Source organism: Sminthopsis crassicaudata, chromosome 4 (assembly GCF_048593235.1).
Source record: "Sminthopsis crassicaudata isolate SCR6 chromosome 4, ASM4859323v1, whole genome shotgun sequence".
In the NCBI taxonomy this organism is placed as follows: domain Eukaryota; kingdom Metazoa; phylum Chordata; class Mammalia; order Dasyuromorphia; family Dasyuridae; genus Sminthopsis; species Sminthopsis crassicaudata.
This window is the reverse complement of record NC_133620.1, coordinates 122540515-122828872: the sequence shown is the minus strand read 5'-3', so window position 1 is coordinate 122828872 and position 288358 is coordinate 122540515. Positions and strand designations below refer to the sequence as shown.

The 288358-nt window shown below is 34.0% G+C and overlaps 1 protein-coding gene across 1 annotated transcript; it reads left to right on the top strand.

Annotated features, from left to right (window-relative positions):
- The first annotated feature begins 128199 nt into the window (after window positions 1-128199).
- AFDN (afadin, adherens junction formation factor) lies at window positions 128200-277724 on the top strand. Its single transcript, XM_074309306.1, is given in 35 exon segments — window positions 128200-129006; window positions 180028-180223; window positions 183884-183996; window positions 186434-186597; window positions 187387-187547; window positions 189789-189946; window positions 197816-197927; window positions 200053-200220; window positions 202962-203006; window positions 207450-207544; window positions 208051-208313; window positions 215627-215699; window positions 218031-218149; window positions 223272-223333; window positions 223418-223623; window positions 225465-225485; window positions 226232-226377; window positions 228081-228175; window positions 228852-229117; window positions 230382-230525; window positions 231410-231608; window positions 234314-234417; window positions 235567-235653; window positions 251704-251769; window positions 251951-252024; window positions 252265-252292; window positions 252294-252384; window positions 255741-255935; window positions 256503-256594; window positions 257422-257607; window positions 258477-259481; window positions 267027-267161; window positions 270453-270747; window positions 274005-274089; window positions 275551-277724. Coding segments are annotated over 35 exon segments (5511 nt in total). The 5' UTR covers window positions 128200-128898; the 3' UTR covers window positions 275705-277724.
- Window positions 277725-288358: the final 10634 nt, after the last annotated feature.

Sequence of the window (288358 nt, the reverse complement as noted above, 5' to 3'; positions counted from 1 at the left end):
TATCTGAGCACCTCAAAATATCAAAAGTAATTAAGGAAGGTTGCCACATTTTTGATAAATATCTCCTACTTCCCTCTTCTCCCCTATAGAATGCCTACAATAATGAGAACACAAGTCCATTTAAGTATCTGAATATGTCATTTCCCATCATATTGTTCTTCCTGGATATACTCTGGTTTATCAATGTCCTTCTTAAAATGTGTTACCAATGATACCATAAGCAAATTAAGAGAACATGGAATTGCTTATCTGTCAGATTTTATGAATGAGAAAAATTCAGGACCAAAGAAAATATAGAGAACATCACAAAATGTAAAATAGATAATTTTTATTATATAAAATTATAAAGATTTTGCACAAACAAAACCAATGCAATCAAAATTATAAGAAAAGCAGAAAACTGGGGGAAAATTTTTACAAGTATTTCTGATAAAGGCCCTGTTTCTCAAAAATAGAGCCAAATTTATAAAAATATAAGTCATTCTACAATTGATAAATGATTTAAGTTTATAAACAGGCAGTTTTCAGACAAAGAAATCAAAGCCATCTATAATCATATGGAAAAAAATATTCTAAATCACTATCATCAGAAAAATGCAAATTAAAACAAATTCTGAGATATCCCATCACACCTGTCTGAATGGCTGATACAACAAAAAGGAAAATATTGTATTTTGGAGAGGATCTGGGAAAACTGAAACATTGATTCTTTGTTGGTGGAGTTGTGAAGTAATCTGACCATTCTGGAGAGTAATTTAGAGCTATGCCCAAAGGGCTCTAAAACTGCATATCTTTTGATGCAGCAATATCATTGCTAGGTATATATATGTCAAAGACATCCCACAAAAGGGGAAAGTGTCTATTTGGGTTTTTTTGTTTGTTTTGTTTTGTTTTGTTTATTTCATTTATGTATTTATTTATTTATTTATTTTGAAGCTGGGGTTAAGTTACTTGCCCAGGCTCACACAGGTAGGAAGTGTTAAGTGTCTGAGACCAGATTTGAACTCGGGTCCTCTTGAATTCAAGGCTGGTGCTCTATCCACTGTGCCACCTAGCTGCCCCTGAAAGTGTCTATTTGTACAGAAATCTTTATAGCAATTCTTTTTGTTGTACCTAAGAATTGGAAATTAAAGGGATGCCATCAGTTGGGGAATGGCTAAACAAGATGTGGTATATGATTGTAATGGAATATTACTGTATTATAAGAAATGTCAAGCAGAATTATTTTAGAAAAACTTGGAAAGACATGAACAGCTGCATAGTGAACAAAACCAGGAAAATGTTGTACGCAGTAATAGTAATATTGTTCAGTGAAGAACTGTGAATGATTTAGCTATTTTCAGCAATATAATGATCCAAGACAATCCCAAAGGCCTAATAAAGACATTTATTATTTTTCTCCAGAAAAAGAACTGATATTGATTGAATATAGACTGAGGCATGCTATTTTTCAATTTCTTCTATTTTTTTCTTTTATTTGACTTTTGTACAAAATTACCAATATGGAAATGTTTTACATAATTGAATATGTATAATCTATATTTGGTTGCTTACTGTCTGAGGGAAGGACAGAATTTAAAACTCAAAACTTTAAATAAAAATGTCTGGTTATTTTTAAATGTGGTATCCAAGACAAAAGCCAGAACTTTAGATGTACTCTGACTAGGGCAGAGTGTGACTAGGAGGTATGCTGTCAAATCTTGCCTTCCAGATGTTATTCCTTTCTTAACATAGCCTAAGATTGTGTTAAATTTTTTAGCTTTTTCTAAACATTAACACTATCCCATATTGAATATGTAAGTCACTAAAACTATAGTCAAATTATTCCAGTAATAAGAAGCCTGCTGTTCCTCTCCTTCTTACCTCCACTCCCCAACTAAATCTAAGAGTACAAAGAAAGCTAGCATTTTTTCACATGACCTGCTATCTAGTCTCATCTTCCACATACTGTACTTACAAAGATAATTTTAAAAATCCAAGCATTAAGACTTTTCATATCTGCCTATTAAATTTAATTTTATGTCTTGCTTACTGTGAGAGCTTTAAAGATCTAGAATCATTCATCTGATGTCCTTGTTATTCCTCCCAACCTGGTATCATCTGCAGTTTGAGAAAATGGCATCTCTGCCTTTATGCAAACCAATGATTAAAAAAAATAATAGAAATAGTACAAGGCCCAGGACATTTGTCTGGAGTACTCCAGTGAAGACATCCTTTCAAATTGACATTAAACCACTAATGATTATTCTTTTACTAGCTCCAAATCTACCTAACTTTACTATTACTTAGAAATCACTTTATGCTCCATAAAATTTTATTATATTTAAAACTGTAAAAACCATCCTCAGTTCTTGGGGCCCATAAAAACAGCAACAGTGTCATATTTGGCTCTCAGGCCACAGTTTGCTGACCCCTAGTCTAGACTATCTCTCTACCTTAGCCACAAAGATAGCATGCTTTGCTAAAATCTAGATTGCAGGATTTCTGGGAGCAATAACCATCTCTCTGTCTTATACATAAGGTCAATAAAGCAAGAGTGATGTGCTTGATGCCAGTGTGTGTCTGTTCTGGGACCACATTATGTAAACTCATTCCCTAGTCAACCATGTCAGAAATATATATGATATGACCATGTAAGAGTGGGTGGATGTAATTCAATTACTGGGAGAAAAATATATCAGAGTGTTTGCCTACCTGATAACAGGTCAAGAGAATTAACTCAATTTATAAAGGAAAGCATCATGATTTTAGTTCTTAGTATTGTACTCTACACATACTTTTCATATTGTACCCATATTTTATATTCAAATTTTTTGATTCTTAGAGCAGAAACTAGGTATTTGGTATCATTCCTGGGACTGTATTGATCAAAATCTGTTATACTTCCTGAGTGAAATAAGGTCATCTTAACTTAAGTAAAAAGTAGATTAATTTATGTCTAACAGAGAAAACAAAGTATCAAAAGATAAAAATAATAGAAACTACTATTCAGTTGCTGGTAAAAGTGTCCATGGATCACTATTACTCAATCACAATTGATCAATCTCACATGCCTAACTTGTAGAGACAGATAATTAATGTAAGACAAAAAATAGAAAACAGAGCTGGTTTGATTAGTTGTATATCTCTGAATGGGTAATGAACTTTTTTGTTCATGGACTAGTAAAGGTCACTTTAATCTGTGTGAAAGGCACACCTGTTTGGGAAGGTATTAAAAAGAAAATGAAACAAAACAAATCATGCTTGACTTGAGCTCCATAGGATTTAGAGGAAAGGAATCATAAAGATCATCCCTCTGACTTTTATTAGCAACCAGGCCCCAGTGGTTTATATCACTTGTATAAGTTTACTATAAAGGTAATAAATAGAAGAGCTAGGATTCAAACTGAGGCCTCCTGATTCTAAACTGATAAGTTTCTCATCCATAAAGCAGAGATAATACTGATCATAGATGTCTCACAAAATTGTTGTGAGACTTGGATGTGGTAACCTATACAAAATTATTTTCTAGGTGTCCATTAAAAACAAGCAGCAAAAATAAATTTAGACTCTTTTCCCATTAAGAAGCAATTAAATTTGCCGTTTATAAGTACCTACTACATGCAAATACTTGGGGCAGTAAGATTTGGAAAAAAAAATAAATAGAACCGCCCCTGCCTTCATGAAGTTTACATTCTAACAAGGAGAATTCAACTTGTATCCCAGCAAGTATAGATGTTGCTCAGTTATTCAGTCCTGTCCAACTTTTTGTAACTACATGAACTATAGCCAGTCAAACCCTTCTTTCCTCTCCTATCACTCAGAATCTCTTCAAGTTTTCTGGTTCCATGATACTATTTATCCATCTCATTTTCTGTCTTCCCTTTTTTCTTTTTCCTTCAATCTTTTCCAACATCATGGTCTTTTCCAGAGTCCAATCTTTTCATTATGTGGACAAAGTAATTAAGCTTAAGCTTCAGTATTTGACCTTTCAGTAAGGAGCCTAAATTAATTTCTTTAACTAATGTGATCTCCTTGCTGTCCAAGGGATTTTCAAAAGTCTTCTCTAGTGCATCAATTCAAAAGCATCGATTCTATGGTATTCAGCTCACAATCATACATTGCTACAAAAAAACAAAAACAAAAACAACAACAACAAAAAAAAAAACACATAGCTTTGACTATCTGGACTTTTGTCAGCAAGATGATCTGCTTTTTAGCATGCTGTCCAGATTTTCGACAGCTTTTCTTCCAAGGAGCAAAATCTTTGTATTTCATAGCTGCATTCACCATCTACAGTGATCTTTGAGCCTAAGAATATAAAATCTGACACTGCTTTTATTTTTTTTTTCCCTTTATTTGCCAAGAAGTAATGGAACCAGTTGCCAAAATCTTAGTTTTTTTTTTGTTGTTGTTTTGTTTTGTTTTTTGATGTTAAGCTTCCAGCCATCTTCGACACTCTCTTCTTTCACCCTCATTAAGAGGCTTTTAAATTTGTCATTGCTGTCTGCCATTAGTGTGGTATCATCTGCATACTTGATATCATTGATATTTTTCCTGGCAATCTTAATGCCAGCTTTTGAGTCATATAGCTTGGCCATTTCCCATGATATACTTTGCATATAAGGTAAATAGGTGACAATCTACATCCTTATTATATTCTTTTCCAGTTTTATACCAATCAGTTGTTCCATGTTTGGCTCTAATTGTTACAAGAAGAATTTATGACTAGCAAATTGGGGGATCAGAAAAGGCTTCACAGAGTTGTATTTCAGCTGAACCTTGAAGGAAATAGAGACTCTGAAAGACAGAGATGAGTGCATTACAGGCTTGGGAGGGCAGGGAGGGGGAGAAAAATAAAGGGAGAAGGTAATGGGATAATGAATCAAAGCAAGAGATCATAGGATAATAGGTCTAGAGCTGAAAGAGACCTCAGAGGTCATGATGTCTAGTCCATTAAGCTCAGGGAAACTGCTACAAAGTCACTCTGGCTAGAATGTAGAATCTAATTTTTCTGGAATATCTTGGGTTTTTTGTTTTGTTTTGATTTGTTTTATTTTTGGTGAGACATGTCTTTAATCATAAAGAAAGGAATAAAACTTAAGATTGTAGAGACCTAGGCTTGAGTCCTGGCTCCATCATAATTAGCTCTGTGACTCTGAGTAAGTGATTTTTGATGTGATCTATGATATGGAATTTGGGGCCAAATGATGACAGGCACCAAAAGTTGGGGTTCGGTCATGTGAAGAATTCACAATGATTATTCTCTTTGGCAAAAGGTATCCGTGGCCCACCGAGGCTCCTTGGCGCTGTGGTATCGTCTCGCTTAGGGGGGATTCTGACTTAGAGGCGTTCAGTCATAATCCCACAGATGGTAGCTTCGCCCCATTGGCTCCTCAGCCAAGCACATACACCAAATGTCTGAACCTGCGGTTCCTCTCATACTGATTTATTTGGGGAAGAGGTTATAGACAAACTGAAGGGAATAGACACCGGGGAATAGTAAATATGAAATAGAGTGGGAGAGCATATGAAAGACAAGTTCCTCAGTGGAATTTATAATTACCCAGTAGAAAGGGAGCACCCCATGCTCTTAGCTGGCAAGATAAATCCCGAAAGAGACTTAGCACCCCGAAGAGTTAGCTGTAAGGAAGAGAAGTGGGGTTGGGAAACCTAATGGAGTTAGGGGAGATGCCACGTGGCATGGGGGAAGGGAAAAGACACCCCAAGGCAGAAGGCTGTGGTGAGCTGACCCAAAGGATAGTAATAGCCATGGGATGGCCCAAAAGTGGGTTTTACAGGGAAAAATTTTACCTCCCATGACTGGGATTTCTACAGAGGGTGGGTCTCTGCAGTTTGAGACAAATTGGATTTCAGACTGGACCATCTCCCCAAAGGGTGGGACCAGGGAGCTAAACTAACCTCATCAATTTTAGTTCTCTGAATCTCAGATTCCTTATCTATAAATTAAAGAGATTAGATTAAAGTATCTCTAAGTTTCTTTTCTTCTATCCTCAATATTCTGTGAATCTCATTTCCAGTTGAAATTTCTAAAAACAAACTTTTCTTAATGAAGAGAACTGGTTTTTAGATACCAAGTAAAATAACAATTAAAAAAAACAAAAAACTATTGTAATTCTTACTCTTTAAGACTGAAAGTAGTGTGAAAGAGGAGCTGTTTTCTAAAAATCAATCACATAGCTGGATTTGGATTCTGTTTCCGATTTGAACAATGAGTTTCTGGAGTTAAAAAAAAAAATCCACTCCCTATTTAAAGATTTTCTTTGTATTTTATTGTGTTGAGTCCAATGAGTAGGTCATTCTATTCCTATTCATCTGCTTATGCTTTTTCAAAAACTCTTTGATGCAATAAACTACAATATCACATAAATAATGCAATACTATTTTGCTGGGTGAATGCACATCTAAATACTAATACCAATAGGAACTTACATTGATATAGTACTTTATGATTTACAAAGGGCTCCATATTTTTAAGACCACTGTGATCTGATATACAATTATTCAAAATTCATCTAAAAACTTGAAAGTTAAAGTGGTAACAAGCTTCCCTATCTCTTACTTTTTTTATGAGTTTCATCCACAACTTTGATGTTGTTTGCAGTCATGTTAAAAAAAAAAAAAAGCCTCAGGTAAGTTTTTATTCCCAATTACCAAACTGAAGTGATTCTATCCAGCACACAAAGAGCCCTGGACTCCTGAATTAGTGTAGTTCTATTCAAAAAGGCTTTCAAACAGATCACAGGGAATCTGGAGCACCCTCGTTTTCCCCAGGTTTAACTGCAACTCTCTGTAAGTGCTAGGTCTTTGCCCTCCTAGCTTACAAAGGAAGCCCTCACTCTGAGAAGCCTATTAAAGAGGCTTGCTTTCTCAGAACTGCTTTGACAAGGAGGGTTTATACCTCTTTAGGTCAGAGTGACTCTGAATTCCATTTGCTGAGAGTGGCTTAACCTGTTCTTCTGCTTAGGAGGCTGGCTCCTGGAGAGGTTTTCTATTTGTTTATTTTTTCAGTAGTAGCTTAGGTAAGAGACTACTTGTGTCCATATCCCCTGTAGATCTGTCTTTTTTTTTCTGTTTGTTTTTGTTTTTGGGTGTTTGGGGGGGGGTTGTTTTGCTTTAGATTAGTTTTTTGTGTGTCAATTTGGCCATTCCTTCCACCATTTTAATTTGGTCTCCACGAGTTGTGAAGCCTAAAAAATCCAACAGTTTGATTGCTATCAAGCTTTCCAAACAAGACTGGTCTTCAAATTAAAAGTATAAAATTTATGGTTGCAGAGTCTATACTCAACAACTTGCTGGTTTATTAAAAGCACCAAAAGCCTTCCTATCCTTCCAGGACTAACTAACTCAGATGCTACCTCATCCATGAAGTGATTGCTGAGCCTGGGTGGTTGGAGACAAGCTTTCCTTCTTTTGTGATCCCATAACACTTGGTTATTTACTTCTTAAAGCAATAGATTCTAATTTGTATTGTAGTTTGTGCCTTATTGGTATAGCCTACAAAAACTTAGGGATGCCATGATGTCATGGAACTTGGAACTGGAAGAAACCTCGGAGATTTTTTGTCTAAACTCTATCATTTTTGCAGATGAATAAATTTACACATGAGCTTTGAAGTATTTGGTCCAAAGTTATATAAGTTTCTACAGAGGGTGGGTCTCTGCAGTTTGAGGTAAATTGGATTTCAGACTGGACCATCTTCCCAAAGGGTGGGACCAGGGAACTAAACTGACCTCATCAATTTTAGTTCTCTGAGTCTCTCAGATTCCTTATCTATAAATTAAAGAGATTAGATTAAAGTATCTCTAAGTTTCTTTTCTTCTACCCTCAATATTCTATGAATCTCATTTCCATATATATATGAGCTGAAATTTGAATCCTGGTCCTCTGGTTCCAAATCAAGTGCTCTATTCACTATCCAGTACTGTCAAACTGATCCCTGATTGCTGTATATTGATTTAGAAAACCACAAACCAACATCATCCATGTTGTACTATATTTTTATTTATTTTCTTTAAGATTTCCCAATTATATTTTAAAATCCAGTTTGTAGTCTGACTGCCACAGATTTTGTGGCTTCTAGCTAATTGAGGTAGGTTTTGAAAATTAGGCTTCAGAAGGAATGCTGGGCCTAAGCAGATTGTTTTATGATCAGTCTGGTACTTCAGCTTCAGAGCTAGAACTCAGTGAGATGCTTATATACTATCTAATAATTAGGAGTTTACTTAGCCATAGCAAGGAAAGGAGATTTACCAAGTAAACATCATTGATTCAGTTGATTATTGTTTTCCTACTTCTGTATTGGCTACACTCATCTGCCTTTTTAATAATTTAATTTAATAATTAAAAAAGCCTGGGAGAAAGATTTCTAACTTTTCTTGTACTCATTTAGGCCACTGGGAAGTGAAGTCAGTGGTTTATCTTCAGTCCCTTGACACAATAAGTCCCCCAAAATATTTCAATACTTTTTTTTTAATTAAAGCTTTTTATTTTCAAAACATATGCATAGATAATTTTCTTTTTCTTTTTTTTTAATTTTTGCTGAGGCAATTGGGATTAAGTGAGTTGCCCAGGGTCACACAGCCAGGAATGTCTGAGACCAGATTTGGACTCTGGTCCTCCTAACTTCAGGGCTGGTGCTCTATCCACCACACCAACGAGCTGTCCCCATAGATAATTTTCAACATTCACCCTTGAAAAACCTTGTGTTTCAAATTTTTTTCTCCCTCCCCTAGATGGCAAATAATCCAATATATGCTAAACACGTGCAATTCTTCTATGCATATTTCTACAATTATCATGATGCACAAGAAAAAGCAGATCAAAAAAGGAAAAAAAAAAATGAAAAGGGAAACAAAAAGCAAGCAAACAACCAAAAAAGTGAAAATATTATGTTGTGATCTACATTCAGTCCCCACAATCCTCTCTCTGGGTGCAGATGGCTCTCTTCTATTTCAAAACCTTTTTAAGAAAAATCAGCCTAGCCTTTGTAGAGTTAAGGCCTTAGGACTTTGCTTCTACAGCAGAAGTCATTCCCATTTTCTCTGAGGAAGATTTGGATTGAGGGCCCTAACATATAAAAGTGTAACTGTCACAGATATTACATAGTTCAAATTTTATTTCTGAACTTTAGGACCCAGAATTATATATTAACAGGTAAAGAACAAATTAGTCAGCAAAGGAGAAATAATTAAATCAATTGGTCAACAATTAGTCTACAAACAATTGGTTCAACAAATCCTACAAATACAACACGTAAAGCAATATATCATTCAAATTAGTGTATAAACATCTCTAAAGAGACATTCTATGGCCACAATTTACCATTGATGTTGTTTTTTTCACCATATGGATCTATAATGACATTTTAACTTCAGACAATCTGTGTAAATATGGGATTCGATGAGAATTGAAGCCTGCTCTCCTGTCTTTATTTGTTGGAAAGGAGAGATTACCGAGTGTACTGGAAAGAGCATTGGGTTTGTTATTAAAAGACTTGGGTTCAAACCCTACCTACTCAATTTATTATCTTTGTGACCTTGGGCAAGTTGTTTTTTGTTTGTTTGTTTGTTTTTTCCAGTCAGTCCTCAGTATCCTCCAGGAAGGAATTGGATTAAATAATTTCTGTGGTCTGTTCCCATTTGCTCTGAGGTCCTTTGATTCTCTAACCAGTAAAAACAAATACCCCTCTATTACTATTTTACTGACTTTATTTTTCTTTTTCTAACAGCTAGAAGAAAAAGTGAATTTTTGAACTCCAGAAAGTAATTATAAGAATTTTTGGCTGAAACAAACATTGATAAAGTTCCTTAATGAAAACAATTCCCAAAGAAGAAAAACTAAGCTTTAAGGTATTCGTAATTTATGAAAGAAAATATCCAAGTATAACCTTCCAATAACTTTAGCTCTCAGGGTATTCTTACTCAATGTTTTGACAGTAGACCCCAAGTCTAATGCTAGTTCAAAAATTTTTCTATTTTCCAACTTCCATCACTGCTACAGAATCATGGAATCTTATATTCTTAGAGCTGAAAAGAACCTCAGAAGTCACCTAATCCAGTTCTACCACAATATGAAACCCATCAACCGCATCCCTCAGTGGTCATCCAACATTACCTTCTCATGAAGGAGGGGTAACCCCATTAGCCTTTGGTATAACCAATCCTGTTTTTTTAAAAGACAGCTTGAATTATTAAGAAGTTTTTCTTGTGTCCATACAAAATCCACTTCTCTCTAACTCTCAACTTTTGGTCACAGTTCTGCCCTCTGGAAACAACACGAAAATATTTAATATCTCTTCCACATCCTAAAGTAGAAAAATCACTGAATTGGAATCAAAGGGTCTAAGCTTGACTACTGTCTCTTAATATTAATGAACGTGAAAATGCTGCTCAGCCTACATCACACAAGTGTTATAAGAATCAGTGAAATAATTTCTTTGAGGAGGAAAAGGTACAAAATGTACAAAAATGTTTGTGGCAGCCCTTTTGTAGTGGTCAGAAACTAGAAACTGAGTGCATTCCCATCAATTGGAGAATGGCTGAATGAATTGTGGTATATGAATGTTATGGAATTTTATTGTTCTGTAAGAAACGACCAGCAGGATGATTTCAGAGAGGTCTGGAGAGACTTATATGAACTGATGCTGAGTGAAATGAGAAGAACCAGGAGATCATTATACATGGCAACAAGACTTTACAAAGATCAATTCTGTTGGATGTGGCCTCTTCAATATTGAGATGATTTGGACCAGTTCCACTTGTGCAGTGATGAAGAGAGCTATCTATACCCAGAGAGAGGACTATGGGAATAGAATGTGGGTTACAACATAGCATTCTCACTCTTTCAAACTTGTAGTTTGCTTACATTTTGTTTTCTTTCTCAGAGTTTTTTTTTTTTTTCTTTCTTTCTTGATCTGATTTCTCCTGTGCAGCAAGATAACTGTATAAATATGTATACATCTATTGGATTTAACAGATATTTTAACATACTTAATGTATTGGACTACTTGCAATCTAGGGGAAGGGATGAGGGGAAAAAAGGTGAAAATTTGGAACAGAAGGTTTTGCAGGAGTCAATGTTGAAAAATCAACCATGCATATGTTTTGTAAATAAAAAGCTTTAATTAAAAAAAAAGAAAAAGAAAAAGAAGTAATTTCTTTGAAGCAGAATTCTTACCTGCATGAAATCTGTTTACTGTTATTGTACACTCTCAAATGCTCAGGAGCAGATCACAGACCCAGCTCTCCCTTTTACTACCCTTCATTTGGTCTGCCTTTGAGGCATTTCCTGGCTCTTCAGGATCTTCAATAGAGGCTGAGTAGACAAAATAAAATAATAAGAAAACATAGTCATAAATCCCTGGTAGGTGGCCCATGTAAGATAAAAGTGGAAAGGAAAAAAAAAAGGGGAGGGGGGGGAAAGGAGAGAAAGGTGGAGAAGCAGATTTAGCCAAAAAGAAATGAACCATCCTTGAAGTAATTATAATGGTCAAGTTAAAAAATTATATATCAAATTTCTTCTTAGATATTTGTACATTAATTCCCCATTGGGCAAAGTATATATTAAATTAAAAAGTAGAAATAATCTTCATCCAACCACACACCAAATTACTTGCTTGAAACTTGAAAGGTATCCAAAGTCCTTAAAAACTAAAGTAGATTCAGCTCCTTAAGAAGTAAATATGATGTTTCAGATGTTCTAGATCAAGTTTGTCAAAGCTTTTCCAAAGGTCAAAATAGGTTCCTGTTAAGAAAGCAAAATAACAATTTTATGGACATTCCAACTTTCAGATGACCTTCATATCAGGATTATCGTCCAATCCAATTATGATGATGTCACACTAATTACATATTTACTCCTCCAAGAAATGCCTTTTCAGTATCTTTCAGTTAAAATCTCATCTCTTTACAAAACATTTGTTCAAACTAAGGACTAAATATACTTGAAATAGTAATACAAATTAATATGAGGTTATTTCAGAATAATTCAAGATATAATAAGTACTGATTATATATAAGGCATGGTGTTAGTCATGGGATATAAGTCTCATCTTAGATCTATATTTTAGGTCAATTCCATTGAAAGTTGCTAATAGATCTAGATCCCAATCAGTGTGAACAATGAAAAATCTGAAGTGCCCTTATATTGAAATGAGCACTATTTAAGTTATGATCATGTAAAATATGCTCATTGGTTCCAGTTCAAATGAAATACATAGTGTGAAATGAAATAATGCACCTATTTCAGAGGATTCATAAATTCACATTAATAGAGATCTAGGTGAATTTTATATTTAATTATGATCAACATTAAGATTTACTGTTCCCTTTTTAAAATTTAAATTTCATTTTCAAACAGAGATCAACCTTCTTCCCCCCCACCCATAACTCCCCTTCCTTTTCCCCCTATTGAGAATTCAAAAGAAACAAAACTCCTATTATAAACATGTATAATTAAGCAAACAAAATTTCTCATTGGCTATATTTTAAACACATACATACACACATCTATATGTATATGTATATACTGTATATATACATATATATATGTGTGTATATGTATGTACACACACAAACACACACATTCTGAGTCCATCATTTCTCTTTCAAAAGGTGATCAACATATTTAATTATGAATCCTTAGGAATTGTACTAAGCACTGAGAATATAAAAACAATAAATGAAATAATCCTTTCTCTCAAGGAATTTGTGTTTGAAAAAGAAGATGCAATAAGAATATTTACAAATATACACAGAATAAATAAAAAGAGAATATATATAAATAAATATAAATAGTAAAGGCGTTCTGTATGTGGGAGGTAGTATTTGTGCAGAGTTATGAAGAAGAGAGGGATTCTGTGAGATAGAGGTTCATTCCAGATATGAAGAATAACCAGTGAAATGGCATTGAGACAAGAGATAGAGCATCCTGTATAAGGAACTGAGAAAAAGCCAGGTTAGCCAGATCCCAGAATTCTGAAGGAGGAACAATATTCAATGAAGTTGGAAATATTGGCTGGTGTACAGTTCTAGAAAGCTTTCAAAGCTAAACAGAGGAGTTCTCCTTTGATGCTAGAGGTAACAAAGAGTCCCTGGGATTTATGAAATAGGGAAGTACCATAGTCAGATCCAAGGTTAAGGGAAATCACTTTGGCAGTGGAATATAGGATGGACTGAATTGAGGAGAAACTTTAGAGAGTAAGATCAATCAGGGCATTTTTGCAATAGTCTAGACAAGATCTTATTAGGACCTAAAGTAAGGTATTAGCTGGGTGATTAATGAGAAACTTCAGATGTGAGAGATGTTGTGGAGGTAGAAATGGCAAGTTTAGACAATTAATTAAATATGTTAGGGCCAAGGAAGATGAGGAATCAAGGACAGTACCAGGGTTGTTAACCTGGGAAACTGCCTTTGTCAAAAATAGGAAATATAATGAACTCTACTTTAGACATATTGAGTTTGAGATGTTTCTAGGATTCAGTTGAAAGGTTGAGGCTATGGGAATCATAGGCAAAAGATGAATATTACCCCAACTCTGACTTCCCTTCCCTTCCTCTCCAACCTTGACCCACTCTACATTGTACTCTATTAACAAATCCCTTGCCTTCTTCTATTGCTACTCATCCTCTTGTTAAACCTAAACCCTGGATAAATCCCACTATCTACTTCCTTATATGCTGCTTATATGCTGCTGAACAGATCCAGAGGAAGTCACATAGCCATCTATCCTAATTGGATATACTATAAATCATGTTATCTTTATTCAGGTGGTCCCTCACTGCAGTAATATAATTTTATTCTTCACTAAATAGTTCCCATCTCACTCCCTAAACCTCATCTCTCACTTCTCTCTACCCTATTTCTTTCAAATGAGGACTCATTTCTTATTTTACTTAAAAAAAAAAAAAATTGATATTTACATTTGACACAAACCTTCTTCCTGCTCTTTCTTTTCATCTAAAAACCTATTGGTATCTTTTTCTCTCAGTTTTTAACAATGAGATGTTCCTTCTCCTTGTCTTGTCCATCTCTTCTATGTGGGCTTCTAATCCCAGCCACTCCAGAAAATTGCAACTACAATCCCAGTCCGCTTCTCCCTTCTACTGGTTTCTTCCCTGTTACCTCCAGCCAGGCTTAAGTTTCTTTCATTCTAAAAAACAAAAACAAAAACAAAAACAACCACTCGATCCTACTATCTTCTCAAGTTATTGTCCCATATCTCTCCTCCCTTCCACAACTAAACTCATATTTATATATATATATATATATATATATATATATATATATATATATATATATATAAAATCTATCTATATTTTCTGTCTCCACTTCCTTTTTTCCCCATCACTCTTCAAGCCTCTACAATTTGGTTTTCAAACTCATCAGTCATCTAAAATAGAAAAATTAGCAATGATCTCTTAATTGCTACACTTTATGGTCTTTTTTCAATCCTGTCTTGACCCATCTGCTTCATTAGGAGGAAGTGGCCAATAGGGTTACTGTTGGCCACTTCCTCCTATTGCCCTCCTTATGCTTTTCTGAAACTAATCTCTCTTAGTTCAACTTCTCTTCCTACTTGTCAGGTATTTCTCTCCAAAGCATTGAAAAAACTAAGTTAACAAAATGTTTCGAGATCATAGGATAAAAATCTCTGTAGAAAGGCTAAATAGTATCATTAACCAATCATCCTGGGATGTCACTTGGTATTATAAATACAGTATCTTTCATTGATTAATCATTGTAGCATCTCCATGTCATTGAATGCCAATTACAGCTATATCTATTTGTAGCAATTGCACCAACCATAAAGATTTATCAAATAATTGACTGATTTGAATTAGTATAATTGATCTTTCTTAACCTAATAGACTAATTCTTTTGATTTAGTCACTAAAATGGCTATTGCTATTTTAGTTCATGTAGGCAGTATGCCCATGCCTATGAGTGAATGAGGTCCAGGGAAGATAAGTGCCACTGTGGTTAATTAATCAATCAGTAAGAATTTATTTAGTGACTACTATGTGCTAAGTACTGTGCAAAGAGCTGGGATTCAAAGATAAATTAAAAATCTTTTCTCTCAAGATGTTTATATTCTATAAGGAGGAAATACTATATACATATATAATAAATATCAAATAGACATAAGGTATTTAAATGCAAGGTAGTTAGGAAAGGAGAGCATTAGCAGTTAGGGAATCAGAAAAAAACCTCATATAAATTATGCTTCTTCTGAATCTTTTTTTAAAAAATCGGAGATGTTACGAGGCAGAAGTGAGGAAATCATATATTCCAAGTATGAGGAACATCCAGTGCAAAAATGCAGAGACAGAAAATGGAATATCATGTAGGAGAAATAGAAAGAAGTTCTATTTGACTAGACTATAGAGAATAAAAATATATATAACTAGTTGAAAAAAAATGGGTTGGGTCCAAATTGTGAGGGATTTCCAAAGTTAAACAGATGAATTAATTAATATTAGTTATGACAAAGCATTTATCTGACAAATATTTCTCTGAGTGAATGCTTTCTAACAAAATACTGAAAGGACAACAGGATCGATGCTCGTCCAAACTAGGCCTTTTCCTTATCTCTGCTCTCTTGAAATAATACTGGTTCTAAAATCAAGCAGGTGGGCCCACGAAGACTGATCTTTCAGAAGTAATCTAAAGCAGACCCTTATCATTCTGGTGATTCCTCTGGTAGAACTGCCTAAGAAAAGTGCAATTGGGGGTGGGAGATACAGTGCAGGAGATGGTTTCTTCACCTACTACTTGGCACAGGGCTACCATATTCCTAAACTATCCAACTCTCCTGATTGATGTAGAAAAAACCTTAACTAAGCTCCTGATGGCCAGAAAACTGCTTTCAAGGCTTCTTCTTTTCCTTGACCTGTTTAAAAACTACACAGCTCCTCTCCTGAGATGGAACAAAATCCAGAAGACTATACTTCCCCAGAAAAGCAAGGTCCTTTAAAGACCTTCTCTTTGTGAGCAGAAAGTAGTTCAGGAGACCTTGTCCCATGTCATTACTCATCCCTGGACAGCTCAAAAACTCTGACATTCTCTGACTGATGCTATTCCTGGTGGGGATGGTCAACTATTATGCAACCTACTGATATAACTAAAGCTCTCTGGGCCTTATCATCTGACCCTCTGCTGTATCATTAGGACTTTTAGACCTTTCCATCTACTCTACAGCTAATCTTTCTTTTCCATATTTGCTCTCCCAATTAAAATGTGAGATTCTTAATAGAGCCTATATAGTAGGCTTTTCTATTTCTACCACCAGGGCTTAGCACAGAAACTTAATAAATGATGTTCCCTCCCTCCCTCCCTTCTTCCTTTCCTCTCTCCATCCCTTCCTACTTTTTTCCTTCTTTCTTCCTTTCCTTCTTTCTTTCTTTCCTTCTTTCTTTCTTCCTTTCCTTTTTTCTCTTTCTTCCTTTTCTTTTTTCTCTTTCTTTCTTCCTTTCCTTTTTTCTCTTTCTTTCTTCCTTTCCTTTTTTCTCTTTCTTTCTTTCTTTCCTTTTTTCTCTTTCTCTTTCTCTTTCTCTCTCTTTCTTTCTTTCTTTCTTTCTTTCTTTCTTTCTTTCTTTCTTTCTTTCTTTCTTTCTTTCTTTCTTTCTTTCTTTCTTTCTTTCTTTCTTTCTTTCTTTCTTTCTTTCTTTCTTTCTTTCTTTCTTCCTTCCTTCCTTCCTTCCTTCCTTCCTTCCTTCCTTCCTTCCTTCTTCCTTGTTTATTGCTTATCCTGGGATCAACCTATGAGAAATATAGAGTCTCCCCTCCCTTCATCAAAACAAAGATTATCATCAGGCAGAAGTACTCCACTCTGGGAGCAAAACTCAATTTCCTCCCTCTCTTTCTCCCCTTACAGCCATTTCCTCCATCTCCTCAAGAGAGAAATGCTAAGCATCAACCATTTAGATTTGTCTACTTGAGGCAGAATTAATTTACTTATTTATTCTAATGCATATATCTAGTTGTAGGTTTCTTTGGGTTTAAAATACTCGTGGCAAAGCCAGTGATGCAGTGGATGGAGTAGTTGGCCCAGAGTCAGCAAGACTCATCTTCCTGAGTTCAGATTTGGCTTCAGACATTAATAGAGACGATGAGCAAGTTACTTAAATCTGACTGTCTCAGTCCTCATCTACAAAATGAGCTGGAGAAAGAAATGGCAAACCACTTCTGTATCTTTACCAAAACAAAAACAAAAACAAACCCAAATGGGGGTCACAAAGAATCTGAAGCATTTGAACAACAACTGCATCCATTTTCCCAATTCCAGACCATTTTCTTTCCAAAAGTGAAAGTTCTACTCTGAGCAGATTTTCATTTTGAGGATATAGGGTACTGGTTTCATTAACCAATTTATTTAATTCAAAAATATTTTTGAAAATATTTTCAGTATATGAGGCAGGAAAAGCTCTATTGATTCTACTGTTAAATGTCTGGTTTTGCCAGACAAGAGTATCTTCCTGAAGCCACAGACTGCATGTCCTAAGGGCTATAACAACATCCAGTTATTTGTGTTTGAAAATTTAGATCTAGTTTGGAATCTTAACCTTCACTGGTCTGAATTGTATCTTACATTTGGTAGTTAGTTTTCTCTTGGATATTTGATCTCAGCTAAGTAATGGGGCTGCTACATGTGCTATGGGGAATAAGGGAAAATCAAGGGCCCTAGCCTACTGCTAGGAACCTGAGTCTTTATTGGTTGTGCTTGCTAGATCTTAAATGTGATTTTGTGGTTGTTGTTGAGGAAAAGAACTGCTAGAAGAAAAGGTAGTCGCTTAACATACTAAGTTAAAATTTACTTACTTATTCTGAACTTACACATATATATGCCTATGAATATGTATAGAATATGTTCATGCTGTGAGGCAGTCTTAGATTTATTAAATATCCTGTACAAAATGTTCTTTAAGGTTTGTGTGTGTGTATGTGCAGTTATATGAAGCATTACTGTCTTTCCTGGCTTCCTTTAAAACCCAACTAAAATCCCTTATTTTATTGGAAGCTTTTCTTAACTCCTGTTAATCAAGTATCTTCCCTTTATTATTTCCTATTTATCTTTTATATCGCTTGTTTTGTATATACAACTGTATATATATTCCTACCATATCACAATTTTTCCTATTTCCTGGTTTCAATATATTGTGGCTCAGCATAAGAAATTAAATGAGAATTTGAGGGGGAGTTTTGTGGAAGCTGCAAACAACATAAAAAGACCACAGATGACACAGAAAAAGTTGAGAAATTTAAAAATACATAAAATATATCTATAATATTTTCACTTAACATTGATCTATATATAGCCTACAACCAAATACTTAACCCAAATTTTATAATAAAGTACTAAAACACCAGAAGGGATAACTGTATTTGTGTGTTGCCTCCCGAATTAAATTGTAAATTCCTTAAGGCCTGCCTTTTGCCTTCTTTTGTAACTTTAGGATTAGCAGCATGTCTGGCACTTAAATTTGTATAGGTGTGAAATAAATGTTAATTGATTGATTAATTGATTGAAAAAGCTGTATGGGTATTTTTGATAAAGAGAGTCTTATAAGGAGGAAAGAACTGAAGCCAGTCTGATTGCTTCCATATTCTGCCTATTTCACCTAGGGCAAGTTATTTAACATCTTACTAGCTTTAGGCAATTCTCTGAGACTAGAAATCAGGTACCTTGGTACATTAACAGAGGGACTGTATTATGCTAATGAAATCACAGACTTACTCCAAAATATGCTTATGCTTTCATATACTAGTGAGTAGTGAGAAGTTTGAAATGGAACCTGGCATTATGAATTTGAACCAAAAGATAAAGGAAAATACAGATGGTATGGCTATGATGTAATTTTAGCCACAATGCTCTCCCAAGTTAAGTTAGCCAGTATTTACTGAGTGCCTGCCTGACACCAAATAGAGTTGAGACACTTATGAGAGCAAGGTCATGGGTTTCATCCTGTGTGGACCTGTTAGTTTTACCCCATTCCATGACCACAGATTGCTGTCAAAATCCCTCTTGAAAATTTATGCTGTGAATCACAAAAAGAGTCAGTTAAGAAACATTATTAAGCATCTACTATGTGTCTGGCATGGTACTAAGTGCTAGGGATACAAATACCTATCAAAACAGATTGAATGTGTGAATCATTGCAAATCTATTACCATTGCTGAAAAATAAATTGAAAATCAAACAATATTAATGGTAGATCATCTTAAAATCCAGAGAACAGCATCATTATATTATCATTACTCTCAATCAAGTTTCATTACAGATCTCTTAATAGGAGGTGGAAATCTGCAATGTACTAAACTGAGTAACTATTGTAAGATTTTTCTTTGACAATAAAAATTAAACCTGGAAAAAGATTCTGTGGGCCTATTTATTTGTTAATGTTTTTAGTAGTAGGGCATCTAGAAACATTAGTTTTTACCATTTGTGTATGCCTTTGAGACATACTAAGTGGTTGTATACCTGGGGAATCTTAGAAGGGACTTGTTGGGAAATTTTGTGTCCCCACAAGATTCCTCAATGTCTCGGGCCACGGCTACAGCAGTAATGGTGACCCCATTCAACCCCAGATAGACAAGGGAAGAGAGAAAGGTAATAATTCCTGTAAGCTTTAGTTGCTTAATCTACTTCCTTGTGTGAAAAATTTGAGTGACATCAACACCAGTCCCTACTTTACTTTCAAAATGAAAGGCTTCACAACAACAGCATTATGAGATGTTCCAACAGGATGAATTTGGTTCTTCTCGGCAATACAGTGAGTCAAGACAATTCCAATATTCTTGGGATGCAAAATGCCATCTGTTTCCAGAGAATGTGGATCAAACCATAATATTTTCACCTTGTTGTTGTTATTTTTTTGTTTGCTTGTTTTCTTTTTTATGTTTTTTTCACCTTTTGATTTGATTTTTCTTGTGCAGCATGATGAATATGGAAATAAGAATTACACATGTTTAATTTATATTGGATTGCTTAGTGTATAGGGGAGGGGGGAAGGGGAAAAAGAAGGAGAAAAATTTGGAGCACAAGGTTTTGCAAAGTGAATGTTGAAAACTATCTTGCATATATTTGGAAAAATAAAAAGGTATTTTTTAAAAAGTGAAAAAAGAAACTCAAGATAAAAAAAAAAAAAATGGAAGACTTCAGGGGCTCTAGGAACAAACTGTGCTTTTCACATTCCCAAAGCCACTTTGACTACTGCTGCTGCATCAGTTAATTTGTGCTGAGCAGAACTTGATGAGACTTGCAACATCTTTCAACTGCTGGACCACAAGTCATGTCTTCCACCTTTACCTTATATAGCTAACATTCTGTACCAAGATCCTAGAATCATAAATGTAAAGCTGGAAGGGACCTTAGGGGCCATCTAGTCCAACCTCCTGATATTGCAGATGAGGAAACTGATGCTAGAAAATCAAATGACTGGTCTGAAATACAAGGAAAAACAAATAGCAAGTGACAGGAGTGGGGTCCACAATACTTTTCTCTGTATATCATATACTGTCTCTCCATCTTTATCTATACCTAGGTGTTGATGTTTCCACTAAACACATGGGTTAAAACAGTAACTCAGGCCAAAGTTGTAAGATGTCAGGGAGGAGAATCTGGCTTAATGGAAAGAGAAATTATGTGAGAAATCACAAGATCTAGACCATCCATCAGGCTGTGCCAGTAATTAGCTGGGTATGTTACTGTGGGAAAGAAAGCTCTTTATCTTAGTGTTCTCATCTATAAAATAGAATTAATAACATCTGCCCTGTCTACCTCAGAGGGTTAATGTTAGGGTCAAGTTAGATAAAGTAAAGTGCTTTGAAAAGTATATAGAATTGTACAAATATAAGGTATTATTGATGCTACATTCCTATCATTAAAAGTGCTACATTCCTATTATAAAAAGCTTTGACTCCAACATAATCATACCATAGAGAAGATTATCTCTGTGCCTGTGCTTTCTCAGCATGCCTCCATCTGCTTAGTTGCAACTTCGGCTACCACATTTATATTAATTTCTAAACTCTAGTCCAGACATCTCCAACTGACCTTAGTTTCCCCTGCCTTCCATCCCTTCAAATCAGAAAACGGAATCAGAAAACTAAAAAGAAATTAAGGGGTTTATCCAAGATCATACATGTTGCACATGGTAAAGGTCGGAGTCAAACCTAGGTACCACGCCACCAAATTTAGTTTTTTTTCAACTATGCTATATACATGGCCTCTGTCTTTTGTTTTTGAAGAGGATCAGTAATATCACAGGGTGATGCCTTGACATGTGTGTGAATTAAATTTAAGTCAAGCAGAGATGCACAAAGTCAGCAGTCTCACTCTCTCTCTACCAGAGTTATCCAAGACTAAAGTGAAAATGAGTAATGATGGCCCGGGATGCAGTGGGTGACCTTGGTGTCTTTGATGTCTGATCAAACTCTAAGCATTCCACATGCTTACTTCAACTACCTTCATTGCCTCTGGAATGAATTGTTCTTTTGCTTTTAGTTATCCCCCTACCTCACCAATGGGTTTGAGGCCTGTCTTTTACCTTCAGCCTGGTCTAGCCCTATGTCAAGAAGGTTTTACTGGGGTATGGCCATTGAGCATGAGACAGGTACTTGAAGTCACAGGTGAGATTTGCATGAGAGGTAGACATCAAAGGTGAAAAGCAGCCCTGGAAAGGGCTCAGCAAATCCATATAGCAGAAAGGGCGAATATTCCCTAAATATCCCACCTGTCTCCTTCTCCAACTAGCTTAATTCAGTAGTTTATCTGAACGACTCCTCCTGATTTTTTCTTTCTATGAATGACTGGTCTCCTACTCTCAACCACACTCAGAGTCTCACAGAGTCATCAACTTGTTTTTTCTACCATTCATTTCATACTGAAGCAGTCAAACCTGTCAATTCTACCTCCATAGTAGCAATAAAAAAGAAAACTGGGGAATTATCTCCATAGTAATTCCCCAGTTTTCTTTTCTATCACTATTGCCAGCTGTTCTAAAGCTGGCAATCATTGTCTCTCCCATATATTATTCCTCCAACTAATCCAACCTTCATGCACTTCTACAATAACCTTTGAAAACACAATTCAGATCCCATTATTTCTTGCCTCAAAAACTATAAAACAAAACAAAACAAAAACTTTCAGTAGCTAATCATTGACAACTAAATAAATTTGCTCCTCCTCAGCCTAGCATTTAAGGCTCTTTAGGATCTAGACACAAGCTACCTTTCCTAGAATAGCTCTCACTATTCTTTTATGCCCAGATACACTAGCAGGGACCCAAAAGGAACCTGTCATTAAATACTTCCAGAATTTTTTCCTTGGTATCATTATTCATACTCATTTCTATTCCCTTCCCTACTGTTGCTTTCTATGAAAATCACATTTATCCCTCCAGGTCCAGCTAGTTCAATTACTTCCTTCTCCAGGAAGTCATTCTTGAGATTCCCAGACAAAAATAATTTCTCTCGTTTTAAAGTCATGGAGCACTAGTTTTATCACATTCTAACCTGTATTGTAATTATTTGTACATGTGTAATCTCCCCTACTAGATATAGACTTCTTCAGGAGAATGACTTCATTTAAGATTTTACTTCCAGGCCCAGTATATAATTAAATAGTCCACCTAACATTCATTGACTCTACAAGCATACAACTTTTGATCAAACTATCCCAGGGAACAATTAGACCCACTTGTAAATGGAAGTCATACTTCTGATAACCAAATTTCAAATTTCAATTAACAAAAAGGTTAAAGTTGGCATTGATGATGGATGAACACCTGAGATAATAAAAGAACTGCATGGGTGAGATCCCTGAACCCTGACACACCAAGGGGAAAAAACAGAGCACTGATATTTGTAGCAATAGAAGGGAAGGGGCAGCTGAACAGAAAATAAGAGGCAAAACCCCCAGTAATTTGAAGGAAGGGGAAGAGAGCTAACCTTCACTATAAATATTGGCACAAGTACTTATGATATGCCAAGTGCTGTGCATAAAAATACAAAAATAAATCAGTCCCCATTTTCAAGGAGTTTACAGTTTCTTGGGAATGCATGATTTGATGTGGCTAATTATATAGTGATGGCAAGATGAGTGTCATTCCTCCAACACAATGTGAGCTCCTTGAAACCAAAAACTGTTTTCAACTTTTCCCAGTGCCTAGGACAATGTCTTTCATATAGAAAGTGATTAATATTTGCTGATTGATAAATATAACAAATGGCCAATGCAACTCATGAAATGGCAAAACACTAGAGGAAGTACTCCAGTTTATTGTTTAAAGCATTTATGGGAAGACAAAGTTTTGTAAATTAAGAAAATGTATGGATGAGTTTCCTTTTATGGGTGGGGAGAGTATCCACATCACTGTGATCACTGAGCGATCAAAATTACAAGGTATTTCTCTGACATCAATGATTCCTGGCAGTTGCTGTTGCCCAAAGGGTATATCATAGGACTGTAAGGCATGATGACCTAAACAGGAAGCTTTGTACAGTGAGTATAGAACTAGTTCTGGAGCAAGGAATTCTACATTCAAATCCTGTTTCTGTTTCTGATGCTTATTACAATATCCAGAACTTCCTTGAGTCTCATTTTTTCTTATATTTAAAATGAGAAAGATGAATTAGATGAATTCTGAGATTCCTTAAAACTCTACAATCTAAGAGTCTATGATTTACCCCTTGTGCTATAAGTACCAGGGATCATTGATGTCATGGAAATGAATTGGTACATTGATGGAAGATTACTAACAGGAATATTATTTGACAAAGATTATGTTGCTCATTTCCCTTCTGACTAAAAAAGAATCCTCTCCTTCCTGTGCCTTTCTCATTGTGGGTTGATTTATTTTTTTCTTCCACCTTTAATATGATTCAACGATTTTTTTTTTTTAAAGATTACCCAATCTGGAAAAACTACTTAGATTTCACATCAGTGTTATGTTTAATTTATTCTACAGTATCAATTATATGCGGCCCTATCTATAAGTGGTATAAGGAGCCAAAGAGTCATACTAAAGCTTGGAAAACTGTCTTAAGCATTAAAATCCAGATCTTTTTTCCAGTTATTTCCAATTATACCCAAATTCTAAAGACACTTCCTGTGCAAAAAATGCTAAGTAGGCAAAGTTTACTTTGGGCGTTCCCATCTCTCCTTTTAATATTCCTTCCTCTCCCTCCCCATTCCTCCAGCCTCTCACAGAAGCCTAGCACTGAATTTTGTGGCCAGTTCTTTCTCTCTCTCCACTAATTAGTGCCATATAAAGAATTAACAGATAAACAATCTCCATCTATTAGGGAATAACTGAACAGGCTGTAATATATGAATGTAATGGAATGCTATTGTACTAAAGAAATAATGATTTAAAGTCATATAAAAATGCTCTAAATAACTATTGATTAGAGAAGTGCAAATTTAAAAAAAAAATTAAGTACCAAATACAAAATTCTGAAAATCAAAGGAGAAATTAATAAAATTGAAAGCAAGAAAATTATTGAAGCCTGGAAAGACTTACATGAATTGCTGCTAAGTGAAGTGCACAAAACCAAGAGAACGTTGTACACATAGCAAGATTATGTGATGATCAATTATGATAGATTTAGTTCTTCTCAGAAATACAGTGATCCAAGACAATTCCAATAGACTTGGAATGGAAAATTCTATATCCATACCCAGAAAGAGAACTATGAAGTCTGAATATGGATCAAAGCATACTATTCTCTCTCTCTCTTTCTTTTTCTTAATTTCTTTCTTTCTCGTGGTTTTCTCTCTTTTGCTCTGAATTTTCTTTACAACTGACAAATATGGAAATATGTTTAAAATGATTGTACATGTATAACCTATATCAGATTGCTTGCTATCTTGAAGAGGAGGAAGGTAAGGAAAGGAGGGAGAAACAAATTTGGAACTCAAAGTCTTACAAAGATGAATGTTGAAAACTATCTTTACATATAATTGAAAAAATAAAATACTATTGAGAAAAGAAAAAGAAATAATGAAGAGGCAGATTTCAGAAAAACATGGAAAGACTTACATAAACTAACTGATGCTAAGTGAAGGGAGTAGAACCAGGAGAACATTGTACACAATAAGAGCAACATTGTGTGATGATCAACTATGATAGATGTAGCTCTTTTAAGGAATACAATGGTAAAAAGACAATTCCAAAAGACCCTTGATGAAAAATGCTATCCACATCCAGAGAAAGAACTGTGGAGTCTTGAATGCATACTATTCCTCCCCCTCCTTTTTATTTCTTTCTTATGGTTTTTCCCTTTTGTTCCGATTCTTTTTTCACAACATGACTAATGTGGAAATATATTTAGTATGAGAATACTATATAACCTATATATAAGTTGCTATCTTGGGAAAAGGGGAGGAAACAGAGGGAAGGAAAAAAATATGGAATTCAAAATCTTATAAAAGTGAATGTTTAACAGGATGATTTCAGAAAGGCCTGGAGAGACTTAACATGAACTGATGCTGAGTGAAATGAGCAGGACCAGAAGATCATTATACATTTCAACAACAATACTGTATGAAGATGTATTCTGATGAATGTGGCCATTTTCAACAATGAGATGAACCAAATCAATTCCAATAGAGCAATAATGAACTGAACCAGCTACACCCAGTGAAAGAACTCTGGGAGATGACTATGAACTGTTATATAGAATTCCCAATACCCCTATTTTTGTCCGCCTGCATTTTGGATTTCCTTCACAGGCTAATTGTACACTGTTTCAAAGTCCGATTCTTTTTGGACAGCAAAACAACTGTTTGGTCGTGTATACATATATTGTATTTAATGTATACTCTAACATATTTAACATGTATTGGTCAACCTGCCATCTGGGAGGGGGGCGGAAGGAGGGGAAAAATTAGAACAAAAGGTTTGGCATTTGTCAATGTTGTAAAATTACCCAAGCGTATATCTGGTAAATAAAAACTATTTTTTTAAAAAGTGAATGTTTAAAACTATCTTTACATGTAATAGGAAAAAAATACTATTTTTTTTTTTTAAAAAAGCAACAATAATCTCCCATAAGCTCTTTTTCTTTCAAGGTCCAAAGAAATAAATCTTTAATGATGGAATTTCAAGTATTCTAGCAACCTCAGTGAGGAGAGAGTTTTGGTGTCAGAAAATCTTTAATTCCTCTTCCTTCCTCTCTCAAAATTATGCTGAGTTGATGATGTTCATGAAATCATCAGCTAATCCTCAATACCTACTGCCAAGGTTTTGTTCTCCAGGGTTCCTTTGGAATACTTCTGGAATACTCAGTTCATAGAGTCACTCAGTTATATCCTTCAGACAAATTTCCCCCTTTAAGAAGTCAACTGATGATTGGGGGTAAGAGGTCCAATCATTATGTATAAAAAGTGGAGGAGAAAAAAACTAAAATACCACAATTTCCTCATATAAAGTCTTTCAAGGACTGGAATTTTCTTCCATAGCTGACTCTCCTTTCAACTCATAAACTTTACTTTCCTCAGTGCTGTCCTCTGCCTCAGCTATTTTTAAAAGTTTTAAATTTTATTTTATTTTTAATTTTAAAATATGATTACATATAAAATTGCAAATATACAACTTTCTATTCCTTTTAAACATATAATAAAGTTATCATGGAAATTTCTCTTTTTTTTCTTCCTTTGGTTATCTAATGGCTATCTACTTTTTATTCCATCAAAACTAAGTAAAAAACATCCTCATCTCTCATACAGTGAAAACAGAGTGTAGATAGTTCTTTGTACTTTGTTTAATAACTTACCATATCATTGTTTTTGTTGTTTAAGTTTTCTATGATTTCCTTAACTGAATTGAGGGAAAATCCTAACCAACTCCTCCAGCAATATAGAAATGTAATAACAATACTTTCACTACCTCCCTCATGAGATTTGTTGGTAGATTCCAATCAGACAATTTATACAAGGTGCTTTATGATCCGTAAAACTCTACCTTACTGTCACCTGTTATTATCCACAGTCAGCTAGTGAAAAATAATGCAATGAGGCATCTTGTCAGCAATGAAATGCCAAGACAAAAGTTGAGGAGTTATTTTGAAACCATGAAATCTGCTGGCTCTGTCAATGGCCCCTGAAACTACCCTTGACGCCAGGCATCAGCCTTGATTGGATTTGATTTTTAAGCTGGGAGCATTTACCCTGCTTCCCTATAGGGCAGGGTGGTATGGGGTGCTGTACAGCTGTCCACAAATGTGGCCTGGGTGCTCTGGGAAGCTTTGTGGCTTGGGTGTTCCAGCATTTCAATTTGCCTAAGAGTAATACATGTCATTGCCTCGGGCAGGATATCAATTCTGTATTCAGTTATACTCTTTAGGTAAGAGGTATAGAGATAAGGGGGTTGAGAGGGAGTATAGAGAATAAAGACAAAAAAGTACTATAACAGAATCTTCTATAAATTAAGCAAGAGAAGTGAAATAGGAGGTTGGAAAATTGTGTGATCAAGGGAGGAAACAATCCAATTAGATAGACTGATATTTTCTTTTTGGAAACCATATTTTACTGATATATTTTGTTTTTATATGATTTTTATTTATGAATATATTTTTCCATCACTCCCCCATTTGGTGAGTAATCCTTTGCAACAAAGATTAGAAAAGAAAAAAAGAGGAAAAAAAGCAGTTTTGCTTTGTGTGCCTACACATAAACTATATATGAGAATACATGCAATATTGAATACTTTGGGGCCCCTACCTCTCACTACTAGAATTTTTGACCATCTATTTTATACCTTCTTTATTCAGCCCTCCACCTCCTTCTTTTCCATTTCTGGCATGGTATAGTGATTAATGAACCTGGAGTCAGGAATACCAAAATCTGAATGCTACTAGTTAAAATATTATTGGTGGGTGTAGTAGTTCATGGCTTTGGCTTCAGTTTGTCAAACACAAAATAGAGATAATATTTGTGGTACCTATTTCACATGGTTGTTACAAGAATCAAATGGGATAATGTTTATAAACCCATTTTTTAACTTTAGTTAACTTTAGGCAAACATCCTCCTCCTCATTATTATTACCACCTCATTCTTAGAGGAAGAGATGACCCTTCTTGCAAACACCAACTTTTCCATTTGCTTCCTTGATTCCCTCTCCAGGAGTTCACCTTTAAGATCATCTTCCCTTTATCCCTAATTCTTCTGACTTTTTCTTGTCTAATGGTGCTTTTTCTACTGCATATAACAGAATCCTGTATTAAATGAATTGCCCAGAATCACACAACTAGTAAGTCTCTGAGACCAGATTTAAACTTAAGGATGAGTCTGTACCACCTAACTTTAGATTGTTTTTAAGGACCATGCCTTAAATCCAAATCACTCTGACTGTCATTGATTGGCCAATGAAAGATTCCAGACTGAGCCCCACTTGGTCTTTGTTTGGACCCTGATTGATCAGAGTAAATGTAAATAACAGTTATTTCTGTTCTGGCCAAAAACCCTGAGGGTCTTCCTTCCTCGATTTATATGTGTGTACATGTGTTCATGAACATACATAAGTAAAAGAGCCCATTTTCTGGCTTATTTCTTACCTAGCTTTACTCACCGAATGGACATTGCCTTAGACACACTGAAAATCTTAGTTTAAAAAGGTCAAGGTCTTCCCCTGCATTGAAGGCCATCTCCAGTTACCCTGATCTGTATCTGGGCACTTTATCCAGATGACTCTGGAGAGGAAAGTGAGATCGATGGCTTTGCAATAATATTCCATAACGTTCATATACCATAACTTAATTTAGCCATTTTCTCACTTAAATCCAATTCATTTGCAAGTTATGGTACTTGCAAATTTCCAATGTCATAGCTTTCTTCAAGAGCAAAGGACTAACAACAACAAAGTCCAGGTCTCCTTCAGCATTTAAAACAAAGCAAAACAAAAAGTCTCTTCCCTTCACTCTAATATCACTTAAACTATGCTCTTTTATCTCTTCTCCTTTCCTAGGAACCCCCTAGAAAAAACTGCCTGTAGAATTGTCTCACCTTTCTTCTTCCCAACCAGTTGTCAACCCCTAATATTCTGGCTTCCAACCTCATCACTCAATTGACAACTCCAATGGCCAAACCCAGAGGTTTTCTCCCTCCGTTTTCATCATTTTTAAAAGATCTCCACAGACATTATAAGGACATGCTGAATGTGTCCTAGTACTTTCTAATGTCCTAGCAAGAATCTCCCTGGCTGAGATCTGGAGTCTGCCATGGCTAAAACACCATTCCCAATCTCTCTCAGAACCCCTAAGTCCTGCCTACTCTGTTGCTATTACTCCTGCTTTCTTCTGCTGCTTCATACTAATTTCTGTAGAGGGCTGCAGACAGTGGGGGAACGCTGGATGGGACATAAAACCCTTTAATCCAGAGGGAACCTGCTGACAATGTCTGGTTGGCTCCCCATCTCCCCTAAGGGCTCTCGGCCTTCCTGAGAAGTCAGGGGATGGTGACCACCTGTGTTCTACTTGAAGCAGGAATACTTATAGTAAAGAGGCATTTACATAATAATAGCAGGGTGCTTATAGTCAACACTTAAAGTGTGCTGTGGTGATGTAATGGTACTAAGGTATTTTGGGGCTGAGAGGACTCAAAATAAATGTACCCCATCTTTGACGCTCCTTGTGGGTCTCCTTCCTTCTTGACTCCTCCACTAAGACCAAGGACTCAGGTTGGTCCCAAGATCCTCCAGAGAGCTAGTCCGGACATTATATTTTGACACCCCAGTGTGGGGGCTCTAGAAAGCACACTACAAATTTCCTTTCCTTCCTTCTGATATGGACAGAGTTACCCAAGCCTTTTTTACATTCTTTCTTTCCAGATTGCTACTGTCCCTCCTGTTTCTGTGGTCTGCTTGACAATTCCTCCCATCCTCAAGACATCTCCAGCCAGCTATAGCCAGGTCAGGAAAAAAATCAGTTAGATATTATTAGGCAGCTAAATGATGATGGACAAAGTGCTGGGCCTAAAATTGGTACAGACCTGAATTTAAATCCAGTCTTATATATTTATCAGATTTGTAACCCTGATAAGTCACAACCTATGTCTGCCTTAGTATTTTCACCTTTACAATGGGAATAATAATAACTCCTACCTGAGAGTTGTGTAGTTCAAATAAGAGAACACAAATAAAGTTCTTGCAAATCTTCAAGTACCATGTAAATGCTAGTTATTGTTTCTCTTTGATTCCTTTGGCCACTGTTTTCTATGATCTTGTGGCTTTAGCTTATATGAGCCAGGAAGGCCAAAGAAAGTAAAATGTTGTTTTAAAAGGTTGCACCAAAAATGTTTGTAGTAACCCTTTTTATTTATAGTGGCAACAAACTGGAAACTGATTGGCTATCCATCAGTTGGAAAATGGCTGAATAAATTATGGTATATGAATATTATGGATTATTATTGTTCTATAAGAAATGATCAGTGGATCATTTTAGAAAGGCCTGGAGAGACTTACATGAACTGATGAAGTGTGAAATGAGCAGAACCAGGAGATTATTGTGACAGCAATATTATATGATAATCAGTTCTGATGGACATGATTCTTCAACAATGAGATGATTCAGAGCAGTTCTAATGGTCTTGTTATGAAGAGAGCCATCCATACCCAGAGAGAGGAGTATGATAACTGAGTGTAGATCATAAAATAACATTCTCACCCTTTTTGTTATTTGCATGCATTTTGTTTTCTTTCTCATTTTTTCTTTTTATTATCTGATTTTCCTTGTGCAGCAGGATATTTATAGAAGAACTGCACATGTTTTAACATCCATTGGATTACTTGCCATCTAGGGGATATGGTAAAGAGAAGGGAGAGAAAAAATTTGGAACAAAAGGTCTTGCAAGGATCAATGTTGAAAAATATCTATGCATATGTTTTGAAAATAAAAAGCTTTAATTTAAAAAAAAAGTTGCAACTATAGTTTCCAATTAAACTTTATTTTTTTTGGCCAACTTTTCATTACAAAGTATAACCAGGACTTGGGGGGAGGGGGAACAGGTTCCAGTTGGAAAGGCAATTTTTTAGTTAAAAAGATAAGATTGAATAGGCAGATTGATGTGTGAAAGGACAGGGAACTATTTGATTAAAAGGAATCAATGACCAATTTTGTATTATTTAAAGAAATTTTTGCTTTTTAATTTAAAAAAATTTAGATTAGATTTAGATTTAGTTTGACAAATAAAAATAATGCCTTTTGTGACTGAGTGGTAAATAAATGTTTATATTTTAAAAAATATATATATTTTTTACTTTCGCCCATATTATAATATAATAAAAAAGTTGATTGTACTTGAAACTGCCCATTATTATGTATGACTTGTTATTACTTATAAATATTTAATAAAGTTATCATATACATTTCTTTTTTTTTTCTTTTTCTTCCTTCTCCTTGATATCACCCTAGAGATGGCACCCATTAGACATAGATATGTATATATGTGTAAAATCATTCTATACACACTTCTATTTATCAGTTATTTCTCTGAACCTCCTTCATAGGTCCTCTCTATTTCATTTGGGTATTTATAATAGTCAAATGCATACACAAGTGCAAAGTTCTTGACATCAGTATTTTGATTTCTCTGAAGTATTTGATGTCACCATTTTCCCTAGAAAATCCTCCCTGGATTTTCTGGTTCTGCTCTTGAGAATCGGACCACTTGGTCTCATGATGCTTTGGTGGATCAGCTTCCTTGTCCCAACTCCTTCCTATGCATGAGTGCAAATACCCCTTAGAACACAGTCCTAGGCGCTCTTTGCTCCTCTTCTCTTTAGATTCTCTCTCTCTCTCTCTCTCTCTCTCTCTCTCTCTCTCTCTCTCTCTCTCTCTCTCTCTCTCTCTTTTTTTTTTTTTTGATGATTTAATGAATTATGAGGGTTTAATTATCAAACCGATGCAGACAACTTCCAGACTCATATATCCAAATATACGGGTATGTGTGTGCATACATAAATGTAAATACATATATACACATGCATATAAACATTTCTATATACATGCATATATATCCATATATTCTAGATAGATAGAAAGAATTAAGTGTCTCTCCTCAACTCTAAGCCTGCATCACCAGTTACCTCCAAGATATCCCCAATTGCACCTCTCAAAGAAATCTCAAACTCAACATGTCCAAAATGGAATCAATCATTTCTTCCCAATATCCTACTATCTTCCTAATAGTCCTATTTCTGTTCAAATCACCATCTTCTCAGACACACAGATGATCTTAGAGTCATTTTCTACTCTTCCCTCTCCATTTTTCACATCAAACTAGTGATCAAGTCTTCCATTTTCCTCTAAAACACCCTTTTCTATATTCATCTTCCTATGAGATATCCCTCATTTCCTCTCACCTGGTGGAGGACCCTATAAAGGATTTCCTCTCCTTTCACCTGGACCCTCCAAATCTTAATTCTCCTTCATTCTAACTTCTGCATAACTGCCATATTGATATTCCTAAACCATGTTACTCCCCTACTCAATAATTTTCAATAGTGCTGTATTGCCTCTAGCATAAAGTACAAATTCCTCTCTCTGCCCACCTTGGGTTATTTAACATTGCTTTCTTCTGTGTATTTTACATCCCATCTAAAATGGATTGCTGACAGTTTCCCATATTTAACATTCCTGCCCAGTCTCCCTGCCTTTCCAAAGACAGACTGTCATTCACTCCTGGAAGGGGCTCCTTTCTTTACTTTAGTCTTCCATAATCCCTTCCTAGTTTTCTTTAAACTTGGTTCACTTCCTATAGAAAGTCTATCCTGATGTTCCTCAATAGTTTCTGTCCTGAATCCGGAAATCATTCAGTATGTTTTATATGAAATTTTCTATACACATATTTTCCCAAAATAAAAGTAAATTCCTTAAAGGAAGGAGCAGGTTCCTCCTCTTTTCCTTCCTTCCTTCCTTCCTTTCTTCCTTCCTTCCTTCCTTCTTTTCCTCCCTTTCCTCCCTTTCTTCCCTCCCTCCCTCCCTCCTTCCTTCCTTCCTTCCTTCCTTCCTTCCTTCCTTCCTTCCTTCCTTCCTTCCTTCCTTCCTTCCTTCCTTCCTTCCTTTCTTCCTTCCTTCCTTCTTTCCTTTCTTCCTCCTTCCTTCCTTCCTTTCTTCCTTCTTTTCCTCCCTTTCCTCCCTTTCTTCCCTCCCTCCCTCCCTCCCTCCTTCCTTCCTTCCTTCCTTCCTTCCTTCCTTCCTTCCTTCCTTCCTTCCTTCCTTTCTTTCTTCCTTCCTTCTTTTCCTCCCTTTCCTCCCTTTCCTCCCTCCCTCCCTCCCTCCTTCCTTCCTTCCTTCCTTCCTTCCTTCCTTCCTTCCTTCCTTCCTTCCTTCCTTTCTTCCTTCCTTCCTTCCTTCCTTCCTTCTTTCCCTCCCTTTCCTCCCTTTCTTCCCTCCCTCCCTCCCTCCTTCCTTCCTTCCTTCCTGTGTGTATGTGTGTCTGTCTCTGTCTCTCTTTCTTTCTCTTGCTCTTTCTTTTATCTCCACAATGAGTAGCAATGTGACTAGGACATAAATGCTTGGTAAATTTTTGTTGAATGTTGATTAAAGCATTTTTTTCTTCTTTCCCTCCCCAATTCATATGCATCTGAGTCTCTTCCAAGACAACATTTCTTCTCTCTTTGCTATTCTCTCACTTCTGCATCTAAGGCCAACAACAGCATCTTTCAAGATCAAAATTCTTTGCTTTATGGGAAGGAACAAAATGATTTCTTTGTGCTAAATTAACCAGGCCAGGGTGACACAAGCAGTTTGATTGCATTGATTAGTAAGATTGCCACTCAGACACCTCTCCATTCTTCCCACAGATCCCAGCAGCAAGCATGATCTGCAGTGGATGAAACTTCTGCTTCTGTAATGCGGGGTGTATCAGAAATTTAAGGATGGCTTGTCAGCTCTTTTGCAATCACGCTATCGCCAGCATAAAACCGAAAGGCAGCGCATGGATGGTTGCCAGGATATGGTGTAGGCACTATTAACAGAAAGGATCCATTGTGTTTCCATCTGGTGCAAAACTAAGAAAAGCTACTTTTGGCTAATCCATGTATATATAGGGGTAGGGAGGGCATGGGATTATATGTAGCCAAAGAAAATGCATCTTATAAAGCTCACATTCATCATTCATTTCTTTTTGTACAATTTCAATTTAAGATCTATATTAAGGTTTACATAAGTTTTCTACCCAGCAGGCCGAAGTTAAAGGCTGGAGGAAAAAAAATGAAATTCTTACTTTTCTTGTCATGTTTGAATAAAAAGAGCCACTTAGAGTATCCATGGTGATAGTAAAGGAGGCCTCTCAGGCAGAAGGGTCCAGAATGATCCTGATTCTTTTCCTCTCAGGTAAGAAGTGGGTTTGATTAATTAGAGATAATATTGAAAAGGGCTTATGTTTATGGTGTCTTTATAACACAGCTCTGCCTATCTGTGCAGGTGCATTTCACATAATGAAAAACCAGATTCCATCGCTAGGAAGCTTAAGCCTTTCCATCCACAAACAATGTTGAAAGGTAGTGACTAGTTGTCTTAGTGACTTAATAGGGAGAGAGAGAGAAAAAGACATGCGGGAGTGAACCAGGTTCAGAGAGCATTGTTTGGGAACAACAGAGTAGAGGGACAGCTGGCTTGGTGGGAAAAGAGCCAGTTTAGGAGTCTGGAACACTTGGGTTCAAATTCTTCCTCTTGCATAATGACTGTAATTCTGGGCAAGTCATATAACCTCGCAGTGTTTCAGATAACTCTGGAACTATAAGCTACTAGGGAATTGCTAATCTTCCTCCCTGATGATAGGAACTAGATTTCTTTAATATAGGGAACTCTCATAAGAGGGAATCCTTTGTAATACTCTCAATTATAATTAATAATAATGTAACAATAATATACTACATAATTAATAATATAAGTATATCAATACATCTTATTATAGATAAATTATTGTAATATATAAAATAATATAATATATAATAATAACAATAATATCTTAAAGAGTTGCCAAGAACATTGAGATGTTAAATGACTTACTCAGGATCACCTAACCAGGATGAATTAGTGGGAGAATTTAAACTCATGTCTTCCTAGCCCAGAGATTCTTTACACCTTGGTGCCTCACTATGTTGCAATTAAAAAATTAAACAGAAGTAAAAGTAAATTGAGTAAGATACATATTTATTTGCATCCTGAAGCATACACTGTATTCTATTGAGATCATAGGTACAGGGCTAAAAAGATCCTCAGAGGCCATCTAAACTAACGTCCTTTCACAAATGAGGAAGATGAGGTCCAGAGATGTTATGTACATGAATAATAAATGACAAAGGTAGGATTTGAAGCCAGGTTCTCTGACTCCAAATTAAATACTCTTTCCACTCTCCAGTTGGCTCTGTTAGCTCATTTAGATCAAAAGCATTAGTTAATTAAAGTTTTGTTTGTGTACCTATCCTATGGCCAGCTTCTTGGCAAATGCCATTTTGATCAGTATGAGAGAAATGTGGGTAGAAAAATACAAACCCATCACAATTATTAGAAGATATTAGAAGGGCTCTGACTGCAAGAAGTCAACAGAAATTAAAACAGTGTCTGATCCACAAAAATCCATATAAATAAAAACCATAGAGAAGTAGTTTATTGTGAATTAATATACAAATGCCAATTGTAACTGACTCAAAGTTAATAGGAAATAGCAGTTAACTAATGGAAGTGGGCAAAAGAAATGAGATTATAAGCAGTGGCCATCTTGAATAAAGAAAATGAGAAATAGGGCAGTTAGATAAAACAGTAGATAGAGCACCAGCTGTGAAGTCAGGAGGACCTGAGTTCAAATCTGGTTTCAGACATTTAATACTTCCTAGCTGTGTGACCCTGGGCAAGTCACTTAACCCCAGCCTCAGAAAAAAAAAAAAAAAAGGGAGAGAGAGAGAGAGAGAGAGAGAGAGAGAGAGAGAGAGAGAGAGAGAGAGAGAGAGAGAGAGAGAGAGAATTCAGTAATTTTTTCTTTTAATGCCTTGGGTAAAAAGAAAAGTCTCCAAACAGAAGCGGCTTCTCTTTTCCCTTAATATTCCCCACTCTCATTTAAATCCAATCTCTGGTTCCATAATCAATCTCTTAACCTCCATTTCTCATACAACAAAAGCAAAGTAGCATATACCCTGCACTTTTCAAGGCATTTTATTTAGTTTCTAACCTAGTTGGAAAGAAGGAATCATGCATACCATATAAACTGTCATACATGTCTTCACTGATATCCTCCTTTATCCTCCCTGGCCTTTGAGAAATGATAGATCTTTGGTAAAAGGAGGCACATCAAAGGAATGATAAAGTAATAATAACAGTAGTAAGGTTTTTCTTGATGGGACTAGTTATTATTTCCGCTGAGCTTGACCAATAATACATTAGTTGAAGCCAGAAAAGATCTTGTCAGTGACAAGACAGAATGGCCAATGCCATTCATTTTAAGTTTTATATATCTATCTATATTTATTTATTTATTCATGTTCTAGCAGAAAAGCCCTGGATAGCAAGTGAGGAGATCTGATACACACACACACACACACACACACACACACACACACACACACACACATAAATATATGTATAAAATCTTTAAAAGAAAATCTTGGATCTTAAGGAATATATATTCTAATGGGGGAAAGATAAATATAAAAGGGAACTGAAAAAGGAGTTAAAGAAGAAGAGGAGGAAGGTATCCATGTGGGGACAAGCTGAAAAAGTAACCCAGAGAAGTATGATTTGAGCAGACTTAGAAGTAAGCATTTCCTAAAACAGAAGCTCTGGAGAGGAAGTCTCCAGTCAGAGGAGGAAGCCGTTTTGGTAGTGATGGAAAAGTAGTCCAAATGCCAAGATCTGAGGCAGCTTAGAAATGAAGAAGAGTCTAAGTAAAAGTTCTTTCGTTAACAATCAAATGACCTATGGAGGCCCATTTGGTTCCAATATTGAAGCTAGACTAATAGGGGACTGATGAGGTCTAGCTGTTATAGGAGCTGTTATAATTGGTAAACTTAAAAAGAAGTGCAACATGGTGGGGTTGAGGAGTAAGGAGAAGGGCCACAGGGATCAGAATAGAGGAAAATAATAAGAGAATGGATAGAAAGAAAGTGGAGTTAATGAGTGAGAGACTCAGAATTTTTATAGGGAGCAGGGGCCATAGAGCTCAACCCCATTATTTTGGTGGTGATTGTCATTTGTCCTTCATTTTTTAGGAGAAACAATAACATTATAGGGTATCATCTTGACTCATGCATAAATTGGATTTAATTGCAACAAACGGTCAGTCTCATTCTTTTTCACAGTCACTGAAGTCCAATGGTAAGGCAAAAGTCAAGATGATTGGCAAAGGCCTGGGATACAGTGAATGATTTCCCTGTCTTCAATACCTGACCAAGCTCTAAGTGTCTCAAAATGCCTATTTTGGCCACTTTCCTGGCTGTTGGAACAAATTGTTCTTATCTGCCCATTTTGCTTGGGGGAAGTCTTCATATACTTGGAGTAAACATCCCTCAGTTTACTGACAAGTTTAATACTTGTTGTTTACCCTCAGTCTGATTTGGCCTGTCTTTTTTTTCCCCCCATAAATATTAAATTTTAATCTCAGTACAATATCAGGGATATATTTAAAATTTTTTTATTAAAGTTTCTTAATTTTCAAAACATATGCATGGATAATTCTTCAACATTAACCCTTGCAAAACCTTGTGTTCCAATTTTCCTCTCCCTTCCCCCCATTTGCTCCTCTAGATGGCAAGTAATCCAATATATGGTAAAATATATATGTTAAATCCAATATATGCATACATATTTATGCAATTATTTTGTATCTTATGAATACCAGGCTACTGTGCATGCTACAGCTTCTTGGAGCCATAGGTGAGAGTTAGGTGGCAGATGGACATTAAAGATGGATGGACAACCCTGAAAAGGACATAGCAAGCTCTCATACTAGACAGACTAGCTTTCCCTAAACACCCCATTCATCCCATCATTCCTCGCATTATTTTGGGAGGAAGCTGAGATATAGTGAAATCAAGAAACTTTTCTAAGATATGCCTCATATCTAAAACGAAGTCCCAGGTCTCCTCACTTGCTATCCTGGGCTCTTTCTGCTAGAACATGAATGTTTTACACAGATTCTATTATTTTGTCAAGGAAACAGTAGAATGAGAGGTTTAGTCTAGAAGTCCCCTGTCACTATATTGTGACTTGTTCATCATTGAATATCTAGTGTCAGAGAAAGCATTTAAAGCCATTTCTTTCTTGACTCCAGTTTCCATATTCATTCCTAAATGTCAGTTAGGAGAAAAGCAACCTGATTATTTAAGCAATATGGAAGACCACTAGCTACAGGGACAGAGTCTCAAGTTCAAATCTCACTTCTAATCCTCAGCACATGAGTGACTTTGGGCAAATCAAACTCCTTTGATCTCAGTTTTTTCATCCATAAAATGATAAATTTAGAGGAGAAGAGAATCTATGATTATTTAATTCAAGTAACTCACATTGAGGTGTGAGTGACCTATTTGCATATTAAAAGATGAAGTTGTTATTACAGATGAAACTCTAATTGGTGAAATGTACAGGCAAAATACATTTGAGCAGAAGGCCTTCATGATGCCCTTGGTCTCTTTCAGGGTCTCTCAGTGTTACCCTACACTTCCCTTACACACCTGAGGACAGGTAGGATGGTTCCCAAGCTGAAAAGTAGACCATATTTCATATTTCATACAACACATGTCACACTAAATCCATTCCAACAATCCCAATAGATTATCCTGGGTGAGTTGCGGATTTGATGGCCTTTGATAATAATATATTAATGAAGTTATTATATAATGGTGTTATTACCATATTAGTTAGTGTGTACCTTTTCATTTTTCTGTACTTAAATGTTAACTGACTAATATTTTCTGGGAGGAAATTGGGGTTAAGTAACTTGCCCAGTCATACAGCTAGTAATTGTGATTGGATTTGAATTTAGATTCCTCTGACTTCAGGGTCAGTGTTCTAAGCACCTAGCTGCCCCTGACTGACTCGTAATATAGAAAATCTGTGGGACTAGGAAAGGGAATAGCCACAGTTGTACCAAGCAATATACCCATATTTCTACCCAGATTTGACTTACAGTTATTCTGAGTGGCAATAGTGGCAAAGACTGAAAGGATGGTTTTCATGTTTCCTTTATACTGATTCTCATAAATCAGCTGATGGGGGGAAAAAAAAAAAGAGTACATAAGGGAAAGTAAAGGGGTAAGGTGAGGCAGAACCTTCTCAATAAAAGAGCGTAGCTGGAGTGGATTGTAGTCCTCAGATGCCTTCCCTTATATGTGCATCTTTGTGCTGTATGAAATAAACCATGAGTTCCCATAAGGTGCCTCTTGTTATGTCAATATTTACATTGACCTTGAGGGGCTCACCACTTAAAATTTCTCTAAGGAATCCATGGATCAGGCTCAAACCTCTTGCATGGGTGAGATGCTATCTTAAGACTATTTTCTTTCTCTAAGGATGTGCTCATTCATCAGAATAGCTGGAGACCTTCTCAGTGACCCAGAATCAAGAAAAACAGAGTTCAAATATGACCTCCGACACTTACTTAGTTTCAATGTCCTCATCTGTAAAAAGAGCTGAAGAAGGAAATGACTGCAGTATCTTTGCAAAATGAACAAAAACAAACAAATAAAACCCTAAGTGGAAGAAATCATCAAGAATCCCACACAACTTAACCAAGAATAAATTGTCAATTTTAGTCATTATCTATCTTGTTTGGAAAATCTAGTCAAATGTTCAATAGACATATTGGTCATATCCCAAAATTATGCTACTTTGTTCTGACTAGTTATTTCCTCTTTAATTCAGTTCAGTTTTTTTCCCAAATTCTCACATTTCCTTTCCAAGTAATTTTGTTTTTGCTACTCTAAACTGACCTTGTAATTATTTCCTTAAGTTCATTTTTAATGAAATCCTTTTGCCAATTTCACTTTCTGTAAAACAGTGATTAGTAGATAAAATGTTTCAACACTCAACTGTATTTGAATGGAAAAGAGAATACTTCAGGATATCCTTTATTTTTGTATAGAGACCAAGCTTGAACTGAACAAATAGCCATGTGTTTTACTATTTTAGGATGCATGACTCTTCACCAACTCTTATCACTGCCTCTCTAACTGTAGAAGATGATGTCAGAAAATTGCTATAGTTGAAGAATGTGTGATGATGGTGGTGGTGATGATGATGGTGATGGTTGTCAAGTCATGTCCAACTCTTCATGACCCCATTTTGGAGTTTTCTTGGCAAAGATTCTAGAGTAGCAGTAGCTTGCTATTTCCTTTTCCAGTTCATTTTACAGATAAAGAAACTGAGTCAAATAGGGTTAGGTGACTTGCCCAGGATTCCTAGCTAATAACAGTCTAAAACCAGATTTGAAGTCAGGAAGATGAGTTTTCCCGATTCCAAGTCTATTATATCACTTACCTGTCCACTATATATTTGTATATATCTATATACATATATATATGCATATATGGGTAAACACATGTATATATGTGTATATGTGTATGTGCATTTCCCATTCTCTGGAGCTATTATTCCAATCTCAACTTGAACTGATGAATTGCTTCTTTAGAGCATGGCTATAACCATCTCTTAGGGCTCTAGAGTTAGCCCTGAGGAGTTAGGGGGTGGCTTTTCTGATACTATATAATTCTGGGGCTCCAACCTGTGTACTTCCTACATGATTATCCATTGAGATCAGCTAGTCAGCCAGATAATTAGTTTTGGGAAAAGAATTATTTACCAAGGTTGCAAAGTAATAACAGTTGATACAAATGTTCCTTCAAATGTCCCTTTCTTGTAAAATGAGCTGGAGAAAGAAATGGCAAGCCACTCTAGTATTTTTACCAATAAAACACTAAAATGGGGTCTTAAAAAGTTGGACAGGACTTGACAACAACTACAACCATTACCATATTACATAGCAATTTTCTAACACCATCTCAGAGGTTTGATGATAAGAACTAGTGTCCCACAAACATATACAAAGTCCAGGGGAGAGTGACCTCCAGCTTAGAGAGTACATGTGGCAAAAGGTAACTCAGAGCTCCTGTTTTAGGGATGCTGCAAAGACAAGGATGTGAAAATGGGAAGTCCAAATGGGAACCCTTCAGAAGCTCAGAAGATCCTGCTCCATAGGGAGCAGGTTGGGAAAGGGAGAGTGCCCTTTGACTTCAGCCTTCTTGGTCTTTATGTCTACCATTCAAATGGTTCCTGAACAAACTTTTCTCAAACTTAGGAATTGTGGTTCCTGAAAAAAATTTTCTCAAACCTAGAAATTATGGTTCTTAAAAAAATTTTTCTCAAACTTAGGAATTGTGGTTCCTGAAAAAATTTTTCTCAAACCTGGGAATTGTGGTTCCTGAACAAATTTTTCTCAAACCTAGGCAATTATCCGGGTCTTTTTCATACATAATGAACAATCAATATATTTTCTCCTAAAAAGTATACTAGGCCTTAGCATATTAACATTCCCTTCAAATGAGATGATTTGACTGATTTGCTCAGTCAAATCCCTATTCACATCCACAACTATATTTTCAGATAACTTCATGTCCTAGGAGAGTAGTTAATCCTTTTCTCCTGGTAGTCCTTTGGGATTCTTATAAATCCCAAAGTCTACATCACTCCTCCAGCAAAAAAAATCAGACTTAAAAGTCCAGAATAGCTTTTCCAAATGACAATAGGAAAGAAGAAAGAGATTTTTGAGAGGGCACGAGTTTGGCTGATCTGTGATGCCTGGGATCAGACCAAGTCCACATATTATCCAGATAATCTCTCTGTGATGAAATGAATGGTTAATAAACAAACTTCCAAGTATTTACAGGCTATATAGTTGTTATTTATCCTTCGTTTTTAAAGAGGACCAAGTAACATCATAGGATGATGACTTGCTTGTGAATTAGAGTTAAGTGAAGGGGAGTTGCACAAATTTATCAGCTTCACTCAAGGTCATTGATGTCCAGGAGCAAAACAAAATTCAAGAAGACTGAAAGTGGCCCAGGATGCAGTGAATGACCCTGGAACTTTTAATGTCTGACCAAGCTCTAAGTGCTCCATAGTGTTCACTTCAGCTGCCTTTATGGTCATTGGAACAAATTATTCTCATCTGCCCATTCCACTGGAGGAAATTTTCATCTTCTTGGGGTGGAAACCCCTCTTCCCCAACTCACTGGTGGCTTTGAGGCCCATCATTTATCTTCAACCTGGTTCAGCCCATCTGCTGAGAAGGTTTGAGGTGTGACTACAGTTTCTTGGAAATTATTTATTTAATAATTTATTTATCTATTTTATTAGGATGTTCTTGAGGAACATTCAGAAAAGACAAACCTAAAGAGATAGGACTGAACTACCCCAAGCTTCGACTCATTTTACCATCTTCTCTCCCCCACCTCTGTGTCTAAGAGGATTAAAGTTAGAATGGTTGGAGGATAGACATGAGGCAGTCTTCTCCACCGTGGAAATCTCAGGGCTTTCCCCATGACCCCCAGGAATTCCCCTCTGGAATACTTTGGGCACTTTCTATAACTTTTCATCAAGAAGCTTATCTTGCTTCTGAACAAAAATTTGCAAATTAACTTGCAGTTTAAATTTAAAATCTCCCTGAAGTTCCATGGCCAATGTTTCACTATTTTATAATAATTTCAAAGAAAGCTGTGAGTCTTTACTTCACTGCTCAATTAACCTAAATTATACCAGATCCAAGGTATGCTGACAACCTAGTGAGCAGTCTATATTATAGACAGCAGTTGTAAAGTGCCAGATAACTAGTAGTCCCCTGAAGAGACACGATTTCTTATCCCAGCTGTACCAGAGACAGAATAATTGCCCTGTTTAAAGGCAGAAAAACAAGGGAACAGTGATCAGAGCAATGCTCTTACCTTTTCAGGACTGCACAATCTTGTGACTCTTTCAACATCCTTGCTGTTATTCCTGACAATTTTCTGCAACTGTGGGAAATGCTATATTGAGGGAGGCCCAGAAAGGCAGCAAGTCATAGTGGATAGAGAACAGAACATGAGTCAGGAAGGCCTGAGACATTAACCAGTGCTGAGCCTGCCCAAACATTTAACTTTTCACAGCCTCAGTTTCCTCACATGTAAAGTAAGGATAATCATATCTCTAGCATTTGCATTATGGGATTAACATGATCAATTGAGATAATGTATATAAAATGCATTGAGAACTTTAAAGCTCAATGTGAAGTAGGAGGGATTACAGGCCCACCATGTTCAGCAGAATGTGCAAAATATTCCAAGTTTCCCTTAATGCTAAAAAATTATATATGCCTTATTTAAGTTTTAAAATTTTATTGACATACCATTTTCATTTATGACTAGGTTCCTTCCTACCTTTTTCTGTACCTTTATGACAAAAAATTTTAAAAAAGAAAGAATAAAGCAATTCAGTAAAACTACATAATATATTAATTGTGTCTGAAAATATATAATATTCCTCCTCAATAGTCCCCCAACTTTGCAAAAAGGGAGGGAAATATTTCCTCATCTCTTCTAAAGGCAAGCTCCATAATTACAGCTACACAACATCCAATTTCTGTTATTGTTGTTTACATCTACACTATTGTAGTGATATATACAATTTTCTTGCCTCTCCTTTACTTCGATTACTTCATTTAAATCTTCCTATCATTTTCTAAATGCCTTATATTTATAATTTCTTACCATGTGCTAATATTGCAAGTATCACATTTTATTCATCTACTTCCTGGAAAAAAATGGGCCTCTGTTTATAGTTCTTTATTATTATATTACAGAAAGTGCCACTATGAATATTCTGGTATTTACAGAAACTTTCTTTCTAGTTATGACATCCTTTGTTGTTGTTCAGTCATTTTGTTCAGTCTTTATGAACTCATTTGCAGTTTTCTTGTCAAAGATAACTGGAGTGGTTTGCCATTTCCTTCTCCAACTCATTTTACAGATGAGGAAATTAAGGCACACAGGAATAAGTGACTTATCCAGGGTCAGACCAGTTAATAAGAGTCTATGGTCAGATTTTAATTCAGTCTTTCTGACTCTAAGCTAAGTGCTCACTGGGTAACTTTAGAATACATAAATATCCAGCAGTGAGCTCTCTAGATCAAAAAGAATGGACATTTTAGTCACTTTTTCAACATAATATCAAAGTATTTTCTAGAATTATTGGATCAATTCACAATTCTTCTGGCAATGAATTAAGTGTGTATTAAGTCCTTCCAACATCATCACTGTGATCACTGAATCTTCTTTTGTAAAGATTGTTTTCAAATTGTTCTGTTATACCAAGATAAGATGAGTAAGGCTACATTCACTACTATTGATGCTCATCCTTCATAATATTGTATATTTTCACAGTCAATAGAATCTCAAGATTGTAAGGGGCCTCAAGGGCCTCTGATCTGATTGGTACTTGACTGAAAATCTTCTTACAATATTCCTAACAAGCCAAGTCACCCATTTTTCATTGAAGACCTCTATCTTCTGAGACACCCCATTATGCTAATTGTTGGGAAGTTTTTTCCCCTTATATCAAGTCTAAATTTGCGGTTTTTTGTAATTTTCACCAAATGATCTAATTCTTCCTCCTTGGACCAAGCAGAAAACATATAAATTTTTTTTATCACAACATTGTCTTCCAAATACATAATGTTTATCTTCTTTCTCCTATCCCTATCCCCAAGATGAAAAGAAAATCTACCCATATTAAAACTTCCCTTTTGGTATTAAGGATATCATTATTATCTTACTCAACCACATCTATAATTTTAGAGTCTTCCCTAATATTTCTTATGCTTTCATCCTCCATGTTGTTGGCAATTATTATTAATTCTGCCTTCACAAAGACTCCCCTTCTCAATATCCAAGGGGCCATTGATTATATCTCTCAGTCTTCACATTTTTGGTTTGCTCTACTACAGCAAGTCCGATATCCCTTTGATAGGACTCAGTCCGTGATCTTTTGCTCCTCATTCTCCAGGAGAATATTTTCAGTCCAGCATTCACTGACCTTGGGTGTCCTACCTTTAAACAATAAGGTTTTAACAAATAGAGTTCAGCATCCTCTAGATATAGTTTGTTTGTTTTTCCTTAATGTATTACTTTATATTTTCCCCAATTATTTTTCATCTGCATGTATTTTAGAGCTGTTGATTTTTTTCCCCTTGAAAACATTCAATGACCTCCAGTAGTTTTATCTTCTCTAAGAGTTTCATTCTCTGATTATTTGGTTTAATTTACAAACTTAGAGACTTCACTCTTCATTTGTTTAAACACTTTTCTCCTCCCAAATGCAATTCAATAAATTCTTCTTCTACCCCAGGGTTTATTAACCAGTTTAAGTATTAACTAACGTTTGTTTCTTTGCTTTCTCCCAGTGGTTATCTACTTTTAGACTATTTCATTGCTCTTTACCACTTCCAACAGTTTAGGAAGAAATGAGAAAGGGGAGTTTAGGGAGAAATGAAGGGAAATTGTTTAAAAAGTCAAAGGAAGAGAAATTGAGTGGATGAGTGATAGTGACAGTGGAAGCTTTTTAATAGAGGTCCTTCAAAAGGTTCTGATGGTTGAAACCCTGTAGTAAAATGGTATTCTTGTCCTACTCTTGTAAACTGTATAGACTTTTCAGACCAATAGTTTCTTGATTATCTTCTTTCTCAGACTGCCAATCATATTTATAAGACTCGTCTAAAAACACACACTTAGAATATTTTGCTAAAAATGGGCAGGGGGATAAAAAAAAATAAAATTGGATGTACTTTTCTTATCAGGCTAAAAAATTGGGGACAGGAAAGTGACCTCCAGATATCTGAGGATGAAGCATGTATCTCATCCCTTGGCAGACAGGTGGTAGACTAGAAATGTGAAATGAGACATTCATTTTCAGAATCAGCTAGAGTGTGAATTTGTTTTGCTAGGTTATATTTATAAGAGATTGAAGGAAAATTGAGTGAATTGGTGATAGTGATAGTGATGACAAACAGAAGGCGAGATTCAGAGACAGAGAGAGGAAAGGAGTAAGAAAAGGAGAAAAGGAAGGAGAGAGAGAAGGGGAAGGGAGAGAGGGAGAAGGGGGGAGAGAGACAGACAGAGACAGAGACAGAGGGAGAGGGAGAGAGATGTCAATGAAGCATTCAAAAAATAATAGACACATGCAGGACACTTCAGCATTATTGTGTTAAATTAATATATCCTACAAAAACAAATTATGTAATTTCTATTCCACAGAGTCACATATAATTAATCAGTTAACAAGCATTTATTAAGCACTTACTATATTCCAGATTCTGTTAACCAACTAGAATACAAACATAAAAAGAAAACAAGTTTTTGGTTTTGTTTTGTATTTTGGCAGTCTTCTTAAACCTTACTCCCCACACATAATCTTCAGTCCAGTGACACCAGCCTCTTTGCTATTCTACAAACAAAACATATCTCAGCTTTGGATATTTTCACTGGCTGTCCTCCATGTCTAGAATACTCTCCCTCCTCCTCTCCATCAAATAACTTGCTTGGTTTCCTACAAGTCCCAATTAGAATCCTATACTCTATAGTTTTCCCAGCTTCTCTTAATTCTAGAGCCTTCCCTCTGTTATTTCCCATTTATCCTCTATGTGATATGTACAATGTGTACAGCCTTGTTCTTGGAGTGAAGAAGATCTAAGGTGAACTCCCTCAGTATTTATGTCCTCTCCAAAGCACAGTTTCTTCATTTGTAAATTGGATCTGAGAACAAGTCATGTCTTTGTTGAATCACAGTTTGTTCATCTGTAAAATGGATCTGAGATTAAGTCATATGTCCTCTCTAAAGCACAATTTCTTCATCTGCAAAATGGGTCTGAGAGCCTACTTTGTAAGGTTGCATAGATCAAAAAGATAGCACATGTTAAAGAGCCTCATAAATGTTAGTTATGGCTATTGAAATGGTCATATTTGCTAATGTTTAAGTTTATACTTTAAAAAAAAAAAAAAAAAAAGCAATTCTAAGTAAGAGGTGGGGAAGGGGAAGGGTTAGGATTTTCTAAATGGGGTGGATTTGTTTGCTGAATCTATTCAAGTGTTATAAACAGGTTTTTGTTGGTTGTCATTCTTGGAGACAACCATCACATGAACAAGGTGCCATGACATGCAAGGGTCCCTCTCAGGCAAACAAGAAAGGAAGGTAGGAATAGCAGTTTTAGAAGGAATTCGTGGGCTCAGTATTCTACACCCGAGTGGGATTTAAGTGAAGGAGGACTGGGAAAAGCCGCCAGCCTTACTTTCTTGCATCTGGGTCTGGGAATCACATATAGATCAGGACAATTGGAGATGGCCTTGGATATAGTGAGAGTCCTTATCTTTTTCAAGCTAAAATCTTTATTAGGTCTCAGTTTGACTGAGACAACTGCACATTCAGTGATTAAGGCGAAGTAAGAATCAAAAGAGATAACTTTTTTTGTCTAGCCAACAATAAACAAATAAATAAATCTGGGAAGGGAAGACCCTCAGAGTTTCTGAGCACAACAAAAAGCAATTCCTGCACTCATTCTGAGTCAATCTGGGTCCAAAGAAAGACAAAGGGGAGGTTGGTCTGGACCTTTTGTTGGCCAATCCATGAAAACCAGAGTAATTTGGGTTTCTTTCTTAAGGACCATGTCTTTAAAAAAAAAAAAAATTATATTAAAGCTTTTTATTTTCAAAACATATGCATAAAGGACCATGTCTTAAACATTGTAAGCAGCAGTAGAATGAACAGTCAGAGGAAGAATACTGTCAGCTTACTGTTTATAATGCTAAGCCTCAGAGTTCTGGGATGCACAGCTCAGACACACCCACACTGACATTTTAAAAATAGTATTGCTGCATCTGGTATGACTCAACATATAGGATACCTTGACCATCCAGTTCCCCAGGAATCTTTGTTTCATTCTTTTTTTTAAACTTTAATAAATGCTTGTTGATTGACTGACTAACCATACCTCATATCAACTCCACCTCTCCCCACCTAACAGAAACCTATTTTCATCTGATCATAGCTAAGTGGATGACCTTCCTTTTACAAATCCTTTTGAGGAATTTTCTGAACAGAGATGATGCCATCTGAGTAATTTCTCCTTGATCACAAAGCCGTGTAGCATTTTAGAAAAGGTTATTAAAAGATTATATTCTTTTAATATTTTAAGTAGCCATTTCATACTAAACAAATATGCTAGGCAGGAAAAGTGTGCCCTTACTCTCTGGGCCTGTGCATTTCTATTATGCTTCAAGAAGAGATATGATCTTTTTAAAACCAGTTTCTCTAATTTTGGTATCCCACCATATTGGCTTTCAATTCCATAAAGCAGACTAACCTTCAAAGTCTTTCTTTTTCTATCATTTACCTCTTTTTTACCCCTCTTGCCCTCTAATCATTTCTTTTGAACAATTCCCTAGAAACTTTACATTTTATTTAATGTTAGTTCCAATTCATTGCAAGGAAACATGCACAAGATCATTTCCCAGTGAGGAGCAGGATCTTGAAAGAATCGCATAGTGCCTGGAACTCTGCCATTCTTACACAAGTGAAAATCTGAGTTTAAAATTAAAAAAAAAAAAAAAAAAAAAAAAAAAAAGGAACATTAAAGGCAGCCTTCAATAGGAAAATAACTCAGAAAAGGAAAACAGCCCGAGCAGTGGGAGTGGAGGTGAGTAGGATGGGAGAATGCTTGAAGGGGTTGAATCAATATATGAAAAAGAGGGATTCTGGTCAATTTGCCTTGTTTATGGTTCACAAATATACAGGCAATAGTAACCTTAAAGATCCTCCTGTACAACCATTTAATTTTACAGCTAAATATACTGAAGCCCTAAATGCTCACTTTTATGGACTCTGCTAAGTGCTAAGGTTACAAAACCAAAAGCAACGATAGCCCCATCCTCCAGTAACTTACGTTCTACCTAAGGAGACAATGTGTATAAATGTAGATATATGCAAGATATATAGAGACTAAAATCTAGGGGGAATTGGAAAGGGTAGCATTTGAACTTTTGAAGGAAATTAGAGATTTCAAGGAGCAAGGACAAGGAGGTACAAAATTGTAGACTTGGGATTGAGGGAATGGGAGTTTATGGATGAATTATATGCATCTGAATCATTCATCATTTTCTTTTCTTTTTTTTTTTTTTTCAACTCCTACCTTTTTTTTTCTTTCTTGTAAGTGGTGTGTCCTTCTCAAGCAAACAAGAGAAGAAGGTAGAAAGAACAGTTTTAGACTAGAGTTTGTGGGTTCAGTATTCTGCAGCTGATAATAATTTCTAGCTAGATATACTCATTAGCAATAAAGTAAAATCAAATCATATGTAACTCAACTAAAATAATCCCCCTGTGCTTAGGAGGTCACAAAATAAATTGACCATTGCCACACATACCATCACTTCTTCCAAAATGTAGATGCAGTGACATTTCTGAAGCTGGTGAACTGGAAGTGGGGGGAAGGGGTTGTATCATTTTTCAATAAGAACTTCATTAATTTAATCATCACCCAAATAATTGAGAACTGATGATGTTTTACCCTCCACCCTCAGTGTGGCTTCTTCCATTGGCTTCTATTTGCAGGAAGAACATAGGCCTAACTGTTCCAGACAGATAAATATCTACTCTTGTCTGAACCAAATCTAGGTAAAAACATTCCAAAGGCTTTCTTGGCCAAGTCCAAAGCTTTCTTTGCAGTGTCTCACAATCCTCAACCTGACCTAAATCCCTGTCAGCTATTTCAGATCCTTCCCTCTGTTTTACTTTAAGTCCAAATGAAGGGAAGCTGGATTTATAGTCAGAGGAACGAGCAAATGAAAAGGTCCCCAGTAAAAATTGTCTAAACCAGATTTCATCTTAAAAATATGGCATAAATAATATATATGATTGTGTGATACAGCATAAAATTTTTGACTGTGCTTACTTTGGATAACAGACATAATTCACTTTGGCTCAGCCACAGGTGAGTAATGAGGCTGTCCCACACTCTGCCAATAACAACTTCATGCTACATCTCATGGTCTCATGCTGCAGACAAATAGCCGCTTCTACATAGATGGATGGCATTTGTAATAAGCTTAGTGATACCCCTCACTTCAGAAATGACTTTTTATTTGTGGGTTGCAAAGTACCTGACAAAGAATAATCAGCCTTCATAACGCCTCCATGAGTTTTTATTATCCTGTTAGCAAAGAAGATGATAGATAAAGTTAATTTCTCCGTGCCACACAACTCTTTGTCAGTCTTTACTATCTCACTCACCATTCTAGGTCCAGTTTTCCTACTTGGAGTAATCTCCTTAAAGCCTAGAATTGAAAAATTTTGAAAAGATTCCAAAATATACAGAACTCTCCCACCCTGCTGCCTCCTCAAGAAAAAATGCAGACAGTTAAATTGTTTGAACAAAACAAAGCCATTCTCCTTATTCTTTTTCAATCAGACATCAATCACTGACTAGTTTTTCTGGTAAATGCCTCTTCAATTTGGCCTTCCTTCTTGGTTCCCACAGCCACTCCCCTAAACCAGTTTTTACAGTAAGGTTTGGATTACTTAAAGCCCCTTTTTAAGGGGGATTTAAGTCTTCCTGACACTGGTCTTCATAGGCAAGTCATATAGTTTCTATGGGTCTCACTTTTCCCATCTATGATCTGAGGATATTGGACTAAGATGCTTTCTATAAAGTCCCTCTGTATAATTCTATGATTTCTCTACATTATAACACTTCCATCCTAACAGTCCTCCATACATTCATCATGTCACTTCTCGGTTCAAGAATGCACAGAAGTTCCTATCACGCACCCCTTGACCACAACATTAAGTCCAAACCACACAGAATGGCTTTCAAAATCCTCCCTAATCTATCCCCACCCTATTTATTTAACTTTCTCACTATTTTCTTACATGGATCAGAGTCAGAATGGTCTCACTCTCACCCTGACTCCATCAAGCATACAAATACTCACTCCTACCTCCATGGTTTTCCTCAGTCTGAAATCTCCCTTCTTCTATCTCACTATTCAAATCCTGTCCATCCTCTTAGGTTTAAGCTCAAACCCCATTTTTCTAATCAATAAATCAATGATTTCTTCATTAAATATTTAAATACTTATTGACTTTCTAGTTGATATAAAAGACACATGAGGAAAGATACATATAGAAGACAAAGTGACTCCCCTTTGGGAATTTACAGTCACCACAAAAAAAAAAAAAGATATATACTGTACACATAAAAAGATAAATGATAACACAGGCAGTAAATAATCAGTAGAAACAAAACAGTTAACAGTCTCTGTGATCCAGTAGAAAGAGCATTGACGGAGTCAGGAGATTGGGTTTAAACTCCATTTCTGAACTTCATTATCTGTATCACTTAATTTCCCTGAGCCTCAGTTTCCTTATTTATAAAGTCAATCAAAAAATATTTGTTTATTAATGATTTAATTTGAGTCAAAAATGGAGTTAAGCACTGAGGATTCAAAGAAGGGCTCATGCCCACAAGGAAAGAAGGATATCCTTCTCTGTTCAAGAATACACAGAAGTTCCTATCACTCACCCTTTGACTTCCCCAAACTCCCAGCTCCAGAAATATCATCCTATAGCATCTGAAACTGGAAAAGTCCATTAAAGTTTCATAAAAGAGGTGATTGAAGGACTGTGAGTCTTCAATAGAGTCCAGGGTGAAGGGCATTCTAGATGAGTCAAATATCTCCCATGACTTTTCCATTCTCCAGGGCACTGGTAGGTTTGGAGTCAAGAAGACCTCAGGTCAAACCTGACCTCAGACACTAGCTGTGTGGCACTAGGCTAGTCACTTAAACTATTATTTGCTTCAGTTTCTTCACCCATAAAAGGGGAGTAATAATAGCATCTACCTTACAAGGTTGTTGTAAGGATCAAATGACATAATATTTGTAAAAGTGCTTATCACTGTGCCTGGAATGTAATAAGTGATATATAAATGCTTATCTCCCTGTTCTCTGAACACGAATGAACATTTGATTATATATTGGCTTGCTGATATTTGTTTTATGTAAGTAGGTCTTGTTTCCCTCAATAAATTGTAAAGTCCCTTAAAGATAGAACTTTGTCATTGATAAGATCACAGTAAGCACACATTAAGCACATATTAAGGAGCTTAGTTGATACTTAATATAAGCATAGAATCATAGAGTAGAAAGGAAACTCAGATCTTTAGTTAAACATTTTACAAATGAAAAGACAGATCCAAGGCAGTGGAATTGATTTGCCTAAATTGTTGAATCTTGCCTTCCTCCAATCTCTGTGACATTTGTTGCAATAACTTTACCAATATGGTAGTTTATATATTTGACATATTAATTTAAAACATGAAAAATGTCTATTCACTTAGGTTTTTAAACAGTTATCACAATTTGCAGTATATAAACCTGGATTTGATAGTACTTAGCAAAATAGACTATTAGAGGGTGCCATGGAAATCCAGCCTCCCTCACCTGCCTCCCTCAGATTCCCTTTCAGTCCCCTGCTTTGTCCCTACAATGGTCATTAATTCTTTGTAATCTCTAACACTCTCTTCCTCTGTCTTTGCAGAGTTGGGAGTGGAACATGAGGTGTTTCCAATACCAAGTTGCTGCGGCCATCTTGGTACAGTTTTTTTATTTACCTAGACCTGAAAAATGGTGAGAAAACATTGATAACATCCTGGCCCTGGGCTCTATCACACACACACACACACACTGAAATCAATATTCAGTCCCTATCCAATGAGGGATGCAAATCTGAACCTTAAAAAAAGATTAGGAAAAAAAATTTAGATTGACAATTCAGTTAATCATAATCAAATAAAATCTTCTTAGACAATTCTACTAATTCAAAAAGAAAAGGGAATATTTAAGAAATCAAAATATAGAGGATTGTCCTAAAAATATCTAAATACTTGCCAACAATCTCTGGAGCACATTGGATCAACCGCTAAAAACAAACAAATAGACATTTTTTCTAAAGGGTAATGTGTTAGACTCTTGCTTAACTTGGCTCCATCACCACCATCCATGGAAACAGGAGGCTCATCCACTTTTTGTCTAGGAGACTGTCCGCAGCCTCTGGCTCATTCAAAAACCTCTGTAGGATCACTTCTGGTTCCTAAGTCTGCCTAATGTATCTGCCTAAGTCACTTTCCTTTTGGCCTTCAAGTATTAGTTTTCCTGATCTCCTTTTCAGCCTTGATCCATTTATTCTTCTATAGTTTTCTTTCCATACCCATTGCCAGTGAATATTTTTCCTTTCCTCTCCTACTCCTAAATAATAAACAAAAGCCTTTTAAAGTATTATCAATTTTATTGATAATAACAGGGAAACATAAAGACAGGTATTAAAACAAACATGATGAAATTATGACATAATATCTTAAAAGCCTATAGTCATGATTTTAATCATAATAGCTGCCATTTATAGAGCCCTTTAAAATCTCCAAAGCATTTTAGATATGGTAACTCATTTGATCCTCAGTTGATTAATTATCCATGGATGGAGGCCAGATGCCTTTAGACTTATTATTCTTTGTCTCATCTCTGGGTTCTTAGAATTACAACACTAACCCTTTTTTGGTTTTATGCCAAAAGGCTTATACTCCTAAATCTCCTGCTTCCTAAATAATAATAATAACAATGGCTATGATTTATGTGTCAATTTAAGGGTTGCAAAGCATTTTACAAATAGTATCTCATTGGATCTTCACAACAACCGGGGAGGGTAAGTGCTAATACTAAGCCCATTTTATGGATGAAAGAACTAAAACAGACTAAGAGTAAGTGACTTGCTCAGAATTATACAAATGATGAGAGTCGGAGGCTAATTTGAACTTATGTCTTTTGAACTCCAGATCCAATGCTCTATCCACTATACCACCTAGCTGGACTCTAAACAGCAAAACCCTCATCCTAAGTTGCTCCCAACCTATTATTTTTCCCCTACATATAGACTTGTAGTGGAGAGGTCAACAGATGTTAATTGCTCAAACTCCACTTTGAATGTGTGACCTTGATATCTTCTTGCATCTTATTGAGGTCATCTAAAGTCATCCCTACAAAGTTCTTTTAATATTCAATGAGGATGCCCATTAGAAAGATAAAGATTGTCTTTAAGACAAGCAAATTTGTCGCAATTCTAGAATTTCAGATTTGGGGGAAATCTTAGCATCTAATTCACCCACGTCTGTCCAAGAACCTTTCTGTAGCATCCCCATTGAATGATCAATTGACTTTTACTTGAAGAGCCTTAATGAAAAGCCCCAAAACCTTTCAAAGCAGCTTATGACATTCTTGAATGACTCTAATTCTTTGGAATTTTCATCATAAAATGAGGCTGGATATATCTCTAAATAATTTTTGAAAGGGAAAAAGAACTTGGTTTCAGGATAAACTTGGGTTAGAATACTACAAATTTACAAATTGTGTGACTGTGGACTCATTTAATCCGATCCTCCCAAAGGACCCTATGAACTTATAATAACTGTAATATATATAAGGTTCTTTATGGGGATCAAAGGAGATAATATTTATGAAAGATTTACAAAACTTAAAGCCATATACAACTGTCAGCTATTAATGTTCCACCCATTATTCCTAGTTCTGCCAACTGGGTCAAACATCTTATCCCTTTTCCAATGTAGTCCTTCAAATACTTGAAGACTGCTATTGGGTCTCCCCAGAATGTCATGCTCTCCCCCTCACTTAAATATATCCATTCCCTATTGTCTCATATCTCTCAGGACCCTCTCTCATCTCTCAACCTTTCAATTGATCCGCCATTGGTGGACACCATTTAACACTGTCCACCACTGGTGGAAGTTTTGAGGGCTGGTGGATCTTGGAAATCTTGATGCTCAAGTGCTGATGGTTTTCTCATGATTGTCCTGTATCTCCTTGAGTATTCTTGTTATGTTTCTTAGCAAAGCATATATCCCTCAGAAATTTGGATTTCTTTCAGAAACACATCTCTGTGACCTGGCTTTCTGGATGTCATTGCTTAAACAGATTGTGGCTGGTATGCTTCTTAGGCGAAGCTTTTTATATGTCAAGACCTTGCTTCTTGGGACTCCCTAAACTGGAAGTGACAAATTGAGAGACAAAAACAGTCAACTTCATTTTTCAAGATCTAATTACTTTTGTTATTTGTATGATCATACACAAAGTCAGAATTCATAATTATCCTTTCTTAGAGTTCTTCAATTACTAAAAAGCAGTAAGTGGATATAAATTGTTTGGAACTCACAAAAATTGTGAATGCACAGGAACAAATAAGCATCTCACTTCAAATAGATGTCTAATTGTTTATGTAGGTTATGAAAGAATTAGCATTTTCCTAATGAGTGCATGACTCATAAACCTTTCAGCTCATTACCTCACTCCCACCTGAACTTTTCCTTCTCTATGTCTTTAAAAGTTAGGGAATTGTGTTCAGAAATAGTCTTGACTAGCCACCTACCTTCCCTGAAATGAATATGTAAGAAATACAAGTCATGCCTCTTATAGCTGAAGCTCACAAAATAAATCCTGCAGTACAAGGAATTAATAATAATCATAGAGACCCATTCTCTTTGATGCTCTTAGATAAAAGTCAAAGACTGTTCCATAGAAACCTAGGCAGATAAGAGAATCTGAATCCCTTTTAGAGGATCCATGTATAACATAGATATATTCTTTCTGATATAAAAAAATAAAACTAATAATCATCATTATTTAGTAAGGGAAATCAAAGGCCACATGGACATAAAATGTAAGATTTTCAATCACTTTTGAATTTTTCCCTTTCCCTCCTTGTTGAGGGAAATAATAATAATAATAAACCTCATGCCTCAAATATTAGGCTGATTAATATAATGTGTGCATAAGAACTAAGAATAATCATATAACACTATCTCCCTAGTTGTACTCTTTCAACTTATTGAGATCAGGAAAATTCCCATGATGCATTTCCCAGTGTGGTAATAGTGTATGATATGAAGTTGACAGTCTATTAGCTATTCTATGGGGCAATAAAGAGAATATATATATATATATGTGCATTTATACACATATAGAAATAATTACATATCTTAAACAGACACAAGACAATGATCTGGGGCAAAAATAAATAAGTAGAAGAGATCAGACTAGGTTATACTAAAAGCAGCAGATCATTGATTCCAAGCTGTTAGACTCCATAAAGCTTATCCTTTAAACATGGGATTCTTCCAGGTATTTTTCATGCCTTTGTTCATTAAAAAATTCCTTGATAGATACAACCACAGAGATAACTTTGTTCAAAGATCTTCTGATTATCAATATCAGTTGAGGCATTAAAAATATATATACTCACCAAAGATTTTATGATGACTATTTTGTTCAAAATCTGAATAAAAGAAGGATTAGTGCTGGTTTTGAAGTCAGAGGATTTGGTTTCCAAAACTGCCTTTGATGCTCACTAAGTGACTCAGGACAACTCATTCAGTTTCTCTGAGTCCAGTTTCATTATCCTGAAAATGAAATAATTGGACTAGCTATCTTCTGAGGCTCTTTTCAGCTTGCATTTCTGGATTACATTGAACTCATTAAGTCAATCCCTGAATACTGCAGCTTCCTCAACAAGAACTACAACCCCTCTAAAAAGTTTAGCCTAACAATCCACAGGAATAAAAACAAAAACAAAAACGAAGAACACCGTTATCCAGATTAAGTCTTGTAGCTAGGTAAACAACTTCTTTCAGATAGTCCCGGACAAACTGAATTAAATCTTTTCTTCTGCCTCTTCTTCCACTGAAGTTCAGATACCTACAAGAACTTCTTTGAGAATTTATTTCTTTTTGTCTTATTTCACAATATTTTTCTGGGAGCATCAAACAGGATAATGTACATAGTTTTAAAACTATATAACTGTGGCCTAGAAAGTGGCATAGAAACAATACTATTATTTTTAAATCTATTACTTATAACCCCTTCAGGGTCCAACACAAACCGGAATGCATTGTAGAGTCTTGATAAATCCTTTTTTGAATGAATGAATGAATGAAAACAAAGCCATAGAATGATTTCCTCACAAAGAAACAGTTAAAAATCATTCTCATGAGAACTGAGAACTTTCTGGCTGCTATGATTGCTCTAAGATGCTGTTGGAAATCTGCAGATCATCTTTGTTAATGCTAAATTAATGCTGGCTTTATTTGAATAATTTATTTCATATAATTTTTGCTGCATAAGGAATATGGCCTTTATTCCTTCTCATTAATTACCATGGATTTAATTACCATTTCTATGCAGATGAATCTCAAATCTACTTATCCTGCTCCAATCTCTTTGAGAATCTCCAAACACATCTCCAATTGCCTTTGAGACATCTCAAACTGGATGTCCAGTATCCATCTTAAACTCGTTATATATAGAATTCATTATCTCTTCCCCTAAACCTTTCTGTATCCCATCCCCATCTTCCTTATTACTGTAGACATCATTCTCCTAGCCCTCAAGCTCCTAACTGAGGAGTCATCCTAAATTCCTCACTATCTCTCATACCTTCACATCTACTCCATATCAAATCTGCTGCCAAAGTCTTTTTTTGGCATTAGGCTTTGTTGTTTCCCTACCCCCTTTGTTCTTTCAATCAATCCACAAGTATTTTTAAGATCCCACTATATTCCAGGAATTGAACTAGGCTTTGAGATACAAACATAAAGAATAAAGCAATTCTTACATTCAAGGAGCTTACATTTTAATGGGGAAGACAACAAATCTGCATATATATATATATATATATATATATATATATATATAATTATAAAGTAAATAAAAATAAATATATATGAAGCAGTTGAATGCAAGGGAATACGAAAGGGAGGGTTCTGGTAGTTGGAGTGATCAAGAAAGGCAAAGTTAGTACTTGAGTTGCATACAGGAAAAAAAAAAAAAGGCAGAGATAAGGAGCCAGTGAAGACTTGGCAGTGGAAGATTGAGTGCTATGTGAGTTGAACTGAGAGAAGGCTAGTTTTAACTGGAATACAGGATATGGGAGGGGTAGTGACATCTACTGAGTCTGGAAAGATAGGTTGGAGCCAGATTGTTAAAGGCTGTAAAAGCTAAACAAAGGAATTTATATTGTTTTCCTAGAGGCAATAGGAAGCCATTGGAATTGATTAAGTAGAAGAGTGACATGATCAGATCTGTGTTTAAGGAAAATTATTTTGGCAGCAGTATGTAAGACATGCTGGAGTGATGAGAGACTTGAAGAATGGAGACTAATTAGGAGACTGTTACAATAATCAAGGCAAGAGATGACAAGGGTCTGAATTATGTGTGTAGCAACAACAAAAAAAAGGTTCTGATACAAGAGATGTAGAGATAGAAGCAGCAAGATTTGGCAATGGAATGTGTTATGAGAGAGAAGTAAAGTGTTGAGGAAAAATATTGGAGAGTGGAGACTGGAAGGATAGTGAAGTATTTAACAGAAACGAGGAAGTTTGAAAAAGGAGAAAGATTAGGGGAAAGATAATGAGTTCTGTTTTGGATTTGTTCAATTTGAGATGACTTCAGTATAACCAGTTAGAAATGTCCAAGAGGCAATTGGTGATGTGGTACTAAGCCTCAGAGGACAAGAGAAGGGAACTATTCAAAACTCCCCAAACATGCAAGAGGATAATATAACTAAGTTAGCAGGATAATTTGGGCCTTAAAAGATAAAACTCTTTAATAGATTTCAACATGAATTCTTTTTATTCACTTTTTTTTTTCCAAAATAATACTTATCATTTACATATAGCACAATTTGGTCAGCCCTTATCCTTCAGTCTCCAATATTCTTCAGAAAAGGTTGCAACTTTAAAAACTGTCAGACTAGGGCACTAACTCTTCTTCCAGAATCCATTCCATTGCCGGGGATTCTCTGTTCACCAACACAGACCGCAACCATTCTCCAATTTAGTAGATGGACTTTAAGAATGATTTGAACCAAAAAATTCATCTTTTCATAAACAACCTGTTGATAATCTTCTGCAACCTTAACTAGATAGTCTTAGACAACAGATTGTCATTTGACCAAAACTTTTTTTATTGTTGTTGCTTTGAAGGATCTTTACTCATAATGGTAGGTATATTTACATCAATGATGAACATCATAATCCATCCATGTCTAGTTAACCAGTGCAATTCATTGACATTAACTCATAAATCCTCCACAAAAAGTCCACCCACCATGCCAGAGGCCTTTCTCTAATTCTTTTGATACTTTGCAAATGATAATGAAGTAGACATTTAACCATTAGGCTTGTCTAGTCTTCACTTTATGGCTAGCTCAATTTTTTTAGTTAAGCATCTTTCTGGTGACCTCTAACCTCAATTCACTTGTATAATGTTGGGGTGATATCCTATAGTAACCTACTCATACTACCATGCATGTCATTGCCCATTGTCAACTTAACTTTTTCAAAAAGTGTGGTACTGAATGACTCACAGTCATACAGGAATCATCAGGGGGGGGGGGGAGGGAATATATATATATATATATATATATACATATATATAAAGAGAGAGAGAGAGAGAAAGAGAGAGAGAGAAAGAGAGAGAGAGAAAGAGAGAGAGAGAGAGAGAGAGAGAGAGAGAGAGAGAGAGAGAGAGAGAGAGAGAAAGAGAAAGTACTGCTCTAATGAGTTCTATCATGATGAGAAGGTTTAAGATTCAGTTCCAGCAATAAACAACATCTGCTTTCCAAGGATTACTCTAAGTACCCAAAAACTCATCAAAATGGTGATTCATTCTTTGGCCATTATAACCCATGAAACTTTTCTTACTCAGGAAAATTTAAATATATTTGATACAAAACAAGAGTATTTGGTCTTTCAACACACTGAAAACTCATCTGAGCTCTAATTTATTTGTTTTTTTTTTACCCTAAGAAGTGTATATACATGTACGTATGCACAGTGACTATATGGAATGTGTATACGTGTGTTTTTGTACATTGTACATGTGTTTCTATTACATATTAGATGTGTTAATGTATGTATGTACTATTTCTAGCTAATAAGATTGTAAATTTCTCTACAAAGTCTTTATATATCTTTCAGCACCTAACACAGTATGGTATTCTTAATAAGTGGTTAAATTATTAATACTTGTAAACTGAATTTTTAACTATACTGGCATTAGTCAGCAATCTTTAGTCAGTAAACAAATATTTTTTAAGTACCACCTATGTACCAAACACTGCTAAGTGCTTTATAAATCTTAACTGGTTTGATCCTCACAACAACCCTGGGAGGTATGTACTATTAGTATCCCCATTTTTCAGTTGAAGGAACTAGGACAGATCCAAGTTGAGTGGCTTGTAAGAGTCAGGCCATATTGGACCTGAGAGTGTCCTTAAGACTTTAGACTCAGAACTCTATCCACCTCCCCATCTAAGCTACCACACTTTAGGTTCATGGGATGAGAGCTAGAACTTGAAGGAACTTTTGATTTTATTTAATCCAACCTCTTCATTTAGTTAACAAAACTGAAGCTCAGAGATTCTTCAAGAGTAAGTGACTCCAAAGTAAAAGTGACTCCATCCAGTGACTCCCAAACTTAGGGTTCTTTGCATAGCCCCACACTGCTTCTCCAAAGAAGGATATTTTCCCCTTCCTAATAATTAGCATATCAATACTAGGTACTTAGTCCACAGCAGAATGCTTGGGGCACTTCTAAAATGACTTGTAACAACCTACTACTGAATTCTTTCCTGTTCTCCATTGATATCTGAGGACAGTTTGAACTTCAGTAAAATGTTTTTTGGTTTCTTTTTAAATTGATAACTTTCTATTTGTGAATTATTCAAGTGTACTTCAGTAAGGTTACTACACAAACAATTTTCATCTTAACAGGAACACTTATTTTAACATCATAGAGCAGTTTCACTTTGAGAGGCAGTGTTGTACAAGTGGTAGAGTGTTGAGCTCACAGTAAAGGAAGACTAAGTTCCAGTCACTTCTCAGATACTTACCATTGGTTGAATGGCTTAACATTTCAAAATCTGATTTCTCATCTGTAAACTGTGTTTGTTTTGTAACTATTTTTATTTTAAACTTAAATACAAAATGAGAAAAAAAAATTTTAAAAGCATTTCCATGTACAAAGCAGACCATAAGAGAGGATTCAATATAAAATAATAAATTTCCATTCCAAGAAAAGTTATATAGTAAATATCACATATTGTTTTCAAAGCTACTTAGTTTTTCTTTGCTACCTTGTTTGGTTTTCTTTTATATTTTCCTGTGCACTTCTTACTTTGTTCTCTCCGCCCTCTCCTTGCATACACACATACATACCCTAAAAAAGGCTACAATTAAGCATGGAGAAAAATGTGTGTGTTGTGCATATAAATATGTATATATGAGTATATGCACATGTATATATGTGTATATACACTATATGTATATATAGATCTCTATAAATATATGCACTTATATACATATATGTGAGAATATACTACCTTTATTTCCTCCTATTGTTTCTCTGAAGGTAGATATTCCTTTATAAGTCTGTCTTTCCATGTTTTTCTAAATCAACAAGTTCATTATTTCCTACACAACAGCAATATTTTAACCCAAGCATATTTTATCTGATTGTCTACAAAAGTTTTTTCCTCCAATGTTCTGCATTCCTTCTAGGCTACATAGGTTTTGTTTATAAAGAAATTTTTAATTTAAAATAATCACAATCATCCTTTTTTTTTTTTTTGGTACTTCAACAGTGCACTTACCTTATACATAGTTTAAGGTCTGATACTGCTGAATCAACTTCCTTTATATCTTTTTTCCCCTGGTTTCTTTGAAATTCCTGACCTTTTGTTCTGTTATTATTTTTTCTAACTCAGTAAATTTTTTTTTAGTAATTTACTGCAAATTTTTTTTAAACAACAGCACCCACTTTAACAACATTCTTTCTGAATATATTTAAGACACTTTGAAACTTTAATGAACTATACAAATATCAGCTGTTATCAATCTTTCAGAAATAACCATTGTTTCTAATATTAAAAGGGCTATAAACTAGTTCTGTTATCAGAAAGTCTTTCTTCTAAAAGTGTCAATGTTCACATGTTACCACAAAGACAGTATGGAAAGTATGTCCCTAGAAATCTAAATTTTGACAAGAACATTTTCTGATCTGAAACAATTTCTTCTGATAATTAAGAAAACTAAATATGTAAAGTAGGATCTTGACAAAATATTAATAGATAAATATAAACAAGGGCATATCTTTGCATTCTGGGATGACCATTTAAGCCGGTTTGTTTTACTATACACTGGCCTACCTGAAGTTCCTCACTCAGTATCCTTTCTCCTTGCTTTTGTTTTGTTTTTGGAGGCAATCAGGGTTAAGTGACTTGCCTAGGGTTAATACAACTAGCAATTATCAGAAATCTGATTTGAATTCAGATTCTCGACCTATGTCACCCACCATGTCACCCAGCTGCTCCTCTCGTTGCTTTTGCAGAGCATCCCTCCCAAAAAAAAAGTGGGGGGGGGGGGCTGGATGCTTTGCTCCCTCACCTGGACTTTTTTCCCTAGGTTTCCTTCAAGATTCAACTCAAAACCCACTTTCTATAGGAGGCTTGCCAAGGTCCCCCTGGCTGCCAATGTCTTCCCGTGTCAGACGCCCTTCTATCTATTTCCTACATATTTACATGTTGTCTCCTGTATTAGAACATAAGCTCCTTAAAGCCAAGGGTTATTTTTTTGCCTTTCTTTGTATCCTCAGTCCTAAGCACAAGACCTGGCACAAAGAAAGGCCTTAATAAATGCTTGTTGACTGACTGTTATTAATACCACTTACCCCCCCAAGGTTTAAGGCACCAGCCATCAGTACTCAAAGTCATAACCAATGAGCCCTGCCTTCTCTATTTTTATCAGGAAGCCAGAAACCAATTAATTCAAAATAAAGGTCCTTAATAAAATAATACAATAAGAAAAGTAGGTAGAAAAGATTTCTACCATAAATCTGGGACACCTTCTATGATAGATATTCTTAATACAAGTGGAAATAATGGACTCAAGCAAAATTAGCGAATCAGGAACAATTTATACCATGACAAGAATAATATGAAGAAAAAACAACTTAGAAAACCATAGCACTCTAATCAAAGGAGTGAGTAATAATAATTTCAAAAGGCTGGCAATAAAACATACTCCCATCTCTGGACAAAAAAGTAATGGACTTGAGATGAAGAATGGGATATATATTCTCAGATATAGCCAATGTTCACTGCATTTTACAAATTTGTTATAAGGGAGGGATTCCAATGAAGGGAGGGGAGTAGAAGTAATAGGTTAGTGAGTATGAAACATTTTTTAAATGAACGAGGGAAAAAAAATAGGGCAATTTTGTTACTACTTGGTAAAATTACATGTATTATCTATGGACACACATGCATATATTTCTTTTTTATAACTATATACAGACACAGAAGTTGTTTCTCATGTAAGTCTCTTATTCTTTTTTATATTGAAATTTTCTGCATTTGTTGATCCTTATTAAAGTTCACAATAAAAAGGAAATTTTTTTTCTAAAAGAGAGAGTAACTATTTTTAGGGGAGATTTATGCCAGGCGACAGACATGGAGAGACCTATATAATTAGAGTTCATGTGTCTCTTGGGCAACACATACCTGTAATAGATCAATCAACAATTCTGTGTTAAGCAGCTACTAATGTAGTCAGGTATTATGCTAGGCCCTCGAGATGCAAAGACAAAAAAACCTCTGAGAGCTTACATTCTATGGGTGAAGACAGCCTAAATACATTTAAGTATATACAAATGAGATACAAAGTAGTTACAAGGTTATAGGGGAGAGCCTTCAAGCTTGACAGCTTGGAAAATTTTCAGATATTATTATATGTGGAGCTTTGGTTTTTTTTTTCTCTCAATATTTTATTTTTCCAAATACATACAATATAAAGATATTTTTCAACATTCATTTTTGTAGGATTTTGTATACCAAACGTTTCTCCTTCCTTCCCTTCCCTCCTGCCTCCCCCTCTCTTAGACAGCAAGAAATCTAACATAGGTTAAATAGGAGTAATTTTGGCTTGATTTTGAAGCACACAAGGGATTCTGAGAGGAGCCCATGAAGAGAGAATACATTCTAAGCATGAGGCACAGCTAATGCAAATGCAGGAAGATAGAAGATTCAGTTTTGTGTGTGAGGAACAAGAAGATGAATGGTAAGGTGAATGGTATGGGACCACAGAAAGGGCTAATATATAAATAAAACTAGAAAGGTAAATTATTGTCCAGGTTGTGAAAGGCTTTAAAATCCAAACAAAAGAGTTGCCATTTGATACTAGAAGCCAATAGGGAGCCACCTGAATATAATGAATATATGTAACTTTTCAGATCTGTGCCTTAGGAAAGTCACATTTGTATATGCTAAAAAGACACAGCTATAAAAGTGTCTAAGGCCTAATTTGGACTCAGGTCTTCCTAAGAAATCCAGATCCCTTGAACCACTCCAAAGATTTCCTTTATCAACCTTTCAACTACTAATACACTAATCACAAGTTTCTATTATTGTCTCCATCACCCAAGATACACAGATCAATATGTAAATACTACTCTCTCCTAAACATCAACATTTTGAGTTCTCACATAAAAATCTCATTTCATGACTCTTGATAGCATCAAATGCGTGCATAGGAAATACCATATATTGGTCCACTAAGCCTTTTGCACAGGTCTCACACTGTCCAGCATATTTCATAGTGGATGATTATAAATCTCAGCCTTAGGGTCTCTTGGGAGGCAGAAATACATACTTTTTTACCCTTACCACTTCTGTCAAAGGCAATGCCTCCTTCATGGTAGCTTTTTCTCAAGTCTCTACTTTGGTCAGAGTGGACCTTGTCATAGACATACTACCCCTGAGACTCATTAACTCAAGTGCAAAATTGGAATTCTTGGTTTTAGAGGAAGCTATCAGTCAGTTAAGTTAATTAAAAGTATAGTGTTATGTTACTATGAGTGAGGAACTGAATCTACCCTGAGACTCTGTACTCCTGATTTGTGGCTCAGGCCTAGGAATGATGCAATAATAATAATAATAATTAACATTTATATGGCACTTACTATTTGCCAGGCACTGTGTTAAGTGCTTTACAATTATTAAATCATTTGCTCCTTACAATAACCCTAGGTTGGTACTATTATTATCCCCATTTTATAGATGAGGAAACTAAGGCAAACAGATTAAGTTTTGTGCCCAGGGTCACACAGCTAGTAAGTGTCTGAGCCCGGATTTGAATAATTCATGAGAGGACCCAATCTAAGCTAATTCATCTCCCCTAGGACTTACTTTCCACACTTTTCCCTACTCCTTACCAGTCTCATGCTCACCCTCTTTCCATTTCTCCACTTGTTTTTCACCATTAAAACTGATTTCTTGAGGGCAGGAAGTACCTTAATTGCTTGTTTTGTATCCTCAAGGCTTAGCACAAAAAGTAACTTATGATACACTTAAATTTTTTTTTCAAATATGTGTAAAAACAATTATTAACATTCATGAGAAGGAGGAGCCCACATAGTAAATGTTTGAAGTGAATTTGAAATTCAGGTTCTCCCAATTCCAGGTCTAGTGCCCTATCCCCTATAGCACCTGTCTGCCCAACATTCATTTTTCTTTTTTTTTTTTTTTTTTTATGAGCATATTTTTTTATAATATTATCCCTTGTATTCATTTTTCCAAATTATCCCCTCCCTCCCTCTACTCCCTCCCCCCGATGACAGGCAATCCCATACATTTTACATGTGTTACAATATAACCTAGATACAATACATGTGTGTAAATACCATTTTCTTGTTGCATAATAGGCATTAGATTCCGAAGGTACAAGTAACCCGGGCAGACAGACAGTAATGCTAATAATTTACATTCACTTCCCAGTGTTTCTTCTCTGGGTGTAGCTACCTCTGTCCATCATTGATCAACTGGAAGTGAGTTGGATCTTCTTTACCAACATTCATTTTTCAAATAATTTTTTTATCATTTTCCAAATTCCCTTCCTCCTTGGGAAGGTAAGTACTTTTATATGGATTATCTATGTGCCGTCATATTAACCATATTTCCATATTAGCCATGTTGCAAAAAAGAATTCAGACCAAAACCAGAAGAAAAAAAGGAAAATAAAGTTTTGAAAAGTATGCTTTGATCTGTATTCAGATTCCAGCACTTCTTTCACTGGAGTGAATAGCATGTTTCTATAATATACTTTTATATGTTTATTTATATTATTATTTTTATATTACAAATAACTCATATAGATCTGTATTACTTTAGTATATAATATGTACATATACATATGTACAGAACATATGTGTGTGTATTACTGTAATATAATTTTTCTAAGGTTATTATTCAGTTGCTTTCAGTCTTGTTTGACTCTCCATGATCACATTTGGGGTTTTCTTGGCAAAGATCCTGAAATAGTTTGCCATTTCCTTTTCCCACTCATTCTAGAGATGAGAAAAGTTCCGTAACTAAGGTGTCTGAGTCCAGATTTGAAATCAGATCTACCTGATTCCAGACAAAGTGCTCTATTTATAAGACCATCTAGTTGCCCCACCTGCATAGAAATAATTTAATCTACAGGAACTGACTGAAAAGATTATTAAAGGAAATAGAGGGAGAAGAGAATGCAGTCCAAGATAAAACTTTGGTGAACAAACACAGTTGTTATTCATCCTTCATTTTTGAAGAGGACTAATGACATCGCAGGGTAATATTTCAATTTGTATGTGAATTGGATTTAAAGTGAGGCAGAATTGTCCAAAGCCATTAGCCTTACTCTCTTTCCAAAGTCATCAAAGTTCAGTGGCAGGAAAAAAGTGAAGAGGTCTACTGATTCCCAAGATAGAGTGGATGACCTTGGTATCTTCAATGTCTGATCAAGCCCCAAGCACTTCACAGTGTCTGTTTCAGCCACCTTTATGGCTGAATGGACAAATTGTTCTCAACCACTCATCCCACCAGCGGAAGTCTTTGCATGTTTGGGATAGACATCTCCTTAAATCGATTGTGAATTTAAGACCTGTCAGTTATTCTCATTCTTATTTAGCCTATCTACTAGGGTTTAGCTGCTAAGTTTCTTTGAATCATAGCTGAGAGTTGGGTGAGGGAGGGACACTGAAAAATAGATGACCATCCTTGAAAAGAGCTCATCAAGCCCTCACACCAGAGATGCAAGTCATCCCTGCATACCCCATATACCCTGCCATAATTAGTAGGTAGGCACAGATTGACTGAAGATCCAGCAAAGAAGACTAGAAAGAACACTCAGAAAGGTAAAGAGCATTGTCATGAAAACCTAGAGAGGAGAGAATATCCAGGAGGAAAGAGTGATCAACATTGTCAAAAGTTTTAGGTAGGTCAAAAAGGTTGAGATTTTAGAAAAGGCCATAAATTTGGCAATTTTAAGAGATGATTGCTAAATTTGGAGAGAAGAGTTTCAGTTGAATGATGGGAATGAAAGTCAGATTGCAGAAGGTTAAAAGGGTATAAGAAGGGAGAAAATAGAGAAACCGAGATTGAGAGAAAATGCAATCAGTAAAAACTTACATGAACTGTTACTGAATGAAATAAACAGAACCAGGAGAACATTGTACACAGCAAAAGAAAAATTCTTTGATGATCAATTATAGCAGACGTAGCTCTTCTCAACAGTACAGTGATTCAAGATAATTCTAATAGACTTGGGATAGAAAATATCATCTTCGAATATAGGTTGAAGAATATTTTCACTTCCCCCCCTGACGCTCCCCCCCCCCCCGCCTTCTTGGGGTTTTTTCCTTCTGTTTTGATTCTTCTTTCACAACATGACTTATGTAGAAATAGATTTAATATGATTGTACATGTATAACCTATATCAAATTGCTTGCCATCTTGGGTGGGGGAAGGAGGGAGGAAGGAATTTTGTAACTCAAAATCTTATAAAAGTGAATATTGAAAACTATCTTCACATGTAACTGGGAAAAACAAAATACAATTAAGTGGGGGAGAGGAAAAGGAGAGGTGAAGAAAGTACAGTCACTGATAAGACACCAGGTACAATTTCAAGTATGGACAGACAAATATGCACTTGATTTAGGTTTTGACAAGTGCCAAACTGGATCCTACTGGTCCTAGATGATGTAGCTAGTCAAGGCACTTCGAGGTACAAGAAGCATCTGGAGTTAAGTTAAGGGATAAATATTCTTTGTATGTAGTTTCTTTGACATGGTTCACTCTAACCAAGGGTAAGACTTTGAGATCAAACTACTCTCTAGGATGGTAATTTGGACTGGGATCAAGAAATCTCAAGCTATATCTTACTACCCTCAAGGACAATCACAGCCTGAATGTTTTAACCACATGTACTAAGGAAACTGAAGATTGAGCAGAAGAATTGGTGAAGTTGAAAGGAAATCTATGGCTACATTAAAAGAGCTATTGCTTCCCTCCAAAAAATGAGGTGATAATCCTCTCTGTCAGAATTAGAACATACTATTCTATTTCTGGCAATATAAAATAGACCATAAATAATAACATATATGAGAAAATTGCATATATAAGACCCAAAACATATCTCATTAAATATGTACTACTCTCTAGCAGGATTTCATACAATGATTAAATGCATAATTCATACATAATAGCTGCACAAAAACACATATCCATATAAATAGTATTAGCATATTAGCACACCTGAACAGAAAAAGTAAAGTGCAAAGAAAATTCACATTACCAAATAAGAACATACATTTCAATTATATACAAAACACATACAATAAGCTTTCCAGCCTTCTGGTATTCACAGCCTTCATGGCATCTGGATTCACAAGTGATAACTTTTCTCATTGTTCCCAAAGCAACATAAGTATATCTTGGCCACTGACCACTCCCATTAGCATTTTTTGGCTGCCATATCATGCTGTTGATTCATACTGACCTTGCAATCCACCAAAGAATAAGTTATCATAAACTGTAAGGGTAGACTATCTCAGCTGTCTTATTGAGCAATATTCAAACAATATGGCTCACAAAAATTCCCTTCACAACACACCAGTCTGATGTCTCAAGGGAAACATACTATTTAGTTGTTAACATACTGAAGGGAACTATGTACAATATTCTATTCCCATTTGAAACATTTGTTTTCAGGAGACACTAAGTTAGCTCTGTCTGAATTGGATAGAGAAGGATTCACTGTTTTGTTTTGTTTTTTACCTTGGTTCCTTCACTAAAATTATGTATCCTCAGATATTCAAAACCTTCCCCTCTCTCCTCAAAATGCTTATGCTACATTGGTTTTGGTTTTGGAAGTATATTTTGTCTTTATTAATAAACTTTGGTTTAAAATATAAAACAAAAATAAATATACAAACTATGCTCCCTGAAAACAATTAAGCAAAATAATGCTAAAGAATAACTTTAATTGATGATCCAGGAAATTGTTGAAAGAAAAGAAGATTGGATTTAAACCTTAAAAGCATAGTACCACTATTATGTTTTATTTAAGTTTTGTTGCTGCTTTATGTTAATTTTTTTATTTGCTTCATTTTTTTTAATTAAAAGAAATCTGGAAGATTCTGGGAAGATGGTATTGTAGATTGATAAATTTCAAGCTCTCCAGATTTCCCCCACAAATAGAACAAATTTGCACCTCAGGGCCAGCATAGATTGGTGAAAACTTAAGAAGACTTGGGGCAGAACAGGGGTCTTTCAGGTACAACCCAAGAAAATCTGAAGAAAGACCTTGGGCAGGAATTAACCTGTGCTAAGTGCAAAGACTTCCAAGCTAGCTCCACAGAATCACCAAGAGGGGAGTTCTGGGGCTACCTGGATGTGTCTGAAACCTCAGTAAAGAACCACAAAAAATTTCATCTCCTGGATAGTGTATGGAGTTAGGGTCTGAGTCTGGGGACTGAGGGAATCTCCACTGATTAGGAACCCTAGCCCAGCTGTGCAGCCTTGGGTGAGAAGGAACCAGCCCATCAGGCGAGTACAGAGGCAGTAAGGCAGAGATTCTGCTGGCTGCAGGCACTTGCTGGAGGATGGGAACTCTTGGTTTAGAGTTCCAGGTCATAGGGGATAGCTCAAGTAAAGCTATCCCCTACCTCATGATTACAGATACTTACACAAATACCTTTACTTAAAAAAAAAAAAATGAACTGACAAAGAAAAAAAGAACCCCCATCATGGGAACTGACTATGAGAACAGGGAAGACTGGGGTTCATCTTCAGAGGAGGACATTGAAGTTAAAAAATATATTTTTCTATCCCAAAGAGTAAGATGAAATGGCTCCCTGTCCAGAGAGAATTTATAAAAGAATTTTTAAAAATAATGAGAGACATTGAGAAAAAAACTAAAAGAAAAAAAAAACCCATCCAAGAAAAACAAGATGATTATGAGGGGAAAAAAAAAAACCAACTAGAAAAGAACGTGTAGAGTCTCAAAAATAAAAATAATTCTTTGAAAATTAGAATTGGGCAAGGGGAAGCCATTGAAGCTATGAGATACCAATAAATAACAAAACAGATTCTGAAAAATGAAAATAGAACAGAATGTGAAACATCTTAAAAGAAAAATGACAAATCTAGAGAAGAGAGCAAGGAGAGAAAATATAGGAATAATTGGATTGCCTAAAAGCTATGATCAAAAAAAAAAGAACCTTGACACAAAAATGCAAGAATAATCCAAGAAAAGTATCCTGGAGTGATAGAACATAAGGAAAAGGTAGAAATAGAAAAAATCCACACACACACACACACACACACACACACACACACACACATAAATATATCCTTTCTTAACCATAGCCTGTTTGAGGGTAATGGGGGAAAAAGAGGGAGGAAAAAATAAAGTAATAAAAGTGTGCAACAAAGAACAAAAGAACAATTTACAAGGAAGTAAAAAAAAGTGGACACTCATGAATATAATTTTTCTTCACACACACACATACACACACATATATATATATACTTTCTTGAACTGATAATTTGTTGTTATATAGTTTAAATCCTCCCTGATGTTCTGCTAGTCATATGACAATGATCTCTTTTGTTTTATTTTGTTTTTGTATTCCTTTTCTGTTTTTCTTTTTTCTTATTCTGAAAACAGGAAAAAAATAAAAATAAATAAATCTCTTTTTTCACTTTCCTATTCTCTATCACATTGAAGAGGTAAAATAGAAAAGAAAGAGAAAAAAGAAAAAACAAATTCCCTGCAACAATTAGTAGAGCAAAAGAAATTCCCCCATTAACTACACTTTGTCCTTTTTCTCTTTCTTTGATTTTTTTGGGGGGAGGGGAAGGGTCTAGCCATGGAATAGTTGGGTCAAAATGCATGTTCTATTAAATAACATTTTATGCATAATCCAGGTCCACTAAGAAATGTTCCTATTTTTCCCACAACTCCTTTTAACATTTGTCATTTTCCTTTTATGTAACTTTTATGCTACCTCTATAACCGTTTCCCCAAAGTTACTAAATTGTACACACCTTTTGGTACAGTGATACCACTACTTGGCTTATGCTCCAAAGAAACCAAACAGAAAAAAAGATCTATATTTATAGCAGTGCCTTTTATAGTGTCAAAGAATTGGAAACTAAAGGATGCACCCATCACTTGAAGAATGTCTGAAAAATTGGAATATATGAATGGTATATGTAATGAAATACTATTGTGCTATAAAGAATGGCAAAAAAGGGACTATTTCAGAGAAATCTAGGAAGACTCCTATGAATTGATTCAGAGTGAAGTGAGCAGAATATTATATACTATGCTATAATAACAATATTGTAAAAAAATCTTTTTGAAAGTTTTAAGAGCTCTCTAGCAAGCTAGTGATGAATAATGCTACCCATTGTCTGGTGGAGAGGTGATAAACTACATATATAGAATGAGGCATATATTTTTTAGAGATAGCTAACATAGGAAAGAGCATATTTGTTAGAAGGATTATAGTTTTCTTCCACTGGTGGGGAGAGGATGGGAGGGAAAATTTTAAAAATTGATTTTTTAAAAAAGATGCTAATGACTTCTCTAATCCTCTCTTGTCAGATGACTTCCCCTTCTATTTTTCTAAAAAAGAATGGGATTGAGGGGCAGCTAGGTGGCTCAGTGGATAGAGCACCAGCTTTGAATTCAGGAGGACCAGAGTTCAAATCTGATCTCAGACACTTAACACTTCCTACCTGTGTGACCCTGGGCAAGTCTCTTAACCCCACCCTCAGAAAAAAAAAAAAAAAAGAATGGGATTGACTGTCAGGTTCTTATCTCATCTCATCCTTCTATTCTGTACCTTTTTAAATATTCAGAATTATAATATCATAGGATTGCAAGGGATAGCCAAAATCATAACCTGTCTCATCTTTAGCACTTTCAATGTGGACAGATTGACCCTGACCAACTCCTCTCTAAAAAATGTCAAGAAAAATAAGAAAAGAAATTCTTATAAATAAACATAGTCAAGCAAAGTGAATCCACACAGCGTTTATATCTAAAAATGTATATCTTTTTATGCACTTTAAATCCATCATCTCTTTGTATAGAGTTTAGCACACTGCTCGGCACGTAGTAGGTGTTTTAATATTTGATTATGTTTTGTATAAGACTGCCTGCCATCTGGGGAAGGGGGTTGGGGGAGGAAGGGAAAAAATCTGAATAGAAGTAAGTGCAAGGGATAATGTTGTAAAAAATTACCCATGCATATGTACTGTCAAAAAAAAAAAGTTATAATTATAAAATAAAATAAAAATTAAATTATATTAAAAAATATTTGATTATGTTTACTGTTTGATTAATTGGTCTATGTGTTTTGTCATGTCTTCTCACAGTTGTTTTCCATGCAGTGATGTTGACCTTAAATTGATCTCCTGGTTCTGCCCACTTTATTCTATATTTATTTATACTATTCATAATTCTCTCAAATCATCTTATGTCATTTCTTCTGGTCCAATAATATCCCATTACATTTATGTATCAATATTTCTTAAGTCAGTGCCCAATTGATGCATACCCCTTTAGATATGTGTAGGTTTTCTTTCTCACGATGCAATATCCTCTTTGTTATTTCTTCATTATGTCTCTTTCTTCATCTTGCTTCCAGCCTTCCCTATAATTATCTCCCAAGCCACCAAGTGACTTCCAATTCAGGTTTCCAGTCTTCTCACTCCCACAGTTTCAGCCTTTCGTTCTCCTATCTCTGATGCTATTCTTTGAATAGGTGTTCAGCTCATTTTTAGAAGCACAATAACCTTATTAAACATATTTGCTTAAATTTTCCACTATTCAATTTCAAAATTTCAAAAATTTTCAATCCAGGCATTCATTCAATCAGTGAATAATAATTTTGGATGTTAGGCAAATGCCATCTTGCAGCAATCCATGGTGTCACACCCCATGGTGTCACAAATGAAAGGCTTGGTAACCACTAAGCCACAGAATGAAATTAGGTTATACCTGTAGTGTTATAATCCCTACAGATTAGAGGGGAAAAATTCTTCGGCAGTCAGATTTCAAACTGTTTTTATTTAGGACAATGTTAAGGTTTGGGAGATCCAATATGAATCAGGGTATTATTGAAGAAACTGCAGCCATTAAATTGGCTCTGCTTGAAGAAGTAATTTACAATATTATGGTAGAAGTGAGAGTCCAAGAATGCCCACAGATCAATGGCAAGACAATTTTGTAGAATTGTAGCATTTGTTGTTAGATGTAATCTCCTGCATTTTCTTTTTATGTTTGGTAGATGCTTGTTTGAGCACATTGACTATTTGAAAGAAGGGCTTTGTGGTTTTCCTGGCTGTGCACTATCTCTCATTTCTCTTTCTGAGAATGTGTCAGGGCTTGTCAGCCCATTTGTGTAATTTTCCTAAATTTATCCTGTCAAGACTTTCAGGGGCCTCTAGGCAAGATGTTGATAAACTACAGCAACACCTAGCAATATAAACATACTGATGACAATAGGTTCTATCCCTTTTATTGACAGATGCCATGTAAATAGGAACAATTACAAAACTCAAACACGACTGCTTATTACCACAGGAGCACCTGTGGTTTGATGCTTCAAATGAGACCAAACTAAGTGTTTTAGGAAACTAAAACTTCTATATATGCAAATGCCTTTAAGTAATTCTCAAGAAACCACTGTACTAAAACTTTTTTATATGTAAATGCCTATAAGTCATTCTCAAACTCTAGGTCTTAAATGCTGAAGATGTCAAGAGAAAAAAGGTAGGGCTTACAATAATGCCTAGATCTAGAAACCTCAGAAACTTTGGTCATACCCTCCCCTTAAGCTATTATTTCATATCTCTTCTTCCTTTCACAGCCAAACTCCTAGAAACAGTTTCCTATCCCTAAAATGCTTTTTATACCCTTTTCTCATTCCCTGATCTTAGCACTCATTGGAAACTCTCTCTCCAAGGTTGCCAAAAACATTTTAATTTTTATACCAGGTGACTTTTTCTCAGGCCCTACCCTTTGAGATCTTTCTGCCTCAGTGACACTGCTGATCTTCCCCATCCTGCCAGACACCTTCTCTTCTTTAGGTCTTCAAGAAACTGCTCTCTTCTGTTTCTTCTCTTGGGTATTTGACCCCTTCCTCCCCTCCCCATCCCCCAACCGGTCTACTTTGAAATCTTTGTTCAATACACTAGAGGGTTTGCCTCAAGGCTCTGTCTTGATTCCTTTTCTCATCTCTGTATCATTATTCTCCATATTATCTATGTTCTTGTCATACTGGTTTGCTTTCTGTCTTCTATATGTAATATAGGCTGGGTCATACCTACCATTTCCTATCATATAAATCATTCCCTGGAAAGCTCAGATCATGTACTAATTACTAGTGGAAGCTCTCTTAGTTCCTATCTAGTTCAGTTGCTAGTGTCTTTACCAAGAAATTGAGGACAAGAATTATTTGTTTTTGTCTTTCTATATCCAGAGTAGTTCTTAACACACAGAAGGCACTTACATACACTCATTAAGTTAATCAAGAGCTATGCCATTTGAAATTAGTTTGTAGCTGCTCTGTATGTGTCAGGATATAACCTATATGTGTAGATGTTGTATGCCCTATTAGAATGGAAACTCTTTGACTGCAGGGACTGCCATTTTGTTTTAGTCTCTATACCTTACTCCTTAGCAGCACACCTTGTACATAGTAAGTGTTTACTAAAAACTTCTTGGTGACCTTGAATTGGAAAGCAATAGTAGCAGCAGAAGAAATCAATTTCATTCTCTAATTTCCCAGTTTAGACTTGTGAAATAATCATCCAGCAAGCATTTTAAAAATTTTTCAATAGTATTTTATTTTCCATATGCAAAGATAATTTTCAACATTCATTTCTGTCAGACTTTGTGTTCTAAATTTTTCTCCCTTTCTTCCTTACCTTCTGCCTCCCCAAGACAGCAGGTAATCTGATATGTTAAATATGTACAATTCCTTTAAACATATTTCCTTATTTGTCATAAAGTGTAAGAAAAAAATCGGAACAAAAGAGAAAAACATTCTAAAGAGAATTTATCATGCAAACTATATATATATATATATATATATATATATATATATAAAACTTATATATGTGTGTGTATGTGTGTATGTATATACTGTAAATGGGAGGTAACTCCAAAGGAAAATCCCCCATATTGGAAAAGACTGGGAAATAAAGGGGGTGCCCATCAATTGGGCAACACACAAATGATTAAAATCCCAAATTGTTTGAAGTTAGAAAATGAATATTATTATTGTTATTATCATTATTATTTTAACCAACTTTCTTCACTAGCTAAAGGATATGATGATGGATCCTCAAGAACCAAAGAGAAGACATTTTCTTCTGCACCCTTTTTGAATTCTCCATTTAAAGCAGACTTATGCCACATATGATCAGAGAAGTGGTCATAGCATTCAGCAGTCTCTATAACTGCCAGTTAATATTACTTCCTAAAGAAATGTCATTTCATTGACCAGCAGGATGAATGTAGAGAGGCCTGTAGAGACTTACATGAACTGATGCTGAGTGAAATGAGCAGAACCAGGAGATCATTATGCACTTCAACAACAATACTGTGTGAGGATCAATTCTGATGGAAGTGGCTCTCTTTGTCAATGAGAGGATCTAAGTCAGTTCCAATTGATCAATAATGAACAGAACCAGCTACATCCAGCAAAAGAACACTGGGAAATGAGTGTGGACCACAACATAGCATTTGCACTCTTATCTGTTACTGTTTACTTGCATTTTTGTTTTTCTTCCCATTTTTACTTTTCTAAATCCAATTTTTTCTTGTGCAACAAGATAACTGTATAAATACGTACACATGTAATGTATTTAACATATACTTTAACATGTTTAACGTGTATGAGACTACCTGCCATCTAAGGGAGAGGGTGGAGGGAAGGAGGGGGAAAGTTGGAACAGAAATGTTTGCAAGGGTTAATGTTGAAAAATTACCCAGGCATATCTTTTGTTGATAAAAAGCTACAAAAAAAATGACATGTCCAGAACTGCCATTTTATATAGCAAGATGCCATAGGATACATGTAGCTGAGCCACCACCTTTGCCTTAGATAGGTTCACGCACCAATATTGGGCATCTGTGTGTTAACATCCTGTAATCCTGTAACAAAAATGAACATAACTGAAAGATAGCGAAATTCTGTTTTATAAATAAACAAAAGATATCTCCCTAGAAAGAACATTTTCCTGGGGACAGGGCCTACCTAATATATAGTGACTACTCGGTAGATTTTTTTTAATATACTTTTTTTTTTTTTTTTTATATTTTTCATCCCAGATTAAACCTTCCTTTGTGACATTAAAAAAAAAAATAAGTAAAAATAATCTATATAAGTAAGATAGAGGTAAAGAAAGAGAACATTCTAGGCCACCAAACTATGTTGTAATGGAGAAACATTGTACAACATATTGAATTTTGAATGAATGGACTGGGAATCAATCAATTTCAAGTTCTGGGTTCTAGTCCTTATCCTAACAGTTGCTAGCTATTTGATCTTTAGAGAGTCACATAATTTTTCTTGTCATTTTCTTTATCCGTAAATGGGGGACTTCAGGATAGTTGATATTCTCAAACTCGAATGAAAATGGAGGATATGGAACCATAAATAAGAATCCCTAGAGTCATACACTGACTTAGAAAACTACATATTACTGTTATCTATGTTCTATTGTATTTTATTTTGTTACATATTTCCCAATTATATCTTCATCTGATTTGAGCTACACTTAGGAATATTCAATCCCATGTGTGATAGCTGTGGATTAGATGATTATTAAGATCATTTTCAAATTGAAATAGGATAGTTATATGCTTTATGGTACCTAAAGTGTCATCTCTCTCATAGACACAACCAAAAATCTTTTTAACTATTTTACTTATGCTATTAATTCCTACAAGAAAAGACAAATTTTACAACTAAATTTGAGTTTTCACATTCAATAGGTAAATATTGACAGAGAGTCAATAGATGTAATAGATAGGAATGCTGGACTTGAAATCAAGAAAATGTCGTTTCCAATCATACACTTACAAGCTGTGCAACCCTGGACAAGATGTTGGGCCTTATTTTCTTATCTGTAGAATGATAACTCCCTGGCCATCTCCAGCCATCCTGATCTATATCTGACCACTGAATTCTGATGGCTCTGGATGGGAAAGTGAGGCAGTGACCTTGCACAGCCCTCCCTCACTTAAATCCAATTTGCTTGTATCACTTCCCTAATGTCATAGGTCCTCTTAGAAAATGAAGGACAAACAATAAAATGTAAAGTGATCTATAAAAGAACAGATTGGATTACATGAACTTTAATGTCTCTTCCAGCTCTACATCTATGATCACATTGAAATATGAATAAATAATATTAAAGATTTTCCTGAGAGCAGATATTTATTAAAAGAACAAAAAGAAGAAGAAGAAGAATAGGCTTCAGTCATATCTCAGAGATATTATGGGTTCAGTTTCAGACTATTGCAATAAAGCAAATTTCACACAAATACACGAAAAGAATCATACAACATTTTTGTAGAGTAAAGGCATGTTTATAACATACCATAGTCTATTAAACATGTAATGGTATTTTGTCTAAAGTATATATTTTAATTAAAATACTTTATTGCTTAAAAATATTGATCATCACCTGAGCCTTCAGTAAATCATAATCTTTTGTGGCTGGAAGGTTTTGCTTTGTTGGTGGCTGCTGACTGATCAGTGGTTGTTGCTAAAGGCTGGATTGACCGTGACAATTTTAAAAAATAAAACAACAAAGAACTTTGCCTCATCGATTGACTACTTTTTGCTTGAACGCTTAGAGACCATGTAAGGTTTTTAATTGGTCTAATTTCTTTTTTTTTTTTTTTTTTTTTGCTGAGGCAATTGAGGTTAAGTAGCTTGCCCAGGGTCACGCAGCCAGGAAGTGTTAAGTTTCTGAGACCAGATTTGAACTAAGGTCCAAGGCTGGTGCTCTACCCACTGCACCACCTAGCTGCCCCAATTGGTTTAATTTGTTGTGTCTCAGGGAATAGGGAGGCCCAAGAAGAGGGAAAGAGATAGGGCAATGGCCCGTTAGTTGAGCAGTTGGAATTCATTGATTAAGTTGACCTTCTTATATGGGCACAGTTTGTAGTATTTCAAAATAGTTTCAGTAGCAACATCAAAGATCACTGATCACAGATTATCATAATGGATATAATAATAATGAAAAAATTTTTAAAATTGAGAGAATTACCAAAATGTGACACAAAGTCATGGTGTGAGCACATGCTGTTGGAAAAATGGCACTGATAGAGTTGTTCGACATATTTGCCACAAACCTTCAATTTGTAAAAGCACAATTATCTTGAAGCACAATAAATCAAAACACAATAAAATGAGGGATGCCTAGATTGTGTGACTGAAAGGGAAAATTGCTAGAGAGTGAGGATTTTTAATGTTTTTTGTGTCATGAACCTTTTTGGCGTCTTGTGAAACCTATGGATTCTTTCTCAGAATGCTTTTGAATAAATAAAATAAAATCCACATGTTTACAAAGGAAAATAATTAGACTAAAATTCAGTTACAGACGTGAAAAAAAAGAAATTCAGGCTATGGGTTAAGAATCTCTGCTATAAAAGGAGGGAAAAGGATCAATATTATGTTGTTGCTGTTTAGATGTGGCTGACATTTTGTGGCCCAAGGACCATAGCACTGCAATAGTATTCACTAAGTTTCTTGGCAAAGATTCAGGAGTGGCTTTCCATTTCCTTCTCCAGAGGATTAAGGCAAACAGGTTAAGTGACTTTCCCAGGGTAACATAGCAAGTATCTGATTCAGGTCTGTCCTGACTCCGGATCTAGCACTCTATCCACTGACTGCATCTTCAAGATCACATTGTTTACTTTTCATTCAATGTAGGCTGTATGAGGTTACAACAAAGAAAAATAAAAGGAGGTATAAAACAAAGCAAAGATCATAAATAGAGAATGAAAGAGCTGATATATTGATGTACTAGTCTTCAAGGAAAAAGGAGTTTGCTTTTTGTTTTAATAACAGGAATTTAGAAAGCCCATACCTACTGCACAGAATGTCAAAAGGCATAAATAACAAAGAAGCAATGCCCATAGGCACGTTGGATTGCACTCTTGCAACCCCACCAAATTGCAAAACCAAGATTCAAACCCAGACAGAAAGGTGTAAATTTGTCTGCTTTAATGAGCAAAAAAACTAAGAACAACCTAGAGAATGAATGCCTGCCTAATACCTCAGGCAGGTGTTAAATTTTAGAATTTAAAAGGCAGTGGAAGAGAGGTATACCCAAATCTGATTGTAATCTGCAGTTATCTAGTCATGAGTACAGGAGAAAACTCTTCTGTCTCCTTATCTGCAGTCAAGTGCTAAATAGAAGTACGCAATCACAGTTGGGAAGCCACTATCATGAATCTGAGCTTGTAGCCAAGTCCCCGCTTGGGATGGCTGATACATTACTTGGCTCCCTTTGAGTGCTCTTGCCTCCATGGACTGTACACAAAGAGAAGAAAGCAGATCATTTCCAGACAGGGATTTCCTTTGCAGAAAGCATCATCTCATATATTTAAGCAATAACTGAGCAATCCCAAATTGGGTCAGAACGAGTCCAGACAGCAGGAAAGAGACACTCACCACTTCCACTTGGTCTCCACCCGGGAGCTCCAGCTAATTGAATGATGTCTGCAGCCACTGGAGTTGGGCTGCTGCTTCCCATGATCTGTACTCCGGCATCAAGCTGTTCTTTGCTGCTGACTTACGATTCCACCATAGGGATTTTTCATAGGTCAATGGAGATTTTATCAGTGCTCATGCCCCTCTAAAATGTCAGTGCTTATTTTCAGAAATGAAATGGCAGATTGACTGCTAAAAGAGTAGAAAAGCTTTAACAAATGATTAACTTGCCTAGGGCTAAATACTGCATTTCTTGTCCTCATATAAACACTTAAGCATGCCATAGCAATAAAAGAGATATAAAAAGGTGCTAGAGAACAGTTGGTCAATCGGTCAGTTTGCAAGTCCTTATTAAGCACTTATTATGTACCAGGCATTACGGTAAGTTCTGGGGCAACTAGGCAGGCTATGGATAAAATGTGGAGTTTGAAGTCAGAAAGATTCATCTTCCTTAGTTCAAATTTAGTCTCAGACTAGCTGAGTAACCCTGCTGAGCAAGTCACCTAAATCTGTTTGCCTCAGTTTCCTCATTTGTAAAATGAGCTGAACATAGAAATAGCAGACCACTTCAGTAGCTTTGCCATGAAAACCACAAATATGATTACAAAGAGCTAGACACCACTAGAAATAAAAAGGGGAGAAAAAGTGTAAAAGTACATTCTAATGGAGAGGACATGTAGATAATTAGGTTCATATAAAATAACAGAATAAATAAAGATAATCTAAAAGATATAAAAATCATCACTAATGTTTTCTTAATTTCAACTTAGTGTGGTGCAGGAGTTTGTCTTATTCTTAATTTGAATATAAATGTAGAACTGCTCTCCTAGAATAAATACCTAATACTTTAGGCAGGTGTTAAATTTTAGAATTTAAAAGGCAGTAGAAGAGAAGTATAGCCCAAATCTGATTATAATCTGCATTTATCTAGGCATGAGTACAAGAGAGAATTCATCTGTCTCCCTATCTATAGTCAAGTGCTAAATAGAAGTATGCAATCATAGTTGGGAAGCTCAAGGAAGCTCCGAAGCATCTTTTTCAGAACTTTTACTCTCAAAAGTGAGATAGGTCCCCAGAACTTGGCCAACTATATCTCATGCTAATTCCAATTTTTTGAATCCCCTCCCCACAAGATTTTCAATTGAGAATCATTTTATCAGCCAGGCTTAAATAGGTTTTAACTGTGTAGAAGATGGAGTGAAAAGAAGTTTAAAGTTGGAGCCAATGTCCCCTTTCAGCTTTAAATCTATGACCCAGTATTTCTGTGATCTATGACAAGATCTGGCAATATCTTAGCTTTATGATGAATTGAGGATAAGTCTCTCCATATCTACAGAGGAATTATTAACTAATCCAGGAAGGACAAGAATTCATGGAGTCCCAAGTAGGTCATGGCATTGGAAATAGATGTGAGAGGCATTTCACAAAATCTCTCTGATCTAATAAGAACATACAGCTAATTGGGGATATTACACAATCCAACTCTGTCAAAGTCAGCCCTTCCCACCCTATACCACACACCAAATAAACAGAAACAGATAAGACACTTCTAGAAAAGTCCTCAATCTTAAAGACTGAGAGGATGTCAATATTTGAAGTTATCCTACCAAACTTTAGAGTCTCCTAACCCTGTTCCTTATGTAAGAATGGACCACTGAGTCAAATAGTACTCATATCAATTTAGTTCAATATTCATTAGGCAATAAGGTCCTGGGGATACAAAGACAGATATGACCTAGATAGTCTTCTGAAAGCATCTACCATCAAGACTGAGTAGAGAGAAAAGTAAAATCAGAAAGATAAATATGGATTGGAAGAATAGAGAGGAATTGAGGAATCAGGTCATGAAAAGAATGAAGAAAAGATGTGGGAAAATAAAGGATTGGGAAAGGTGGAAGGAGTGAAGACTGAAGTCAGAGAGGAGAATTTCAGAGTCCAGAGTTTTGGCAGTAAAACAATTTTAAGTGATAGGGTGGTTTAGAGTGTTAATCACCTGGTAGGTAGATTATTAACTTTTTTTTTTTTTTTTTTTTTTTTTAACAATAATACCAAAGGTGTTGGTTAATGAACTCATTTTATACTATTTAAAGCTGGAGAAGACCTTAAAGACCATCTGGTTCAATCTCTTCATTTTACATATAAAGATACTGAGACCCACATATGTAACATGACTTACCTTCTATGTATCACCCAGGTAGGAGGAGGTTTCTGACCAATAAGGAAAGAAGGTAACACATAGCTGCCCTAGTGTTTAGCATGGAACTTGATGAATAATAAGTGCTCAAAATATCAAATAGTGACTAAAAACTTTTGTTTCCATGTGTCTCTAGTTAATATATATAAAACAACTAAAGTTCCCCCTTTAAAGAACTATATCAAAACTCAACTTCTCCAAAAATTTTCATTGTAATTGATTACTCACTTTCCCCAATCAATACTATTCTATCCTACTCGTTGTACTTTTGTATTTAATCCCCAGTGCTTAACACAATGTTTGGCATAAGGTAAGTGAACAGTAATTGCTTCCTCCCTCCTTTCCTTCTTTCCCTTCTTCCTTCCTTCTTTCTTTTCCTTTATTCACTTTCACTCCTTTCTTTCTTAGTCTCTTCTGCCTCTCTTTCCCCTCCCCTCCCCCTTTCCTCCATTCTCATCTGTCTCTTCATTGTGTATTTACACATGCAATTTGTTCCATAGGTCTGTGTTTATTATTGATATGCTGCTTTGTAATTAGTCTTATATTGCATCATATATATTTATTTTCCCAAACAGATTATGAACTTCTTCAGTATAGGGACCATGTCACTGCTTTTTAAATTCTTATCTCTTTTCCTCTCCTCCTCTCCAAAAGAAGCAGACATTCAATAAATGCTAGTTAACCACCTATATCAGTAAGGTGTGTCTAAAATTCCAGGCAAGTTGCCAGGATAAAGTTCCTTGAAGAGTTAAGGCAGGTCCTAAGTAGGTCACTGAAATGTCTATAAACATTTACTAAGTGATCCAAGATTATAAGGTCAAGGAAGAGAAAAGACAAATAAAAGTACACATATAATAAATCAAAAATCAATTCATGTTTTTCTTGCTACTGAAGAACAATTGAAAAATTTTGTTAATAATAGTGGCCAGAAGAAGGAGGGCAAAGAAGACAGATTTTAGAAGCTGGCCTTGGAGTCAAGAGTCAAGTTCTACTTTTGAAACAAATTAAACATATAACCAATAAATAAATCACTTGAACCTCAGCATCCCCTCAAATTCTTTAAGATCATATGTTTTTCAAAAGCTGCTGATCTTCAAATGGAAGAAATTTTCACACCAGGAGTTCCTTTTCAAAATTAAGGACTTGGATTAACAATGATCAAAGCCATATTTGTAGCAGTTATTTCAGCTAGTCACTGTAATGGGGTGTTAGAATTACATAAAATCTTCACCATACAGCATTTGGTCCCCCACAAAGAGTAATTTGTCACTCAAAAAAACTGGCATAGGATATTTCAAGCTTCGGAAGAAGGTGTATTGAAATAAAGAATTACTGCCAATTACAAGTTGGAAAAGAAACCACTAACAAGCATCAAACTGTGGAAAGCTGCCGCACAAAGCTATTTCTTTAAACATTCTTTGGGATAAGTGAAACCACATAAGTAATTGGAGACTTGGAAGATTTCACATGAGGTGAAAATGGTGTATTTCCCCCCTAAAATTGTACTCTCTAAAAGATACAGCTTTCCTCTTAGATATAATAACTGGAGGTTTCAAAAGCCATGTATTAGAAAGACATCCAGGAGCCCCACATTATATTTTCTTCATGTTCCAATTCTATCTAATTTTTAATGCTCAAATCTTCTACTATTGTAATATGATAAGCCTTCCAAAAACTAGTAAACACACACACACACACACACACACACACACATACACACACACACACACACACACACACAAAGCAGTTATTTATTTGTTTATTCATTTCTTTCCTTTCCTCTGCTGGCTAATAAATTCAGAGGGTAGTTGGCTCTGAAGCAATGTATTATATAGTTAGAGAGCCGATCTCAGAGCCCCAAAGGCCAGGCATTAAGTCCTTCCTCTGATATGTTCTAGCCATTTTACTCTAGGCAAATCACTATTTCTCAGTGATGTCAAACTCAAATGGAAATGGAATGGCCACTAAACTATACACAAAAATCCCTATAGGCCATATATTGACCTTAAAATACAATATTATCTATGTTTTATTATATTTTAATTTGTTTTTAATAATATTTTCTAATTACATTTTCTGCTACTTCAGTCCATCCTCTGGTGTGTTGTGGGCCCCAACTGGTCTATAAACTGAATGTTTGACAGATCTATTATAGGTCACTCTAAGATAATAAATTGAGGAGAAAGTTCTAGTCTATATTGGTACAGCATATTTTCCATTTGTAGGAATTCCCTATTGAAATGGAATACCAAATCCAGTTCCTGTCCCATATTTATTAGACATGAAGTATTTAGAGTCCCCAAATGGTGGTCTTAATGGAAGTCAAAAAGGAGGACTAAAAGAAAGTAGATGAGACAAACTTTAGTAAAGAAGTAGGATCAAATTTATGGTTTTAATGATTTTGAAATTATTTCTAAGGCTCATATTTGACATCAAAGAAAAGCATAGTATGAGTAAATATTTATAATACCAAAAGCAATATATAATGTAGGATTTAATTTGAATATGGTTGCTGCTGAGATGTAGTTCTTTAATACTCACTCTTCACTTGTACAAACTGACATGAGTATAAATTTGTTTATGAGAATAATGATTCAAATTAATAATGAGATTTTTTTCATCTTTGGAACACATCATTATCCAATGTATGAGTCCTAGTTTATATCCTGATGATTCAAAGTCATAATCACCACCCTCATTTATTTAAAACTTCCTTTTTTGTGAAGTACATGAAGATTTTTCAACTGGGCCCAAGGAACCAAAGAAACCTGCCTCAGACATGTAATGATAGTGCTCCTCAGATAATTACATGGCCATCGTATACTTATAGAGCATCACTCTCTGAGTGGGCCCCAAAGCACATTCCTGACCTCATCTAATTTACCCTCCCAGCATCCCAATGAAATAGGAAGAGCTATGTTTTAAATTAGCTACAAGCTGCAAAGGTCTTAAACCAGTAGATTGGGAATTTAACAATAGATCTCAAAGCCTTATCTGGCAGATCTAAACTGGTTATTCCTGACATGTCCCCTTCTCCAGGGTTTCCTGAGATTCCCAAAGAGGGAAGAAAAAGACTTTAATAATGCCCTATTCTCTTATTCCATTTAGGGATTTCAATATTATTTTCATACAAGTCTTCCTATTTTTTCCCTGTCATATATACATTGTGCCAAATGTGTATATTTACAAATTTAAAAATCAAGACAAAGGAAGTGACTTAGTTATGGTCACACATGAAGTGACATGACCAAAATTGGACCAATTTTCCTGACTTTGCAACCCTCCCAAATCATTTTTATTTCTACCCTTTAACCTGACAAAACAGCTGTTAGATCCATACCCAAAGAGATCAAAGAAGGAGGAAAATATACATATACATATACATATATGGATATATGTATGCATGTGTGTGTATATATATATATATATATATGTATGTATGTATATATATCAGCTTTTCTTTTTATAGTGGTAAAACCTAGAAACTAATTAAGGAGTATTTGAATAAATAATGATTTATGAATGTAATAGTACTGTATCTATGAACCTCAAAGTAATATATTCTTTTATAAAATTATAAAAAGAATGCATTTAGAGAAATCTGAAAAGACTTATATGAACTAATACACAGTGAATTGAACAGAATCAAGAAATTAATTTATATAATAACAATATTATAAAGACAAACTACTATATAGGACTTAAGAATTCTGATTAATGAAATGATCAACTACAGTTTCAGGTCTATAGACCAGATGCTTTTATAAGTAAAAGATATGAGTTTTACTTTGTATTTTCACTACAGTATTATTAATTCTCTATTCTTTTATTATTTTGTTTAAAAGTTGTCATGAAAATCAAATAAAATAATATTTTATAAAACACTTAAACTTTAAACACTATATAAATATGAACTATGACCACTGCTCTTATTCACATCTTATATTCAATGGAATGCCAATAGAAATGGTACTTGAGGAAATCACTATCCCACCATTCTTCTTTTATTTATTTTTTGGTAATTAAGTAAATCAAAATATAAACTCATGTATTACAGGAACACTGAAAGTATCTTCAGACAACTCATTCGACATATGGGATGATACATACTTTCCCCCACATGGTTGTGATTGTTTCCAGCAGGTCTATATATTTTGAAAGCTTTTCATTCGATAAAACTTAGAGATTTTGAGTATTTGATATAGTAACATGTATCTTTAAAGTACTTTAAATTGTTATGAATTGATAGTATGTCCAAGCAATGTTAGGCAATTCTTTTGTCTATCAAATGTTCTAAGTCCAATAGAGTTTATCTGTTGAATTCCAAAGGATATCTTAAGGACTGTATTTGTAGTTACAGGGATTTACAGACTGTTCAATTATGAAAGATAACACATTTATGAAGTATATAATTCTAGTCACCAAGTGGTTTTTCTGGGAACTTTTGTAGCCTGCAGTGATTTGTAGTACAATTTATACCATTTCTTTCCATATCTTCTTGATCAATAAGTCTGGACTTAAATAATATGTAACTTTTATATAATTGCTGGTGGTGATAATCTGATATCAAATTATCATAAGCTTCTGTTTCGAAAAACTATACTCATAGCTCAGCTATTTATTTGATGCTTCTTTGTTGATCATTTTTTGGTTAAGACCTTTTAATTCAATTCTTGGATCAGAGCTGCTTCTTAGGTTCTATCCAGAAGTAAAATACTTTCTATTAAATTTAACAGAAAGGGCTTGTAATCTAGCAATTGTACCTTTGGTCATGTCTCACTGTTGCTGGTAAAACAACATCTATATGTACCAAAAGTATTTCTATTAGTTTTTAACCTCTTTATTGTTTGATCTAAAAACATCTTTCAGTCCTCTTCCTTATTTTAGGTAATGAACCATTATTCTCTCCATTGCTGCCTTATGGTGATAAGTCCTATGTTTTATTAATAATGAATGTGGGTTTTGTTAGAATTCTTCTTTAATCTATTACTGTCCTTCTGTGGTCATCTAACCCTGTTTAGTTTTCTCATCTGTAAAATGAGCTGGAGAAGGGAATAGCCAACCATTTCAATATCTTTGCCAAGAAAACCCCAAATGGGGTCATGGAGAGATACACATGACTGAAAGGAGTAACAACAATTGTGTATGTTAAGACTGACACTGCCAGGTATTAAATTATTCAAATATGTTCTTTTCATTGAACTTTGATTTCAGAATGCCAGTAAGTCTCTTGACACTCACAGCCATTGCTTCTTTCTTAATATTATAATGATAGGTATTATAACGTCTTGCCTGGAGAAGTCAAAGATATTAATATCATCTTAGTCTAATGGTTCAAGATGACTTCCAGATTCTAGCTCAACATCTTCAGTCTTTGTTCTTTCTTGGTATACATGAATAATTTTATGCTTAGTAAGTCCAATTGACATCTGAATACAAAGAAAGATTACATGGCATTAAGATACTATTTAATGTCTTGTTTTATTTTTTTGTGGCATCATATAGCTCAATGCCATCTATGTACAAGCAAGTGATTAATAAAGTGGTTTGAAATGACTCCCTCTTTAGCTTGGAAGACAAATTCAGTTATTTTTAAGAGGGAAGAAAGTGGGTGCTCTTGACGTCAAGTACTCTAGCATTTTCATTATTTTTTTTAATACTTTTTGCAATCCACAGATAAGTCACGAGTACAGATTCTTACTCACCAGAACCTTGTGAATCAACAAGGATTACACAAATAGCATGGAGTTTTGAGGCAGCTTGGTCAATAATTATTGAATAAATAACAAATTGCTCTTTAAGTGCTTAGGACCTTTTGGCACAACCTTTTTGCTTCTAAGTTAATACATTGTTTTTCTGTGAGTATTTACAGATTATTATTATTATGGCCATAATAATAGGTAAAAATTAAATGAATATCTTAAGAATTTTGCCTTATGAGGATTAGGAAACTCCCTGTAATGATTGTCTTCATCTTCCTCCCCAACATTCCTTTCCTAAACATTATTTCCAGAGTGTCTGACGATTCATTAACAGCCCTGATAAATTTTCAATTATTAGTCAATCAACAAATAATTTTGAAATTTTTTCTATTTGTCAGTTATATATAACAAAAGATAAAACCACAAAACAGTCCCTGATCTCAAGGAGCTTATATTCTAATAGGGATGAAAACGTATTAGTAAATAGCTACATAAAAGATTCAGAGTAGAAGTAAGATAACATAAATAGGGAAAAGGAAAGGTCTCCTGCAGAAGGCCACATTAGAGATGAGACTTGAAGAAAATCAGGATGTTAGAAGGTTGAAGTGAGGAGATAGAGAATTCTACATAGGGAGGATGGCCAATGCAAAGACAGAAATTGTTGATGTAGTAGCAGGTAGATCAGTATATTTAGATGGTAGAATGAGTGGAGAGAAATAGAATTGAGACTATAAATATAGGAAGGAGCTAGGCTGTATGAAGAGCTTTAAATTTTGACAAAATTAGAAAGGTATAAATACTTAAGGCATTAGCAGCTAATGCTCTGGCAAAAAGGAAGTTAAGTGAGAAAGAGAGGTAGTAGGAGGGGGAACATGGTATTTATTTTGTCTCAATCTCAAAGACAAATATTGGGAGAAGGGAGGTAAAGGGGTTTGTGTAGGTAGAAGGTTGGCATAAAAACAGAGAAAATATCAATACCAAACTTCACCTACATCACAAGTTTGCTTGGAATTAGTCCTGGTTTAGCTTTAATCAGAGTCAATTTAATTAAACAAACACTTTAATAGGCACTTTGTATAAAAGCACCTGCAAAGTTCTGGACATACAAAGATAAAATAGTGACATATTTCCTGCCTTCCTGGGGCCTACATTCTATTTAGGGCCAAAACTTTTATAATTCTAATAAAAGTTCTTCCTGTTGGTTGTAAAAATCTAAGAGCACTGTCCTTGCTTTTTGTTCCTTGGTAATGAAGGAGAAAGAACATGTAAAAGCAGGTGCCTGTTTATGAAACACATATAAAGCAAATACAAGATCTTCAGGGAGTAAGAAATATTAACAACTGGAGGCATTAGAGAAGGCCTTTGTGAGAGGGGCACTTGATCTTACCTTTAAAAGGAGCTAAGGATTCTAATAGGCAGATGAAGAAGGCCTTTCCATGTACAGAGGATAGCTTATGAAAACACATGGAAGCACAATGTTTAGAGAATGAGTCCTGGAGTCAGAACCCTGCATTCAAATCTAGCCTCAGACATTTATTAACTATGTGATCCTGGGCAAGTCATTTCACCCTGATGGCCTCCAAAACAAACCAAAAACACCTAGAAAGAAAAAGATAGAAATGTCATGTAAGGGGAACAGCATGACAAAAATAGTTGTCAGTCTGATAATTTCAGTGATTGTCTGAATATAGGTGACTCATAAATTGTTTCTACATTTAGTTCACAAGAAATGCTGAATTAAATGTAATATTGTCATATTTATCCTGATCAATATAAAGTCACTTATATTCCTCTCATCTGTAATCACAATTCTCCATCAAACACAGCAATACCAATTCATTCAAACTCTAAGCAAAAAAAATTCAAATTATCATTGTGTCCTGTTTGTCTATGACCCCATAAATTTGATATCATTAAGTTCTGACACTTTTTTATTCCATCGCAATTTCCTTATAGCTATTTTCTTTATCTAAATCCTGGAGTTCTTAATCTATTTTGTGTCATGGACCCCTTTGGCAGTCTGCTGAAGATTATGAACTCCTTCAAAGAGTAATAGTTCTAAGTACGTAAAATTAAATGTATATAATTATAGAAGAAACCAATTATATTTAAATAGTTCACTTTGAGTGTATGTATACACACACACACACATACACACACACATATATATATATATATGTAAATATATACATATACTTTTTTTAAATTTAAATTCAAGAACCCTAGATTAAGAACCCCTGATTAGGCCCTAGTAGTTTCCTGCCTGGACTACTTTAATTATTACACCTATATATTTCACTCGCATATCTTTTATAAGTTGTTTCTGTTAGATGTGGTAATAAAGGACTGGTCCCTAACCTATCTATGGCCCAAATATAAATACATCCTAGCAGAGTATTGTGTTTCTTTTCAATGTGTGTGTGTGTGTGTGTGTGTGTATGTAGCTGTGCTTCTTTATATATATATATACCTGAATAAATTAAAAAGTTCCTTTAATGCCTAGCATGTTTATTGTTGAAACAAATGGAGTGAAGATAAAGGGTACCAGTCAGATTGAGTGCTAATAAGCAAATATGGATTTGCCTTTTTTTCCATTCCTTACATATATAATCCTCACTGGATTATCCCACTTTTTTTTTTTTTTTTTTTTTCCATCTGTCAATAAAGTCTTGCATTGACTAGGATCTTCTTCCTCCTTCTCACCTCATCCCTTCAGGGTCAGACTCTCCCAGTCTTCCAAGGTTACAATCTGTTAATCTGGCAAATTCATTATACTAATTTACTAAGAAAAGAAGATTATAGGAGCTCCTCAGGATCTTCCCCAGGATTTCTAGGCCGCACATAATAAGATCCTTCTGAAGATATTGAGGACATATTTGTTGCATCTGACATGGGAAGAATACTAGATCTGGAGTCACGAAGTTGTTGTTCAATCATTCAGTTATGTCCAACTCTATGTGACCTCATGGGCTTTGTCCATGATATTTTTCGGCAAAAATACTGGAGAAGTTTGATGTTTCTTTCTAGGAGAAGGAACTGAAGAAAATAGTCACTTGCCCAGAGTCACACAGTTGTAAGTGTCGGATTCTCCTGACTCCAGATCCCATACTCTATTCACTGTACCACCTATTTCAAATCCAGGTCTCAAAAATGTACTAGCTATATGATTCTAGGTGAGTCATGTAATTTCTGTTTGTCTCAGTTTCCTTATCTGAAAATGAAGGGGTTGGATTATATGATCTTTTCAGTTCTCAATTTTATTTCCTAGGGCCAGGACTTAACTTCTGACTTCAATTATTAGTTAGTGACCATAGACAAGTCAGTCTCTCTGATCCTTAGTTTATGTATAAATTGGGAATAACAAAACGTAAAGTACCTATTTCAGGATTCATGAGGAATGAACTTCATAAAGATATGACATAGTAATATACAGATATTATGTATACATATCTATTGATAGATTTGTGTATATATATGTTTATATGTATATGTATACATATATTAATACACCACATATAAGCTAGAACTGATAATGTGAGTGAGTAAAGGACATCCTCTTCTCTAAATTTTTGCTCACACATTTAGAAGCTATAGATCCATTGTGGTAGTTGTCCTCTCATGAATCAATAATTATTATAATGATAAGAGACTGGAAACCATTGTGACAGGAAGCAAGGTCTACATCAGTAAAGAATAATAGAAGGCAAGAAACCTTACTGAGTGTGTGGGGGAGAGGGGAGGAAATTCTATATATATCAGTAAAATATTCAAAAGGAATCTCAAGCAATGCACATGGTAATGATTTTCCTTCCTCAGGTAATTGGCTTACACGTTTCTCTTTCCTGATCTAGGGACTTTATTTTAGGTTATTAATTTCTCTCTGTTAAAAACAACCTCTCCTACTTACCAATTTGAGCTGGCTTTAGAGTAGCATCACAAATTATCTCCAAAGTGTTGGTGATTTCCTCCAGAAAAATCACTATCTCAAATGGGATGTGTTTCTAGCTCTCAATTCAAATTTAAATAGGACATTGAAGCCCCTACCTGTGCCAACAGCAATCACACAACTGGGATTAGCAATCACCAAGGAGTGTCTAACACAAAGGTTTTTTATATAAAAGGGAATAAATAATAGCTATGAAAAAATAGAAAGTAATAGAGGAGGGGTTCTCAACTGAGAGACGTGCAGTTTACCACCAGACTTATAGTTAAGTCTCTCCAACTTTGATAGGTTTCCCAGTATCAATGAAAAAAATTAAAATACTTATAAGTAATAAACATTTATTAAGTGCTTACTAAGTATTGTACGAGGCAGCTAGGTGGCTCAGAAGACCTGAATTTAAATCCAATATCAAACACTAGCTGTGTAACTATTGGCAAGTCACTTAACCCTATCTGCCTTAATGCATTGGAGAAGGAGATGGCAAACTATTTCACTATCTTTGCCAAGAAAATCCCATGGACAATACTAGGGTACTATATATAGCCCATGGGGTCACAAGGATAATTGTATTATATTAACTTATATATCAAGAAAAGAAGTGGATAGAGAAATGACCTAGGAATCAGGAAGTCCCACCTCTAATACATACTGCACTGTGTGACCCTGGACAAGACACTTTAGCTCTCAATGTCCCAGACAACTCTCTAAATTGCAGACATAGTGTAGCTCTCCAGTAGTAAGTGAAGTTCATTCCGAGTAGCTCCTTAAACTGATGAAATAACATTATTATTTATATGTGTATATATATATATGTATATATATATTATATAAAAATGTAATGTGTTTAGGGAGGTAATATTAACATTATATGACCTTTTGAAGAGCTACATAATATAATATTTGTATAATAATCATAATATGTCATCTTAATATAATTATATCATAAAATATTACCTTTCCAAATTGTTCTTCTTCCTTAAATGATTGCCTATCTCTACCCCAGTTCTTATTTCTGGAGAAAAAGGAATTTTCCAGAGAGCTTTTGCCAATCTCTGTTTTTCTTGGAATTCTCCTATATTTTCTGTCCCTATTCTTTACTTGCCATCCCTATTTTCTGGGTTAGTATTGAGCATTTAAACAGCAGAGATAGAATATAAATAAGAGTAACTTTAAAAAAAAAATACATGCTTGTCTGCACTTGATAAATATAAAGTATCTCTGAGCACTAGATAGGGACAGATATCAAAACTGAACCTCTCAGAAAATAAGTGACTTGTATACAAGGTCACAAAGCAGATAAGACAGAATACTTAACTTAGTGCTCTCTCCATCAGTGGGACACATTACCATATTGTGGACAACTGCCATTCAGACAGCTAAAAATAAATAAAGCTATCTTATTAAGTAGCTTGTAGATCACTAATGTACTTTTTTTTTTTTAATTTTAGCTTTTGGTTTGTTTTATTCCATCACTTATTTCCAAACTTTCCCCCCATCAAAATTAGAAATGGAAGATAGAGCAACTGAAAAAATAACAAAGAGAAGCAAAATTTTTTCTTGTTCTCTGATAAACTGGAGATTATGTATAGGAACATATATTTCTGGAACTTACTTGAAAGGATTTTTAAAATAGGATCAATCAATAAACATTTGTTAAATATCTACTATATGCAAGGCATTATGCTAAACACCAAGGATAGAAAAAGAGGCAAAAAGATAGCCTCTGCCCTAAAGGAGTTTATGATTTCATAGATCATCAGATTCATGCTCTCTTTTAGAAGAAGACTTCTTCATAATGCTCCTGTCTATGCAGTACAGGCAAATACAGACAGAGAAATATGAGAGAATGTTCAAATTAAGGGGACTTTATCCTTTCTGCAAATAGTGATTACACATAACAGGAAATGCTTAATAAGCATGAAACTCTTTATAAACAGATTGTACTACTTTCGAAAGACTCTGTTAAGTGTGCCTAGTTTTTATCAATTCTCAAACTAAATTTAAAAAGCAACAATTATCAAAACTAAGGTTACTAGCTAAAAATTAGAAAAGTTGACCAATATAATGGATTTTGATACAAAAGATCTCAAAGCAATCAAACAGTGACATAGAATTTGATAGACTCAGGGACTCCATCAACTGGAATGAAGCTTTATCCTTTAATGCCAAAAAATCAAAAAACAAAAAAACCCAAAAACAAAAACAAAAAAAATCTGTTCAAAAAATTGGAAAGTAGTTCAGGGATAAATTTGGCTTAGACCAATTTAGCATGTATATGCTGGCTTTCTTTCTTAAGCCAGATGGGCTCCAGGACACCCTGAGGAGGATGTGAAAGCTTTTCTTCTACTGCCATTCATCTAAGCATCCTCCAGCTATGTTCTCCTCATTATTGGGGGGCTGTGACTAGTTCCCCAACTTCATCTAACCATCTAGTATAGATTAACTTTTACATTTTGGATTTTAACTATTGGATTCTAGTATTTTGGTCCCCCATTCTCTTTTTAATTAAAAATTTTTGTCAAGAAAAAAAAAAAATTTAAATTAACCTGTCCCTATTACTGGCCTTCCCTATTATTAATTTAATTTAAATTAAAAAATAAATCCCTTCAAATATTTCAACAATATAGTTGAGTGAAACAAATTCTCACAGAGACAGTAATTTTTCTTTCTTTATTTCAACCTTATTACCTCTTTCTCAAGTGAGTGACAGGCTACATCTTCATTCTTTTGGACTCATAGCTGATCATTTTGTTATTCAGAGCTCTAAAAGATTTCAAAGTTATTTTTTTCCTATAATGTCATTATCGTCATATAAATTATTTTCCTAGTTCTGTTCACTTTGCTCTGTATCAGTTCTTAAAAATCTTCTCAATTTTATCTGAAATTGTTCCTTTTAATATTTCTTATAGCACATATTCCATTATATTCAATGAACACAATTTAGTCCTTTCTGAGTAAGAGGATACCTTTTTAGTTTTCTATTTTAGGCTACCATAAAAAAGAGTTGCTATAAAAACTTTTGTGTATATAGATCTTTTCCCTTTTGATTTCTTTGAAGTATAGGCTTAGTAGTGATATAATTGAGTCAAAGAATATATACAGTTTTTGATAACTTTCTGGGCATAGTTCCAAATTTCTAAAATGTCTGTGCCAATTGACAGATATACCAATAGTGCCCTAGCATATAGGTTTCTCTTTGCCCCTCCAATATTGATCATTTTTCATTTTTGTCTCTTTTGTCACTCTCATAGATATGAGATAAAACCACCAAATTCAGGTATATGCCAGAACTAGCTGGCATAGCAGAGCATAGCTAACTAGCTTATGGGAACCAAATGTTAAATTTTTAGCGTGAGCATTTGTATTTTAGAAATCAGAAAATGCTCAAATCAAGATTTGTTTTTTGGTTTGTTGATTGTGTAGAAAATAATAGAGAAAAAATGGTGATATTACAGAATTAACTTCAAACTATGTCCTCAGTACTTTTTTCTTTTCTTTTCTTTTCTTTTCTTTTCTTTTTTTTTTTTTTTTTTGAGAAATAGATGTAAACATTTACCACCACACTGGTGTCTAAGTTGTTTTTAATTTGCATTTTTCTAATTATTACTGATTTAGAGCATTTTTTTCATATGAGTGTTGATATTTCTTCCTTTGAAAACTGACTATTTATATCTTTTGAACAATTATCTGACATAACCTTTCAAGACTTCGAAGTTCAGAAATGTTTTTCTTTTTTTTAAATTTTAGTATTTTATCTTTCCAAATTCATGCAAAATAATTTTCAACATTCACCTTTGCAAAACCTTGTGTTTCAAATTTTTCTCCCTCCCTCTCCCTGACCCTCTTCTCCTAACAGCAAACAATCCAATATAGATTAAATATGTGTAATTCTAATAAATGTATTCCATATTCATCATGTTACACAAGAAAAATCAAATCAAAGGGAGGGAAAAGCATGAGAAAGGAAAAAAAAAAAAACAAGTAAACAAAAAACAACAACAAAAAGGTGAAATTACTATGACTTAATCCACATTAAGCTTCCAAAGTTTTCTCTCTGGATATGAATGACACTTTCCAGAACAAGTCTATTGTAATTGTCTTGAATCACTAAATTGTTGAGAAGAGCCAAGTCCATCAAAATTGATCATCATATAAACTGTGTTGCTGTGTACAATGTTCTTTTGGTTTGCACACTTCACTTAGCATCAGTTCATGTTTTTCCACACTTTTATGACATCAGCCTGCTTGTAATTTCTTGTACAATAATAATATCCCATAACATTCATAGACCATAACTTATTCAGCCATTCTACAACTGATGGGCATCAGCTCAGTTCCTTGCCACTACAAGGATTGTTACAAACATTTTTGCATATGTGGGTCCTTTTCCCTCTTTTAAGATCTCTTTGGGATATGAACCAGTAGAGATACTAATGGATCAAATGATATGCAAATGATATGATATGCACAGTTTGATAGCCCTTTAGGCATAGTTCTAAATTGCTTTTCAGAAGAGCTGGATTATTTCCCCAACTCAGTTTGGAGACTTTTCTCCCTTCATTGTATACCATGAGTAAAGGAGTAACCAAGGATCAAATGAGGCAAAAAGATGGTAGCTAGAGCTAACAGGCCTCATAGAAGGCCTCGAAAAATAATCAAAGAGTTTTTCATCAACACTGTCAGACTATCAATTATGGAATGTCTATACATGCTCCATAATCTGATTCTCCAAGGTACTTCCCTTACAAGTCATCACACAATTCTCCCAGAAGCAGTTTCCCGTATCTCTCATGTAGAACTGTTATCTGAGGCCCTCTATGCAGGCTTTAAACCCTGCTTAGCCTGTTTTTAAGCCTGTTAACTCCTGCTAGTACAATCTAATGCCATATTACACAATGAACCCCAAATAGATACATAGCCATAATATAAATAATTAGAAAAGCAGGGAAGGAAATAGCTTTCATAACTGAGGATGGGGCAATAGTTCTTGATCAAATAAGGTATAAAGATGATCACAATTTGGAACTAGCCCCCAAAAGTCACTAAAATGTATATATTCTTTGACCCAGAAATATCACATTAGGTATATGTCCCAGAGAGATTTAAAGAAAAGAAAAGAAAAGAAAACCCTCATATATATAAAGACTTTTAAAACCACACTTTTATTTGAACCTGGTTGTGATGGTCCAGATTGGGTAGCATCCATGGGATACATTGTATTAAATAATATGAGATATGATTTGATATAACATTTAAATTTTTTATGTCTTATTTCTAATTATTCTTCCCCCTTTAATTTTGAGCTCCAGATACTTTCCCTCTCTGAGAAAGTAAGCAATGTGATTACATATTTTAAATAACAAAACATTTAAAAAATAAAAAAAAGTACATGAATCTCAAACATCCAGATGAAATAGGAAAACTCCTATCAATCAATTGAATTTTTCCAAATATCTGAAAGTTACTTCTCACATGGATAATTGGGTATCATGTAGATAGTGCCAGAACATATCAAATTACTTAAAATATTGCCACTGTTTTTTGAAACTGATTCTTTACAAATTATTTGCATTTTTGCCTCTCTTGGTTTCAAACTCTCCCAAATGGATTGAAGTACCAAATTGAGGCATACTTGGTCAATATAAAAGGGTATCATCAATCCCTAATTCCTAAGCATGTTATAACTTCTATATTCATTGTTTAGAACTCTGTAATTGCAAAGATGCTAAAAATATAACATTATAATGCCTCACATTATAGTTTTATTATCTTCCCTTTTTTGTAGATGTAGAAAATGAAGTAAGGAAGATTATAGTAGTAAGCTAATATCATAGAATGAAATCATGGCAAAGAATTTAAATTCCCCTGCCCATTCATATTCAGTTTGTGTAATAACAGCTTTTAGAAACATGTAGTAAATCAATGGATACTCCTTTGCACTCCCCTCAAATGAATCATCATTGCCATACATTGGATAGTCTACATTTTTATAACTATGGTTTGCAGAAAACTTTAAATGCATTATCTCATTTGATAGTAATCAGAACCTCTTCAAAGTGGTACCCTTTAGTACTATTTAATTAAAATGATGTTTAATTTAAATAATGTATAAATTCAAACTTTCAGTTAAAATGAAGTTAGAAAATTTTTATCATCAGTAGGTATGTCTGCAGATGCCTTTACAGAATAAATTAATGTTTTCTATTATATTAATTTTTTGGAATTTAAAAACTTAACAAAAATAAGTGTTCTTTATAAAGATTCTGCACAAAAATAAATAAAAATTAAAATTAAAAAAAAAAAGATTCTGCACAATAAATAAACATTTATCATTTCATTTCTATTTACTTCTGAATTATTTTTAAAGTGTTCCTGCTAGTATGTGTGTATATATGTGACACATCAAAATGTACAACACAATTGCTAGAGTCGGGTTTACGAAAAAGATCAAAAAAGAAAAAAAAAAAACACAGATTTTTACAAAACTTTTACCACCTACAGAAGTAAAAAAAAACAAAAAAAAACCACAAAAGGAAACCACAGTGACCAGCTGTATGCCATTTCCTGTACCTAGTGGTTAGGTTTGCAGATGGGCAGAATCTTGATAACTAACTATAATAACTCTAGGACATTTTTTTAAGTCTTCAAATTAAGTTTCTGTGGCCTAGTTATGAAGTTTTATATTTCTGATTGTGTAGAAATGAAAAATTCCTTATACTACAATTTCTTTCATGAGAAGCTGAGGACACACAAAATTATATATATTTTACCCTGATAATATTTTTAACATATTGCCACATTTAAAGCAAAATTATTTTTCAACTTAACAAATATTTATTGACTGTGCACCATGTGTAATCCTCATACTAGATACTGGGAAAGGTATAAAGATATATAAGAAACACAAAGTAATCTCAACAATACTTTAGAGATATTAATTAAAGTGTCATGAAAAAATATAGACTGGATAGAAGGTTGAACTTGGTCGCTGGAAGAGTTGGATTCAACTTTTGCTTCTGACACATACTAGTTGAATATCATGGTCAAATTACTTAATCTCTAATGTTGCAGTTTACAAATGAGGTATTCATATGGAAAGGTTAAGGGATTCCTCACTAGGAGTTTCCCATACCTGTAAAATCACAGGTCATACGATATTAACAACTGTTACACTAAATCTTCAGACTGAATCTAATGTCTCTTTAACACTTCCAAATGGATAAATCTCTATGAATATTTAAATATACACTTGCATGTGTACTTGTGTGTGCATATAATTATAGAATCTGAACCTGTGATTGCATGGTAGAAATAACTCCTAGGTGAGAGACATGGGTATATGTGTGTGTCTATACCACACATGTGCATGCATACACATGGCTTACAGGTAGAAGTTAAATCCAGTCTGGGACTAAACCATACCTTTTAGCCAAACCAAGTTCATTACTATCCATTATTTCACTCTAAGGATAGTAATTCAGAAAGGCTGTGGAAACTTACATACATATTGTTTTAATCAAAAACACATATGGCTAAATTTAAACCTAACTGCTAAAAATTGAACTCTTGGTTACTTTATAAGTTTTATAATTTAAAATCTATTCATGAAATGATTGCTTACATCTGGAATTAAAAATGACTATGTTGGTCTCAGTGTTTGGAGGAAATTTTTCTTTATTAATTTTATGTTATTTGCGCACATAACAATTATCAGAAGCATAGGTGTACACAAAAAAAAAAAACTGCATCAATATCTGGTTGGTCATCTAATGGTACATATATTGTGAAGTCAATTCCCCTTTAAAACCATTTGCTATCATGTGATTTATTTATAAACTGAAACTCAAGTTGTCATCTTACTCCAGCTTTCTTTAATGTGGGAACTAGAGTTTAAAATAGCTCTCAGGAAATATATACCTATTAACAAGAGATCAAAAGTTTCCTACTATCACAATGCATTCCAAAGTGAACTATGGAATTATATAAAATTCTTTCATATCTAGTTGCCAATTTTTTTTTCCAAAGTAGCTAATGAATTCTTAAGTTTCTCTTAGAAAACATAACTATAAAATTATTGAAACCCAGGGGATTTCTAATGCTTTATTTCCAACCATTAGCCCAGTTTGCTGATAGCCTCATGAAAAATAGTCATGGTGCTATGAGATAGCATGACATAATAGGCAGGGTGTTGAAATTGGAGTCAGGAAGACCTAGTTTGAATCCAAACATTTATTAGCTATGTGACTCTGACAAGTGACTTAACCTCTCTCTCATATTCGGCTTGTTCATTTGTGAAATGGGAATGAGGCTACTGCCTCAAAGAATTGTAAAGATTATATAATATTTGGAAAGTGTTTTGAAAATTTTGAAGTATTATAGAAATGTTATCTAATATTATTATCATGTGTTAAAATAATTCTTTTATTGAGCCATCTTTTTTTCAGACTAAAAGGAATATGTGAATGTCTTCTGTTTGCATCAAATAGGTGGTATTGTCCATAGGTATAAATGTAATTATAATATTTATTTGTCCCTCCTGACCTAAGAATTGGGGGCAACTCTCATAAAATCTTAAATGTATCCCCATTTAGAAATACCGCAGATACTTCAGTATCTGACTTTATTTACTTCCCTAAAAGGGCCCGGAGCTTCTATAAAAATATTCAGGCTAACAAGAATGTTTCAAAATGGAAAAAGGTTTTATTTAAGGAACAGACTTACCCAAGAACAATGACAGTCAAGAAAATCTTTCCTTCTTACCTTTCCTCTCCTTTAGGGCTCTATATCTTGGAGTCATTAAAGAGCCAATCTCTCCTTGGACTTACAAAATCCACATCATTTACAGTACTAGTGAAGGGCAAGGTCCAAGTTTATTTCTTCATTTGTGGCTCTGTCTCATAATTCTTCGCTTCTCTTTGCTCCTCTAACTTGTCCATTTAATCTTTCTCTTTCCCTCAGTATACCACTGATTATATAGGTTTGGAGCACTTGAATATAGATTCAATGACTTTTTAGTGCAGGGCTCTTTCCAGATGCAGCTGTTAGGGTTTTTTATGTTTTTTTTTTTTTTTTTTTTAATTCTCTCTGTCTGTCTGTCTGTCTGTCTTTCTGTCTCTCTTTCTCTCTCTCCCTCTCTCTCTTGGTCTCTCTGTCTCCCTCTCCCTCTCTCCCCTTCTCTCCCTTTCCTTCTCTCCCCTCTTCCTACCCTCTCTCTTTTTTTTCCAGTTCCAATTGATATCTCTAATTAGTTCTAAATAATGTCTCTGTATCTGTGCCTGCAATATAATAATAGATGCATTGTAATCTTGTTTGCTCCAGCATCTTAATCTATTTCACACTAGGGAAACAGAATTTACCTGACTTCAACTGATTCCTACATTAAAAAAAAAAAAAGAAAAGAAAAAAAAAGTTTTTAACAAATGGTAAAGATTAAGGCTTACTGCTCTAAATAAGACATTCATCAAACTCTTTAAAACTAATTTAGAATATTTTCTTCCATTAGTTTGAGACTCTAATAATTTAATGTACTTGAATTAGTCTATAGTTTGTGAAGCAGTTTGGTCAATCTAATAACATTAAAGAGGAAGCCTTTGTCAGGACTAAAAGATGGGGTTAATATGTACCCATCCTTATTGATACTAAGTAAAGATGATCGACAAAATTACCTTAATGGAGTTAGGAAGTATTTTAATCTGGATATTGTTGACTGTCACACCTTATTGAAGATTTTTATTGTAAGTGGTCCTGTTTTTGTTCTGAAGAGGACCATAACATCAGGGAGGTAAGGCCACAACATTCAGGTGAATTGGATTTAAATAAGGATGGGCTGTCCATAATCATCAGCCTCTCTTTTCCCTTCATAGTCATCTGGGTCTCTTAGTCAGATGTAGACCAAGAAGACTGGAGATGATTGTAATGAGAGGCCTTGACCTTTATAAGGTCAAGTGTTTAATTGGTCTTAGTTTGACTGATTCAGTGATTAAGGTTGAGTAAGAATTGAAGCAAAGAATGGCCTCTTTTATCTAATCAAAAAAATAAAATAAAATCCAATCTGGGAGAGAAGATCCTCAGGGTTTCTGGTCAAAACAGAAATAATTGCTATTTACATTCACTTTGAGTTGATCAGGAAGAATGACCAACTGGGGCTTGCCTGGAACCTATTTTTGGTCAATCATTGGTCTGGGCAATGACCAAACCCCTATTACTCAAGTTAGAGATAAGAATGTTCTCCCCATCCAGAAGATCTTCCCAAAACAATGGTTTTAGTTTTTAAACGGGTTAAATTGCCTTCCTTTCTCCAGAGTTTACCCACAGTTGTGTACAAAACACTAACCTTCTCCAACCCTATGAGGAAAATGGATTAACTATTATTATTCTCATTTAGAAAAAAGAAAACAAAGCTCTGGAAGGTAAGTGAATTAGTTGTCTATAGTTACAGATTGAAAGGGATAGAGCAGGAGCTAGAATCCAGATCTTTTTAGTCTATATGCCTTTCCACTATACTGCCAAGAAAATCTGGATAAACTAATTAAAAAAAAAAAAAAGTTAGGTTACTATGTTATAAATGTCTATTGAGTGAATGAATAGACGAAATGCATGAAAAGCATTTTCTAAGCATTTAATTTGTGTCAAGTAGAATGCTAAGCCCAAGGGATATAAAATAAAAGCATGATAGTTCTTGTCCAGTACTTTACAATCGAATGCAGAGAGACTGTGCACATATGGGAGTGGTGGCCAGATAAGAAATTTATTATGGTTTGAGAAATCATAAAGGTGACAGGTAGAATCATACAGCAGTACATTAACATAACCTTTGAGTTTACCAAGAAAGGGAAAAAGTAGGAGTGGAGATAAAATAGGTAGAAAGTTTTAGGCCAAAAAATAGTGGGAATGAAAATGAAATGGGGGAGGGGGGGAGCCAGAGCCAGAAGATTTAGTTCCTCCTAGTCTTGGCTTCTGGGAATAGGCTATAAAAGATGGTACAACAGCAGCACAAAAGCAGCAGGGGGGAAGATAGTTGAGGTGAAGGTTTCTGGGAGAGAGGAGGCAAGTAATTTGGTTTCTTCATCCCTGACAGAGACTGGTTGATTGCTTTTAATTTCATTTTCTACTAAAAACAGTACTTGTTTTCCTTTAAACAGGATCATAATTTCATGAAGATCTTAAGCAAAGGCATTTTTTTTCTTTCTGCAGCCTTTTAATTGTTCTATAAAAAATCTGTAATAGAATTATTAAAACAATTTTCTTGAAACAATTTTCAAAATTGGTATATATTTTCTCCATAGTGCCAAGGGAACCGAGATCTTAATATGGAGCATCTTACTGATATTTATCAAAGAAGCAAACAAATACCTCAGATAGCTTGTATTCATAGAAATTATATCAACATTCATGTCTCATTCATGTCATCTTTAAATGAAATTTAAGGGAGCCTTTCATCTATGAAACATGCAGTTTGTTTCATGAAACAGCTTTCATAAAAATCATTATTCTCAAATATGTAATTCATATTTTTACCCACACTATGTAGCATCATGTATCATTCCTTTATAAAAATTCATCATACACCATTTATTGCTCAACCTGGCATAATATGTTTGCTATAACTTGGATTTTAACCATTATCTCTAAGCTGAAGTTGATTGCATTTCATTAAGAGACATAACAAATGAATATGCAATAGATAGAAAATGCATACTTCCTTGCATAAAAAGATAATGCTATTAAACTATTATCCATGAAACATTAATGTTCCTTCCCCTCCCCACAATGGTGATGGGTATTTTTGAGAAATTTTAAAAAATTATTTATTGAATACCAGCTACATATGATATTCATAAAAAGAATATAAAGTTGTATGATTCATAATTCCTGCTTTAAAATTCATAATCTAGTAAGAAAAATTAAAATACCCTTAACTATAATTGAAAGTACAAGGGATTAGAAATATATTATCTGGATACTAGATATACTCATGGTCTGTGATCTATAATAATACATGATCTATAACAAAGTATTTTGAGAATTCAGGAGAGGGAAAGAATACTTACTTTTAGTTATAACAATTCAGGAACACCTTATAGAAGACATCCTGGCCTTTGAAGAATAACTATGATTTACAAGGAAAAAGATCAGAAGAAAGGATATTGTAGCTAAAAGAATGACATAAGAAAAGCTCAGTCATAGGTTAATGATAAGTAAACTGGTTTGATTTACATGGAAGAACAGTAGGACAGTTTGGCTGTGATTCCCCCAGCTCACAGATGATTCTTTGTCTTTCTAAAGAATTTCAGTACTTGGATTATAGTTTTCTTTCCGCCCTTAAATCATATATAAAGGCTTCAATATAAACATTGATGCTGTCAAAAACATGCTGGCCTCCCAGTTCATCTATCTTCTCAACTCCATATCTTCACTCTACAGCAACCATATAGAGACAGATGTTCCTTAGATTTGACCAACACTGAGAATTTTAAGAATTTAGAAGGCACATTTATATCTGCTGTTAAATAAGTCAAGGACTTAGACAAGAAAGGCAGATTTGATAAATGAAAAGTTGGTTAAGAAAATGGCATCTGAAAATGAATTCTGGACTCTGAAACTAGGGTATCAGATTTTAATAGTTGTGTTTCTAATAACACTGGTTGTGTGACCATATGCAAGACTCCCAGGCAAGATTATAAATTCTTAAGAAGTAATGATGCTAAGAAGGTAATGTTTTAGAAGAGGGAATTTCCTCATCTGGGAGTTTCCTATACTAATAAAATCACAGTTCCTATTCTTATAGTAGAATATAGGAATGATGGACTTGGGCCACATTTTACAATATAGGAATGTCAGATTCCTGGTAAGAGATGTCATACATGTAACAAGAGTCAATGAGAAAGCATTTTCTTGAAGTTTTACAAAACCAAATGAAAAGATTTAAAACTGAAAAGGAAGGGAAAGAGAAAATTTCTGTATACATCAAGAAAGAAGGAAAATGTTGGATGCCTCAGTATACAGAATTCAACAATAAAACCCATGTCCTCAGATGTCTATAAACAAATGGACAAAATATAGGTAACAATCAAAGTGAACTAGAGTTTCTAATGCCAAGAAAGCAAATTTGGTACTAAAGATATCACAGAGACTATGTAGAATGAATATGACTAGAATGTAGCTCTGATAGAGTACAGTTACCCCTTCTACATCAAAATTTTCTCCATCACAGTTTCCATATGCTGTGGGTTGTTGTTGGGTTTTTTTTTGGCGTGGGGGGCGTTAAATGGGAATTTGGGGGGGGGGGAGTTTTGTGGATGCTACAGATAACACATGAAGGTCAGCAGATGACACAGAAAATGTTTAGAAACTCAGAAATGCATAAAATATGTGAATAATATTAAATAATATCCACCCAAATTTTACAGTAAGAGACTGTCAACACTATATAAAAGGGGGAAAAAATCAATTTCTATTATAAAGGGAGGGCCAAGAAATTTTATGGGGATTTTCCAAATCACCAGGGAGTAGAGTGTGGGCTCCTAACCTCCCTCTATATATTCTTATTCAAAAGGAACAGAATAGTTAAAGGGGGAATAAACCTGATGGGAATTGAGAGCAGGGACAGAGGGTTAAACAGATAACATTGTCTATTCAAAAGAGAGGCTCTATGAGGAAATCCAAGAACCAAAGAGAGGAAACATGATGGATAGCATTTGAGTGAAGATAAATGAAAGGAAAAATAAGAGTGATATTGTCAACAGAATGTACTATATAATGACCTGGACAGAATAAGGAAATAGATGAAAAGTTTGGGAAATAGATAACAAACCTGGCAGAAAAGTATGATGTAATAATGAAGGAGGATTCCAACTATCTCCCCATATCCTGAAACCCATTCTCTGACAAAAGATTTGTTGATGAAAATTCCCTTAGTGATATTTTCACTGTTATAAGATAGAGAAACATACAAAGGAGAAATTCTGCTCTAGACCTGATTCTCAGCAACATAGAATGAATTATCAGTATGGTACAATGAGAAGAAAGCTGAACTTTGAGTTAGGAGACTGGGCTAGGAATTTTGGTTCCACCATCATCAGAGCCTCATATTCCTCATTCATTAAACTAGAGGGTTGTATAACATAACTTCTGAGGTAATTTTCTGTTCTAAATCTATGATCCTACTTGATTTCTGGTGCAAGGGAATCTTGGAGAAAATGACCATTTCATTTAAGTATTAAAGATAGAGAGAAAAGCTAAGCCTAATTTGACATGCACCCTAGATTTTGGGAAATTGGATTTCAAAGAATTCAGAAGAAAGGGAAGATCCCCAAACTAAAATTCTACAGAGGAAGTTAATTCAAAAGAAATAGGAAGCTTTCAAAAACGAAATTCTAAAGTCTCAAAGAGCAAAAACTTTAATGAGGAAGGATATGAGTAGTTGTCCAAAGAGTTGAATTTGACTATATAGAGAATTTGTGGATTGAATCTGAATCTTGAAAGATGGATTCAGAAGATAAAAATAAGTATACATATCTGGATAGATACAGAAACATTGTATCTTCCTTTAAGAAGAATTTCTTAATTGTCAAAGATCACAGTGAAATAAGGTTATAGAGGGAAGCTAAGAATAACAAAAAGTATTTTAGCAGAAAAAATTAAGCAGAAGTAGAAATGCCACCCCAATGGATGGAGTGATCAAAACAGATGACAAAGAGAAGGCAAGGTTGCTGACCTTTTCAGATCATCCTTGTTAGCATAGAAAATAGAAACAAAATGAAAATAGTTTGCAAAATACAGAATAAAAATGACTTTACTACTCTTGATTCACTAAGTTCAAGATCAGGAAAATAAATACATATAAAGCATATATATCCCAGGGTACTCAAAGAATAGGTAGATATGGTTGCTGAGCCAGTGATGATAACATTTATAAGATCTTGGAAGAGGTAAAGCTTAAAGAGAAAGAGATACTTTCATAGTTTTCTAAAAGAGAGAGTGAGTTGGTTCTGTTTACTATAAGGCAGTGAATTTTACTTCTATTTCTGGTAAAATTCTAGAATGAATTATCACAAAGTATTTAGAAAAAGAAATGTTCATCATGAATCAGGCATGCCTCCATCACAAATAAGTCATGCTAGATGAACTACTCTCATTTCCTCTTTGGCAAGGCTACTAGACTAGTAGATCTGAATATTGTTTATCTAGAGCTTAATAAAATGTTTGACAAACTCATATTATTTTAGTTGACACGATGGAGAGATGTTAGGTAGACAATAGTACTATTAGAGACATTCAAAATTTGTTGAATGGCTAGATCCAAAGAGTAATAGTTCATGGCTTAGTGTCACCTTGGACTCCCTATGGAGGCCTTATCAATGTTTACCAATAACTTTGATAAAAGTTGGATCTAAGAACTCACACACAAAAGATAGTGTTTCTACAAAATTGACAATGCCACAATCAAAACTAATTACTAACTCACTGCATAGCAATCAAGATACCCTCAAAAATATTGATAGGCTACAAATTTGAATTGAATAATAAAATGGAATTTAATAGGAATAAGTGGAAATAGTCTTAAAATAGTTTTCTAGGAATGTGTAGAGTAGGTTGACCAGAACAGAGAACGATTTTGAGATTATTCCATATGATGAGCAGGAATATTTACCTGGGAGAAGATTTAAAGGAATATTATAGTCCTTAAGATATTTGAAGGATAGATAATATGAAAGAGGGATTAAAAATTGTTCTGTTTAGTCCCAGAAGATAGAACCAGGAACAATGGATATAAGTTTGAAGGAGCAATTTTAAGCTTGAAGCAAGGAACAACTTCCTAACAATTAGAGCTATCTCAAAGTGAAATGGGTTATCTTGGAAATTTCCTGACAATGTTTAACAACCAGCTCTTCAAAAAAAAAAAGGTACTCATGACACACCTTTAACTTTTGGACTCTACATTATTAACATCATTGCCATTTTTTTAAAAATCTAGACAATCAACAAAATAATAAATCAAGCCCTGCTTTGTAGCATTTTCCAATTTCCAAAGTGTAAATGCTTACATTGAAAATTTAACTATCAGTTCTTAAACTTCTGATTCCATCTTATTAGCAGTCTTTATATCTGATATCCCTTGTTGAGAGTATTATATAAAGAGTATTCTTGTTTTACTATAAACTGAACTAAATGGCTTCTGAAGAGCCCTTCAACTTTGAAATTCTGTGATTCTGTGTATCACGTTCAGGAGAATGGGAATATGAGTAATACAATGTGTTGCAGTGACTCTCTTTACCTACTGTCATTGTCATCGAAAAGGGCTCTCAAAGGCCATTGAATTCAGCATATATATGAACAAGAATATACATAAGGGAATTAAAACCAGAATCCTGGTCTCATTATTACTATATTCTGACCAACCAAATCAGTTGGCCTGAATTTTTAAAAAAATATATACATTAATATGTTTTAGTTGATGTAATAGATGTGATGTGATGTTAGGTTGATGTGATAAGCATAAAAAAATGTAATAGTGGTATAGGAAATAAATTATAAAGGAGAGAGATTGGTACTTAAAAGGTAAAAGAAGAAGTGGTAGTAGTTCTCACATGAAGTAAACAATATCTGATTGAAAGCTTTTGAGAATGGAAATTGAACATCAATTATGAAATTTTGTTGCTTGAATGTAGGAAAGGAAGCATATTGGTTTGTTGATTATTTGCACTAAGTAAGGGATAGAAGTACATTCACCTTTGATGGTTTTTTTAGTTTCTGATACTAAAGGAAAAGATATCTTCAAAGTTATAAAAGAGTGACATTGATTCTATAGCACCAAATAGCAAAATATATTTTTATTTCTACACAAGACTTCATCTTCTTTCTTTTATTTCTGACCAATAACTGCTCAGTTCATCATTCTTTCTCTGCTCAAATTAGGTCATTTAGTCAATAAATCACATAAGCATTTATTAAGCACTTACTATGTTCCAGGGAAGCTCTGAGAAAATAAACACATGTAAAAAAAAGCAGTATGAGCCTTCAAAGAGCTTGTATTCTAATGGAAGAAGACAACATATAAAAGAGAAACTAAAAAAGGTGAGATTAAGTAATGCAGTATAGGCAATGTTGAGAAAGAAATATGGAGAGTCAGAAGTGTGCTCAGAGAAGAATAAAGAAGCAAATATGACTGAGCTGGGCACATTCTGAAAAGAACCAACCAGTCAGAGAAAGGGGTCATAGGTTCAGAGAGAAGTTGTAGAGTAGGAGAAAGCTGTTCTCAAACAGCCTATCAAAAGCCTATCAAAGAATGGAGGTTAGTGTCTATCAACATACTTTCATTTAAAGTTTGACCTAGGACTATGCTTTATTTCAAATTCCTAATTAAATTTTTATTATCATTTACATTTAAAACATTTCTGAATACAAATGGTTGATGTATTTGTTCCAGACACTCTTTAAGTAGCATATTTCATAGTTTTAGGGGAAAAGATTTATATTTATTGTTCACCTGGAACTAGTTATCTACAGCAGCTTGTGAGAATTGGGGCAAGACTCAGGTTTGTTGTATTTGGACTTGGAGCTGGCTGCCAATATTTTCTCAGCCAATATTTCTGAGACTTTCCAACATTTGCAGTTACAGCCGCATAAGAGTAGCAGTAGTAGCAGATTAGCACTACTGTGGCAATGAAACATAGGTATTATTATTCTCTTTGTGGTATATTTCCCCCACCATCGAATTATAGGGACTTTCCAAGGATGGGAGATAAGAGAGCAAGCCTGTGATTGCACTGATTCCCTCTGCAATCTAGTCTGATGTCTTTTGTACAAAGAGTTGCCTAGATAGCTCTTTTTACAGTAGGTCCAACTGGAAACAAGAGGGTCTCCTCCTATCGGGAAATAGGTAAACAAATGATGGTATAAGAATGTAATGGAATACTATCATACCATAAAAATGACAAAATGGATTGTTTCAGAGGAAAGGGTGAAAACTTCTATAAGTTGATGTAAAATGACAACTTATATAGTAACAATGTCCTAGAGATAAACAACTTTGAAAAGCTTTACCAGGATTCCAAAGGACTGAAGATGAAACACACTATTCATTTCCGGAGAGAAATGAAAAATGAGACATATATTTTTGGACATAGCCAGTGTAAGAATTTGTTTTGCTGGACTATGCATATTTTTATGATATTTGGTCCCCTTCCCACCACTCCCTATCATGGAATAGAAGTATTAAGGAAAGATAATAAATGGTTGTTTAAAAATTACCTACAGCACTGAGATTCAATTACAAACCCAGGATCACATAGCCAGTATAAGCCAGATGAGGGAAGCCCTCAACGCTTTGTGGCCATGAGGCCAGATCTCTAGCTACTAGACCACAACTGTCTTTCTATTATGCTATCTTAGTTAAAAAAAAATATTAGATTAGCTCCTTTAAGTAAGCCATTGTCTATATGCCATTCTTAAAATACAAATCTCATTTTGGAGTAAATGGTCAATATATTTAACATCTTATTTGTCAATTTCCAATCAGAAGAGGGGAAGAGGAAGGACTTATGGGGATGGGACAAAGAATAATCAAAATTTTGGACAGGTAAATTTGAATGGGTGGGAGAAAGATGGAGAAAATCTTGATTTACTCACAATTAACAATTTTGTAACAATTTTAAAGAGATATATCTTTGAAAAAAAATAGAATCTTAAAATGATTTTGAATGCATTTCAGATAAAGTGAGCATTTCCCCATTAGTTGAAAAAATAGATAGCAATTTTCTGTAACTTACAACTCCTATTTCACTGACCCTCCCACAAAATGTATGTATGCCCCTGTTTCTACTTGGAGCTATGTACTCATTAATGTGACTGGTCCTCTCACTGGTATATACTACAATCCCTATAAGAAAGGGTATAGAATGCTATGTTGGCATACCTTCCTTATGCATAATGTAAATATTTCCCTTTAGTAATGTGGGGTTGGAATGTCTATTCTTTATGATGGCTTTAGGTTTTCAGTCATTAGGAGGATTGGTGTTGTTAATTAGAAAAGCCTTAAACTTGAGTCTGGACATAGGGATTACATTAGAAGGACTTGTTAAAGGAAAGAGAGAGAAGTTACATGGAGAGCAAGAACCATGGGGAACTAAAAGAAAAAAGTAGGAAACAGTAGCATGTAAAAGTGACTTGGCTTGGGGACAGAGCCAAAATGGCAGAGAAAAGGCAGTGATTCTCTCTCCCCCAATCCTTTCCAAACACCTTTAAACATTTCCATAAAACAATTCCTAAAGCAACAGAACTCACAAAATAACTTTCCAGGCAAAGACAACTTAGAAAATCGGCAGGAAAGGTCTGTTGCATCTGAGCAAGACTGGAGCATAATCCAGCACAAGCCATGCTGGAATAGACTGAGCCCTAGCAAATAAGGAGCAGGCCTTGGAAGCCACTGAATGAGCAGTGGCAGCAGCCCCTTCCAGAATTCTCAGCCCACAGATGGTAGGGGAGTTGAACAGATGGTCAGAAAGAGATTAGAGGGATCATTTTGCTGGTACTGAGGCAGAATTCTGTTGCTTTACCCATCCTCAGATCCAGATCCCAGTCCTAGGTGATGGTCCCAGAGGTTGGGATTATAGAGAAGCAGGGACCTTGTCACAATTCCAGGGCAGAAGAGAGTACTTATGGTCACTTACAGCACAGGCCAAGAAAGGAATAAACACACCTCTTCTTAGATCATACCACTTTGGAAGAATTAAAAATTTACAGGTCTTTAGAAGTATCTATAAAAACAGCTGTATAGAACACCTGAAGCTTGGAACAGTACACCCTTCACTCTGGAAACAGAGCTCTACTTTAACAAAGAGTTAAAAGTCAAAGAAAGAAGCTGGGGAAAATGAGCAAACAGTAGAAAAAAATTCTGACCATAGAAAGTTACTATGGTGACAAGGAAGATTAAAGTATACATTCATAAGAAGATGACAAAGTTACCCAAATCCAAAGCCTCCAAGAATTATATTAATTCATTTCAGGCCATGGAAAAGCTCAAAAAGGATTTGGAAAATCAAGTAATAGAAGTAAAGGAACAACTGGGAAGAGAAATGACAGTGATGCAAGAAAATAATGAAAAAAAGAATCAATAGCTTGGTAAAGGAAAAAGACACCAAAAAGTTCTAAAGAAAATAACACCTTACAAATAGATGAGGTCAAAAGGTAAGAGGTACAAAAAAAAACCAATGAGGAAAATGCCTTAAAAAGCAGAACTGACCAAATGGAAAAAAAGATACAAAAATTCACTAAAGAGCTTTTGCTCCTTAAGTAATAGAATTGGCCAAATGGAAAAGTAGGTACAAAAGCTCACTGAAGAAAATAATTCCTTAAAAATTAGAATTGAACAAATGGAAGCTGACTTTATGAGACATCAAGAAATAATAAAACAAAACCAAAAGAATAAAAAAAAAAATAGAAGACAATGTGAAATGTTTCATTAGTAAAAACAACTGACCTGGAAAATAGAGAGAATTTTAAAATTACTGGACTTCCATGATTAAAAAAGAGCCTAGCCATCATCTTTCAAGAAATTATCAACGGAAATTGCCGTGATATTCTAGAACCAGTGAGTAAAATAGAAATGAAAAGATTCCACCAATCCCCTCATCCCAAAATGAAAACTTCCAGAAATATTAAAGCCAAATTCTCCTAAATCAAGGAGAAAATATTGCAAGCAACCAGAAAGAAACAATCTAAGTATAATGGAGCCACAGTCAGGATAGCACAAAAATTAGCAGCATCTACATTAAAGGCTTGGAATATGATATTTCAGAGAACAAAGGAATTAGGATTACAGTTAAGAATTACCTACCCAGAAAAATTAAGTGTAATCCATTGGAGAAAAAAATGGATATTCAGTGAAATAGAGGACTTTTGAGCATTCTTGATGAAAAGAGCAAAGCAGAATAAGAAATTTGATTTTCAAATACAAGACTCAAAAAAAAAAAAAACGTAAGAAAATAAAAAGAAAAGGCAATCATAAGGGACTAAATAAAATTAAGCTATTTACATTCTTACAAAGGAAGATGACATTTGTAACTTATAAGAATTTTTTTATTATTAGGGCAGTTAGAAGTTTATATATATATAAAGGATTGTGAGTTGAATATGAAGAGATGATGTCTAACAAAATAAAATTAAGAGATGAGAGAGGAATGTACTGGTAGAAAAGGAAAGGGAGAGGTAGAATGAGATAAATTATATTACATAAAAGGAGCAAGAAAAAGCTTTTTAGAGTAGAGGGGAATAAGAAGGGGAAGATAAGTTGTAGCGAGCACTGAAGTTAGGATGACCTGAGTTCAAATCTGGCTTCAGACATTTAACACTTCCTAGCTGTGCAACCCTGGGCAAGTCACTTAACTCGAATTGCTTCAGCAAAAAACATAAATAAATAAATAAAAATAAAATAAAACTTAGATACCAAATATAAAAAGAAAAGAAAAAAAAACAGAAAAAATCCATTGCTTTGAGAAGGAATTAATATATTACAATTATTCATGCATACATCTATAGACACACATACATATGGATATACATTTATATGTACACATAATCTTAAACTAAAAAAATCATCAAAGTCTAATTAGAATAAGATTGAAAACAGGAAAATCACCACCTGCTGTCTTTATGCAACTACAAGACAGAGCTATCATTCAAACACAATTCCTTATAGTCATAATTATCCATACAGGAAGTAATGTTGTCTATAGTATCATTTTTGAAAGTGAAAAATGACAACACAGTTTGAATCCATACTGTTTATGAAGGGACCATTAAATAGATGAAGGAGGCCTTATAGAATGTAGGAAGATATAGGTCTGTATCTAAAAAACTTTTTATATAAAGAGCTTTAAAATTATTCCTTCTTCTATGATTTTTATGTCTTTTTTATTATTATGACTGTGAGAAACATCCACAAACACTACCGTTTCCCAATACAAAGAACAGAAAATGAGGACTGAGTAAAAAATCTTGAATTGCCACTTTGTAAAGTTTTTTTTTTTCATATTTCAAACTTAACATGATAGTTCCAACATTGCTCTGCTTGTCTGTATATTTCCCTGTCTGAACTTTCTTCTACTCGCTCATGTTTCAAAAGGCTTTTTACGTCATTATTTGGTAGTAGTAAAAAGAAATTTAGCAGTGCACAATTTATGCAGCTAACTAAAAGATCAGAAGTTAGGAAGATAATTAAGGGGGTTAAAATGTAGGATATGCATATTTTTACATATTTGTAGGGCAGCATATATTCTATTGTTACAGAGAAGTTCTTATTGTTTATCTTCCATTTTGAAGATCAATGACATCATGATATTGGGATTGGATGATTTCTTCTTTATTAATTAGATTTAAGTAAATGCAATTTTCCAGAATCATTGAAGTCCAGTGGTTGGACAAAAATCAAGATAAGTGGTGATGGCTTGGAATGCAGTGGATGACCTTGGTGTTTTTCATGATTAGGTTAGGCTTTTAAGATCTCCACAGTGTCTGCTTTAACTACCTTGATGGCTGTTGGAATACTTTGTTCTCATATGCCCATTCCTCCATGGAAAGTCTTCACATGCTTGGGGAAACATCCTCCTAACTCACCTGTGGGCTCAATAAAACTATTTCAGCATTAGGCTATTCCAGGTTGAGGGTAACCAATAATCTGTCCGCTGAAATGGTTTTATTGGGTATGACCATTGTACATGGTACAGCTTCTTGGACCCACAGATAAGAGTTGACAGAGTCTACAGAGTCCACTACAGAGGTGGACATAAAAGTAGTTAAGCTATCCCCCCAAAAATATAAGCTCTTCCAAATACTTTATCATGATAATTTTCTGTCATCTCCGGCATTTTCTTTAATAAATAATTCTGGCTTCCTTAACTGGGACCTTGACAGAGGATTTAGATTGGTTGTTTAGATATATTAACTCCCACATGCTCAGAATACTGTGCCTGAAAACACTAGTTTCAAGCTTTATAGATTTTATTCTTACCTTGGCATAAGGCCATCCTCCTACCTAGTAGTTACAAGGAGAAGATTTCTATCCCTTTTAGGTCTTGTAAATGTGTAGATGACTTGTTTTGTTATAGGATTAAAATATCTCAAAATTGGCTATTAAGTTCTTTTTCCTTCAAGGATTCAATATTTTGCCAACTTGCCTAATCTTTATAACTAATACAGATTATTGTTTTATCTTCATGTTCCATCCAGGCATCTAGGAGTCCACCCAGGTCATCTTGACTGGCTATATTGCTTATTTCCACCTGGCTCCCTACCCTGGACATCCCAAATCCATGTCCTACATTTCTGGGGAAGTTAATCTACTCACTTTAAAGCTTTTGCCCTAGGCCCTGGCTATCTTGACTGGGGAATAATTGAGTACAAAAAAGTCCATTTAGCCTATGTAATTACTAGTTGGCTCCCAACCCTCTACAGGATGTTTTCAAACTTTGTGGTCTCAGGACACTTTTACAATGATTCAATAATTATTGAGGATCTGGCAAAGAATTGGAAATAGAGGGAATGGCTAAACAAGTTGTGGCATATGATTCTGTAAAAATGTGATGAGCTGGTTAATTTGAGAAAAATATGGAAAGACTTGTATGAAATAATGAAGCAGAACCAAGAGAATGCTGAATACAATAACAGCAATATTATTCAAAGAACAATTGGAAATGATTAAAATATTTTGAGTATACTTAAATCAGTTACAAAGGATTTATGAAGGAAGATGCTATATACCTGTAGCGGGCTGGAACTCTGGTCAAGTATACTTGAAACAAGGTGTTAACTCAGTAACATTGATGAGGTGATTGTTCTCTAGTTCACATATATACTTAGTACTTTTCATGGTGATGGAATGATTCTCTAGTTCACATATTTTCAGTATATTGTAATGATATAATTGTAATAGGATATTTAAACTGGGGACAAAGTCAGATTCAGAGGGAGAGTGGTTAAGACTGTCAGACTGTCAGACTGCTGGAGGAGACTGGGTCAGACTGAGACTGGGTCACACAGACTATGAAAGGGACAATAAAGACTTTGGACTCTATTCTTGTCCATCCTCGTGGTGACTATCCAGCTGAGATCAAGGCCCTTCCAGAGGACCTCCAGAAAACTAGTCCAGACATTACATATATCTCCAGAGAAAAAAAAACAATAAATAGAAATATGTATTGTTTTACATGAACAATGTTGGCCTTCTCTAATGTGGGATGAGGATGGGAGTAAAGAGAGAGAGAGTCTGGAACTGAAAATATAACTAAATAAAACTAATCAAAAAATTTTAAATTATTATTGAGGACCTTTCAAAAAGCTTCTTTATGTGGGTTATATGTATCAATATCTACCATATTAGAAATTTAAATTCCTTGGTATTATTATTTAAAAAGTAGTTTTGATCATATAGATACCTGGAAAGGCTTCAGGGACTCTCAAGTGTCCCTAAAGTGTACTTTCTCAGGACCATGTTTTAGCTTCATATCCATCAGGACATTCAACCCTCAACCAAGTTACCTTGCCTTCTGTCTGAGGGCTGACCTTTTCTTTATTCTGGGGACAGTAATCAAATCAATATAGTACTTCAGCTTCAGGAAAGGGTATGTCATTTGACAGAACTATAAGCCAACTAATCAGTCCAATGGCTCTCCTAACTCTTTGATAACCTCTGCTCTAATAGGATATCTTACTCATTCCAATGTAAATTCCATGAGGCCTGAGACATCTCTTTTTTTGCATGTGTATCCCCAGCACTTGGCATTGGGCCAGGCAGATTGTAAACACTTACTGGAACCTTTTGTATTCATTCAATAATTTACTTATTAATTCATTCATCAGAACTCTTCTACAACTTATAAGGAAGTTTTAGAAAGTTACTGTGGCTATTCATCAACCTGTGCCAACATAATAATGATGAGTATCTCTGATAGTCTGACCTTAGGTTAGCTCTCAGGTGATTTAATAATCAATAGTATTTATATATTGACTACTATAAGCCAAGCACTCTACTAAGCTCTTTATAAATATTTCATTTTATCATCACAGGAAGACAGATGCAATTTTATCCCCACTTTACTGTTGGGAAAACTGAGGCAGAGGCTTATGTGACTTATCTAAGATCACACAATTAATGTCTAAAGCTAGATTTGAATTCAGATCTTCCTAACTCCAGACCTGTGCTCTATCCACTGTATCACCTACCTACTGATATATAGGCACCACGTCATATTTTTCTCCTTTCCAAAACTATATCATCTACAAGACAGTTTACGCCCCACTAATACTGATCTTTGAGGATATCATTACTTTCATGATAAAGCATTAATGTTACTTTAGTGGAAGATGAAGTTTAAATGAATCTTAATTATAGTTAGTTCAATGTACAAAAAAATGTTAAAAACTATATTCACTCAATAAATCTTAATGAACTTAAAAAATATTATTGGATAGAAAACGTTGGTTTTTTTTTAAACCATAATCTTTTCCATCATATTTCCATGGCAATAATTGCCTGGTAACTATGATCTATTAATGAAATTACTTAAATATTGCTTAAATGAGAACTTTAGTACCTAGGAATTTCTGAAGCTTATTAAACAACATTTTAAATTCTGTCCTTATCCTCTGCTCATATCATACATATATTTTTGAAATAGTTTTCTAATATCCATCACAAGTACTTTTCAATTCAGAATTCTGCATAATAAATGTACCACAAACTGAGTAATGTTTATAAATATTTGGAAGTATTTGCTGATGTGACATTTTATAAGTTGTATATGTTTTTTAATTGGGAGTAGTCAAATTATTCATATTATCACTTTTTGTGGTATCAAAGAACTAGAAACAAAAACATAGTCATCAATGGGGAATGACAACAAATGTGGTACATCAATAAAAGACTGCTTTTTCATAAAAATTACAAATACTAAGAATTTAAAGAAGCACAGGAAGATTAAAATGGATGCAGATCTAAGTAGAAGAATTACTACAACAATATAAATGAAAATAGGGGAAAAAACCAAAAAAGAGTCCCATGTAATTAAATTGACCAAGAAGGATGGACCTAGGGAAGAGTTCAGAAAATGTATTGTTTTGTTTGTAGTGATAAGGGACTATGAATGTGGAACATTGCATATGTTAACAGACACAGCTTGATTGATTTTACTAAACTTTTTTTTCCCCCTTTTAAATTTTTATAAGGGATATTTCACTAAATAGAGGAAAGGGAAGGAAATGGAAATGAAGATAATGTAGAAACAAAAGATATCAAATGTTTACAAAAATAAAAAAAAAATATGAGAGTTAAAATGAATTGTGCATTAAAATGAATAAAAATGAAAAATTACTAAAAACATGAAAACTGAAAATGAAGAAGAAAAATTTTAGATGAAAAAAATTGGTTTCTACAAAATGGGAACATGGTTTTCATTACTTATTTAACCAAGGACTTTTTACCTATCCCTGGTGATATCACTGGATGGATAGGGTGCTTGAGGAAGACTAGTATCTCTGATATGAGGGTTTGCCAAGCATTTTTCCAAGATTGTTCATCCACTTTTGGTATCTACCTGTTACTTAACTCTCACTTGTGGCTCCAAGAAGCTATAGCATGTGCAATGACCACACCTAGTAACTGTCTTGGCAGAAGGGTTAAACCAGGTTTAACAGTAACCAATAGACCTCAACCCATAGATGAGCTGGAGGATGACTATTCCAAGTATATAAAGATTCCTCTTAGAAGAATGGGCAGAGCAATTTGTCCCGACAGCCATCAAAGTAGCTGAAGCAGGCTCTGTGGAGAGTTTACAGCTTGGTCAGATATCAAAGATGGCAAGGTCATCCTCAGCATTCTGGACCATACCTAGTTATCTTGACTTTCATCCTGCCACTGGACTTTAATGACTGTAAGACAAAGAAGATGAAGACTTTGGGTAAATTCCATTAAATCCAATTAATGAGCAAGATCACCTTCCTAGCTGTGTGACCCTAGGCATTTCACTTAACCCAATTACCTCAGCAAAAAAAAAAAAAAAAAAAAAAAGATACGACATCATCCATAAGTCAACATTATTCTGTCATTGGTTCTCTTCAAAAAAAAAGAAAAAAAAAAGAACTCTGACTCAAATTTTCCTCTTTATAAAATAGATTTAGTTGGAAGAGGATGGGGTAAAGGCATGATGCTTCCTGTAAGGTCTGATGATATAGAAATGTATTAGAAATATTTAGAGTATATGAAGATATTTTATAAGTGGCTCAGATCTATTACCCATGTGATAAGAAGGTTTTTGAACTGGCTATTTAACTGAGATTGGAGTATATTAAAGGTACTAGTCTTTCAGTCTGAGTTCTTATTGGGCTGCCTGATGTTATAAGGAGAGACTGTGGGTCATTTCTATCTCAGACAACCATGTGATCTGTGAATATAAATATTGGGTTTTGGCTTCTAAGTTAGTTCTTTCAGGTTTTAGCGAAGAGGATTGGAGATAGTAATCAATTTGTGACCTTTGAGAGGTCTGAAAGAGTGAGTGAGCTATGAGGTCCAGGGGTAGGATGCAGCATGGGTTTTGCAGTTAGCATTAGCAGAATATATTGATACCTGCTCATCAGACCCCTATCGCCTCACCCTATTCTACTTAATAAATTCAATATTTAGTTGCAAAGTCACCCTGCTTGTGTTTATTTTCCTCTGAACTTGTTTTCTTGTGCACAGTTTTAAAAATGATCCAATGACCTTTTAAATTTTCTTTTGCATTGTATTGTAAAAATAATTGTCAATTCCCTGTAACCTCTTCTATCCTTTGGATAAAAATTCTTCTCTTATAGTTATAAAATATATTTATCTTACTCCTCTAAGTAATTTAAGATGAAATGTTTAAATCTAAGGCATGAATCTGTTCAGCGCTTTTTATGGTTTAGGGGGTATGATTTGTTGGTCTAAACCTAATTTCTGCCAACTTGGCTTCCAGTTTTCCCAGCATTTTTATGTCTGATATGTGCTAGCCTAGTTTCTAGTTTTCCCAATACATATATATATATATATATATATATGTATATGTATACATATATATATGTATATGTATATGTATACATATATATGTGTGTATAATATATACATATATGTATATATACATATATATATATATAATATATATACACATATGCATATAAGTTTGTCAAATAGTGAGTCCTTGCCCCAAAAGTTTGCGTCTTATTGAACAATATGTTTCTGTGTTTATTTACTTCTGTGCTATGTACCTAATCTGTTTCACTGATTGAGTTTTCTGTTTTTAAACTACACTAATACAAAATAATTTTATTGATTACAGATTTGTAGTATAATTTGAGATCTGGTAGGGCTAACATCCTTCCCATATTTTTACTATTTCTCCAGAGATTCTGACCTTTTTTTCCTCCAGATTAATGTTGCTATTATTTTCCTTAGTTCTATAAAGTAATCTTTCAGTAATTTATTTGTCATGGCATTAAGTAATTATTCTGGTTATCGCAGTAATTATATTTGCTATGGATATTATTATATTAGCTGTAGGTAATTAATATCTTTATGATTTAGGAAAGTCTTTGTTCTTATAAAGATTATTTTGTATTTATATAGTTCCTATGTATATTTTGACAAATAAACCACCAAATATTTTATGGAATATTGATCTTTTCCTGTTGAATTATTTTTAGTAATTTACAGAAAAGGTGATGATTTATGTAGGTTTATATCTTGCTACTATTGCTGATTATTGTTTCAATTAACTTTTAGATGAATCTTTTTTGATCTTTGAGTAATACCATGCTATCTAGGAGAAAAAAGTAACAATTTCCTTGTTGGTTACACTTATTCCTTCAATTCAATTCACATTCCTCATTTCATTATCATAGTTGGCATTTCTGGAACTGTGTCAAACAATAGTGTTAATGGACATTTTTACTTTAATCTTGATCTTAATGTAAAGTCTTCTATTATTTCCCCATTATATATATTGCTGGATCTTGGTTTTAGATAGATATTATTTGCCATATAAAGGAAAAATTCATTTATTTTTATGATTTTTTTATTGTTTTTTTTAATAGAAATTGGTACTTTGTCAGAAGCTTATTTAGCATCTTTTATAAGCATGATTTTTATTGTTTTAATTATTAATATGACCTTTTGCTTATAGTTTTTCTAAATGAACCAATCCCATATAAATATAAACTGGTCATTTTTATCATGTTGATGTAGTTTATTTGCTTACATTTTACTTAATATTTTTTCATTAATATTCATTGAACTATTGATCTATACTTTTTTTTTTCTATACTTTTTTTCTCCACTTTTCTCTTCCTTAAGTTAGCCATCAAGTCTATATTTGTGTAACATAACGAATTTAATATGATTTTTTTTGTAGTCATATTGAGATTATTATTTAAATTAAATAATTCACTTATAAATTTATTTGGTCTTGTGATTTTAGAAGAGGAGTTCATCTGTGGTTTGATGAATCCCCTTCAAAAAAGGAAAAAATTTGGTTACTTAATTCCTTTATTCATTTGTTAATCTGGTATATTATTTATGACAATACGTAGTTGAGAAAAATGATTTTTAATTATTTCCTCTTTGTTGTGAATTTGTTTTTATTTGGACAATAGCAATTTTGTTTTCTTTTTAAAAATCTACTTAAACTAGGCAATGGTTTATTTATTAGGGTTTTTTTTCTTTAACAAAAGCTCCTAATTTTATTAGTTCAGAGATTTTTTTTTTTTTTGATTCTAACTTTGTCAATCCGTTCTTTTAAGAATTTCTCATTTGTTGTTTAGTTGAGTGAGTGAGCTATGAAGTCTAATGGTAGAATGCAGTATGGGTTTTGCTTGTTTCTTTTCTAGTACTTTCAATTATATGTCTAATTCACTCATTTATTTTTTCTCTCTTTTGTACATGAAGTGCTATATATTTTCCCCCTGATTACTTTAACTATATTCCCAAAGTCTTAATATGCTAACCCATTGTTGTCATTTTCTTTGATGAAGTTTCCATTTTTTTTCTTTGACCCATAAATTATTTAATATTAAATTATTTTAATTCCATTTAAATTTGAACTCTAAAAGTTTTTTTTTGTTGATTATGAGTATTATTGCCTTGTGGTCAGTAAAGCATATCTTCAGTCTTATTGATTTGTTTGTAAGTTTTTTATGCCCTAGTACAGATGCAGTTTTTGGAACTTTGTCATGTATAGCAAAGGACATATATATTTTGGTCATTATTAGAGATTTGCATATCTAATTTTTCTAAAATTATGTAGAGGGCTGAAATTCCAAAAAGGTATGCTTAAATCAAGCACTTTCAGCTAATTACTGATTCAATATAAGACAATGACTCTATTAGCATATGTTTGGATAAATGGCTCTTTTCACTGTTGATGCTGGCTGAATACTTGGTATTAAGATAATCATAGGCAAGGATTAGAGGGCAGAGGGACAGAGGCCAGAGTCACTTTGCTACAGGAGGAGGAGAGAAGTTGGTGACTTTGGACTAGAGAATCCATGATACATCTTTGGGGAGCTTTGTGGCAGTTTGCCTGTTTCTTTCACTCCTCCCCCTGAAGACCAAGGACTTTTACTTATCCTTACTCTGGCTGATCCTGAGGCCTTCAGGGATCTAGCCCAGACTTCACAAAATTCTATTCAGATCCTTAACTTCTTTTGGATTTACTTTTTGTTTAGATTAGTCTAGGTCTGAGATAGGCTGAGGACTCCAATTATTATAGTTTTGCTATTTCTCTCTATAACTTTTTTCTTCAAGTAATTAAATGTTATGTCTTGTGTGTGTATTATATTACTACATATACTTATATCTATATATAATTTCTTTGTGGTGTCTGTAAGCATAATAGTTTCTGAATTTCTTTTAACTATGTCTATTTCTATTGTTGCCTTATCTCAAATGATTACTGATCTTTTTTGAGTTCACTTAAACAATAATAAATTTTGCCTTAGCTCTCATTTTTAGTATCTTTTTTGTTAAAAAAAAATCATCAGATTATACTTTCTAATACACTCTATTGTCACCTTTTAGTTAATAATTGAATTTATACCACACGCATTCCCGATTATAATTATTGTTTCCTGCCTTGATGTACTCATATGCATTTTTCTTTTGGAATGTGATCTATTTGAACTTCTTTCACTTGATTGTACCTCCTTTCTTCTTACACTTTAATGATTGGTTTTTATCATTTCTTTCTTTCTTCTTTAATTTCCACTCTGATTAAGTCTTAAAAGTTTATTTTCTTTGTGACTATTTCCTCTCCAATTCTATCCTCCCTCTTCTTAAGGTCTGGTTTACTCACTACTCAATAAACTCTAGTGGTTCCCAATTTTCCCCAGGATCCAGGAAATCCTTTGTTTGTCTTTTAAAGCTCTTCACATCCTGAACCCTTTCTACCTTTCCAATCTTTTTATACATTACTCCTCTCTACATATTCTGAGATCCAGAAACATTGTCCTTGCTCTTCCTTAGACATGACATTCCATTTCTTTCCTTTTTGTCTTTGTATTAGCTGCCAATCATGTCTGAAATTCTCTTTCCTAATATCCACTCTTCACTGGATTCTTTCAAGTGCTAGTCTTTCCCTTTAGTATGAACATAGTTATTTGCATATTGCCAACCTCTAATATTAAGTGAACTTCAAGGCAGAGACCATTTTTGTCTTTTTTTTTTTTTTTTAATTTTTATTCCACAGTCCTTAGCATGGTTCCTGGAACATATTCTTGTGCCTTTCTTAGACCTGGCATTAATTTGTAGTCCACAAGCAAATTTCAAGGGATCTATGAATTTGGATGAGAGAAAAAAGTTCTATTTTTTTAAATTGTATTAGCTGCTAATTAAAAATTTAACATTAACTTCAATTATGAGTTTTCAAAAAAAATTATCAATATTTATTAAGTGCTATTATGTATCAAATACTATGTTAAACACTGAGGAGTCCACAGGCTTTACCAGATTTCCATGACATAAATGGTTGAGAATTCCTGCTTCAGTCAATCATAACTGCAAAATCAATATTAGTTATGGTTTTTAAGGAATCCAATAATTTTAAAATTACTTCTTTAATAATAGTAGTAGCCAACAGTTATATAGCACTTCCTCTGTGCTAGATGCTCTGCTAAGCCCTTCATAATCATGTGATTTGATCCTCACAACAATCCCAGGAGGTTCTATTACTTATCCTCATTTATAGATGAGGAAACTGAGGCAAACAGAAGTTAAAAGGCTTGTCATCACACATGTCCTGGGCCTGGATTTGAAATCAACACTTATTGACTCAAGGTCCAGTATTTACTAGTCTTATCTTTTAAATTATTTTTTCAATATCAACTGTGTTTGATACCAGGTACTTACATTTTCTATTTTCCCGCTATATTGTGACTTTTTTTATCTGTTATTTCTTGTTATATCATGGAATCATTGAGTTCAGTTTAGTCCATTGTAGTTTTCAGGGAGTTGGATATGAAGGTGGAATTTTCCATTTGTTTGTCTGATTTATTCTCTTTCTACTTCATTCCTCTAGAGTTATTTCACTCATAATTTACTTTATCTCTGTCTTCATTTCTTTTAGGTTCTTTTTTAGAGGGCTTACAGCTGGGTTTGCTGCTTGAGTTCCTTTGGAATCATATTATGTCTTCACATTGCTTGCTATCTTCTGTTTATTCTTATCTTCAATCTTGATTCCTGATTTGGGATTTTGTATCCAATAGAGTGCTGCCAAAAGCCAGGCTTCCCTGGGTCATTTTGTTCAACATTGAGCACAGTAGTATTCAAGGCCCTCTGGGGCATCTTGGATTAAATTTTGGATGACATGGGGCACTTGGTCTGAATTCTACTGGCTTTCCATCCTAGAGCTTCAAATGATAAACAGCATGTTTCAGGCTTCAATTGCACCTGTTTTAGCTCTAAGTCTGCAGCGACAGATTCTTTTGTTAGTCTATGCTTTAATAACTTTTTTGGTAAGACTCCTCCTGCAGGTCCCCATAGATTTCTGGTTATCATTTTTAAGCATTCTGAGCCTGGATGAGAATGCTTAATACAGATTCTCTTTGGATTTCTAGGTTGTTTTTTGGTTTGGTGCTCTTTTATTTTTGCAGGAATATAGGTGTGAGATCTGAGATTCTCTATAACTGTTCATCTTAATTAGAATTCAAAAGCTAGGAATTCTGAAAGATGGCAGTGAGTAAGGAGAATGTTCAAGGCAGGAAGAAGTTATGTATAAAGGCACCATGATGGGAGATGGAACGTCAGCATTGGATTTCAACTAGTATATTAGTTTGGCTAGACCATATAGTGTTTATATAACAACTACCATTTATATAGTGCTTTAAGATTTGTAAAGTCCCTTACAAGTTCTCATCTTGTCCTCACAACAATCTTGGAAGGGACTTGGAAGATAGATATTATTATATGTAATAAATTATAATATTATTTAAAATAAATTTGTATTATTACTTTTTATTTGCATTGATGACAGATTTTAAAGGTCTTTAAACATGAGACTGAGAAATTTAAAGGCAATAGGGAGTCATTGAAGGCTTTTGATGAGGATGGATTTGTTAAAATTTATATTGGACTGATCTTGTGATGAAGAGAGCCATCTACACCCAGAGAGAGGACTGTGGGAACTGAGTATGGATCAAACATAGCATTTTCATTTATTTGTTATTGTTTGCTAGCATTTTGTTTTTTTTTTCCCTTTTTAGATTTGATTTTTCTTGTGAAGCTAGATTATTGTATAAATATGTATACATATATTGGATTACTTGCCATCTAGGGGAGAGGGTGAGGGAAAGAAGGGAAAAATTTGGAACACAAGGTTTTGTAAGACTCAATGTTGGAAAGTTATCCATGCATATGTTTTGAAATATGATATGGGAAGCCGAGATAATTAGGAAGCTGTTACAATAAGACTCGTAGGCAAAAGATGATTTCTTGAGTTTGTCTTAAAAAGTATAATGAAAGAATTGCACATATTTGGCCTATATTGAATTGTTGTCTATGGAAAGGAGAAAAAGTTGGAACATAAGATTTTGCAAAGGTGAATGCTGAAAACTATCTCTGCATGTATTTCGTAAAATAAAAAGCTTTTTTTTTTTTTTTTTAAAGTACAATGAAAAACCAGAGATGGACAGGGCCCCTATATTTCACCTCATATTTGTTATCATTATTAGTATGTAGCATTATCATCTAGGGAATATTAAAGACTAATCATCCAAGGAAAATTACTAAACATTGGAGCATTGTAAAGTCTAGAGATTCCTACAGATTTTTTTTGTTTGTTTTTGGAGTTATAAGTAACTGATGATAAACTGATGTTGTATTGGGAATGAACATACCATATTTTTATATGTGATTTTCTGTATACAAATGTTTCAGCATATATACATACAGTTTGGATATAAATATAAATATATATATATGCATATATATATAAATTCTAATCAGTCATTAGAAAAATGCACTGTGGAATTATATATTTATTTTGTATCAAATATTGTACTAAAATTTCTGAGTTTACAATCGCCACTTATACAAATCTAATCTTGAATTAGAGAAGCATTTTTTTTCCTCCTCTCCAAATGATGGTATGCTTAGTAATGCAACTTTAGTAGACAGAATTCATGGGATAACCCATTGACAGGGCCAGGACAGTCTGCAGTTTGATTGCCCGAAGCTGCATGTGGGACTGTAATACTGACCATAATAAAAACCTAGCTCTAAAGAACTTTGGAGTACTTAAAGCCATAGAGGGCTAGAACATGAGGGTGCCAGTTATACCCAGATGCTTTTTTGCAAGTCACCACATTTTAATTTAGGGAAAGGAGACTAGAGATCTATTGAATTCATTCCCATGGCACCCGTTCAACACCTCGGGCTTCTCACTTGAAAAGCTCCCTTATATAGTACAGTACTAGTGGAGTTGAAAGGCAAGCACAGGACTGAAAACAGCAGGCAGAACGCTCTCCCCGCCCCACCTCCAAGGCCCTTAAAGAAGATGAAATCCCATCAGCCAGGGACATAGACTATTCTAGGCTACAGAAGAGTAAGTAATAATGAAAATAAGGAAGGTTTACACTTTCACTATTATTACCATTCGTGGTAAGATGAAGATCATTATTTTCTGTTCAAATAAATTTAATCTCAATTCATAGCGGTGGCAATCTACTGGAATAAGCTCGGTTGAAAAACTTTTTTCCCCATTAAAAAAAAGGCATAAAAAAGAACAAAAGCACTCCTTAAATTATGATAGTTATTAAGTCCACTAGAAAATGCAGATCCCCAGTTGTGCTAACACAGCACTTTGATGGCGGGGAGAGACATCATTCTTATTTTAACTTTGTAGTTCCATTGTCTATCTTGCTGGTCAAGTACTGGGAGACAGGAATCGCCCGTAACTCGGTGGACACAAAGGTATTTGGAGATCTCCTCCTCCACCAGAAGCCTGGGACGAGTGGGAGACTGAGAAAACACCGGAAAGCCGCGAGGAGGGTGGGCTCCAACAACACTGAGAGGGAGGCTGTTTCTTCTTTTTCTAAACATTATTCTAGAAATACACTGACCGAGCAAAATTCCTCTTCCCTAGAGGAAAGAACTTTGAAAAGGTCACCATTCCAACAGCAAGGCGGCCTTCTGCAACAAATTTTAAAAATAAACAAATCCGGCGAGGGACGGGAAGAAGGAAAGCGGTCTACTTCTTTCCTCGTCTTCATCCCTCTTTATTCCTTTTTCATTCATTCATTCATTTATTCATTCATTCATTCCCCTCCCAATTCTTGCGGTTGACACCGGCATCCCACAGCTCGCACACTCGGATCCCGCCCGCGCGCCAACCCTAGGGAGTGGTAGAAAGAGGGCAAAGCCCACCCCGGCAGGGGCGAGGGGCGAGCTCGTGACCTAGGCGGGAGGAGGAGCAGGCGCCGCCCGCCCGTCCGCCCGCCAGCTCACTCGCTGCCAGCAGCACCTAGTGGACAGAGCGCGTAGGTACCGGGAGCGCGCGGCAAGGAAGGGAGGTGACTAGAGAGCAGGCGCGCGCCCCAGTGGGGGAGGCGGCGAGCGGACGGGCGCGCGCGCGCACGGTGAGGGCCGGGAGAGCGCGAGCTAGAGCGCGTGTGCGGCTGTGTGTATGTGTATGCGTGAGAGACACACCGGAGGAGGGAGACACACACATACACACACACACACACATACATAGAGGCGCACACACCGGGGTAGAAAGGGGTGGGGAGGGAGGGGGAAAAGGGAAAAGGAAAAGGAAGGTGGAGAAAGAAAAAAAAAGGCAGGCATTTGAAGCACCCGGGCGGGTGAAAGAAGAAAGCCGGCGAAGACGAAGGCGAAGGAAGGAGGCGGCGGCACCAGCTCCAGTGAAGCCGGCGCGCGAACGTCGGACCTGCAGCCAGTGCCGAGCTCGGAACCAGAGCCGGAACCGGAGCCATCGGACCGCCCCGCTCCCCGCCGGTTCTCGCTCTTTTATTCGATTTTTTTTTCTTCTCCCCCCTCCCCTGGCGGAGGGCGAGGCGCGAGCGTTCCCTGCGGGACGGACCCACCCCCCGGCGGCGAATCGGCCCCGCGGGAGGTGCTAGTTAAGGGGTGGTGGTGGTCCTGAGACCCCGACAGGGGCGGGGGGCGAGGGGGAAGGCAGGCCCGGCCCGCCCCCCCGGGGAGGAGGCGACTGCTCGCGGCTTTCCGTGGCGGTGGTAGCGGCGTTGTTGTTGGCCGGAGCGGCTCTGGGCTACGGAGAGCCAGACGGGGGAGGATGTCGTCGGCCGGCAGCCGGGAAGAGGAGCGGCGGAAACTGGCGGATATCATCAACCACTGGAACGCGAACCGGCTGGACCTGTTCGAAATCAGCCAGCCCACCGAGGTGAGTGACCCCCCGAGCTGGAGCCCCGCGACCCGAGGTTCCCCGCAGGCCGCGCTGCCGCGGGAGCCCGGCCCCCTGCGCCCGCGCGGCTCCGCTCTCGCCGCCTCCTTCCCTCGCTCGCTCACGCCTCTCGCCCCCGCCGCCTCCTTGCGCTGGGAAGCCCGGGCCGCCCTGACCAGCCGTGGGGGGCGGGGACTCCGACGCCCCTTCCCCTCCCCCATCGGGAAACTGACTCCCCACACACCTCCCTGGGAACGGACCAAGGCCCCCCTCCCCCAGCCAGCTACCCGAGTTTCACCTTTTCCTTACCCCTCCCTTACTCGAAACCTCCCCCCCTTTCTAGACCTCAATAACCTGACATTGTTTTCCCCTTCTCTCCCAAGAATCTGACCCGGGTGTCATCTTTTATTTACCCCCATTCCAGAAAGTAAGCCACGTTTTTTCTTTTATCCCTTTGTCAAAAGGACTAGATTAGATCTGTGGAATTCACCTGCTTCCCTCCCCTCTCCCCGTTAATTCCCAGATATTTCCCCCTTTTTTTGCCCCACTCGAGAAAAGACAGGTGCCCCCTCCCCAGCCCCTCACGCTCCGTGCCCCCCCCCGTTCGGTTTTCTTCTCTGAACCTGACATATGGGATGGTCCTGATTTACTCCCTCTCCGGCTAGCCGCTGGCTAACCCGTCGGCGTGTATCTGTGCCTGCCCCTCCAGGAAAATGTTCAGTTTACCTTCCCTCCCCTCTTTGTGCCTGTCTCCTCTTGGCACGAGAAGGGCACCCTGCTTTTGAGAAACACGCGCCGTACCCCCATGCCCCAGACTTTGCCCTCCCCCGTCCCCAGGAGTCGGCACCAGAGAAGCGCTTACAAGTTAACGGGAATCACGTCTACAGCTTAGAAAAGTGGCTTCCCTGGTCTGTGGTTCAGGACTTGGAATGTCCGACTAGTCTGGGGTTGGACGGCCGAGATTAGGAAGTGAAAGATAGACCAGATTCCTTCTATCTCACGGAAAACCAGCGAAGTGCCAATCTGCCAATAAGTATTCAGAGTGAGGCAACAGAGCAGGTGGTACAAAACGTATGAGAAATCATTAAGGAAAAAGGCAGAGGTAAAAGACTAATGCAGGGAAAGGATTAAGTGGGGGGGGGCAGTGGAGAATTGATAGAACTTCACTTAGCTACAGCTTGTTAGCAGTTACAGTGTGCTTAACTTTCTGGAATGCCTTATCCTTGTCCCTTGTCACTTTAAAAAGGGCGTGATAGAGCAGGATGTTTTGCCTCTATAGGTTTGAAAACTTCGAGGTTGCCAGCGGTTAGTGTAAAGTAAATACCATGATTTTTAGTTTGGGGAGATAGCAATAAAAAGAGATCCTGTAACTTTTTTTTTTTTTTTAATGGAAAAGGTGTGGTTTTCTTTGTTCTCAATTGAATGCTTTTTGGTTGCCAGAGAAATGCGTAACACTGACTCCGCCTTCCCCCTCCCCCCATCTTTTGGCAGGTCAAAGTGTATAGTTTGATAGAAAGTATGGGGGGAGGGTTTGGTAGGTAGAAGTTGTGTTCCTGTTGTCCATGACTGCATAGTTCTTGCTCATAGGGTGGAGGCCGATCATGTGCATGTTCCCAGAGAAAAGAAGGAAATTAACACTTGTTTTTGGCCTACTCTGAATGCAGTTGTTTATTAATAAAGACCACTCAAAGAAACTCAAGTACTGTTAGTCATTAAAATTAAAATTAAGGTTGTGCTTTGGATGCGATTTAGAAAGGTTACATTTGTAAATTAGACTTGATTTAATGACAAACTCATTCAGATGAACTCGGTTAAGTCCTCAGAATATTTTTGTTATTTTGAGGGCACCTATTATATATAGTATGTTTTTGTCTGTTGGAAGAGACTGTGGTCTGTTCTTGAATTTAAAATTGGAGATCCACGTGTTATTTGAATCAGCTTTTTTGGACTTGAAAAGGATATATTGGGATTGATAATTTCTTATTGGCACATCTTAAAATCTTTCATTTCATAATTTTTTTTAGCTTTTACAAATCTTTTGGATATGATTCACTTTACACTTCTATATTTCAAAATGGTTACATGACAATGTTTTTATTTATGCATATACAAAGCTGTAATTTTTTTTTTTCCTATTGAGATAAAAGCTAATTTTTCTGGATTTGTCTGCACTGGAGTTAGCACATGGAGTCAATCCATGACTGCAGCATAGGGATTAGCAATTAACATTTTCCTAACCCATCTTTTATTGTGTACTTGAATTGAATACTTTTAAGAGAATCTCACACTATCTATGGAAAGGCTTCTTTCCATTCCTATATTAAATTTATATGCACAGCAGAATGATTTTTAATTGTGTGGGTTAGGTTTCTAAATAAAACTAGTGCCTATTATAAACTAACTTCAATTATAAATATCTTATAAAAGAGCATAAAATCATTTAATTAAGAAATAGTGACCTTTTGAAGGTGACACAGGTAGTAAAACATAGCTTTGAACTCAAGTCCTGACTCCAAAGTTGTATAAACTATGTGTAAGATTATCATTAGTAAAATTAATATAACTCCCAGATAGAATTTCTGGTTGAAAAAATGAGTCAACTTCAAAGCTATTATGCAGTTTAAATAAATATATTGAGAATTTAGTTGTTATAGGAATTAAATATGAGTTTTTCTTTAGCAGTTTTATTACATCAAATATGAGAAAGAAATTTTGTACTTTTTAAAAGATAATGCATTTGAACACAATTTTTGTTCTCATTTTGCAAACTTAGTTGCAAGCCAACAAGCAGTTTGTTAGGATGTGTGGTACTTTAAAAAAATAAGTGTTATGCTTTTCTGGTGTTCTATTTTTTCTTTATGGATAAACCTTAGGAAAATTCTTATTAGAGCAAGGCATACAAATTCTACATTTCCTACAGAAAAATGTCTTTTTTTCTAGACTAATACTGTTTATTTCCTTTGCTTTTCATTTTGTCTTGAAATTTTAGCTTCTTTTATAGAATCTAAATAAAATTATTTAATACCTAAATTAGAATTTATATAAATGATCCTCTGCTAAACTTTTCTTAGTTCAGTTTAGTTTTTAAGTGTTTGTGGATATTTTTGTTCCAACATTTTAAAACCTATGCGTAGGTTTAAGAAAAGCTTTAGATTACATTTAAATTTGTTGAATACTTGTCAAATATCTTATAACAAGTTGACCAGTCTTTAAAAATAAACAGAACATTTTATATAGGTAGACCTTAATTGTTTACATGGACAAAGTAGTAGGTCATAATTCTCATTTTCTGAGATATTCAGATCTAGTTCATCTGTACTAAATGAAATTTATCATTTGAAGAGTATTTAGTGCTTTGGTGATTTCAGTCCTCTCTCTGGTGGTGGTGGTTTTACTTGGGCATTTCTTCCATGATCCCATTTGGAAATTGTCTTTTCTTTCTTTCTTTTTTTTTTTTTTTAAAGTGATTTACCCAGGGATTACATAGCTAGGAAGTGTTAAGTGTCTGAGGTCAAATTTGAACTCTGTCCTCCTGACTTCAGGGCTTGGTGATCCAACCACTGCACCACCTAGCTGCCTCTCCATTTGGAAATTTTCTTGACCAAGATACCTAAGTGGTTTGCCATTTCGTTCTCCTGCCCTTTTTCAGATGAGAAAACCAATTTGTCATACAGTTGTGTCCAGTAGACAGATAATAGGTCTGTCAAAAATGAACTACCATTGTGGCATCCTCAGGTTTTATAGAGAAGGTTATATTTTAAAAAGGAAGCATTAGTTATTGAATGGCCCAGGGCCATTCATCCTTTAGCTTGCTACTACTTCAAACATAATGGCTAGTGTATTTGCTGGCAAATATCATATAATAGTATTGGTTACTTATAGTTAAGCCTTCACTGAATTAGGCAAATGGTAAGTTAGGGTAGCTCCCTGGGGATGTTTTTTAGAGATTCTACAATCTTTGGGAAAATGGTGTACTTAGCTTTTAGTATAGCATTCATTTTTCGTTTGAAGAAGTGTACTTATTTTCTTTTGTGTTTGTAAAATCAGTCTTGGAAAGATTTCAGGAATAAGTAAATTGGTTTATAATTTTATTATTAATTTTATTTTTTTACTTGATTTTAGATTCTATATTATTTTGGACTTTAAATAGATGGTCTTCCTAATTAAAATTGTTTTAATAACAAATGGTAATAGTTGAATAGTTAATTATCTTGACTATTATGTTAAGCTACATCTTGGCAAAAAGTCATTGATTTTTCTAAATGTATCTCTGTTAACCTTTTTTTGTGTAATTAATTATATAATTTAAGACTTACTTCTCTTTTGAATACATCCAAGTGAGTTCTGTGATGCTCATGATTTTCTCTTGCTGATGTATATGGAGCCTTAGAAAAGTTGACATGTATACTTTTATAATGTAAATTCCCAGAATTTAAAATTTTGAAAAATTGAAGTACTCTAATTTTAACTATTATTTGTGAAGTTATTTTTTTTAATTTTTAAATTTTCTTTTTCAGCTGACCATTCCCCTATCTTTTATTTGCGAATGAATAGAAATTTACATGATTATAAATCCTTCATGTTCATTTTGACTCTTGAAATGTTTCACTTTTGTTTACATGTTTCTTGTATATAGTTAGGGTGTTTGGAATGTTCAGGGCCAATTCAGAGGCCATTATATACCCTCTGGTGTGAGGGTTTGATTGGCTCTTTTCAGGATTCATCCATCTGATGTGTATCTCCCACCCAATTCTCACCTGTGACTCCAAGAAGTTATAGCATGCATGGCAGCCACACCTGGTACGTTTGACAGGCCTCACATGTGTCCTTGGTGGAATGGAAAGATGAAAACTCTTTGTTCTGGGGGGCCGTGAAGCCAAGTGGATGCTGTGGAGCACTTAGAACTTGGTCCAACCAGGAAGATGTCAAGGTTATCTCCTGCTTCCCTCGAGCATCTTGGCTTTTGCCTTGCTGCTGGACATCGGATGACTGGAAGAGAGTGAGGTTGACTTTGGGCAGCTTTGTCTCACTTAAATCCAATTGAGGTAGAGGTCAACAAGAATCAATAAAAAGAACTTAAAGAAGTATTATGAAAAATCTGAGGAGGGAAAGATCTCTTTTTGCTGGGGTTGAGTAGAGAATATATGAGAAGGCTTCCTGGATTAGACATCTGAATTTACCTTTGAGGGTAAAGAGAGAAGGGACTTAAAGGGTAAACTGGGGAGAGAAATCCTACAATATTCTGCATGGCAATGAAAAATAGGCAAGTTATAGTTTAGCATATATGAGTTTTGTACACTGGAAAATTGAACCCAATTTTTTAATCTACAGGTCTAGATGTGTTAATAGTAACCTAGCAGAGTTTTGAGAACCAGAGGTAATAGGCTTAGACAGAATCTGCTCACGTGCTAGTTGACAGGCAGGTGTGAGCATTCTGCCAAAGCAGAAGGATTTCTGCTCTTGTGTAGAAGCTTTCCCTAAGATTTCTTGTGTTATACAGCTGAAGTGAAGAAAACAGATGTTTTACAGCCAGCTGAGTATCTGGTTGCCTAAACCAAATCACCTGGCTGAGCTTTTATTTTATTTAAAAAAAAAAAAGAAAAGAAAAGAAAACAGAACCTTAGGCTTTTTTGATCTGGCCACAGCAAATTTCAAACCTCATTCTGAAGGATGTATTTTAATTTTGCCTGAGAAAATGTTATATATATTCAGTAAATTGAAAAATATTTTCTTAAACTCTAAATAATTTTCATGAGAATTTCAGCGATTATTTAAGGTTTGGTATCTAATTTGCAGCTGTCGTGAATGAAAATTGTTTTGAGTTGAAATTGTACATTTTAGGTATGATTGGCAAGTATTCCAATTTACTTCTCTTGTATGGAAAAACAAATGTTACTTATAGAAAAGGGGACTTTTATACATCTGTGAGTATAAAAATTATTTAAGTCAAAAAGCCCTTAATAAGTGCCTATTGTGTGCTGGGCCCTATGCTTAATGCACAGGCAAAAAACAGTTCTTGCCCTTGAGTAATCCACAATATAATGGGGGAAGTGATCTACAGAATACACCTTACCACTCCTCTCTCCTCCCACACCTCTACACCCCTCATCCCACATATATATAGGATAACTTGTAGATGATCTCTAGGGGAAGGCACTAGCCTTGATGGGTATCTGAAAGCCTTCTTGCAGAAGGTGGGATTTTAGCTTTGGCTTGAAGGAAGCTAGAGAATTTAGGAAGCAGAGAAGGGAAAGTTGCAGATTTGGGCATGGGGGAAGTTAGTGAAAAGGCTGAGTCAGGAAAGGCAAGGAGACAGTGTCTCTGGATCATAATGTATGTGGAGTTGGAGTAAGGTGTAAGCATACCTGAAAGAGGTGGTACAGGATTAGATTTTGAAGACTTTAAAATACAGAGATTTTTTATTTTTAATGATGGGAGCAATTGGGAGCCATTGGAGTTATAAAATAATGAGAGGTGACATGGTTAGACTGGGACTTAATGGAATGATCGCCATGAGAACTAGCATGTATCTCGTATGCCTGCTATATAATATGCTGTTGACATTTTATGAAATATCTAGGATGAAAGACATGTTAGTTATAAAATGGGATTTTAAAAAATCTTTTGGAGCTTTTCTTCAGACATGCAGACAATGGATTCCTAAGTTTGACCTCAGGACTTCTGCTTTATAAACTACAGGATCTTAGATATAGAGCTGAAAGACTTCAGAGGTTTTCTGTTAAATGGCCTTCAATTTAGATAGAGAAGTTAAGCAACTTATACTCAGAAGTGTGTGTGTGGGGGGGGGGATAGAAAGCTTCTGAGGGAGGATTTGAACCCATATCTTCTGATTCTAAAGTTTGGTCATTTTTACCATTCTATCTCTCTACCTTTGCCACCAGCTTCTTGGGTTTTTTGCAGTTTTCCATTCTTGTACCTCCTAAGTAATGGAGAATTCTCAAATCAGGTAAATAGGGAACCTTGAAGATTATCTGTAGCCCAACCTTCTCATTAAAGTATGTTAGAGGTAGGAGGTATTTTAATGACTGAACCAGTCATTTCATATATATATATATATATATATATATATATATATATATATATATATATATATATATATATATATATAACACAGATTTTCTTACACTCTCAATATACATGCTGGGTTTTGAAGATTGGGTAGTCTAGGAGTGTCACAAGCAAAGATGTAGTTCACAATATGGAACTTGTACAGCAAGTGCATTTTTTTGACCACAAAATACAGGAAATGTTTAACCAAAGAATTTGGATATTAGTTGTAGGTTATGGGGAGTTCTTGGGAAATTCTGGGTAGTTGATTGATATGATTAGTCTTAGAAAAATTGGTCTAACCAATATATGGATTGGAGGAAGTGTAGAGAGAACTCAATTAGGTAGTTAATAATAGCCAATATCATAGTGTGCTTGAAGGTTTGGAAAGGCATTTTACTTTCATTTGATCTTCACAACAACCTTGAGAAGTAGGTTCTGTTGTTATCCTTATTTTATAGATAAGGAAACTTGGGCCCAAGAGCTAAGTGATTTGCTCAGGGTCACACAGCTAGTGAGGTCTTTAGGAGTTAATATTTACAAATGAGAGGTAGCAAAGCCTTCTGAATTATGACCCAGAACATGGCATAGAATGATATTAAAGGGAAAAAAAATTTGTATTATTTAGAACCTAATTTCATGTGGAGGAGAAAGAAAGGAAAGGGAGAAGTTAAAAATGACTCGGTTGAAATTTGGGTGTTATATTTGTGGTGGTTTTTGAAAAAACATTTGAAAAAAAATGTTCTCTTGGTTCTCCTCACTTCACTTAACATATGAAAGTCTTTCAAGGATGAAATCATCCTGCTCATCATTCCTTATAGAACAGTATTTCATTACATCTACATATAACTTATTTAGCCCTTCCCCAACTGAAGGAAATGCTCGTTTTTCTTTTCTTTTTTTTTTATATTAAAGCTTTTTATTTTCAAAATATGCATCTCTCCCTCCCTTCCCTTCATTCCTTTCCCTAGATGGCAGGTAATCAATATATGTTAAATATGTGCAATTCTTCCATACATATTTCCACAATTATCTTGCTGCACAAGAAAAGTCAGATCAAAAAGGAAAAAAATAAAGAAAGCAAAATGCAAACAAAGAACAAAAAAAAAATGCTATGTTGTGATCCACACTTAGTTCTCATAGTTCTCTCTCTGAAAGTAGATGGCTTTCTTCATCAAAAGATTATTGGAACTGGCCTCAATCATCTCATTGTTGAGAAGAGCCTGGTCCATCAGAATTGATCAACACATAATCTTGCTATTGCCATGTACAGTGATCTTCTGGTTCTGCTCATTTCACTTAGCATCAGTTCATGTAAGCCTCTCCAGGCCTCTCTGAAATCATCCTGCTGATCATTTCTTATGGAACAATAATCCATAACATTCATATACCATAACTTATTTAGCCATTCTCTAGCTGATAGTCATCTGCTCAGTTTCTAGTTTCTTCCCCCCTTCCCCCCACTGGGGTTAAGTGACTTAAGTGACTTGCCCAGGGTCACACAGCTAGGAAGTGAAAGTGTGTGATACCATATTTGAACTCTGGTCCTCCTGAATTCAAGGCTAGTGCTCTATCCACTGGGCCACCTAGCTGCCCCCAGTTTCTAGTTTCTTGCCAGTACACAATGGGCTGCCATTTTTGCATATGTGGTTCTCTTTCCCTCTTTTAGGGAGATGCCAGTTTTTTCAACAAGCACTTAGAAATTCCCCATAGCCCCAGGGAAAGATACAATCCAATCCAGAAAATATTTTCTGAGTATGTGAAAGAAGATATGAAAGCACAATTAAAAAATAGTCCCTGCCCCAGACATGCTTATATTGTACTAGATTTGAGATAATTGATAATAAGCAGTAAAAGTAATGGGATGTTCTGAAGTAGAGGAGATCACCAAAGGACGACAGACTTCTTAAGACTTTCATAAAAAGAACATGAGAAAGGAAAAAAAAATGAGATAGCAAAATAAATAATGGTGGTGATAGAGAATTATCATAGCACAAAAAAGGTGAGGAGTTTTCCAGAAGAAAAATTGCTGTCGAGTTGAGAATGAGGAATTTGAGCTGGTAAATTTTGGTAAATTGGAGGTTAAAACATGGATTGGTGATAAGGAAGTAAAGTTGTTAGACTCTGAAATATTCTCAGTGTTGACAGAATCTCAAAAGTTGAATGGGCATTTAGAGATTTTGAGCTTAAATGTAGGATTTAAAATTTATTCTTATTAAATTTCATCTTATTAGATTTAGCCCCTTATGAAGCTCTTAGAATCTCAAAAGTTGGAAGAAATCTCAGAAACCCTCTAGCTCAACTGGTACCTACACAAAAGTAGGCTCAATGACATAATTGACAAGGGATTTATCTTTTTATAATTGCTTCTTCTTTGAATGCTATCATCTAACAAACTTTTAATAGGAAAAAACCAAAGTGCATCATACAGTTATTTTAAAAGTATGAATAAAAAAAGCATGAATGGATTGAAGTATTTAAAAGCTATTTAAAACATATTTGTTACACACACAACAGTTCAGTGATTCTCCTTTGTCTCCATCATAAAATATAAAATTCCTTTTAATTCCCTTTAAAATATGACTCCAAATGACCTTTCCAAGCTTATTGCACATTGTCTACTCATCCTCCTAGCTTGCTTAATGGGTCTGGTACATGGTTTAGTGTATATAGCTAGGCCAGTAGTGCCTAAGACTTATTTTCTTTTTCTTTCTTTTTTTTTTAATTTTTATTTTATTTTATAATTATAACATTTTTTTGACAATACATACGCATGGGTAATTTTTTACAACATTATCCCTTGCACTTACTTCTATTCAGATTTTTCCCTTCCTCCCCCAACCCCCTCCCCCAGATGGCAAGCAGTCTAATATGTTAAATATATTACAGTATATTCTAGATAAAATATATGTGTGTAGAACCGAATTTTTTGTTGCACAGGAAGAATTGGATTCAGAAGGTAAAAATAACAGTTTACATTCATTTCCCAGTGTTCCTTTTCTGGATGTAGCTGGTTCTGTCCATCATTAATCAATTGGAATTGGATTACCTCTTCTCTATGTTGAAGAAATCCACTTCCATCAGCATACATCCTCATACAGTATCATTGTTGAAGTGTATAATGATCTTCTGGTTCTGCTCGTTTCACTCAGCATCAGTTGATGTAAGTCTCTCCAAGCCTCTCTGTATTTCTCCTGTTGGTCATTTCTTATAGAACAATAATATTCCATAATATTCATATACCATAGTTTACCCAATTGATGGACATCCATTCATCTTCCAGCTTCTAGCCACTATGAAAAGGGCTGCCACAAACATTTTGGCACATACAGGTCCCTTTCCCTTCTTTAGTAGTTCCTTGGGGTATAAGCCCAGTAGTAGTATGGCTGGGTCAAAGGGTATGCACATTTTGATAACTTTTTGGGCATAATTACAGATTGCTCTCCAGAATGGTTGGATTCTTTCACAACTCCACCAACAATGCATCAGTGTCCCAGTTTTCCCACAGCCCCTCCAACATTCATCGTTATTTGTTCCTGTCATGACTTATTTTCTTTAAGCTTTCAAATCTGGCCTCAGACATTAGCTGTGTGATTCTTGGCAAGACACTTAACCCTATTTGCCTCAGTTTCTTTATCTATCAAAGAAGAAAATGGAAAAGCCATACCCAATATCTTTCCCAGGAATATCCCAAATGGGGTCACAAAGGATAAGTTATGCCTGAACAATACCAGCTGCTTGCTGGTTATTCCCTATTTTTTATAGAATGTTCCATACGTTAACAAAAACTGTCCTTTATTTCTAGAAGGCGACATTTCTCCATTTTTGCTTCTTAAAATCTAACCCCTAACTTTCTTCAAAGCATAGCTTCCTGTAGAAAATCTAGCCTGGTTCCCCTGCCTCCAGTTGTTAGTGCCCCACATCTGTTTTTTTTTTTTTTTTTTTTTAAACATATTTTTATATTTACTTTTTTTGTATATGTTTTCTACCTAATAGGGTCCTGGAGAGCAGATTGTGTGCCTAAGAGAGGTCTCCAGTGCTTTAGCCATACAATGGGAACTTACTAAATAACAGATAAAAGAATGAATAAACTTTGCAAGTATTTACATTTAATGTCAGTGCATAAAGCACAAAGTATTAATTTTTTAGTCATCCCCTCTAAGTCTTTGTCAGGATTCTTTGTCCATGCATTTTTTCCTCTTTCTGGTAGGGGGGAAGATTATATTCTGTTCTTGGTTCCTGTTCTGATTTTCTTCATTTTTCATTTCATAAAGGTCTCCCTAAAATTCTTTACTCCTTATGTTTTCTTGTCTTAATTGTATTATATTTACTTAATTTAAAGTACCATAATTTGTGTAAACTTTTCTTGGATATTTAGGTTGCTTCCAACAGTTTTTTGCAATTGCAAAATAATTCTGTTGGGAAAATCATTAAGCAGATCACTCTTTCTTCTTGAGTTGAGTTGTTACAGGTATTACCAACTGCCTGGGGAACATTTCCATCTGAATGTCTCAAAATCCATGGATCCAAACCAAAACTGAGGGTTCCACTGTGCAACTGATCAGTTGTTCCTGTCCTTATTCTTTTCTTTCCCTTACTTTATAAACAATTATTTGCAAAAGTACTGTCAAATTAAATGCACAGCATTTCTCACATCTATTCCTCCCCCCACCCCCCAGTTTAACCAAATTGTCTTCCCTGCTATTCTCTATACTTGGGACTCCTCTCCTTTTCTGTCATACCTGTTCCTAGGAAGTTAGCTGTGTTTGGAATTTTTTCTCTTCATACCTCATCCACTTGGTTTTATTCCAAGATTATGTGTCATTTTTGGCAGAAAGTTTTTGCTGATTCTCTTCTTTGTTTTATCAGTCTTTTTGTTATGTTGATATGCAAGTTTTTTGATTATATTTTTAAAATCTTGTGTCTGATAACCCCCCCCAATTGGTTGAATAAGAAAAATATTTTTGTTGAAATGGATAGCTTTTCTACATATAGCTTTATCTCACTTGAAAAATAAATTAGCTCTTTTTGCAATGTAAATCCTGATTTTCTGATATTATTGTAATTAATTAACAAATATTTATTAAATCACTTATTATTGCAAGCACTGTGCTTAGTATTAAGGATACAGACAAGAGATTACATTTTACAGAGGAGAGAAAATATACACATATTTTTATCAAATATATAATTTTGGGTTAAGAGCAGGCCTTAATAGTTGAGAAGGAAAATCAGACAAGGCCTTATGTCAAAGAAATTGTGAATTAGTATATAGAGTATTGGACTTGGGTTCAAGAAGACCTGGATTCATATCCTCCTTCACTTTATTATCTATGTTAATTTGGACAAATTACCTAACCCTTCTGTGATTCTTGTTACTTCTTTACCTATAAAATAAGGTTTTGGATTGGATGGCTTATAAGATAACTTTTGAGCTCTAAATCTCTGTTTAGATCCTGCAGATTTGTATAAGAGATAGATCATTCCTGGCTTAACTAGATAATTTTTATGCTATTAAGGAAACACATATTTATAGTGGGTTTCTTTAAAAATGCTCTTAAAAGGAACTGTGAACTAATTCAGTAATTTTGGAGAGCAAGTGGAACTATGCCCAAAAAGTTATAAAACTGTATATACCTTTTAATCCAGCAATACCACTTTTAGGCCTGTTTCCCAAGTTAATCAGGGTAAAAAGAAAAAAGAACCTATGTGTTTTAAAATATTTATGACAGCTTCCTTTGTGGTGTCAAAGATCTGGAAATTGAATTAGGAGATGACAAAATGATGATATATGCTATAAGAAGTGATGAACATGATGATCTTAGAAAAAGTTAGAGAGACTTGAACAAAATAATGTGAAGGGTGAAATGAGCAGAACCAAGAGAATATGGAACATATATGTATAGGAACAGCAATTTTGTTGAAGAGTAAATGTGAATGATCAAGCTACTCTGATAGTTCTCTATGTATTATGTTGTGTTGTCACTTGTAATTTAAAAAATAAATGATGGCATGAAATTCCAATCTATAATTTTTATCAAGATTATTGTCTTCAAGTAGATAATATTGTAAATTGTTGTTCACTATCTGCCCTTCACCCAGCCAACTCCTAGTGGCCATCCTGATGAGTCTTAAGTTTTAAGACAAGTCATTTTTACTGGATCCATACTGGAAACCTTTCCAACTTGGTATATTCTGTTACGGCTTATATTCAGATGTCATAACTTTTAATAACCCAGGGTTATTCTGTGTATTCTGATCAAGCATTGAAGCAGGACTTAGTAAAAGTTTTCATTCATGGTATTTAGTAAAAGACTTCATTCATGGTATTTTAGTTATGAGTGATGGAAGAAATTTTAGAAATTATCTAATCCAAATCACTAATTTACAAATGAGGAAATTTATATAATTTTACAAATGGGGAATTTATAGGTCTGGAAGAACTAAGACTGGAGACTAGATTCAATAGATTTCCAGCCATATATTCTTCATGTCATTTCAGAAATAGTAAATTTTCTCTAACCTTGTTTTTTTATTGCAGAAGAATCTACCGAGAGGTTGAGTGAGTCTTGCTTGGCCTCATCTCAAGCCTGAATTTCCTTGTTTTTTTCTAGAAATCAGTTTCACATTATGCATTCTCTTCCTCTTTCCCTCTTCCTTTCCCCCCTCTCCCCTCACAGGATCCCTCACAGGATCACACAGCTAGGAGGTGTTAAGTGTCTGAGGTCACATCTGAACTCCTGTCCGCCTGACTTTAGGGCTGGAGGTCTATGTACGATAAAAGTGCTTTATATGGAATCATATATTTTTTAATTTTTTCCAATCTAGAAACTTTCAGGACCTACTATGTGCAAGGCTCTATAGATAGGGAGATGAATGAAAATCAGTCTCTACTTTTATATTCAAGAAACATTCTACTGTTTAAAAAAGAAAAAAGTCTCTTTCCCTTAGTTGCATAATTCCTGTTTTCAAGGACAAATGATAATTCTATACATATAAAGATGTGGGGATCTTAGAATAAAATCTCTATGTAAGAATTCATTTTGACTTTAAAAATGAAGACATCACACTAGAAATATTTGCTGTGCTTATTTTTATAGTTCTTTAAACCTTTCTTAGATTCTGATTATCTCCAATGAAATAGCTTTTACAACTTACTTTCATGTATTTGCCAATTAAAATTAAAAGAATTTACAAATGTAAATCTTATTAGTTCTTTCCAAATTGAGACTCATCAAAAATTTTTGTGATTAAATTTCAGGATATTTCTAAAGATTGACTCATTTGTTTACATTTTAGATATTTCAAAACATTGGTGTGACATTTTTGTTTTGATTTGTAAGATGAAGTTTTTTGAGATAGAAAGGAGGTATGGCTTAACCGAAATGGAAGGATTCTTTCATCCCTTTATGCTTTTTTTTTTTTTTTTACCCTGAGGCAATGTGACTTGTCCAAGGTCAGGGAGCTAGGAAGTATTAATTGTCTGAGGTCAAATTTGAACTCCTGTCCTCCTGACTTCAGGGCAAGTGCTCTATCCTTTGTGCCATCTAGCTGCCCCCATCCCTCTCTTCTTATTCAGGATATGACTGAATATCTGTAAAATAAAGAACAATGATGTCTGATGTTTTCCAAATAATATAGTAGATTGTTTTGGGGTTGTCTAAATGTAGATTAATAACTTTTAGGTACTTGCTTGTCTGTCCCCTTACATCTCCTGAACTAGCTCTAACTTGTTGCTGCAGGAGTAGCCTTTTTTCCTTTGTCCGACTCACCCCCTCCTCCCCAATCTTCTGGACTCTTTCACTACCAGATGTTATCCATCTTCCTGCAACATACTTTAATTTAGCAACCAAGTTGGAGTTCAGGCAATTTGGGAAGTCTTCAGATAAAAGAAGCCACTAAGACAAGATGAGAATTTTTTTTCAAAAGGGCAAAAAAGAATTTCAATACTGAAAGAAATGAACTTGTTAAGCACTTAAGACTATTGGCATCAATGATTTATGATTGATTAGTGTAGACAGTATAAAGGGAATTAATTTTTTTCAGCCAGTTTAAGTCATTTTGTAGTTTAAATGAATTTTAGTCCTGTTTTCATTATCTTGAGTGTAAGTTATTTTGACTTTTTCAGTTGTTTAATTATTCTCAACTATTTAGATGACTCGTGAAGATATAGAAACTTTTCCTGGCATAGTGAAAGAAAGATTGGTATTTTTGTTAAATTTCTATTGTTGAGTGAATTTTTGAATGATTTGCTTATTCATCAGTGAAGCATGCACTTTTTATTCAAGGTCTTCTGGGAGTACCATGGACAGTGTTACCATGTTAAATGCTAGGCATCCCTTTTTAACGAATTTTTGTTAAAAGTCTAGCAGTGGCCTTTTGTTTAGTCTACTGTAGTCAGTGTGTTTGTACTGCCAAGTTTTGTCTTGCTAATTGATTTAAATTTTTTTTTTATTTTATACATTTTTCATTGATAGTTAAGGACACTTGAATATTACTAATAACTAACAGCTGAGGAATTTCAAATATTCTTATTCATACTTTTCAAGACTACTTTAAAATAATATTTTTAAAAGTAATAGCTAGAGGTTAAAAGTAAACTTTAATTGGAGTTTTTTTTAGTATTAGTGAGTGAGGATAGTGAAGAGGCAGAATAATACCACAGATGAATTAATTTGCATTAATTCTATAAGCAAGTTATTATCTTTTATTGTATGTTATGTGTCTACAAGAGATCTTTTGTGTTGATGCATTTTACTTCTAGATGGAAGAATATATCTTTGTTTTATAAAGGTTTCTTAGTTATCTGAACTAATATTGCATCCACATGAATTTATTAATTAAAAATTTGAACAATTTTCTTGGGAAATAATCTGATAGGAAAACATGAGAAAATGGGAAGAATCTTTTTTAAAAGCAAATATAATTGAAATTGGTGGCATAACATAGTAGAGTGAATAAGACTCGGACTTCAAATTTACAAGATCTAGGTTCAATAATAATGATGAAAATGATACCTCCTTTATCAAATACTTGTTTTTGTGATATTGGGCAAATCACTTAACTTGCTCTCAAGCAAATCTCTTAACATGACCAGTTATTGCCATCCATCTATAGTGGGAGGTTTTTTTTTTTTTTTTTTTTGCATATTGGTGAAATCAAGTCACTAGTTTTATAATCAAAATTAATAGTTTACATTTTTTTCAAAGATAGATATTACATAACATTATTACTTGAAAGATAAAAGAGTGACCTGCATTGCCAGAATTTTATTAGTTTTTATTATGAAAAAAATACTGCTGGTATGTGTACACATACACATGAAAGTGTTTTGCAATTTGCAATGTTTTTCTTACAGTAAACCTGTGAAGCATTTTTAACCCCACTTTATAAAAATTTCAGGATATGAGATGACTTCCTCACAAAATCAGAATTTAGATCTGAATCTCTCTACCTAAGACTAGTGTTTTCTCCACTGTAAATCAATGAATTAAAAAAAAAATTGTTAAATGCTTAAATCATATAGGAAACATGCTAACTAAGCAAGTGGAAAAGTGGTCCCTGTTCTTAAGCATCTCATTCTAATAGGGAAGACATATATCTATATCGATATCTATATAGATATAGATATAGATATAGATATAGATATAGATATATATAGATAGATAGATATACACATACATATATAGAGAGATATAGGTATAGATAGATAGATATAGATATCTATTTATATATAGATATAGATATATAGATATAGATATGTTTAATCCTTAGGACACCTAGCTAAAAGATGGTAATTCATATTTTCTGATATAATTTTCACAGATAAAAATTATATTCATTTCTAATTTTGAACAGTTTTCTTTTCCTGGTGTTTGATAGTTGTAGTTGCTGAGGAGGTTAAGGGCTACAGCACTTGAGATATTTGTTAAAACTTATCTCTACAGTTGTGGCTTCCTGAGGTAATAACTTTGGGGACTGAACTGGCATCATTACTATTAGGGGTTTTGTGTTTTTTTGGGAGGGGAATGCCACTGTCAGTCATGGGATACTGAGGAAGGTTAGGAGGAGGATTTCTTTCCTCATTCCTCATTCACAGTGAATATTCCCCTTAATAATGGATTTAGAGCTTGGGTTAGAAGCAGGATTTGAAGTTCTGTTGGGCCACTGTTATTCCCAGGGCTTTTGAATTTAAGTGAAGATAATAATGGCACGGGTTTGACTTACTTGATAGATTTTGTCCTGTCTCTCCTTTAGGTTGCCTTGCTTCTTTAGCATGGAGGGAAAGTCGGTTTCATAGGTCATTTTCTTACATGAAGAAGGGAATTCTCTTTATTGGGATAGAAATAAGTATTAGTTTACTGAGGGGATACATTCTGAGGGGCGGTGGTTTTTTCTGTGTGTCTTATTCCTTGTAAGTTAAACTTGGAGACTGGCATTCTTACTATATATCAAAATACCATATTTAATTTTGTGACAGTATATTTATTGCCTCATTTGAGGCAACAGTTAATTGAAGAGAATAGGCATTTGAATGAAATTTGTTACAGGTTGAATCTTAGTGTTGGTGGAGTGACTCATTTATGCAGAATGTCTAAAGATGAAGAAGACAACTGAGGGCTTCATTAAAGAGTTATAGGATGATGACTTTAAAAGCTTATTTGAAAAAAAATTTCCTAGGCATGAAGATATTAATAGCTAGTATATATATATTATGCTTTGAGATTATAAAATACTTTTATACTTTATGTTATCTCATTTGAGCCTTGCAAAAGTCCTGTGAGGTCAGTGCTATTATCTTTTTTACAGATGAGGAAATTAAAGCTGAGGGTAGAGTAAGTGATTTGCTAGGAATCTCAGAAATGGAGTGATATCATTAAATTTTTGTTAGTAAATAGTTTGTAATTTTTCTCCTGTGAGTATTAGTATCAACTAGATTGAAATTATTTATACTTTTGCTCTATTCTCCAGTTTCCCTGTAAATTCACACATACACTCCTCCACATCTTCACACACATATACACCCCTCTTTCTGACTACTAATTTACTAGTAAGGTATAATGCTTTGGCAGCTTGCCTGATGTTCCATCATTTTCATTTAACTCCTTTCTGTCCTTCATTAAAAACATTTTAAAAATAAGAAATGTTTAGCATGTAGCATGTGTCCTTTTGCTTCCTTTGATACTTTATCTTCCCCATAAAATATAAAGCTTCTTGAAATATAATCTAACTTTTTTTGTCTTTATCTCTAGAGATAGGATAGAATTCTTGTAGAATAACTCTGATTGATTGCTTTGACCTATAAAGAATGTAGGGGAAGAAAAAGGTTAAGAAGTTCTTCTTTAAAGAGAAAGGGACCTGTATGTGCCAAAATGTTTGAGACAGTCCTTTTTGTAGTGGCTAGAAACGGGAAAATGAATGGATGCCCATCAATTGAAGAGTGGTTGGGTAAATTATGGTATGTGAATGTTATGGAATATTATTGTTCTGTAAGAAATGACCAGCAGGAAGAATACAGAGAGACTTGGAGAGATTTACATGAACTGATGCTGAGTGAAATGAGCAAAACCAGGAGATATACTTCAACAACAATACTGTATGAGGATGTATTCTGATAGAAGTGGATATCTTCAACAAAGAGAAGATCTAATTCAGATCCAATTGATCAATAATGGACAGAATCAGCTAGACTCAGAGAAGGAACACTGGGAAATGAGTGTAAACTGTTTGCATTTTTGTTTTTATTCCCAGGTTATTTTTACCTTCTGAATCCAATTCTTCCTGTGCAACAAAAAAATTCGGGTCTTCACACATATTGTATCTAAGATATACTGTAACACATTTAACATGTGTGGGACTGCCTGCCATCTAGAGGAAGAAATGGAGGGAATGAGGGGAAAATTCAGAACAGAAGGGATAATGCTGTAAAAAAAATTACCCATGCATATATACTGTCAAAAAAAAAGTTATAATTGTAAAATTAATTCCTTCTTTAGGCTGTGAAATTCTATTAAACCTTTTTAAAACAAAAATATCAGAAAACATATAAAAAATATAGCATGAATCATTGCCAAATTTCAGTCTTTTGAGACCACCTATTGGGAATAAACTGTAGAGATTTAAACTTTTTTAGTTTATTATGTATAATTAGATTTTTATTGAAAATTTTCACAAGAACCTTTTTTAAAAGGTGAAAGTTTAGCAGACCTGAATTTCTCTAACCCTTCCATTGTTCTGTATCTTTGAATTCATTAATAAAACTGTCTTAATTTTCAAAATGGGAAGTATGTAGGAAAACTCATCCTGCCACCAAATCACTAATAATTGAAGAAATATACATTAAACAACTCTTGACCTATAAGCATCTTCTCATACTTAATTTCTTGTAGAATTTCTTTTTATATGATGTTAATTATTATATATAGGTGAATTCCATGTTCTTTTTGCAGTCTTATGTATCACTTTTCCTGCAGTGCCATATCTTCACTGTTTGAAATAGTTTCTCTTAAATATCCCACTACTAACTCAAAACTTAATGTGCTTAATGTGTTAGAAACGGAGCTGTTTTCTTTGCCCTTCAAGCCAGCATCAAATTGATTTCCCATTTATCATGAATAACACCAAGATCTTCCATGTTAAAGCCGATGAGTCTTTTTCTTCAGTCACATCTGATTGTTATCTTATTAAGTCTCCTTAGCTTATATTTACTCAGCTTATATTTGGCTACTTTAAAAAGAATAAATTAACTCTGTTCAATGAACAGAACCCTAACTTTTTTCATTGAAAAAGAAAGAAAACAAAACTCATGTAAAAAATATTCTTAGTCAAGGAAAACTGTCAAGCACTGGCCATTTCACTCCCTTTTCCAGATCCCCAAAATGTCTGTCTTCATTATGAATCTTTCACCTCTCTGTCTGGAGGTGTGAATGGCATGCTTCATAGTGAGTTCCTTGTAAGCATGGATGGGTCATTTGCCCACTAATGGCCATGTGATTTGTTCAGTCATTATTCAGTTGTTGGGTACCCTTATAGATTCAAGTTTTTGGTATTTTGGCGTAATACTGACATTGCCGAAATATTCCAATCGGTGACCATAACATAAAAACTAACATTTGCCCTTTTTTGCTCTGTCCAAGTGAATGAAATTCCAGGTCCTTAGATTATTGAAGTATTTAAAGGCTAATGGCATGAAAGTTGTTTGAGGGGGAAAAAAGTTTTATTATTATGAATTGTAGTAAGTATAATATCTTGAATAGGATCACAGTTCCTATATTTTTTGCCATGTTTGGCAGGTTAGAAAATGTATCCTTGTGGGTACTGGTGGAAAAAAATTACCCTAAAAAAATCAAATTATGATTAAAGCACTGGAGTGGTTAATGCTTATTTTTGTTCAGCAAATTATTCTATAAAATACTTTATTTGCTAGGAACATAGGAGGTAAGTGAAGGTTTTTACCCATTTTGAATTTTCTACATATTTCTCTTAACCCTGAGTGACTTACGTCAGTTTCTGAAAAATACTAATAGTTTGCATTTCTAGTGAAAACTGGAATAGTTTTTATTCAGGTAACCACTTATAAATATAGTTTTCAATTAGTATAATTAGTAATGGCATTAACATTCCAAATTCATTGTTCCATTGATAGGAATCCAGCTTATTTTAGTGTATTTTCCTTTCCTGGATATGCCCAACTTTTAAATTTTAATTTAGATTGTTTAGTTTTCTATGCAAAATCCCCATGATAGGGATACTGTATTGTCCATTGATAAAAATTCTAAGTTCAGTGAGATTCTTGACTCTCTTCCAACTCTTTAGTGAAGTCTGGACTAAAATAAGTCTTCTGAGTCCCAGCCCAGAATTTATATATATATTAGGCCTCATAATCTCATCCTCACATTCTTTGAATCCTTTTAAATTGTTTCCTTTCAAAAAAGGTTACATAGGTGAATAATGCCAAAAGGAGTGATTTTATATTACTAAACCCAAATATTTTTGATAATGGTTCGAAGGCATTAATTAGATTTCTGGATTGGTCTTTTATGTCTTCTATGGCCTTTTTTTTTTTTCCCCTGTTGCATGTTAGCATTGGCAGTACCCTGTTTCTAAATCCCCTTTTGGATCAAATTCCACAGGGTCCTCTAAATCATCAAGTGTTGGGTCATTTTTGATCGAGATGAGGTGAGATCTCTCAGGACAGCTGTGAAAATCAAGTAAGGCTTCATCTACTTCAGAGTTGGAGTAGGCCTGAAGGTCCTTGAGCACTGACTCAAGGGCACATTTAAGTGACTTAAGCAGGAAGTTCTCTTCCTGCTATCCTCCCATGACATCATTTTTTCCCTACTTTAATCAAATATGGGCAACCATGTACTTATTGGCCAAGTTCAATTTCTTGGATAGTTTCCAAGATTAGAATGTAAGATCCTCAGCCAATGAGGATGATGGTCAGGGGTGGGAGGAGTGTTTGTGTTAGGGACTATAAGTGTAAAACCTGTCTCAGAAGGTGTCTCCTTCCTTCTATTGCCTGCTTGACAGGTGAGGCGCCCAATTCTCACGAGAACATTCAATAAACTTTCATTTTGCTCCTAGAGATCTTTCAAGTTTTTTGTTAAATGATGACCCTTTACCTTTCTGAGCTACACAGTTTTGGGGGCTCATCCGGGATCACATTACTTGGTGTGTAGGTGAACGCTTGGGTGCTAGCAGGGTGGCGCCCTGCCCTGATTTAAGCAGCCTGCCAGAATCCAGGGGCTTCTCCTTGCTCCCCAAAGAAAAGTGGGCCTGAAGTGGAGAAACTTGAGGCAAAACAAAAGGGACAGACTCTGGGGTAAAAATTTTGACTGGCTCAGTGTGAGGACAGATCAGTCAAGCAATTTGTTGCACAGCAACTCACAGATGAGCCCCCTGTGAGCCCCTTGAGTCAAGTTACAGACTCTGGAGGGATGCTCTAGACAGGATAGGATAGTCCTTCTTGGGTGACTGAGGTCAATTGGCAACAATTGACATGTTTGGGGATTTTGGAATTTAGATTCCATCCAAATTTAATGGGTGTGACCTAGTCCCAGCCATCCCTCATGGAGAAAAATGAGGGGGAAAAAAAGATCAGAAAATACTGGTAGATAGTCCCTTGGGAAATAAATTAAGTAATTGAACAAACTGCTAAAATATAAAGGAAAAAGCAAGAAAAAGGTGATAAAGTATTGTTGTTTTGTCTGGGGTAACAACAATATTGGTGGAGGCACCATTTGGCCTAAGTATGGCTCCCTTGAAGACTGGGTGTGCCAAAAACTAAATTTGTATGTTAATAGTAAAGAATCTGTTAATCCAGAAGAGGCTGTATATGCTGGACTACAGCTTTCCAGGGGCCCCAATAATATCAGTAAAAATCAAAGTGAAAAGGGCATAAAGGAGATTTTAAAGACACAGCAATGGGACCCATTGTTATCTCTCCCCTCTTTATACTTATCCCCACCTCAGGATTTAGGGGCCCTGAGGGCACAGGAGAATTTAATTCAATTAATCCCACCCAGGCCCCTCAAAGGGCCATTTGATTCACTAAGGAAGGAATTAGAGCAAATCCAAAATTACCCTTTTCCTGAGCCCCAAACTCCAAGCCCTAAATTGTATCCCTTAAGAGAAGTTCTCTTGGCTCACTGAGCTATTGGATATGTGAATGCTCCCCTGAGCACCTTAGAAGTCAGGATTTTCAAGAAAGAAACGAGACAGAAGATTCCATTGGTCTAACAGAACAATTTGATCAATTCCTGGGTCCTAATCTTTTTATTTGGGAAGAACATACTTTGAATTCTCTGTTCTCACAAGAGGAGATGGGACTAATTAAAGGAGCAGCTATTAAGGAGTGGGACAGGAGACACCCTCCAGCAGCAAGAATAGTCTCAGCTGACCAGAAATACTCTTTAATAGATCTGAATTAGGATCACAATAACCTCATATATTTGGGAAGTATGAGGCATCTTAGAGAACTGAGTTCGAAATGCAGTGCCAAAGGCACAGAACATGAAAAAGGGTGACTCAAGGGAAGCACAAGTCAGATGACCCAGGAGTAGAAGTTACTTTGAAATTGCACTTTGTGACCAAAGCATGGCCAGATATCAGTAGAAAGCCTTTTGAGATGTTGGATGTCAAAAAAGTAAGGCTTATACAAAAAGACAGCTCCCAGCAGAAGATGGAACAGCAGATATGTTCCCTTGTTAAGCTTGATGAAGATTAGGGGAATCAGGGGTTCTTGTAAGACTATCAGTCTGAGGGACAGTGACCTAATCATTGTGGGCTGGATTCCTAGTTCTGCAGAGTGATTCAATATCTTGGATCTGAAGGATTCATTGTGAAGCTGCCCTTTAGAGGATTGTAGTAGAAACCTCTTTGCTTTCCAATGGAAAGATCGAGAGACTGGAAGGAAGCAGCAAATGAAGTGGTGTCTCTTGCCCTAAGGCTATACTGAGTCCCCTAATTTGTTTGGTTAAATCCTTGAAAATTGCTTTTCTTTTCTTTTTTTTATAACTTTTTGTTGACAGAACATATGCATGGGGGATTTTTTACAACATTATCCCTTATACTCACTTCTGTTCGAACTTTTCCCTTCCTTCCCTCCACCTAGATGGCAGGCAGTCTTATATATGTTAAATATGTTATAGTATATCCTGTGCAGAACCATACAATTCTGTTGTTGCACAAGAAGAGTTGAATTCAGAAGGTAAAAATAACCTGGAAAGAAAAACAAAAATTCAAGTAGTCCACATTTATTTCACATGGGAGATTTTCAACCAGTAATGGGAACTTGGGTGTTACAGTTTGTAGATGATCTACTAGTAGTGGGGGACACAGGGGAACACACCAGTACCCCTAGGAGGATTGAGGTTTAGAGTATCAAAAGAGAAATTGAAGTTTGTGTGAAGAGGGTGGTGAAATACTTAGGGCATTTTATTAGTGAAGGCAGCAAGAGATTGCACCGTGCCTATTACACATATCCAAACCTAAGACAACTACGCAAGTTGCTGGGGTTAGTAGGATATTGTCAGGCATGGATAGATTCTTATGCTGCTATCACTAAACTCTTGTATAAGCACTTGCTGGAGGAAAGTCCAAATTCTATCATGTGAGATCAAGAGAGTGATCAGAAGTCTATTAATTTCACCACCTGTATTGGCTCTCCCCACTTTGGAAAAACCTTTCTACCTGTTTGCTAATCTTGAGGGAGGGTTGAAGGGGTGGCTCTGGGAGTTCTTACTCAAATAAGAGGGGGGCAGAGAAGACCAATGGCTTTCCTTTAATCTTAATCCTGCCTCCTTTTTGCCCCCTGGAACAGAACCATCCCCCGGGGCAGAACATTGTTGCTTTAGAGTTAATTGATTTTCAAACAAAAGTAAGAGGATTTATGAGAATCCCCAATACTTGGGGGGAGTAAATTGGTTTATAGATCGCTCTTCTGGGATGGTAGATGGGAAAAGGAAAAATGGATTTGCTATTGTGGATGGAGATCAGACTTCCACTGTTACCAAGGGTAGTAGTCTACCTGCCCATTGGTCAGCTCAAACTTGTACTCCTTAAATCTAGCATTGAAGTTATTGAGGGACCAAGATGGGAATATATACACTGATTCGAAATATGCCTGGGGTGTGGTGCATATATTTGGAAAATTTGGGAATAATGAGGGTTTGTGAATAGTAAGGGTAAAGAACTGGTCCACCATACCAAACAGGTACTGGAAAACATTCTGGCTCCTAGCAATGTAGCAGTAATACACATAAAGGGACATCGGATGGAAAATTCTTTTGGGGCAAGGGGAAGTAGGTTAGCAGGTGAGGAGGCCAAGGGATCTGGAAACCAAGAGATTACTCCTATCATGGCCTTGATTCTTGTACTTCCCCCTAGTTTGCCCTCTCCCAGTTTTATCCAGAAGGAAAAAGAGAAGGCCTCAACTCTCAGAGCAGTTGAGAACTAAGGACGATGGCTCTTAACTGATCGCAGAGAGGTACTGACCAAAGCAAGTATGAGGCTGGTCTTTTAGCAACTGCACCAGGGCAGTCACTGGGATGTCCAAAACCTGTGTGATGCTGTATTGACAAGGTTCCCCCCAATTATATATTATGGCCTGACAACTGGTGGACTGTTGCCTCGTTTGTAGAAGGACTAACAAGGCTGCTCAACATTCCGAAAGGGGGATGAGCTCTGAGAATCAGACCATTCCAAAGCATCCAGGTGGACTTCACTGAACTGTCACCAATGGGTCGCCTCAAATACTTGCTGGTCATAGTGGATCATCTGACCTCATGGGTGGAGGCATTCCCCTCAGCCTGAGCAACTGCCTTGACAGTAAAGAAGGTCTTATTAGAACAAATTATTCCCAGATAAGAAATGGTGGAGAGGGTAGACTCAAATCAGGGAACACATTTTTTGGCCCAAGTATTGCAGATTAGGGCCTTAGAAATCACTTGGGATCTCCACACCCCTTGGCATCCTCCCTTTTCTGGGAAAGTAGAAAGCATGAATCAAAAAATATTATTGTACAGTCATTTTTTCCAGGCTTATATGGGAAACTGGAACCCTATTTTAGAGATAAAGGATATATTTCTTAAGAGATATGTTAAATCATTGGTACATCATTTACAAGAACTACAACAAAAGGGTTAATAGCTCAGACTCCTCCTCTAGGTTTCCCTGTTTATAGAATTCCCATCCAGGAAGGATGAGAAGTTGATTCCATGGTGGGACGGACCCTACCAGTTGATACTGACCTCAGACACTGCAGTTGGGACCCAGGAAAGAGGCTAGACACACCATACCAGAACAAAAGGACCTGTGGCACCACCTTTATTGGATTGGACAGTTTGAGATAAGGGAGACCTCAAATTACATTTGAGGAGGAGGCCTCCAATGAATGGGAACACAGTCTCTGAACCCAGTACATTGTAATTGTCTATGTATCACTCTTATTACTTTGGGCCTCTTCACCTAATTGGGAGATGATATATTTTCCCTAGGAATTTCACTTTGACCTCATAGTGTACTTGCCTACCTTAATTGGGCAGGGATCTATTATATTGGATTAATAAGGACAATTATTTTTTTCTTCCTGAACAGGCAGACAAATCTTTAGGGATTCAGTTGTATGATGATTTAGGAAGAGGGATACAGAGTTTAGATACCTCCATTACCCAGACTGGATATGCAAATGGTTGGGGTGACACCTGGCCCCCAGAAAGAATAATATGGGCCAACCACCTGGACTCAAGATGGAAGTTAGGGATATAGAATCTAGAATCATTTTACATATATATATATATATATATATATATATATATATGTTGAATAGGAGGATAATTAGACTTCAGGGAGTTGTAGAGATTATCACCAATCAGACAGCTAAGGCACTAGATCTAATTGATAACTAGAATAGTCCAAAACTCATTATCCAGAATGATTAGATTGGAAGGGAAAGCTGAAGGGTCTGTTAGATTGTTGGTGCTAAAAGGGCCAGTGCCCCAAGAAGACTGACAAGAGCTAGAAGGGGATGAGGAATTAGATAGGGAATGTGAAATTATGTTACAGAAATTTGAAGAGATTTCAGTGTATTAAAAAGAGGGGGGGACTGAACAAGATGAGGTGAGATCTCAGGACAGTTGTGAAAATCAAGTAAGGGTTCATTTACTTCAGAGTTGGAGTAGGCCTGAAGGTCCTTGAGCACTGACTCAAGGGCACACTTAAGTCCCTTTCCTGCTATCCTCCCATGACATCATTTTCTCCCTATTTCAATCAGATATGGGCAACTATGTACTTATTGGACAAGTTCAAATTTTTGGGTAGTTTCTGAGTTTAGAATGTAAGACCTTTAGCCAATGAGGATGATGGTCAGGGGTGGGTAGTCCTTAAAGCAAACACATTTAAAGTGTAAAGCCTGTACCAGAAGGTGCCTCCTCCTTCATCTGCTCAATGGGTGAGTCGCCTGATTCTCACAAGAACATATCTTGTTTTGCTCCTAGAGATCTCTCCAGCTTTTTATTAAATGGTGACTCCTTACCATTCTGAGCCACACATTTTCCTGTATTTTGCAGTATTTACTCATAGTTGGCCCAACTTGTTTACCAGATCCGGAGGCCATATTTCCCTCTGTTATTGTTTTTCCTGTTGATTTATTTGTATATGAGTTTGCTTCTTCCTGAAATCTTTAGTACTTTGTCTCTGTCTTTCTGTGTGTGTGTGTGTGTGTGTGTGTGTGTGTGTGTGTGTGTGTGTGTGCGTGCGTGCGCACGTGCGCTCTCCCCTCTTTATTTTTCTTCTCCTTTACTTCTTTTCTCCTTCCCCTTTGATTGTGATTTCCTTGGAAGCTAGATCTCAAAGTGTTTCATCTTCCTCTTAAGATGGGTATTTCACAGTTCATCAACTTAGGTCTATGCCTTACATGACTTTGGGATGATCAGAACTGGCTGCAATAGTTTGATGCTGTGTCCTTCCCTTAGACTTGGGGAATTATTGTGCATCTCCCCACTTGGTATCCTGTCCTGGTGATCTGCCTCCACTTTCTCTGTTCTTTAATTCCCTGGGCTGGCATAGACAGTTTAGAACTTGGCTGCCCTGGCGCTTCCTGGTTGCAGCCTCTGGCAGGCTTTTTCCTCCTGCACTGTGGCCACATTCTGTCAGGGCCCTTCCCAATTTCTGCAAACTGTAGGTTGAGTCTCCAGGACAATAGAAAGAAGGGAGGGACACCAGGTTTTAGGGGTAGATTTTGGTGTATGCTGGTGTCTTTGGGTCTGCTTCTCTGGATGAGTTGTGGGATGTAGGGAAAGGAGGCTAAATGAGCTGAGTTATTTTTGGAGGAGTGGGATTCTTTTTACCTTTTTTGGGGTCTAGGTGGACTATATTAGAGGTAATTGCTTTACCTTTGGTACATGATTTCTGTTTTGGAGAGGCTTGAGATGTCATGGAATGGAAAAAATATTTAGATTGCCATCTTGTTGGTCATGTGACCCAAAATTTACGTATTTTCACTATGTCAGTAAAAGAAATTTGCTACTTTCTTATTATGGAACAAAGGATCCAGTATCATCTCTGCTTCTGATTGATTTACTTAGACAAATCATTGGACCTTATTTCACAATTTTCTCAACTGTAAAATGTGCTTTAAGTCTTAACCTATTTTTCACTATGAGTTGTGCTATGAAAGAAATTAGGGAGAAGCGAGGTAGAGCTGCCACATGCCAGACATGAAGGACAGAAACTGCAAAGATAGAGACAAATGAAGTTTTATATAAGAGAAAAAGGAAGGACCTGTAATATTGTAGTGAGCTGGAGGAGATTAATAATACCTAATAAGAGTGGAAAGGTAGATTTCTGAGAAAGACTTTAAATGCCAAAGGAGTTCATATTTGATTCTAGAAAGGGATAGGAAACACTTGAGTTTGAGTAGGAGATAGACAAAATTAGGCCTGTGCTATTGAAAAGTCACTATGGCAGCTATTTGTAAGATTGATTAGGAAAAAAAAAAGAGTTGAATCCCATAGACTAATTTGGAAACTTTTGCAATAATCAAGCAGGTCTCAGCCTGGGTGGTAGCTATGTGAATAAAGAGAGGTCCCAAATGTCCTTCATTTCTTACTTTCTCATTTTGATTGTTTTTTGGGGGGGGGATGGGGAAAAGTGAAATTTCTTTCAGTAGGCCTAAATGAATAAGACAGACTTGTAAGGGGCTAAAACTTTTGAGTCAATGCACTGAGGTCAGACAATCTAGCACTTGAAGCTGATTGGACAAATTCTCTATAAGAATATGCTTGGAAAATGGCTCTTCCCACTGATCCTGTGCTGGCCCGATCACTTGGTGTATATAGAGAATTGTGGGAGGGACTAGGAGGTGCAGTGAGACTATCCAGGGTCACTTCGAGAGAGAGATGAGGAGGTGAGGTTGCAGAGATCTTAAGTGTCTACTCTCTTCACTTCTACCACTAAAGACCAAGAATAAAGACTTTTGTTTATCCTGACTCTGGCTGATTCTAAGGTATCTAGGGTGCTAACGCGGTTGCCACACAAGACTTATGTATATAAAGCCATTTATTTATTATAATGCTGTTTAATTATCCTTTGACTCTTATTTCAAAAGTGATATTAATAAACTTAAATGTTCTAAAACTTTGTTCTTGTGGATTTGGTGTATGTAATATAATAATGGGCTAGTTTAAAATAATTGTAGAAAACATAAGGTATGTTATATCGAAAGTATACATGTCATAGATATTCTAGGGTAGGAGTTGCAGTTTCATTTCTCTGTGTCAATATTTCTTAAACATTGAATTAAAATTAGAATTAATTGTACATCTGGGTTTGTTTGTTTTTTTTTTTTTTACTTTTATTCTTTTTATTTACTTAAAGAAAATACTTTACTGAGCCTTGAAAGAACCTCTTCCTTAGCTGTAATTTTCATTACTCCCTCTTTCCCCATGCACAGAACTTTAATGCCTCTTTTGTAATTTAACTGGTTTATAAATCCTTTTACCAGAACATAATCTTTTCCAAGTGTCCAGTACACTTGGAACAGTACACTATTAATGCAGCTTACCTTTTTGTTTTCTCTTACCTGGTACTAACTAGCATTCCATTCTGTTTTAGTCATTTGATAATGCAAAGAATGAAGCAATTTGCTAGAAGAGGATAGGCTGATGATACTGTGTGCAAATCATTTAATAATTGTTAAAGCATTCTAGTTTTGTCAGACTGCTCAAGATATTGAGGAAGAGATTGTGGGTTATTCTTGTACTAAATAGGGTCCTTCATGTATAAAAAATGCCAAATTGGAAAATATTATTGCTATTGCTTTTTGAAGCCAGATTATACGATTTTGATTGAAAAGGTGCTTGAAAAGCTAATTAATATAACCAGTGTAGTAAGTAGTTTTATTCTATATTAAATGATCCTGACTTCATAGAATTAGTAAGATTTCTCTTTGTATTTTTCCATTTCTCAATATAAATTTGGAAGCCCATTGAGAAGGGAAAATTGTTTCATTCTTTGTATTGAAATCCTCAGTGCCTGGCAATGCAGTAGGAGCTTAATCATGTTTGATATTTTCTTCTCCTTATATCAAAGGGGCGAGATATGAGATATGTTTAATAGATGTTGAAAATTTCTAAGGTGAATCTTATCATTTAATTCCCTACTGCTTAAGAACCTTGAGGCATTACCTATTTAAAGACTCCTAAAAGGTCCCTGTGTACCTGGAATATGAATCCTCTTTTATGTGTTATCTTCAGTGATGATTATGAGCTCTGGGAGAGTGGGGGACTGTTTTGTATTTCTTTGTTTTTTCTTCCATTTCTTCCAAATAAAATTATTTAGCATATTCTCCAGCCAACTGCTTCTTCTATCATTCCTAATATCACAAATCTTCAATCTGTCTACTGTTCATTTCTTTGATACCTACAAACACCTTTATAACATCTTTATCTTCAAAAAATAAAAACCTTTCAATTGATCCATACATGCCAAATAAATGTTTTATTCTTTCTTGTTTTTAATGTTGTTGCTTAGTCATTTTTCAGTTGTATCCAACTCTTCCTGAACCTATTTGGGATTCTCTTTGACAAAGAAACTGTAGTGGTTCACCATTCCATTTTCCAGCTCATTTTATAGATCAGGAATTGAGTCAAAACAGGGTTAAATAAGACTTGGCTAGGTTCACACAGCAAATAAACATCTGAGGCCAGATTTGAAGATGAGTCTTCTTGACTCCAGGCCTGGTACTCTTATCAACCATCTAGCTTCCCACCTGCATTCATGTGCTGAATATTTTATATATTTAGTTATAACCCTGGAGATTTCTGAAACCTAGAGTTGAAAGTGAATGCCTAGATCACCAGCTAGTAATAGCAATTTGGCTGATTTGGGAGAGGATGGATGGGTATGGAAGCTAGAGCTGTGGAAATTGAGGGGCCAAGTTCTTTCAGTCATGTTGCCACTGGAACTAATTTCCAATTGCGCTGGTAGATGACTGAGCTTTAAGTTCTTCTCTCCTTCACTACTTCCCCTTTATTTTCTCACTCCCATCTGTCCCAAACCCAGAGAATTGAATAGACAGGGAAACAATTGAGGGGTTGTTGTTGAGTTAATTTTAGTTGTGTCCAATTCTGCTGTGACTCCATCGGGTGTTTTCTTAAGAAAGATACAGGAGTGGTTTGCCATTTCCTTCTCTAACTCATTTTAAAGATGAGGAAACTGAGGCAAATGGCTAAATGACAGCTTATAATTGTCGGAGTCCACATTTATACTTGTCCTTCTGATTTCCAGGCTACATTGACACCTAATTGCAGCAGGTGGGCAATGGATAGATGTGAATTAAATTCCTTGCAACCTCCTTTTCACATTATTAAAATTTATATTTGTAGTATGAGAGTGGAAGATCATAAACATAAAGTTTCACATTATTAAACACCTATTAAGTGAATACATTCAAAATACAAGGTATACAATACAGAAGACAAGAAAATAGTCTACACCTCCCCTGCCATGGCTTGCTATCTGTATTTGACCTTATACTGTGATAAAATGTTGTTATACCAGGATGTTCACAGAGGACTAGAAAGGGACAAATTTACAGTAGAAGTAAAAAAGCAAAGGTGACCACTAAGTTTCTACTCAGAAAGACAAAGAATGTTGGTGCCTTGATGGACAACTGCCAAAATGATATTAAAGAATAGGTATTAGTATATCACCCAGAAAACTATAGTACTCTCTCTAGGAGCAAATACAAGCTTGTCATTTAACATTTATATCCCTTTACAAATTAGCTTCAACTTACCCTTTCTGATTTATTACAGTATATTCCTATTCATACATTCCAGAATCTGGCCAAATGACTTACTTGATTGACAGTCTTCACCTCAGGTCTCTATCCCTTTAGGTAGGCCCTGTCCCCTATGTCTGCAATATATTCTCTTTGTTTCTTTCCAAGCTCAACTCCATGCCTGAGGCTTTCCCTGAACTCTAGCTATTCTCACCATTTGCTTTGTATAGAGTTTGTATTGTGTTTCTTTCGGTAGAATGCAAACACCTTAAGGGCAGAAACTATTTAATTTTTGGTTTTGTGTCTCCAGAAACTGGAATCTTCCTTGAAATCTAGTAGGTCCTTAATGCTTATTGATTGATCCACATTTGCCTTCTCTTACTCCTCTTACATGAAAAAGTGGCTCTTGATAAGCTTATCTCCATTCCATCTCATCTCTCCAAAAATGGCTTCTTCTGATACTCCTACCCTCTCACAAATCTTCAATCTCTCCCTATCTAGTGGTTTTTTGCTCCAATCCAATACACATTTATTAAGCACCTATATATACCAGGCACTGTGCTACAGTACAGTATCCCTAGAGGATACAATTAATAAAAAAGAAAGAAAGCTCCCTGCCCTCTAGGAGCTCACAATCTAAGAGAGGGAGACTAAAGGAAATAAGAAAGGGAGCCCAAGGAGTAGTACTTGGAATTGAAAAGAGGTACAGCAGCAAAGTTAAAAAGTTCAATTCCTTTTTTTAAGGAAGGCTTTGGGTCTTAAGAGTTTGGTACTCCCCTTTCCAGTCAGGTGGGAGGAGGCAGAGGGAAATGGTGTCATTTGAGATTTAAATAACATGCTGGTAATGAGATTTAGAAATGATGAGCTTCACTTGGGTGGAGCATTTGTTCTGTGGTTTTGAAATCTGGCAGAGCAGCAGAGAGGGTGGAGTGAGCCCAAAAGCCCAATTTCTGCCTACAAACACTTGTATTTTATCCTCAAAAAACTTTTCACTTGATCCTTTCATCTCCATTAGTTAGGGTCCAATATCTCCCTTTCATGGCTAAATCCTTGAAAAGTTCAGGTCAACTGCCATCTGTATACCTTCATTCTCTTACCTCTCTTCAGTTTGGTTTTTCACCTCATCATTCAATTGAAACTTTTTTCCATAGTTACCAATAGTCTTTTAATTGACAGATCTAATGTCTTTGCTCAATCCTCAACATTTCTTTCTCTGCAGCTTTTGACATTGTTGTCTGCTATTTTTTCTAGATTTGTGTACCATTGCTCACCTCGCTCTTAGTTCTCTGCTTACTTTTAATAATACTTTTACTTTTTAATAGTGTTTACTATTCCTTTTCAGTTTTTAATCTTGTAGACAACAGCAGGTTACTGAGAGTTTACTGGGTAATGGGATCAGAAACATGCTTTAGAAATGTCCCTGGCCCTAACATTCTTTAATTTTCCCCTCTTTAAGTTCTGGTTGTCCCCAATTCACTATTCCTTATTCCTTATTCCTTATCCCCATTCCCTATCTCCATTTGAACTCTAGTCCAGTCTCAGCACTCTAGATAACCACTGGCTCATCTAGCTACTTTTATAAGACCCAGAATTTGCATTAATTTTAAGAATTTTGGGGGGCCCCATCCATTTCCTGACTAATCATTTAAGTTCTTCAAGGGTCCTTTTTTCCTCCCTCTATATAATTTCATTTGATGATTTCTTCACTCTCACTTTCCATATCCATTTTTATCACCCTGCTGCAGATCCTCATCACTTTTAGGGATAAGGGATTCAAAATAGTCTAGTTTTAAGTGGCTTATAATTTAATTGGGAGATAGAATATAGATATAAGAAGTTATATGTAATAGTGTAAGACAAGCATGGACTAAGTAGAGCTTTTCTATTGGCTATTAAGAAACATGGAACGGGAATACAGAGGGGGAGTTATGTTTGGAGATCACATTAAAGATGATAATTGAAGCTCTGAGAGGGAATGACTTAAAAATCTTTGTAAACTAAAAATGGTACTAGTTTTCTATACACAAGTGACAAATATGGGGCTATTAAAAAACCTTCCCCAGATTTAATTTGCTTAAATTTTCAGTATATGTCTATTTTCATAGATTCAGCTCTGTCTTTTATTATTTATTTTTGAAGTGATCTTCATATAAGCCATTCCTTACAGTGTCCTGAATAATGGAAAAAAAGGTTAAGCAGTGTCATACTTTCTATAAAGTAGAAAATCACATTTTCTAAGTTAAAACGTTTCACTTAGTAATTTCAAAATGGAAACATCTTTTATGTTTTTGAAAATTGTTTCCCTTATTTAATAGAAATCCAAAGATAGATCTAGTTCAACCTATACAAATACCTACTAAGATTCCTAAGCCTTTGTTCAAAGACTTATTGTGCTTCCATAATGATTTTGTTAATCACCCATTACATTTTTGAAAAATTCTTAATTTTATTAGTCTTTTTTTAACAAAACTTAAAATTTATGTATGCAAAATGATGAAATGAAATACTACCTTCACTCTTTATTCATCCACTTAGTGGAAAACAATTTATGAATGATGAAATAGCCTGTTGAAAAAAAAAAACTTAAAAAACAAAACAAAAAAAAAGTTAACCTTTCATGAAATCAACTAAGATAATTGGTTTTTAAATGAATAAAGGAATTAATGTTTGTCTGATTTGTGCAGTGCCTATTTAGCATGTACATTTTTTAAAAATCAGTTTTTAAGGTGAAGGGAGCATTTAACTTTTTCATTTGGGACTGGTTGCCATTTTGGAACAAATGAAGACTTAAACCTGCATGCTTTTTTCTAATTACACTTAGAAAAGTAGCATAAATATGTATCTGTAGGGCCAAATAATTGGTATAGAGGATAGAGTACTAGCCCTGAAGTCAGGAGGACCTGAGTACAAACCTGGCCTCAGACATTTAACACTTCCTGGCTCTATGACCTTGGGCAAATCTCTTAATCCCAATTGCCTCAGAAAAAAAATTTATTTGTAACAATTTTACATATAGATAGATATATCTAACAATCACATACTAAGTAATTAAGCTTTAATATTTGAACAAAAGAAAAAATGTTTCACTTTTGCTTTGAGAAATACCTTTTAAAACATTTTTGGAAGTTTCTTTACTGCCTTTTAGTACTTGGCTATCTTGTAACAAACTATAAGGAAGGTTACAGTGGCATTTTTTTTTTAAAATACAAGTTTTTATTTCAAAATTTAAAAAATAATTTTTAGGAATCCATACCCTCCCTTTCAAATTTGAACAAATTATAGAAAGAACACCTCAGGAAATTAAGGATTTCCTGTGTGTTATCAAATGGTCAACTGCTGTTTCCTCCACAGGGAATAAAATGGCTATTATCTGCTTGAAATAAAACTTAAGCTTTTCCAGAGACTAGGAAAACTGTTTTAAACAGGAGCAATGAAGTGAAAAGAAAAATGAATTGATCATAGGTTGTGATTGAACCATTGAAACTTTAGATTAAATGGTTTTCATTAACCTTCCTACAGACCTCTTAGATTGCCCTGATGAATTTATAATAATTTGGACAAAGTGTTGAATTAATTAATGAGTGGATTCATTTTTTTTAAATACACACATGTATATACACATACGCATATTTTAAAAATTATCTTTTTTTTCCTCCTCTCATCAATTTCTGTCCCCAATTCCCCGTCCTCATTGGAACTCTGATCCAGGCTCAGAACTCTATCCTCTGGGTTACCTAGCTGGTTTTATATGCACCAGAATTTCCATTAATTAAAAAAATCAAATGAAGGAATAATCCTGATAACTTACAATACTATTTCTGAAGAAATTGAAGTTTAACTATATACTTTTAGAGGGGAACAAAGACTCTACTGCCTCATCCTCCTACAATGAAATTTCCTTTCATAAAATATTTTTTTACCTTTTTCACCTTTATCTTCTATTTTTTCATTTTAAGCTTTTATTGTGTATTATTGCTGATAATGATACCATAAAGTTGTCACCCTCTGTACACAAAAATCCTAGCAGGGAAAAATTTTCTTTTTTCATACAAAGTTAAAAATGGGACAGTAATCAATAGACTTATGACAAGTAAAGATAGGTAAAATGCCTGTAATTTCAAAAAACAAGTTCAGATGTTGGTCTGGGTATAAACTATACTCTATTCCCAAATTAGATCTTTTTGAAAGAGAATATAGAGTATGCTTATATTTTATATTGTGCTGTTATACTCAAAAATGGTTCAGTTGTTAAATAGAATAAAGCCTAAAGGATGATTACGAAATATTTAGAATACTACTTGGTATAATCTTTTTGTTTTGCACTTTTTTCCCATAGTGAGAACAATTGTGATATCAAGACAAAAGAAATCAATTAAAAAAATTTTTAAGCAAAAACTATAGTAGACTATCAACAATACTTAAATTACTTTAAGGTTAATTGATCCAATTTTTCACAAGTATTTGTGTACTGGGTGTAGGATATGATGGGCTGGAAGTAGATATGTACACAACATGTAAGTACTACAAATTAGAATATAATAGAAATAAAGGAGAGGTCCAAAGTATTCTTAAGAAAATGGGGGGTATGTGCAATGATTTTATCTTGGGAATTGGAGTAAGGAACAGGAAGTATTTTTGGAGAAGAATGATACCTGATCTGGACCTGACAGGGAGGACCAAGTCTTAAATGTGAAAATTGTGAATACCTAGATAGAGAAGAGGTTGGGCTGAGATTGGGGAACAATTAATAAACCAGTTTTTCTAGAATGAAGAGTGCATGAATGTGAGTAATATGAATTAAGGCTGGAAAGTCAGGTTGGAATCAAATTATGGAGGACTTTAAATGCCAAGGTATGCTAAGGAATATTTTATGCCGTAATATAAAAAGGAGAGAACTGCTTTCTTGCTGTAATGCTGGAGAAACTATGACAAGATAGAGATTAGAGAGTATTTTAATAATTTATTTAAAAGGGAAGGATTTACTGGAACCAAATGAATCCATGGTTTGGTCCTAGGGCTGAATGAGACTGTCGTCTCCAAGAATCCAGCAAACAATGTGAGTTCTCAATGACATATACACGTGGCTCAGACTCTGGGGGTAGGTAGACTGAGGCAGGGGCGGAGTCAGGGTACTGAGAGCAGAAATAGGACTCTGACAGGATTGGGGGAGGCATCTTCATAAGACAGTATCTGATATTCTGATATCTTGGGATGGGGAGAGGCATACTGATATTTTAAAACACAAGATCTTTTATCCTTATCAAATAGTCTGATAAAGAGTAAGGGGTGGTTTCCACAGGACTGAGCAGATAATTATAAATTGAAGCAGAATAGGGAAACTGAGTCAGGACAGTAAGAGACCTGTGGCATAACAATGCTAAAAGATTTCATTTTCTTTTTTTTTTTTTTAATTGAAAACAAAGTCACTTTATTATAAATTTTTGACAGTATATATGCATGAGTAATTTTTTTTTTATAACATTATCCCTTGTAATCATTTTTCCAAATTATCTCCTCCCTCCCTCTACTCCCTCCCCTAGATGACAGGCAATCCCATACATTTTACATGTGTTACAGTATAACCTAGATACAATATATGTGTGTAAATCCCATTTTCTTGTTGCTCGTTAAGTATTAGATTCCGAAGGGATAAGTAACCTGGGTAGATAAGACAGTAGTGTTAACAATTTACATTCACTTCCCAGTGTTCCTTCTCTGGGTGTAGTTGTTTCTGTCCATCATTGATCAACTGGAAGTGAGTTGGATCTTCTTTATGTTTTCATTTCATCTTTCAAATCTTCATTTAAGATTTCATTTTCAACTAAAGTGTAGTGCACAAGTTATTTGGTATCAGTGTTCAGAAGATTCTGCAAAAGGGGAGAGAGTCGAGTTAGGGAGACCAGTTTAGGAAGTTAATTAACCAGTTTATTTGGTCTGGGATTAGAAGTTTTTAATGTGATTTTATTATTAAGCTTGTTGTTTTTTTAATTGAGAGAATTTTCATTATGATTGATTTCTTTTGTGATTCTGTATATTTAGAATCATTTTTTTGCTAAAAAGGATCTGTAGTAATGAATGGGTGAATTAAGGTGGTTGCAGTGTGAGTGCAGAGGAGAACAGAAAGCAGAATTGATAGGATGCCAGTTGGTTGGATTTAGGAAAAAGAAGGGGAAGGATGGTTTTAGATTTTTAAGTTAGGAGACTAGGAGGATGTACATACCAATAACTGAGAGGGAGAGGAAGAGGGAGAAATGGGGGTGGGGGAGGTGGAGGAGAGGGAGAGAGAGGCAGAAGTAGAGGGGAGATGAGAGAAGAAGAGATAAAAGAGAATATAATTAAGCTTCAGGAGGAATGAGAGCCAGGAGAGTAGTAGTAGTAGCAGCACTAAGCCTTAGAAGCCATTTGAGAAGAGTATACAGACTGGGTTTGCTGAGATATACTTTCACACCTATCTCCTCTCTCTCTTTTCCCCCCATTCCCCCCTGCTCCATCTGCTGATGACATTGGTCTTTAGTGAACTGAATACAGTCTCACTTCATATGCCAAAGGGTGTAAGACTTTTCAGTCTTTTAAGTGTGTATTTGTTTTATAATTTTTTTTATAATTTTATAATATTTTATATCCTTATGATCTTTCCTCTTACCTATATATTGTCTACCTCTTTCTACTCCTGATTTTGAATTACTTTTCCCTTTTGCCAATGCTTGCTTTACTCTTTCAATTTTAAAAGTCAGAACCAGAGTCTCTGGAACTTTTTTCTCTAAAAGATTGAAACTTTATGATTATCTTCAGGAATTTTCTTTTCTTCAAAAGATTTCAAAGATCATTTAAAAGGAATGGAGGAGTTATTATTAGGCAATCTTGAGTTTTACATATTTCAAAAATATCTGTCTTCCCTAAATGCTATTTGCTTCAATTCCCCAATACATATGCTCTTCTTTTAGCTTTTTGGATTATTTCTTTGCAGACATTTCTTTAACATTATTGTTATTATTTAAGTATCTTTAGTTTTGAAATTGGGTCATTTGGCATTTGAATAGCCACAGATTCTTCTAAATATATGAATATTAGGGAAAGTAGAATAGAATAAGATAACCCATATAATAAATATCACCTTAAATTTCTATTTTAGACTTTTTAAAGACCTTTCACACAAATCTTTCACTGTTTACAAGAATTCTAATAAGTAGATATAATACCACTTACTTTACAGTATTTTGTACCAGACCAATAAGCTTAGACTTATTACTGTCCAGTACTTGTTAGTCTGCTGCTGGCATATTTAAATTTTTTTTTTTAAACTTCTGGAGCTTAATAAAGAATGTTATATGATCCATATTCTAAAGAAGCTTTAATACCTTTGGTTAAAGAAATCTTGTGCCATTATTCAAATATTGTGATCACAGCCACATTCTTGCCTTTATCTTCTTATTCTCTTTTTCCTTTACTCAGAATGCATGATCTGTAGCTGAATTGACTTGTGCCATCATATCCCAGTTCCTTGTGCAAATTGTTTGTTCCACATTTTTCTCCCTCTTTTACCTCCCCCAAGACAAGAAGCAATCCTTTTAAATATCTTTCCACATTTGTTATGTTGTGCAAGAAAAGTCAGACCAAAAGGGAAAAAAAAACTACGAGAAAGAAAACAAACAGGTGAAAATAATGTGCTTTGATCCACATTCAGTCTCTATAGTTCTCTCTTTGGATGAGTATAGCATTTTTCATCCCAAGTCTGTTGGAATTGTCTTGAATCATATTGCTGAGAAGAGCCCAGTCCTTCATAATTGGTCATCACATAATCCTGTTGTTCTTGTATACAATGTTCTCCTGATTCTGTTTACTTCACTGTATGAGAATGTTAAAGTTGAAAAATTTAGCTTGAGGTTTTTTAAAAATATGGTTTCCTCAGTATATTTCTGAACAAGTTTATATCTTTATACATTTTCATTGCTGAAATAATGGAGCAAGCCACATTCGAACAAATTTGTGTGTATAGAAGAACAATAGGAATTTATCTTTTAAAATAAGAAAATAACCAGTTGTCTACATCAGACCTTTTAGGTTTTTCATTTTCCTTTCTAGGATCATGTATTTTCTGATTATAAAAGCAAAGAGATACACGCAGTCCTAAATTTATTCTTCTGATTAGCATAGCTTCATATATTCTGTGATTGTAAGAGCCACAGTTAAAATAACTTTTAAAAAATGAATTTGCCAAATTTAAAAAGAAATACTAGAAAACTTATAAAACCCTATTATAGGTCTTAATTATAGTTTCTTCTTGAATAGCTGAAGTCTTAGTATTCAGTGTAAATCATTTGTTGATAAAATTCATTCAATAGCAATAGATGTACATGATAAAGTTGCTGTCAAGAACATTATCAGTATTAGTTTTGTTACAAGAACAGGTATTAAATGGGTATCAAATATAAGTGGATATGATACATTTGTATTAAATCAGTAAGCTGTGCTATTATGGTATTGTCTAGAACATAAATCATATCTTCGGGGAAAAATAGCATTTAAAAAAGAATATTGTCAGTTTGATTTACTGGCTTACCATATATCATCCATAAATCATTTTCTTTTATAACCTTTGCTACCTAAAATGTTTTTGTTCAGTTTTAATTTCATTTTCTTTCAAAAATGTGACTCAACAGCAGTTGAGTAGTCTTTTGAAGTTGGGTGGATTTTAGGACACAAATCATAAATCTCTTAGAGCAAGGGTTTTAATCTGACATCTTGTGGTTTTTTGTTTGCTTGTTAGATTTTTGATGAGGATTGAGGTAGAGGCATTGTTAAAGAAAATTAAGATTGTTTCCAAAAAAGTTTTGTTATGCCTCAATTTCCCTGCATTGTTCTGCCTCAGTCTCCCTAGTGGCAACCCTCCTTCCTGGCTACTAGGACTGAGATAATTAGGGCTGGGAGTCCTAACCACTAGCATTCCAAAGTCAGATCAATAACAATGGATGTCTACTTACCCTTTCTGATTAAAGATTTCTTCTATCTTCCTCTTTTTCTAGAAACTCTTCTATTTAAGATCATCAAGCTATTATAGAATAACTATAAGTAAGGTCTTATGTCTAATTAGTTTTCTGATAAATCATGTGTGGTCCTGATTGTGATTCTTCAGTACTTGAATTTTTTCTGCCTGGTTGCTTTGACTCGGGAATTCTTGATTTGGTCGTGATCTTGGCCTGGGAATTTTAGAATTTCTTTCAGAATGTGAAATAGGCTATTTCTATTTCTACTTTTCTGTTTTTAAAATTTATTTTCCTGTAACTTGTACTTACTAGCTCTAGTTCTTTTCTCTGGAGACAATCGGTTATATGCAATTATTTCTAGGCCTATGCTGTGTTCTCCCCTCCCTCCCATTCCTTCAATAGATACTTATATTAACATCCCTGTATCATCATGGTTACTCTGTTGGAAGTGCTCTGGATTATTAATGTCTTAAATATTTAATTCAAACATTAAGTAATTATTATGTGCTAATCACTTTGTGCTAAACTTTGGGATACAAAGACAAAGGGGATAAAACTTTTTTTCTGCCAAAGAATTCACATTCTCCTAGCAAGTACAAACACTATATACACATATAAAGACAAGATAATGTCATTAAAGAAAGATTGCGAACAAAGTAGGTTGACCCACTGAACACTTAATCAAGAGTTGGTTGAGTTTTTTAAAGTATATATTAAGATATATATAGATATAGATATAGATATATAGATATATAGATATATAGATATATATAGATATATAGATATAGATATAGATATAGATATATAGATATAGATATAGATATAGATATATATCTATATATAGATATAGATATATCCTATATATAGATATATATCTATATCTATATCTATATCTATATATCTATATCTATATATATATATATATATTTAAGTATATATTAAACAAAATAGTGATAAAATCGCCTTCTGGTTACCTATCTCCTCAATGTCACCATTGACATTCTGTGTATTTTTAAATAAATGTTTCATTGACATCCTGAGAAATAAAAATCATCCCTTTTAACAAGTAAGTATAATCAAGAAAAAAAATCTATAATGGCCATGTCTGAAAATGTGTGTGTCTTTCCATGTTTCTAGTCAATTACCAGGTAGGTGGCATTTAGGCAGTCAGAAAAAACTTATCTGAGTTCAGACTTAGCCTCAGGCATATATTAGCTCTGTGACCCCTGGCCTACTCATTTAACCCTCTTTACTTCAGTTTCCTCGTCTGTAAAATGATCTGGAGAAGAAACCACTCTCGTATCTTTGCTGAGAAAAGACTCAAATGGGGTCACAAAATATCCGACAAGACTGAAAATGACTAAACAATAACTTAATCACTTCTGTCAAGAAGTGGGAATTGTGAGTCATCATCAATTTTTTGGACTTAGGTCATCAAATTGAATATACTACTTAAATCTTTTACCATTGTGGGAGTTGTTTAAATTATCTTCCCAGGTTTCTCTGAGTTTGTCCCCATTTTCATTTCTTTCAATGCAGCTATATATTCCATCATATTCCAATAACACTCCTAAAGTGCTGGGTATCCACTTTGTTTCCATTTCTTTACTAAAATAAAGTGCTGCTATAAATGTTTTTTTATAAATAAAGGGAAAAAAAATTAAGGGGAGATAATATTCCAAGAATGAGAAATAATTTGTATGAAGGTAGACTGGAGATGGAATGCTAGTTATGGAACATGAGCCTAGTTTTACTTCTTCCCAATCTCCCAGTTTTTTGGTCAAATCATTATTAATAGTTTTTATTTACCAGATATATGCATGGGTAATTTTACAACATTGACAATTGCCAAACCTTTTGTTCTAATTTTTCCCCTACTTCCCCCCTCCTCCCCCCCAGATGGCAGGCTGACCAATACATGTTAAATATGTTAAAGTATAAATTACATACAATATATGTATACATGTCCAAAGAATTGTTTTCCTGTACAAAAAGAATCAGACTTTAAAATAGTATACAATTACCCTGTGAAGGAAATAAAAAATACAGGTGGACAAAAATAGAGGAATTGGAAATTCTATGTAGTGGTTCATAGTCATCTCCCAGAATTCTTTCGCTGGGTGTAGCTGGATGATTTCATTACTGCTCTATTGGAATTGATTTGGTTCATCTCATTGTTGAAGAGGGCCATGTCCATCAGAATTGATCATCATATAGTATTGTTGTTGAAGTATATAATGCTCTCTTAGTCCTGCTCATTTCACTCAGCATCAGTTAATGTAAGTCTCTCCAGGCCTTTCTGAAATCATCCTGTTGGTCATTTCTTACAGAACAACAATATTCTGTAATATTCATATACCACAATTTATTCAGCCATTCTCCAATTGATGGGCATCTACTTAGTTTCCAGTTTTCTGGCCACCATAAAGAGGGCTACCACAAACATTCTTGCACATACAGGTCCCTTTCCCTTCTTTAAGATCTCTTTGGGATATAAGCCCAGTAGTAATACTGCTGGGTCAAAGGGTATGCACAGCTTGATAACTTTTTCAGCATAGTTCCAAATTGCTGAGAGACTGATTTTCAATTTAATTCAATTCAGAATTGAATGAGCTTATTTATCTTGGGAGTTTCCCTTATAGATAGAAGGGTATGCTCCTCCTAGAGGAGAATTTGAGACCTCAATCACCTTTTCCCCACAGATTAAAAGGGACATAGTTCACATCAGGGTCTCTCCCAACACTTCCCCTCAAAAGGTCTCAGTTTATATCAATAGTGCTTGATTCCTTTTAACAAATAATAAGTAAAGACAAGCAAAATAAATTACATATTAAACACATCTGAAAATGTATGCTACATTTGCTACCTGATGGCATGCATAATCATACTTATTTGGAAGGTCATAATTGGCCATTTCATTGATTAAAGGTCTAAAGATTTTCAGATTTTTTTCTCTTTACCTCTTTACCTACTCATTAAGAAAAAAAAGAAATGGAAAATACATTACAAATAGAAAGTCATGCAAACTTTCCCACATGTTGTTTCTTCTCCCTTCATTCCCCCCGGAAAAAAAATACTTAGTTTGTATTTTAAATCTGGGAGTTCTCTTTCTGAGGAAGATAGCATTTTTTTTTTTTTTTAATCATGAATATTTTGGAATTGTACTGGGCCATTGTGCTGATGAGTAAATCTCTACTTAAGTCTTTCATAGTGTATTTATTATCTTAATGCTGTTATTTTGTGAATCCAAGTTATATTCACTTATAAGTCTTCCCAGGCTTTTCTGAAACCACTCCCCTGAATATTTCTTACACTGTAATATTCTATTACATGTGTGTATTCTAATTTGTTGATCTGTTTCAGAAAGTTTTTGTCTTTTTAATTAAACATCTCTTCAGATTCCTCTAGTTCTTTCTATGGAGGTGAGAGCATTTTTCATCATAATTCTTTCTACGTTATCTTGAATCGTTGTTTTGAGGATAGCTAAGTCATTTACAGTTGGTCATTGTACATTATTGATGTTTACTGTGTACAGTGTTCTTGTTTGTTCACTTTTCTTTGCATCAGTTTATATAAGTCTTAGGTTTTTCTGAAAGTATTCTGTTTATCATTTCTTATAGCACAAAAATATTCAATCATGGTTGTGTACTACACTTTGTTTAACCATTCCCCAAGTGATGAACATCCACCTTGTTTCTAATTTTTTGCCTCTACAAAAATCTATTATAACTTTTTTGTCCAAATGGGTCCTTTTCCTTTTTCCTTGAAGTCTTTGAAATTCAGAGCTAATTGTAGTTTGTTGAATTAAAAGGGTATGCACAATTTTATAGCCTTTGGCATGGTTCCAGATTATGCTCCAGAATTGTTGGACTGGTTCTAAGATCCAGTAACCAAAAATAAAAGTTTACCTGTTTTCCCATATCTCCTCAGGTATTAGTTAATTTCTTTTTCTATCATTTTAGCAGTGCTATTTTTTTAAAGGGATTTTTACATTATTATTGTTATTTTAAATTTAAAACATTCTTTTTCTCTTCTATCTCTTCCATTGTTCTTTTTTTTTTTTTTTCTTTTTTCTTTTTCAAACATGGCTTCTTATGTCCCTAAAGCTTGGCTCATTCTATGTACTAAGTCTTGTCAGTTTTCTGTTAATTTTCTTTTAAATTATAGCAGTCTCTAAATTGTTCTGCCCTGCTTATTTGACTTTCTGTTCATATAAATCTGTTTCCTTGAATTCAGAAATTATAGACTAGAAAGATATTTCTTGTTTGGCAATTTCTTTTACCTCAATTGAGAATGCTTTTACATCTTTAAATCCAGTAAAACTTTATTTTAAAAAATAAAAATCATTCTTAGCTCCTGAGCAGTGCAAACATAGCTTAACAGTGTTCTGGATCTGTCCTAGGTCAGAGTTTTGCTGACCCCTCAACTAGACAAAATAGTTCTTTTAAAGACACAGAAGTACAGAATGAGTAGGAAAAGCTTTGGTGTAAATATCCTTGATTAAAATTTTTAACTATGATAGATTGTATTGTGAAATTTTTTTCAAGATTATGAACCTTTGAATAATAATTATTAGAGAAATATAATCTTGAAAAAAATTTCACATTAGAACCTGCCATATTGAGAATATATTCCAGATCACAATAGCAGGAGAAATACAAATTAAAAGTTTTCATCTGACATGTTGCAGATAGGTAGAGGTGGTTTAAGAAAAAGCAACAGGCAACTTTGGAGTGGCTATCGGATGATAAACTAATGTATTGTTGCTGGAGCTGTGAAGTGGTCCAACTATTCTGAAGAAGTTTGGAATTGTACATCTTTTTGTTGTTGTTAATAAATATTTACTATTTCCTGGTAGTAAGGAAGAGTTTTCGATAATAACAAGGGCTGTGGGCTTTACTAGTAAAGATCAGATTTTTTACTAGAAGATCAGATTTGATCTTCTCAATAATCCTGTGAGCCAGATGCTATTATCCCTGACAATTGAGGAAACTGAGGCAGACTAGGCAAGAGACCTATTCAGCATCCCATAGGTGAGGTATTTCTGATTCCAGGCCTCTTCTCTGCTTTGCTATCTATCTAGTGTTTCTACTGCTTATATATAGACTGGGTGACCTGGGAAAGTTGCTTAACTTATTAGTGCCCCCCGGAAACTCGCTAAGTAAGGCTACTACATTTCTGGGAAGAGGGCCTGTCTGCAATGTAGTAAAAACTTGTCACCAGAACCATGCTAAGCTGATAAAATAACAGAATATCCCTTTGAACCAACTCTCTGTCCCTCTCCTCCACAAAAAAATGAAGGACAAGGTACTATGCCAATGTGGGGGATATAAAGACAAACATGAAAACAGTCCTTGCTTTGCGGGATTTTACCCTTCTTCTGTTTGGAAAAATGAATAGATGTGCAGATAAGTAAATGTAAACTTTTTAGATATTTTTGGAGAGTGGGTTGTGGGAGGGGCATTAAGGCCTAGAGAGAGCTCCAGCTAGTCCTGAGGAATGCTTAAGATTCCTAGAGGTCTAAGTGTTCACTAAGAGCCTTCCATTCATGAAGGAAGAGGCACTGAGGTAGGAGATTGGCTGTGATGTATAGGGAACTGCAAGTAGCCCAGATCGACTGAGCATCAAATGTCTAAATTGGAGGATGTCAATAGAAGTTGAAGAATTTCAAAGTGTTGATAGCAATTAGTATTTTATCCTAGCAGCAAAAAAAGAGTCACCAAAGCAATGGTGATCAGGGAAGGGAAAATAGCATGTGCTTTAGAATATCAATTTGGCAATTGCGTTGAGGAAATAAAAAGACTAAGTTCAGGGAGATAATTAGTCTGAGTGAGGTGGTGAAAGCTCAATTGGATATGAGGATATATGGGAGTTAGAATTTGCAGATGACTGTTGTTGTGAACTGGAGAAGTTGCTCCTTCCCCATCTCTTGCCTCTTAGTTTTCCTGGTTTTCTAGTCCCATCTAAAATCTCAGCTTCTGTATTATGTACACAGTTTGTTTCTTTATAGTTGTTTTCTTGTGGCCTTCCCCTTTAGGACTAGAAGCCCTGGGAATGCCTTTTGTTTTTCTTTGTATACCCAGCCTTTAGCACAGTGCCTAGCACATAATAGTCACTTAATACTTCTTTTTATTGACCATTTAGATACATAACTACTTTGCACATAACACAAGTATTTATTCATTACCTTCTAAATGTGTTATATACAGTAGTTATTACTTCTTTCTGTTCTTCTGTCTCCTCTTTGTTAGATATTTATAAAACTTCTGAGTTTGAGAAATTCTGTTTTATTTAGTTTTCTGAAACAGTGGTATTGCCCTTCATCCTCTTATAGTTCCTTATTAAGTAAAATTCTTAGAATCAGCATTGTGAAACAGCACCAGCTCATCTAGACTTGTGAGTGTTGTTTTGGCGCCATCTCTGGATTGAGAAGGAGATTTGGCATATTATGCCTTAAATTCAAGGATCTCTTCTGTACTGACCAAATATAAATCATTATAAGTGCAACTGTACTATTGAATGGCTATCTTGGAAGTCTTCAGTTTGAATCTCTCATAGGCATGTGCTTGACTATTGGGTAAAACAACAACAAATAAAAATAAATTGGTCCTCTAAGGAACTTATATTTTTCAGTCAGTCCCTGATGCTTTCCACTTCCAGGGAGAAGTGGAATTGAACTGGAAGGAGCACAGGGGTGTGTGTGTGTGAGTGTGTGTGTGTGTGTGTGTGTGTGTGTGTGTGTGTGTGTACACAGACACTATATATAGCATTCTTAAAAGTACCTTCCTAATAATCATATGACATAGGTACCCATTTTTCAGAAAAAAGTAAGACTTTTGAGAGGTTAAGTGATTTGGTAAAAGCAGAAGTATAGTAGGCTTTTGAATAAGGCTTAACCCTGCAGTACTACAGCCTCCAAGGATACTTCATGGTCAGCCTCTGACCATGATAAAGATATTTTATGGTCCATTGTCTATGACTGATACAGGCTGCATATCATTAAAAAACATTTGTGATTTCTGTGTGCTGTGAACTATGAATCCCTGATACAGGAATTTACAATATTAGAATTAGAAACTTTGGAACTGAAAGGAAATGCTGGTTTTTACTCTGAGGGTGGGTAACTTGTTTGAGATTATATGATCAGTGGAGATCATCAGTATAAACAACAATCAAGAAATCTAGAATTATTTTTCACTGTCATCTATGTTAGTCAAGAAATTTATTCCTTGGTAACCTCTCCTTCTAGACTCTTTCCCATCATTCCATCTAAGCTGCTCCTAGGTGCATTTTCCTTGACAATTCCCCATGGCAAAAATATTCTTTCTCTTCATTTCTGTCTCTACGTTTCCCTGGATTCCTTTAAATCGCAATTAAAATTTCACCGTCTAACTCACCATTTGACAGAATTGCTTGGAACAGTATGTCAGAAATTAGCCATACATCAAAATCTACTGCTCCATACCAAACTAAGGTGGAAATGAATATGTGATTTAGACATAATGAATGATACTATAGAGCAAGGGATAGTTTACATGTCAGATTTTTGGAGGAGGGAGCAATTTACAACCCAACAAGAAATAGGGAACATATTAAGTTAAGATTTTTTACTAACAAAACCAATACAGCTAAGATTAGAAAGGAAGTAGAAAGCTGGGAAGCAATTTTTAGTGTTTCTGATAAAGGCTTTGTTTCTAAAATATATGGAGAATTGAGTCACAGATAACTATCAACCATGATAGACTTGGCTCTTTTTCACGTATGAGATGATTCAATGCAATTCCAATAGACATGGAAACAGCCATCTGCATCTAGAAAAAGGACTCTTAAATTTTGATTTTTTTATTATCTGTAAAAATGATAATATTCATAGATTAAGAACTGGAAGGGATCTTAAAGTCCAGCCTCTTAATGGTAGAGAAAAAAGGAAACAAAGGCTTAAGTGGCTTGCTAATGTCTGCGGAAGGTTGTGAACCTGTTTTTGTATTTGCAGTGCCATATCTACTACTATAACTGCTTCTTATACTATTGGTATATGGTTTGCCTGAGACCTTAATGAGATGTATAAATGTCATTATTTCAATATTGTCTTTTCATTTAAAAGCAGTATGGTGAAGTGGGGCCCCAATCTGCAATCTGCAAAGAAGTATGAACCTTAATCTCTGCCATGTGAAACTCTGCATAGGAGTAGGAAGAAGTTAATAATGACAGAATACTGTAATACAAGCATTATATGATTGTCATATTATTACTATAAAGATTGTTGTAGGCTTGAGTGACTCAAAAGCATCTTGCTATCCAGCTTGATTTGGGCCTTCAAAGATTTGTTTCTGCTTTCTAAGTGGAAGTACTAGGAAAGCATATCTTGTTCAGCAAAGCAATTTGGTTGGGGTGCTACAAATGATTAATACAGGAGAATAATGAAGCATGTGGTTGGATAGGTAGGTGGTGGGGGTAAGCTAAGCAGGACTTTGTACAAAGATTTGGACTTCATATTATAGGCTTCCTAGGAGCTTTTGGGGATCCCAACTGGGGGAGGAATGACTTAGGCAAATCAGTGTTTCTGAAAGATCAATATGGAAATGTGCAAGATAGGATGAAGTAGGAAAAGATGAGAGGCAGAGAGAGTTATGTTTTTCTTGTAATTTGAAATTTTTTATAGCATTCTGCTAATCATTTCCTTCTTAAATAATTTTAAAAAGCTACTTAATCCAGAAAGGGACTTAATCTAAAAAAGTTTACTCAGTAACAAAGTATAGTTACAGCCTTTAGCTTTTTTTTTTTTTTTTTCCTTTTAAATTTTAGTGACCTGGAGTCTGTAATGGTGACTTAGAATCTTATATAGTATTCTGAATTGTTTTTTCTAATCACAAAGAAAAGATTAAATTGTATCTATATGACTTATGTCTATTGTAGTTATTAAAGCTCAATTCTTTGTAAATGAGTATCCATATTGATGATATAATGTCCTACTAACTAGAATACTTACAGATTTAATTCAAGAAAATTTTTATTGATCTTTTGCAGTTTATAAAGCACCATATGAAAATGGTTCTAGATAAACAAGAATTTAGGCAGACTGATAGTAATAAAGTAAGATCATCTCTAAGTATAAGTAAAAAAGGAAAATGGGTTCTGTCCTTGCCCTTTATTTTTCCCTAACAGAAAAAAGCCATCTTGATTTTTATCATTTACATTTTTATTCCTGTTGTTTAACATAGCATGGTCTTAATATGTGTGTTATAAGTAGATAGGAATGAGCCTAGATTATGGAGAACAGCGTATCTCAAAATAGAAATAGAAGTGTTTATGAAGGAAAATAATCATTGTTCATCCAATTAGCTTTGCAGTAATCTAAATTCAGCAGATAATTTTCTGAGAACTATTATTTTTATTATTATTATAGCTTTTTATTTATAAAACATTTATAAAACATTTTTTAACATTGACCCTTGCAAAACCTTCTGGAGAACGATTATGTATTAAAATGTATTAGATGGTTGATGGAGATAAATTTTTTACCCTCCTGTCAAACCCCACAAAAATTTGTTGGTTTTGTTTGTTCTTCAAAGGCTAGTACTATGAGTATTGTTTAGAAGGTGTAGAGATGGATTTTCTCTTGATCTGGAAAAATTTCTTAAGAGCTGTCTAAAAATGGAATGATTTGCCTTAAAAGAGAGAGTATGTTCCCCATTCCAGGGACAAGCTGAACTAGATGACCATATGGTAAGGTACCTTTGAACTCTGATTCTATGATGGTTGGTAGCTTTTGCTTTTTTAAGATTTAACATGCTTATGTTCTGCAAGACCTTTTGTATTCTTCTTTAGTAACCTGGTTTTTTCTTTATTGATCAAAATTATGTGCGGAATAATAGTTATAAACTGCCTTTGCCCTTCTGTTATTTCTGTTACTTGCTCCCAAGTTAAAGCTATTTGTAAATCAACCAGAATGATATTTGTAGTGAGGCAACCTTTTAAAAGATTTCCATAACTCTTTAAATGTTCATTTAAATATCTTTTAGTTCTAAGATATTTCTGATTTTAATGAAATAGATTATTCTGTGGAAAACCTTTTCCTTTACCAAATAATAAAATTATTTATTTGCCAATAAATAATTTCCAAGGCATAATGTCTGGTTGCCTTTATTCCTCAGTAATGAAATTTTTTTTTCCCTAAATTTTTAGGATCTGGAATTCCATGGGGTAATGAGATTTTACTTTCAAGATAAAGCTGCTGGAAACTTTGCAACAAAATGCATCCGAGTCTCTAGCACTGCTACAACTCAAGATGTCATAGAAACTCTTGCAGAGAAATTTCGACCTGACATGAGAATGCTATCATCTCCTAAATATTCACTCTATGAAGTGCATGTCAGTGGAGGTTAGTGTATCCTGATTGGGTTGTGTTTGTCAAATGTTGGAATTGGTAGGCTTTCCTTTTGTTTAAATATATTGACACCCTGGAAAAGAGCCCCCATTTCCAGGGTAATTAAAAGTGTAAGTGATATGCTGATTTCATTTGATTTTGCATGAATTTAAACATTTGTTAAGCATCTTTTGAAACTGAGAGATGAGAAATAATAAGCACTGAAAGCATTGTAGGAGAGAGATGACATGTAAACAGATAATTCTTATACCAAATACTGTGATAAATAAATACATAGCATTCAAACTTTCTTAACATTGTGATTGGGGGACATAGGAAGGAACATTGAGAAAACATGGGAGCTTAATCTTCAAGGTTGTGTAGTAAACTACGCAGTGAGGCAAGATAGCAAAAATAGATATTAGCAATCTTCTAAGTTTTTGATGTTTGTTACATTATGGCATGCATTTCTATTAGGAGTAGAATTTCATTTCTTTCTATTAAGTTTTCCAGACAAATAAGGTAGAGACTACACTGTAGTGTTTAGAAATTCATATAGTTAGGAACACTTGGGTTCAAATTTCATCTCAGATCCATATTGGCTATATGACCGTAAGCAAGTCATTTAACCTTTAAGTGTACTTAGATAATTATCTGAAAGACTATAAGGTTCAGAGGAAGAGCTGATTGCATTGGAAACAGGGAGCTTCTTCACTAAGTTTCCACACTGATCAGAGCAGTAAGTAGCGTAACCTGTTTTTATAGTGAAACCCTTGTTTGGCCTACTGATCACCTATTCTAATGATATGTTACACATTTTTGGAAATTCAGTTGCAAGTAAATAATAACCCTTAGGTTGTAATAATTGCTATTTTCAACACAGCTGAACCTGATCGTGACATGAGGGATAAGCTTAATTAGTAATTAATTAATTAGTATAGGTATCCCTCCTTGAAACAACATTATGGGAGGGAGGGGGAGAAAGCAATAATACTATAACATTTGTTTTAATAAATATCTGTATCTGAAATACCTAAAATGCCAATAATGTTATTAACATGATTAATTTATATAAATAAATAGAAATTAAGTCTGAAAGGAAGAAAATATCTGTTTTTAAATTGTCTCATGTTACTTTAGATGCTCAGGAAGTACGAACCTAATTTACCTAAAATCAAGAAAAGATGGTTCTTTTCTTTAAAAAAGAATTTTTATAAATTTAATAGTTTTTTTCACTTTTGAAAAATCTTGTGTTCTATATTTTTCTCTCTTCTACTCAGCAAGCAATCCAATATAGATTCATCCTGCTGTGCAATATAAATCAGATTAAAAGGTGAAAGAAAAAAATAGGCAAACAAATAACAAAGATGAAAACACTCTTCTTTGATCCACATTCAGTCTTTATAATTCTTTTTCTGGATGCGGATGACTCTCTCCATTATTGGAATTGGCCTGAATAACCTCATTGTTGAAAAGAATCACATCCATCAGAATTGATCATCACAATCTTCTTGTTGCCGTTTATAGTGATCTCCTGGTTCTACACACTTCACTCAGCATCAGTTCGTGCAAGTCTCTCCAGGTCTTCCTGAAATCATCCTGACAATTGTTTGTTTTTAATAGAACAGTAATATTCCATAACATTCATATATGTATATAAAACAGACTTATTCAGCCATTCTCCAACTGATGGACATCCATTCAGTTTACAGTTTCTAGCCACTGCAAAAAGGGCTACTACAAACATTTTTGCACATGTGGGTCCCTTTCCCTTTTTTATGATCTCTTTGGGATACAAGTCCAGTAAAAACAATGCTGGATCAAAGGGTATGTGCAGTTGGGTAGCCTTTGGGGCATAGTTCCAAATTGCTTTCTAGAATGGTTGTGAATTCAACTCCACCAACAATGAATGTCCCAATTTCTCCCCAACCTTTTCCCACATCACCTTCAACACTTATCATTAGAAAGGATAGTTTTTATAAGCAAAATTTTTTTGCATGTCAAATGGTAAGTGTTTTAAATTTACCATTCCATTTTATCCTTCACTAGAACCCTGGGAAATGGGTACTAGTATTATTATAATTTTATATTGGGGGAGGGAGAAGTCTGACTTATCCATAGTCATGCAGTCTAATAAATATCTTAAGTCTGGATTTGAATTTAGATCTTCCTAATCCAAGTCTAGCGGCTTTACATATAGTGTAAGCACTTGTGAAGTATACATTCAGTCATTCATATTCTAACTAAGATAGTCTGTGTGTGGGTATATGTTTATAACATATAGGTATCTCTAGATATATCTATCTGTATCACACACACACGCGTGCGCACACATGCATGTACTATGCTATAGACAGTGACTGAAATTAAATAGGAAGATCACAAAATCTTCGTTTGAGAAGACTATAGGAGTTATGTAATCAAACCTATATGTATAATAGAATCCTCTTTAAGTATTCAAGGAAGTGGTCACCTAATCTTTGCTTGAACTCTTTATTGTAGGTAATCCATCATCTCCTAAACAGTAGCTCTTTAAACTTTTTTTAAACAGGTCTTTTCTTTCTGTCAGATCCAAGTCTGACTCTTCACAACTTTGATCCCTTGTTCCTATTTTTCTTCTCTGAATCCAAATCTAATCCTGCTTCCACTTGACAGCCTTTCAGATATTTGAAAGATAATTCTCCTCTTTGAGTCTTCTCCTAGACTAAATATCCTCAATCCCCTCAACTGATTGCATGTGACTTAATCTTAAATATGTTTGCCAACTACTTTCCCCTTCTTGTGTTTTTTGTTACCTTCCTTATAATGTTTTTTTCCTGAGTTTACCATAATCATCTACATGGGATTTAGGACACTTTTGGCCATTTTCCCATACTGTACTAATGCATATTGAGTTTGCAGTTCATAAACCTGTATGCCATGTGAATGGGATGGAAAATCCTGATTCAGAGATTGTTGTTATTAAAAATATGATTAAAGCTTTGTGAGCCCATTTAGTAGTTCAGCAGCAGCAGCATGTGTGTTAAAGCCACAACTTAAACAAATCAGCTTTCTATGTCAGTACTCCATTTAGATCTATGCCCTTTCTTGCCTCTCTCAAGATTGGGAAGAGGAGCAATTAGGTGACTTGCCCAGGGTCATATAGCTAGTACATGTCTGAGGTTGGATTTGAACTCATCTTCCTGTTTCCAGAACTGGTGCTCTATTCCCACTGTGCCACTATGGCCCCATAGCTCTTCTTTAATTGAGATTTGTTCATGACCCTCTCTGTGCCACTGCCCATGTTGTTTATTTCCACTTGAGCACATCTGTTTATCACTTCTTTTAAGGCTTGGCTGAAAGCTCATTTTTTTCTGAGAAGCTTTTTACTCCAGGATGAAACCTAATTAACATTTTGCTTCTTTACTCCAGGATGAAACCTAATTAACATTTTGCTTCTTTATATTATCTTTGTATTACAATTGATAATCATGTATTTGCTTTCATTTTCTTATTTTCTCAACTAATTTTTTTATAATCTATATAGACCAGAGTATAATTGAAATTAATTATTTTAGTCATTTTGTAAATACTGAAATTAATAAAGTTTTATACTTAATATAGGTTTCATTATTATATGTCCACGTTAAATAACCACGATCTTTTTTTAAAAAAAAATTTCATGTTTTGAAGAAGAAAGAAGATTGGATATAGATGAGAAGCCTCTAGTTGTACAGTTAAATTGGAACAAAGATGATCGGGAGGGCAGATTTGTGCTCAAGAATGAAAATGATGCAATTCCTCCTAAGGTAGGATCCTGCAGTTTTATGTAACAATAGTTTTAAAGTCCAGAGCCAAAGCCAGATCTTAACCAGCTTTTAAATTTTACAATTAAAATTTACTGTTTAGTTTCTTCCTCTACTTCCTTTTTTTACTTCTTGAAGGCATACAAAAAAGAGTAGATTAAACTGTGGCTTTCAAGTAAAAAGATCATGGATCATGGTTCAAATCCCAACTTTCTTGTGCCATTCTTACTTTTTTAAGAAATAATATTGTTGTGTAGAAGAAAGAACATTAGCATTGAAGTTGGGTGATTTGGAATAGAATTGTAGTTAGATGAGTGTGATTTTCCTATGTCTTTCTCCTTGTCTCAAAAACATATGGCTAAAATAGAAGGTAAATACTTTAGAGATTAATACATAAGGAAGTGTTGTTATTAATGCATACACACACGTACATGTAGACATTCCACATGTATGCAAACACAGAGCAACTTTATCAGTTATTTGAATTATTTTCACATTTTCACATTTTTGAAATCTGATTTAGCTAACTGTGTTTATTAGAACATTTAATTACCACATAATAATGATTCGTGTCAGTTGAGATGGTTTCATTTTTTTGTATTTGTATTCCCAGTGCCTAAGACTATGCTTGGTGTAGAATAGGCGCTTAATAAATATTTACTACCACCGTGTACCATCTGAACTTCCTTGTTTTTTATATCAAACTATATCTGACATGATAATTTGTACTTAATAGAAATCAAAAGCAGCATGATTTCATTTAAAATAAGTCTTTGGAATTTTAAATGCTGTAAATATAAGATATGGTGGTCCAAAAATCTTAGTACATTTTTGGTACACTTGTATAGTCAGGTTTTCATGAAGGCTTTTAATTGTCATGCTATTCTTTTGGATAAGGTAGAGAAATGTGTTCTGGGCCTAGTTGATTTCTTAAATGATTGAATTGCTACATTCAAAGAAGGTTAAGTTGTAGAGTACACCTCTGTATTCTTAGTTGTATTTATTCTGCACAGTTAAATAATGTAGCTTCATAGGATCTCAAGGTTAAAAGGGACTCCAGAAGCTATCTTCCAATGGTTTCTTAACTTGATCTCTCTTCTATATTTCTTATGCTTCTATTTTCTGTTTTTTTTCTATGTCTTCAAAGATTACAAATTCTGTCAGGGATAGGGACTGTCATTTTTCATTTTCAAATACCCAATGTCCTTATTAAAACATATGAAGAATGGTGAAAGTGACCTGTCTTGATAGCATGAATTGACATACGTAAAAGACCACATTTTATTTGATCATTGTGAGCCAAGTGAGTGACATAAAGCATTAAATGGATGCATTGGACTTTGCCCAGAGCAGTATGATTAGTACTAAAAAGTTATATTATGAGAAATGATTAAAGCATTTAAAATATTGAATCTGAGAATATTTGGGGAAGATAACTCTCTTCAAATAATTAAAAGAAGTGCCATGTCAAGGAAGGATTAGACTTAACATTATATATCTCTAGAGGAGAGACTGATAATAGTTTTTATTTTGCTTTATGTAGAAAGTTAACTATATTTTTTATGCGTTATCTCATTTGGTCTTCACAATAGTCTTTTGTTGTAAACAAGGCAGATATTTTTATTTCTGTTCCATAGTTTAGGAACTTTGAGACCACAGCTCTAGGGCAAGTAGTAATACTGGTTGATGTTATTCATGCACTTTCCTTTTGAAGTTGACTCTACACCAGAATGGGAAGGGAAACAGTGCAAGTATCAATCATAGTTTTATAGATGAAAAAAGTCCTGTTGACTGAAGTTAAGTGACTTGTTCAAGCAGCAAACTTTACTTGTCATATAGGCAGCAGAGCTGGTATTTATACCCAAATTTTCTCATTTTAAGTCTAGTATTAGTTTTCCATGTTAAAACTGTTAAAACTGGCTTCCAGGTCTCCCAAGCTTAATTCTAGTCATGTTGCCATCATTCCCTGGTACATCCTTTAACCAATAGCTATCAAGTATATTCAAGTTGATTTTGTAGATTGTTGAGAAAGGAGATCAGATTTTTTTTTTTAATTTTGTGGTATAAAGATCTATTTCACAGCAAAACAAAACAACTTTACAATTAGAGCAATTAAAAACATCTGTTTCTATGTATGAAAATTACCAGAAAGGTTCAAAGCCTTTTTGTTAGATTTTTACATTCTCTGCCTTTTAAATTGAAATCATGGCACCTCTCTATCCCATAAGATAAAGATTTTTATTGTGTATAAGTATATATGTGTGATCTATTACAATTTTTAAATTGGATTTAACTAGGAATATTTTAGATGTTTTCATTTTGAAAATCATTTAATATGTTCTCCCTTTCTCTATTGACTTTGTCATATAGGAATATAGTTTAATATTAGTTTTCAGAATTTATTATAGCAAGAATTTTTACAACCATTTTTTCCCCCCAGAAGGCTCAAAGTAATGGGCCTGAAAAACAAGAAAAAGAAGGTGTGATCCAGAACTTTAAAAGAACTCTTTCAAAGAAAGAAAAAAAGGAAAAAAAGAAGCGGGAGAAAGAGGCTTTGCGGCAAGCATCTGATAAAGATGATAGGCCTTTGCATGGAGATGACATGTAAGTTAAGTTTGTTGCTGAGACAACCTAAATACTTTGCTTTTACAAATCAAGAGATTTTCTCCTAAGTAATGCATAATAATGACCAAACACATATATGATTAAAAGGTAAGTAAAAATATGAGTGGCTACTTAAGAAATACTTGTTGATTGATATAACATTAGAAATGAGTTATTTTAACCATATATTATAAAAAAGAAAACACTCCATTTGACCATAGCAGTGAAAATTTCTATTGTCAAGAGTATTTTCTTCTCATGCCCCTTTATATATTATTTCATTTTTGTTTCATCTTGTGAAAGGAGTGCTGTCATTCTTTATATATACTTTAATACTTTTACACATCCAAGTAGAGTAGCATGACCGGAAAAATTAAAGAGAAAATAAGAAAATTGGTTGCTGTTTAATCAAAGTCAGAAACTGACTTTCAATAACTTAATTTGTTTATCCTACTTGTTTAAAGATTACTAATACCTTTTCTACATGTTTGTCTATTTTCAATTTAGAATGTCTTTTTTAGTAAGTAATTGAAAACACAGTAGGTAGTTAACAAACTTTGCTTTAAGGTATCTTAACTTTTAAAGGATCATTATCTCCTCTTATTGACATACACATCTGTTATAGTCTCAGGTGATGTTTTAGTAGCAAGCAGATATACTATTCAAATAATAAGTAACGCTATCAAGAAAAATCTTTGTGTGGTTTCAAGATATTTTTTATCTAATATTTTGCTCTGGAAAACAAAATAATTCAAATTGTCAGTGATGATATGTTTCTTTTCTGACAAGTGAGAATTCCCGCTTGGCAGCTGAGGTGTATAAAGATATGCCTGAAACTAGTTTTACTCGCACAATATCAAATCCTGAAGTAGTTATGAAACGGCGGAGACAACAGAAACTAGAAAAAAGAATGCAAGAGTTCCGAAGCTCAGATGGCCGGCCTGATTCAGGTAATGTTGACTACTTATGTGTTACATAATATCCTGAAATATCAGTATTGGTTCATTTTAGGTTATGTGTGGGTATTTATAGGTTAATTTTGATTTACACCTATATCAGGATCATAATAGTCATATGCAATTTTAGGCACTGTCCAGGTCAGTATCCCTTGAACTTGAGGTTAATGGGTAAATTACTCAGCTATATGTGTTCAGAGAAAAGGTTTCTTCCCCCTCCCCCCCCCCCCTTTCTCCAAAGCAGGGTTGTAAAAGAATAATTACGGGCATACCAAAAGTTGAATAAGTACAAAACATTTTTTAAATGTTGAAACTGTTAGTTTGGAGAACATTGGGTTTTTGTGGGGAGTAGATAGGCCAATAAAGAATATATCAGGAAAAAAGCTCTGCTTAATTCAGAAATTATTCTGAGGGAAGCAAAAGTTTATTATATTCCCTTTTCCCCCAAAGAAGGAATGGACTTACTCACATTTTGGGAGATATATAGCAAGATAGTTGTAAAAATAGAGGTATTGATTAAAAAAAAGCTCCCCCCAAAATATGGCATGACAAGGTTGATATTACAACATTGTATGCTTTTTGATGGCTTTTCATCAGGGAACTAGAATAAAAAGAATTTAGTCAGATTGTGATGTGAACCCTTGGTCTTCAAAACCTTTTGTCTGGGCAAGTCTTACTTTAAGCATTGGTTCCCTGTGGACTCAATAATTTAGGTACCAACTTTATTAAATTTCATGCACATACAATTCTCTCCTCTCTTATCCCAATTCCATAATGCTTAAGAATCCCATTTAAGGGATATTATATTATTGATGCCAGCCCATGTAATTGAAAAATATCTAACGAGCACCCTCTAGTGGCAAAATTGTTGAGAGCTAGAACAGTTCTTAGATGTCACCTAGTCTTAATTTTTTAATCACTGTGGGCAAGTGATTTTTCCCGTTACACAAGCAGCCATAGCACTATAGTCTTCTATTTCCTAGTCCAGAGCAAAACTCTAACGAGTTTCCCAAGTAGTCTTATCTTATTAGGTCTTTACATCACAAGGATATAACCAGGAAAAATGTGTTTAATTCAAGTGATAAACATTTGAGTTCCATTTTACAATTTTTCTGTAGATATTTTATATTATTTCAGTTTACCTTTGTAATCATGATGCTTTTGAAACTATTTCTAGCTCTTAGATTCTTTTTCTATGTTGTGATTTGGATTTTTTTGTGGTTATTTTGGACTTTTTGGGCTATGTTTGGCTAGTTAGATATTTTTTCAAGGTTGTGATTAAAGAGAAAAAGGAACAGGATAAAGTAGATATGTTAGTTTATTATTTGATATTTGAATCAAAAAAAGAAAGCCCTAAGTAATTTAATACTTTCTGTTGAGTCAATTCAATATGATTACTTGAAATCAATCTTCTGAAGAAAAATGTATTGGTTTAGAACCAATGTTGAATGTATACCGCATTGTACAATGCACAGATAACATATTTTTTGTACCTATAAAATATAGGAATCATTTATATTTCCTTTCCATTAGGACTGCTGAGGGAATCTGTAAATATATTTTCATATTGACAAATAATCAGATAAAATTGAGAAGTTTGAATAGACAAAAGAAGTAAATCTATTAATAAGTAGAAATGATGCTTAAAACAAATCTATGTAAACCTAGTTTGAGTATGAAATATTAAGGAAAAATGGATAAGGTGGCAGCTGAAGCTCTATTTTGAATTGATTTTGATTTATCCTGATACGAAACGTATGTTTTATAAAGTTTAACAGAGTGTTTCTTATTTATTATTATTTTAAAATAAAACAAAATGAACATTAAAACAATTCTCTTAATTCTTTGAAGTAAAAATATGATTTCTACCAAAGTCTACAACAATATAAACTGTTAAATAAAAGAAAAACAAACTTGTTAAATCAGCATTCTTCCCTTGTAAAACATTTGCTGACAGTAAAGCAATGATTCTTTTCATTGCATAAGTTGTTGTTATATTTAGAATAAAATTGTTCAGAAAATAAGAGCATTCAGAAAATTAGATTTACCTGCTCTATACTACCATTAATAATGTGCTTTGGCAAAAATTATTATAGTAGATCTCACTACAAACTGAAATTTTTCAAAACATGAAGTATATTACAATTACCAGAATTTGAGAACGCTTGGAATAATGCCGTTTAAGGGTTGTCATTATGTTCTTAAACTTGATTTTTTTTTTTTTTTTTTTAACAGGTGGAACACTGAGGATTTATGCAGATAGTTTGAAACCAAACATCCCATACAAGACAATCTTGCTGTCAACCACAGATACAGCAGATTTTGCTGTGGTTGAAGCTTTAGAGAAATATGGTTTGGAAAAAGAAAACCCTAAGGACTACTGTGTTGCCCGTGTAAGTAACCACATTCCATTAGCATCACTGGTACCTCAAAAATGGTGCGATCTTGCATTTCAACTGGAAGAATTTTTAAAGTTGCTAAGCATTTTTGGATATTTAGAATTTGATAGTCTCAATGTTTATGTGTACTAGAATTACTAGCACTCATAAAAAAGGATTGTTTTTCTTTTTGACTTTATGGGGATTAAAATATCTATATAATAATATATAATATATATTATGTGTATATATATATATATATATATATATATATATATATATATATATATATATATATATATATATATATATATATATATATATATATATTATAAAATATCTATTTCATTTTGCTTATTTAAATAAGTTAGTGTACTTCAAACATCCAAAGTTTGTTAATACATACCCACTTGAGTGTCTTACCTTCTTTTTTCTTTTTCTTTCTTCTTCCTCTTTTTTTGCTGAGGCAATTGGGGTTAAGTGACTTGCCCAGGGTCACACAGCTAGGTCTCAGACCAAATTTGAACATAAGTCCTCCTTTCTTCAGAGCTGGTGCTCTATCCATTGCGCCACCTAGCTGCCCCATTATACTTTATTCTTAATTTCTAGGAGAGTATCTGTAACCATGTTAATAGAAGGATCTCACCAGAAGCATATTTAGAACTGTATTGCTAAGTAAACTACCTTTTAAAATATCTACCAGTAATCATCAATCATATTGATATTTGAGTTACCTATTTTCCTGGAGTAAGATTTCCCAATTAAGTATGTCTTGTCAACAGAAAGTGAAATATTTTTGGGGAAAACAAATAATTAACCTATATTTATTTATTAACCTTAATTTTATTTTCTCTGAAATGCAAAGTATGAGACCAACATCATTTAAATCAATATTTAATTTTTGCTGCTGGTAGATTTATAGTTTTCATTTTTTACAGTGATTTTTGGTAACATCCATTTTAAAAAATGTAACAGTTCAACCAAGTCTCAAGTATTTACTGGAAGTAAAAAGTTTGTAAAGAATTTGCTAAGATATTAATCATTTTTGCTTTGATATCTTAGTCACCTTCAGTAACTAGGTTTGAAATTTGTTGCATATATGCTTCTGTGTTTTTGGTGTATCATTTCTTCCTTTTAAATTATAGTAGTTAGTATGGATATTGTTTTCCTTGAAAAAGTGCCAACTTTAAAAAGATTCAAATTGCAGAAACACATGATGCTGTATTTACATCCGAGGAGGGTATTTGAAACTGAAAGCTTCTTTGCCAACCACATTGATGCATCTATGTCTCTATTTTCTCTATTCAGTGATTAAACTTTCCAAGCTATCTATTTTAGGCTCTTCTTCCTCTTTAAGTTTTTTTTTTTTTTTTTTTTTTTTTTTTTTTTTACTACTTTTTCCAATTACATTGTAAAGATAGTTTTCAACATTCAGTTTTGTAAATTTTGAGTTCAATTTTCTCTCTCCTTTACTTCCATCTCCCCAAGATAGCAAGCAATCTGATAGAGGATATATATATATATATATATACAATTATGTTAAACATATTTTCACATTAGTCATGTGAAAGAACAATCAGAACAAATGGGGAAAATCATCAGAATGAAAAAACAAAAAAGTGAAGATAGTATGCTGTGATCCAATATGATAGATGTGAGGTGTTATCTCAACAATTTTTTCATTAATCAGTGATTTAGAGCATTTTTCCATATCTCTGTAGTCATATATAGTTTCTATATAATTACAGAGAACTTTAATTTTTTCATCTAAAAACTGCTTCTTTTGAACATTTATCAATTGGGAAAATGACTTATATTTTTATACATTTGACTCAGTTCTTTATATATTTGAGAAATGAGACCTTTATCAGAACATTGACTACAAGAATTATTTCCCCAGCCTTCTGTTTTCCTTCTCTAATCTTGATTGCATTGGTTTTGTTTGTGGCAAAGCTTTTAAATTTAATTCTAGGTATTTTCTGTAACCAGTCTATATCATCTCTAGAGGATTTACTTTACGTAGAAATTTCCATCTGCTCATGCTCTCCTACTCTCCTAAATGCCTCGAAAGATTCCATGTACACTCCCGTTCCTCTGACTTTGCAAATACTAATTCCCTCAGACCTCATCCATTTTTAAATTCACATCTCCACCACCCCTCTCTTTTCACAAAAAAGACGGGAACTTCCTACCTCCTTTCCCCATCTTCAGTTCTCCTGACCCACTTCCCTCTGAAGGCTATAATCTTCCTAAGACCTCAGAAGCCATCCTCCCTTTTTGTCAGCCTTTGCTTAGGCCCCGATATCACTTTTTATCCACCTACCTTCTACTTTCCTCTACTTATCCCAGTTCCAACTCCCACTTATGTATCCTCCTATATTGTAATAGTTCCACAAAAGAAGCATTTAGCTGAAGGCAGGATGTTAACAGATTCCATATATAATACCCCCTGTTGCCTCTATTGTATTTCATTCCTGTCTTCTTGTGTACATTTAAAAAGAAGTCTCTTTTGCATTCTGTTGCTATAATTCTTGCCTCTTCTTTCTGTTGGAGTGTTAGAGAGGCAATTTGTTTTGATTTAGTATTTAATGTCCCTTGTCTTATCTGGCTAAATTTAGATTTTGGGGTGGGTCATCACGGCTGCATTCTAAGCCCTGTTGTAGTTTGAAACACATTTCTAGGCTATCCTCCTATTCTGTTGGATCTGGAATAGACCTGTGTGATACAGCTGTCCTTTTCTTTGCATTTGAAGGTCTTTCTCTAGATGGCTTACAAAACTTTGTTTCTGAAATGAATTGTTAAATTTAACCACTCTGTATCTGGGAATTTGCAGCCTTGTTTTTTTTTTTTGTTTGTTTTTTGTTTTTTGTTTTGTTTTTCCCCCCTTTCCCAAAGGTCAGAGGTGATGTTATTGTCCTGACCCTTTTCTTTTTTTTTTTTTTTTTTTTTTTTTTTTTTTTTTTTTTTGGTTATTGTTCTTTTTTAACTTGACTGCACTAAGTTGTAAGTAAAAGTTTAAAAAATCACAAGCAAATTTTACAGTTGCAATATTGAAATAACTAATTCCTAATCATTGTTCTTAAACTTTTAGCAGAACTCTTTAACCAACACAACAGACAAGTCACATAGAACACAGAATGCAGACATAGTTGATGTCTTATATTTCTGAGAATCCAGATGCTGGCACAGATAGATAGAACAGATAAACAAATCAGAATATTTCTCAAAACATCCAGACTTATTCTCCAATGGTCATGGTTGTGGCTGAAAATTGCTCTCTTTCCCGGAGACCTTGGGAAAAAATCCAGAGGGCCAGCCTCTCCTGGCCAAGAACCCAGATCCTCAACCACCCCAAGGCCCAATGCGGAACCTGAAGATCTCTAATCTCTACTCCCATTTTCATTTTCTAATATTTTGCTGGGGCCTCCAAAATGTAATGTGGAAGAAACTGAGGCAAGATTGAGATTAGAGAGTATTTAATATTTTATTTGAAAGGGAGAGAGAGATTTACTAGGACCAAATGGTTTGGTCCTAGAGCTGAAGGAGAGTATTGTCTCCAGAATCCAGCAGCAGGATATGAATCTCTACCCTCTTTACACAGACCCTGCCCCGAAGTAGCTTACCTTCTAGGAGGAAGGTAACAGAGGAGGACTAAAAGCAAAAGATTCTTTTCAAATCAAATTTCCCCCAAGGAGCTTACATTCTATTGAAGGAAGACAACTAACCTCAACTCTTGATTATTACTTGATGACCTTGGGGGTTTCAGTTTTCTAATTTAAGTTTCATTTTTTCGATTTAAAATTCATAACTATGGAAGCCAAATGTCAATCCATTTCTCATACCATCTTCAGAGTTCGATATACTTTACTTGCATAATTAGTCTAGGATCACTCCTACTTAGCTTGAATTAAGTGGTCTCATTCAACTGAAAATTTAGGCCTGGGAGCAATGACAACATTGAAAGGATCTTATTCAATTATTTTACCATTAGTCTTTATTGCTTCTCATTTTCTAGGTTCTTCACTTTGTGTGTTTCCAATCCAAATCTTTTTTAAAATTTGTTTCTTTAATAAGGCTTGCCATTGTAGACTAAAATTTTTCTATTATGCTTGGTTTTGCATTTGTGTGGGACAGGTCCTGTACCACCCAAATTGACTTATTCAGAGGCATCTTCAGATAAACACAAGAAATATTTATTCAGTCTTTGCAAGGAGAGGCCCAAGCATACCTGAGCAGACATAAAACCTTTCAGCTCCTTTTTCTCAGCATTGTGCCTAGCCTAGAGAGCTGGAAATAGTGAATTGGTTAAATAGAAAAAGGTTTGGATTTATTGGATGAACAGAAAAGGAAGTAACCATTGACCAATGGTCAGCAATGCTGTCTAATTTCTGTGGATCACATAACTTCCTGAAGCTTAGACCTAGGATCTGACCCACTCCATCTCAGACTTTTTGAGAAATCCTTGCCTGGTCCCATTTACTTCGAAAGACAAAAATTTTCTTTGAGTAACTTTCATCTTTCTTCTAAACTACTCAGTAATAGTACTCCTTAAATTCCATAGGATTTTCTGTTTCATCAAAGGTTGGAGCATTTTCCTGAATTTTATATGCCTGGACTTGTTTACTAGATCTGGAGGCCATATTTCCTTCAGTTATGGTTTTTCCTGTTGATTTATTTGTATATGAGTTTTGTTCTTCCTGAAATCTTTGAGTCCTCAATCATCATCTTTGTCTTTGTCTTCTTCCTCTTCTATCCTCCCTCTTTCCATTTCATTCCCTTTCACCCTTTTCTCGCTTTCTTACTCTTTACCCTTTGATGGTGGTTTCCTTGGAGGCTAGATGTGATGCGATTTAGGTTCAGAGAATTCTTAGTTCCAAGTGATGTGTTTAGGGCTTCGTACTGATGTGGTTAATGGCAATGCAGAAATTTGAGGTGTGAGAATACCTTTCTTGTCGGTGCAGGTTCAACGTGAAAGAATTCATGAACCTAAAATATTAGTGGCAAAAAAGAGGAAGCTTTATTGTTGGGCACTGCAGAAGCTATCTTAGCTAGGAAAACTGACTTCCTCAATGGCAAAATCCTGGTAGGGAAATAGAGGTCCTAGCAGAGGAATCCTGGCAGAGAAATAAAAGGGGTTATCATTGAAAAGAGAGTGTCTTCACAGCAAGCAGGAGTCTTGGCAGGCAGCTGTGCCAAGTAGGGACGTTCCTTGACATGGCATAATCCTGCTTCAGACCTCTGCAAGTTGTGAGTTTAAAATTGTGTTTTTTATAGGAAATCTGAGGCTGAAGTTTCAATTGAATAAGATCCTTTCAATGTTGTCATTGCTCCCAGGCCTAAATTTTCAGTTGAATGAGACCACTTAATTCAAGCTAAGTAGGAGTGATCCTAGACTAATTTTCAACTCAGTAGAGGATACAGTTACTCAATAGAGGGTATAGCTAGTTCCACCAAGCTAACAGTTTGAAACTACTTATCTTTTTTTTTTTTTTTTTTTTTTTTTTTTTTAATAATTTTTTATTGACAAAACCTATGCATGGACAATTTTTCAACATTGACCCTTGCAAAAACTTCTGTTTCAACTTTTCCCCCTTCCCCCCACCCCCTTCCCTAGATAGCAGGTAGTGTCCCATACATATTAAATATGTTAAAGTATATGTTAAGTACAATATATGTATACACATTTATATATTTGTTTTGCTACACAAGAAAAATTGGCTTTAGAAAGAAGGTAAAAGTAACTTGGGAAGAAAAACAAAAATGCAAGGAAACCATAACAGTGTAAGTACTATGTTGTTGTCCACACTCATTTCCCAGTGATCTTTCATTGGGTGTAGCTAATAATTACTGATCATTTGGAATTGATTTGGATCCTCTCATTCTTGGAGATAGCCACTTTCATCAGAATTGATCCTCATATTGTATTGTAGTTGAAGTGTATAATGATCTCCTGCTTCTGGTCATTTCACTTAGCATCAGTTCATGTAAGTCTCTCCAAGCCTCTTTGTATTCATCCTGCTGGTTATTTCTTAAAGAACAACAATATTCCATAACATTTATATATCACAATTTACCCAACCATTCTTCAATTGATGGACATTCATTCAATTTCCAGAAACTGCTTATCTTGATTCCCTGAGGCAGGTCTCTCCCAGAGGAGAGCTCCTCAGAATTTCCCTTCCATTGCCCCAAAAGTTCAAGGGAACCTATTTGTATCAGCACCAAATGATGATTTTTTAGGCACACAAATATTGGTTTGGTCATAAGAGTTCACAATGACCATTCTTTATAGCAAAAGGTGGGTTTATTTCGGCTATAGACATAATGAAGAGATATAATAGACACCAGGAGTAATAAATATGAAATAGAGTTGGAAGAGCATATAGTTCACAAGGAAAGAAATTTTAACAATTAATGATGGAAAAGACAAATTCCCTAGTGGAACTCGTCATTAACTGGGAAAAAGGGGATACCACCATGAGGTTAGAATGGGATTTTAGGTGAAAGGCTAAATCTGCAGAGGTGTTTAGCACCCTAAAAAAGTTAGTTGCTATATAAGAAGGAAAAAGGATAGAGGCTTAGTGGGGGATGAGAGGAGAGATACCACATGGCATGGAGGAGTGGGGAAGAGAAAGACACCATGAGGCAGTTCCATGGTAGACTGACCCAAAGGGGTTTCAACAAAAATGGACTGATTTACAGGGAAATTTAATCTCAGGAGTCTTGACAAAACTCAGATTTCTAGCCAGATATAGTGAAGTGGTTCTACCTAAGATGTCACAGAAAGTGAGATCATTAAGCTAACCTGATCCCTCTCAATGCCTTTTCCTGCCTGTCCCTGGAGCAATTTCACCAGTTCTTCAGTCTGCCAACCAAGCATGGTTACTCAGGATTTCATTAAAAGTGTCTCATTTTCCTCCCAACTTAGGTCTCTGCCCCACATGACTTTGGGATGATCAGAACTGGCTACAACAGTTTGATGCTGTGCCCTTCCCTTAGTCTTGGGGAATTATTGTGCATCTCCCCACTTGGTATCCTGTCCTGGTGATCTATCCCCACTCTCTCTGTTCTTTAATTCCCTGGGCTGGCATAGACAGTTTAGAGCTTGGCTGCCCTGGCGCTTCCTGGTTGCAGCCTCTGGCAGGCTTTTTCCTCCTGGACTGTGGCCACATGCTGTTGGGGCCCCAGCTAGTTTCTGCAAACTGTAGGTTGGGTCTCCAGGAAAATAGAAATAAGGGAAGGACACCAGATTTTAGTGATAGATTTTGCTGTAAGCTGGTGTCTTTGGGTCTGCTTCTCTGGATGAGTTGTAGGATATAGTGAAAGGGAGACCAAGTGAGCTGAGTTATTTTTGGAGGGATGGGATTCATTTTACCTTTTTTGGGCTATAGATAGACTACATTAGATGATAGAGACAGCTGAAGCTGCTTTACCTTTGATAGACGATTTCTGTTTTGGAGAGGCTTGAGATGTCATGGTATGAGAGAAAATACTTAGTCTGCCTTCTTGGTCACATGATCGAGAAAGTCTATCTTTATTAGAATAAATACTTTGGTAGAGGTCTTCTTTGAAGGTATAAAAAGGAATTAAGCAAGTTTTAAAAAATAATACATATATATATATATATAATATAGGCTTTTAATCAGATTTTTAACAATGAATTATAATATTGTTGACCATTTCATCTACTTGTTTTTGAGGTCATTATTGCTCTTCACTTTTTTTTTTTTTAATAAATGAGAAGTGAAATAAGAATAAGTATACTGATGGCTTAAATAAAACTTTTTATCAGAAGATAAGCCATACTAAATATAAAATTCTGATTTCTTGTCTATTGATATGAGGTAATTTTATAGTAGATCTAAACAACTGTTTTTCATATAGGTTATGCTTCCTCCCGGAGGCCAACATTCAGATGAAAAAGGTGCTAAAGAAGTTATTTTGGACGATGATGAATGCCCCCTACAGATCTTCAGGGAATGGCCAAGTGACAAAGGTAAATGAAGGGAGGAGGAGGTGCTTGCTTTTCTGTTGTTAGCAGTTTAGTTTGAATTGTAGACTAGACTTTGAGATGTGGTTTAAAGCATTTAGCTCAGTCAGTAGTGCTTACTATGGTCAATATTGTGCTAGGTATTCTAATGTATGAGGGGAAAATGCTTATGTAAATTTATGTAGAATATTTGTGTATATAATAAGACGTTTATATTATAATAAATAGTTAAATACAAGAAAGGTCTAGAGTGAGGCATTGACAGTTGGGGACAATAGCAGCAAAGGTTTAATGTAGAAAATACGGTGCTTGAGCAGTGTATCTAGATGGAAGAGAGAGATTGTAACAGTTGGAAGTGAATAAGAAGTGAATTCTAGGTTTGGATAACTAGTAACAAATAAATAGACAGGAGGTGAAGAATTATGTAGCCAAAATGGCCAGAAGACCATTTTCGCTAGATCATAGATTGTGGATTATGACTTGTAGAGTTAGCAAGATAAGTGGGGCTGGATTGTGCAAGGCTTTAGAACTTAAACAGAATTTGTATAAAAGATGAAAACTTTGAATTTAAGTTATTTGTCATCTGGTACAGTGTAATGTGTTTGAGATATATCCTATTCACGTGATAATAATAGCACATATAGAATTTGTTCAATCATTTTCAGTCATGTCTGAGTCTTTGTGACTCTATTTGAGGTTTTATTGGCAAAAATATTAGAGTACATTACCATTTCTTTCTTCAGCTCACTTTACAGATGAGGAAATTGAGGGAAACAGGATGCAGTGACTTGCCCAAGGTCACACAGCAAAATAGGTCTTAGATCAGATTTGAACACATAAAGCTTTCCTGACTTCAGATCTGGTATTCTATCCACTGAGCCACCTAGCTTCCCTAAAAATTGTTGTTATTCTGGGAAGAAGGTGCTTATATTATGCTTATTTAGCAGATAGCAATAACAAAATTAAGAGTGAGTGAGACTGGTCCAGGTTGCCATAGCTAGTTAGTATCTGAGGGCCTGTTTGAACTCAGATCTTTTTGACTCTGTGCCTGGTACTACTGTGTGGTACGGAAATGGTGAGGGGTTCACCATTTAATTTTTAAAAAAAATTAAAAAAAAAAACTGGAGAGAGCTCTAGAGAAAAGCAAAGTTTATTGTACATTCTCGTGAGAAGGGCGTCCCACCCTTGAATAGACAATTTAAGAGGAAGAGTCTCCTGTGGGCAGGACAGCACCTTTAAACCCTAACACAAAACACCCCTTCCCATTCCTCATTGGCTGAGAGTCTTACATTCTAAACGGGAGATCTACCCACGAAATTGAACTTGACCAATAAGTACATAGTTGCCCATATTTGACTGAAATAGGGAGGAGATTGTGTCATGGGCGGGTAGCAGGAAGGGGACCTGATTATGCCCTTGAAAGTCCTTCAGGCCTACTCAAACTCTGAAGTAGATGAAGCCTTACTCATACTATATAATGTCTTAGAATCTTTTTGGACACCAGGAATTTGAGTGAAGAGTAGCTAACAAAAGTTATAAAGAGTCCACAAAGAATATTTTGAGAGTTTCATGAGTGACCCTTGAAAAACCTTCTGTTACAAATTACATAAAATAATGTCATAAGAAAAATGTCTTTTTATAGATCCTCGGTAATTCTGAATTACTCAAAATTGCTGACATTTGAAAAACTAAATTGCAGATTCTATAATGGAAAAACCCCAACAATCTGAATACAAAACTAGGGTTCTCTTCATATTCTGCCATGAATTCACTGTATAACTTGAGCAGATCATTAAATTTCTCAGCTGTATTTTACTAGCTCTAATTTCCATGTATTTTTTTTAGATTCTGTGAAAAACTTGAGTGATGTTAATAAAATAATACAAATTTTGTCTAATTTTTCTGATTTAATGTCTTTCTAATTTGACTAAGATTGATAATTTAGTTTTAAATAGTTTTTAAATGTCATTAACTAAATTATCAATTTATGATCAGTGAATGTGGTTAATGGAAGAAAAGTTATTTATTTAGTTTGAAGTCCTAGGAATGTTATGCTAGAGTTTTGGGAAATTGCCTTCCATAGTATATTATCAAGAATGATCTGAGACTGAATTTAATTTTTTCCTCCTAGGAATTTTAGTGTTTCAGTTGAAAAGGAGGCCACCTGATTATGTCCCAAAGAAACTGAAGAAACAAATTGACGGGAAACCACTAAAGGGGAAGGAAAGAGCTGAAGGGTCTGGCTATGGCTCTTCACTCCCACCTGAAAAACTGCCATATTTGGTAGAATTAAGTCCAGGTAATAAGGGTTCTGACTTACACAAGTATGCTTATTATAAGCTATTTCTGTTCATTGGCTGAGTCTTTTGACTGTTAAGTTTAATATGTTATGTAAAAGCTTATGCTTTATACTGTGAACTTTTTTGCAACAAAATAATGATGCCTATTATATTTAAGGATCAAATACAATTAATTAGTTAATTATAATTAATTAAAAACAGGTTTTTTTTTTCAGACAGAAGATTTTTCTTTCTTCTAATTTTTATTTGTATCAGCAGTTCCTAAAAATTGTGATATGTGGGGTTGAATATAAGTTCTAGAATATGCTGAAACTTCTTTGTACTAGCTTATTAGTAAGACCATTTATGCTTCAGAAAGCCTCAAATAAGGAAAGTTGGGGCTTGATTTATTGTTTTGTTGATAATCTAAACTTAAGAAAATGACAGGGAAAATGTTAAAAATATAGATTAAATTTAAAATATGTATTCTACCTTCTGACCCTTACATTTACAGAAGAAATTATAATTGAAAGTTCTTGGTTTTTGTTTTTGCCTCTTGAATGATCATGCTTGTCCAATGTATGTTCTTAACATTTTGAAAAAGTAACACTTTGATATGTTACATGGGTAGAATTACATTCTTACTCACTTGAATGCCTAAAATGTAAAATAGAAATATGATCATTTTGATACATGCAATATACACAAAAATACATGCATACATACACATATATACTCATGTATACATATGTGGGTCCATAACTTTGATTCTATAATCTGAAATTTTGCCTTTAAATTTTGATTTGACTAGTAATTATAAATTTTTGGTACAAAATTATTTTTTATATGAAAACTAATTCAAGATAAGAACTATGTCTCATTCTGGGTCTCATACATTTTTTTTTTCAAAGCAGTCTGAATTTGACTAAGTTGTTATTTAATAATAGATTCTGTGTTTGATTTGGAAATCTTTTGATGCTGGGTTGGTATATATCAGTATATACAGGAATTCAATCCTTTCACAATAATGATTTTAATGCATTAGAACCAAAAAAGCTTATGTGATATAATTCACCTGGTTGCTCACTTATCACACTGTTCCTTTGTTACTAACTTCCCATAAAAGCTCATTTCATTTAACTTAAAACTTTTTTGTTCCCCTCCCCCCAACTAATTAAATAAATTAGAATATTTGAAACAATGGTGACATGGCTCCAGGTAATAACTATTGTTTAGTGATTGAAGAAAAGATTAGGTTTTTTAGTGAGTGAATGAGTGTATATGTGTGTGTTTTATATGTGTGTTTTCTCCTGAAATTTTTCATTTAGCCACTTTAGCATACTGTGGTTTTATTCAGATTCTTTGGAACCATGTCTGAACATTTCTACTCTGAAAATACTTTTAAGTCAGCTCTATTATGTATTTTTATTTTTATACACACACACACACACACACACACGCACACAAAACCTACCTGTGTGTATGCATGTATGTATATGTACATATACACTGTGTGTATAAATGAAGCAGAATTAATTCATTTCTTTAAAGAAGAAAACATGTTGAAATTTTTTATTTCCCTAAAGTACCTAAATTCGCATAAATGCATATTCATTGTAAGCAGTTTGTGATATAAAATTGACTGGAGGTGGGGGGATTTTAAGTTTGACCAGTTTTAGAGGTATTTTAAAGTAACTTTGGAGAGTTTAATATACTTACTGGTACTATGATCAGAATTTGGTGCATCTGACTTATATATCTCATCCTACCAATAATGCTTCCAGTTCATCAAATAATGTATGTATGAATAAAATCAAGTAAGAAAATAACTTTTAATGATAGTTTCATTTAATCTAATATTCTCTCTTACTATGGCTTCCTATACGTGTAGAGGTTTATAACTGCATAGAATCAAGGACATTTAAGAGTCTTTTTACTAAATCATGATATAACACAGCAACAAATAAATAAATGGATGAATAAATAAAAAATAAATAGGCAAGCAAGCATAGTAATAAAATATTTCCTTTCTTTCTTTTTCTTTCTTTCTTTCTTTTTCTTTCTTTCTGTTTTTAACCAGGTGATTTCCAACTTGGCAAAACCATCTGATGTAGTGACAACATTCATATTGAACAAAACAAATTCCTTTTTAAGAAAGAAACACTTGTTAGTCTCTGATGATATTCCCTTGGTTAGCTTCTGAAAAATTAACTACTTTGTTTCCATTAGACAAAGATCTACCCAGATATATTTAAAAGCCTATGACTGGATAGATTTGTTCAGATTTTAATATATGGATTATGAGAGTAGGGGTGAGGAATTATTTCTCTTCTGGTTTTGGATCAAAATATATTCATTGGACAGCTAATAAAGAGTTGAAAAAATGGCAAGACCTTCTTATGTTATAAACTAACTGTTGTGTATTGCTTGGTGACTGACCAATTGTCTCAGTGTTTGCTTTAATACTTTGCCTGTTGGTTTCTACAACACCATTAGAAACAGTTCATCCACTGTTGGTTTTTTTTTTTTTTTTGTTTTTGTTTTTTTTTGGAGCACTGTTGTTTTGATCCTTATAATTTAAAAAACTGGTGGGGGCAAAATGCACTTTTTCATCCTATAAAATTGAATTTAAGTGTTGTCTCACTACAGTTTCATCCTTTCCTGTCTTTTCTTTTTCTTCCCCCTTCTGCATGTACTGCATGGTATCTGTCCTGCTGATGGTGCCTTCACCTGGGTCCTGTGCATGTGTTCTTAACCCCAGGCAGAAGGAATCACTTTGCCTACTACAGCTATCACACTTATGAAGGTAATTCAATGTTTAATACTACTTTTTATTAACCATATCACTAACTGAAAATCTTGGGTAATGTACTGAAATGGATATAAAAGAATGATCTGTACTTATTTTTAGAAGTTAGTTACATGCTGAATAGGTAGCTTTTAAAAATAACTTTAAATATTTGACTAGAACATGTATAGGCAGTTCTCTTAACTATGCTGGACCAATTTTCTTATCCCTGGAGTGGAGGGAATGGAGGGAATGGACTTAATGGTGTTAAGGGTTCCTTCTAGCTCTGAAGTATAATGGAAGCTCATCAGTCAAAAAGATTGCTTTTCTTCATAGAAATTGTTAGACCCGAGAAGCAGAATGGTGAAATGAATTGAAAGCAATTTGGGCAATGAGCAAAATATTTGGTTTCATATCCTGCGAGTGATGCTTACCAGCTCTGTGACCCTGGGCAAATCATCAAATGAGTAATTTTCTCATCTCCGAGATCTGGATGTTAATGCCTGTTTTAATTGCTTTATGAGATTGTTGTGATCAACTTTAATATGATATATACATATAAGTCATTTGCATTTTGAAGTTACAATTTTGGGGACTTTGGTTTTTTTGTTCCAACTCTAGATGCTTGCAGGTATGAACACTATTCAACTTTGAAATTTTAACTGAATGCATTGGTTCATAATGGGGTTGAAAAGTGCGGAATCTCTCCCAATTTATTTTCTCTTCCATAACGAATCAGTCTTAATTTTTTTCATCAATTTGGTAGAGCTGAAGGAGAAAATTTTTCAGAAATGTATTTTTTTATTTTCTAACAGCAGGAATTCGGTTTTGGAGGACTAGAGGGTTAATTGATTTGCATGTGGTCTGCATGTTGATCTATTCTAGGAGCTCCCTTTTAATATGAATTGTCCCTAATAGCAAAACTAATTTTTTCTCAGTAAAACTAGACTTTCATGCCTTGATGTACTCCCCATATTCCATGTGCCTTTTTAATTACACTTTGAAATATTTTCTTTATGGCAGTCATTGTTTCCATGTCAAAGTACAAAATATTAGTCTTTTCTCAGAACCATAATTTTTATGTAGTTAAGTTGCTGCATAAATCTGAAGGTATTACTCTTACTCTTTTATCTTAAAGAACTGTGTAAACCAGTAATCTTATTTATTGAAAGAAATCTGTGATGTTAACTTTATTTGAAATCAGATTTTACATATATATATATAAAAGTTTATTTATTGACATATATATATATGTGTCAATAAATAAACTTTTATTAAGTGCCTACTTTATGCTGTTGTCCTAGGTGCTAAGAAAACAAAGAAAGGCAAAAGACAGTTCTTAGTCTAGTTAGGAAGAAAACAAGATATGTACAACATAAGTTGGAGAGGCATAAAATTTCATTTGCTAGCATTATTTGTTGCCTATTTTAATATTTGTGTATCTGAGCAATTTTATCTCTATGTTCTCATTTTCATATTAAGATGGGGTAGAATAATGGAAGGAAAGTTAATATTTCTGTTTTATAAGTTATTTATGGAAAAAAGAATGTAATTAAAATAATCAGATTCAATCCATCTTTTCTTAAATTGTGGTACCCAAGTTAATATGAGTTCTATATAGATTTTTTTCCTGCTAAGTTCCCAAAATGTGGTATCTACATATTCCATCTTTTTAAAAGTGGTGTGAAGGAAGAACTTTTAAATTGCTTTCTTTCTGTGAGCTGTGCTTTTTTATTGGGGGGGGGGGAATTCTGATCTTTTCTGTATGAACATTGTGTGTTCATTGTTTCTAAAGGCTAATAAAAAGACGATTTTCTTCTGTACTATTCTCACAATTTGTTACATAGCAATTAGGAAAATGTAAAAGAAAAAAAATAGAGATAGGAAGTCAGGTTGAACCAGATTAGGCGTCCAAGCTCATAGGAACTGAATGGCAAAGCACTTATCACCTTCCTTACTTGCCTGCCTATTTGTGACTCTTAAAATTTCTTTGTAGAAAATAGTTGTTTAATATGAAATCATTCTCTTTACTTTAAAAGTGCCCGGACTTATTCCTTAGTATGGGAGATTATTAGAAAGAAATGAGTAGCAAAGGACTAACAAGTACTTATTTCTAGAGTGGGGAACAAGTTTACACTTTTGATTTGCTCAACAATTTTTCAATCCTCTTTTGTAAGTTATTCTCAAATGTAAGATTATAAGAATATAATTATTGATTTACTAAATTAAAGAAAAAAATCATTATCCTAATTACTACTTAAGGGCCTAATTATTTGACCCTTGGATTTCAGAATCTGACTATTATAAATGATCAAAGTACACCACTCTAACACTGTGAGTTTCTTTGTTTGAGGTAATAAATACTCTTATCTACAATTTTAGAGTAGCTCTTTGCATAGATCTTAGTATCTTAGAGATAAATAGTTCATCCTTTCTAGTTCAACACCCAATTCTGTTGGTGAACTTAAATGATTTTCCCAAGCCTATGTAGGTAGTGATATTAGAATGTAGATTGTAATTTAAGTTAATTCACTTAAAATGAAGTGGCGTATGTGAGTGTGAGTATGATGTTAGTGTGTGTGTTGTATGTGTGCATATACACACACACAACACACACACACAAATATTTTTTAAACTCAGCCTTTCTTCAGAGGAAATTCCAAGTAAAAGACACTTAATTTTCAATTTTAATTATAAGTAGTAAAAATTCCTGCCATCATATAACTTCATTAGGTATTTTCATACTGTAGCTTCACATTTAGAGAATGGATTTGTGTTAGTGTGTGTGTATATGTGTGTGTCCCTTTTTTTAAACACACATTCTACATTTTCATCTTTATTTTTAATGTTTTCTTTTATTTCTTTGTGCATATTTGTATTTTTGTGATTATAAATAGCAATAATAAATAGGTTCTCTGTCCCATCCCACTCCACCCTACAAACTATATACTTAGGAGACTAGGAATGACTGAATCTTAGTCCTTTGAAAATTTAATCTTGATGATAAATACATACTTTGTAGGAAAAAAATAACAACCCATAGAGTCAGAATTCAAATCAAAGTCTCCATCTTTTTTTTCACTACAACATTTTGAGTTCTCATTGATAAAGCATCTCTATCAGTGATGCTGTTTTCAACTGTTCCATACCTCCTCCTCACCTGTGATTTGGGTCTGTATTATCTTATCACTTTCCCTCTCTCCTTTTTTTTTTTTTTTTTTTTTTTTTTTTTTTTTTCATGTATAAAATTTTAAAATTCTTTCAACAACAACAAAAATGTGTACTTTGATCTCTAATCCAGACTCCCTCAGTCTTTTCTCTGGTGGTGGATATGGATAACATTTTTCATCATAAATCTTCAGAATAGCTAAGTCCTTCACAGTTGATCATTGTATGGTAATGCTACTATTGTGTATAATGTTCTCTTAGTTCTATTTCATTCTTTATTAGTTCGTTAAAGTTTTCGCAGGTTTTTCTGACAGCATTCTGTTGATCAGTTCTTAATGCATAGTAGTATTCAATAATAATCATGATATACTACAAATTCATCCATTCCTCAATTGATAATAATCCCTTCAGTTTTCAATTCTTAGCACCACAGAAAAAGCTAATATTTATTTATTTTTTTTTTTTTTGCATATAATAGAATCTTTTTCTCCTTCTTTGATTTCTTTAGGGGAATAGACCTAACAGTGGTATTGCTGAGTCAAAGGGTTTTGATAAATTTTTTTTACTTATATCCTTTTGGGCTTTGTTTCAAATTGCTCTCCAAAATGGTTGGATCAGTGCATTAGTATTCCAATTTTCCCACATTCCCTTCAGCATTTGTTATTTTCCTTGTCTGTTATATTAGTCAACCTGATTGTTGTGAGGTAGGACCTCAGAGCAACTCCTATTACTATTTCCAAGAATAAATTATTTCTATTTACATGAAACTTCTTAAATCTTTTGAGTTTTATTTATAATGAAAATGGAAACTTGTTGGTTGTTGGAAAAGAGATTCATATTTAGAGTAGCAACAGCTAAATTGATTTTTTTGCTGGTAGTCCAAAAATCTGTTTGATAAAAACTTTCTATTTCATTTCTACTATACTCACTACATAGGCATAAGGACTATTCTGTTTTTTTTTTTTTTTTTTTTTTTTTGTTTTGTTTTGTTTTGTTTTGTTTTGTTTTTGTTTTTTACCCTTCTTGAAGTTATTATTAAAGAATTCAAAAACTAGTGACCAGCTTAGTAGTGGTCATCCTTTCCATTATAGACCTATCCTCAAGCAGCAGACTAAAGCTATATAAACTGCAGAAATTTGTACTGTTTGTTTAGCCTTCAGTAAACCAGGATCATCTGGAAGACATAATGTAAGCATTGGTGTAGAACTTTTGTTGAAAATTGCATTGTAGTAGAAACTATATATTATCATTGACTTTTAGATAAAGATTTTCTTTTCATTTTCTTTGACACAGATGGTTCTGACTCCAGAGATAAGCCAAAGCTTTACCGCCTACAATTAAGTATCACTGAAGTTGGAACAGAAAAATTTGATGAGAACTCCATTCAGGTGAGCAAAGCTATTGACGTCTTTACCACTTGATTTGAAATTATGACATAAAGAAAAAAAATTTAGGGGCAGCTAGGTGGCACAGTGGATAATGTACCAGCCCCGAAATCAGGAGGACCTGAATTCAAATGTGACCTCAGACACTTACCACTTCCTACCTGTGTGACCCTGGGCAAGTCATTTAACTCCAATTGCCTCAGACAAAAAAAAGAAAAAAAAGCTTTAGACAAAATTGTTTTCAAGAGTAAATAAAAGTGAATTTAATTGAATTACTTGCCATTTGGGGTGGAAGGGGAAGAAATTGGAACACAAGCTTTTGCAAGGATCAAGGCTGAAAAAATATCCTTACATATGCTTTAAAAATAAAAAGTTTTAATAAAATGAATTTAGTTACTTTAGTGATATATTGTTAAAAATTCAGAAGTATAAATAGTATGTAGAATAATGATGAAAATTTATTTAACTTTTTTTTTTTTAACACGTTTTTTTATGTGATTTAAATTTAGTTGTTTGGTCCAGGAATTCAGCCTCACCATTGTGACTTAACAAATATGGATGGAGTTGTTACAGTTACTCCTAGAAATATTGATGCGGAGACCTATGTGGAAGGGCAACTTATCTCAGAGACAACTATGTTACAAAGTGGCATGAAGGTTCAGTTTGGGACATCTCATGTATTTAAATTTGTAGACCCCAGTCAAGATCATATCATTGCCAAAAGATCTATGGATGGAGGCCTGATGGTTAAAGGTCCAAGGCATAAACCTGGGTAAACACTTTATGATCTTATTCCATCTTTTTCATAAAACTGTGTTATTCTTATATTTCGTTGTTTAATGATTATTTATCAACAAAATTTACTTTTGCTGTATTTTTTCTAATAGTGATTATAGATTTCCCTGATACTACTTTTATTTTCTAAGCTTTCTTGTGGTCACATGCTTTTTAAAGAACTGACTAGAGTTAGAGGTGAAAATAGTGGAACTTAGTTCTACATTATGTGAAACATAATCATTATATCATTGTACATTTAGAGAAAGTTTATTAAGAAAACTTTTTTCTACTTAAGTTTCTCAGAAATCCATTTTCAGAAGTAAATATTGTAGTGTTATTTATTTAAAATACTTCAATTCCCTTTTGTCCTTTTTTTTCTGAACTTGGCTCTTGTTTTTATTTCTGAAATTGTCAAAAAGACTTTTCTAAAATTTTAGTCCAAGTTTTGATGATTGACTTATGATGAATGTTCTAGCAACATTCTTCATAGTTTTTATACTAGTTTTTATAAAATATTAGAACTTCCACAAGAGGTTCCAACAGATTACATATTATAAATAGATTATAGGGAATAGGGAAACACATAGAAAATGATATAATTAGAATATTTCTAATAAATACAGTTACTAATACCTGGAATTTTTCTAGGAACCCACTGATTTAGAAGGCAGTTTGCCCCAGAAATGTCAATATAGTAAGCATAATATAAATATACAAATGTTATTTATTTGACAATTTGTATTATAAATAGTATCAACGTAAAAACTTTATATTTAGGATTATTTAGATGCTGGACTCTTGTTGTTACTTGTCTGTTCTACTCTTACCCTACACATTATACTGCAGAGCATTTTTAAAGCAGGTAAGAAAAAGAAATTTCCTTTAGTTATATTTACTGTTGTCATTCTCCCAGGATAATTGTCTTAAATAGGTTATCTCTTATCCTAACTAACTGGATATATTAGGGTATTTGGCTCTAAGAGTCATAGATTATATTTCTTACTTTTCCAAGTCCTTTTAGTTCAGAAAATGCTCTTAATTCATTTTTGTACTTGTGACTACTAGGATAATTATATATATATTCTCAACTGCCAGTATACATCTCTTTATATCTGTTTCTGTGCTGAAACCCTACTATTACTTTTCACTTATTTCTTTAAAAAACTCAGAAATAAGTTGAAATGCCTAATATTCTTTCTACCTTTTCCATATGATATGGATTCTAATTTTTTTTTTACAATAGAAAAATGAAAAAGAGTGCTAAATGGAGTCATGAGGAAAGAGCACTAAATTTAAAGCTGCAAGACTTGGATACTGATCCTTGATTTTTTCCTTGGACAAATCACATAATCATTGAGCATTAATTTTCTTTATAAATTAAAACTTATAGGATCATTGTGAGAATTAAATGCAAATTTTAACATACTTTAAATATTATTATTATTATTAATAATAATAGTCACAGGTAGATTTCTTGTGCCTCATGAGGGGTATTACCCATGAAGTATATGAGTGTGAAGTATTTGAAAATGAACAGTTTCCTTATCCACAGTAGTGGGTAGTGACCATAATTGCCATATAGGAACAGAAATAAAGACTAGCTAAACCCCTGATTTCATTTGTATTAGAACTCCCAGAGGAAGAAACTTGCTGAACAAAGGTAGTTTTTGTTTATTTGTTTTGTGCAACTTTTATTAGTTATATTTATTATTATAGCTTATTAGTTTATTTATTTTTTATTTTATTTTATTTTTTTTTGTTTTTTTGTTTTTTAAATAATTAAAGCTTTTTATATTTCAAAACATGCCTGGACAGTTCTTCAATGTTAGCCTCTCTTGCAAAACCTTTTCTCCCCTTTCTCCACACCCTGTCCTAGATGGCAAGTAGTCCACTATATGTTAAACATGGTAGAAATATATGTTAAATCCATTATATGCATACGTATTTATACAATTATTGTACAGCAAAAGAAAAAAGAGAAGCAAAATAAAATGCAAGCAAACAACAAGAAGGGTGAAAATATTATGTTGTGAACCACATTCAGATCCTACAGTCTTCTCTCTGAGTGTAGATTGCTTTCTTCATCACGGAACAATTAGAACTCATTTGAATCATATCATTATTGAAGAGAGCCATGTCCATCACAATTGCTCTTTGTATAATCTTGTTGCCGTGTATAATGATCTCCTGGTTCTTCTCATTTCACTTAGCATCAGTTCATGTTAAGTTTCTCCAGGCCTCTCTGATATCATCCTGCTGGTTGTTACTTACAGAACAGTAATATTCTATAACACCAATATACCATAATTTATTCAGTCATTCTCCAAATATTGGGCATCCACTCAGTTTCCAGTTTTTTGCCACTACAAAGAGGGCTGCCACAAACATTTTTGGATATGTAGGTCCCTTTACCTTCTTTAAGATCTCTTTGGGATATGAGAAACACTTCTGGATCAAAGGGTATGCACAGTTTCATAACTTTTTGAGCATAGTTCCAAATTGCTCTTCATAATCTGTTCACAGTTACACCAACAATGTAGTAGTGTCCCAGTTTTCCCACATCCCCTCCGTTATTTGTTATTATCTTTTCCTGTCATTTTAGTCAGTCTGAGAGGTGTGTGGTGGTATCTCAGAGTTGTCTTAATTTGTATTTCTCTGATCAGTAGTAATTAGGAGCATCTTTTCATATGACTAGAAATAGTTTCAATTCCTTCATCTGAAAATTGTTCATATCCTTTGACCATTTGTCATTTGGAGAATGGCTTGAATTCTTATAAATTTGAGTCAGTTCTCTATATTTTAGAAATGAGACCTTTATCAGAACCTTTGAATGTAAAAATGTTTTCCCAGTTTATTGCTTTCCTTCTAATCTTGTCTGCATTAATTTTGTCTATACAAAAACTTATTATAATCAAAATTATCTATTTTGTGACCAATAATGATCTCTAGATCTCTATTTGGTCACAAATTCCTTCATCCTCCACAGATCTGAGAGGTTTTCTATGTTCCATGTTCTTCTGATTTGTTTATAATATTCTTTATGTCTAGATCATGAGCCCTTATCTTGTGGGTCATTGCCTAGTTTCTGTCATACTAATTTCCAATTTGAAGAACCAGAATCTCAAGAAAAAATTTCTTCTTTGCAACTTGTATCCATTGTTCTGCCTTTTGGAGCCAAACAGAATAAATCTAAACCTTCTTGCATGTGACAGTTTTTCATGTGCTTAAAAGTAGTTGTCAGGTCCCCCTGTATCTGCTCTTTATAAGGTTACACATCTGATTGGGGGGGGTTTGTTTGTTTGCTTAGGGGTTGGTTTGGTTTTTTGGAGGCAGTTGGTGTTATGGCTAAGGTTAGATTTGAACTCAGGTCCACTTCTGACTCCAAGGTCAATGTGCTATCCATTGTGCCATCTAGCTGCCCCTGCTCCTCTCTCCAAACATTGGATCTTGTTATACCATAAACTTAAAACTCATCATAGTCATGGTCAGCTTCTGGATAGTTTCCTGCTTATTAATCTCTTTAAAAATTAAACTTTTATTTCATTGTACATTGATTTAATGAGCCTTTATTTCTTTCCCATCAACCCCAATGAGGTGGTGGGGAGGGACAGAAAACCTTATGCATGGGCAAATAAAAAATTTTCATATTGGCCATTCCTAAAAATAGAGGTCTCTTTCATCTTTGTAATACATAACCTCATTGTCAGGAAATGGGTATCACACATTGGTTTTTGCACTGAACAGATATTCTGATTGATCAGAACTCAAATATATTAGGTATATTTGGTATAAACGAACAATTTTTGAGAAGTATTTATTTTTACAACAATGGCACCCAGAACTAAATACAGAACTGGATTTTCTCTTGCTGTCTATGCCATCATATTGTCTGATACTAATATAGCTTCCTTTCTGCTGTTAATCTTTATTCAGATGTTCTCTCCATGGCTTCCTTCCTCTCCAGTTTCTGGATTTCCTCATGAACATATATTCTTAATGTTAAACACTATTCTATTGCTTCCTGTTATCTTCTTTCTTCCTTTTTTAACCTTTCTTATCTTGTCTTATAATATATCCTTCCAAAGTTTTATCATAATTATGGGCTGCATTCTACCAATTCTCAGTGAAATTTCTGTGATCAGATTTACCTTGCATTAAATTTTTTAGGCTATCTTACTTGTTCACATCGTGCATTTGACTTTTAGCTTTGGGACCTTACAAAATTTTTTACTTAACAGTTGTAAACTTCAAAGTCATCTGTACAGCCGTTCTTTGTACATATAGCTATTTCCATTGATATCTACCTTGGGAATACATGCTTTTCTCCTCTTCTTAATAAGATTTTCAACACCAACACAATTTCTAGTAAGCATTGCTATTTGTGTTTATTTATATTTTAAGCCACTGTCCTGAAACCCAAATTCATCTCCATTATCAAGTTTTATCTGTTCCTTTCCCAAGTCTACTTTAGGAAGACCTTTCTTTCAGTGTTGAAAATAACATTTGTACCATTAAGGTCTTTACTTTTTTGCCCAAGACTCCTTAATTTGGAGAATGCTTTCTGAATTATTTTTGAGTAAAATCTCTGTCCACATGAATCATCAACTCCAGGTATAAGCCTTGGAAAGGACAGCATGACCTTGCTGCTATGAGCTTAATTAAAACAACCACAACCCTCATTTCATCAGGGAGTCACCAACCACCTTTAAATCATCTTTTCTTCCTCTGACCTTTACTGAATATATTCTCTTACCTGATAGCACCTATAGTGCTAAAATATATATATATATATATATATATATATATATATATATATATATATATATATATATATATATATATATATATATATATATATAATTCCTTGGAGAATAAGCAGCTTCTTCAAGCAATTTATTTCCTTTCTTTCTTGAAAAGGCCATATATTTGTTAGCTTTCTACCCATTAGCACTCACTTAAATGTAACAATTAATTTAGACTAATTTTCCTTTAGAAATTTCCTTTTAAAATAGTATTAAGATAATTGAATTAGAGCTAGAAGGGATGTTAGGAATCATAATTTAGGGGTTCTCAATAGGGAATCTATTACTTTGTTTTTAAAGATTTTGATAACTTATTAGTTTCCTTAAAATCCTTTGTAGCCAAAAAAAAAAAAAAAAAAAAAAAAAAGGCACAGCTAGATGGTGCAATGGATAGAGCACTAACCTTGAATTCAGGGGGATCCGAGTTCAAATCTAGTCTCAGAAATTAATACTTCCTAGCTGTGTGACTCTGGGCAAGTCACTTAACCCCAGCCTCAAAAAAAATCCTTTGTAGCCTATTTTGTGCATTTAAGAATTATTCAGAAAAAGGTCTATAGATTTGACTTCCTCAGTATGCAAAGAGGGCACAAAAAGGATTTAAAAGACTATAATCTTTTATAATCTTAAAAGCTCAGATAAGATCACCCTAGGAGTGAGGATCTGAATCCAGGTTCTCTGGCTCTCAAGTCCAATGTTCTTTGCATGATATTGTACTGCAGACAGCATTGTTTTAGTTAAAACTGATTTGGAGATTGGTCAATGATTTTCCTTATTTATTTGGGCTGTCAATTTATGCTCAGGTAGAAAAAAATTCATCATTCACATCTTTTGATTTTTCAACTGGATGTTATTCCTTTAATTTAGTCCCTGTGATAGAAGAAAAAAATTGGTTTTCTTTTAGTTTTTGTCTTTTGGGATTGGTATATTATATATTCAAATGATCAGGTTTGTTAATCTTATGAAATAATTTTAGTTATTAACTTCCGTTCAGAAATTTAGATATTTTGAGATAGAGTCATAAATATGTAGATTTGCTGTTCAAAGGGAGAGTTTAGCTTTTGAAAGGTCTGGATTTCTGATTTTTAAATCTTCTCTTTAATGCCTTATTTTTACTCAAAATGGTGATTGCATAAGGTGGGATGAAGTTAGAATTGTAAATATTTTGAGAGCCTTTTTGATTGGCTTGTTAAGTAGTTAAATATTAATTTTCTTGTAATATTCTTTTCCTCTAATTGTAAGATTTTCATCCAATCCCATCATTTAATAGATGTAGCTAATTACCTGAAAGTTTAAGTATCTGGTCAAAAAAAGTAGCATAGTCTGCTTTTTCTTTATATAACTTTATATAACTAAAATTGATCATTTCCTCATTTTTTTTCTTTTTTTTCTCAGCTGAGGCAATTGGTGTTAAGTGACTTACCCAGAGTCACACAACTAGAAATGTTAAGTGTCTGAGGCTAGATTTGAACTCAGGTTCTTTTGACTTCAGGGCTGATGCTCTATCCACTGTGCCACCTAGCTGATCCCCATTGTTGTTTTTTTAATGTGCTATTTATTTGATGACATGAAATGTCACAAGAATAAAAAAGAACTCTACAGTCTTTTTCCATCTTATACAATCTGTAATGTATACTAACTAATACAATAAATATTATATAAAGGAAGGAGTACTGGGTCCATAGTCAGGATTTTTGCTTCCTTGATTAGTTTAAGGTAGCACTGAACCTCAGTAATTTAACTTCAGGAACCTCAGTTCCTTTGCCTTTAAGATGGGTACAGTTAGTAGCATAGTACTATTATGTAGAAAGTGATTTCTAATATTTATACTGCTAAAACTGAATTGATATTTAAATATCCATTTTGGTGTTCCTTATTATAATAAGGGACAGTTCACAATAATAAAAAGTATATAAATTATCATTCTTGATCTAAGCCAAAATAGGAACAGAAACCTTTGTGTGTGTGTGTGTGTGTGTGTGTGTGTGTGTGTGTGTGTGTGTGTGTGTGTGTGTGTGTGTGGTGTTAGGTGTTTTATATTAATGCTACTTTTATATTATGGAGAACCCATTATGCATCCATAATCTTCACATAATATATAATATAGCTGGTGAATCCTAGAGTACCACTACCTTGCTGCAAGTGCACAAAAATATACATATACATCCCAAAAGACTAACTACATATGTACAATTCAGTTTCTCCTCATTCATACATATGCGCAAACTTAAAAACCTTGATATTAGGGAACTCATTTTGTCATGGGAATGGGAGTGGGGAAGAAAAAGGAACAGCCCTCAAATGGCCATATAATTAGTTACCCAATACAATTGGTTTTGTGTGGGCTTGGGAAAAAACTAGTTATATCTGTCTATATAACTGACATAAGTAAAATGCCATTTGTCCCAATTTTAATTATTTTATATCTCACATTCAAAGACAAGTCACCCAACATGGAGCTGTGAAATTTTTATTTTAATGAATGTGGATTTTTAATTTCCCTCCCCAGAATTGTCCAGGAGACAACCTTTGATCTGGAAGGAGATATTCATAGTGGAACAGCAGCAATACCTACCAGCAAGGTAACTGAGTATCTATTATGTAACAATACAATGATGCATTTGGCCAAAATTAAGCTGTTGAGATAATTAAACTTTTTGTGCAAGACTTTGTTGTTATTTTTTCTGGATTTAGGATTTCATTGGTGTAGTTAACCAATGCATGTCAGTAGATGTTCTGCAATTTAGTCTCAGAGCATTGCCAGGGGCCTGGAGAAGTAAAGTCACATGACCTACATGTGTAGAGGGGCTACACTGATTTGGAAGCCTCTATCTGCTCCTTCAGCATAAAACTTAAACAGATGGCATTCCCAATATTATGCAGTATTGAAATTGGCTTTCATTTGGCCAGGAGAGTCTCTCTAGTACATCTCAGCAATGTTCTCTGAATCTTCTTTTCCCTCTTTGTAGAAATTAAAAGTTATGATATACTATTACATACATATGTAGCTAAAGTTAGCAGCACAAACATAATTGTAAACTATCTCTTTCATAATTAGAGATATGTGAGAAATTTGTTTTGTAATATGTAATTATAAATAAGTGGAATTGGTGATAATTTCCTTTGCTGATATACTATTAAAAAACCATTTTGCAAAAACACTTTGAGTTCAAGGAGGCAGATAAGCTGAAGTTTAAATCAAAGATTATATAAAATCATTTTTAAAAGTCTCCATCCTGTGTCAATTTTTACTCCCTAAAACAGAACTACACCTAACAAAGTCTTTCATATTTGTCTTACTCTCCAACAGACTATCCAAAGAGAATTTTATTGTTTGTATTAAATATTATTGCTAAGATTTGATGTCTTATTGCCATAATGCTATTCTTAATAAGTCATTTTTGCATTGAAATAAATTCACTAAAGTTTTCTAGAAAAATAAGTTGTAAGTTTTTGCTTTATCTGATATGATCCTATGACAATGTTTTGTTTTTAGTGCTATAAGGATGATATTCCATTAAAATCTTTGCCTTCAGGTTTATTCCTGAATTCATTTAGCAGTTATTTTTATTTTTAATACAAGAAAGAATGGAAACTAACTTTAGAGCAGAGTGGTATAAAAGATGTCTGAGCCTAAGGCTAATAGTAAATTGTAAATTTTATTATAAATTTGGGTAGATCTTGGTAGCTAAATATTGTCTCCATATTTCATAAACAATTAACTCCTGATTCCCAGCCGCCATCATATATTCATCCTCTTTTACCTTCCCGTTCAAGTGCCACCCTATCCCACTGCTGTTGTGATTTCAGAAGGGGGACAGTGAAACTGAGTGAGTCCCTAATAATCCTGGTTGTGTAAGACCACACCATTAAGATATGGAAGGGCTGCCATTTCCAGTACATTTTATGTCCTATTTAAGTGGTGTGGTCATGTTTTTATTTGGTTTAATTTAAAATTTAAAATTTAGGTTTTGACACTATACCGATAGCTCACTTAACTGAGTAGAAGATGCATAGTAAACTTGAATTGGATGTAATATTATTGGGATGTTTTTTGTTGTTGTTGCTTTTTAATAATAATGCATGTCTATCATGAGGGTTTATTTGTCTGGCTCCAAAATATAATTCCCTACTAAAGTGATTTGCAACATTTTATTAATGCATTTAATTCTCTGATACTGTCATTAGAAGTGTGTTTTTGTAGACATTTAAATGTCAAAATTTGATTAGTAATTTCCTGCTTCTTAGGTACACAGTTTTAACAAAAACTGTATTTTCCCTGTATTTAAGGACATAAAATAAGGCTGGGAAGACCCAATTTTAGTACTAAATAGTACTAAATACAGGTTAGTGCCCTGAGCCTTAGTTAGCAGGATTTTTGAAGCCCTTCTTTAAACAGCTAAGTACCCTATTTATAATTACACATATCTGGCAGAATATGCCTTGATTTTAAACACACACACACACACACACACACACACACACACACACACACACACACACACACACACACACACACACACCCCCCCAACATAACATTTCTTTTAGAAAAGGATGACCAGAGTCATCTACTCATTGGGGAAAATAATAGCCCTGCTTTTAATATTTTGCATAAAAGAGTACGTCTTGGGGCTTTAAAATTCCTGGTAGCATTTGGTCAGGAGCTGCAGTAAGTTATTTTATTATGTTTTGAATGGCTAGTGTGCTCTTAGATATGTCCTGTCACTATGGTCAGAACACCTGCTGCATTGCTGTATTATTTTTCTGGTCTGCATTCCCTACCTCTGCATTCCTTCCCTTGTCCTTCCCCTTTTGGCAGCCTTGAATCAATTCTTTACTCCTAATGATGAACATAAAGCTTGGTTGGTCTGCGTGGTCTGTTAAACTCACTCTTGTTTTCCTCTTTGAATTAGAGTACCACCAGACTGGACAGTGACAGGATATCATCAACATCTAGCACAGCAGAACGAGGGATGGTGAAGCCAATGATTAGAGTAGAGCAACAACAAGACTATAGAAGACAAGACAGCAGGTACGTAATTTATATATTTATATATATTTACTAAAGAAGTGAACAGTTCATTCTTCCAGAAAGGCTGGAGATTTGAGTTCAGAGAGATTTCCTTACCTTTTTTTTTTTTCCTCCATTAAATGTTAAAGACAGTATTTTTTGTGAGAACTCTCATTCATTCAGATAGAACTGAAATTCCTCTGATATAATAATTCTTTTCACAATGAATAAAGTGAATCCAAAATTTCACATTTTGAATTAATGCCGTTCTTAAGAGTTATTCTGTATAGGTGTTATTAGCATGATTTCATCTATGAAGTCAAAATCCTGCAGTGTTTATTCATGGAGAAAAATATTTATTCAAAATGAATCTAGTTGAACTGAAAAAAAATCTTTTAATATGTGAAATTGTAAAACTGCATTTTATTTAAAAATTAGCCTTTGCTAACAGCTTCTGATTAAATCATATTGTCAGTATGATATGCCTTCTAGCATGAACTAGAACGATATGGAATTGCAGGCTGGTTTTTTTTTTTTTTTTTTTTAATCTAGTACTGCAGATGTCTCATTTTATGAACAAGGGCTTAAGCCTTTTGTTATTTCTTTCCTCTTTATTTCAGAAACATTTTTGACAGCCTGATTAAGAGGGTAAAATACTATTTCAGTGTGACTGTGAAAATTTTATATGTATATATATATATATTTTTTTTTTTAATTGAAAAGATAATATCTTAAACATAACAGTTGGATTAAAGGGTGTGGATTTTGAATACTGATTAGTTATAAACTGCAGCATTGCTACTCCAAGAGCTGTGGATGATTCTAGTCAGAAGCAAAGTTAGCAGGTATTCATTCAATACATTGAGCTCCCCTTATCAGTAATTAATAGAATTAAGAATGAGTTTTGCCTCTTACCCAAAAGAGGCTTACAAATCTATTTAAGTGAATGAATTATGTTATATGAATGTTATATGAATGCTGCATAAATGTTTGTCTTTCCTTTATTCTTTATGGCGGGCAGTCATCATTTAGTTAATGACATTTAACCACATGTTTTCATCATGCCCTTTTGGCATATTCAGAGAGTGAGTTGAAATGAGTGACTTGCCCAAGGTCACAAGTCAGTGCCAGAAAATGAAGCTGCATTTCAATTTCTCATTTCCCAGTAGAGGGAGCTGCAGATTGCAAGATGATTGTATAGGAATCTGAAAGTAAGCAAATTATTAGATTCCCTTGGGATCTTATAAGTCCTTTGTACTTTATAATTTCAGTTTACTTTATCTGTGAAATGAGAGGTTTGGATGAAGGATTTCAGAAGTCCCTTCCAACATTTAAATTGATTTTTCTTTGATTTTGTTTTGTTTTATAAGTATAATAAAATAACATGTCCAGATAAAATTCTCAGTAGAAATGTGTATTGATGTATTCATAATATTAATAAAAGAAGATACTAAGAGTTGCTGCATAGAAATATAAATATCATTAGGCAAGTGTTAATATAAAATAATAGCCTTTTAAATCTAATCAGAAGTAAAACCTCCTATTTGTATCATATTTATATAGTATAGAACAATTGAATTTTGGAGTCTGGTTCCCTCCACTCCCCAAATTATAGCTATCATGATTAACATTTTTCATTTTTGTTCATTCCTTTTGATCTTTATGTATATAGTATATATAAGTGTATACACACACACACATGCACACACTCATTTGCTCTTCAATATATACTTGTGATTGATATTTATTTTATTCAGTGATTCCTTTCAAACAACAAAACAAAGAAATCTTAAAAGCCTTTAAAAAATGTTTGTTCTTTGTTTGAGACTTCAAATTATTGGCACGAGACTATATAATTTCTTTTTTAATCACCTCTTTAATAATACTGTTGATGAGTGCCCTAGCTTTTCCTTCATGGATTTAAATTCTTTCCATTTTGCCAAATTTAACATTAATGACTCTTAGAAAATGTGTAACTGTAAGTAGCATGCAATTAATTAATTGCATGTTCAACTAAATATTTTGAATAATCATTACTTGTGTCAGTTTTTCCCAAATATGGTAATTTGGTTGAAATAATTTTTAAAAATAGATAATTTATATTCATCTTGTCAATAAACTCAGAGGGATGAATTTGGCACAAATGAAAGCCCAACAGTTGCCCAGGGAAACTAATAAAAAAAGTATAATTCCTTCTTAGCAGAAATGTAGGAAAGACTCTCTGGCAAAAAAAAACTTCTATATTGTCATGTGAGGTCATTGTATCTGATGTTTTGTCTTAATTTTTTTTTTTTTTTCCAGTTAATAAGAGCCTCCAATGGGGACAGTGTTAGTATTGAAATGGCCGATAGTTCTAGAAATGACCCATATATTAAAAGAAAAAGCATTAATAAAACTTGTTGGATCATAATAAAATTTTAAGCAAAAACTAAAGGTTTGAATGAAATTCAAATTGAATGTTTGAATATTATTTTGATATTATTAAATATCAAATTTAGTTAAAATAAAGGAGACTTTTATTTAGGTAAATTAACTTTAATAGTGGTAACATATTTAGGGTATTCTCTTTTTCTTGATCTGGCCCTCTAACATATTATTATCTTTTGTCCTGTACAAAAAAGGATTTCAATTCTTTTGGTGTGGAGAGAATGAAAATCCTGTTTTTGACTAAACCTTTTTAAAAGTGAAAAACCAAGAGACGTAGTTTCAGACTTACCCATCACTATCTTTGGGATTTTGAATAAATTTTTGGGCTTCTCTTTATAAAATGAAAAGATTGAATTAGTCTTGAAGGTCATTTCTAGTTTGCAATCTTTGAATATGAGGCTATAAATCAAAGTAGAAATATTTTAGTGCTCAAAGTTGTTTAGCTAATCTATTCATTGATAAATTTAAGTGCTTTTTTTTTTTTTCTTAATTTAAAGTTTTTGATGTCACTACCAAAACTAATCACTTCTTTAAATAATTGAATTGTGAAAATATCTGTCTAAATAATGAAAATTTTTTCTATTGATACTCATGGAACTTTAATATTTTACTGAATTTGGAAAGGGGTCATTGACTTCTTTTAGGCAGTATTTATAGCTCTAGTTTTAAAATTTTTGTTTTCATTTTAGTCTAGATTTTGTTTTTTGCTTTTGGAGGATGGTAATTAGTGATAATATTACATATTTGTGATTAAATTAGTGATAGGAACTATTGTAGAAATTTTTGCCACTGTTGTTGTGGTAAAACAACTTTATTGTAGTTTGTAGTCTTAGTTACCTGGTTGGATTGAGGATTAAGCAGCTTGGGGGCACCTAACTATCTAGTTAGTTGTCCAATGTAGGGCTTGAACCTTGGTCTTTTTGGTTACAAGGTTAACATCTATCCATTTGACATTTTCTTTCCTTTTGATATGAGTCATTGAATTATTTTGTAATTTTGTAATTTGTAATTTGATTTTTCAGCCAGGTTTTAATTGTCAATTTGCATTACTTAATAAATTTAGAAATTGCATCTTACATTTTTTTTCTTCTGACTTGTCAACTTGACTAGAATTTTAAAGCTGTTAGCTTTTTAAATTTTTTTTCCCTGAGGCTGGGGTTAAGTGACTTGCTCAGGGTCACACAGCTAGGAAGTGTTAAGTATCTGAGATCAGATTTGAACTACTGAATTCAGGGTTGGGGCTCTATCCACTGCGCCACCTAGTTGCCCCAACTGTTAGCTTTTTGAAGTAAAATATGCTCAATCAATGACATACTTAAATTTTTGTCACAAATGTTGGAGATTTGACGTGTAGTTATTGATAGTGTGTTAGTTTGATCACTGGTAGGAGAGTTGTGGTAAATAAAGTACATATATAATTGTATAATATTGTATTATTTGCAGGACAGTTTACTATATGAAAATTCCAGAGCAAGAATTCATTAGAATGTAGTTTATGTTTTAGGTATTAATTTTAAACGGATTCTACACTATTCTCTTCCCCCCCCCCCCCCAAAAAAAAAGTATTTTTTGGGGAAGAGAAGTATTATTTACTTAGTGTTTATTTCTCTAGATGAATCTGTATGAGCTATTAAATGTGCTTTAAAAGTACAATTAGGGTGAACTTCAATTCCAGCTAAATCATAGGAGTTTTTCTTTCTCCTCAAATTTTGTATGTATGTGTATGCACATGCTTCTTTGTCATCATAGTTTTATTATAATTAAAGAACTATTTCCTAAAAGGAGCAAATCAACCAATAAGGCATTCAGGTCCATCTCTAGTCTTTCTAGTCTACATCTGGCCACTGGACCCAAGATGGCTCTTCAAGGAGAAAGTGAAGCAGTGACTTTGCACAACATCCTTCATTTAAATCCAATTCACTTGCATGTCATGGAATCAACTCCCTAATGTCATAGTTCTCTTTGAGAACAAAGGACAAACAACAATCAATATGATAAATTTTATGAGCTAATGAGTTATTGAGAGAGAGAGACACCATTTTAAAGAAGGCTTCCTGAAACACATTTAATTCAAAGGAAGTTCTAGATAACAGTGTTTTTTGGGGGAGGTGAGAAGGAGAATTTATCTTAATGTTTCTTCCTCTCTCCATTAAGAGAGTCTAAATTATCCATGCAGGAAGGAAAAGAAATGGAGATTCAACAGTGTTTTTTTAGGAAACAAAAAATGTTTGGGGGGAAAGTCTTAATGCTTTGACTTTACACATAAACTTTTGATTTCATGTAGATGCATTTTTCTCAATCTGTTTCAAAACATGGTTCATCTCCCATCCCCCAATCTTTATTATTGGCTCTGTTTGTTATTTGAGCCACAAATGTGGCAGGTGCAAGCCTTCTTCATCCCAATACTTTATAAGAGATGTTCATCAATAATGGAAAAGCATGTTTCAGGTCTCTCCTGTGACCTTTGCCATTATGCCATTACTGTAGAACTTGGATGAAACTTCCATGAATAAAAGTAATAAGATAGCTTTAGACTCTTATTACTGCAGTTTCTGAATAAGCTACAAATAAAAGATATCAGTATTGTCTTTCTCAACTTTGGACAAATGTATAGGAATTCAGAAGTGAAACCACTCAAGAAATCTACTTTGTTTAATAATGGTATTGACTTTAATTATGTGCATTGGTTTGTTGAATTTCTGCTTTCTTCCTTTAGAACTCAAGATGCCCCTAGTCCTGAATTGATACTGCCTGCAAGTATAGAATTCAGAGAAAGTTGTAAGTATTTTGAAATTCTCAGTTTACTTGTATTAATTGTTCCACTTTCCTCCTTTTGATATTCATTTTTTAATCTTTTCACAGCTGAAGATTCATTTTTATCAGCTATTATAAATTATACGAATAGTTCTACAGTGCATTTTAAACTATCACCTACATATGTGTTATATATGGCATGTCGGTATGTACTGTCAAATCAATACAGACCTGAAATCAGCCCTACAGAGCGTACCCATAAAGTCATTGCCATAGTTAACAAGATGGTGAGCATGATGGAAGGAGTTATTCAGGTGGGTGTCAATCTGATGTATGTAGGCATTTCTTTTTCCTTTTGAAGGGAATCTTTTTAAGATTGTTTTTGGAAAAAAGTTATTGGGCATAAAGTAGTAAACTATTTTTCTCAGAGTTAACTATATTATTTTAAAAGTAAGATAATTTGTTTTTCTTATTCTTTCATTCCGTCTCCCATAATTAAGAAACAAAGGTTTTATTAATTTAATAGTTAAATTCTGAGTTCACAGTTGTCCTAAATAAAGATGCTTTCTTACTTATTGATATTATTTTGTCAGGTTCCTATCTTTTCCTTTACCCGCATGGCTGCAAGAGAGATTAGGTATAGCAACTCTCCCCTCCACTCTCTCCTTATCCTAAGCTATAATTTGTGTAAATTCTTTGATTATGTAATTTTTAACAACTAAGTGAGAAACACTAGAAACAAAAAAGACAGCTTTTTAAGATTTCTTTAGTTGTTTAAATATCCCATACACACAGACCAGTGAACACACTGTATATACAGAACAGTTTCATTTTTAAGTTTTGAAATTTATAATTAAACAAACTGACAGTATACAGAATTAGTTTATGAAGTTGACATCAGTGTTCTTGGCATTCTCAGCATTAGGACTGGCTCATATATTATGTAAAGCATCATGAATCATTACAAGTTATATTGGTGGCATATGATATAATTCCACACTTGTTTTTCCAGCACAATTAATTGGAATTTACTTGAATTCCTTACCTAAGTGATTTTATTCAAACTCACAAATGTTAATATTTCAATTAAGAGGGTAACAACTAAAATGTTTAGACATGGTTACCAGATTGACTTATCACCTAGAGAATGAGATTTGATTGGGATTACAGTTTTTCTGATTTTAAGCATGTTTAAATTTTAAAATTACAAGATAATTTTTAAAATGTGGATTAGATTTGTTGGCTGATAATTTCCTTACCTGAACCTGGGAAAAAATTTTAAGTAGCAATTTCAATTGGTCATCATAGCATTCTTTTTTTAACTTTTTTTTTTTTAAATAAATGTGATTTTGCTTTTCTTTTTTTCTTTTTCTTTTTTTTTTTTTTAACCATTGCTTGTCTCTAGTTCCTTTCTTATTGTCAAAAGTTCACTTCAGAACAAGAAGCTCTACTGAAGGCATTTTCACTGTGCATTTTAAACTGGAAAAATAAAATTATGATGGAAAACAACAACAACATCAAATATTCCACAAATGGAATTAGCACAGCAACAACTGAAAAATGTCTGCTCATAGCATATCATTTGTTCTGAAATTTTTGAGTCTTCCATTTGAAGTTTATCTTTTTGGAAATTTTGAAAAGTTTTTGCTATAATATTTATTTTTAGTTTGTATATATTTCAAATTCATCCTTATTATCATTTGTTTAAATAGTCATTGTCCTTCTTATTTGTCATTTTCTTTATAATTAGGCAATCAACTTCTGTCAAATTAAGATGTATTTGCACAGGTGGATTTAATGAATTTGTCTTTCCACATTATGGATTTGTGGAAAAACTTTTTCAACAATATTTTCTTTAATGAGTATTAATTGCAGGACTTTTTATATGTTCATCATTAATTATTTGTTCTCCAGATTTACCATTCATTTCATTGTTGTGGTACTAAGTGCCTAAAATAAACTATTGACAGCATGTACTTGCTCAGCTGCCTCCAAACCACAGGTGACATTGTAATTTGGGAATAACTGAGCATAAAGTGTTTTGTCTTTATGTTGCACCTTCATATTAGTGTTTTGATTTTTAAAAACTATCATGATTGTTTACAAGTTTCTTTCTCTCGTTCTGCTTGATTTCCCTTCGTCTGTTTTTCTCCAGGAGGTAGACCAGGTTGATCAGGTAGGATATACTGCTGGGAACTGATCCTAGCTATGTTGGCTTAGCTGAGTTTCTCATGCTGCTTCCATATCAAAATACAATACTACAACAGCTGGACTGAACAGTTCATAACACTCATTCAGCAACTGGAACATGCAGTACTAAAATCCTTTTTTGACTGTGCAACTTTTATCAGCATTCCATAATTTCTGCTTAATGCACTTCAATGTGGATATGAAATGACCAAAGTTCTTTTTCTTATCTTTATTGTTTATCTTTGGTTCCTATCTTGGATCTCATCTAAGGTTGCCTGGCCTGGCATATGTGGTCGGGAGATGGGGAGATAGATCAGTACTTGATACTGAGTTGCATGGTGTCAAAACCAGTAACTGGAAGTATCAGGGTGGTGGTGGGTAATAGCGAACCTGTGCGTGAGCACAAACAGATCACCAGATAATGCATAAAGCTAAACCTGGCATTGCAGTAAGCAAAAGAATAGCCCCATAGTGACAGCAATCCAGAAATTATATAATTGTGTTAAAACACAACTTTTGAAGTGTTTTTTAAAAATTGCATACTTTTCATTGATTAATAAAATCAAATTTATCTGCAAATATCTGGTATCTGAATTATTAGTGGAATGGGAAAGGTACTGGTCTATCTTAAAAAGCTTTATAAGTAGCACTTATCCCTTACCCTTCCTTTTTTCTTTTGGTGGGATAGGAAAATTTTTGTTCTCTCTCTACTTATGTTTGTTCTATCTACAGAAGCAGAAGAATATTGCAGGAGCACTTGCCTTTTGGATGGCAAATGCATCAGAATTACTCAACTTCATTAAGCAGGACCGTGATCTCAGCCGAATCACTCTGGATGCCCAGGATATTTTAGCACACTTGGTTCAAATGGCATTCAAGTAAGATCAATATACTCCATAACTTTTACTAATCAAGTGTCAAATTTAGTATTTTATTTATGTTTCTTTATTTACAAATGTATATTATATATATATATATATATATATATATATATATATATAAAATACATATGTACTCATACACCTTAAAGCAAATATCAAGGAAAGCAAAATTTTAGATATTAGGGAAAATAGGCTTGTTTATTTATTTATGCCAGGCTATGAGTCCATCAGTATTGGGTATTCCTACTGAAAAAAATGTCTCCTCTTCTCCACTATAGACTGGCAACTGTTCTGTTACTAATAGAGGTATTCCTTCCATGTCTCAACTTTCCCATTTTGGATTCAGTTATATCACAGGTCAACATAAGAAATTAAATGGGAAATTTGCGTGTGAAAGCAGCAGATGACATATAAAGTCTGACACAGAAAACCTTTAGTATAAATATGATATTATCGTTACATTATTTTATCTTTTTATACCATAATAATTGAGGCTTCTCCAAGACAAGGGAGGGCCAAAAAGTTTTTAAATGGATTTTCCAGATCACAGCGTTGCTACGCTTCTAATCCTTTAATGTGGTTACAGATAACTGTAGTCTTAGATTTGTCTGGGACACTGAGAGGTAAAAGGTCTTGTTAGTCATGCAACTAATAAATCTTTGGAAGCACTTTAGTCTAAGACATTTTGACTCCAAGGCCAGTTTTTCTTTTGACTTTAAGATTTCATTTATGTATATTTTATGTATATAGTTTGGACATTGAATAGAATTGAAGCTAGAAAAAAAAAGGTCTAGACCCTCTGTGAGTAGAAAAGGGAACAGATGGAAGAGATGTTGAGGAATAGATATAAAGTTATTTAATAATTTATTAGATATGTCACTAAGAATATGAAGAGTCAAGGAGAGAAGACATAGGGAAAATAGAATGACATAGGGAAAGGAGAATCGATAAAAATCACAGAATTACAAAGATGGAAGGGACTTCATTGGCCATTTAGGCCAATCCCTTCATGAAGTAATTCTTAGCGTCTTCACAAAGATCTTTCAGGAGGTCTTTGAACAGTGGTTAATGTTAAGTTTTCCCTCCTATTTACCAGATCAGTCCTGTCTAAGACTTGGACCTATTGCTCCTGTTTCTGTTCTCTGCAGCCAAAGGGAACAATATGACTCTGCCTTCACATTGTAGCCTTACAGTTAGAAACGAAAAAATGAATTGGGAGACAGAAAAAAATTATCCATAATGTCATGCTTATAGAAAGTTCAAGAAGGATAAAAGTTGAGGAAGTATTGTTTGATATTGGAATTAAGAGATCATTAGTAACTTGAAGAGATCATTTTCAGTTATATTAGGAGGGTAGAATTAGGAAGCAGTTGGAGAACTTGGGAAAATGAGAAAATACTGTTTTCTATTATGGAAAAAGGAGAGGTTAGAGAGGGTTGGATTGAGTAAAGGATAATCAGCTTGCCTATTTCTGTGCATAATCATTTTCTTCTCACCTAAAAATGAATGATGTTTGGGAAAGGACAAGAAAGGGTAAGAGAGGAGAGGGAGAGAGAGAGAGAGAGAGAAAAAATTTTATAAAAAGCAGATTTTGATCTTATAGTTTGTAAAATTCATTTATGTTTGTATTTTAAGTTCCAACATGACTTATTATCCTTTTTCTTATTATGTACAGTATTAAAATTTGTATAATTTTTCAGATATTTGGTTCATTGTCTTCAGTCAGAACTTAATAACTACATGCCAGCCTTTCTGGATGATCCTGAAGAAAACAGTCTACAAAGACCTAAAATAGGTTAGAATACTGACTTTTTTGAAAAATAATTTCTTGCTATCCCTTTACAAATTTGTGATTTTCAGTTTGTTTAACACCTATGTTGTAAATATCTCTGAAATGGATAAAAAGTATAATATGCATTTGTCTGGATTTGAATTAGTGAATGTAGAAGGTTTTTGCATTTTTAATGTAGTCAGGTCTTCAGATATTTTGAACTTTTAAAAAAATGCTTATGAATAATTTTCCTTTTTGGTTGATTACTTCAATGCCTCATATTTGTTTAGAGGTGAACTTGAGTTTTCAGAGACTATTGGAGTAAATCACTTTTTTCCTGAGGCATTTGGGGTTAAGTGACTTGCCCAGGGTCACATAGCTAGGAAGTAATAAGTGTCTGAGACCAGATTTGAACTTGGGTCCTCCTGACTTCAAGGCTGGTACTCTATTCACTGCATCACATGGCTGCCCCAAGCTTCAGTAATTCTTAGCAAGCTAGAAAACAAAGGTTCCATTTTCAGATGTTTGTCATGTGAACTGAAGTTTGGGCACCAAGTTTGAATTTTTTTTTTTGTTTGTTTGTTTTAACAACTAATTGAAAGTATTATCTAAGATATACATGATTACATTTTGTATCACCCTTGAATTCTTTTCCTGAAAGATTCATTCGTGACATTTGTGTTTTTATATTTATGAACAGATGATGTTTTGCATACACTCACTGGAGCTATGTCATTATTGCGAAGATGTAGAGTAAATGCTGCCCTGACGATTCAACTCTTCTCTCAGCTCTTTCATTTTATTAATATGTGGCTGTTTAACAGACTTGTTACTGACCCAGATTCAGGGTTGTGTTCTCATTACTGGGGAGCCATTATCCGTCAGCAGTTGGGTCATATCGAGGCATGGGCAGAGAAACAAGGCCTAGAGCTCGCTGCTGACTGCCATCTTAGCAGAATTGTACAGGTAAATGGTGGAATTCATAGTGCTTTTTGTAGCTCTCAGGTAGGGAGAAACTGCACAGTATTGTGTGCTAAAAGAACTCTGCCTTTTACATTTTTTCATTTATGTCTTGTTTAAGTGATTTTTAGTAATAAAAGATTTTACTTTAGAATGGAAAAATCTCGTAGGGTCTCTTGTAAGTCAAAGCTTCTTGTGGATCACAGCCCCCCATGGGTCACAATAACTGAATGTGGGTTTCCCAAAAAGCTTGGGAACAGTAAAATGTTTATTAAAATGTGTATTAAATGCAGTGACCTAAAATTAATTGAAAATCAAATGCTTGATGAATTCAAAAGTGTTTCTGGCTGCATATGTTGCATCTTTCAACTTCATTACACCCTTGGTTCTTGAACATTGAATTTTGCATTGCATATGCAAGGATGCACCCAGAAACATCTCGGCTCAGATTTGGAATAGGGTTACATAAAAATTTCTTGGGCAAAAAAGGGTCAGTAGTGGAAAATGTTTGAGAAACCATGTTATAGATTACTGAAAGAAATTATTCTCTTGGCTTGAACTGCTATGAAGAAAGGACTTAAACATCAAGAGATCACATTAGTAACTAGACAAAAATTCAGGGCATTTTGAGTTACTTAAACTGAGATAAAAACTTTTTGATAGCAGTGTATATATTGAATCTTTTATATTTTTTTCTGAATTTCTCAACCTTTTATTTTAAATGTAAAGACAGAAGTTTATCAGGTATGTTGAGAGTGTAAAGTGAAAAAAATCTTAAATTGGACAAGTTAATGTGTAAGTTGCTATTTCTTGTGCTGTTTCCTTGATTCAAATCATTATAAAATGATGTTTTAGGTAGTAACATTTAATTTATGATTCTACATTTTGGGGAACATTGCTTAGTTTTATACTAGAAAGGAGGAGAAGATTTAATAAATACAAGGCAGATTACAGAGGAAATATTTAATTACTACTCAGACTGTTCTTCTATTCAAATTAACCTAGAAAAAAAATTTTTTTTTTAAATTTGAAATTTAGGGTAGGGTCCAGATCTTTGATTTCATTGGGGTAAGGAACTCTTTCTGACAAGGCAACCTCTTTTATCAATACAGATAGGCATTGAGTCTATAAATTCAGGATAACTCTGTAAGATTTATTATAATTTATAATTTATAATTTTGAGGCCAGTTCTTCACTAATTTACCTTTATTCTGATAATGATTTATACCATAAATCAAGATAATAATGAAAAAAAAATCTCTTTATTCAGGCAACCACACTACTTACCATGGATAAGTATTCACCTGAGGATATTCCAAATATTAACAGTACCTGCTTTAAGCTGAATTCATTACAACTTCAAGCCTTATTACAAAATTACCACTGTGCACCAGATGAACCTTTTATCCCATCAGTAAGTTAATCTTGGCACATTTCTTGCGGAATATAAATTTTTTTTTAAAAGGATTTTGCAGTACTGGAATAAAGTATTATATGATGCTTAATTTTATTGGAAAAAATAATTTAAGAAATGTTTCATCTTTTAGATCCACTGAAATTACATGATCTAGTACTTTAGTCTTTTTTAGACGTGGAACATACCTTCAGAATGATTTGGAATATATATTTTTGTATGAAATATATATAAATGTGTGTGTGTGTGTACATACATGTGTATATATGTACAAATGGATGCATGCAACAGTCTCCACAGCCAAAACCAAGGACTTCTATTAGATACAATTTCTAATTTCTTTTGAAAAGGATGAAAAAGTGTTTCATTTTCAGAATTTTAAAATGCCTTTTTATAATTTTAATACATTAATTCATTTGCAATATGTTTTGTTACCAGATTAAAAGATCTAAAATTCTTCTGCTTTTTTCCTCCCTCACTGTCAGTTGCAAATCTTTGGATATAATAAAACATAACTATAAAGAATTTTAGCATATTAGCCTAATTTAAATAGTGTTTATTCTCTCCTGTATATATGTAAAAAGTTTTATAAAAATTTTACTTTATTAAAATTTTAGTTTTGTTACAAAAATTTCACATTTTAAACTATAAATATATATTCTTTAATACTTTTCTCCGAGAGATGGGAATTATTTTCACAAAAACCAGAAAATTAGTTAAACTATTTGTAAATAATACATCATGCTTTCAGCATAGAAAAAAATTTCACATTTCACATCCCCTATTTCTTTTATTTAAGTAAGTATCACATTTGATAACTTGATCACATTGAAAGTGACCTCTTAAATCTTTCTTCCTATTTTGTTTGCTTGTTCTCCATTTAGGATCTCATAGAAAATGTAGTAGCTGTTGCTGAAAATACAGCTGATGAATTAGCACGTAGTGATGGGAGAGAAGTACAATTAGAAGAAGATCCTGATCTTCAGCTACCTTTTCTTCTGCCAGAAGATGGCTATTCTTGTGATGTTGTCCGAAATGTTCCAAATGGGTTACAGGAATTTTTGGATCCACTGTGTCAGAGAGGTAAATGAATACTCAATATTGTTTATATCTAGCTAGTATCTATTAGCTAAAGTATCAAGAAACATGAACTTGGATAGACTTTGAGAGATAATGGAGGATAGAAGAACCTGGCCCATGGGGTCACAGATTTATATGTGATTGGACAATCACAACAAGTCTCTTGATATTGGTAATACATCAAAACAAGTACTGCCTATAGGGTCAGAAGCCCTGGGTTCTAATGTCACTTGTGAGGACCAACTTAATCTCTTTCTTTTTTGAGGCTGGGGTTAAGTGACTTGCTCAAGGTCACACAGCTAGGAAGTATTAAGTGTCTGAGACTAGATTTGAACTCTGGTCCTCCTGAATTTAGGGCTGGTGCTCTATCCACTGCGCCACCTAGTTGCCCCTAAATCACTTAATCTCACCTTGGCCCCAGTTTCCTCATCTGTGAAATGTAGGAGTTGGACTTGTAGTGAGGGCCTTTCCAGATCTTACTCTATGACCCTGTATCCTCAATTGTCAGAAAATATTCACTCTTAATGTTTGCTTTTGTTGTGAATTTATTATGTTGTGAACAATTATATTTGTTTGGAATAACATGTAGGACCTATTTTGCCTTTCTTTTCTAATATTTTGATCTTTAATAAAATTACCATTTACCTCCCTTATTTTGAAATTATACATTTTGTTTTCCTACATGTGTTTCATTTCCTATTGTTAGGAATAGGTCCTTCTCATCTGTACTTTATTGTGATAGCTGTTTTATGTTTCTGAGTGAATACTATATGAATTTCTTTGTTAGTAACTTCTTAGTGCTTTGATCTTACTTATCCTTGGTAATTAAGTTTAAAATTAGTTGATTAGACATTAGGCAACTCTGGATTTTTAGCATATTTTAGACATTAAGCAATAGATTTTTTTTAAATAGTAGGATTCATAGACAAACAAATTAGGATATTATAATCCATCATGCTTTCAGCATAGAAAAAAAATCACATTTCACATATTTTATTTAAATAAGTATCACATTGAAAATATAAGTAGTTTCATGATGGTATAGTCAGTCAATGAGAACTGTGAAAAACATTGACTTAAGTAAATTTTCATCATTATTTATTCATTAGCTCTCCTGAATGTCTTATGGTATGATGAATTTGTTCATGCTCTTTGTTGGTATCATTACTTAATGATATATCACTATTACTTATGTGATAAACAATAAGAAATATATAATTTGTTGTACAGAGGTTTGAAAGGCTAACAGAAGATTAGATTTTTTTTTGTGACATTGTTTATATCTCTTAACATCCAGTTCTTCATAAACTGATTAAAGAAAGACAACCCAGTCTCAACTTAAATTCCTTTTATAATTGTGCTCTATTTTGATATAAGAAAAAACAAATGCAGACTTATCACATAAATGCAATCCTTAACCATGTAAAATACAAGTATATTTGCATGGTTGTCTTAAGTCCTGTCATGATGACGTTATGTTTTATTAAATAACACAGAAATAATATTTTCCAATTATATAAAGTACATTTTAAATAAACTTGGTAATATGGAAACTTTCTTAAAAGAAGAGAGAACCAAAATTTATATATTATTTTAGGAAAAATCTATGGGCAAATACTAAGTAATTTCTGAGGAGCTTCTCTAGTTGTAATTATGAAAATTAAAAGATTTTGCTATAGTTAGATTTATTGTCTTTCATTTTAAATGAATATAATTCTCTTAATAGTTTTTCTTATTTTCTTATTGTCACTTTTTTGGGGATTTATTTTCTGATAAAAAAAAAAAATCTAAGTGAAATGAACAGAATCAGGAGATAATTATATACGGCAACAACAAGATTATACGATGATCAATTCTGATGGATGTGGCTCTGTTCAACAGTGAGATGACTCAGACCAGTTCTAATAGTTTAGTGATGAAGACATCCATCTTCACCTAGAGAGGATTGTGGGATCTGAGTTTGCTTCACAACATAGCATTTTCACTCTTTTTGTTGTTGTTTGCTTGCATTTTATTTTGCTTCTCATTTTCTTTTTTTGGTTTGATTTGATTTTTCTTGTGCAGCAAGAGAATTATATAAATATGTATGCATATATTGTGTTTAACATATATTTCTATCATGTTTAACATAAATTACTTGCCAGGAGAAGGGGGAGGTGAAATGGAACATAAGATTTTGCATGGGCTAATGTTGAATATCGTTCATGTATATGTTTTGAAAAATAAAAAGCTTTAATAAAAGGGGGAAAATCAGGTTAAAAACTTGGAAAAAGATTGGCTAGAAAACAACCACTCTACAAACCACAAGGTCCAAAGCCTAAGGAATAATGCCTTATTGTTACTTTACTGCTTAGAAAGAACCAGAATGGTTGTCCTTTAATGTTTATTATTTTATAGCAAATTTTATTTATTTAGTCTTTGACCGAAGAAGATACTTAAATTTTTCCAAATAGATTTAGTCCTTCTTCCCCTTCCCCCCAAATATTTATGAATTATGAATACTTCATTAATTTTGTAAACTTTACTATAGTATACATCTGATTTTGAATCTTCCAATAATCCTTTGCTTAGTAGGAAGACAGAGAATAAAAAAGATGTACTATTGCTACATAATATCAAAAATATGATTACTGGACTCTCAGTAAGGCTTATGTGTCTTCATGTATGGCATAATCTCATTTTTTTCTAATCTGTTTTTCCCCTTTTAGGGTTCTGTAGATTGTTGCCTCATCCACGTTCACCAGGCACTTGGACAATATACTTTGAGGGAGCAGATTATGAAAGTCACTTTATGAGGGAGAACACTGAACTGGCAAGTATTTTTTTAGGTAGCATATATAGAACTATACAGGAGAATATGTGCCCCCAGGATTGAGAAATACATAGAAATCATTTCTTGACCTAAAGTTAGTATGCTTTTGGTAGAGATCAGTTGATGGCTATTACAATCACTTTGGAATAGCTCTTTTAATACGAGTTTTAAAAGCACCTTTTGGGCTATGGATTTGCCTTTGTTTATCACCATATGTATATTTCATATTCTCCTTTTAAACAGAAAAATATGCTTACATAGGACACTATTATAATCTCCTAGACTGTCCATTATACTTTTGGATAGCTTGAAATGGAAGTTTTTGCTTATATCTAGCCTAAATTTGCTCTTTTACAACCTCCACCATTGCTTTTGCTTCTCTTTTGTAGGCTCAAACAAAGCAAATTGCATCTCTTCTGTAGCATGCTTTTGAACACTTTTAAAGGCTATCAGATTCACTAAGTTGCTTTTTATCTATACTAAACATGTCCAATTCTACCAGCTGATCCTCATTTGACATAAATTCAACCCCGCTCCCTTATTCTTGGTACTTTCCTGAATGCTTTTCATCTTATTAATGCCTTTGAACACTGAGGTAGACATCAATGGAACTATCATTTCTTCCTGGAAGCTATACAAGTTATATTTAATGTAGTTGCTTTAAATTTTTGCCTTCCTTATCAAACTATTGATTCATACTAAACTTGTGTTTTATTAAAACTTCAGATATATTTTCTTACAAATTATTATCTAGTCATAATTCTTCTCTTTTGTATTTTTCAAATCATATTTGTTTAACTCAGGTGTAAGATTTTACATTTTATGTATTAAGGATAAATAACCTCTATTTAAGAAAAAAATTTGGGGAGTATAGATTAGAATGAATGACTTAATTAAGCTTTTAGTAGCTAAATACCTCTTTATGGTTATGGTTTGCAAATACATGTAATCATGTCCATTTACCTAATACATTTAAAATATTGGTTGTCTACAGTGATTTATGCCTTTTATTATCTTTCTCTTACCTTTTTTTTTTTTTTTTTCCATTTCCATTTATCTTGGGATATGGCTAAGCATTTCTGGCAGTTTGGTTGCAGTTTTGAAATATTATCATATAGCGAAAAAAATTGCTTATCTGTTTTCCTTTAGACACAGCCTCTAAGAAAAGAGCCAGAAATAATCACTGTGACACTTAAGAAGCAAAATGGAATGGGTCTTAGCATCGTTGCTGCAAAGGTAGGGAAACAAAGTTAATATATTCTTGAAACTTTTTATTTACTAGTGAAGGTTTAATGTGTATGAAAGGATTTCAGAGTCTGTAGGGAAAATATATGTTGAATGGTGTTAGGGGTGGCGTGGATAGTGGTGGAAGAGGAAAGAATTGACATTGACTGAATGAAACTACTGCATTCCAAAAAATTTGATCATCCCATATGTTACATTTTGGTCATTGAATGAAATTGATTCAATAATGGATAAAAGTTATCCAACATTTGATTGTACATAGTAGGTATGGTTCTGGAGTAGAGATTAGACATTTTAGGTCCTTTGGGACTGAGAGGCCTACAATAGTAGCACCAATAGTTTGCACAGGACAGAAATTAAAAAGAAGACAGTGCCTTTGTGAAGTTTCCAGACAATACGATACTTTTCTGCAACTCCTTTGCTAACAGCTAACTATAATGTTAGACTTGCTTTAGCCAAAATAAAACATAATTGTGATGATGTAAACTAGCATAGAAGGAAGTATGTCTTTAGTACCTTGTGGATCCTTATAAATTTGTTTAACTGTGACAAAGTACCATTTTGGAGCTATTTCAGATTTGACTTATAAACTAGAGTTAACACTACATTAATGCTTCTGCAAGTCAGGTTACAGTACTAGTATGTTTGTTATTTTCAGAAGTATAATCTTTTTGTTCACACCTGCCAAGTTATTAGAATTATTTTAATTATTAGAATATTTATTAAAAGCTTTCAAGTTTTGTTTAGCAATAATAAGAACTTTGACTATGTTATCCAAGGATTATGTATTTAGCAAAGTATTCAGATCATGCCTTTATTTTCTCACCACAAATTTTAAAATGAAATTAGTATACAAATAAAATTGCAACAAACTTACCATATTCTATCATCAATTTATGATGCTGTATATTGATGGAATCAAATGGATTATCAACTATGATTTACAAATTTTGTTTTGTTAAATCATTACAATGAGTAACAATGTTTATGATTTTGGCTTAGTAGATGAAGTGTCCTAGGTCTGGTTAGGAAGGCCCATCTTGATAAGTTTAAATCCAGCCTCAAATCTTTGCTACCTGTGTGAGCCTGGGCAAATCCCTTAAGTATTTACCTAACTGGAAATGAACTGTAAAAGGAAACTAAAAACCATTCCAGGATCTTTGTCAAGAAAACTTCAAATGAGGTCATGGAGAATTAGACATGATTCAAATGACTGAACAAGAACATTTTACCTATATCAAAGATTTAAATCCCTATTATATTCACTGGGCCAAATTAAATGTTGGATCATTTTCAGTGGCAACTGATTTAGTTAAGATACTTTAAAAAAAAAAAAAAAACTTTTGTTCTGACACCTTTAATTTTAAAAATTACCACCAGTTACTTATTGGAAAAAATATGTTTCAGAATTGCACCAATTATCTGTGGTGACTTGGTGTGAATACTGCCTGACGGCACATAAGGTTACCAAATTACTTTTGAACTTTATAATTCCATGATATTTATTTTTGATTTATGAAAGTTAGGTTTTTAGATAATTCTCTGGCATTGAACTGGCCATTTACAAAGGTTACAGAGATAGAAAGCTAGCTTTGAGAACTGCCTACATGGACAACTCCTTGCTCAACTAGGTAATAGAATTTTCTACTAGAAATTGAATGAATTCCTTGACATTTAACAATCCATGATTTTTCTTCAGGGTGGGTCATTCCTTTCTTTTGTTTAATAGGGAATGCCTTTAAAACATGGAGCAAAGTTAGAAGAACAAAATTAATATTATTTTTAGATGGCTAATTAATTGGCCATGTTGATTCCTCTCAGTCTTTTTATTTTTTTCCGTTAAAAGTAATATTCTTCATTATGTTAATGTTCTATGAAAAAAAGTCACCAAAACAATTATATGAAAGCTTTTGTTTTAGTGGAAATGACCTTGATATAGAATAAATTTCTGCTGAGGAAATTTCTTTTAACATTGGACATCTACAACTGTTCTGCAAACTAAAACAAATGACTATATTTTGGAGAGTAAATGAACAAATAGAGATATGAATATAATGGAATGTCTTTGAGTATAAAAGCCCCCAGGTAATTAAAAATTTAACTAACTTCCCCATGGTAATAGCTATAATATTAGTGTTAATTAGTTGAAAAAAGTATATAACACAAAAAAACAAACTATAGATTCATTCTTAATAAATTTTAGTTATTAACCATGGTGGCAATTACATGTATTTTATTTCTGAATTACACAAAATTTTTTTTTCATGACCATTTAATTGCATATTTCAAACTAGGGTTACTTTGGAACAAGCTTGATCTCCATGAAGATCCTCAGATGAAAAATGGGATAAATCATTTTTAACCATCTTGGACCAATCATAGCAAAGTAAAGGAAAAAAAATATACTAGTGTCTTAGGGTTTTGAGCAATTTCAGCACATGAATGGTGGTGAGGTCCTGTCATAAACCTATTTTTAAGACATTTGATGACTTGGTTTCTGATCCATTCACTGTTCATAATAAAGTTTAGGGTACATGCCTAATAATTTGGAATATGCCACTAAAGAATTGAAATATATTACATAATGTAGCTGTAAGCATTGGAGGTAGACTTTGAGCACATAATTCCTAACTTCCAAGTTTAGTGTTTGTTGTTGTTGTTGTTGTTTTTTCCCCTATTGTACCATACCACTGCCTCTACTAGCCAGAATTTGCTACAACTACTTCTGTAAGTGGAAAAGCAGTTTAGGTTTTAAGTCTTTATTTCATTATGTCTAAATTATCAATAGTTTTGTCTCCCTTTTTCTTTAAAATTTATTCATTGCCCAGCTAATTCGAATGGATGTTGGAATGAAAAATGTAAAAAGAAGACACTTAAAATACAAAGTTTTACCACTTATTTTTAAAAAACTTTGATGAGGCTGATTATCATTTAAGTATGAATTATACATCATTGATATTCTTTGAGCAGTGTTTCCAGATTACTAAAAATGACTTTTTAATTATTATCTCAATTCTTGTCATTTTTAATGTATCCACATTAGTTAACTGTACTATTGGTCCACCTGTTAGTGTGAATATTATTGTATCATTATAACTAATTTCTTCATAGAACTATGTAATTCCCTTAAAATAATTTGAAAAAAAATTATTTAAATGAGTCTAATGAGGCCAGATATTGATATAATCCCTGTTCAGGCTATGTAAAAGAAAATCTCATCTAGGATTAGAACCTAAACCAGTAAGTAATCTTGGGCATTTGCTTTACACATAAATGGATAACAGCTAGGTAGCACAGTGGGTAGAGCACTAGCCCTGAAGTCAGGGGGACCTGAGTTTAAATGTGGCCTCAGACCTCCTAGCTGTGTGATCCTAGGCAAGTCACTTAATTCCAATTGCCTCAGCTCCCCCCCCAAAAAAAAAAAACAACCCCAACAATAAATAAATGGATGTCATTAGCCACAAGAATAACTTTGAGGAAATACTGATGGCTTAGTATAATTCACCAGACAAGAGTTTATATATCCATATTATTGACAATGCCTGACCACTATCAGGTGTTTGGTTTTTTTGTTCCCCCCTTCTCTTTGGGGCTGGAGGCTGTTTAGAACACTTCTTCCTAGTGCTGCAACACTTCTAACTGCTTGTAACAGAGTATATAGAGAGACTTTAAGAGAAGTGGGGCCACTGAGAGATTTTGTCAAAAGATTTTTGAAATTAGTTCTTTTTAGACCAGCATCCACTATAGGATGCTGCCTTTCAGAAATGTTATTTTTTTTTTAATTAATGTTTTGTTTTGACCTTCATTTCTCTTTCTTTTATATTTAATTAATTTTATAGTCAGATAAGTTCAATTTTAAACTTGCAGAGCTCTGTTATAGATAAAATAAGATAAATTATAGCAATTCTTCAACTAAAATTTTAAATTGTGAGTACTTTTATTTCAACTTAAAAGATATGTCTATTAATTTTGTTGCCATGCCATTTCTGCTCTAGTGTTGCACATTTTTGCTTAGTAAAGCCTTCTATTAATTCTTATTCTAGTGGCATAATTGAATGTTTGTATTTTGGTTGATATAGGAAAGAGGGTTGTCTCAGAACCAAAGTTTGTTTGTTTGTTTGTTTTAAGTTTGTGTAGTACTTGGTTTCTTTAACTCTAAAAGATGTTTTGATGTTAAAAGTTGCCTGACTCTCATCCACATTGTGGTTAAGCTTTATGAAATCCAGATGATTTGGAAATAGCATGTATATGCAGTTTACTTTTTAAACTTTTTAAAAATATCACTTTGGTACTTCTCATACATCTGTGGTCCAGCACATTTCTTGTTGGATTTGGGGAAGGGATTGTGTGTGTGTGTGTGTGTGTGTGTGTGTGTGTGTGTGTGTGTGTGTGTGTGTGTGTGTTTCTCTACTAAAGACCCCATTTTAAACGTTTAATAAAGTTTAAAGTAAATGAAAGTCAGAGCAGTCTGACAGATTACGTAAGAGTCTGAATGTTGTATTGGTTCTAGCTAGTGTTGATAAATGCCATACAGTATCATAGTATCTAGCTCTGAACTCTCTTGATGGGTGTCTTGTAAAATCCAGCAGATTGTTCTGTTGGTTTCTGTTGAACCTAAGAGAATAGAAGGGGAGACTTACTCTTTTTGATCAAGAATAAGACCTAGAGAACAAAATGTGGTTTTCTGTTGTTGGAAGAACAGAATCCATGGTGAGTTGGTTCAGCATGTTGTTGTGGATATTTTTCTGTGAAGTTGAAACTGATTTTTAGAGAATGCTTTTTCTTTCTCAGTAACTTGTTTAAGCTTGTCAATAATTAACTTCCTTGTGAAACAACTCTTTAATGTTAGGAGTTGTTTGTTAGCCAAAAGTTTGTTGCATTGTTTAAAATTTAAAATCTAGAAGAAAACTGTAGTGTTATTTTGGGTATGTTTTTATATAAGAAAATGCCATTGCTTTTACATATAGTCCTATAAAAATTGGTTTTAATAATGACATTTAGAATATTGTTTATATGAAACTAAGCACAAATACCCATATCTTTTTACTTAGTTAGCTCACTCCCCAAAGATATGTTTTCTGTTGTTTTAATGTCATGAAAATAAAATTATTCTTCATAAAGTACGTAGACAGTCTCATTAACTTCTTGAAATATTTAGTTTGTAGGCTTGAGAAAAATTTCTGATGATTTAAAAGGCATATTGAATTTTATTTTAAATCCTGTTTAAGTAGCTTAAGAGATAAAATAAGAATCTTTACTGGGAAACTAAGTACTTCTGATTGCATGGAAAGGAATGAACCTTCTTCTCTTTACTGTTCTGCAGTACTTGTCATAAAGATACGTTAAAGATGTACTTGAAATCAGGAAATGCTAAAATCCCTTAAAAAGATGGGAACTAGAAGATAGTTTATCCCTCGTATTGTATTTTATAGAAATACAAGTAACTCCCTTCCAGTGAGTTTTCTAAAATAACAAGAAAGTACTTTTTTGGAAAAAAGTTGCATCTGGTTTAAAATTTTTTTTTTTACTCCTAGTGTGTTGTGTGTGTGTGTTTCCCCCCACCCCCCCAGGTTGGTCTTAGGATCATTTTTTAAAATAAGCAATTGCAAAATTGTTTGTTACCTAAATAGATAGGTATCTTAATTTAAGTTAGAAGCAACCTTGTGTGTCATTTAATCAACCTTTACCTCCTCTCCTCCCCTTTTATTAATGAGGAAACTGAAACAGAGAGGTTAAGTAACTCAACTAAAGTGGCCCAACTAGTTAGTAAAAAAAAACTGCAAGGGATGAACTCTGGGCTCTTACAGCTCTAGTACAATCAGTACTCTTTCCAGGACAATGAACTATTATTATTGACATGTTGTTAAGGCAGAGCAAGAGACAAGCCCCTAGGTAGCTGAAACTTAGATTTATATTAGAAATTAACATCAAAGAGCAACTTACATAATCAAAAATAAACATATCTTTACTTTAGAAATAAATTAAACTATCTTTTTTTTATAAATTTAGAAATACAGTGCCATGAGTTTTTAATGAGAAGAAAAAGCTAAAATTTGTTTCTGAAATTCTTATGGCTAGAAGTTTAGGACTGTCACTTTGTAAATGCACAAAATTACACTCTTAAATTGAATAGAATGTCAAGCCTTCCTCTTCCTTGACTCATGGGAAACAAAGAGCATGCTGTAACTGTGCCTACCTTACATTTATACTAGATATTTTAGCATCACTTATATGATCTGAATTAGGAAGCTTAGTCCTTAATATTTTTAAAATAGTTCGAGAAATCAAAGATAACTTTATGAATTATGCTAATGAAAGAGTTAAACAATAAGGATGAACATAAATGAATCCACACCTGGTTCGTTTTAAGTATTCTTGTGCACATAGGTCATTTCAGCTCATCCATTGTTTCAAGACCTCTAAATCTAGACTGCTAACTGTGTTGCCATACGCGAATACAATAGGGTTGAGTTAATGCTGTTTGGGCAGATGTTTCTTTCCTCGGGGGTTTTTTTTGTTGTTGTTGTTGGGTATTATTTTTTTTTTTTAATGTGTTTTAAAAGTCTGATGTTTTTAAGCTGTTAGTCATATCCCACTCCCACACTCACTCATTAAATGCTACTGGCATGTTCACAGTGTGAGTTGCTATATTCATTCTCACTTGCTTAGTACCTTAAGACAGACAACTAATCAAGACAGGAGTACTGGAAAAAAAGAAAGCCTCTTTTCTTGTTGGCATTTTCTTTGTGGTGTTTCCTCACCAGAGCATTAAAACAGGTAAGTCATTTATGAGATGTTAGTGCTTCTCTTCCAATTTCAGGAAAAGTAAATGAGAGCACAACTTACTGATTAAGTTTTTTGTTTTTGGGGGGAGGGGAGGTGTGCATGTGCATGCCCACACATTAATCTTTTTTTAACATTTAGAGTTATTAAAAAGTAAAGAAGAATTGCTTTAGGAAGTATTGGGTTTATTCTCTGTAGTGTTCTTCAAGTAAAACTGAGTGATTAAATACCAGGTATGGATGTTGTAAGAACAGTTTTTATGTAAGTATAGGTTGGACTAGATCTCTGAAATTTCTTTTAACTCTAAACTCCTACTTTTTAAATTCTGCTGTACCTTCGTGATAACTTGGAAGTCCAGATTATTCATCTGTATTGTTAGGGAAAGAATGCTTGAAGCTTTTACCTCACAAGACTCTTGAAAGCGGTTAAAATTTCATTATGCCATATTAATATCAGCTTTTATTGTTATTACCAATATTTACTTGGTAAATTCTTTCTCAGAAATTAATCATTTGGGTGAAAAAATGTATTGATAACAAATCATTTTTAAAATATTATTTTTTTGTTAAGATACTCTTAACCTGTTGTCAGTCAGACAATCTAAAATGATGTACTTTAAAATGTGCAACTTATTCATCTAACATATAATGAATTAAAAATAAGATTGAGTGGATATGGTGAACAAATTTAGCTTAAGGTCTTTGACCACACATCTTTGAGATTTGACATTTAACCATTTCACTTTTTAAAACTTGTGCATATGTTGTCATTTTATTGTGTGATGCCATCACATGATTTCAACCCATAGTCCCAAAAAACTACATCAGTAGAACTTACACATTCATGGGTCCCAGGAAAGGAACTCCTTTTTTGATATCCATGGAACAACCAACCTGATATTAAATTTGGAAAGGTTCATTAATAAGGTTAGTTACAGAATAATGATTTTTTTTTTTTTTTTTAATGTAGAAATTCTTGAAAGTCAACAAATAGATGAATTAGAAAGGTATATAGTCTGTCACTGAAGGGAGTTCTCATCAATATTACCTCTTTTGGAATGCTAATTTTTTTTTTTTTCCCAATTACATGCAATTTTCTTTTAACAATAGCTTTTTTGTTTTCAAAATACATGCAAAGATGTAATTGGTCTTTAAGTATTTTGGTCTTAAGTATTCTGATAGCAAGTTGTTAGAGCACAGATAATTTTATCTTGAGATAAAGTTAATGTAAAATCTCATACAATATTCAACCTTGTAAAATCTTGTGTTTCAAATCCTTCTCCCTCCTTTCTGCTCCCCCCCCCCCCCTTTATAGACATCAAGCAATCCTATATATGTCAAACAATTTACATTTGTTTTTAAGACTTCTGGCTCGAGGGAAGTTCTAGAAGAATCTAGAGTTCTAGGTTTTCTCCCTCCGTTCCCCAATTGAGAAGATACATTTCCATAAAAGTCATGTTGGGGAGAAAAATGTAGATCTCCTCCCTCGAAAAAAACCCTCAAGAAAAATAAAATTTAGGAAAAAAGTGTGCTTCAGTCTGCACTCTGACATAATCAGTTCTTTCTCTTGTATGAATAGCATTTTTCTTCATAAGTCCTTTAGAGTAGTCTTGGATTATTGTATTGATGTGAATAGCAAAATCATTCACAGCTCATCAACGTATAACATTGCTATTACTTTGTACGTAGTATATTTAATTTTGAGAGAGAGAGAAGATATACTACAATATCATTTGATTGCTTTGTAACCTTATGTGTCTTAGACATTATTCTGAAAACAAGTTCATCAGTTTTACCAGATTGCCGTAAGGAGGGAAATCCATGATAAATAAAAGGTTAAGAATTTCTGATCTAGACATTAACTAAAGAGTAGAATTTGAGAGTTTTGTCTTGTGTAGAATTGACTTGAGGAAGAACTTTGATTATTCTAATTTAATATTTTAAAATATTTGAGCTATCAGCTTATTAAACTAGAATATTTTTCATCAAGAGGTCCTCTTTTAAGTAACTCAAAGTAACTGGTCCTTAAGTATTCTAATAGCAAGTTGTTAGAGCACAGATAATATTATATTGAGATAAAGTTAAATGTAAAATCTCATACATTAAAAGGGAAGTTATCTGTTGATCAAGAAAGTTTATTTTTACATTTAAATCTTATTTATAAGTGGTGCTATTTATAAATGGAACCAAAAAAGTCATTGGTATCATATATTAAGACATGATGGTATATTCAACAAAGTTTTTCTGATAATTCAGGTTATTTGAAAAGTGTTATAGGCAATAAGGAATGTTATTTATATGCCATCTTTATTTTTTTAAAAGCCCATTGAGGCCATGAATAATTTTTTTTCTCCCTCATTTTATTTTCTACATACTATGTGTCAAATACTGTGCTGTCTTTTACAATTTTTTTTACAATAATATAATAAGAACAAATAAATACAATACAATAAAAAATTTTATAATAATCTTTTACAAAGATTATTTCATTGAGTGTCAAAACAGTCTTTGGAGGAAGGTACTGTTAATTATTCCAATTTTATAATTGAGAAAACTGAGGTAAAATCACATAAAGCTAGTAAGCAGAAGCTGGATTTGAGTTAGCCTTCCTGAATTTAGGCCCTTTTTTTCTACCCACTGTACCACCTAGCTGTCTTTAATTATTTGTAATTAGCAATTTAAAAAAATTTTTTTTTAATCCCTTCAAAAAACTTCTTTTAAATTAAATTTTTTTGAATTTGATTATTAGATCTTGTTAATGTTCTGGAATGCTTAGGTAAAAATGATGGTTTTTGTTTTGTTTTGTTTTTACATTGCCTTTCTCAAAGGATGTTTTAAGGATCAAATGGGGAAAATAATTATAAATGCCTAGACTATACCAACAGCCTTCTGTTTGGCCTTTTTGTCTTAGGTCTCTTCCTACTTCAGTTCATCTTTCCCATAGCTTTTCCTAAATCTTGGCACTCAACCATGTCAATACTCATTCAGTCAATGCCAGTGACTTTTTAGGTCCAAGATCAAATATAAAATTTAATATTCAAAGGCCTTCATTACTTGGAGCCCTCAAAATGGACAGTCTTCCTAGATCTTGACAGTCTTCTTAGATCTTACTTCTCTCCTCCCCATGCTTTCAAGGAGCTCACAAACCAATAGATGAGATAACATTACAAATGAAAAAGGGTATTCTCAACACTGGCATTTGTGTACTCTCTCTTGCTCACTCACTGTCTCTCTCAAATAACATATATATAAACATAGTAATATATTATTATTGTTGTTGTTGTTGTTGTTATTAGTCAGTCTTGGCAACAAAACACTAAGTGTAAGAATGACTGAGAAAGGAGTCATGCAGAATATGAGACTTAGCTAGCGTAAAAGAAAGCCAAAAAAAAATTAGAGAAAGAGCGTTGCAAGAATGGGATTCAGCTATTGAAGATGTTTAGAATTGGCAGATTGTTTCTCTTCAAGAAGGCAAACATCATTGGATCACAGGGTATTTTAGAGAATAAATTGTAAGATGCCTGGAGGTGGGAGCAGAAGCATCAACAATATTTTATGAAAGGCCTTGGCTGCCAAACAAATCCCAGAGAGAACCACTGGAATTTCATAAATTGGAGGGGCAATGATATGATTACACTTGTCTCTTTGGAAGATGAGTTTGACAGCCCACTGGAGATTGATACAATCAGGGGATTTAGGGAGTGGGGGAGAAATTAACCAGAAAGAACAGTCAGCATGCTATGAATAATCCAGGTGTGAGATGATAAGGTCCGATATTAGGACATTAGCAGTGTCAGAAGAGAGATGCTAAGAAGATTAAATCAATTGACCTTGGCAGCAGCTTATATGTTGAGAAGTGAGAGTAATGAGTAGAGGTGAGTATCCTTGATACCAATCAAGAGATTAGGAAAAGGTGAAAGTTTGAGGAGAAATAAAAGACTTTTAGACATGATAAATTTCTATAAGACATTCAGTTTGAGGAATCTAACAGGCTTTTGGAGATGTGAGGCTGCAGATTGGGAGAAAAGATAGAAGGATAAGTACATCTAAGTGTCCTTATCAGCAGAGAAATGATCATTTGAAGTCTTAAGAACTGATGAGATTCCCAAGTGAAATAGTATTATCATTTCCACAATTTCAATTTCAATATGATGTAAATTAGCATAAGAAATTAAATATGAATTTGTGAGGAGTTTTTTGCAGAAGCCACAGGAGACATATGAAGTCCAGCAGATAACACAGAAAAAATTTAATTACTCCAAGATGTATAACATATATGAAAAATGTTATATGACATCAACATATTTTATCTTTTGATACCATAGTAATTCAGGCTTCTTTTTTGGTGTGTTATGCATTAAAGGAGTACCATGATCACTAAGTCTAGAGGGATTTTTTAACTGTCTAGCAGTATCAGTCACTCAAGATAGAGATACAAAAAAAGGAAAAATACTTGACAATGTGGGGAATCAAGAATTGTTTCATATCAAAGGTGTTACTTGAGCTGTATCTTGAAAAAAATAGAGAATTCTGTAATGTAGAAATAAGGAGAAATAATAAATATTTATTGACTGATTGAGGAGAGAGGCCATTCCAGGCATGAGGAACAGCTTTGTGTAAAGGTACTGAGATAGGAAATTGATTATTCTTTTTGAGTAAAATAGAGAAGACTTCATTTTCCTCTAGAGAGTAAAATGCTGAAGGAAAACATCAGCTAGACTTGTTGTGAAGGATTTTAGAAACTATTGAAATTTGTATTTTAGGCTTTACTAGCTTAAACTGTATTAAGACTTTGAAATACTTCATACTTTTTTCCTAGAAACTCTAAGGAGGCAGTGCAACTTATTAAATAGGAAAGTGTTATTGTCAGATTTGTGCTTAAGTAAAATAAAATTTATAACTATTAAGAGGTATGATCAAAAAAAGAAACCAGTCATGTAAGAGAAAGAAGTTATGATTGATAGATAGTCCATCAATAACCATAACATTTTAAAAGATTTTAAAGAAGTCTGTTTTATAGGCAAAATGTCTGTGAAAGATTTATGCAAATGTATGAACAAGAATTGTTTATAGTGAAAATGTATGGATGCCATTCTAACCAATCAACATGTATCATGCCAAATAAGAACGTTCTCCTTAGTACTGGATAATCAATTTATGGTTTTCAAATCAGTTAAGAGAAAAGAATAGAAGAGAGAGGTATATTTTAAAGGTTTAATCCTTTAATATAGTTTTAAAATATAGTAAAATAGATATCTTAAAAGTTAAATGCCATAATTGCTAGTTGTGTAAAATTGCCAGTTCCCTTGTTTATAATTTAATATAGAGGCAGCTAGGTAGCACAGTGGATAGAGTAGCAGCCGTGAATTCAGGAGAACCTGAATTCAAATTTGGTCTCAGACACTTAACACTTCTTAGCTGTGTGACCCTGGACAAGTCACTTAACCCCAGTTGCCTCAACAATAACAAAATACACACACACACACACACACACACACACACACACACACACACACACACACTAATTTAATACAAATTTAATCCTGAGAACTTGTTTATATAATAGAAATTTGGAAATTGTCTTTTGTAGTTGTCTCTAAACTCAGAAATCAGTTGAGAGATTTGTAAGGTTTAATTAATCTCTAATTACTTTGCAAGCACTTAATAAATTAAATGCTTTATTGCTTCAGGAGGTCCGTGATGTCATTAAATCTTTTATGAGTGCAGAAAAATGAAGGAAAACTAAAGGTGAAAAAAATCCTGTTCTTGCCCTTGTGAATTTACTGTCTTGTCAGGAGCATATGCCAGGTCTTTAATAATTTGAGATTCTAAAAATATACATTGACAATTATAATTGAAAATGAGACACATACATAAAATATGTACAAAGTACTGTTTTTTAGCTCTTGGGGGAAAAGGAAGAAAATCCTCCAGCTTCATTTAACTACAGCTTTCTTGAGAACTAGAACTATTAGGTAATTGCTCTGGTTAAATCTGAAGTGTTAGGAATCACTTTGTAAGTTCAGTGGTATGAGTAAATTCATTTTTCAGTAATATTGATCTAAATCACAAGTGACTTAGTCACAGACTATCAGTACTATATTTAAATCTCACTCTCAGAGATGAAGCTATTAGACATTTATAGTTACTGAAAATAAATGAATATTCTATTATTTTTATCTAATTTCAGTGCATTAATTTCAGGTTCTTAACTGATGAATAAAAAATAAAAGTCTTAATTTTAACATGTCCTATGATAATATAGAAAGATTTGTTTTGAAATATTTCTTCTTATCTTTTCAGTATAACATTTTATTATTTATATTTTGATTGAAAGAATTTTTGTAGCACTAACCTTTCAGATAACTGTAATATGTTGAAGGAGAATCCCACAACCAAAACAGGATTTACCTTTCATTCTCTTGACAGATTATTTATTGAGTACTTATGTGCCACAGCCCATGTGTATTATACCTGCAACATATAGAATAGATGTTATCATTTTTAATTCAGAAGAAATGAGTTTTTATTAATATGGAAGTTTTTAATTAGCATTTATATAACACTAATCACCTAGTGACTAATGTCCAAAGATTATCTAATAGCTGTACAGAGATTGTGATATGTTTCAATGGAGAGAGAACCCACATTAATAAAAGCACAGACCTTTGAAATATTGTATATATTGTATATGTGTATACATACGTGTCTGTGTGTGTGTGTGTGTGTGTGTGTGTGTGTGTGTGTGTGTGTGGATATCAAGGTGACCCAGTGGATAGGGTATCAGGCCTGGTCAGACTTTAGCTATGTGGCACTGGGCAAGTCACTTAATCCATTTTGCTTCAGTTACTTATCTGTAAAATCAGCTGGAGAAAGAGATGGTAAACTAATCCAATATCTTTCCCAAAAAAAATCCCAAACAGGGTCATGATGATCTGACTCAAATGACTGAACAATAACAAAAATTTAACATCATTTTATTCTATCATAAGATTAATGATTTAGACATAGAAAGGATCTTTGAAGCCATCTAGTCCAACACATTTATTTTACAAAAAAGAAATGGGTTCAGTGGGTCCATTCAGTCACTTTGACTTTAGAAATATGCATAGTTGGGGGCAGCTAGGTGGCACAGTGGATAGAGCACCAGCCTTGAATTCAGGAGGCCCCAAGTACAAATCTGGTCTCAGACACTTAACACTTCTAGCTGTGTGACTCTGGGCAAGTCACTTAACCCCAGCCACAGGGGGAAAAAAATGCATATTTATATCTGATTAGCTTTCTGAATAGGTATAAAGTTGTCTTTGTTTTCCCTGTTACCTGCACAAAATCAATGGAAAACAAACTGGAAATTGGATTATTATTGCATCAGTGGTTTTAACAAATAATGTGCAAAGTTTCTTTCTATGAAAATGGAATTTTACACATCATGTAAAAGTAACAACAATCAGACGAACATACGAGTATCCATAATTATTTCCCTGTACTTCATTGTTTGTGCATAGGACAACTGAATTTTAATAAATTTGTTCTGGTAAATGTTTTAACAACTAGCTTAGTGGATGTGCAAAGGATATATACTTTGTTAAATCTGCAATATTTTCTTCATCATTCTTAGTCTGAGTAATCAAGAAAAAATAAATCAAAACCTAATTTGTAGTTGTTTTCTGATTTTCAAGTTGTAAATAAATGCTTGCACTGGTGGTATAGCAAGTTATTCTTCCTAAACTTTATAAGCTGATTTAGATTTTGCACTCTGGATATTTGCATCTGGGTTCTAACTGTATTCTGTGTTTCAGGGGATATAATTACTTTCTTAGTAAATTCTAGGTTCTTTTTTCTTGTTCATGGTTGATAGAAATCAAAAGACTTATGTTTAGTTGGTGAAACATTTTATAACTTGTATAGGTATATAAAGTACATAATTGGAATGTTTTTAGGGAGTAAAGGAGGACTTTAGCAATTGGCAGGAGATTAGGATAAACCCAAACAGTAGTAATACAGGAATGAAAGTGAAGGTATTTTCATATTACAATGAAATTCTGTAGATAATCTCATAATGTTTCCAAATATCTTCCTGTTAGAATTTATTTTTTCAATATGTTTTTAGTACTATACAGTTTACAAAGCATTTTGCTCACAGTAATCCTTGGGATTACATAATAGTAGGAATATTGTCTTAATTTTACTACTGAAAGAACTGAAGTTTTTAGATCCATAGATTTATCAATGAACATTTTGTACATTTTAAAATTTGTTGACATATTACTAATTGACCCATTTTTAAGATGTTAGATACATTTTTGCCTTGTATGTTTTTGGCTTTGCCAGAATATAGAGTTCAATGTTATATAAATAAGATTTTTTTTTATTATTATAGCTTTTTTATTTAGCAGATATATGCATGGGTAATTTTACAGCATTGACAATTGCCAAACCTTTTGTTCCAATTTTTTCCCCTTTTTCCCTCCCCCCTCCCCCAGATGGCAGGTTGAACAACACATGTTAAATATGTTAAATTATAAATTAAATACAATATATGTATGCATATCTAAACAGTTATTTTACTGTACAAAAAGAATCGGACTTTGAAATAGTGTACAATTAGCCTGTGAAGGAAATAAAATATGCAGGCGGACAAAAAGAGGGATTTAGTGGTTCATAGTCCTCTTCCAAAGTTCTTTCGCTGGGTGTAGCTGGTTCAATTCATTACTGTGATATTGGAACTGATTTGGTTCATCTCATTGTTGAAGATGGCCACGACCATCAGAACTGATCATGATCAGTATTGTTGTTGAAGTATATAATGATCTCCAGGCCTTTCTGAAATCATCCTGTTGGTCATTTCTTTACAGAATAATAATACCATAATATTCATATATCACAATTTATTCAGCCATTCTCCAATTGATAGACATCCACTCAGTTTCCAGTTTCTGGCCACTACAAAGAGGGATGCCACAAACATTCTTGCACATAAATAAGATTTTTATTTCAAATCTTCATTTAAAATTTAGAAGCTTTTGATTTTAAATATACAAAATATGCTTCTAGACACATTTCTTTTTTTTTCTTTTTTCTCCTGAGGCTGGGATTAAGTGACTTGCCCAAAGTCACACAGCTAGGAAATGTTAAGTGTCTGAGACCAGATTTGAACTCGGGTCCTCCTGAATTCAAGGCTGGTGCTCTATCCACTGCGCCACCTCGCTGCCCCAAGACACATATATTTAAATATGGTATGTATTCTCTCTTTCCATAGGGTGCAGGTCAAGATAAACTTGGAATTTATGTGAAGTCTGTTGTAAAAGGAGGTGCTGCAGATGTGGTTAGTAAAATTTTTAAATTAGAAAATTTGTAGAATGTCAGAAGTTTTACTGATTAAAAACAAGTTGTTTGGAACTATATCAATTGTAATTGCCATTTTAGTAGTTAATTAAAACATTAAAAATAACATCATCTTTTTTTTTTTTTTTTTCCTTCTTTTCCTGACTATAACTTGTAAATAGGATGGACGTCTAGCTGCAGGTGATCAACTTCTTAGTGTGGATGGGCGGAGTTTAGTAGGACTATCTCAAGAAAGGTAATAATAATAATGATAATAACAACAATTAGAAATCATCATTAACTTTTGCATTGGACATGAGACCATTCTTGAAGGTATTTTGTATAGTATTCTATATCCTCAATTTAGTATTTTCTAGTCATTTGGGAAAAGTAGAAGATGTATCTATTCCATACTTCTGTTATTTATTGGGCATATTTTTGAGATATTGATGAATAAAAAGAAATAAGGTCTTTTGCTTCCATTATTTTCATCCAGGGCAGCAGAGCTCATGACAAGAACAGGTTTCTGTAGTGACATTAGAAGTTGCAAAACAAGGAGCAATTTACCACGGCCTGGCTACTCTCCTTAATCAGCCTTCTCCCATGATGCAAAGAGGTGAGAATTACTCATGAAAAATGGAATGTGTCTTCCATTATATGTGGTATTTCCTTAGAGTAAGTATACATGGTTTTTTAAAAAAGAATTAGGCTTCTAGCCAATGGTCCATTACATCATTTTATCTAATCAAACTGAATTATTTGCTATGCTTTTATTTTCCTATCCCAGTTGAGATCTTACCCATCTTTAAATGTTTCCTGAAGTACCACCTCTTCTGCAGATATTTCCCTAGTCCTAAGGTTTATAATATTCTCTTGTTGTTTTGACCTTTGCCATTTCATGTATGTAATAATTCCTGGGTAGAAAAATGCCCAGCATAGAATTCAAATGGAATAGGGAATACCCTTTAAGATGCTGAGCTCTTCCAGATGCTCATGTTGTAGGTAATACTGAATGAATGTCATTAAGCTTCTAAACATTATGTAAAACCCCTTAGAAAACCACAGCTATTCAAGTCTACACAGAAAAAGCAAAGTAGATGAAGACTATATATGTTATTGTATGCAGTTGGAGGGGCAATTTATAGAGCTAGACAATCTTGTGTAGGTATACACGTGTGTATACATACTTTGGGACTATAAGTGGATTAGTTGGGTCCAAAATTAAATAAAAGGAAGAAAGCAAACAATGAACTTTTTGTACAGCAGTTTTCAGTGATCCCCAAATTTAACAAAAACTATAACAATATATCAATCATCTGATGATGCATTCCTCATGTTCTGAACCTCTGCAAAGAATCAGGGTGTAAACGCTTTCTCATATCTTTCCTTTGGAGATGAGCATCCAGTTTTAATTATATTTTTCTCATTTTTCCTGTGTTTTTCCTTCCTTATTAGTCTATGAGGAATCAAAGATTACAATGGCACAAATAGCAAGAGAGAACTGCATATTACTACTGTTGACAATGTTAGATTTTTGTTATTGTTATTGTTCAGTCCTGTCTGATTGTCATGACTTCATTTGGGCTTTTCTTGGCAAAGATATTGGAGGGGCTGGCCAGCTCCTTTTACAGATGAGGAAACAGAGGCAAACAGGGTTAAGTGATTTCCCCAGATTCACACAACTGGTTTGAAGTTGAGGTTTGGCCCCAGGCAAGCGCTCTCCATTCACTGAACCACCTAACTGCCCCTTGTTGATGGGTTGTTTTTCAGGCTTGTCCCCCAAGTGCAAGTTTTCTAATTGTAAAAGTAGTATAAAAGATATCATCTGGAAAATGTGAACTATATAGATAGAGTGATAAATTTTCAAGGTCATTAGTCTTAATTCATTTACACAAGTAGTCGTGAAAAGACTTGGGGCTCTGTCTGTCTATTTGTCTCTTTCTCCCTCCTTCTCTCCCTCTCTTCCACGTTATTCTTGATCCTAATACCCTTCCTACTATTTATACAGTCCACTATTCACCTTAACATGATCTGAAATCTGTTTTTTAACATTTTTATATTTTCAAACTACTGTGCTTACTTTAGATATTTATTCCCACCAACAGTCTTTCCATCTGTTTAGATTTCCTAGGTTTACCTCAGATGTTCTATCAAACCTTTCCTATCCACTCATTGGAAGTTATTGCTGTCTTCTCAAATTTTAGGATAGCACTTTATTTTTGTTTCTATAGATTTTTGAAGGGCTACCATGTGGAAAGAGGGATTAGACTTCTTTATGTTTTTATAGGGCATAAATAGGACCAGTGAGTGGAAATTATAGGGAGATTTTTTTTTTGTTGTTGCTTTAAGCTCTTTTATAAAATACTGTTATTTAATCAAGTGTCAATATTAGTCTTCTTACTCATGTAACATTTCTGAGAGGCTTATCGAAAAAATACTGGACTTGGTGTCAGAAGACTTGTTTAAATTGTTTAAATAATCAGTAAGCAAGTATTTATTCAGCACCTGCTCTATGTAAAACACTAGAAATACAGAGACAAAAGTGAAGCATTCTATGCTCTTAAAAAGCTTACATTCTATTGAGGGAACTTGGCTAAAAAGAAAAGTGGAGGGGCAGCTAAGTGGCGCAGTGGATAGAGCACCAGCCCTGAAGTCAGGAGGGACCTGTGTTCAAATTTGATCTCAGACACTTAACACTTCTAACTGTGTGGCCCTGGGCAAATCACTTAATCCCAATTGCAAAGAAAAGGGGGAAAATTCTCTTTAGATCTTTGCAATACTAGGGCATCCATAATGTTGCTCTCAGATAATCTCTAAGATGTGCTTCAGAGTCCAGTCCAATATCAAAGTACTCTTGGCATATGTATATCCAATTTTGTTCTTAAAGAATCAGTTTCTCTATCTAATTCTGCCCCAGTCTTGGAACAGAACTTCAAAAACATATCTCCAAGCTTGTTCAACATTTGTTATCTATCGAGTTTGTCCACCAGTTCTAATAGGATCCTTTTTCACAGACTGATTAACAATAGAAATATCAGTAGACAACTTCTGTTTCCTCCATTATACATGGAACATTCACAATGGAAATTCACAGATATGGATATGCATGAACAGGGCATGTAACTGATTCCATTTTTCTCTTAGTCTTCCAATTTGAGGGCAGGTCTGTATGTGGATCTGTGAGGTTTTTAGAGCTCAGAATTCCAGCTTGCTTATCTCGGTGGTTTTGTACAATTCTAGCATAAAGTTGAGAGAAGGAAAAGTCTTTTCAAAATGTTTTATGTGAATTGTTAGCTTTCTATATTTATATATCTTAAAAATTAAAAATCTTTCTACCCTTAATTCAATTGAAATATATATATATATATATATATATTATATTTATAATATATATATTATATATATAAATATTATATATATTATATATATATAATAAATTCAATATTTCAATTGAATTAAGGGTAGAAAGATTTTTGCCCATTTGTAGTCTCCTTTTTTGAGGGCCAATTGAGGGTCATGAGAATTAGACCTTTTTTCTGAAAAGACTGTGAAAAGACTGAGAGGACACTTGCTATAGTTGAGGGTTTACTTTGGGGAATAGAAAAACCTGGTTTCAAACTCTATTATACCAGCCTAATCATAGACCTTAATATCCCAGTTCTTCTAAGACTACAAATAAAAGTAAGCTCTTGATTTGCACAAGTAAAGATAGTTTCCACAGTTAGATTTCCCCATCTCATTAGCTTGAGATTTCTCACAGGCCCCACCCTCCAGTGAAGACCCTATTTAGCTGCTATGCTCAACATAACTACTTTCTACACCCTTTTCCTCCATTTTTTCCTAATTGGTTTAAAATTTTATTTCTCTTTTCAAAAGTTAAGAAAAATACATAAAATCATGCAGAATATTTTTGAGGAGAATCTTTAAGACAAGAAAAGGAAATAGCTATTTTAAATGTCCTTTTTTATATAGTTTCAGATCGACGAGGTTCAGGTAAACCCCGACCAAAGAGTGAGGGCTTTGAGCTGTATAACAATTCAGCACAGAATGGATCGCCTGAGAGTCCTCAGCTGCCTTGGACAGAGTATAGTGAACCAAAGAAACTCCCAGGAGATGACAGGCTCATGAAAAACAGAGCTGATCACCGTTCCAGCCCTAATGTAGCAAGTAAGGCAAATTAAGCTTATTTTTTTATCTCCTAGTACTTCAATATCTGTTCTTATACATGCATATGCATAAATGGAGTTGGGAGTATGTTTTAAAGCCCATAAATTAAACAAAATATTGTATGGGTAGGTCTACCCTGAAAAACTTGCCATAAGTATATCAAAGAGATATACTTTAGAGAATTTTGATTACCCTATAGAGAGTTAATGTTCAATGTAGGGAAAGCCAAAGGGGGAATCATAGTTTGGACTAAACATTGAGGACCCTTCCAAAAGTTTATGTTGTTTAGATATACTATAATATGAATACTAGCACCAGTATCGTTGTTATGGAAATAATATACTCTCTGCAAATTCATCTGCTTAAATAGAATGTGGGCTTAGGTAAGCAATTAAAATTATGTATTGTCCAATAGTTCTAATGAAGTCATTGCATTTAACCTGTTTTCTTCCTCTATGGGTACTGATTTTTTAAGTCATGGAGTTTGTGGGAACTAATTTTGGTTTTTGAACATTAACATGTAAATGTATGAATATATTGAGACTTTTTTCTAATTGCCTCCAACAGATCAGCCTCCTAGTCCTGGAGGGAAACATACATATGCCACTGGAACATCAGCTAAGATAACATCTGTTTCTACTGGAAATCTTTGTACAGAGGTCAGAAGGAAGAAGTTAAATATTTTTCTTATCCTTAAATCTGGCTAGGAATACTGATTGCTAGTTGTCAATCAGCTTTTTAAAAGTTATGATTTAATATTAAATATCATTATTTATGTAATGCATTTCTATACTCAGGTAACTAGTTATCAAATTTTGAGTACTTTGGTCTTGAGCTTTAAAATTTGTTAAAATTTAAAATTTTAAGATTTTTGTGCTATAATGTTAAGGTAAGTTTTATTGTTCTGAGGTATTTTCAAATCTCTAAGATGAAAGTTTCTTTTTTTTTTTTTTTTTTTTTTTTTTCCTTAGTATTTATTTATTTTTTTTTTTTTTATTTTATTTTATAATTATAACATTTTTTGACAGTACATATGCATGGGTAATTTTTTACAACATTATCCCTTGCACTTACTTCTATTCAGATTTTTTCCCTTCCTCCCCCAAACCCCTCCCCCAGATGGCAAGCAGTCTTATATATGTTAAATATATTACAGTATAATTTAGATACAATATATGTGTGTAGAACCGAATTTTTTGTTGCACAGGAAGAATTGGATTCAGAAGGTAAAAATAACAGTTTACATTCATTTCCCAGTGTTCCTTTTCTGGATGTAGCTGGTTCTTTCCATCATTAATCAATTGGAATTGGATTAGCTCTTCTCTATGTTGAAGAAATCCACTTCCATCAGCATACATCCTCGTACAGTATCATTGTTGAAGTGTATAATGATAAGATGAAAGTTTCTAAAGATGATAAGAAATAAGCTCTTTGTGAAAATGGCAGCATGTCTACTTTTCTTTTTTATGTTCTGTGCCTTTTACAGGAGCAAACACCACCACCAAGACCTGAGGCTTATCCTATCCCAACTCAGACATATACCAGAGAGTACTTTACATTTCCAGCTTCTAAGTCCCAGGATCGTATGGTTCCTGTTCAGAATCAGTGGACCAATTATGATGAAAAACAACAGATCCAGACAGATAATAATCATTCCAGTGTCATAATTCAGGTTGGAAATTACTTATTCAGCTAACTTTCTAAAGCTATTTTTGTTCTGAGACATTTTAGAATTGCAAATAGGTTTTTAAAAAAACAACCCTGAAGTTTATAATTTGGTGATATGAAAAGAAATGTGTAAAGGTAAGCCCAGTTTTATGGTAAGAATTGGAGATAATAGATTTTCAAACTATGTGCTGCACTGATACACACATAATATCTTGATCCAAAGAGATCTCTCATTTACATGTATTATTAAATCTGTCTTCTTTCCAATTCCCTATGATGTATGAAAGTATATAGACCAGGAATTCCTTTGACGGGGATGTTTAGTGGGTTGTGATTTGTATCATTAGGAGGGATTTTTTCATTGATAAAATCACAGATCATTCAAGAATTTCATGAAGTATACTTGAAATGATTTTTGTTTGGGATAGTGGAATTTTAGTCCCTGAGAAAAAAACACAGTAGAGGAGAAATCCATGGATTCTTTTTTTTTTTTTTTTTTTTTTTTTTAATGTTCTCTGAAATAGGTATCAACATGATTAAAAATTAACTTTTAAAAGTATAGCATTTCAGAATTTCTTACAGAGAACTTTATTTGTTGATCTTTTCACAAGCATTGTTTCATATATATAAAAAATTTTATGGTTTTTCCTAAAAATATTGTGAGAAAGTAACATCTTTATTTTCCATTTGAATTGGGTTATTGATCAAGTATATGTTCATACTGCATATATTAAATAATTGTAAAATAAGAATTCACATTTAGAAAGTTTGATATTGTCAGCTCATTTAAGATCATTTAGAAATTATTTTCTAAATATTCTATTTTTAACTCTTTTTTAAAAAATGAATTAACTTAACTTTTTTTTTTTCTAGCGTGTTACTCGTTCTCAAGAAGAATTGAGAGATGATCAAATTTACCAGACAGAGTGTCATCGCAAAGATACAGACTATTTAGATCGAAAGTCTGACAGTGACATGTGGATAAATCAGAGCTCCTCTGTGGAGTCTAGCACATCTAGCCAAGAATTCCTAAACCATTCTTCTAAGTCCATTACCCCAGCTTCTACTTTAACCAAAAGTGGTCCTGGCCGTTGGAAAACACCAACAGCTCTTCAACCAACTCCAGTGGCTATTTCCCAACCTATTCGGACAGATCTTCCTCCTCCACCCCCCCCTCCTCCTGTGCACTATGCAGCTGACTTTGATGGGGTTCCAATGGATTTACCTCTGCCCCCCCCTCCCCCTCTACACCAGGTAGGATCTCAGGCTACTCCAGCAGCAGCTGCAGAACGTAAAAAGAGAGAGGAACACCAGCGGTGGTATGAAAAGGAAAAAGCTCGTTTAGAAGAAGAGAGAGAGAGGAAGCGACGAGAACAGGAAAGAAAGCTGGGGCAAATGCGTACTCAGCCCCTGACCCCTAGCCAAGTTACTACTGGACCTGTGCAGCAAATAAAGCCAGAAAAGCCATCCACCTTACAGCGACCCCAAGAAACCGTCATCCGGGAGCTACAGCCCCAACAGCAGCCGCGGACAATTGAACGGAGAGATTTGCAATACATTACAATCAGCAAAGAAGAGCTTTCCTCTAGTGATAGCTTGTCTCCTGACCCATGGAAACGGGACGCCAAAGAAAAGCTGGAGAAGCAGCAGCAAATGCATATTGTAGACATGCTAAGCAAAGAGATTCAGGATCTTCAAAACAAACCTGATCGGACAGCAGAAGAAAATGACCGTTTGCGAAAACTCATGTTAGAATGGCAGTTCCAGAAGAGACTCCAAGAATCAAAGCAGAAGGATGAAGATGATGAGGATGAGGAAGATGACGACGTAGATACCATGTTAATTATGCAGCGCCTAGAGGCTGAAAGAAGAACCAGGGTAAAGGGGAAAAATCCTTTGGGTGTGCGTATCTGGGATCTATCTCTCTACTTACTTCCTTAATTTCTGTCTTGTGGCTGCATATAAATTCATAAATACAATATAGAAACTTTTTAAAGGGCTGGATCTAACATAGGTTAAGTTAATTCTTATCAGATTGAATCTCATAAAGCTGATACAAAGGATATAGGTTATAGTGACTAACCTTGTGAAAATTAAAGTTTCAGGTACAAAAAGAAAAAAATTAGCAAATATTAGATGTCTTGTTTTAGCAAATTAGATGTTTTTAATAGCAAGTTCACAAATTATTCTTTTCACCTTCATTTTGAGTAAGCAAAAATGATAAAAGGTATTCTTTTCTGGCTTTTAGAAAATGAAAGAATGCAAAAGTATTTCTTTGGATCCAAATACTATGCAGTGAACTGAGAAGAATAACCAGACACTGTCTTCAATGAGTTTACATTCTAATAGGGTGTGAAAATATGTGTAGGGGAGTTATAGTCCCTAGGAAAGAGTTTTGTCCTGGGATTCACTAGAAGTGGAGAGAACCATAAAGGAGTTATTTCTAAACACAAATATTTATTGTAATTTATATTAATTTAATGTTTAACAGAAAACTTATTGGCTGGCCACAATGTTTTAAAAACAGAAGAATTTTTCTAAATTAAGAAGATTTTATTTGAGGTACAAATAGAAGGACAATTAAACATTTTACTCATCTTTTTTCCCCATTTCAGTTTGATTGATATTTTTCAAAAACATAAAGACAAAAGCCAGTTATTTTTATCTGATTAAAAATAATGTAAAAATGCCAAAATTCAATTAAAGTTAATGTGTTTCTTCAGTGAACTAAGAAAAGTACTGATAGATATATTTCCTGGTTAGTTTGTTCTTATGGCAACTTGCAAAAATTAATGCTATTATGTTTTCTATTTTCAGGCAATTTTTTTTTTTGTTTGGATTCTGTTTATTGGCTAAAATGTATTCCAAATTAAAAGCAAATCTCCATATAAATATATATATGTGTGTGTGTGTGTGTGTGTGTGTGTCCCAAAAGTTAATTTTAGGCATTTGTAGTATTCTTAAATATTGGGCCTAGTTTTTCCTATGAACTTTGTTTACTAAATTTATTTAAGAATGATTAATAAATTAATTTTCAATAGCAGGTGTTTCTTTTAACAAATTATATGTAGTTATTAATGATAATAATTTGCTGATATTTAATTTCCTAAATTTATTCTTAGGTATGCTTTATTATTCTCTCTGGACATAGACCCTTTGAATTAATTGATGGCTAGATTCTTGACTTTATTGATAATTACATAATTATGATGAATGTAAGTCTTTTGCTGAAGTTTCACTATTTTTATCTCTGATCATAAAACTTCTATTTACAGTTTTAATTACACTCCAAATAATCAAAGCAATCAAATGTATATATGTAATTTTACTTGTAGTTACTTATATATTGGAGGGCTATCTCTTCATTGTTGATAACTTAAGTTAAGTTAACTTAAACCACTGGGTATTATATATCATCTCTCCAGATTTTGGTCTTAAGAAAATTTTTCACTAACATTTTTAGAGTATTTCTTTATTTGACTCATATGTACATTATTCTTATAAGTTCTGCAGTAGAAACTTCTTTATCAGGGCTGATGCTCTCATTTCTATGATGAAGAAATAAAAATGTATCAATCTGCTGTCATTATCCTCATATAAATCAGTTAATAGTTCTTTACTACTTTTTTCCTCTGGTATGCTTCAGAAACAGATGAAGTAAGAAATCAACAGAATTGCCTTTGGGCACAATAGGAGTCTGAACTTAACTTTTTTTTTCACACTTCATCTTTCTTTTTTTTTCCCCTTCTCTATTACCTGCAGCAGACTGCTATGCCAGCAATCTCTGTTCTAGATTTGGTATGTTCCTGTTTCTTTCCCTTCAGTACTTTTTTTCCTGTCTTGATTTTCTTTAGTGATGGTAGTCTTATGTTTTTAAGTAGATCCAGTGTGTATTGGGTATTTTATTTTTAATCTCTTTAGGAGGTATCCTAGATCAGGATATAGACCAGTAACTCATTTAGAAGCATGCATTTTTAAATGTCCTTAGAATTAGAACCTTTGTTTAAAATATATTTTGTTTATGAATTTGAATTGTTTTCAACTTTAATCATATGATCTATGTTTGATTTTTTTTAATTTGAATTTTTGATATATATAATGCTTTTCCAAATCTACCATTAGAATTGTTTTTAGAAAATCTGAACATTTGGGGAAATTTTAGAACTAGATCTTAAATGGCAAAAAGTAAACTTTTAAAATAAAGGAAACTCGAGTTTATATAGAAAAGTCAAATAGGATTTAACCAAATTTGTCAATTAGGATACTTTAACCCATCAATAGAATTCCATGATCTTAATGAAGCATATTTATTCTGTTGTTTTTTTTCCTTCAATAATATCTTGTGGTTTTTAGTTCATTTTAACAATCATACCAATTTAGTGAAGTAAGCTAAAAATAATACTTCATTGATTTTTCTCAGAAAAAAATCCATTCTAGCATTCCAGTCATGTGGAAGAATTTATATTTCTACCAATTTAAGATTAATAATACTAATTATCAAATATATTAATCTATATATTTATATATATATTTATATATATTTATATAAATTAATATATTTTGTTAATATTATTTTATTATATTATATTAATATTATTTTATATTAATATTATATTATATTAATATTATTTAATATATTAATATTACTATATTTTATTAATATTAATATATTAAATAAATATATTTATATAAGTATATTTATATAAATATATTATATATATTTATAGATATATTAATCTATCAGTAAAGTGAAATAATCAGATCATCATTTATATATCTTTGAATTGAATCTTTTATCTTAGCCACAGTTTTGAGGCTCTATTAACAAATACTTGATATACTAATTGGTCATTGATATGAAATTTCATTGTCATTTATGTCTTGATATATGGAATACTACCATGAATCTAGGATTTACTTCTTAGCTTTGTAAATTCAAAAACCTAATTTTATCAATTCATTCAATAGTTGTTAACATTTTGGGAAATCAGTTAACTGGACAGGTTGCCCTAATAAAAGCTTTTTACTATCTGTGGAATATTGTTTCTACTCAGAATCCCTAGCTTCTTTCAAAGTACAAATCAATAGCCACCTCTTACCTAGAGTCTTTTTTTGATCCTCCCCCTCCAACTTCTTCCGAGTGGTCTTTTTTCAAAATGCAAATTAAATATCTGAACCTAAATTTTTTTCTAGTGTGCAGTTCTAAAAGATTTTATGAAATAGTAGTAGTAATATCTGTGCTTTTGTTTAGAATTTAACAAAAGCAAAACAAACCTTTAAAAAAAAATCCTAAGTTTGTGGTCTGGCTTATTTTATTTATTTATTTATTTATTTTTATGGTCCACATCACCAGATATCTGAAGAATCCTATAGCTTTCTTTCTCAATAAAAATTGAATCAATAAGTGTTAAATATCTTCTATGCACTAGGATATTAGTAAAGGCAAAAGCATTTTCTGCCTCAAGGATCTCACATTCTAATATAGGAGACAACATGGAAACATGTATTAAGCTGGACATGATTTCAGAGAGGCACTAAAATTAAAGAGGACTTAGGAAGATATCTTGCAGGACATCAAATTTTTTTATGTGAAGCAAGACAGAAGGCAGAGGTAAGGAAGGAGGAAATTGAAGGCATGAACAACAGCCAGTGAAAATGTAGCCAGAAGATGGAAAGGAAACATCAGGGAGACTTGAGTACTCTTAGATGTATTCTAGAAAGGTATACTGGTAAGGCAAAGTCACAAAGTTTTCTAAAAGTCCCCCCCCCCCAAAAAAAAAAAGAGGCATTTTCAAGTAATTGATTGTATTCTCTTGCACATGTAATTGAACATAAGTAGGCTCCTTTAGTAAGTGCTTAGTACTACATTTGATCCAGAGGAGGCACTCAATAAAGTTGGCCCTTGAAGGTGTAATCCAAGCAAGGACATGTACCAGGAGCCCAAGGGGATTTTCTTGTGCAGGTTTGTGTGTATGATTCTTACTATGATATTGAAAGACTGGCCTCAAAGTAGTTTGATTAGGTTAGAATGGGATTGAAAACCACTTAAAACCACTAGCTATTTTTGAATATTATTTACAGTTAGTAAAAAAACATAACATACACACACGCATGCGCGCACATGTGTGCAAAGCTTAAAAGCTAATGCTGAAGCCATTATCATTTATCACATTCCTAAAAATTAAATTTTTATTAGTGTGGCATTGACACCAAATAGCTAAGGCAAGAAAAGGAGAGAGCCACGAAATTTTCATAAATTTTATATTGCAAGATATATTTGTTTTTGTTTAAAAAAAAAAAAACCTATAGATTTAAATATTAGAATAAATATTCCCTACACCCATTTTACACAACATTTGAAGTCGCAATTTTTGAAGAGGGCTCTTCGAAGAGTCATGATTGTACAACAGTTTAGCGGCCATTAGCGTCTTATAATTCAAAAATTATAAAGAATCCTTAATTTACATGACTGGCTTACACCTCATTTTCCAAGGATTAAAATATACTGTAAAATCAAGGAAAGTTTGTATCTCTATGTCTTTATATTAATATTGGTTATTATTTTGGTATCCCCAAAAGTTTTGTTTGCCATTTAGCTAGTAGTACCATCTGAGGTGTAACTCTTTTGAAAAGAACCTGTTACAGAATCCAAAATGTCAAAAGGACTTTTCTGAAAAATAAAGTATGAGTTTTAAAATGAACTTGTGTAAAATCTAAATATTCTCATAGAAGAGTTTTAATAATAGAATATCTTGTTTTCATTTTCCCCATAACATTCCCTCTTTTTCCTGCATTTTTAATACCATTAATAACTGATGTAGCAATTTTCTTTTAATTAAGATTTTCATGCTGTTTTCCTAAAAGACAAAGTTCCTCATATTTGATTAATTAAATTTGATTGATTGATAGGAATTACTTAGATTGATTTTGAGATTGATAGAGATTGATAAAGATACTTATATTCTTTATTTTATTTATTCCAAAAACTAGTTTTACTAATCATTCTATCCTTTCTCGATCTTAAATTGTGCTTAATTACATACTCATTTTGTTAGAATTTAAAAGTCAGTTTTCCTAGTAGTTTTTAGATCCATGTTTAGCTAACGCTGAGGTGTGAGCTATTGTCATATAATCTCTTTTATAATCATTTTTGTCTGGGACTAGGAAAAGGCGTAATCATTTAATTTGAAGTTTTAACAATATTGTTTTTGTGATTTGCTGATATTAAAATATGATGGTGCTGATATTCAATGGCATTTGAGGAGTGGCTTCCATATTTTGGTTATGATGATTTTTTGGGAAACAAATAGGTGTCACAGAGGATATATGTCCTCTGTGACACCTATATATATATATATATATATATATATATATATATGTTGCTGCTGCTCATATATATATATATGTATATATATATATATGTGTGTGTGTGTGTGTGTGTGTGTGTGTGTGTGTGTGTGGATAGGTCTTAATCTGCATCGTTGGTAGAAACTCCCACATCACCAAAATCTGTTAGAGAATTAAAATGTAAAAAGGGTTTTTAAAGTATTTTCAGCCAGACCTCAATAAAGTATGAAGAAGGGGGAGTTTTTTGTTTGTTTTATCATACTACATATCTAGAAGTTGACATTTAAAATTTTACTATTAACAATTTCATTAATAATTGAGTTTAATGGCAATTTCAACATTATACTATTTCACTATCATTAAAAGGATTATTAAACCAATAGTTTTATTCAGGTTAATGTGAACTGCTATATCCAATTAGGTAAATTCCTTCACTCTCTTGAAATTAAAATGAAGATATTTTTTTTCTTCTTGATGTTTGTATAGTCTGACAATTGAATAATATTTGAACATTCCTCTCTATATTTTAATGTAATAGAACCAAGTGATCAGATATCATATGTTAAGTTTAACAATATAAACTTGAATTAACCATAGCAATATGCAACTTGTAAATGTTTGCAAAAAATGTATTTTAACATGTATTTTTTGCCTTTCTGGGATTCAGTTTCCTTAACTGTAAAAAAAAAAAAAAAAAAAAAAAAAAAAAGAGTTGGACTAGATGACCTGAAAGGGCCTTCTTTATAACTTCTATATCTTTTAGCCTATAAATAATGACATCATTTTAAAGTGTGTGTGTGTGTGTGTGTGTGTGTGTGTGTGTGTGTATTTCATATATCCTGAAGCTTCAAGTTCAAGAAATATAATCTGAATAAAGTCATCTTTTGGCTATGTGTTGTCTAAGATCCAAAGGGAGAGGACCAGAATCCCCCCCAAAATTTTGGAGACTGACTGAAGACTGAAATTTATATGGTGTTAAAGTGGTATTAAAAAGACAAAGGATATGATCAAAAGTTGAAAAAGTGTTACAAAAAGAGGGTAAATTGTTCCAGATAGTAGCTCTGCTTCTCACGATTTATTTTTAGCAATTATAGGTATGAGTGTATATCCACATACTTGATTCCAAATAGAGCTTGATTTCTGATTTTTAGAGTGAATTTTTATGTTTAAATAGTAACATAAAGGAAATATATCTCTGATTTCTCATCTTAGTTAGGTTTTACCAAAAATATGCTTGAGTTTTTAAAATCTTCTGTGATTGGAATTAATACAATCACCTAATAATTTTATGTAATTGGAAAGCAACTTGTATGTGGAGAGGAATATATGTATGAGAAATAAAACCTTAGTGAAGTTGTCCTAATATCAAAAAGTTTTAGAGGTGAATGGGACCTTAGAGAGATAATTTAACCCAACTGCATCTTACAGAGGACGAAACAGCAAGAGAGGCCATAATCACATACCTAATAAAAGGCAATGCTTAGATTAGAAAGACTTCTTATTCTAAATTTGTTGTTGTTGTTGTTTCTGTTGCTGTTGTTGCTGTTGGTGTTCTGGCACATCATACCACTTAAAATTTTTAAGTTGATCTATTTTTAAGTTATTGCACAATTTCTTATAAATAAAAAAATTGTGCTATCCCAAAAGATTTTTGAGTCACCCAGTATTTATTAACAAAATGCCAAAAAGCATCAGTATTTAGAATTTTAGAGTAGAAGTCATGTAACCTACTTTCCAATCTCAGCTGTTTAACACTCAGCTTGATGTACACTTGGGGAAGTCACTTTTTAACCTCATTTAATGCAGTGTGAAATTTTTTGTAATTTTCTTCCTCAGTGCTATTGATTTTTCTATCAACAGAAACATATGCAATAAAAATTATGATTATGAGACTAAAGTTTGAAAGATTATTTGAAATTATCTAAAATTATTTACCACTGTCCTGCCTCACTGATTTTAATCTGGTATGTTGTTTCCGATTTTGGTGTGTATATGTGATATATCTTGATTATGGGCTTCTTATATCTTGTCCTGGGACAGTAGGTTTCACACAAATTAAAGTTAAATCTTTGTTAGTTACAGGATGAAGAACGGAGACGTCAACAACAGTTAGAAGAGATACGGAAACGAGAAGCAGAAGACAGGGCCAGACAGGAAGAAGATCGTCGGCGCCAAGAGGAGGAGCGAGCAAAGCGAGATGCTGAAGAAAAGGTTATGGTCCTCTGAGGGCGGCTAGAAATTACCAACTTAGCCCAAACCTAAGTGTTTGGCCTGGGCAAAGGGAGATAGAGATTACATATCCCTAAGATGCACATGACAAAAACAGGTCCTGGATTCCCAACTTTTATTATTGGACTAAAAACTTTAACCCAGTCTGGCTCCACCTACCTCTCTTCTGAACTTTGTCTCCAAGCTCCTTTATCTCTCTCAAGCACTTGAACTCCAATACTTGATCTGTTCAGCAAGGGGCCTCTGTCTAAAGAATCCATTTAACCTTGGGCTTATAACCCAATATCTGAAACTAACTAGTGTGTTGTTGTAATGGTGATATTTGTTAGATCATTTTTATTTATTGAATATGAAAAAGTTTAATTTGCTGAGTTAACACAATCTTAATGCTGGAGATCTTAATTCTATTCAAAACAACAATGTCTTAAAATTGAAAGAGAAATTTATTTAATTTCAGAATGTTAATCTGCTTAGTTCTTCTCCCCCCCCCCCCAAAAAAAAAAGTTTTTGTTGATTTCCAGATATTAACTGTTTCCCTCAAACAACCCTTTCCTTTGAATTACATTTTAAAATAGTAAAGAATTTTAACAGATATTCTCAGGAAACGGGAATCTTACATTGTTCAGATTTTGGTTTCTTTGCATCTTGTGCTCTTATGAGTGCGCTTTATTTTAAAATAAATATTTCTTCCTTTCGCTGAGGCCCTTTGATGTAAGAGAGGTTCTAACCACCACATTTTGCACTGTTCGGTTTGTTCTAAGATCACTGCTTGTTGCTGTATGTGATTTTGGAGAAGCTGTTTTCTTTGTCTCTTTTCTTCTAAGACGCCTCTGATTCTCACAACTCCATGTGAGGAAAACTCAATTATCTGTGATCATTCACCATTTCTTCATTGGTACAATGAAGTATATTAGTAGGAAATACAAAATAAAGTAATTCTCAGGAAATAGTTTGTCAAAATGGAATCTCTTAAAATATGAAGCAGTCAAAAACTAAAATCATTGGAACAGTCATTTAAAAGAGAGTTGGAGAAAATGCCATAAGGAACCATACTTGTTATATTGAAATAGGTGATTCATATCCGTTATATGCCTTCACTCTCTCTTAACATTTATGATAAATATTTTTGTGGTAGATCCAAACAGCTTGTGGGATATTCTCAAAGAGCAAGCATTCAAGACTAGTTCTTATAATCAATTTATATTTGTAAATGGAAACTGATGGTCATATAAGAACTACAGACCAAAAGAATTCAGACTTGCAAAACCAGAATCAAGTCAGCATTCTGAAGATTTGTGGTCTTGTGCTATCCATGGAATTCCTTTTTTTTGGCTGTTTTCAATTCATTGCTAACTTGACTATCTTGTATACTTCAAGATTTAAAAAAAAAAAAAAAAGGCTTCAGTAAAACTTATACAACTACCAAGAGCTTCATCTGCTTTAGGTACAAAGGGGTAATAGTCTAGAAGAGATTTGCCAAAAGATAGTCTATAGTTTTAGTTACAGAATATTGCACAATCAGAGAGGAAGCATTAGGACAAATTATGTTGACTAAGACTTTGGCTTTGATTTTTGAATATGCATCCTCTAGCTTCCTTAAATATGTTGACTGCAATTGTATTTTAGCAACTATTACTACATTTGATTATGGACCAGTGAAACTGGGAGTTGGAAGTATGTTATACTGAAGTTGTCCAAAATTAATGGCTTTGCTTTGTCATAGAAAAAGATTGTCATTTGTTGGTTAGAATAAAGTTTCCTTGTGTCATGCAATTATATCTGCTTGTGAGGTACTGTATCTCAAAAACCATCTGAAATTTTGCTAGAAAGTAACTTGCATCTTGGTTAAGTAAACGATGGCAGCTAGTGAATACTAACTGAGTTTCTCCTAGAATGTTGTTAGAATAGCTTGTCTATTTTATAATATTGACAGATAGCAAACTAACTTATTAGTGATAGCTTAAAATGTATAGGTGTAATACTGAATTTGATTTCTCTAGGAATATTTTGCCATGTGAGGATAAGATAAAATGCTTTGGTGCATTATTTCCTCAACTTGAGTCTGTTAGCTCCTAGAGATAACTACTGTTTATTAGGGATGAGAAGAGGGTATTATTAATACATTAAAGGGAACATCAGAGATTGACATATATTTTTTGAGAGATAATCTGTTTAGGTATTTAGAAATCGAAACATTTTTCTATGCCATGAAAGGAGAAGACAGGCATAAAGAAATGAAAAAGAGAACTATAAGTTTTATTCCTGTGCCAAAGGAATCCCAGAGTCTTTAGTAAAAATGAGTTTGGAAAGTGTTGTTTTTTCAATATCTAGGACTAAAAAGTTTTCCAAGCTAAAGGATACAACTTTTGTTTCAAAAATAATCTAAACACTCCTTCCCTTTTTCACCTTCACTTGTCCTTCTTTGAAACTTTTGTCAATCTTTTAAGAAAATGTGCTATTATAATTTTAATTGTGAAAATAGCTAATTTCATTAACACACACTGTCAATTACAGTCTGTGCAGATGTATGTCAAAAAATGTATCATGTGTGTCAACATATTCAAATTTCTTGTTCTGTTGCTATTGATGCTAACTTTCATTGTCTGTCTATTAGGGGAGTATGTTAAGTTTTGAAATATGAATTAAGAATTGTGGAAAGCATGTGTTGTTTACTTGGGGGTGGGGGGCAATATGCCTTTTCAATTCACTTTTTTTTTTTTTTTTTCTATTAAATGTCCTTTGAAAAACAGGAGGTAAGCCAGATGTCTTAGTTTTAAGAAATGTTATTTCCAAAAAATAGTTGTAAATCTGAATTTACTTGGGCTTCATGGAAAATAGCTTAAGTGTCAATGCCTCCTAAAATGTCATTTATTAGAGCTTTAAATATATAGCCTATTTTATAGGAGTTTTTTTCCTCTTTAAGTTGTTTTGGGCTTTTTTATTTTGTATTTACAACAGCAGGTAAGTTAATATTTATGCTTCAGTTAGAAATGTTCTCTTGCAAATGAATAGAAGAACAAGAGTGATGGGGCTAGATGTGACTCTGATGAGTCTTTCAGTACTCCCCAGAAATGTAGAAACTTATATTTCAGAGAACAAAGATCTCCATGATGATCTGATAATTTTTTTTTTTTAATTAACGTGTTAGTAATTAATATTACTAAATGGATTTAGTTTGGATGGTTTAAAAAATGCCCTGTGAGGCCATAGTTGGGTCTAATTCCTGTTTCTTCCTTGTCTAATCTTCTCGCCTTTGTTTATTCCCGCCTACAGAGGCGACAGGAGGAAGGGTATTACAACCGTTTGGAGGCTGAAAGACGCCGACAGCATGACGAGGCAGAGAGGAGGCTACTGGAGCCTGACGAGCCTGGTCTGTACAGACCGCCGCTTCCACGGGACTATGAACTCCCACCCCCTCCCCCTTCATCTAACGCTCCTCCTCCCCCACCTCAACGAAACACCTCTTACCTCAAAACACAGGTCCTCTCCCCTGACACGGTATACACTGCCAAGTTTGTTGCATACAATGAGGAGGAGGAGGAGGAGGAGGAGGACTCCAGGCTAGCAGGTCAGGATAAGTACTCCTGCACGAGAAAATCTTACGGGGACTTCCCTCCTGCCGCCCTTAAGCCACAGCAGCCCTGCTGTCAGCCGCGCCCAGTCTCCGATGGCATCTATCTTTCCAACTCATTCCAGCCACCCTCGGTCAATGCCAACAGTACTGCTTACAAAACAGGCCAGCCCCCTCCCCCACCAAAAAAACCAAGTTTCTACCATCCCAGCAAGTCAAAAGGTAGAGATAAGAAACAAAACGGAAAGACAAATCCTCTTCCTTTCTACATATTTGGAAATCTCTGCATACTTCCCACTGTGATAATGTAGATATAGATGATCACTTATTTTGTGATTTTGATTTCACCTGATCACTGATCTCCGCATGGTGAATTTTCTTTTTCACAAATGTTTCAATTCTATCCAATTCCTTTTATGCTTTAAAAAATTCACATCTTTGATCAAATGAAGACAATCTTTCTCAATTATTCCATAATCTGTTTGAAGTACTGTTGGTCTTGGCTTTCATTCTTTATCTCTAAATAATTCTGATAGTTGGTGAAATGAGCACCTTTTTCATGCATTTTGTGACATATATACTTTCTGTAGTACTTTTTTGCTAGTACTGCAAGCATTTGTATTAAGGCTTTTATTACTTCACTCAAGGTAGAAGAACTCTTCATTCTGACTGAAATGCCAGGTACATTCGATTTATGAGTGACTCTTGTATGTTTTTGAAAACTGGTACATAAAACAGTTCCCTGGGATTTCCTTGGTTAGGTATACAGTAGTCTATCCCAACCCCAATGCAGGCTACTTCATGACAAGGGAAATCAGAAAACCTCTTCCTCATTGAAATGTTTTTCTTTCATTTCTTTCAATGACTGGTCATTTTTCACATTATTTCATTTTACTCTTAGTGTATCACAGGAAAAATCAGAAGATCTTACTAGAGACATAGTTGTATTTACTGTAACACATATAGTTGACTGTAGAATACTACGATACTTCTGACTGTACCAAGACTTGGGAAGCTCTCAGAAACACAAAGTTTAAAGAAAAATTTTAAATATTTTATATTCAAAATAGTGTGAAGGATTGACATCAGTTATTTAGTCTGGTTTTATTACCTAAAGGAAATTGGGATTCTGGTGATAAATATAAATAATTTTTCCATGTAAAGTTTTATGAAATTTTTCTGAACAGCACAATGCATTGGGACCCAATATAAAGCTTCTCATGAAGCTAAAGAATTAACTTCACTATTAAGAAATTTATTTCTGCTTTTAGTCAGTATGAAGGATATAGCCACAATGACTGTGGCTTCTACTAATGTAAATCAGTTTTGGACAAATTCATCCTGAATTTTTCAGATTGGTACTTGGATACTATCCGAGGATTCAAAATGTAGTCAAAATGAATTTTCAAGTATTTAAACTTTCTTGTGAATTTTGAAACTTCTGCATATATCATTCATATAAACATATACATATATACGATAATAGTTTAAATAAGAACATTAGATTTATCAAATTAGAAACAAAATTATGACCTTTATTAATACCACAGATTAAATTGGAGTTTTGGTACCATTTAAGGAATATTGTAGTTAGATTTCTCCTTTTAATCCTCTTAGCTTTTAATCATACCACTAATCTTTATTTTATTTCACACTTAAAATATCACTTAGGGGTAGGTTATGCCCTGCATCTCAGGTTGCTCAAGCTTCTATGAAGACTCTCTTTGTAAAGTACAATTGCTTGCCCTAACTGCAGAATGTCATGTGCATCCACCTTATCACCTCTCCATCTCACTAATGGCTGTTACATTGCAGATCTCTGCAGCTGTCTTTGTCTGTTGTTTGTGCACACTTTGCCAAAGCATGCTTCTGCAACTTGCATTCAGTTCCTTCCACTGGGTGTAGTTTATTATCTCTAAAAATTGTATTATGCTAAGTACAGAATCACTTTATATATTCACCTTAGAACATAATATGAGTCATTAACATGGAACCTGGAAGTATTTTTTTTTTTTTTTAAATTGCCATTTCTATCAGTGGAAGAAACCAACATTGCTTCTCAATCAAGACTCATAAGACATAATGCAGTATTCTGAGAAAGAAGTTACTTATTGAAATAAATTGGAACGGTGATATTGGCATGGTATTCTTGACAAATTGTTTAAATTTGAGATACCTGACTTCAGTTGGTTTTGAAAATGTAGAACTTCATATTGGATTGAGTTTTTTGAGTCTTTGATGAGAATGGTTCAGCTATCTTGGTATCAGCTATTCTTGATGAACTGAACTAAATCAGAAATAAAGATGCAGTGCTAGAAAAACTGGAAATTGCAGAACTGAATTTTTTACTCAAAATACTTTGGATAAGAGGAACCAATTAGTGTTCTGGCAAACTGATCTTTTATTTTTAAATAAGAGATACATGTTTAAATTTCTCCATTTTTTTACACAACACATCCAAATCATGATAAATTTGACATCAATGAAAAAAAATTTGGTGAGCTATTTAATCTGATATTTAATACCCCTCTTTCTTTTTTAATGTTTATTATTATTATTATTATTATTATTTTTTTTTTTTTTTTTTTTTTTTTTTTTTGTGCTGAAGCGGTTGGGGTTAAGTGACTTGCCCAGGGTCACACAGCTAGGAAGTATTAAGTGTCTGAAATCAAATTTGAATGCAGGTCCTCCTGACTACAGGGCTGGTGCTCTATCCACTGCACCACCTAGCTGCCCTTAAATTTAATACCCATTATGAATGCTGGATGTCTCAAATGTAGGTTATGCAGGAGTGATATTTTACAAAGCCTTGCCATTGTTTTCTTTTTCCTAATGTAGTTCTGGTATTGAATAGTTGTGTTGAGATACAGATACATACATATGTATATGACATATACTTACATACATGCAGAAAGATCCCAAAGCCCATCAGAGGCGTACTATAAGAATTTATGGCCAGCACTTAATACCAAAATTAAAAATACATGAGGTTGCTTCTCACAAATAGCCAGTTTTTAAAAGAACTCTTTGGATGTGATACTTTCATTGTTCACATCATCAAAACATGTAAATTTGCAAACCATGTTCCATGGACTATTCAAACGGGCCATGTTCAGTAATTCCAAGATCTGGTTATTTCTGAAGCATTGCATCTTTATTATAAAAATATAAATTTTTTGGCAATAATGTATATTTCTTAACCCTGTCACACGTGTTTGTTTATCTCTCTCTCTTTCTGTGTTTATTTGTAAAAGGATCAAACTCTTACACTGGGTCTACTGGAGCAGTTGTTGGCGTCCATGAGGTTTATAGGGATCCAAGAGAGAAAAGATCTAAAAGGTGAAGTATAATAGTTTTCCCAAAAAGGAAATTTCTTTTGTGTCATTGAGTATGTCCTTGAAATTTTCTCCCTTTATTTTTGTAAAGCTGACTGACTGAAATTTAAAATGTATTAATATATCTTATTATAAATGATACCTGCTATTCTTTTTATCAAGCTACTACTGCCTTTTACGTATGTATTGTAATATGGCAAAAGGGGTTTTGGGGGTACTTTTGTTTTATTCATGTAAACATTTTCCTAAATTATATATTGACTTAGGCAATATTGGCAAATAATTTTAGACAAATCTCATATCAGACTCCCCAAAGTTCTCTGGGAGAGTAAGTAGACAGTAATAGTTCATTTACTCTAGAGGATTCTAACTAGTTAGCATCCAGATAACATTGCCCCTGATGTGTGCTAACCTGAAAACAAGTAGTATTAATGTCATTGTCAAAAAAAAACTAGCTTTTGTTAAGTGTTAAATTGTCTCAAAAAGACAACTATCTCTTGTAAAGTGCCTACTATTTGTCAGGTACATAGGGATGCAAAGAAAGAAGGTAATAACAGTCCCAACTCTGAGGGAGCTCACAGTCTAATGGGGGAAATAATATGGGAGCAACTTGTGTACAAAGAAACTACTGATATGTTGAGTTGGGTGTAGAACTTATGAAAAGGATTAAGAAGTACAGGGAAAGGCTTCTTGCAGAAGGTGGAACCTTAGCTGAGGTTTGATTGAAGTCAAGAAAGCCAGGCTATAGAGAGGAAAAGGAGAGAAATCAGGTGTGAGGAACAGGCAGCAAAAATGCCTAGGGGCTGGACATGGAATGTCCTGAGTGAGAAGACTCAGAGGCCAGTGCCCTGCATGGCAGTGTGTGGAAGCAAGATTTAACAACAGACAGCAAGCAACCAGGTTATGTAGGGCTTGAACAGGCCTGGACTAATGTTGTCTTTTTTTTTTTTTTTTTTTTAAGTCATGTTCTCTTGCCACCTGGCAAGAAAGGTCTACTTAGATTTAATCAGGAAAGTCATAGATAGCATCCCTCTAAAAGGAGGCTTTCTTGGCCATTCACTCAAAAGTCTTTTGGAATGTTATAATCATATCATAATAAAAAAATATCCTTCAGTTAAGCCTTTTAACATTTCAGGATTTACCTAGTTGTTAAAAATGAGTTACTTGACTTCTTCAAAGAAGAAATCCTTATTTAATTCATATTTACTTTGAGATTGGAGTGAAAAAGTAATAAAGAGCAATAAAATATATCTTTCTGGTTTTTTTTTTTTTTCTTTCCATAGACCTAAATACAGCCTTTAATAGTCTTTGTTAGGATCATTTCCCCACTGCAATAAAAACAAAAATTCTTGAAAAATTTGAAATTCCACATGCTTCCCAGAATTTAAATTCTTACCTATGATATTAAGAACTGAACCATTTTGATAAGTGCCCAAAGCTTAATATTATTTTTCTTCCATTTTAGCCAAGATGCAGATTTACCCGGAGTTTCTGGAGCCCCTGAAAATTTGACATTCAAGGAACGTCAGCGTCTCTTTTCTCAGGGCCAAGATGTATCCAATAAAGTAAAGGCTTCTAGGAAATTAACAGAACTGGAAAATGAACTGAATACAAAATAAGAGGGGGTGGGAGGGAATACAGGAGTGGGGGAGGCAGGCACCTTATTGGATATAGCTGGAATTTCTCCAAATAAATAGGATTTATAAGAGTAGAAATGGAGGAGTCTTATTTTCTGTAAATTAATTTTGTGATTCCGCTCTTTCTTAAATTGTTAATTGAGGTTTAGAGATGTTGCAGTACATGGAAGATTGATTATTTACCAAGACTCCTGTGGTTTATACTGTAAAAGCACTGTAAAATTATATTTTAATGATAAGCATCACATGAAGGTAACTTTTTTTTTTTTTAAGAGGGAATAATTTTTCATCCTGCCCTCTTCTGAACCTGAACATGTAGCATACGTCAAAGGTTCTGTTTTTTGGTCTTTTACAACACTGTTTTTAGCTGCTGAGCAGAGGGAGAGAGAAAATAGCTTGAACTACCCACTGTGCACTGTCTGTTGAAACTTATACATTGTTTTACAGGAGAATTTGTCTCTGATTTGATTTTATCTCAGAAGAGATAACCTGCTAGTATTTAATGTATATCACATGCTATTTATGAGCTGCTACCTAGCATTTTCTCTTGGTTGTGTATAAAGAATACCAACTAGGGCATCCTCAGCCCTTAATAGTCATTATTCTCTATGGTAATTTAAAATAAGTCCATTTAAAGCAAAATGAATGCACACCTGAGAAATCATTCCACCTCATGTCAAAGCAAATTACCTCTGATGAATACAAAATGAAGATAGTCGCTTGGAATATATATATATTTTTTAATGTCAGAGTAGTTTTAGAATAAGAAAGAAATGGGTAAGTTGCCTTCATGGTGTTCTCACTCAAAGCTTAGGACCAAATTTTTTTGGTTTTAATTGAGTACTCTACGGGATATATATAGTAGATGACAAGCATCAGTGTGCTTCCAGTAGCTAGGAATAAACAAGAAGGGAAGATTAAAGTGTAAAATTTCAAGCCCCCACTATTGTTGGAAAAAGTAAAAATTATGTAAATGAAATAGATTTTGTGTTTCCAGAAAACCATCACATATCTCACATATGAGAAGGAAGTAATTTTAAGTAATGTGTCCTTTAATGTACTGTAATATCAGAAATAAGACAGACTATGGCAGTTCAAGCTATTTTTTCACACAATGATAGCCATATTTAATTTTAAATTGTTATTGTATTTCATCACTGTCATTTCTTCAGCTATGGGTCATATAGCTGATGTTGGGGATGAGGAGTTTTGTTTTTCAGTGTGTGGTGTTAAATGATATATATTGTTGTGATTCCAAGCAAATTCTATGTGACATAACCCTGATACGGGTTTTATATGATTTTTCTGTACCATATTGTTTTCTTATAAATATATATTAGGGGGAAATGCACACTTTCATATTTAAAGGGTAGAGATTTTCACTGCCTTAGGGGGAGAAAATCACTTTTAATAAGAGTTGTATGATACATGAAAATGAATGAAATATTTGGGTGTAAATATTTTTTACATCTTTCAATATCTTATTTTAAAGTGTGCTTTTGCCGTTTCAACTGTTCAATATGAAGTAAGAAAGTAAACTGGTTCAAAGTGTTTATGAAGGATTTGCATGCTTCTCCTGTCAGAACATCAGGAAAAGCAAGCCCCTCCCAAATATCTTGAGAACACTAGCAGCCTAACAGTGACTAAAAATTCAGCACTTTTCTTAAGGAACAATTAAATGCTATGGATGAATTGACATATTTTCTCCTAGTACCTAAAAAAGGATAGTGAAAACACAACAAAATCACCATAGAAATGTCTGTTTATACATACTATAATATTATATGTAAGTATGTATGTATCTAGAAACCATGAATGGATTAATTAAAAGTGGATTTGGCCATCATTGGGCATTCAAATAAAATGTGAATATATGTAAAAGTGCTTTTCATAATTGTTTTATTTGCATTATTATGGAAAAAGACATCAAAACTGCTGTAGTTTCCCATTTCTACTGTATTTCACTTGCAACCTATTTTTAATAAACTTTGTATGTATTTAAGTGTTTGGTTTTTTATTAAATTTAGATTCTATTAAGAGTTTATGTCCCAGGGCAGCTAGGTGGCGCAGTGGATAGAGCACCAGCCTTGAATTCAGGAGGACCCGAGTTTAAACGTGGTCTCAGACACTTAATACTTCCCAACTGTGTGACCCTGGGCAAGTCACTTAACCCCAGGGGCGGGGAGAATGGAAAGCCTGATTGGATCCATGATAATCAGTTTCATGGTTGTTATAAAAGTTTCTCCTCTTGATAAATGATGATTCTTCAAAATGGTCTGACCTTGAAATACCATCATTCTTTCTGATTGGTCCATGCCGGAGGTCATCAATGTAATTCTGCCTTTCTATAGCATGTCCTCGACATCTATTGAACAGTTTATGTCCCAAAAGCCTTTTGGCAATTCTTTGTTGAATACTAAAGTGCTATCACAGTGTATATAATAGCTAATATTTGTGTGAAAAATATTCTACATAATTTTTCATTTAGTTCTCAAAACTATGATAGAAGAACCCTGAGCAAATTCCTGTTTTTAAAAAATTAGTAAACTGAGGCCCAGAGAAGCTTTGATTTACTTATGATTCAGTCAAACTCCATAAACATTACTTACTATAATAAATTCTGGGAATACAAAAGTAAAGAAGGCATTTTTTTTTTTTTTTTTTTCAGGAAGCAGCAAGGGATGGAGGTAGGGGCAAGATAGAGGTAGAAAGAAAATATTAATAAATTTCAGGTAGAAATACACTTAATAGAATTGACTTTTGGCAACGATTCTGGAAAGATAACAGGATAGTAAGAAAATTTCAAACCACTCCTTTCCCCCCCCCCCAAAAAAAAACCCACCAAATTTGTGCCTTTGGGGCAAACATAGACTAGTGTGAAAAACAAAGACTACTTGGGTTGGAGTAGGGATCCTGGAACAACTCAATGACTACAGAAGAATGACCCCACACTGGGTAAAGTGCAAACACCTCCATGCTAAAACCACAGAAACAGCAAGTTGGGAAGCCTTGGGCTAATTAGGTTCTGAACTTTCCCTCAGTATAGAAAATAGGGATCTGAATCCTGGAAGACTGAGGAAACCTCAGCTAATTAAGTACACCAGGCCCAATTATGAGACAGTCCTAGGTGAGAAGGAACTGGCACATCCAAATGAGTACAGGGGCAGTGATGCAGAGATGCTGCTGGCTGCAGGCACTTGCAGGAGGATGGAGATTTTGATTTGGGTTCTAACTCAGGGGAAAAGTTGAAGTGACTTCAGTCCCCTTGAATCTAGAATCAGAGGAGTTAACAGGCAAAGAGGAAAGAGTCCAACCATAGAAAGTTACTATGAGATTACGGAAGATCAGGATTCATCTTCAAAGGAGGATAGTCAAGTCAAAAAAAAAAAAAAAAAAAGTAATGTTAAATGATTACCTGCCCCAAAAGGATTTATAGAAGAACTTTGAAAAGACTTTAAAAATCAAGGGAGAGATTGAGAAACAGCTGAAAAAAATAAAGGAACCATTCAAGTAAAATAAGGTAAAGGGGGGAAAAATTAACCAACTAGAGAAAGTGGTGAGTTTTGAGTTATTTGAAAAGTAGAATTGGGCAAAAGGAGTCCTGTGAAGCTATAAGAAACCACACACACACACACACACACACAAAAAAATATATATATATATAAAGAATGAAAATACAAATAGAACCTGAAATGTAAGAAAAACAAAATTCTGAAGAACAGATCAAGAAGAAAAAATACAAGAATAATTGGACTACCTGAAAGCAGTGTCCAAAAAAAAATTTTTTTGACACAATAAGAATTTTTTTTTAAATTATCCTGGAATGATAGCAAAAAAAGAGAAAAGTAAAAATAAAAGAAATCCACAGATCACCACCTCAGAGATCCTTGTAGAGAAAACGGGAATATTGCCTAATTTTGAAACCCCTCCCTAGATCAAAAGAAAATTTTGCAAGAAATAAAAACAATCCAAATATGGTGGAACTACAGTTAGAATTGTTATCAGCAAGCACAATACAAGACTACATACAGGTCTTAGAATAATATATATTGTCAATCAAAAGAACTAGGCCAGTGGCCAAAAATAGCATATTTATCAAAATTATCCATAGTATTAAATGAAAAAAAAAAAAAAGACAATAAATGAACTTGCTGAACTTAATAGAAAATTTATCATAAAAGAATCAAAATCAAAGATCAGTTTCAAAGAACTCAACACATTATTGATGTGTTGTAATGGAAATGTATGTCATATATTTAAGATTGACATCAGTAATTGGGTAGCTTAAAAGAAAGAATGCAGCAGAGTTGAGTATGATGTAACTCTTAAAAAGCAATACTGTCCAGAAAAAGGTAAAAATAGTAGTTGTTACACAAGTGAGGTGCCCAGAAAAAAAAACAGAAGCATTAAGGGGGAAGGAAAGTTTATAGTTCTGAAAACCACATTGGGAATGGATTACATAGGGAATACTACCTAAATATACAATAAAAGGTATACCACCCTCCAAAATCTCTGGGATGTGAAATAATGTGTAGATTAATGGGAAAGGAATAAGAGGGAAGAGTAAAGGATAGTATAGGATAAGGTGGGATACAAAAGGGTGTGTAGATAAAAGGGAATGGGATAAAGTCAGAAGGAAAGGGTGGGGAGAGAAGGAAAGATTCATGAGTGGAAGGAGGTTAAGTAATAGCTAGGCAAGTTAAATAGAATTAAAGAAGAATTAGCAAGGATGGGAAATAAGATACACAGACACTGCAAGGATCAAGAACACTACAAGAAAATTTTTAAAATAGGGCTAGTAGTCATTTGTCTTAGACAAAGTCAAATATAAAGTTTCAATCAAAAGAAATTTATTATATGTCAGCCATATTAATATTGTTTTAGATGCATGTTTACCAAGAAGTGCTTTTATATATATGTGTGTGTGTGTGTGTGTGTGTGTGTATATATATATATATATATATATATATATGTATGTATGTATTTGTATGTGTGTCTGAGTATATGGGTACATATGCATGTAGATATATGTATGTGTATATAGCTATATATGTGGGTAGGTGTGAATATAAACGCATATATAACTCTATGCTTAATTGTAGCCTGCTTGGGAAAAGGAGGGAGGATGAAAGCAGGGGGGGGGGGGTTGAAGGAACAAAGTACAAAGCAGATAACAAAAGAATAACCTACAAGGAAACAAAGAAAAGATGGACATTCATGAATATCATCTATTATATATACTTTCTTAAAATTGAAATTTATTGTTATATATTTTGAATCCTCCCTGATGTCTTCTGGGTACATGGCGATGTTTTGTTTATTTTCCTTTTACATCTTTTTTCATTCTATTTTTTTTTATTTTCTATTTAGCTCCATTTTTAAAAAATTAAAGGAAAAAAAGAATTGACTTTTTTTGGATTCTTAGATCTGAAAACATTACCTGGGAAAAGTAAATATAAATGAAAAAATGGAGTGTAACTATTTTGGGATATCTTCCAAGTTTCATATTTGAAAATATATTTTTTGTCATTTCACCTGTTCTCTGTAAAGCAAGAAAAAATAAACTGATTCCAAGTGGTTATGCAGAAGTGGGAGCCCCACAGAAAGTCTCTGACTTTCTTTTGCCTTCAAGGACGTAATGAACATCCTAGTTCCAACTCCAGTCCTAAGGCCCACTACTTTTTCTAGAAGACACTGGTGAGGAACATGTCTGGTGATCAAGGAGTCACTGGTAATATAGTAGACCACCACTAAGCCTTAAATACTTTCTGAACCATCACAGCTCTCTAATGACTGCTAATCCTTTGTCAATTATCCTGGTGATAGCTGTGCAGATGAATAGATGTTTGTGTTTGTATATGTCTATGTGTATATGCATGTCCATGTGTGTATTGTTTCCCCCTAATTTCCTTGTGACAAGGCTGTCTTATTTTCCCAATTGTAACCATCTCAGCACAGTTCTTGACCTTTATAAGTGCTTTTCTTCCTATACCCCTGTTTAATATACACTTTAAAATGATAGTGCCAAATTAAAATAGAAATGGAAAGCTACTAATCTGTACATCATAAGGATTCCTGAAGGGTTGCAGGTTGACTTCGTTTTAAAATTCAGTATTATCTGTATTATATTTTAATTTATTTTGGTAATAATTATTTCCCAAATATATTCTAAATCAGGTTGGCACTGGGGAGTATCATGGGTCTCATGCCCACAGATTGAATATTTGACATCTCTGCTTTACAATATGTTTTGCAAAAAAAAATTGAGGGCAGACCCTTCTTAGCCTCTTTTTTGTATTTCATGATATTCTCTCCAGTCTTAATTTTCTATTGTTAATTTTATCATTACTTGATTTTTAATTGCTGTGGACAAAATTCTTGCCTTTCCTGAATCCATTTTTACATATGGCATTAAGCCTTTAAAAATTTTTTTTTTTAAATTTCTATCCTCTCTTCTTTTCCCTCAGTGTCATGAATATGAAGACTTTTCTTACTTTGAGTCATCTTGGGATCTGTTGAGAATTGTGAGATGGTTCTTTCAATTAGGTCTTCCACTTCTGCTTCTTTCATTTAATCCTGAGTAGCTTTTTAGATAAAGTCATGAAGTTGTCCCTATCTTTGCCTCTAGGATTTGCCAAATAAAAATATGCACATTATTGTCGGGTTTTTAAAATTTTTTAATAGTATTTTATTTTTCCAATTGCACATAAAAATCGTTTTCAACATCCATTTTTTACAATTTTGAGTTCCAATTTTTTTTTCTCCTTTACTCTCTTACTTCCCTTTTTTCCTAGACAGTAAGCAATCTGATATAGGTTATACATGTACAACAATCATGTTAAACATATTTCCACATTAGTCAAGTTGGGAAAGGAAAAAAACAGAACAAAAGAGAAAAACCATGATAAAAAAAAAAAAAAAACTGAATATACTATGTTTTGATCCACATTGAGTCCCCATAGTTCTCTCTCTGGATGCAGATCACATATTCCATCCCAAATCTATTGGAATTGTCTTGTATCACTGAATTGCTGAGAAGAGCTAAATCTATCATAGTTGATTATCACCCAACCTTTCTGCTTTTATATATGATATCCTGGTTTTCCTCACTTCACTCAGCATAGTTCATGTAAGTCCAGGCTTTTCTAAAAATCAGTTTACTCATCATTTCTTAAATACAATAGTACCCCATTACATTCATTTATCATCATTTATTCAGCTCTTCCCCAATTGATGGAAATTCATTTAATTTCCAATTCCTTGTCACAAAAAAAAAAAAAAAAAAAAAAAAAGGTGCTACAAACATTTTTTCACCTTCCAGCCTCTTTTATTTCTTTGGTTTATAGAATCAGTAGAAACACTGCTGGATCAAAAGGCATGATAGTTAGATAGTTCTTTGGGTGTAATTCCAAATTGCTCTCCAGACTGGCTAGATAAGTTCACAATTCTACCAACAGTGTATTAGTGTCTCAATTTTCCCATATCCCCTCCAAAATTTATCTTTTTCTGTCATCCTAGGCAGTTTTATAGATATGAGGTGGTACTTCAGAGTTATTTTAATAGAGCATTTGATATGACTATAGATGGATTTAATTTTTTCATCTGAAAATTGTTTATATCTTTTGATCATTTATCAATTTAAGGAATGACTTGGTATTCTTATAAATTTGACTCAGTTCTCTATATAGTTTAGAAATAAGGCTCTTATCAGAAACAACAGCTTTCTGCTTCTCTAATAATCATGGCTGGATTGGCTTTGTGCAAAATCTTTTTTAAAAATTTACTATAATTAAAATTATTTATTTTGTAATGTTTCTATTGCCATAAATTTGTTGGGTTATAAATATCTGCCTTCTCCAAAGATCTGACAGTTAAACTATCCTTTGCTGTACTAATTTGCATATAATATCACCCTTTCTGTCTAAAACATGAACCATTTCAATCTTATTTTGTTTATAGATATGTGAGATGTTGATCTATGTCTAGTTTTTACCATATAATCAGTTCATACTGATTTTTAAGTTTATTTGAATCAAATATTTTCATCATTTCTTATAATAACATTCCATTACATATATCCCATTTGTTTATCCACTTCCCAGATAACAGGCATTCATTTCCAAGAATAGATGAGCAAATTATAATTTATGGATACAATGGACTGTGTTGAAAGGGACAGGACTTTACTGAACTGATAATGAGTGAGCAGAATCAGAAGAACAATAAAGTTATAAAGGAAATTATACTGCATTATAAAGGAAAATAACTGTAGCGTGCTGTCGTCTCCAGAAGCGGCCGATCGCTCTCTGGGAGGAGATCTGCTGTGTCTACTCAAATCTCTCAGACAGATTCTTCTTCCTGTAGAGAACCGTTGTCTCCAGGCAGTTGCTGTTAACTCTTGTCCAGAGAAGTGACTTCCCTTCCTGCAGAGAGCCCCGTCAGGCCTGATGTAATGCAGAGACCTCTCCTCTTCCTGGAGTGCTGTCGTCCAGCCCTTGTCCTTTCCCAGGCAGACTGCTTTCCAGGCCCACTGTTGCCTCTTTTATCCTCCCAGAGAATGGGCGTGGGATAATGCAAGGGCTTCTGGGAAGAACCACTTCAGCCAATGAGCTTGCTCCTTCTATCAAGTCAACCTGAGTTCTCACCTTGTAATTGTCCAGACAACCTGAATTCTCACCTTGTCACTGTCCAGACAACCTGAGTTCTCACCTAGTAATCCTAACAAATAACAGTTTGAATCAATCCAAATTCCAAACGATTTAATAATGAACCATTTTTGGGGAGGGAGAGAAATAAGGTATTTAAAATACAGAATGAGATTTTCAGACATGGCTAATGTGTAGATTTGTTTTACTTGCTTATACTTGTTATAAGGGGAGAGGATTTTAAGTTGGGAGTGATGGTAATTTTTTTTTTGAAGAAAAAGACTGAATTTTTTTTTTAAATAGAAGAGAACAGAAAACCGTAAGAAGACACATATAAGCAGGGCATTGTTGGAACTACCAAGTTAACTTCAGTGTATAACAGAATCCCTTATCAGGATGATCTTTTTGGATTTTTTTTAATTTAGTATTTTGTTCCACCCACATCCACACCTCTCCAGTTATGTTATGTAAAGACCATTTTTAACATTCATTTTTAAGACTGAGTTGCACCTTAAACACAGCAACAGCAAGATTCAATTCTGATGATCATGGCTCTTTTTGACCGCAAGATAATTCAGGCTTATTCCAACAGTTTTAAGATGAAGAGAACCATTTGCACCCAGAGGACGGACTATAGGACATGAGTATAGATCACAACATAGTTTTTTGCTTTGTTGTCGTCTACTTACATTTTGTTCTCTCTCATTTTTTTTCCTTTTTGGTCTGATTTTTCTTGTGCAGCATGATAATTGTAGAGATATGTGTAGAAGAATTGCACATTAAGTATAGATTGCTTGCCATATGGGGGAGGGAGTGAAAGGAAAGGAGGGAAAATAACTTGGAACACAAGGTTTTGCAAGGGTGAATGCTGAAAATTATCTATGCCTATGTTTTGAAAATAAAAAGCTTTAATAAATTTTTTTTTTAATTTTTAAAGAAAACATAAAAAAACTTTGAGTTCCAAATTTTCTTCCTTTTCCCCTTCCCACATCTCCTCATTGAGAATATAAATAATTCGATTTAGATTATACATGTGTAATCACATAAAATATTTCCATAATAGTTATGAAAAAAAACCCTCAAGAAAAATAAGTAAATATGTATACATATATATGTATGTATATGTGATGTTTTTCATCCTAAGTCCTTCAGAGCTGTCTTGGAGCATTATATTACTGAGAACAGTTATATCATTCACAGCTGATCATCTTACAATGTTGCTTTTACTTTGTTACTTTGTTGACAGTACATTCCACTTTGCATTATTAGTTCATGAAAGTATTGCCAGGTTTTTCTAGCATTTCTACCCATCATTCCATATAGTGCAATAGTATTCCATTATAATAACATATCATAATTATTCAGCCATTTCTCAGTTGATGAGCATGCTCTCTATTTCCAATTCTTTGCCCCCAGAAAAGAGCTGCTATAAATATTTTTGTACATATAGTTCATTTTCCTTTTTTAAAAAACTATCTCTTGGAATACTTAGTTGTGGTAGTGGCAAGTCTAATGATTTTATAACCCATTGGGCAAAATTCCAAATTGCTCTACTTATTCAACCAGTTCATGACTTCCCAACAGTGTATTAATATCTCATTCTTCCTATATCTCCTCTAACATTTGTCTTTTTCCTTTTCTGTTTCATTAACCAATGAAGCATGTGGTAATACATGCCTCATGTTTTTAACATTGGCAATTCTCCAATCAGTAGTGAGTTAAAGCACTTTTTTATATATCTATAAATAACTATGAATACTTCATCTGAAAAAAAAAAAACCTAAATTCTAATAGGGACAAGTACATCTATACGTATATCATTGTTTGGTCATTTTTCATTACATCTGACTCTTTGTGGCCCCATTTGGGGTTTTCCTGGCAAACATACTAGAACAGTTTGCCGTTTCCTTCTTCAGGTCATTTTACAGATGAGGAAACTGAAGGAAACATAGTTAAGTGACTTGTCCAGAGTCACACAACTAGTGTCTTGAGGACAGATTTAAACTCAGGAAGATGAGTCTTCCTGACTCCAAGCTTGCCACTCTATTCACTGTGCCATTTAGCTGTTTTCATTTAAATGTAAACTGAATACTTAAGAGTGAATAAATTCAAATTAAAGACAATTTGGTAGAATACAAAATAAGTGGATCAGGGCAACCACATGGTACAAAGGATAGTGTACTGGGTCTGAAGTCAGGAGGACCTGAGGTCAAATCCAGCCTCAGACATTTAACACTTCCTAGCTGTGTAACCCTGAGCAAGTCATTTAACACTGATTGTCTACCCAAAAGCAAACTGTTTTTGTTTTGTTTGTTTTTTTTTTGGTCTTAGAACCTCTTTGCACTGAAATAAAAGTTTTTAAAGATATAATTTTTTTTAATATCCCCCTCAGAGAGCCTTCCCATTTAACAAATAATATTTATAAGGGGAAAGGAAGTTGAAAATATCAATATAAATGATCAATATTTGGAAAAAATATTTTAAAAATTATGCAATGTCCAAAACTTAGGAATTTCCCACCTTTACAAAAAAGTTGGTTGAGTGTCTTTTCTTTCAAGGCATATCTGTTCTTATAATTTTGTTACATTCACTTTAAATTTTGTGTGTGTGGTGGTGACTTCAGGCCCAGCACTATTCACGGTGCCACTTAACTGTCTGCATATATATAAGTATATACTGCATACTTATAGTGAATAAATACAAATTCAGGCTAGTTTGGGAAAGTAGGCATCTGGTGCAAGGAGATCAGGAAAGACAACACAGAAGGAAAAGAAGGATTGTGGTGGAGGTAAAATGCAAATACATTTTAGGCATGGAGGGTAACTACTACAAAAGCGTGTTCTTATGGTACCATAGGAATATGATTAATAATTCAAGCTTACAAGGCATTGAAAATTCAAACAATTCCTGCTTTCAAAAAGCTTTCCATCTACTTTTAGTGAGAGCTCCTGCTGTAGCCACTACTCTAAGATGTCTGAGACTTATTTTGATGTAGCAATGATTTCATCTTCGCGGATATGCAGTTTACAATCCTCTGCCCCAGAGGGTTTCTATTGGTGGTGATTCATGTACATGGTTTTAGAAAATCTAGTGGCAGAAAAAAAACTTAAAAAAAAACAAACATTCAATTATACTAAATACCCACAAAGTATAGGCATAGAGGGGTATTTTTAATATGAAAAATATCAGAAATTAAAAACAAGCATCATATGCAATTAGGGATACACTAGAAATTTTTCACTAAATACAGTAGACAAGTGTGTTCGCTCTCCTCACATTTTGTTTTTCGATAGAGTTCTAGAAATGCTATCAACCTCAGTAAGACAAAGAAATTAAAGGAATAAGATAGGTGAAGAAGAGATGGAGTTATCTCTATTTCCTGATATCATAGTTGGAAAATTCTAGAGAATCAGCAAAGATGCTAATTGAGAAAATTAGCAAAGATGCAAAATAAACTACAAAATACACACTAAAAAATCAATAGCATGTCTATATAATAAATCCAAGAAGCAAAAATAGGCAAATCTCTTTCCAAATAACTACAAAATAAAGTTTCTGAGGATCAGTCTGCAAAGCATACAAAAGACTTGTATAAATTTAATTATGGACTGGTCCTTGAAGAAATAATCACTTGGCTACTTAGAAGAATATTCATGTTTGTGGTGAAAAGTGCCAATATAATAAAAATGATAATACTTCCCAAGTTAATTTATTGTTTTAATGTTGTGTTATCATTATCACAGTGATACTTTCTAGAACTTCATAAAATAATAAAATTCATTTGAAAAATCAAAAGATCTAAATATCAAGGGATAGGATGAAAAGATGTAGATGTGAAGGGGGAATAGCACTTTCTATCCTCATAATCATCAATGCCATTTGATATTTTTTTTAAATAGAGAAAAATCAATGAAATAGACTAGCCAAAGGACAATAAAAAAGTAATCAAACTCAATAACCCAGTGTTTGATAAAGTTGAAAACAAATTATC